Below are 246,334 nucleotides of genomic sequence, written 5' to 3'. Positions count from 1 at the left end.
GTGGAATCGAGGCGCATTCGGCCCTCCTGGGCCCAGGGCGCAGCAGCCGGCGCTTCGGGGCCTGGGTCTCTCTCCCCAGGTCCTGGCCGTGAACTGTCTCCACCCCCGCGCCCCTCTCCCCCCGCCCCGGGAGAAGGGGTCTTGACCTTGCACCTGGCGTCCTGTAGTGCCAAATCGAGAGGGCAGAGCTCCGCTTCCGCTTCAAAGGACCAAGAGTTGGGACCACCACCCAGGGTGGGGCAATGGGGTGGAGGTCAGCAGGGAAAGGGAAGGTTGGGGGCGGGGACCTGGGGCCTGCTCCCCCCTCCCAGTGGTGTGGGCACCCTGACCGGAGCCCCTCTGCGAAGAGGCACTGAAACGTCTGCAGAGGCCTTGCATGTGCAGTCCCTTCTCCTCTGGAAGGAATTTCAGCCAGTGTGCAGTGTTTCCCCTTAGGTTTGTACTCCAATGAAAACGTTACCTAGAGTCGTGCCAACATTCAAAAGTTTTGAGAGTCTGCAGAAAATTCTGACTTCTAGATTTTGTGGGTGGGTTGGAGGACCTGTCACCTGGCCCGCCCTGCCTTGGGTGGTGGCAGGCTGGGTCCCAGCTGCAAGTGGCCTGGGGTGAGGGTGGGGTCTTTGCCCTGCTAGGGGCCTGCATACCTGTGTGAGTGTGTGTGGCTGTACCTCCCTGTTCAGTCTGGGGTCATCAGCATCAAGGGGGGCTATGCCCAGTGCCCACCCACCTGGGTCCTGGCTGTACCGGAGATTTGGTAGTGTCACCATGCCAAGGCCAGCTGGGGTGGGCTCCAGTGGGGTCCAGTGTGGGCTCCAGGAGTGAGTGGGCTTCCAGGCCTAGGTTCCGATGCCCACTCAAGACCTGCCAGGGAGTGCTCTGTTCTGCTAGGGGCCAGAAGGCACTGCCTTGGGCAGTGGGATGATGGTGTTCATTGCATGTCATTTATGTCTCAAAAAAGGCTGTTAAAATATTTCAGACCACACCAGAAAGCCCTCCTGGAAGCAAACCTGGAGAATAGGAATAAATGCACCCCAAAACCAGGGAAAGGGGGCACACAGTTTTCCAAAGGGACCGAGAGAGCTCTCCTGTGGCCAGATGGGTGCAGGGCCCTCACTTCAAGCTGTGGTGGAGAGCAGTCCAGGGCCCCAAGCCCCTGCTCATCTTATAAGCTGCTTTCAAGCTGTCCCCAATCCAGGGAGGCCTGGGGCAGCTTGGCCAGGCTTCCCCAGCAATGATTTCTTCCAGCTAGGAATGGGAGCAAGGTCCCCATGGGGTAGAAGGCTGGAGGGGCTCCCCCGGGTGCTGGAGCTGCCTGCTGCTGCCTGAAATCTCTAGACAAGACATGTGCCTGAACTGGAGGCATTGGCCTGTGTGGGCTGGAGGTGCAGCCCAGACCAGAGGGCACAGGTGTCTGTTAACCCACCAGATGTCCTTAAACAGATGGTCATCCTCTCCCAATGGGGTAGAGACATGGAGAACCCTGGGTGCCAGTGTCAAATGGCGCGATAGCTGTGTCATTTCTGATCCCATCCACAGGCCCACAGCCTAGGTTATGAGACCCATTTCACAGAATAGAAAACTGAGGTCCAGAGGGCTTGAGATCCTGGCTCTGGGGCAGGCCAAACTCTTCTCAGTCTTGTGAGAGTTAGCAGAGCTGGGATCCTGATCCCTGGCTGGCTCCAGCGCCCTCGAAGCACTGTGTGGACCTGAGCTGGGGGTGGTGGTGGCGGCAGTTTATGGCCTAGAGGGTTGAGCCTCAGCTCCTGACCATGGTCACTGCTGCCAGGAGGGAATGTGGCCTCAGAATGTTAAAGCTGGGGCACTTTAGGAAGGCCACGTACCCCTCTGGGCTTGGCCTGTGACCCTCATTCTGTGACAGTTTCACTGTTCCAGCGGGGAAATTGAGGACTGGAGAGGGAAGAAGGGCCTGATAAGGGGTCCCCTCGAACAGTTAAACCTGTGACAAATGGCAGTGGCCTGGGGAAACATGGAGAGACATCGCCCCTGGAGAAGCAGTCTGACCCAATACGACCCTGCCAGAATGAGCGTTCTCTTAGGAAAAAGGATCTTCCTAGTGGGATGCTTCCTAGTGGGCTGTTCTGTCCCGTTTTCCACTTTAAGCCCAGCACATAGGCTGTAGGTGCGTTTCTAGTTCCCAAGGTCAGATGGCCCAGCAGCCCCTGCAGTGGATGCCTGGTGGATGTGGGCACCTACTCTCATGGGGCAGCTTTCACTCAGGAAGGAGCCTTAGGCATCAACAGGCCCGTGGCAGGGCCGCGGCGGATTTCCAGAGGTCAGGGAGGTGTACCCGCACCTGGCACCTGCTTACCGTGTCCTTTCTCTTCCTACCTGATCAGCCCAGAGCCAAGGCTCCCTGTGGCCCTAAAACTGGACGTGACTGTCTGGACAGCTGAAGGTTTGCCGCAGGTAGCACTCCACCCAAGGGTTCTCAAAGTTCCGGAAGAGCAATTGCCGCTCCCTGCACCAGGGCTACCTTTGTCCCTTGAACGTATGCTTCCTCGGTTCTTTCTTGTATGGGCTGAATTCAGTCGAAGGAAAAGAAGAGAACACCGCAGCCCTCCACCCTGGGTGGCTGTTCGCAGAATGTGATGATCCAGTAAAAAACAAATCATCAGACTTCTGCTCCGGAAAGCGCAAGCCGTGCTAAGATTTTTGCTTCAGGAGCCAAGTGTGATTGCTTCCCCGCCGCGCGTCCTCGGAGTCCGAGAACCAGCAGATCAACCGCCGCGCTCTCCTCTGGCCTGCAGTCCCGCGGGCGGACGCGCGGGGGCAGCGCCACGGTCGCCAGTTCGCAGAGCGCCCCGCAGTTGACATTGCAAAACTGGGGGATTTTCCATACTTTCCTTGCTGGCTCTCTTTTCGGCTGGCTGCCCACTGTTGTCTCCGAAGGGGTGGAGGGCGCCACGTCTGTCCCCAGAGCCTCGCCCGGGCCAGCCCCGCGTCGGCGCAGAGAGGGGTTTTGTTTGGGGACAAACTTTTAAAGGGGACTCAGGATCGCGGTGGAATCTGAGTCGCTCGTGGTTATGGGCGGGCCGCGGTGCTGGGAAGCCTGGGCCGGGCCTCCTCCTCTAATCCACTCTCCTGCTCCCTTCCCCCCTGGCAAGCTGTCCCCGTGGCCAGTACCCCCAGTACCCCACGGCACCCCATTCCTGCCAGCCCGCACAGGCCGCCCATGGTCCTCGCGGGACGGCTGGGGACATGCTCCAGCTGCTCCCCTGCGGGATGGACTAGGACTCAGAACCCCTGGGACGCCTGAGGACCCCACCTTCCCCTGGAAGGGCCTGCCAGGTGTGGGGACTCCCCCCCAGCCACCCTGAATTGTCTCTGCTGGGTCCTGGCGCTGGGCAGGGTGGACTGCTGGACCACCAGAGCTGCCCTCCGGAGGGAGCCTCGGCCCTATGCCCACTCTTACTTCTTTTTGTGGATTTGGAAGGTCTCCGTCTGTAGATCAGGGACAAAGTGGGAGTACATGCAGATTAATGAGAAGCTGAGCAGTTCGGATAGACCCTAGCCCTGCCTCCTCTGTTGCCAGCTGCAGGCCATGAGGGCCCTGTGGCCCTTCCACAGCCCTTCACCCTGGGTGACTGTTCACCTAGCTGGGGCACTCACACCCCTGCCCTGTCTAGGTCTCCATCCTGCCTGTGTTCCGTGGGCTGGAACAGGTGGGGCGGTGGTGTTGGGCCCCTGACACAGCATCCTCACATGGACCCCAGGGCCGGACACAGACCTCCTCCTCCTGGCTGTCAGCAGGCCAGTGCCGGGCTGGGCAGGGCAGATTCCACCTGCTTGTTGAGGCATGGCCTGGCACAACATAGCCCACAGGCACAGCCCTGCTCCTTCTGTGTGGAACCTCTTTGGGGACAAGGCTGGAGGATTCCAGAGCCTGAGCTGGGTCCTGGGAGAGGGGGATGGGTGGGAGAGGGGTAGCATCCATCGGATCCTCCTCCTGGACTGGTGCCTTGGCTTTCTCTGCCTAGAGAGGCCTTGTCTCAGCTGGAATGGCGGCCGCCAGGGCGTGGCAGGGCAGTGTGGGGACCCCTGGCTGGGATGTCCTCCTGGGGCAGGGCAAGGGTGGCAGCCCTGTTGGGGGTTGCGTGATATGGGCTGAGAGGGGCGCTGGTCTGTCTACCCTGGCTCCCCTGGACCACATGGAGCCAGGCGTGGAGTGGGGAAGGGATCTTCTGTCCTGGGGCCTGATGCCACACAGCTCCCCTGGGGAGGGTGAAGTTGTCAGCACCCTCCAGCAGCCCCAGGCCATGGTTGGGCTTGTGACCAGCACACCTCCTATTTCCTGCATGGCAGTCGTCCCCCTCCTGGGCCTGTGACCCTCAATGGGGCCCTTTCCTGGGAGATAAGAGCGGTCCCTGCTGTTATCTGGCCCTGCTCTTAACTCGGTTCATCTCCACTAATGTTCAGGAGACACTTCTGACAGATGAATGTCAGCAGGATGAGTCAGTTACTGATTTCCGCAGGAAGTCCTTTTCCTCAGCGGGGCCCCAAGGCCTTCAGGGGCTCTGGGCCCTGGTGTGGTGGGCATAGGGATTGTGACAATGGGGTGCTTTATGGAGAGAGAGTGCCTGTGGCAGCAGGGCCCTGGCTTTCCCTGGTGGCACTTTGTATGTGGGAGTCACTGGTCCCAAACCCAGGCTTGGCTGCTGGCCGCTGTGAATTTGGCTGGCCAGGCACATCCTGCTTTTTTGCTACAAGTAGTAATGTTCTTGCTGCTAGTTTCTTTCCCTGATGCTCTTTAAATGCCCTCCTTTAAGGAGGGGATTTCACAGACATTCAGAGGAAGCCGGGCCCTGGCTTAGGAGCTCTGAGCAGCAGGAGGGGCCTGGTGCCATAGAGAAGACAAACATGCAGGGCAGCTCAGCACTATGGGGTGTACTGGGCTGTCCACCTGGCCAAGCCCTGTGCAGGTGACAAGGCCGTGTGGTGGCAGGGCTGGTGGGAGGGAAGCTGTGTCTAACGAGGAAGGGGTGCAGGCTTGCTCAGCTTCAGCAGCTGGCATGGCCCACAGGTGAGATGCATGGCCTGGAGGCACCTGTGACATCCCTGTGGGAGTGGGCAAGGTGAGTGGCTGTGCACCCTCCTCCTCCCTCCCCCAGCATTTGCCTTAAGTGGCTCTGCAGGGAGCTCCATTGTTAGCCCCTCTCTACAGATGGGAGGCACAGTCATGGAAGATCAAACATGCTGCCTCAAGGGTGGGCACAGCCTGTGAGTGTGAGGAGGTGCGTCTGGGGAAGGGTGTCTCTGTGGATTCAGCACGCATCTGCACGGCCATGTTGCCTCCGATGTCTTGGGCCCGCCTGGGGCTGGGGAGGGCTTCCTGGAGTGTGTTTGGCCTCTGACTTTGGCTTCTGGTGACTGGCACTCCTTCTACCCTGAGGCTGGTCCTTGGAGGCCACCCTGGCCAGGGACCCCAGGAAGGTTGCAGACAGCCCGTGAAACAGTCCAGAGGTGCTGTTAGGGACAAGGGAAGGGTGTCCTAGCCCAGCTCTGTTTACTAGCTGTGTGATCCCATTTCCCAGGCAGGAGAGCTGAGGCTGAGCAAGGGACCGTGACTTGACCCAGGGGACTGGCCCCTGCCTGATGGGAGCCTAGGCTGAGCTCCTGTCCACAGTCCCACTTCCTGGTACCAGCCTCCAGGAGCCCAAGAGCTGGTTCCAGGCAGTGCCCAGTGTTCCATTCTGCTGTGCAGGCCCAGTGGTTCCACCCCACCACCTCCCCTGTGTGCTCTCCAGCCTCCAGGCTCGGACCCTCTGTGTGGGAGCAGTGTTTCTGAAATATGTTAATATTCAGCTCTCATGTGCATGTCCCAGCCCTGACATTTCCTGCTCTTGCCAGAGGCACAGCCACTGGTGTCATTCGCCTTGGGCAGTGGGGCTTACAGGAGGACATGTTCAGCTCTGGGTCCCTAGCTGGGCACTGTCATTTACATCTGGCCAGAGTCCTGGAAGGCAGACTCTATGGAGAAATGAGTACTGTGCTTCCCAAATCTTTTCTCCTTTAGCAATTCAAATCTGAGGTTGGTGATCTTGAGAGCATCTGTGAGGTCCCAGCTCTGATCAGAAGGGAACCTGTGTCCCAGGGTGGGGTGGGGCAGCAGGGCACCCACAGAGAAATGCGGGTCAGGACGGGGAGGATGAGCGGCTGGCTTCTCCCTGAAGTCCCAGAGCCTCCTCCACCACCAACAGCCATGGGGTGTGACAGCTGGGTCTGGGGGCTGCAACAAGGCCCGCCCAGAGTCCTGCTGGCTCAGTTTTGGCATTTTCGTGTCCCCTCCACCTACTATCATGCCCAGGCAGGCTCACACCAGGGGGTGACCACTTCCCAGAGTTCATACCTCTCTCTTGCTTGGGAGATCCTAGGATTCCCAAAGACTTCAAAATTCTGAGAGATCACAAACAGCCTTGAGCCATGCGAGTGGAGACCAGACTGTCCAGAGAGGGGGTCGCAGGGCACTCTCAGATAGCAAAAACTGTCAAGTCTGGGGTCTACACATTGCTGCAGGGTGGCAGAGGTCTGCCTGGAGTTGCAGGCTGTTGGCTGGCTGTAGACGCTGGGGAGGAGCAAGTGCAGGCCTGAGGCCTTGCTTTCTACTTCTGTGTGAATTTCAGCTGTTCATAAACCAAAGGCAAGACATAAAAGAAATCCTTAGCAATTTCTGGCTCAGCCTGGGATCACCTGGTGGGGCTGCATCAGGTTTGCTCTGGTACATGTGGGTGGGATGGGAGCAGATGGGGAGGGAGAAAGCAGTGGCCAAGTTCTGGTTGGTCAAGGTCCACAGACCCACTCCTCCCTGTTACTCTCTGCCCTGGAGGTAGCCAGGAGGATGCAGAGATGCCAGGAGGGTGCAGCGGGTCTGAGACCCTGGGCCTGGAGGGTTAGCACAGCAGCGGGTATTTTACAACCCCAGCCAGAAGGGGACAGCGGTCACACGGCTGGTCCCTTCTCCCCCCACTGTAGGCTGCAGTGGTGCTGGAAACGCCGGGCGAGCCTGGCAGCACCATCTGGAGTGGTGATAATGTGGCCTAAGTTGGGCTCTCCTTCACTTCTGCACTGGAGCTTCCTATCTGTCACCTCACTGGGGTGGCTGAACTTAGGGAAACTCTGCCCATCAGCAGCCCCGTCAGAACCAGCTAAACCTCAAGGACCAAAGTAGTTCCAGGAGCCTTTGAAACTGACCCTCTGATTAGAACCACAGGCGACAAAAGTGGGGCAGAACCTGCATGCTCAACATAAATAGGGGGCTGACTACAAAAGTAAAATATTTGATAGTACACACAGTCTCTTAGCATAATAGAAAACACGTCAAGCATACAATAACAAATTACTCTTCATACCAGAACTGAGAAAATCTCAACTTGAATATGAAGAGAAAATCAAATGATGCCCTTGCCAAGAGGAATCAAGTGTTGGGATTATTTAGCAAGGATTCTAAAGAAGCCACCCTAAAAGTGCTTCAGTAAGCAATTGCATATTCTCTGGAAACAAATTTTAAAAATAGAAACTCTCATCAAAGAAACCCAGAATATGATTCCCACAGACCTTCTGAAGCCTGAAGAAGAGAAAACGATCCAGGTGCCTGGGCTGATGATGGCTGGTTTAGGATGGCCAGTTCCCATGGTGCGATGGTGCTGCTGGTTAGTGGAAACAGGACTTCAAATTCTGAATGGTGATCTTCTCTTGGGCTTGCAGTATGCTGCACGGTGCTCTCTTGATATTGGGCGTAGTGATGAGTGAGCTGCAGTCATGGTCAGGCACATGAACACCAGGTGAAACACTGGTTCTGTAAGTTAGAACCCTGCTGTTAGCTGGGATGGTGTATTACATGCCCTTTCCACCTCTATTTCCAACTTAGACAGTTGTGGGGATGAAACTCACTGTAAGGGAGGAGCACTTGCGTATTCCTGTAGAATAGCAATGCAAATGATCATAGACATCTCATCTGAAACTAAGGGTCAGAAATATTATAAAGCATATTTGATGAATGAGATGAAAGTTACAACATTGTCTGATACTCCACAATATTTAAAAATTGGGATGATAAAGAGATCAAAATGGAAGTAAAATCTCTACTCTACTCGAAGTGCTAAAATGCAGTAGATTATAATGTCACATTTGTATGTTGTACCCAGAGCATCTACTTCAAAAATCATATAGTCACATGCTAAAACACACTGCAAATAGGTCAAATTAGAATACTGAAAATGTTCAGTTAACCCACAGGAAGGCAAGAAAGAGAAATGGAGAACAAGACACAGAGGAAACAAAACAAATAACAAAACAATAAACTTACACATAATAGCCCCAAACTGGCTTTCAAGGGCAAGCAGACTGTGGTAGGTCCAGATGCTGGAATACTGCTGTGGCTGGGACCTGTGCTATCCCCAAAGGAGTGTGTGTTCAGAGGTGGGGATTTTGGAAGGTGATTGGATCAGCAGTGGGTCAGTCTTTCAATGAGATTATTGGGAGGTGATGGAGTTTAAACAGTGGGGCCTACTTGAGTGGGGTGGTCAGGGTGGTGTGACCCTGGGACTGTATCCTGTCCTCAGCCCTTTCCTCTCTGGCTCTTCCCTTCCTCTGTTTCTTGGCTACCATGAGGCGAGCAGCCTTTCTCCTCCACGCCCTTCTCCCATGATGCGCTCCTCCCCACAGGCCCAGAAACAATGGAGCTGGCCAGTCATTGACTGAAACCTTGGAAACTGTGAGCCAGAATGAATCTTTCATCTTTAAGTTGATTTTGTCACATATTTAATCACAGCTACAGAAAGCTAATTAACACAAATGTTATACAACAATGAAAAGGATCAAACTGCTGATGCTGTACATACAATAACTTGGAAGACTCAAGAGAATCACACTGAGTGAAGAAGCCATCCCAAAGGTTAAGCACTGTGTGATGTCATTTATATGACATTCTTGAAAAGACAACGTTATGAAAATGAAGAACAGATTAATAGTTGCTGAGGGTTAAGATTTGTAGTTATAAGAGGGCCATGGGGGGATTCCCGTCCTGGTAGAATGTTCTATATCTTGATTGTGGTGGTGGATAAGTAAACCTCCATGTGATAAATTATATAGAACTAGGGAAAAGGGATGTAAAAAGAATTAAGGTGTGTTATATACAGGTATCAACTCCTCGTGATGAAATTATGTACTGTAAACACATACTAATAAAAATAAAAATAGAAAAAAATTATATAGAATTAAACACACACATACACACTAATGAGTACAAATAGCACAGTAAATCCAAATAAGACTGTTGATTCTGTCAGTGGTACTGTTCTGTGTGTGACATTGTTACTGTATTTCTGCAGGATGTTACCATGTTGACACTGGGGAAAACTTGTGAAGATACTCTGCATGTCAACCTACAAGTATCTCAACATAAAATATTTAATTATAAAAAGCACACCTGATTGCAAAGAGAGTGTGCTCGTGTACGTGATGCCAGCCCCTCTGGATCTTCTAGGAAAGCTGCACTGATCTGGGCTTGCATAAGCCGTACATGACAGTGCAGCCTCACCCTCTTACCAATGTTGTATATGATCAACTTTTAAAGTCTTTTTGAATTTGCAAGGGATTAAAAAAACCCTCAGAATTTCTAAGACTTTTCTATTGTACAGTTAGTTTCTTCAGAACCATAGTCATGGCATTTAAATTGCTGTTTGTAGTAGAGTAAAGGAATTCTAAAGTGTCAGGCTCAAGCTGGGGATTTAGCTCAGTGGTGCTGCTGCCTGCCTCACAAGTGAAAGGTTCTGAGTTCGATCCCTGGTACAAAGAAAAGAAGTGAGGGTCATAATAAACTGTTTATTTCCCCATCCCTCCATAGAGTCTGCAAGAAGAGGATCATGGAGAAGGAATGGATTAGAATTCTAACTCTTTTTCTGATGACTACAAAACATTTATCAACTGGCTAGTGACCACTATTGACTAGGAGATTAGGAGATTAGGTCTGTATTGCTTAGTATTTCTTTTGTTAATGATAGAAACATAAAAGTTTATGAATTTACCTTTGAGTACAACTTTGGTTGCACCCAGGAATTTTTGTTAGGTGTTAAGGGTCATATCACATGTTTTTCTTATATACTGCTGACTTTGCTTTCTTTTTCCTTAAATAATAATAATAATAATAATAATAATAATTATTATTATTATTATTGATACAGGGCCTCACTATGTAGTTTTAAGCTGACCTGAACTCACTGTGTAGCCAATGCTGGCCTTGAATCCTTCAGCATCAACCTCCTGAGTGCTAGGATTATGGGTGTGTGCCACCATGCCTGGCTTTTCCTTACATTTAAAAAGGTTTTTCTATATCATCTAGATGTGTATCTTCTTAGCAGTATAGCAGTAGATTTTGAAAACAGTATTTCTATATTACATAAATAACATATGGTGATGGCAAGAAAACTAGGGATGGCCAGTTGCAGTGGTGCATGCCTGTAATCCTAGCATTCTGGGAGGCTGAAGCAGGTTGGTCACACCTTTGAGCTTTCCCTTAGTGATTTAGGGAGATTCTGTCTCGAAAAATTAAAAGGCTTTGTCTCAGTTACTTTCTCATTGGTGGGATACAATACCTGACACCCACAAGTTAAAGGAAGAGAAGTTTATTTTGGCTCACAATTTGTAGAGGTTTTAGTCCATAGTTGGCTGGCTCCACAGCAGGTTGGTGTGGCAGAGGGATGTGACAGAGGAGAAACAGTCCAGGGCAGGGAGGCAGGCAGGCAGGAGGCAGGGAGCAAGGAAGGGAGGAGGAGGGAGTTATAGTATCCAGGCCACACTCACAGTAACCCCAAACCCACACACTTCATCAGAAAGATAAAAATTTTAATCCCGTAACCCACCAGATATTACATTAATATTTTGATATTTATAGGAATTTCTAGATTTTCTATGTATACAAATGTATATGAATAAATATTTTAGTGGATTGTTATCATTTATTCTAGATGTCTCTCCAAAGCCACATGTGCTCATAGCTTGGTCTTTGGGGAGGCAACTGGATCATGGGTGTGTGATACTCAACACTGGATTAGTCCACTGATGAGTTTATAGCTAAATGTAATGTTGGGAGGTGGTTTGTAGGAGGTGGTCACTGGGATGTGGCCTGGAAGGGTCTACTCCTTCCTTTCTCCTTCAGTTGCTTTCTGCTTCCAGTCTGCCACGCCATGAGCTCTTTCTCCTCACCATGCTTCTCTGCTATGCTACCCTCTGCCTGACCTTGGAGCCAGCTGACTATGGACTGAAACCTCTGCAAACTGTGAGCCAAATATACCTTCCCTCCTTGAATTTGTGGTTGTCAGGAATTGTGTCTCAGCAAAAGAAAAAAAGTTTCGTTTTTTTTTTTTACAACATGGATAAACTTTATTTTTTATTTATTTTTAAAAATTCTTTTATTGGTACATTTTAGGTATACAATACATTTACATTTCTCATTGGGAACTTGTACCTTTACATGATGCATCTTGGTTCTTATTTTTTCCCCTTCTCCTGCCCTCCCTTCAACCCCTCCACCCTTCCCTATTTACAAAGACTTTGTTTCCATTTTTTCCTTTTCTCATAATTTTTCCTTTCCCTTCTTTCCTTGCCCCTTCCCCTCCCACTTCCCCTACCCATTTGGACCTTTTCTTCCTATTTTGCATTATCAATTATTCATTTTAATCATTGGTACATTTTAGGTATACAATATAATGACATTCATCATTGGAAATTTGCACCTTTCCATAATCTCTGTTGGTTCTTATTTTTCCCCCTTTCCCTGCCCTCCCTTCCACCCCTCCATCCCTCCCTATTTACAGAGACTTTGTTTCCATTTTTCCATTTTCTCATATTAATTCCATTCCCTTCTTTCCTTTCCCCTACCCCTCCAACTTCCCCTTCCCCTTTGCCCCTTTTCTTCCTATTTCACATTGTCTATTTTACTTTTTAGTCCTTATTTACACTTTCAGTTTTTCACACTAGAGAAACTATTCGGTATTTACACATGTGTGTCCTATTTATTTCACTTAAGATTATCGCCTCAATGTGCATCCATTTAGCTATAAATGTCTCTAATTTCTCATTTTTGATGGCTGAGTAGTACTCCATTTTATTAAAAAACTACATTTTCTTGATGCAGTCTCCAGTTGATGGGGATTTGGGCTGTTTCCAAGTTTTAGCTATTACAAATTGTGCTATGAACATGGGTACACATATATCACTGTGGTATGCTTCTTTTAATTCTTTGGGGAAGATACCCAACAGGGGAATATCTGGATCAAATGGGACTTCCAGTCCTAGTTCTTTGAGGTACCTCCATACTGATTTCCACAGTGGTTGCACCAGTCTATTTTTCTTAATGTCTAGACAGAATTTCATTGTATGAATACACCACAATTCCAGTAGTCACAAATGATCATTTAGGTTGCTTTCAATGGTAAATACTGCTGTAATAAACATCTTTGCGCCCTCATCTAATTATTACCTCAGAATAAATTCAGGATATTTGAATTTTGGTTTCGAAAGATATGTATGGTTTAGGTTGATAAATATTATCAAATTTTCCTTCAGAAAAGGTTGCCAGTGCGTACTCCTCCTAGCGGTGTGTGACAGCAACGGTCTCCGGCTGCACCTTTTGTGCATCCTGACTCAGCTCCGGTCGGGACAGCTGCCTTCCTGGTCCTGGAGTGTGTCTAGCCAGTTTGCACCCAGGGAGAGGTGCACTTTATGAGCAGCTCAGATGTTCCAGTGGCCACAGTCTCTCTTTCTTCAGGTATCTGCTGAGACATCATTTTTTAAGACATTAGAATTGCCTTCCCTATTCATTTATGCAAAAGGACAACACCCTTTCCCCCATCACCTCCCAACCCTGAGCTTTGCCTTACTTGGTTTCCAGACTCTTACCACCTTGTCTTTCCCTACACTAGAATGCAGGTCCTAAGGGCAGAACTATCAACCACTTATCAAATAAAAGATGATTTTTTTTTTTGGTACTGGGAATCGAACTCGGGACCTTGCGCTACGAGGCAGGCAACAGAACCACTGAGCTACATCCCCGGCCCCAAGATGATTATTAATGTTATTATTGTTAAACTTTATTAGGTTGTAGGTGAAAAATAAAATCTCACTGTTGTTTTGACTTGTGTTTATTAATTACTGATTAAAATGAATTGTCTTCTTTTGCTTATTTATTTTTCTCTTTTTGAATATTATTCATTTCCTTAATTCATCTTTCTTTTGAGGAACAAATCCTTTTTACTTTTAATAGTTCTTTAAATGTCAATATTATATTATCTTTTAGAGATTTTAGAAATTATTTCACATATTTTACTTGATTTTTTGGGGGTGCATATGTAAGTTCTAGGTTTCTGTTTAGTCAAACTCACCCATATTCCCTTGTGTTTTCTTATCCTGGTGTCATGTTTTGACTCTCTCAGCATACCACAAGACTATATAAAAATCATATTTATATTATTTTATTACCTTTACTACATCCTTTTTAATATTTAAATATGAAATTCACTTAGAATGTTTTTCTAGAAAATATAAAACAGAGATCATTTTTTTCAAATTATAAGTCAATTTTCTCAATAACATTCATTCATTTATCCTAATAGTCAAAGCTAGTACCATATTTCCTTGAAAATAAGAAATAACTGGAAAATAAGCCTTAGCATGATTTTTCAGGATGCTCGTAATATAAACCCTCTCCCCCCAAATAAGGGCCAGTCAAGATACTCAGCCAGATGGATGCAATTAGTATGTCCACTATGAAACACGAGGGATATATTGAATTACAAATAATAATGCTAATATATAATTAAATATAAATAATATTATTGATATTAATACTTAAAATGAATGATAATATAAATTATAATTAAGTATTTGTAAATGCCCAAGTGGGTGCCTTTGGATGACAGGTAAATGGCTATATAACAGATGACCTCAAGACCCATTGCTGAGTGGCCAATCAGAGTACAGACACAACATATGAATGACACATGCACTTGATAACAGATGGACATAGTTATAGCTAATGTGAATCTTCATAATTCAACAATTTATTGTGTGTTGTAATGGATGTACTTAATGCCCTTGTGAGAAATAAAGAAATGTTTTCTGACTTTTGGTGTCTGCAATGTTTTGTTGCTTTTGTGTGCACTATCATTCTTAACTATCATCGTTCTTTTGCCACTCCTGTGGTAAAAGACCTCTGGTATTTAAATAAAGAAAAGAAAAAAACAAAAAGAAAAGAAAAAAGAGGAGGCACCCAAAGCCACAGTAAAATGCGACCAAGGTCAACACGGGAGGTAACCAACAGAAGTGGATCTAGAAAGGTCCAGATGTAGGAGTTAGCCAAAGAGCTGTTACTATGTTTAGATGCATCTGTTAAAAGGTGCCAGAAAGCCAGATAACATGGATAACTAGTGGAGGTATTTAACAGAGATACGGAAATTATAACAAAGGCCAAGTGCAAATTGTAGAAATAAAAAACACCTTATCAAAAATGCAAAATTTACTCGCTGAGCTGATCAGCAGCCTGGAAACAGCAAAGGAACTATCTGTGAAAACAAAGCTCCTTCTGGTGTCCAAATAGCTGCCCTAGTTTTCTTATGGTTGCGTTTGCGCAGGATATTTTTTTCCACTCTCAACTTGCAGCCTGCCTGCCTTTACATTTAAAGACGTTTCTGGTAAACAGCAGATAGTTGGATCTTGCTTCTTTTATTCAGATCTCTGCCTTTTAATTGGAGAGTTTCTTGTATTTAATGTAGTTACTGTTACGGTTTGCATCTATGCTCTTGGCATATGCATTCTACTGGTCACATTTTGTTTTACAGTGTTCCTTTGTCTTTCTTTTTCTGTCTTCTTGGGAAGCCAGTCAAATATCTTTTTAGTGCTTTTATGTCTTCTATTGAATTTTTAAATGTAACTCTTTGCTAGACACAATGGGCATTTGTGTAAGGCTCTTAGAACATAATGTCATTTATTCCCTCCTGTCTTTTGTGGTCTTGTGTTCCTATATTTTACTTCTACATATGCTGTTAATCCCACAATTTTTGTAATTATTTTTGCTTTAGTCAATATTCATAAACATATAATGCAGCTACTAATATAGAATCCTATCCTTTGTAGGGCTCTTCATTCTTTCCTGGGATTTCATTTGACATAACTTCTCTTCAACACGAAGGTTGAGAAAGATCTTCTTTTAACATTTCTTGATGTGTAGCTCTCCTTGAGATGAGTCTTCTTTTTCTGAAAATTTCAATTTCTTTCCATTTTGAAAGAATTTTTTTTCTGGATATAGGTTTCTTGACGTAAACTCTAACGAGTAACTTTTTTTTTTTACAAAATTGTGGTGTAAAAAGAGGGGGAGAGAATACTTTTCAACTTATTTGATAAAGCCAATATAATCCTGATATAAAGCTATGTGGCTGAATCTTAAAAATATTGTGCTGCATAAAAGAAACCAGATACAGAAGTGTTTACAGTGTGAATTTCCATTCATGTGCATTTCCACAACATATAAAACTAATTCCTAATGATATAAATGAGGTTGGTATGGGCCATGTAAGTGCGTGCGTGCGTGTGTGTGTGTGTGTGTGTGTGTGTGGTGGGAACATTCTCAGTCTTTATTTGGTTGTTCGAAGTGAATAGGAAAGACCTGTGCATTTTGATGCATGAAAATTAATTTAAAAGTAGTATTATGGAGGGAAACATATGTCTATATTTATTTTCATTGTTATAATATTTAAAATTATATTTTTGCATTGATTTCAGCAATTTTATACTTTTAAATCTACCAAGCTTTAAAAAATAGCTCCCACTGAATTTCCTTTATGTCAAAACTTAGCGCACACACACTATAGGCCAAGTTCATTTGAATAACAAACAGTAAGTAGTAGCAAATCAAATTCAATAACACTCTCATCACAAAATAAGATATATTCCAATAAGATGAGGAGGAAACACATACAATTACCCTAAAACACATGAGTAAAGGGAAGGAGACTTGCTTAACTTTTCTTGTTTTGTTGTGGGACAGGGTCTATCTATGTTGTCCAGGCTGGCCTAAAACTCCTGGGCTCAAGTGATCCTCCTGCCTCAACTTCCAGGTGGTCGGGGCTACAGGTGTGCACTGTCACACCCAGCTCTCACTAACATTTTGAGGACTGAGTGCCCCACACTGAGGGAGGCAGAGCACTGGGGAACGCCGCTCTGTCACTGAGCAGGGTCTGCCATGCCTTTATTTAGCAGGTGCTCAATGAATGCTGACAGAGGAATGAGGTCACAGGACATCCCTTCTGCTTGTCCTCCCACAAGCTTCTGCATGAAGGCTGCCTTCTCTTCTTTCTTTTAAAACTCCACCAGTAATAGCCAACCATGTCTGAAGTCTTGCACAGGCATTGCTGCCAGGATTTGGCAGGACTCAGCTCATAGAATCCACAGGGCCAGCTGCAGGTGGGCACTGCTCTGGTCACCTCTTTGGTGGCCACTGGCAGGTGGGAGGCAGTGGAGGGGCAATGTGTATATGGTGAGGCGTGTTGTAGTTTCTCTGGCGGCAACTCCAACCCGGCGTTCCTAGGGGCAGCGTGCCTGGAGGAGCTCTAAGGAACACCCCTAGTGTTTGAGATGTCGAGACCAGAACGAGCCCTGCCTGGGGCTTGCACTCGCACTCTGCCTGGCAGTCTTAGGCAGGTCTGCTCCACTGTCCTCACACCCATCCCTGAAGGGTGGAGCTTCTGTTGTCCTCAGTTTATAAGGGAGAACACTGAGGACCATGGAGCAACGGCCCAGCACAGCTGGTGGCTACAAAGTTGTCAGGCATTAGGTTGTGTGGCTTTGTTCGAGGATGTGGGCTGTGAGTGACTGAAGACATTGAGGTCTGGGGATCCCTGGAGTCCTGAGGAAGTGGGTGCCCACCAGCTGGCCTGACCCTGGGCCTGGCTGCAGGAGAGCCAGCATCCAGGTGTCAGGACAGGTGAAACCACAGCTCAACCAGGACTCATACTGCTAAGCAACTCCGCTAGGGAGGAGCCCTTGGCTACAAGACCATAGGCTCCTGGCATAGGTTGGATCTTCAGTGTCCCCCAGAGGTCTGTGTAGCACATGCTCACGCCCTAGGGTGGCACTGTGGGGAAGTGGTGGAGCTTTTAGGAGGTGGGGTCTGGAGGGAGGTCTTAGGGCATTAGGGGTGTGCCCTCAGAGGAGGTTGGGGGACCCTGCCCCTTCCTCTCTCTCTTTCACTGCTGGCTGAGAGGTGAGCAGCTCTACTCTACCACACACTTCTGCCGCATGCCCAAAGGCAACAAGGAGCATTCTGCAGCCAGGGACTGAAATCTCCAAAACCATGAGCCACACAGACCTTTCCTCTTTATAAGCTGATTATCCCAGGTGTTTGGTAGAGTGACAGAAAGACTGTGACACAGCTTCCAAGGCCAGGGAAGGTCTGGCCTCATTCCTGCCTCAGCTGCTGCACCACTGTGGCTCACAGCTCTGTGGCCTTGGATAAACCAGCCTCTTCTTCCCAGTTCTTCATCAGCAAATGAGGATAATGGTATAGTAGAAACCGCACTTCTGTTGCTTTATAGGTGCTACCATAAGTGTACCCTATAAACACACTCTGTGGTGAGGCTCTTTCCTAGCTCTACCTTCCAGATGAGGAAGCTGAGGCTCAGAGAAGTCAGGATCAGGACTGTTTGTGCTCTGTGTCCTATGTCTGAGACCCCTGCCTGCAGGGTGTGACCAAGGGGGACAGGGGAGCCTCTAGTGAAGAGGACATTGGCTGCACAGGGAAAGAAGGGTGTTAATTACCACCACAGCAGCCAGGTGTGGTGTGCTGCTCTTCCCAGGCCTTTCCCTTCAGGCTTCTGGGTGGTCACCTGAGGATCTGAAGTACCCACAAGGGCTAGGGATGTAGTTTAGCAATACAGTGCCTGCCTGGCAAGTATGAGGCCCTGAGTTCAATTCCCAGTACCAAAAAAAAGGCTAAAGTACCCATGGCCTGCTCCAATCCTAGGGATGGCCAGTATCCCATCCTCCCAGGCCCTTCTGTCCTTCTGCCTTTGCTTCCCTCTGTCTGCCCCTCTCTGATTCACCCTCCTCCCAGCATCCTCCTGGTGTTGCCTGTGCACCTCTGGCTCCTCCCCAGGAAGGCAGGGTGCATCTGGGTCCACCAGCTCTGGTACTACTCTCAGAGAAGAAAACTGCTTCTGAGCTCCCTGGACATCATACTGGGAGCTGTGGTCGTAAACATGACTGTAGTTGCCACCATGGTTTGGATCTTAAATGCTCCCCAAGAGCCCATGTGTGGAAGGCTTGGACTCATCTGTGGTGCAACTGGGAGGTGGTGGAACCCTTAGGAGCTGATTTATGTCAGGTATTGTGTCCCAGTGACAGCAACCTGCCTAACATAATTGCTCTCAGTTGTTAAATTCAACTAATTACCAATGAGAATATCACAAAATTTTATGTTAGAAGTAGGATTTGGAACATTAGTGGATTTAAGCATGGAAATGTGGAAGTTGTAATGTCTTTCCTGGCACAGACTTTTAGCACTTCAGCAAGTGAAATTTTCTCCTTGAACTTCATTTGCTCTGTCCTGCCTTTGAAAGAGTTTGTTCTGAACTTTGTAAAAGATTAAGCTGCTGTTTAATGACCCAACGGCTCATCACTTAATCCTGAGAGCAGATTTCATGCTCCCACACAGCTCGAAACAGCCTTAGGTTTCATCGTCACCTTCCACTGAGTACTGAAGCCTGGACATGATGTGTGTGGGCAGCTGTTCCTACTACCAGGCATGCTGTGGGCAGCTTCAGGTACTGTCTCATCATCTCCAGAGCACCAAAACCCCTGGATGTTAGCCTTGTGCAGGTGGAACTGTGACAAGTCTGACATCCTAACCATAAAAGAGTGAAGTCTTTCTACTTTTGAATGAGGGAAACTGTGCAAGCCAATAGTTGACAGTGGACTTCTAATCAGGGGTCTTTATTTTAAGTTCTACATTCTATAGTAATCAAATAAATATCACGTGTTGTTGGTCACTGTGAACTTGTCTGGTGAGTGTGCTCTCTTGAGCTGGTTAAACATTACCTTATGTTTTATTCTCAAGTACATTTTTTATTTTATTTCTTAGCAAGCTCTTAAATTCACTTGTAGTCAAGAAATCTCCAGCCGAACCCCTGTTGCCATTCTTGGGTCCTTGCAGGAAAGAGAAAGGTGTCTATAGGAGTCAAAGTGGGATAAGTGTAGGGGAGATTAAGCAGGGTGGTATGAGTGTTAGGGCAACTGGACTTTGGCCTCTTCTGCCAGTTGTCATGGATGTGTGGCTCTGAACTTCATGCTAGCCCTTGGACATTTGAAGGGCACCACACATGTAAACCTCCTCACAGATTCAAAATGCAGGATAAAGGCTTTAGAAGACACACACTGGAGGTATTGTGGAAGCTAAGCCTCCTGTAGAGATGATATTGGTGATAATGATAATATTCATGGTGATGGTGAAGATGAGTGTGATAATTATGATGATGATGGTGGTGGGGTGGTAGAGAAAATGGTTATGCTGGCAGTGGTGATGATGACTGTAGACGTGATGGTGGTGGTGATGACTGTAGATGTGATGGTGGTGGTGGTGATGATGGTGACAGTGATCACAGTATGGTGGTGTTGATTGTGGTAATTGTGGTGTTGGAGAAGATGGTGGTGGTGATAGGAGTAGTATGATGGTAATGGTGATTGTTTGGAGAAAGCTCATTCTTTTCCACTCACCTTTCTTTTCTCCACTTCCATTCTGTAGTCACATGGTATCTAGAGTAGCAGCAGCTATTTTATAACCATGAGACAGCAGAGATGACAATGAACAATGGTTTACTATGTGAGTCTATTTTTTTTTGAGACAAGGTCTTGTTATATAGTTCAGGCTGGCCTTGAACTCACTATGTAGTCAGGGCTGACCTCAAACTCATGGCAGTTCTCCTGCCTCAGTTTCCCAAGTGCTGGGATTACAGGCATATGCCACCTTACCCAGCTACTATGGAAGTCTGAGTGGACAGACAAGAGCCCAAGACCTGGATGTTCTAGATGAACATCTGAGCCAGTGCCACTAGAAGCCTGCCTTCCAATCTGTGTGGTTTTTTTTTGGAGAAAAATAATCCATGTTTGTTTTAGCCACTGTTGGTCATTTAAGTTTTCTGTTACTTGCAGCAGACAATACTGATAAGAGAAACAGACTGATGGGAAATGAGGACTGTCAGCTGGTGTAACATAGAGTCATCAGTGCTTCGTTTGAGCATCTGTCCTCTCTTTTCACACAACACTCTATTCTTATGATTTCTATTTCTTCTTTATGTGCTTACTAACTTTAAACCTTCCATCGTGTATCTCATTATATGAGGTATCTGGAGGCCTAATGCTCAATTCGTTGTGTCTTGTGACTCTTGCTCCTGATGGCTCCCTTCATTGATTGTTTTGTAGTTTTGATGAGTGAGCTCATGTGCACTGGGGATTTATCTGTGGGATTTCGTGACCTGGATTGAAAGGATTGATACATACTTCTGTTGCCAGATGTCCATGGAATGTTACCAGCCCCAAAATACTTTTCATGCTAATTTCTTGGTTTGTGTGGTATTTATTCCATGAGGTATAGTAAATGCGAACCCTAAACCCTCAATCTTGAACAATGTGGGCATCGGGTACGAATTTATGAATTCTCAGGGATGATTTTTCTTTTTCTTTAGACCTCAGGCTTAAACAGCAAAACAAACAAACTTGGCATATTGATGTGGAGCAGAGTGTGGGAGAGGGAGAACGGCAATGGAGGAGGCAGGACTCAGGTCCTTTGGGGCCTTCAAAGAATGTGTTATGTGGTTTTGCCCTGAATTTGAGGGGAAGGCATGAGAATGGTTAAAAAGAGTGACTCCTGTCCTGCCCTGTCCTGACCAGTCCTATCCTATCCTAGCTTATCCTATCCTATCCTATTCTATCCTTTCCTACCCTACCCTACCCTACCCTACCCTATCTGGTTTCATTTCTGTTTTCTGCTGGCTGCTATAGAATTGAAGTGGGATGTGGATGGGGATGAGGGTGGAGCTGTGTCCAGTCTTCCTCCAGGTGAAGAGAGGCCTGGGCCGGTGAGGGCAGTGTCCTGTGGTTGCTGTGGCTGGGTGGGCCTTCCCGGGGCTCAGCACAGATGGAGGGCCACCCATGCCAGGTCAGTTTCTGGTGCAAGGTCCTCACCTGGGGCCTCTCTGCTTGCTTTGAGTTAGACCCTGTGCTGGGGACTGGGCCACGAGGCTTGCCCTTGGCTGGCCTGTGAGGCAAGTCATGTACTTTTAGGACTAGAAGGGCTCCTCAGTGCGGTCTGGTGTCAAAGCCAGGAAGTAGGTAAAGATGGGAGTGCTCCTGGCCCATGCCCCAGGTGCACATAACTGCTGCTGCCAAATTGCTGCCTTTTCTTGGTCTTAGTTGACTCCTCCTCACCACCCCATGTTACAGGTGAAACCACTGAAGTGAAACGGCTGACAGAATATTTTAGAGACTCAGCCGGCACGTGGGGATGCAGGGGTGGGAATCTGCAGTTGGATCACATCCTTGCCCCAGAGTTCCTGGCCTCACATCCTGCCAGGGAGGGCTGGACCCCAGATGCATGCCAGCTGCAGGGCCAGGCTTCCCCTGGCCCATATGTGCACATGTACTCAAATATAAACGCACGTGTGTGTGCACATACCCACTCCTGTGCCCAAGCGCATGGACACCCACACTTTGGGTTGGAGTGCACACCCCACTCCAGGCAGCCCAATGTGCTCCTCCCTGGAACCTGCTTCTCAGTGCCTGGTGTGGCTGTGGCAGGGCACTAGGATATGCAGTGCAGAGGTGAAGAGAGGTTTTCCATTTTCGAACAGTGTCCAAGCCATTATCTGCAGACACAGCCCCACAAGCACCACATTTTACACTGCCAGTGCCTGGCCAAGAAACAGCGCTACCTCTGCCAGCTGCTGGGTGGTGGAGGCATTCCAGGGATGCTGCGTGGGCTCCAGCCTGACCCTGCAGGCCTTGAGGAGGGCTCCTGCTGGGACAGCATTTCCAGGGCAGGGCCGGCAGATTCAGCCTCCAGGGCTGGAGGGCTGGTGGCCAAGTCCTGGCTGGCTTCAGGCCCGGGAGGAGCACAGCCTGCTCTCCCCATCCCTGTGCCCTGCACCTGGCCCAGCCGGGAGAGGTGTTCCTTCAGGCTTGTCTGCGCCTCAGAACTGTTATGATTCTGTGACAGGCAGGCTATTCACATGGCTCGAACCCCAAGAGCTGCAGAAGCTCCCAGGGAAGGGTCCCTCCTGCCCCCATGCCAGCCTTCCTCCTCACCAGCCAGTGTCAGTGTCTCTTGTGTGAGTTTCCAGAGATACTTTCTACACATTTTAGCAGACATATGTATGCACTTCTCTTTCCCTCCATTTCTTGCAACATTACATGCTGTTCTTCATGGGTTGTTTTCCCTTAACAGTGTCCTAGTGGAGGCCCCTCTAGGGAATCTGTATTAATTTGGGGAGTTGCATCATAGTCTGTGGTGTGTGGGAATGACAATTATTCAATAAGAATGCATCCAGTTGTTCAAAGCCCTTGGGGCAGCACCTACCACACGCCCAGTGCTGTTCTCAGGTCCAGAAGAGATGTTCCTGAAGAGGGCTCACTGTGGTATGTGTGCTCCCTGGACAGCAGGTCTGGGTGGGTGAGGCCAGGCTGGCTACAGAAGACATGGAGCCCTGGCAGCTAGGCCATGAGGTGATTTTTTTGCCACTCTCTTAAGAGCAAGCACTACAAACATTCCAAGGCTTGTTTTTACCTGATGTTTATGATTTTAGCAAAGCACATGTTTAAATATAAGGTCTCTTGGCTCCTCTGCCCCTGTGGGGTCAGGCCTGGCCCTGTCCTGCTCTCCATGGCAGGGCCGGTGTGGTGTGCTGAGTTCAGTTCAGCTCCAGGCCTGCCTGCACAGCCCACACCACGAGAGGCCCGCCTTGACCATGTATGGATTTCTAATCCTGCCACCAGTCTCTCCAACAAAGTCACCAGGCTCATGGGGACCCCTTTACTACCTCCTGTTCCCCTCAGGGAAAGCCAGCCACCTTGTAGCTCAACTCCAGGACCCTCTCTATTTCTCAAAGCAGAAGCAAGGAAGGAAAACCCAGATTTAAGCAACATCTACTGTGTGCTCTCTTTTGATTATAGAGGGAAAATAAAAGCTGAATTAGTCACAGTGTAGTTGGTGTTTATAACTCAAGTCATAAAGTCTGACACAATTATTGCAAGTGGCAAGCAAATTTGAAAATGAATTTCTTGGTGCCCAAAGAAGGTTAGCTTAGAACATGCAGACTTGCAAATATATACATCCTTGACTGACGACAAAGCTTGCCATAGGAAAAGAGGATTAAAAAAAAAATGATGGGATTATTGAGCATCTAAATGGGGGAGCAACTTACAACCTTGGCCCCTACTTCACATTATTCACCAAAAGCCCAGCTCCAAGCTGATCTAGACCTAAGTGGGAAAGCAAAATAATATGGCTGTTGTTTGGATCAAGAATGACCCTCAAAACTCTCATGCTTTCTGAGGTAAGGCTTTCCGAAGGTAATTGGCATCATGGCTAAATGTGACATTATTGGAAGAGGCACAGGTCACTGTGGGCCTGACCTGGAAGGGTGTATCTTCCTCCTTGGCTCCTCCCTTTTCTCTCACTGCTTCCTGCCTGCCATAATGCAAGCAGCTTTTCTCTGTGGCAGGCCCTTCCATCATGCAGTTTCTGCTCAGAGCCTGCTGACCACGGACTGAAACTTCTGAAACCATGAGTCAAAATAAACCTCTCCTCCTTTAAGTTCCTGGTGTCAGGTACTGTGTCTAGCAACAAGAAAGTGAGTAGGACAATGGCTTTCTGAGATTATATAGGTGTCTCAGTCAGAGTTCAAGCAGAGAAGCAGCCAGCCAGTGATCATGTGTGTTTTTGTGTGTGTACATATGGGTGGATCTGTTACATGGAGTTGGCTTACACAGTGCTGGGAACAAGCCTGCAGTCCACTGGCCAGGCTATCAGGAGGGTAGAGCCAGGGGCTGGCTGTAGAAAGACCTTTTAATTAATTGAGTCAGGCCTGTCCAGGATAATCTCTCTTTTGATTATAGTAAAGTCAACTGACCAGGAGCTGTAATCACATTTGCAAGATCCCCTTGCTGGACTGGGAGGCTGGATTTTGAGGGTAACTAGAGGAGGTCAGCATGCTCTGAGGCCACTGCCTCCCTGTCACCTCCCCTCTCGGCCCTACTGAAAGCCTGCCAGGAAAGACGCCTTGGGGGCTGTGGTGCAGCCCAGCCAAGCAACACACTGCACTGAAAAGCCATCACAGTGAGAGAATGACTTTATGACTTGTGGCAAGGAAGGACTTTTAAGTAGGACATAAAAGCAGAAATCACAAAAAGGAAGACTGACCAGTTGGGCTACATTATAATTAAGAATATCAGTTTACCTGAGGACCATTAAAAGAACAAAAGCAAGCTCAGAGCAGAACAGATTTGAAGCATGAACAGCTAGTGGAAGATCCTTTCCAGAATATATAAAGAGCTCCTACAAGTCAATAAGAAAAGCAGAGAATACAGTAGAATATTGTGAGAGACCTGAACAGGATCTTTGGCACAGTTAAGCTTAACAGAGTTTTCCTAACATGTGAAAAGGTGCTCAGCCTTATTGAGTCGGAGAAATGCAGGTTATAAACACAATTGTGGTGGTTTTGGAACATGGTCATGAATTCTTTCATTCTTTTCTCTTCCATAGGTGGAACTTGACTTCCTGTCCTTGAGAATGGGCTAGGATTCAATGACAAAGATATGGCAAAAAGAATGAGGTATCATTTCCAACACTAGGTCACGAGACAATGTGACTTCTCTCTTTCTCGCTTTCATCACTTTCCTGGGGACATGTAATGCCACGACACGAGGACCACAAAGCAGCCCTATGGAGAGGCTCACAGCGTAAGGCTGGGGCTCATGCCATCACACCATGAGAGTGTACCACCTTAGAAGTGGATCCTCCAGCCCCAGCTGATGTCTTGACCGAGCCTTGTGAGAAACCAGAGCCACCCAGACCAGGTACTCCTGACTTGCTGACCTACAGAAACATTAATTATCAGATGTGTGTTATTTCAAGCCACTAACTTGTGAGGATAATTTGTTATGCAGTGCTAGATAATGGAATACCTTTATTTGTCAGGATAATTAACATGTGAAGGAATGATAGTACCAAGTCTTGATGGTATTGTGGGATAGAGAGCAGCTGAATTTCACACAATGCTGGTGAAAGCATCGACTAGTACAACCATTTTGGAAAATAATTTGATATTACTTCTGTTTCTACTATTTTCTAAATAGTTGAAGCATCCATCTCCATTGACTCGTGCTCTATGGCCCAGTAATTCTGTTTATGGGAATGCATCCAACAGGCATGTTGCATCAGGCGGAGGTCAGGGTGGCTGGGGTCCTCTGGTGAAGAGGCCATCCACTTCCCTGGCTCATCTCTTCATCCTGGCAGGGATGCAAGAGTTGAAGAGAGGCTGACTCAGAACCAAAGTCTCTCTGGCATGGAATAGGAAACTCAGATAAGGAAAGCGAAGTAAAGAAGTTTTACTGATAGTATTGCAGAAGGGAGGGGGCAGGGCAGGCTGCTGCACAGCCAGCAAGCTGTATGGCAAGGAAAAGCTCAAGGTGAGGTTCACCGTTTGGAGTCTTTGTCTTGCCCATACTTATAGGGGGTAAGCCGATTTTCTAAAAATAACTATATCTCTGATTGGTACAGTCGGGTCTTAGCCTTTGTTTCTGAAATGGGCCAAGGTTTACAGGAGCTATGGGCACATGTCAAAAGTATGCAAAAGTCCCATGAAGGGCAGCCTCCTCCAGTGCATCACATCATAAGCATATGGTTATCTCTGTTACACTCCTGCCCAGGTCATGCCCTACGCTGCCTATCCCTCCCTAACTGTCCCTGCAGGTATGTGTGTATATATAGAAGAGCCAACATTTATTTTTCAGAATAAATTACCTATATCAGGCATTTTGTGATAGCAACAGAAAACAGACAAAGACGAAGCTTACCATAAAAGAGCCCTTATCATCCAATTCCATTTAAGTGAAGCCATTCTTGGTGAATGAGATAGAGGGGTCCCTGGAGGCTTCTGGGGGAGCTGGCAATATGATATTTATTTATTTGTGTGGTACTTACACTGGTGTTCATTTCATCACATGCACATTTTTGTTTTGTACTTTTTTCTGTGTGGATTATACTTTATAAAAAAACCACACCCCAAGAGGATAGTACAGCATACCTTGTCATAACAGCCCTCAGCCTGGGCTCAGCAACCCCTCCAGTGTGCAGTTCAGTGGGTGTCATTTCACCATGGCCAAACTACACAGCCAGCCCGCATTTGCCAGGTGAGCATGACCTCCAGGGGTCCATGGAATGTATGTCCTCTGGGTAGTCCTCCATGGAAAACGTTCTTGTGATTAGAGCTGGAGGACAGAGTCCGAGCTGTGTTCTCTGGTGAGGGCCTGTGGTGCTGTCCATCAGCCTGGCCTGCCCACTTGAACAATGGAAAGGTGGAATGGTGGATTTGGCACTGTCCCAGGAAGGCGAAGAGTCTCAGCCTGATTCTCACTGCACATGTGACTACATCTGCCCTGGAAGGCACTGCCAGGATGGGCCTGCTGCAAGGGCCAAGCTCTCCCAGGGCTGTGTGTTCTGCATGGTGGAGGACAGTCTGAGAGCTGACTACAGTAGGCTGTGGTGGTGGGAACTTCGGGTGGACATGTCCAGAGCTGGAGCGAGCAGTTGCCTTAATGCCAGAGAAACATCTCAAGATGCACGAACTAGCAGCATGCTGCTGTGTGGGATGCGGAGGGTACAGCTCTACTTCATTCTCAATGCCTGTGCCTGTGAGAGCATCCTGAGCTGCTCTGGTCCAGGGGAGGTCATGGCTTGTACCACACGGGCACCTGGTCCCAGGTTACCTGGCCATGGGTTGCCTAGTGACCTAGGGAAGGAGGTTGGTGGCTCCTGAGCCAATCTGATGGGGACCCTCTGTCATCTCTGCTGCATCAGGGCCAGAAAGGAGCATCCTCTACTCCCAGAAGTACCCAGGAAATTTGGGCAAGAGCTTGGGACTGTCTCCCTTCTTAGGAGTTGGCGAACTCCTTTGGTTCTGCACATAGCTCTCCTGGGAAATCCCTGGACCTGGGGGCCATCACTGTCAGGTCCTGTTCTCATCCATCCTCCATGAGAAAGCAGACTGAGTGCCAGGCAGAGAAGAATTCAGTGAGGGGGCAGCCCCACCAGCAGTCAGTCAGAAGGCTCAGTTTGTAGAAACAAAGGTTTATCCCACATTGGCTTAACAATAAGGGTCATTTTAAAGAATGAAGATATTCACATATGATAAAATTCCCCATTTTAAAGTGTGCAGTTCAATGGATTTTAGTATTCACAGAGTTGTGAAGCTATCACCATTGATTCCAGAACATTTCATCCCTGAAGGTGTCCCCATTATCAGTCACTCCTCCTCCCCTCCTGCCATGAACCTACTCTTCGTCTTTTTGCATTTGCCTATTTTGTCTATTCAGAATACTTCATATACACTTGAAGCCTTCTGAGTCTGCCCTCATTCACTTAGCATTGCAGGATTTCAAGTTTCATCCACATTACAACATGCTGATGTGCTATATATAGCATGTATCAACAGTTCATCCCTTTTTACTGCTAAATAATAGTACATTGCATGACTTAGTTACTTTTCTTGTTGCTGAGACAAAATGCTCAATGCTCAAAGTTAAAGAAGGAAAGGTTTTTTTGGGCTCACAGTTTGTAGAGGTTTCAGTCCATAGTTGGTTAGCTCCAAGGCAAGGTGGCATGGCAGAGGGGCATCACACAGTTGAAACAGTTTATGGTGGGAAAAAGGCAGCAAGCAACAAGCTATAAGAGACAAGCAGTGACCCTCTTTCTGCCCCTTATATCTTATGCAGGCTACCCATCCTTAGGGAGGGTAGCACTCAAACCCATGGTGGGGCAGCCTTAATCCCAACATTGCGTCCTTGATCGCAGCAGCACACACCCTAAATCCAGCCATCTCTGAAATGCCCCACCTATGACCTCATGAGGCTTTGGTGGGACTTCTAGATATAGAGCCATAACAATGAACATATCGCATTTTGTTTACTTATTCATCAGTTATTGCTATTTGGGTTGGCTATTATGACTAAGGCTGCTATGAACATATGTGTACAAATTTTTGAGTACATACATTTTCCCTTTTCTTGGGTATAGACAAGGATCTATCCATACTCCTCTTACCTAGGAGTGGAATTACTTGGTCAAATGGTAACTTTATTTTTAATGTTTTGAGGAACTTCCAGACTTATTTCCAAAGTGGTTGAGTCATTTAACATTCCCCCCAGCTGTGCACAAGGTTTCCAGTCCTGCACACTGTCACCAACATGTGCAATTTTCTGTCTGTCTGATGAGAGTCATCCCAGGGAGTGGGGTGTTATATTTCACTGTGGGGTTGATTTGAGTTTCCCTAATGACTGGTGGTATTGGGGATGTTCCAATGTATTTATTGGCCATTTGTATATCTTCCTTGGAAAATTTTTAAAATTCAGATCTTTTGCCTATTTTACAATTGGGTTGTCTTATGTTCTTTTCTGTATATAGACCCTTATCAGTTGGATGGTTTATAAACATTTTCCCCATTCTGTGGATTATCTTTTCACTTTCTTGATAGTGTCCTTTGGTTAACAAAATTTTAAATTTTGATGATTTTCTTTTTTTTTTTCCACCATTAAGTTTATTGGTACATTTTAGGTAATGATTTTCAATGTTTTTTTTTGGTTACTTGTACCTTAGGTATCACATCTGAGAAAACACTATAATTCAGTGTCATGAAGATTTGTATATCTATGTTTTCTTCTAAGAGTTTTATAGTTTTAGCTCTTTATAATTGTTAAGCTTTGATCTGTTTGAGTTAATTTTCGTACATGCTATGAGGTAGGAACCTAAATTTTTTCTTTTGCATGTGGATATCTTATTGTCCTAGTACTGTTTGTCAAATAGTCTTTGTGTCCTTACTGAAACTCAAATCCATAGATGTATGAATTTATTTATTTCTGAACTCTCAATTCTGCTACATTGATCTATTTCTATATCTTTGTGCCAGTATCATAGTCCTGATCATTGCAGAAAGTTTTGAAATTGGGAAGTGTGACTCTTCCACCATTGTCCTTCTTTAAAATTTTTAAAAAAACTTTTCTGAGTCACTTGCATCCCCATCTGATTTTGAGGACCAGCTTGTCCATTTCTGTGAGAAAGGAAGGTGGGCTTCATTCTCTTTCCTGACAGCCTCTCCAGTGTGCAGTTCAGTGGGTGTCATTTTGCCAGGGCCAAACCACACAGCCAGCCTGTGGTTGTCAGGTGAGCAAACCTAGTGGGCTTGGGGCTACTAGCTCAGTGCGCCCTACTGCCACCCTTTACTAACTGTGAAGGGTCCCCAAAGCTCAGTCTGAGTGAGACAAGAGGGGGATATGCATCAGTGGCTGTGCCTTGCTTTGCCTGATGACCACAACACACATATCAGTTGAGGTTGCTTTTTCAGAGCTGTATTCCTGTCCTTCTGTGACTCCTGAGTCCTCACACTTGACTTAGGTCTTAGTGGCTGAGAGCTGTGCAGCCAGGCAACCTGGGGCCAATCCTGGCCCTTCTGCCAACAAGCCGGGGACTTTGGTACACTACTTAACCTTTCTAAGCCTGTTCCTGAACTACATATAGTAATCAAAACGGACGGTGAATGTTTAAGTTTAAAAACTTTACTATAGTAAAGTCACATTGCCATTAATCCCCTTAGATACTTCCCCTTGTGTCAACACACTTCCCATTGTGCTTGACACTTCTGCAGCTTTGGAAGTCCTCTTTCATAAGTGTATTTACGAGGTAAGATCAAAATTACTGTGAGTCCTGCTGCCCAGTGCCATCCAACAGAAAGGCAGGCTTGTAATAACGTTACAGTGTGTCCTCATCCACCTCATTCACTGAGTAAGTGGCACCGTGCAACTTCTGGTCCCTTCCCAAAGGCAAAATGACCAAGAAAGGTGAGCATTTTGAATTGATTCAGGATACTGAGGCAGCCAAGACAGCACAACTAAAGACACTCATGAGAGAGGACTTCCAGAACTGCTTCAGAAAATGGCAAGAATGATGCGAATGAATGAAGTGTGGGGCTATTTGAGGGAGACGTGTCTTTTACTGTAATAAAAGAAAAAACATTCGCTGTATTTTTTGATCATACTGTGTGTATTGGTGCAGGGATCCTCCTATCATGCAGAGCAAGAGAATCTAAGATAGATAGTACAACTGGGGCTGTTGAGCCACCACCTTCCACTCACCAGAACCTGGGCAATGCCCCAGGCCACCTCCTCCTTGTCCTAAGACCTGCTACTCAGAGGCAGAGATAAGAAAAACAAAGGCCCCTGAGCCGGCCCTGGAAAATTCTCAAATCTCCAATCAGGATGCATGCAGGTCTGACCTGCCTGCATGGCCTGTAGAAAGCTTTCTTTGCCTGAGCTCATTGACAGTCGTGTATAAGGACAGCATCACATACATCCAACTATAACAGAGCGAGTTATGGGAAAGGACATGTGGATAGACACAGCTGATGTGACTCAGCACCTGTCCATCATGTTGTCAGTCACGCTCTGGAAGACCCAATGAGAGGGGCCCTAGCCCTGGTACAACATTTTAAATTCTGTGCCATTTTCCTTTCTGCCAGAGTGATCTTGCTCACTCTGAGTATCCTGTTGCCTTACCACTGTGTGCCATTTTGTTCATTGTGCACAAGAATCTGGAAACCTGTCTGCACCTCCGTCACTGATGTAACAAATCCAGTGAAACAATTTGTGTAAGAGGATCTCGGGATGTTTTAGGTCTGCGGGAACAGAGGTGATGCAAACAGGGATGACAAACATAGGCTGCCTGTACGCTCAGCCCCAGAGGTCACCAGTGCCCTGTTCAGTGGTCCCCTTCTTCATTTCCCCATTGCAGACTGTGCTTCTACAAGCGATAGCAAGACTTTTAATTGCTCCTCTCTAAAACCAAACCCCTCTATGGCAAGAAGACCATTTATTGGCATTTACTGGGGACATCCAGCAGATTGAGTGGGCCTCAAATGTGCCCAGGTTCATACCTTCCCTCAAATATGTTTCCTCTTTGTGTGATCTCAAGTCTTCCTTCCAAGACCTATTGCCTGGGGTGGGATGGCATCAGCAGATGGCATCAGCAGCCCAACTTCCAGCCTATTTCTTCCCAGCCTGGTGTTCCAAGGGGAGAGGAGAGACCCTACAGTAGTGGAGGCAAACCTAAGACACCTGTTTATTGTTTTTCTTTTAAGACAAAAGATGTTAATGTATGAGTGGTTTTTTCTAAATTAAAACCTCAGCATTCAGCTTTAATTACAGTGTTGGCACTTTGCAATAAATAAGTGGGTTTGGGGTTGCAGTTTGGGCACTCAATTCTAAAAGGTTTGCCATCACTGCCTTAAAGGAAGAAGGTAGGTATAGCGGCATGTGGGGCAGGCCTGGGCCACTTCTACACTCAGATCAGCAGAAGAAGGACTTGAGGGGCTTTCTGGGCAGACCAGAAGAATGCTCTGAGGTAGACTGACTGAGGATCGGTCTGCTGGGCCCTGAGGGACAGGAAGCACCAGCCAGCTAAGAGCTTCTAGCTGAGTGATGACAAAGAATTTAGGCTCATAGTGGGGTTTCCGCACAGAGTGACCTCAAGACACTCCTTGCCATTGGCTCCTCTATGCCTCTCTAGTTCTACCATGCTGCTCCTGTCCCCCAGGCTGTCCTGCACCTTTGCCATGCTGTCCTGTCTCTGGGCATTATTTCTTCAAGGGGCATGAGAGCACTCTAGCTGCTCTCTTTCAGACTGCCACAGCCTCCTTTCTCTGGAAGCTCCCACAGACCCTGCCTGACCAGGGGCCCTGTGGATGCCTGCAGTGTGCCCTGCTGCCCTCTGTGTGCTTGTGGCTGGTTCATGCTCCCGCTTGTTCTCTCCACCAGCTCAAGGGCAGAGCAGTCTTGTTTTCTCAGGACTCCCAGCTGGGTAACCAGTGTTGGTCCACGCTGGTGCTTGGAAGCCTGGTGGGCAGCAGCAAAGTCAAGAGAGTAACTGAGACATTGGGCCCTGCAGCTTTGCTCTGGTTTCAGGGTCAGTGAACCAAGTCAAGCTGGGGTCAGTCTGGCTCCCTTGGAAGGGAAGTGCCCTTGTTCATCAGTCTTCCAGCCATGCAGCTCCTTCCCCTCCATTCATAACCCTTCTCAGCCTGTCTTTGGCCTTAATGTCCTGGGCAGAGACAGCCGTGTGCTTAGTATTGCTGTTTGCCAGAAAGCACGGCCTCCTGACCACAAGCCAAACTTTTCTCCACTGCATGGGCCCCTCCCAGGGCCTGCATCTTCTTTCCTTGGTGCCTCCTGATCAGGTTCTTGGCCTGGAGCTGGCTCCCAACTCACTTCCATCATCTGGCAGCTCCCAGAGATGGACCAGGCTTGCTGCCCCCAGTGTCCTGGGAGTGCACCATGTGGTTCCTTGTATGGTGTTTGGTAGAGATTGATGCAGCAGTTCTCAAATTTTGTTTTTATTTTATTTTTAATTGATATTCTTAATTTTTTTTTTTTGCCTCAGGACCCTTTTATACTCTTAAAATTATTGAGGATCCCAAAGAGCTCCTGCCTCTAGGTGTTTTATGTACAGTGTGTTGGAACCATCTCTCCCCAGCTGGCAAGAGCAGACTGCTCACCTCCCTTTCATCACTGCCATCAGCGACCCAATTTGGTAGCAGAAGATATTTAGAGAGTGGCAAATGCAACATATTAGGCTCTCTTGTCTAGAAAGCTGTCTGTAACATTTACCAGCACACCATGGTTGTACCTGCATTCCCTAATTAGAATTTAAAACTAAGAAATTTGTAAAACACAAAAATACACAGACATGTATTTCTTTTTTTCTGTTTTGTTTTGTGGAATAGGGGATTGAATCGAGGGGCTCATATGTGCTAGCCAAATGCTCTATCACTGAGCTGTGTACTGGGCCATTTAAAAGTTTTAAAATTTGAGATGGGGTCTTACTAAGTTGCCCAGGCTGGCCTCAAACTTTTTTCTTTTGGTACCAAGGATCGCACTTGGGTCCTTGCACTTATGAAGCAGGTGGCAAAACCAGTGAGCTAAATCCCTGGCCCTGGCCTCAAACTTTTGATCCTCCTGCCTCAGCCTCCAGGATAGCTGGAATCACAGGTGTGCACCACTATTTTCAGCATCAGCATACATGTCATTAGCCATCAAGCGAGGGTGTGTTGAACCTCTGAAAAACCCTTAGATGTGTTTGTAAGAGAACGAGGGTGAACAAGGCTAATGATACTTTGCTATTGTTGTAAAGATCATTCTGGCTATTCTAACCTCCTGGAACTTGCTGAGATAGATGTAGGAGAAATATAACTCCCCACTTGCTAGGTATCAGATGTGCAAACTTCATGTTCCCCAGATTCAAAGAATGAATTACAAGGAACAATGGGGGTTAAGAATAGGAAAGATTTATTGAGGGATGGCTCCCAAGGGACAAGAGGGGTCCTGAGTGAGCGGCCACTGAGGCCCTTTGTCAGGGGTAATTTATGCAGCAGATGCACAATGTGGGTACAATGTGGGTGAGACTGCCATCAACCTGTGGGTTTGCAAGGATAGCTGCTTAGCTAATATTGGTCCAATAGGGAAGTGGGTCACATAGCGAGGGTACATGGAAAGAACAAAGGCATTTTTTCAGAGGGATGAGTCTGGATCCTTTGGTCACCCACCTGGGCAAGTGATGCCTACCTGGACTTCCTGGACCAGGTGGTGCTAATTACAGAATAATTCCATGTATTGCTTATCCCTTGGGGAGGCATGTGGGCCTGGCCACTGCAAGTCTGTCTTGAGGCCTGATCCCCTTCAGATGTGCCTCCACCCACAATTCTGATGTCTTATTTTTCACTGACTTCCATGAGAGTCCAGTCCCTCTCTGACTGTGTATTAACTTCTACCTAACTTAGCTGCCTATAAGATGACCAGGGCTCCCAGGCACCTGAGCATCACTAGCAGGGAGTCAGGTATAGGTCAGACTCTGCTCTACCCTGCACTGCTGGAATGACCTTGGGGAAGGCATGCAGCTTCCCTAGAATTAGTCACTTCACTTGTGCAGTGGAGAGAAGGAATTTGAAAGCTCCCAGCAGAGCTCAGCCCCATGGGCACTCCTCAGCCAGACTGGTTCTGCCCCAGTGGCTCCCCCAAGGGCTGGAGGGCTAGCTGGCTTTGCAGGAGGGGTGCAAGCATGATGCATTGTCAGTAACACCATCCCTGTCATAATTTCTGCACTACCATGTTATCTGTTCCTGTTCAGAGTGGATGCATCTCTCCCAGACTCATGTACTGAAATCCTAACCCCAACGAGATGGTATCAAGAGGGGGTTTTGGGATGCAGAGGAGGAGGCTTCCAGGCTGATATGTCACCACTCCAAACACAGAAGAGGTGAAACCCCCCACCCCATTGAAATGAGATGACAGGTAAACAAGCCCCCCAAACCAGACTTCCAAACCACATATGGCAACCCCAAAGGGAAATGAGATAGAGCACTCTGATATTCAACCACCTGGACACCCTGAATTGGCAACAAAAGGAAATCTGGAAAAAATGAAAACAGAAATAATTTCTCAGATAACAGCAGAAATTGCTGAGAAACATGATGGAATTCCAACATAGGAAACAAATGGAATCCATAAAACAGATGCAAATAGATTTCCAGGAGATTAAAAACTCCATTGAAAGTCTATACAGCAGAATGAACCAATGTGAGGACAGAATTTCAGATACAGAAGACAAGATTGCAATTAGTGACCAGGAAAAGAAAAATTGCTTTAATATTGTAAGGGACCATGAGAAATCAATCCAACAGCTGCTAGACGATGCAAAGAAGAATAACATAAGAATGATTGGAGTCAATGAAGAAATAGGAGAGAGTGCAGATGACATAAAAAAACTGTTCACGGAAGTGATGGCAGAAAACATCCCAAGCAGGGGAAAAGAACTGACATACAGATAAGTGAGGCATATAGGACTCCAAATAGCCTTGATTAAAAAAGAAAAACTACACATAGACATATAATTGTTAAGATTCCAGAAACCCAACTGAAGAACAAAGTTCTACAAGCAGTTAGAGAAAAGAAACAAATCACATACAAAGGAAAGCCCATCAGAATCACAGCAGACTTCTCAATGCAAACCCTCAAGGCAAGAAGAGCTTGGACTGATGTATTGCAAGCCTTAAAGGAAAACAGCCTCCAACCTAGACTGATGTACTCTGCAAAACTATCTTTCAAAATTGATGGAGAAATAAGATACTTTCATGACAAAGAGCACCTTAGGAACTTCATGAATACCAAACCAGCATTCCAAAATATTTTAGACAATATACTAGGAAAAGACAATGAGGATCACAACCACAGGAAGCTCAGCAAAATGAATCCATTGGGTACAACAAGAAATTAAATGCAAAGGGGGAGAATCCAACAAAAAGAAAAAGTCATGACAATGATAAGTCAGTATGTATCAGTTATAACCATCAATGTTAATGGTCTCAACTCACCAATCAAAAGAAATAGACTGGCAGAATGGGTCAAGAAGCAAGATCCAGGGCCGGGGATTTAGCTCAGTGGTTCTGGCACCTGCCTTGCAAGCGCAAGGTCCCAAGTTCGATCCCTGGTACCAAAAAAACCCCCCAAGATCCAACAATATGCTGCATACAAGAAACACACATAATTCAAAAAGAAACTCATAGACTGAAAGTTAAAGAGTGGAAAACAATACTCCATGTGACAGGACCGCGACAAAAAGCAGGAGTAGTTATCCTCTTTGTAGATCAAGTGGATTTCAAACCGACACTGATTTAGAGAGACAAAGAAGGACACTACATACTTGTACAGGGAACAATCCAAGAGGAAGAGATGACAGTCATAATCTATGCACCAAATACTAGTGTACCCAACTATATAAAACAAATCCTAACAGACATGAAAAATTATATAAGCACTAATACAATAGTAGTGGGGGATCTTAATACCCCACTGTCACAAATAGATCAACTAGACAAAAAGCAAGAAACAAAACACTAGAACTCAATCAAACTCTTGAACAAATGAACTTAACAGATGTTTACAGAGTGTTCCACCCCACAAAATCATAATACACATTCTTTTCAGCTGCACAGGGATCATTCTCCAAAATAGACTACATACTCACTCATAGAACATATATAAGCAAGTGTAAAGGAATTCAGCTTATCCTATATACATTATCAGACCATAGTGTGATGAAATTGGAGATCAATAGCAAAAGAAACTGCAAAAATTTCATAAACACATGGAAATTGAACAACACACTTTTGAATAACCAATGGGTCACAGAGGAATTAAAGAAGAAATCAGACAGATCCTTCAATTAAATGACAATGACAATATAACATATCAGAATCTATGGGACACAATGAAAGCAGTCTTAGGAGGGAAATTTATAGTAGTGAGTACTCATATCAGGAAAACAGAGTGAGCCCAATTATACAACCTGATGCTGAACCTCAAACTTCTAGAAAGAGAAGAGCAGGACAAACTCAAACCTCATACAAGGGAGGAAATTTTAAAGATCAGAGCAGAAATCAATGCAATGGAGACTAAGAGAACGATACAAAAAAATCAATGAAGCCAAGAGTTGGTTCTTCAAAAGAGTAAATAAACCAAATTGACAAACCTTTAGCCAACCTTATCAGAAAAAGGAAAGAAAAGGCCCAAATCCATGCAGTTGGGAATAAAAAGGATAACATTACAATGGACCAGCAGAAATCCAGAGGATCATCAATACCTACTCTGAGAACCTATACGCCAACTAGATGGAAAACACAGAAGGAATGGACAGATTCCTAGATATGTATGATATACCAAAATTGAACGAAGAAGACCTAAAAATTCTTAACAACCCAATATCAATCAATGAAAGTGGAAACATAATTAAAAACTTACCAACTAAGAAAAGCCCGGGTCCTGATGGTTTCATCGCTGAATTCTACAAGACATTTAGAGAGGAACTACTGCCACTACAGTTTAAACTCTTCAATAAAATTGAAAGGCAAGCAATACTCCTGAATTCATTCCTGGAAGCAAGCATCACCTTGATCCCCAAAGCAGAGAAAGACCCAACCAAAAAACAGAACTATAGGCCAATCTCACTAATGAACATAAATGCAAAAATCCTTCATAAGACACTGGCAAATGGAATGCAGAAGATCATCAAGAAGATCATACACTCTGATCAAGTGGGATTCATCCCAGGGATGCAGGGATGGTTCAACATATGCAAATCAATCAATGTAATACACTATATCAATAGAGCCAAGGACAAAAACCATATGATCATCTCAATAGATGCAATAAAGCATTTGACAAAATCCAACAGGCATTTATGATAAAAACTCCAAAAAATTGGAACAGATGGTCTCTACCTCAATCTGATAAAAGCCATCTATGAAAAACCAACAGCCAATATCATACTAAATGGTCAAAAACTGAAATCCTTCACACTCAAATCAGGAACAAGACAAGGATGTCCACTATCACCACTCTTGTTCAATATAGTTCTGGAAACATTAGCCACGGCAATTAGAGAAGAGAAAGAAATAAAAGGCATAAAGATAGGAAATGAAGAAGTCAAATTGTCATTATTTGCAGATGACATGATACTCTATATAGAAGACCCCAAGAACTCCACCAAAAGTCTTCTATACTTTATAACCAAATTCTGTAAAGTAGCTGGATACAAGGTCAACAGAAAAATCAATAGCTTTCCTCTACATGAACAACAGACTCACTTAGAGAGAAATAGGGCAAACAATTCCTTTCACAATAGCATCCAAAAAACTGAAATACCTAGGAATCATCCTAACAAAAGAAATCAAAGACCTCTGCTCTGAAAACTATATCACTCTGAAAAGAGAGATTGAAGATGATATCAGAAAATGGAAAGGCATCTCTTGCCTCTGAGTAGGAAGGATCAACATAGTGGAAATTCCCATACTTCCAAAACTGCTATACAGATTCAATGCAATCCCAACTGAAATCCCAGCAGCATACTTCATGGACCTTGAGAAAATAATCCAAAAATTCATTTGGAACAAGAACAGACCCAGAATAGCAAAAGCAATTCTAGGTAACAGAGACATGGCAGGGAGTATCACAACCCCCAATTTGAAACTGTACTACAAAGCTACTGTGATAAAAACAGCATGATATGGGCAAAGAAACAGACCTGAGGACCAGTGGAACAGATTAGAAGATGCAGAAACAACTCCAGACACACTCAGCCACCTCATCTTTGACAAAGGAGCCAAACACCCTCACTGGAGGAAAGATAACCTCTTTAATAAATGGTGCTGGAAAAATTGGGTTTTAATCTGCCAGAGATTAAAACTAGACCTATATCTCTCACCATGCACTAAACTAAAATTGAAATGGATTAAAGATCTAAATATTAAAACAGAAATGCCGAACCGGCTGGAACAGATGTTAGGTAGAACTCTTGAAGATGTTGGTGTAGGAAAAGATTTTATGAACAAAACCTCAGCTGGCTGTGAACTAGCACAAACAATCAACAAGTGGGATCTCTTCTTATTAAAACGCTTCTGCACAGTAAGAGAAACCATCAACAGAATGAAGAGCAAAGCCACACTGTGGGAAAAAATTTTCACCTGCTGTTCCTCAGACAAAGGTCTACTATCTAGAATCTACATAGAACTTAAAAAATCAGACCTCCCAAATTTAAGAACCCAATCCAAAAATGGGCATCTGAAATGAACAGACATTTCTCAGACGAAGAAGTAGAAATATCAAATAAACATATGAAATAATGTTCAACATCACTGGTCATTCAAGAGCTGCAAATGGAAACAACTCTCAGATTCCACCTCACACTAGAAAGAAAGGCTGCTATTATGAAATTAACCAATAACAAATGCTGGCGATGTTGTGGGGAAAGAGGAACCCTGCTCCACTGCTGGTGGGAGTGTAGACTGGTGCAACCACTGTGGAAATCAGTGCGGAGATTCTTGAAAGAACTAGGATTGGAAATCCCATTTGACCCAGCTATTCCCCTGCTGGGTATCTTCACAAAAGAATTAAAAGAATCATACCACAGTGATATATGTGTACCCATGTTCATAGCAGCACAGTTTGTAGTAGCCAAAACTTGGAAACAGCCCAAATGCCCATCAGCTGGAGACTGGCTAAAGAAAATGTGTATGTGTGTTTTTCTTTTTTTGTAAAATGGAGTACTGCTCAGCCATAAAAAATGAAAAATTAGAGACATTTATAGCTAAATGGATGCACATTGAGGCGATACTCTTAAGTGAAATAAATAGGACATGTGTAAATACCGAGTTGTTTCTCTAGTATGAGAAACTAAAAGTGTAAATAAGGTCTAAAAGGTATATTAGATAATGTGAAATAGGAAGAAAAGGGGCAAAGGGGAAGGGGAAGGGGAAATGGGAGAGATGGGGAAAAGAAAGAAGGGAATGGAGTTAATATGAGAAAATGAAAAAATGGAAAAAGTCTTTGTAAATATTTAAGGATGGAGGGGTTGAAGGTTGAGCAGGGGAAGGGGGCAAAAATAAGAACCAAGAATTATGTAAAGGTGCAAATTTCCAATGATGAATGTGATTATATTGTGTACCTAAAATGTACTAATGAAAAAAAAAAAGATGGGGTTTTGGTAGCTGAAGAGGTTTGGAGGAGGCCCGAGCGTGGGGCCTTCAGGATGGGATTAATGCCCTTGCAAAAAGAGAAATGAAACACATTTCTCTGTCCCCGTGAGCATACAGTGAGGAGGTATCACCTACAAGTCACGCAGTGGGCTTTTGCCAGACATTGGGTCTGCCCACACCTTAATCTTAATTCTTGACCTCGAGCCTCCAGAACTGTGAGGAATAAATGTCAGATGTTTAGCTCCCGAGGCTGTTGCACTCTTTGACAGCAGCACAGACAGCCCTCTATGCACACATGCTTCTGAAGCAAGTACACAAGGATGATGGGGTAATAGTGGAGGCTCTAACCCTTGACAGCAAGCTGAGAAGAGAATTGCTGGGCTCTTTGGGGGCCCCCCTCCGTGGGGTCCTCAACTGAGACTGGAAGGCTGTGCAGGTTGAGGCCTCTCATGTCTTGGCTGGGCAGGGCACTGCATTGCTCTGTCTCAAGCACGGAGATTACAGAAGGGCCAGGGCAGAGATGGCACTGCTGTCCACATGGTGTAGCCAGGGACCTTGAGCCTCCTTTGAGCTCCGTGTGGCCCTCAGACCATGATGGGGGCAGGCTGCACCATGTGCTTCCATGCAGGAGTGCTGGGCTTGGGGAATTGAAGGAGAGGGATTCTGTACCATAATTCTGGAATGGTGGGTCCCCAGGACAGCCCCCTAAGAATACTCAGGCCCTGGCGGGAGCGAGGGCTTCCTCAGGGTGGAGAGGCTGCAGTGAGTGAGGACAGGAAGATGGCCACTGGGCTGTGGCCTGGCCCCTTCCCCAGGCCCTGACCCTCCACCTTTCCCATGAAGGCGCCTGGAGGAGATGATGCTTAACTAGACTCCAGGGTGTAAACTTTCTCTGTGACTGGGTGTTTTACACTCGGTTGTGCCCAGAGAGAGATTGGTCACACATGGTTGGAAGCAGTGATCAGAGGAGAAATAAAACTGTTTTGCACTGGAATCCTTGAGTTCAGGCACAGTAAATAGTGCACTAAGCATTTTCACTCCACCTCCTTCAGCTGAAAGGGAGGGTAAGAGGGAACAGCTCGGTCAAGGAGCGGCTGTCAAAAGACGTGCATGACTGGTGAGGCTGCCACTGTGGCTGTTCCTGTGTTCTGTCGCCTGTGGCTGTCCTCTGTTGATTGTCTTCGGTCTGCTGTCCTCTATCTGCTGTCTGATGTCCTGTCCTTGTGTCTGTTGTTCCTTGTCTGTGTGTCTGGTCTGCTGTCTTCTGTCCACTGTGTCTTGCCTGCTTTGTCAAGGACCCTCAGGGCTGGGGTCCTCCTGAGGATCTCCAGGTGGTGTCCCTGGGGCTGCATTGTTGGGTGAAGATCCTGTTTTCCTCCTTACCACAGCTCCAGGGGCTGCAGGGGAATCCATGGCTGAAGATGGGGTCTTGGCCCACACTGTCTGGACAGAGTAAGTTCCAGCTTCATCCTCAGATGGTGCTGGGGCCCAGCCCTGTCTCTAAATCCCTGGAAATCTGAAGGGAGGGGCTGAGGCCCCAGACAGGGTGAATTTTTGGAATTCCAAGTGTGTCTGCATGCTTTCCAGACTAGTTCTGGGTGGAAGTGGAGAGCGGAGGCTCCAGCATCCTGTTAGTCCCCACCCCGAAGGGGGCTGTTCCAAACTGTGAAACCTGCCCCACCCTGGTAGGCCTTCCCAGCCCCTCACGAAAGATCTTGCCTGGGTGGGGGACACACTGTCCTAGCAAACAGAATGTGGTTGGCTCCTGTGTCCCAACACTTTAGTACTAGGAAAAATGACCTCTCTTAATTTAGGGACCAAAGTGCCATAGGAAGCCAGGTGTGGTGGTGCACACATGTAATCCCAGAGGTTCCCATGTTCAAGTGCAGCCTTGACATCTTCGAAAGACTGTCCAAAACAAAGCCAAGCCAAGCCAATCAAAACAAAGCAAAGCAAAGCAAAACAAAGCAAAGTACAAAAAAGGGCTGAGATGTAGCTCAGTTTGAAGGCCCTGGGTTCAATTCCCAGTATTGCTCATGCATGTGCGCCTGCACGCACACGTACATACACACACACAGTTCATAAAATATTCTTTTAAAAAAAGAAGCTTATTTGGAACTTTGTATTAAAATGTTAAAAATAACAATAAAATTTAAAAGCTCTACTTTATTTTATTCTTTTGTTTTTTTTTTTTTTTTTGGTACCGGGGATTGAACTCAGGTCCTTTATTTTATTCTTAAGCTTTGGTTATGATTACATTAACAAAGATGAAGTGTGCGTGTGTGTGTGTGTGTGTGTGTGTGTGAAGTCAATGACAAAGTGGTAAAGTATGACTATTTCACTGGACATCTGGCTTTTGAGATAGGACCCTAAAGGGGTATTTACTTATTTATGCAGTGCTAGCTTTGAAACTCAGGGCCTTGTACATGCTAGGCTGGCTCTACCTCTGAGCTACAACCACAGTTGAGAAGTCATTTTGGAAAAGCAAATTCTCCTGGCTCATCAGTTTCACTGGAGCACCTTGTGAGCCTCAACACCAGCTTGGTTGCCCAGTCCTCACCCCACCCTTGTGCCTTCTTTGTATGGACAAGGGTCTCTCTTAGCTGCTCACCCACTCACCCTGCAAACTCCACTTGTAGAAGGGCTTGGTCCTGAGGCAAGTAGCAATGTTCCTGGACTTGACCATGCCTTGTACACTTCTTGCAAGATTTGCCGTGTCCCTCTGCAGTCTCTGGACAGTGGACCTTGCTGAGGTATGTGGTGAAAAACACTGGGGCTAAGGAACTGTGTGGGAGGATGGGTGCCTGTGAAGAGTTCATGAGTGGTCTTTTGGGAGAGAAGGTTTTCTTGAGACTCCCTGGGGTGGCCCAGCTGCTTGGAATGCCCTTTGCAGATGCCACCTCTAGCATGCTTCTTGCCCATTTGTGACAGAGACCCATTCAGTGCCTCCTCCTTTTGGAGGAGAGAGGTTCCCATGGTCCCTGCCTCCTGCCCCAGGTTTAGAGCCCATTATGCCTACCCTGCTAGGCTCTCTCCCAGAGCCAGGCTCCATAGCCTCCTTCCCATGAAGCTCAGTGTCCTCTGGTCCTGATGTCCTGACTGTGCTTTCTGTGGATTTCTTCTGTGACACTTCATAGCACAGGTGCGGGCTGTGCTGGGGTCTGAGGCCACCCAGGCTGGCTGCTCTTCCAGCTGTGCACACACCCTCTGGCCTCAGTACCTTGACTTTGTTCCTCTCCTGTGTAACCTGGACCATGAGCCACTGTGCTAGCCTGTCCTGTGCCTGAGCCACACTTATTCTGCTAACAAAGATTCTAGATTTCATCAGTTATCAAGGACCACATACCTGGGACCTCCTGAAGGGACATTAATTAATGTTTGGAAAGATCCCAGGGCCTCCTCGTGCAAAGGCTGTGTGCAGAAGACATTATTTTAAAAACCAATTATCAGACCCCCTCCTGAGGCCTCGTAATTAAGCAACTGTTGTGGCTCTTGAGTAGCTACAGCTTTAACATCCAAATTCATTGTAATTAAGTTAGGCCTCCTGGAATCGGACACATGGCTTTGCAGTTTGGGAGAGAATTCCACTGCACCAGCTCATTACACAAACTACTCAGAGTCTAGGAGCTGTGCCAATTATTTTTTCTATAATTCGAATGCGGTTTCAACTCCCTCTATGCAATTTCCTCTTCGGTGAATGGTAGCATCTTCCTGTCTCTGCATTTCTCTGGTATTTAGTTGATCAAACATCCTCTAGCTAAAACTAAATACCTGTGTGAGAGTTTCAGTTTGAACATTCTCAGTTTGGTGCCTGGGCCAGAAGCAGACTTGAGAAAGTGGATGGGGACCTATGTGGGGGATGACTGGTGGTGAGGGGAGCTGTGATCCTGGTATTGACACTCTGGGAGATGCAGGAACTGACCTGAAGCCGCCAGCCCAGCTCCTGTTCCTGGACACCTCTGAACTACATTTCCCAGCCTCCCTTGCAGTAAAACTGGGGCCATATTCCTGGACTGTGTGCACTGGGATGTGGGGTCAATTTTTGGGCTGTAAATGACATCCTGTGGGGACTCCACGTTCACCCCATTCACATCTCAGGGGAGGACCCCAAAGACCTTTGAAGATAGTGGCTCTACAGAATGGCAGGAGCTGGATTCTTGAGCCCAGGAAAGCCACAAACCAGAGCATCTGCACTGGGTTTTTCACTAATAAGATCATAAATAAGAAAACTCAGTTTTTTTGCCTGCAAAATGAATAAAATGAAACTTTCCCTAAACCACATCACAGGGCTGCTGAAGAAGCAGACAAAGATGGGGAAAACTTTGAAATGGGTTACCATCCTCCCAGGAACGACTGCTTCAAATTCAGAGAGATGATAGATGGCACTGTTTTATTTTCAAAGTGGCTCACAGACTGGCAAGATGGAGATCTGGGGCTACGAGAGGTGTAGGAGAGGGCATTGCCTGGGCAACTGCAGGACCCTGACCCACCCCTTGTATCTGACCCCCAAGGGCAGAATTGGCAGATACATGGCACTCTATCAAGACCCTCCTGTGCCTGTGGCAGCCATCACTAATCCACCACAGAGCACTTTCAGTCTGAACTTATGGGCAGCCTTAGAATCCTTCTCAATACACTGTTCCAGGCTCTGAAACCTGAAACCTAAGCTAAATGATCCATTTTCTTGAGCAAGATCATCTATTTTTGTATCCCTAAGGCTTAGCCCCTGTCTGGCGTAGGGAAGGCCCTGCAGAGGTGCTGTGAATGGCAGTGTGGGAGGCTTGTCAGACTCCTCATGTTTCACACAGTAAGGGGATAATTTTTGTGCCATGACCAAATCGTGTGTAGAATCTAAGGTAGCAACGAAGGAGCAATTGTTCACTGCTATCGCTGCTTGGAGCACAGTGCACAGACAGGGCTGGGAGCCTGTTTGCAGTGTTACCAGGGATTACTGCTAAAGCACTGGGTACTCACCACAAGACACAGCCTTCGTAAGTACTTTTGCTGTGTACTTGTTTACACTGTCTTGTTTGTTTCACGCAGTGAGATAATTTCCCATTTAGAGACTAGGAAACTGAGTCACAGAGAGATGAAGTTCTTGCCAAAGTCATGCAGGTGAGATAGAGGGCAGGTGGAGAGGTGGGAGGGGGAGAGTTTGCCTTCCTCACAGACATGAACCTGACAGCCCGGGATGGCCTGGACTTAGGGCGCTGATGGGCGGGGGGGTATGACTACTGCTTAATTCAGGGTGCAGGCTGCATGGATCTTCCAGGACTATGGCTGGGACAGAGCTGGGAATTCTGCCTGCACTCAGCAGAGAATGGCTCCTGGAAAGAGGAAGGGCTTTTTATAGGGGTCCCCAGGAGATCAGCTCCCATGGGCACCCACATTCCTTGTACACTAGGGGAGATGCCTGTGCCACCCCAAGTGCTTGGGAACAACTCTCTCATAAACAAAACAAGACTAAGCCAACCTTTTTGTTTTCTTTCTTTCTTTCTTTCTTTCTTTCTTTCTTTCTTTCTTTCTTTCTTTCTTTCTTTCTTTCTTTCTTCTCTGATTTTACAAATAAGATATACACTTTGCAGAGACTTTGGAAAGATATAGCAGAGAACAAAAAGGCAAGTAGTCGGCTGGTCAGCCCACCAGCCTAAGTGGCTGTGGGGAGCCACCTCTGGCACACAGAAACAAGCCCCCCTGAGCTGGCCTCCCTGACCCCTCCATTAGGGCCTGCTGGAGCTGACCGTGGGAAAAGGCTGTTGGCAGGGGCCGGGAGGGGCACCCATTGTCCCTTGTTGCTCCCATCCTGTAAATCCTTCTCTGCCTGAGCCTGAAATGCTCATGGAAGATTGATGGGGACACTGGGCCTGTCGGTGTTTTCCCTGTCCTGGGACACTTGTGATTTGAGTTCTCCCCACAGCCTAGGGGAACCTCTTAAACTGTCCCTGGCTAAAACAGTATCTTTCTTGATCCTGAGAAGGAGGAGTGTGGAGGCTTGGGTCACCCTTCAAGGTGATGTGTAAGGTCAGGGATGGCTAGAGGCCAGGGCCCCACAATCTGCTTGGCAGGATGCATCTTCAGATAATCAGACATCTGTTTTCCCCCAGCCCTCCAGTTGCCCCATGGAGGAGGTCAGGGGGCCAAGAGAGTCGCCCTGTACATATCCCAGGGGACAAGAGCCACCCAGTATGAGTAGGCCACACCAAGCGCGCACTAGCCCCTGGCCTCCTGTCTGTGCTCTGCAGTTTGGGAAATAATTTCCCAGAATTTCAGGAAATGAAAACTGGAGCTTGAAAACACCTTTACTTACTTTGACGAGAGAGATTGGAATCCACAGGCTTCTATTTCTGGAAGCAGCTGGTGTTGAGGGGAAAGCAGTGTCCTGGAGCAGGTCACCTGCTTCCTATTCACTTTTTTTCTGAGCTTGGTCATCTCATCTGTGAAGTGGGCCTGACTGAGGTGCTGTCTTCATGCAGCCTGCAGGCTTCCCAGTGGGAGCTGCGATGTCACCTGTGCATCTCATTTGCAAACACAGAATCTCACTGCAGCCTGGCACAAGTTTGGCCATCAGGAGTCTGTCTGGTCCAGTTAGGCGAATGAGAACAGACAACTCGGAGAGCATCTGAGCAGCTTGTCTGAGGTTCCAATGTCAGGCCTGAACCCAGGGATGGCAACCCCACAGTCTCCCTCACCTTTCTCATGATTTAGCCTTACTTCTCTGCTCCTGTCTGTGTGGCTGCCTGTGGCCGGCTTCCCCGGAGAGGTGGCTCTGCAGACCCTGCCTCTGTGATCCCCATAGTGGCAAGGCCTGGCTGATCTCATGGCCCAAGGAGCAGACGACCCTGCAGGATGACGCAGAGCTTTGCCGCCCTCTCTTTGTCCTCTCCCTCACCGCCATCCCATCTGTCACGACCCTCAAGGTCATCGCTGTGTCGCTGCCCTCTACCACACTCCTGGCAGGCCTCTCTCCTTTCTCTTGCTCCTTCTGTTCCTAAACTGTGGCCTCCAGTGTGCTGGGAGCTCTGGGGGACGGTGTGGCCAAGAGCAGCTCTCCCGATGGATGGGTGGGCAGGCTGCCCACTCTGCTCTGCCATCATGGAAGCCAGGAGTCACCTCTGTGTGGCATTCTTTTCTTCCCTCTCTCAGACAGCTTTCATCCTAGCAGTGAGCTGGTCTGGGGAGATGTCTTCATCAGGAAACAATAGCAGTGGCAACTCTCTGGCCTTGTGGGCATAGCCCGAGCATGGTGGCACCCTGTTTCCCTTCTCAGGACAGTCTCGGCCCGGGACCAGCTGGGAGTGCTGGGCCGGAATGCTCCCTGGAGCCTGGTGGGACAGGATGATACCACTAACCACCACTCACATGACTGTGTGTCCATGGGAGAAGAGGGCTCTACTCTTTTTCAGGTCTTTATTTCTTCAAGTATATTTGGCACACAAATTTCTTTATTTTCTTTAAAAACTTATCTGGCAAGGGATTATGTCTATATAATGACAACCCTGAGGACATGTGGCTCCACCTAGCTGAGCACGGCTGCCTTTGATCTCACGGGTGGAGGAGGAGGGTGCCAGGATTCTGATCTGAGTAGAAGCTCATCTCTACCACCTGTCACCTTGGGAGGCTCACAAGGTCACAGCTGTTCAGACTTTGGTGTGTCCAGTTGAAAAATGGGTGCCAGAAGGTTGAGGTGTCCTAGAGGGCATGTCCTGAGACCCCTTGGAACTCTCCCAGTTTGGGGCCCACCTCCGGCAAAGACCAAGCTCCAGCCAGTGAAGGTGATGGGTGGAGAGCACCTAAAGAGCATCAGGATGTGGGTGCTGAGGGTGCTGTCACCTAAGTATCTGTGGCTGCTCACAGAAGGGCAGTGGGCCAGCTTGGTCTCCAGGTGCTTTAGGTTTCTGCTGGCAGCAAGGAGGGCTGTACTGATCTGTGGGGACTGCCTTGTGTACATCCCCCTGGGTGGCCCTGGAGGGCCCATGGCATTCTGCAGCTGCTCACTGCTGGGGTGCTCGTTCTGTCTGATGCACGAGAAGCAAGTGAAGTGCTGTCTTTGTCTGGTCTTCCTTGATGGTGCTCTGGGGCCCACGGCCCATTGCCAGCTAGGCCTCCTGCTGTCCTGTCAGGGCACTGGTGCCCTCCTGTTAGCCACCTTGGCTGGCTGTTGTGCTCTCCAGGGCCTTTAAGGGTTTTGCATTGGCCCTGGGTCACAGCCATCTAGTAATTTTGTGAAAACTTAAGAACACTTTGTTGTGAACACATAGCTCCTCATTTCTCCTTTGGAGCCATGATACTGGTGGGCTACACTGGGCTTCATTAATCCCAGGATGGCAGCAGAAGCTGTGTGATGACTGAAGACCAAAACGTGGGGACAAAAGAATGGGGGATGTCCCAAGGGTGTTTTGTGCATTTTTTGGAGACGAAGCTTGTGGGGAGATGTCTATCAGGTCCCAAGAGACATGGGAATCCCATGGTGCACACCACAGGGGCCAGGTGCAAATGCTGGCAGCCACCTGCCACTCAGGGCTCTGTGTTCTCACCTGGGAAGCCCCTTGCACTTCCTTCCCTCCCAGTTTGGTTTGCTCTGCAGTCATCACGGATATTGGTAGGACCACACTGCACTGGTCCCTGACAGTTTCTGGTCCCTGGGTGGTGGCATTAGAGAGTCCAGGAGGGAAGAGCCACTTGATCCCTGTGGGGCTGGCAATGGTGCTGGACTGGGTGTTGAGAAGACCCCAGGGTCCTCATAAAACAGAGCTGCCTGAGGCACTTGCATAGCCACATTCTCCTTGGGTGCAGCCTCAAAGGAGTCCTGGCTTCCTGTCTTGTGTCCCAGTTCAAGGATGCTGTGAGCAGCAGGGACAGGACAGCAGCTTTTCTATTCGTGATTGTGTCTCTGGGTGCTCAGAGCAGCCCAATACAGCAGTTGCTCAGTAAGTGCACACTGGGTGGGATGCCAGTTTCTGTTCTACACACCCTGCCAGGGCTCCAGGGCTACCTTCTAGGTCAGAGGGGTCATGGAGGTGGCCTTTGGCCATCTGCTCCATGGTAGCAGCTCAATTCACTTCAAGACCCTTCTGTGGGGCCACACAGACCAAAGGCATGACACAGGCCTTGTTTGGAGAGTCTCTCGGACCCTCCTGCTATTGGCCCTTTCCCTTCTCAGCAGCATTTCCTCCTAGAATGAGTTCCTCCAATCCTTCAAGTTGGAGCATATTGTTCCTCCAGGCGAAGACCTACTATGTCTCCTCATTGCTCTCAGGTGCAAGTCTGCCCTGGCTTGGTCTTGGCCTTCTCTTTCCACCCTTTCCACCCCAGCAGGTTCTCCAAACTGCAGGGCCTGTTCTGTCTTCTGCCCATCATGCATACTGCTGTCTCTTCCTGGACCACTTCTTAATCAGCAGGATTTAGGCCTGCTGCTCCTTTTTTCTGGAACCCTGTCCTGGTGCACCTAGCAGGCCACTTCCTGCCTTTCGTGCCCTGGACACAGCACACAGCCCTTCCAAGATGGACTGTGCCCTACAGAGCTCAGCTCCCGAGGCACCTCGGGGTCCCTGGAGCAAGTTGTGGCTTAACATGCATGCTGGCTGGACCAAAGCATGACCTAGCCCTCTGTCCACCTCTGGGACGCCAGCAGGGACCCAGAAATGCCCACATTCCAGCAGGGTGGCCCTACTGCAGGACCAAAGGCAAAGTGAGTGAGCAGGGAGCAAGGAGAGGCCAGGAGGGTGGTGAAGGCGAGCGGCCTGGCCCTGACATGCCTGCGGAATCTCCGGCTGCTGGCTTCCACAAAGGTGGGAGAGGAATTGCAAGCATGCGTTCTGTGTACACAGCGGTGACACTTTGGGCTCTGTAGCTGAGGAATGCAGGGTGGAGCCATGTGGCCCCTCCTGACCCCTGCCTGGGGGAATCTGCCTGGAAACAGAGGCCCAGGTCATGGCCTGTGTTCCCACAGATGCTGGTGTCTGGTGAGTAGCCTTGGCATTGCTATAGTCCTCTGGGCACCCAGAGCAGGCCAGGCCCAGCTGAGCTGGGGCAGATGTGTCCCACACCCCAAGGGGGAACCTGGGGCTCTCTGTGTCATGAATGGAGGTGCCCGGCTGGCACCTGCTCTGTCCCTGTCCAGCCTGAGGTCTTTCCTTCAGACCACGCTACACCTGGCTCACGGTAGCTGCCAGGGGAGCTGCATGCCTTCTGTCAGCCCTGTGATAAAGCAGGCCCTCAGGAGTGAGCTGCACCCCCGCCTCTGTGGGGGACCTGGTGCCCATCTGTCCCTGCCCCTCTGGAACCCCGTCTGGTGGGAAGAAGGGAGCCTGCCTCTCCTCCCCAGAAGGGGAGTAAGTGGAGAAGGTGAGGGGGTGTGGGAGAGGCTGTGGCTTCTGGACCTGCCTCCCAGGAGACTCTGGGGGGCTACTGGAGCCAGGATGGGTGGCTGCAAAACAGCAAGATTTTTTTTTGGTACCAGGGATCGAACTTGGGTCCTTGCACTTGTGCAGCAGGTGACAAAACCACTAAGCTAAATCCCCGGCCCGAGCAAGATTTCATACTTCAAACCAGCTTATCCATTTTTAAAGCCCAGGGCTCCATTGTTATTTACTGGGTAGATTTTGTCATTGGCACTAGAGCTTTGACCTCCTTTGCCTTGACCCTGTGGAGTCCACATCTGCACTGCAGCAGCCTGGGAGCAGCTCGGGTGGGAGGAACATGCAGGGAGGCCATGAGTCACCCAAAGCAGTGGCTCTCCATCCTGAGGAATTTGGAGGAAAAACAGATGGCTGTAGCTGGACGACATTTACTCTGCTGTCTGTCAATATTTGAGAGGTTTTATTACTTTGCAGTGCCAGGTTTTAGAATAAATTAAATGGCTAATGGAAATATTAAAATAGAATTAATTTGACTAAATAAATAAAACTGGGAGAGTGGTGAGATTTGTTTGGAAGTTACTAAATATATTTCCAGTAGGAAGCCTCAGGGAGTTGTTCTGTGCCCCCTGGGGTAGGCCCTCAGCCAGGTGGATGTCATCAGGCCCAGGCCTGAGCAGGCAGCGGGCAGAACCAAGCTAGTTGGGCGAGCCTGCTCAGAACCTGCGGTCTGGCAGAGGAGACGGAGCGTTTCCATCAGGAACCAGCAGCAGGCGAACACAGGGAGGGAGGGGGAACTGGGAAGGGCCCCCGGGGCTGGACTCCATGACCAGGTCACATACCATCACTTAGTCAGAGCCTGGCTGGATAATCAGTCCTACACCTGCCACAGTTTAGGAGGGAAGCAGAGAGGTGAGATGCTTTAAAATGATGTAGTGATAGAGATAAGCTCATGGTGTACTCAGGGCAGCATTAAGACCACATTTCGTTTTTAAACAAATATTGATTTAGTGCTCATTTTAATGCTTGGAGAAACATGGAAGCACTTGACTGCCCCATCACCCTGTCTGTTTGTCAGAAACCCCAGCATTAGAAAGTCTTTCCTTAGACCAGAGCATTGCCTTTATGGGTGCCTTTTACCATATACAATGCCCATACCCTAACGCTTTCCTCAGAATCAAAGCTATGGTTCTTGAGAAGAGGGAGAAGGAGCAGAGAGGAGAAGCAGTGATCCAGGCTGTGGAAAAGAACTGGCCTTCATCAGCCCAGGGGGTCCTAAGTTATGGCGCAGTCCTGCCTGGCCTCAGGTGGTGCAGATCTGGACCAGGGAGGGCTTTGTAAATCGCACTGCTGTCTCGGCTCTCCTGTGTTGTTGGAAACTTCTGTGATAGGATTCCTCCCCCGCTTCTCATGTGCTGGTAACCGAGTCCAGAGTTGATGAAGGTATCAGAGAAGTGGCACCTTCAGGAGGTCACTGGGCCCCTAGGGAGGACTAGTGCACTCAGGATGAGTGGCTCGCTGAGGGAGTGGCTTTGTTCCAAAAGCTCTGCTCTCTGGCTGGCTTGCTCTGTGTTGCCGAGATGCCCTGGGCCACTTCAGAACTACACAGCCCCTCCAGCAGGAAGGCCCAGACCAGATCAGGCCCCTGGACCCTAGACCTCCAGACTGTGAGCTGAATAAACCATTTTTTTTTTCAGTACTGGGGATTGAACCCAAAGCCTCGATCAAACTTCCCTTCTCTGTCAGTTACTCAGCCTGAGATACTCAGTCATAGCAACGGAACTCGGGCTAAGACAGGGACCCATGGGAGAGCATACTGCAGAAGGTGTGGTGGACTTAGGCCTTCAGGAAGTGCGGGCACAGGGAGCCCAGCTGGTCAGGAGGAGCCTGGTCTAGGAAGGGTAGAATCAGGAAAGGAGGGAGACTGGGGTGTAGAGGGGAAGAAAGGGGACTCGGGGATGAGCCCAGAACCAGAGCCTGGTGACCCAGTAAGTGAAGCTCCTTGTGCATGGCCTGTGGAGGTGGAGGTTGGGGAGGAAGACCTAGGTTTGATGCCAAGCCAGATCCTGGAGGGGTCCTGGCTGTAGATGTATTCAGGAGCCTGCTCATGTATAGGCCCAAGAGGGAGCTGGGGAGGAGACAGGCTTCAGGAATAGGTCTTGGTCCTGGCAGTGGGGAGACCCAGGGGGCTACTGTGAGCCTGGGCTGGGCCAGGACACCTGGTTCCCAAACAGCTCACTCTAATGAGGTGGGGCACAGCGGCGTGTGAGACTCCGAGTCACCTTTCACAGTTTCCCCAGGCCTGGGCGAGCCTACTTCCCCAGCACACAGTGACCCACACAAATGGCTCTAGATGTGTCTGTCTCCCTGGCCGGGTAACCTTTGCAAGGGTCTCCTCCTGGGACCGCATCCTCTTCTCTGGTCTGACGCTTAGCCTGACACTGGGCGAGCTGTCCAGACTTTTGGTGGTGACTTTGCCTGTAGTCTTCTGACTACCTATCTTATTCTCTGTCCTGCTATGACAACATGACCGTGACTGAGTAATTTATAAGCCATAGAAATTTATTTCTCAACCTTCTGGAGACTGGGGGCTCCAAGACCAAGGTGTCAGCAGATTGGTATCCGGTGAGTGCCACTCTCTGCCTCCAGAATGATACTTTGATGCTGAATCCTGAGGGGAGGGACACTGTATCCCCATGTGGCAGAAGGCAGATGACCAGCAAGGGACAAATGGCTCCTATTGAGCATTTTTGTATGTATATGTGTGGTGGTGATGGTGACTGAACCCAGGGCCTTCACACTGAGCTACATTCCCAGCTCTTCTTTTTACATTTTTGAGACAGCATCTTGATAAATTGCTGAATTGCCCAGGCTGAGCTTGAACTTGCAATTCTCCTGCCTCAGAATGCTGGGATTACAGGTGTACAGCACTGCACCCAGCTAACAGAGCCCTTTTAAAAAGAGTATCTGATGCCAGTCACAAAGGAGGAGCCCTCATGGCCACGCACCCTTTAAAGCTCTACTCTTCATACTCTCACTTGGACAACACAAGACGTGGATTTTGGAGAGAACACAGTCAAACCATAGCACTTTCCAAACCTGACTGATTCTGACAGCAGAAATGAACCACCCTCTGGTTCTCTGCCTGCCGCTCATGCTGGGGTCTTTACATCCTGTATCCATCTCTGTAGCACTCTGCCAGTTGGGCTCCCCACCAGCTGCCACCTGGTGCCCATTGCTCACTGCACTCACACACCTGCTTCTGCCGTGGGTGCAGCCTCCTCCCCTGCTCAGTCGGGCCTGCTGCCTGCTGTTCAGGAGCCTGGTTCTGCACAGTGTCTCCTGTCGCCAGTTCGGCCTGCTGCTGCTCAGGCCCCTAGGGCGGTCACTGCTCATCTTTCTCACCAAAGGGTGAGCACTGTCCCCAGGTACTCTGGGGAATGTGTGTGGCTGGTGGGCTTCCTGTCTGCCAGCTGGAGCAGGTCTTCTTCTTGGAGTCTGTGCTCTCCCCACTGTGCCATAGCAACTTTGCTTCTTAGAGTGTGGATCACCACTTCCTGCCAACATCCAGGTGCCCTGAGTGAGCTCTGTCCTCAGGGTCCTCCAGGGTGCTAATGCCCCCCTTACCAGTGCTTCCTCCCTTAGCCAGCTTCTCCATCCCTTGGTGTTGTACCCCCAAATCCTGCTCCCTTGGCTCCTGTGTGGTGTGGTGGCCCTACTGCTCTTTGGAGGTCCAGGGGTATAATCTCTTCGTTCCTCTCGAAGGCCCGGCACTGTCCCTACCAGGCTGTGCCAGGCATGGGTGCATTCTCAGCAGAATGGCTTTATCCCATGACTCTTGCCTCACTTGGAGAGGGGCACTAGTCTCCTCTCAGTAGGTTCAGGAACCTGGAAGTTGGGCCCATCCTGAGTCTTCTGTCCTATTCTTTGCACACTGGGGCCCTGAACTTAGAGCAGGGCACCCACCAGGGCCGGAGTTCCATGGCCTCTGAAGCCCAGCACTCTTACAGTCAGGCCCTGAGCTCCATGTTGGTCGCAGATGAGGGTTTCCTGCACACTGTCACACAGGCCTGTTAGTGTTCACATTCTGCCTTGGGTAGGCAGTTCTCACCTGAGCATGTCTGTCTCATTCCTTGTGAATCAGGGACTTTAGCAATAATCCAACCTCTAGTCCAAGTCACCACTGCTCTCGTGCACCCTCTTCTGCAGGTCTCTGGGCACTCATGGATGTGATGCAGGGCTCTGTCCAATGTGGGGTGGGGTCTCCTCGCTGGGGCTCTGGAGACATCTACTCCAAACTCCCACATCAGAGTCTGCCTCCCAGGGCTGCTCCTAGAGCCAGCAGTCCCAGAGCTGGAGCTGGGAGGAGATGTGTGCTGGGTGTGATTCCAGGAGGTCCATCTTGGGAAGTGGGCACAGTGCTGGGCAGGGGAGGCTCTGAGGATCATGTCCTGGGGTGTCCTGCACAGATGTGGTGAGCTGGGCCTCTGGACCTCCACACCAGGCGGTCATGGGCCTGTAGAGCAGCCCTGGGAGGTGGTGGGAGCTTGGGCGAGGTGGGAGCTGGCGAGGGACACACATCTGAGCCATCTTTGCAGCAGCTGCTGGGCATGTCCGCAGGGAGGAGGGCAGCTGCTCTCCAGATGCTGAGAGCCCTGTGCTACCAGGAGGAGGAGCTATCCTGTTTCTTACTGCTGAGGGTAGGTGAGAGGAGGACAGGAAGCTGTCTCTGTCCCAGGGAGGGTGGGGTCTGCACCTGGGTGAAGGGGAGTGGAGACCCCGTGTGCTGTGATTGGAGGCATCATCTGGGCCCTGGGAAAGTGGCCTGGCCAGGACTGACCAGGAGGCATCCTTCACACAGCGGTATCCTCTTCCTTGAGAGTGGGAACTTTCCTTGAACTTGGGGATAGGGGAGCTTTTTTGTGTCCTTTAGTACTCTTCTCACTCCACCCTACCCATTCCAAGACAGGGATGGGGAAAGGAGGAATGAGACTCAGCTCTGCCAAGGATGCCTTGGTTTTCACTGAAATGTGTACCTGCCTCTCATCTGTCCACCTTGTTCCTGTCCCTCCTCCCAAACCTCACCTCTCTGCCTGAGCACCTGTTCCCTTCTCTTTCATGAAGATGCCCTGCAGCCAGAGCAGGCCTGTGCCTTGGAGAGGAGAGGCTGAGTTCCCACAGCCTGGCCGGCGACAGATGCCTCTTCCCGCTTTGCTGAGCCTGGGGATGGGCTGGCCCATCTAGGAACAATGGCACAGCTCCAGCTTTATTAACCAAGAGAGGAAAATATTTTTGAAAGAGATTCATTTGCCATGTGGTTGGAATTAACAGAGAACACTTCCAGCAGCCTCTGAAGGGTTTGCTGATTGACAAAGCCTTACTCCCTCTGCTGTGGGCCTTGGCGTGGTTCAGGGCCTCAGCTTCAAGGTCTGTGGATAATACTTTGGGTAAATGTTTGACTCAGTGGCTGTGCTGACAGGTAGGGATCCCTGAGAAGCTCACAGCTTCCAACCCCTCCTGAAACCTGTGGGATGGCGGACAGCAGAGTCTCATTCTTGGGGTGGTCAGATGTCACCAGTGAGGGGCCCAGGAAGGCAAGAGAACATAGGAGGCTGGGAGGAGGGATGCACTGAGGGTCACTCCAGCTTCTGGTCCCTTCTTTCCTGCTCAAGTTTTGCTGCAAACAGCTGGTAGCTTCGTATAGAGGTGGGAAAGGCATGTGGAATTGCTATGGTGTGAATGTGTCCCCCAAAAGTTCATGTGTGGGGAACAACCCTAGAGTTCAGGTTAATGGTATATTAGAAGGTAAAGCCTTTGGCAGGTAATTAGGATTAGATATATCATGAGCATGGGTTCTGTGGTGGCATCGGTGGCTGTGTAAGAAGAGGAAGAGAGACTCATGTTGGCACAGACCCACTTGCTCTGTCTCTCTGTGTGAAGACCTCGTTGTGTAAGGATGCAGTGCAAGGCTCTCACCCGGTACAGCCCCCTAACCTTGGACTTCATGCCCTCCAGATCTGTGAGCTAAATAAACTTCTTTATAAATTACCCATTCTCGGAGGTTTTGTAATAGCAACGGAAAATGAACTAACACAGGCACAGAGAAGAGGCATGCTGTAGACAGTGCTTGTCTGTGCCGTTAGAAATGAATTCAAACAACGCTTGAACGGCGGCTTATATCCCACCCTAGTGAGGCACTGTCCTGTACCCCAGCCTCTAGTGTTAGGAGCTCTTGTTTTGTTGGTGTGAGAGAGAGTCTCATCCCCTCTTCAGGCGTGGGGTTTCCAGGCAGGCTTGCAGTGTCCACTGCGCATCTCATGCTCCTGGGCTCTGTATACTTCCTGTTGGAGGCTGGAAGCATCCTCAACCTCTGACAGTGTGGGAGCCCTCTGATCTTGGAGGGGCAGTTCCTGCTCCTGCTGTCCCTCACACTTGCTCCTGGCAGTGGCTGTACTGTGGGTCGTGCAACTCTAAGAACCACTGGGTGTGGTGTGGTGATGTCATGCACAGGGAAGTGGCAGTGGGGACACTAGATCTCTCTAGTGGCAGTGGGAAAGGAACTCTCTGGCCACCACAGGTTCTGAAGCCTAGCTTGGGGCTTCTGCTCATCTTGGGAACAGTGTGGGGATCCTTTCTACCTTAACAGGGCTCTGAGTTCTGTAGAGAGTCTGGAGGATGTCAGGGATCCCAGCTGGCTGCTGACACATCAGGACAAATGTGCAAAGTGATCCTTCTCCCTTTGAAGTGCATTGTAGTCTGTTTTCTGTTGCTACAGTAGGATACTAGATACTGGGTAATGTATAAAGGAAAGAGGTTTATTTTAACTTACAGTTCTTGAGTCTGGGGATTCAAGATTGGGTGGTCATAATAGGTGAAGGCCTCGTGCTGCCTCATAGCATGGGTGGGCAGAGCGGAAGGCAAAGGTACAAGTGGAGGAAGATCTGACCCCCTGCATTGCTCGTGAGGATTAACCTACTCTCATGGTGTCAGTCTGCTTGCATTGCTGTGACAAAATACCTGAGATAAACAATTTAAAAGAGGAAAGGTTTATTTTGGCTCACAGTTTCAGAAGTGTCAGCCCATGATTGATTGGTGCCATTGTGATGAGGCAGGAACACTGTGGTAGAGAGCCCATGATGGAGCAGTTTTCCATCTCATGGTGGCTGGGAAGCAGAGAGTAGGAAGGGCCCAGGGTCCCAAATCCTCCCCAGGGCATCCCCCTTGTAACCTCACTTCCACCCCAGGTCCTGCCTCCTAAAGACCCCTCACCTCCCAGTAGCACCATTGACAGGGACTAAGCCTTTAATAAATGAGTTTTTGGAGGGAGATGTGAACCAAAGCAGGAGGAAACCATACTTACCCTTCATGAGTGTGGAGCTCATGAGCTGCTCACCTCTCAGAGGTCCCACCACCTCTCAGTACTGTCACGTGGGCACATTTCCACATGAGTTTCAGGGAGAAAGCTACATCCAACCAGAGCAGGGTCACCCCGGGTCCAGTTTGTTCTCTCACTGTGACACCCCCTACCCCTGCCATAGTGCAGTAAGTCTTCTTGCTGGTCACTAAACCCAGGAAGTCAGTGGGCCCTGCTTCTCTCCTTGCTCCTGTTTGTATGATGGATGCCTCATTCTATGAGGGTCCCAAATATGCTGAAGGGTCTAAGCACCTACAGTGGGCCTTGGATCCCAAGGGGATGATAGGTCCCTGGACTCTGACGTGAGCTATCCAACAGTGGCCCATTAGAGAGGGAGTCACAGGCACCATCCTAGGACAGGATGAACATGGCATTGGGCAGTACCCAGTCAGCCACCAGACCCATCCCTGAGCTTAGGGCAGGTGTGGTGGTCCCCTGAGTCCCCGCAGATGACCTCTTTTTCTTCCCCAGTGACTGGGAGCCAGACTTGAAGAGAGGTGTGTCGTGCCAGCATCTGGAAGGGAAGATGGTCAGAGAAGGATGATTTGGATCCCTGACCACTGTCCTTGAGAGCCCCTTCCAGGGATTGCTTTCCTACCCTGAGTGTGGGACCTTGGGCAATTAAGTTCTTTATGTATAAAATGAGGATGAGGCACACAGGGTGTTAGGTAGGTTAAGACAGGGCAGGGACAGAAGCTTCCTGATAGCTGGAGGTGCTTTATGGGTGCCTTCTCAGGGTCCTTGGTAGCCTTCTCCCATTCTCTCCCCTCTGCCTGGATCTAGGGCCCCTATGCTGCTGCCCAGGCCTATACAGGTTGATGGCCTGATGGCCCCTGAAGACTCTGAGCACTAGCAGGAAATAACTATGGCATTGGTTAAATACCTGCTGTGTGCCTTCCAGCCCGTACTGATTGCCTTTCACATGTGATCTTATCTGATGTAGTTCCCACAACGGTCTTCCCAAATACTGCATTTTCCACCTCATAGAGAAGAGAACCGAAGTCCAGAGAGGTTGAGGAACTTGCCCTAGGCTGCATAGCCCCTAGAGGTGGAGCTGAGATTTAAACAGAATTCCTTGGTGCTGAACATGAGGCTTACAATAGTGACCAGTGACTGGCCACCTCTTTTCAGATTGTTGGCTCTGGGCTGGGCTGGGCAGTGTACTGACCAGGCTATGCCTCTCACTGACTGGGCTCCTGGGCACACCACTTACTTTTCTGTGCCTCAGTTTCCCCATGAGGGACATAGGGCTGTTGGAATTACATGGGTTAATTAGTACATGCAAAGTGCTTATCCAGTACCTGGTGTATGGAAAATTCTGAACTCTATTAGCCATTTTTTTTTTGATTTTTTTGGTACTGGGGATCAAACTTGGGTCCTTGAGCTTGCAAGGCAGGTGGTAGAACCACTAAGCTAAATCCCCAGCCCCTCTATTAGCCATTGTTAATACTGTATTGTCAGTCTTGCTCACATTTGTCCCCTGGGTCCAAAATCTCATGTTGTTCTTTCTCTAGAGACAGAGAGGCAGGTGGATGTGCTGAGCCACCTGTGGTCTGAGTGAGCAAACAGGTGAGAAAAGCTGTGTCAACACAGCGGGCTTGTGGAGGACTTGGGCTGGCAAGGAGGGGAGGGGGTCTGGGCCTGGAGCTCTGAGAGCAGAGCTGAGTCGGGGGGGGGGTTGGCGACAGTGTAGGGTCAGCAGCTCAGTGTGAGCTGCAGTGGGCACTGCCAGACGTGGCTCAGATGCTCCTCATTTTATCTTAAAAATCTGTTACTCATTCTACTGAATAATTTATTATACAGTCCCTTCCAATGGGAAGTTTTCTAATTTATTTATTTATTTTTTTGGTACCGGGGATCAAACTCAGGACCTTGCACTTGTGAGGCAGGTGTCGGCACCACTGAGCTAAATCCCTGGCCCTCTAATTGTTAAAGTTTTTGTTTTAATATACAGTAGTGCCTTGGTTCATGAACTTAATTTGTTTTATGATTTTGGGGAGATGGCTGCAGTCACAAAGATGACCGTGGTCATGTTTGTCACCCAATGCAGAGTTTGGGAATGGAACAAAATTTTGCCAAACACCTTTGTGAGCTGAATTGTATGCAAACAGAAGCATTGGTGAATTGATGTATTACTGTTACTTTGATAAATTTTGTTTAAATTATATTAACTTTATATATTGTACAATAGACTTCATATATTAAATTTATTTATATTAATATATTTTGTTTAAGGTGTATTTTAATATAGTTAACATGTTTACATTTATTTATTTATTTTTGGTAAAATAGGGATTGAACTCAGGACCTTGTGCTTGCGAAGCAGGCGTGGTGCCACTGAGCTAAATCCCCAGCCCTACATTTAATTTTTTTGTTTAACAATTTTATTCTATTTTGAGTAGCTAATACCTATCTAGACATGGGAACAGCAGCTCAGAGAAGTTGGAGTCCATGCAAGTGTTCTCTCTCCACTGTGCCCAGTGGCTCTTGCACCTTCCCTGGTACCGCTGCTGCCAGTTTCTCGTGTGTCTCTCCAAAAGTGTCCCTTTCTACACAAGCTGATGTATTGTTTGCCTCATTCTCTACACTCAAATGACTGCACCTTGCTTTCTTCACTTCTCGGTATATCTTGGGGCCTGGTACAGACTGGAACCTAAGGTGTGACCCCATTTTAGTAACTACCAGGACTCTGTTGTATGGAGTCACCATGTAATTCAGTGATTGTGCCCCTTCTGCTGGGCATTATCTGTTAGTTACAAAATCACTTGCTGTCTTTGTCTGTCCAGGCTGCTGTAATGAAATACCTTAGCCTAAGTGATGCCTAAACAATGGAAATGTATTGCTCGTGATTCTGGAGGCAGGGAAGGCCGAGATCAAGTTGCCAGCAGGTCCAATGTCTAGTCAGGCCATTCCTCATGGATGGCATCTGCTGTGTGCCCTCACATGGTGGGAGGCACAGTGGCTCCCTCGGGACTCTTTCATCCAGGCACTAATCCATTGGGCTCCTCCCTCATGACCTAGCCAGCTCTGTGGGGCCACACCTCTTAGAACTGTGGCACTGGTAATGAGCTTCCAGCAGATGAACTGGGGGGCAGGGACGCCAACACCAAGCCCATAACACTTGATGTGGTAAAGGTACATCCCAATCAAGTGGCCTAACAGCATGGACAATTTTTTTAGTTACAGAGGGTCCCAAATGGCATTTTTCCCAGCTTCGTCAGTGGTGATTGACAAAGTAGCATACATTTAGAGTGTACAATGTGAAGACTTGATATACAGTGTGAGATAACTGCTTTAATCAGCTTAACACATCTGTCACCTCCTATAGTCAGCTTTTTCTTTGTGGTGAGGACATTAAGATCAGAACTTCACTTTGGTCACTGGGCTGGGCATTCAACTCTGGATTCTGCTCATCACTGAAGCTTGTACCTTCTGACCAGCATCTCCCCATGTCCCTGAGCCCAGCCTCTGGCAGCCCCATCCACTCTCTGCTTGTCCAGGTGCATCTGGAGCAGCAGAGGCTCTCAGCCTCCTACCTGGGGCTCTGCCATCACCTCCACTGCCAGCGCGAAGTGGGGAGTGGGCAGCATGGAGGGCTCCAGGCCTACTGTCCATAGGGAGGCCAGTGGCTATGTGTCAGAGGAAAAGTAAAAGGTTCTGAAAGTGGCTGCCCCTGCCACAGGCCATCCACATTGCTGTTCCAGCTCTGAGGCTGTGAGATAGAGGGAAGCATCCGGATATTATGCAAGTGTGGGGCTGCTGTGTGGTTACACTCCAGGGCTGCACCAAGAACCATCTACAGAGGCCCAAGCTGGCAAAACTGCACCCTGCGCCAGGGCCCTGAGACAGCCTGTGCAGACCAGAGCCCAGCCTGAGGCCACTTGGCAGAGGGTCACACACAGGAAGACAACCACGCTGAGGTCCCTCTGCTGCTGGTATCTGAGTAGAGGGTGCTGAGGGCTATGTGTGTGGGCTCCCTGTGGCCTGAGAAGCCCAGGGTCAACTCAGGAGACCAAGGTGGCCTTGAACAGAGGGCAGATGGGCAAGCGCAGTTCTATCACTCACTGCTTCTCTGATCTCGTTTTAAAAAATTTTTAATTAATGCATGTTTGCAGTACATAATGATTACATTCATTGTGGAGGTTGGTATGTGTACACGACAATCTCAACTCTTTTTTCCTCCCCTTCCTTCTTCCTCCCTCCTCTCTCCTTCCATTTCTAGGTCCCCTTCCCTTTTGCAAAAGATCCATCTCCTGGATCTGATTTGATAGAAGTGAATTCATGTCAGGATCCATTCCTGATCTAAAATATGGTTACATTTCCAAAGTTAATATTTTCATTGGGAAATGAGTTGGTAGCACCTGTGTGTGTATATGTGTGTGTGTGTGTGTACATGTGTTGGGGTAGGGTGCTCCTCTGTGTTAAAAGGCAAGAAGGTAAAGCTCTGTTCTCAGCTGTGCTTGGACTGAGTGTGGTTTCTACTGATGCTCATTTGAGTTTCTGAGAATCTAGGTCACAAGGGCCCAGACACAAGGCAGTGGTCATCATTCTGGGGCCAGGATATTAGCAATGGTCCCCCCTGCCCAGGAACATTGGGAGCAAGGCCTGAAGATTGCTGGCTGGTCCTAACCTACTGCCCAAGTGTAAATCACATCGAGCATGCTGCTAGACAAGAAAAACCCAGAAGGGCTTCTGTATAAGTTATGCATCCATCCATTCAAGAAACAGTAAATAGAAAATTTTCAGAAAAATTAGCATTTGTACTTAACATGTACAGACTTTCCCTTTGCCATTATTCCCTCAACAGTACAGCAGAGTAACAATTTACATAGCATTCACATTGTAGTAGGAATTGTAAATAATCTAGAGATGATTTAAAGTATGTGGAAGGATGCTCATAGGCTCTATGCAAATACTGTGCCATTTTATGTAAAGAACTTGAACATCTGCAGACTTAGGTATCCTTGGGGAGGGAGTGGGGTCCTGGAACTGATGGCTGGTGGTTATGTAGGAATGACTATGTTTTGTGTTTCATGAGCTGAGCTACAGTGGAGAATTTGGATTAGCTAAGGATGACACCTTTGCATTTTCTAAATCACTTGCTGATGTCTTAGCTCATTTAATTGGTTCTTGTGCTAACTCTCCTTTGTGGAAATAATTTCTAACTTCTGTTTCAAAATGGTGGACTGAGCATACCTTTCCTCTCTTGAGAAATTATAAAGGAAATGAAATAAATAATTGTGATTTAAAAAAAAATGATGAGTACTCTTGGGGACCAGAACTTGTGAGAAACCTGGCAAAGAGGAAAGCAGGGGCTTTGAAATGATATGAAGAGGGGACACAGTGCGGGGCTGCAGCTCTCATGTGTGGCTGAGGTGGGGTTCTGGTTCCCTGGTGCAGCTGGGCTGGGAAGCGGGCTGGAGACAGGGGACAAGCATGAAGGGTGCACAACTAGCCTGAGGTGATCCAAGGGCACCCCAGTGGCAGCAGCCGGGATGGATGAGTGGGATTTTGCCTCCTGCTGGTGCAAGCGCAGTGTGACTCCAGCTGGGGACAGGCCATGGGGGCCTTGAGGTAGAGACAAGGCAGCGCCCCAGGGAGCGGAGGATGCCTGTGAGGGACAGTGTGTTCGTGGGTTCCCTACAAAGTAGCGTGAATGAATAACTGATGTCTATTGTCGCACAGTACTGGGGGGTGACAGGCAGACCGAGGTGTGGGCAGGGTTGATCTTTCTGAAGGCTGTGAGGGAAAATGGTCCATGGTTCTCCTCTAACTTCCAGTGGTTTACTGATGATTTTTGGGTACTTTTTTTTTGGTACTGGGGATCGAACGTGGGTCCTTGCGCTTGCAGGGCAGGTGGTGGAACCACTGTGCTAAATCCTCAGCCCTCATTGATGATTTTTGACCAGTCTCATCTCTGCTTTCATTATTACCTGGTGCTCTCTGGTGTGCATGTCTATATCTAAATTTTCCCTTTTTATAAGGATGCTAGTCATATTGGATCAGGGGCCCAACCTACTCTAATATACCTCATCTTAACTCTTTACAGCTGCAATAAACCTATTTCTGGAATAAAGTCATGTTTTTCGGTACTAGGAATCAGTATTTCAATATATGAATTTTGAAGGGACAAATTCAACCCAAAACAAAGTTACCAGAATTTAGAAAATGAATGGTTGAGATGTCCTTTGATGGTACTTCCACTCACTGAAAAACTTCCACACCTGCCACTGTAAGACAGGTAGTGTCACTGTGTCACAGCTACCAAGATGGGTGGAACACACAGTTAAGAATCACTGAATATAAGTAGGATACCAGCACGAGAAATGGATATATGAATTAAAAAACTTACACTCAGAGAAATGAAGTAATAAAGAAAATGAGAACTTTAAAAGTAAGACTATTATTCCCCAAGAGAGAAGGAAGTATCACATCCAAGAAACAAGAATAGAAGATTATGAAAAAGAATGAATTAGATCTTAAAACAGGAAATTCAGTACATAGGAAGATAGGCAGAGCTGAAGAGTGCTTCTTGATTAGAAGATTAAGCTGAGAAAATATGCCTTGCTACTCCAGGTGTGGGCCCCAGACCGGCAGCAGGAGAACTGTAAGCATATCAGAAGTGCAGTCTCAGGATCAGAATCTGCACTCAACAAGCTCTCCAGGCACTATGCACATGTTACAGTTTGAAGCACTGGGCCAGAATCCAAAGAGACCACGTGATGGAAAATGTTAAGAGAAGTGGGGACACAGAGATACATTCTGACGCTGAAGCCTTCCTCTACATAGACGTGCCAGAGGGAAAGACTGAAGACAAAGAGGGTAGGAATCTTTAATTTAAAATAGAGGAAAACATTACAGAACAATAAGACAGGTCTTGAATCCTCAGCTTAAAGAAGTGGAGCAAATGCCAAGCAAGTAAGACAAATGCAAATGAACAACCAAAAAATCCTCATCCCTAGTTACGTGTACTGACATTTCTGGACATTGATAAAGGGCTCCTAGAAAGACTAAAATAAGAAAGAAAAAAAGAAGAAAATGTTTTCTAGAAAAGAATGAAAATCAGATGACATCATTGTTTTTATTGATAACATTGATGTAAGAAGAAATGGACTACAATAACAATAACAATAACAGGAATACAATAACAACTCTGGATCTTGAAAATATCTATCAGTTTTGTGTGACAGCACAATAAGGGCACTTTTTGACATGGAGGACCTAGGAAATCTCTTGTGCATCATGCCTTCTGAAAAAAAAAAAGAGTATTAATTACAATGGTATGAATAGTGAATCTAAGCTGGGTGTGGTGGTGCAGGCCTGTGATCCCAGCACTCTGGGAGGCTGAGGCACGAGGATGGCAAGTTTGAGCCCAGCCTGGGCAACTTAACAACTTAACGAGCCCCTGTCATGAAATAAAATAAAAAGGACTGGGGATGCAGCTCAGTGTGAATGTTCTGGGTTCAAATGTCAGCATCGAAAAAAAAAAAGTGAACCCAGTATTCTTTATTTTCCAATATAATGTTGGTGTGACAAAATCAAAGCTCAGCAAGGTTAAGTAAACTGCCTAAGGTTACACAGCTCTTAAGTGGCAGGTCTGGAAGCTGAAGTCTGGTCTATGCGGTTCAAAAGTCTTTATACAGAAACCACCAACAGAGCTAAGAGACAACCTACAATGTGGGAAAAAATTTTCAGCAACTGTACCTTACACAAAGGGCTACTATCTAGAATATATAAAGAACTGAAAAAAATCAGACACCCCAAATTCAAAAATGGGCATCTGAAATGAACAGACATTTCTCAGATAAAGAAGTAAAAGCACCAAATAAATATACGAAAAAATGTTCAACATCACTGGTCATTCGAGAGATGCAGATGAAAACAACACTGAGATTCCACCTTACCCTACAAAGAATGGCTGCTATTAAGAAATAATCTAATAACAAATGCTGGCGGGGGTGTGGAGAGAAAGGAACCCTTTTCCATTGTTGGTGGGAGTGCAGACTGGTGCAACCACTGTGGAAATCAGTATGGAGATACCTCAAATAACTAGGGCTAGAGGTCTTATTTGACCCAGCTATCCCCCTGCTGGTTATCTTCAAAAAAGAATTAAAAGAATCACACCACAGTGACATATGTGCACCAATGTTCATAGCAGCATGGTTCGTAATAGTGAAAGCTTGAAAACAGCCCAAGTGCCCATCAACTGGAGACTGGATAAAGAAGATGTGGTTTTTTTATAAAATGGAGTACTACTCAGACATAAAGAATGAGAAACTACAGACATTTATAGCTAAATGGATGTATATTGAGGCCATACTCTTAAGTGAAATAAATAGGGCACACACGTATAAATACCGAATAGTTTCTCTAGTGTGAGAAACTGAGAGTGTAATTAAGGATACACACGGATGAAATGGCCTAATAACATATCTCTCGGATTGTGTTTCCATTGCGTGTCATATGACTGTATCAAAATTTAAATTAGGCAGAAGTTTGGCTTATGTGGAGTCTGCTAACTAACTGGAGTTTTTTTCCAGATCATTATTTGTTCAGTGTTGGTTTTGGAGAACTTTTTGAAACAAATCACATCCTCTGGTGTCTTGTTGGTGCTTGAGATGCTTTTTTAAGTTATATGGAAAAATGTTTAAGTGCTTTTCAGTTTTGTTTTGGTTAAGTTCTATTGTATTAGAATATCATTGTAGTTTTTTTCCCCTTGCATTGTTCTTCTTTGAACTGTTTTAATGTTTTGTATGTGTGTGTTTGATAATAAAGTTATTAGAAAAAGGTCTTTATAACCTCCACTTCATAAGCAGTCCCTTACCAAAAATATCTGTGGCCCTTGCCCAAAATACAGATTCCCAGAGCTATAGACTCAGCTTTTAGGGGCAGTTTAGACCCCTCGACTGATAGAGCTCCAGAGGAAACTATAAGGAAACCTGCCCAGTGTAGCCTGGGAAGCCCTGAACCCTGCTGGAAAGAGCGAAATGACTTGGGCTCCCATGGGGTGCTCTGAGAAGGACAGAGTCTGGCGGATCATGAGGAGGCAGAGGCAGGGAGGGAGGAAGCTGTCCTTGCTGGATGCTGTGGAAGAAGCAGGAGCAAGGAGAAAGATGAACATAGTCATAGAGACTATATGCACAGAGACTATGCCCACTGTGGAGTTCTGCCCAGCCTGGCCAGTGATTCACATTCTCAGGGGTGGACAGCACATTCACAAACTCCAGGAGTTTTGGGTACACATTGCAAGACTAACACTCTCAGACCGTCTGCTTGGGTTTTGGTAATAAAATCCTATACAGTGAGGGCTTAAACCACAGGCATTTTTTTTCTCACAGTCTCAAAGCTGAGAAGTCTGAGATCAGGGACTGGTGGGGTTTCTCTTCCTGTCCTGCAGACAACTGCGTCCTCACTGTGTGCTCACATGGTGTCTCTTATAAGGGCACTAATCTCACTGTGAGGATCAGTCACATCCTTTCCGACCTTATCTCGCCCTAACCAGCTCCCAAGGCCCATCTCCAAATTCCATCACACTGAAGATTAGAGCCTCAACATATGAATTTGTGGGCGGGGACACAAACATTCAGTCCATAGCACTAAACGTGCACAAGTCGGGATAATTTCAGTTCAGTCATCATGGTAGTGTTATAAATGCCCAAATGCAAAATTACCCATACTTCTCCATCCGCCTTCCAGTTGCCCTTTGGTGCTGGCACTGTTTGAGTGAGTGGTGTGCTGCCCTGCCATGCTCCTTTTTATACACATGGAGCAGAGCTCTGTTGTTCTAGACATGCAGAGTCTCCCTTGGGTGCTGTTGGCACCACTCTGCCTGTGGCAGATGCCCGGAGACCAGCACTACCTGACTGCGTGTCCTGCGGGGCAGTGAAGATTTCTGCAGCTGGAGCATCTCCCACAGCAGGCATGTGGAGGCCAGGGATGCTGAGGTACCCCACTGGAAGTCACTCTCCCGACCAGAGTGATCCTGGGGCCCTCAAGTGCCTTTGTTGGGGGGTCCTGGCTGTGGGCTGAGGCCAAGCTTGCTTCCCCGTTTTGTTTGGCTTTGTGTGTGGGAATATTAGTCTGTTACAATCTTTGGCTGTTATTTGGAGACTTGAGGCCGGGGAAGAATTTCCTTCTCAATTGGTCCAAGACCTGCTAGAGTTAATGAGCCCGGGACTAAAAATTACAGCAAAGGTTTATTCTTGGTAAAAATTCTTTTTCTTCTTCCTTGAGAAAAGAGTACTCAAATGACTTATAAAAGGTTAACAAAAGAGCTGTGCGGATGTTAAAAATTCCTGGGAAACATGTTTTTAATGATTTGAGTACATATTAATAAGAAACAAATGTATAGTGTTTTCTCTCCTAGATCATGACAATTAAAAAATAAATAAAAAAGTAAGAAGGCTCCCTGTGGAAGATCCCTGTGTGGGCTTCTGAGCGGCTGTGGTTGAGGAGCTGGGAGGGTGTCCTGCCCAATCCCATTCGAAGTCTGTGGGGTGTGGTGGGACTCAGGGCTCTGTGGCCTCTCCAGATGCTTGTGCAGTGAACAGCCAAGCTGCTTCTTGCTCTTTCCCAACTGCTCCTGTGATCAGCAAGCCTCTCCTGAGTGCCTGCAGCTGGGCTGGGTGTGACCTGATCCTGTAGGCATGGATATGAGTCAACTACATCCATGTCTTGGGGGACTCATGAGGGAGCTCCTTTCCAAGGGGATATGCTACCTTAGAGGGTGCAGCAGTGACACAGGACTCCAGCAACTGGTGTGGTGGTGCTGGGGGTCCCCATGCTCCCTGTTGTGAATTGGAGATATTCTTTATGTCTTTCCTCTGGTGCCCAATGTTCCCCCATCTTTCCTCAGGATGGGAACTTAACATGATTGCTCCTTCCCTTTGAGATGCTTGACTTTTCCCTGTAGGCTCTTAGCCCTGTGTCCTCTTCTATGTATTTAACCTGATTTTCTCTGTACCTGACACCCCTAAGCTCACTAATTTGTGTGGATGCAGCTTACTTTGGAAAGGAGGCCCTCCTAGGTCTTCTATCCAGTCTTATCATTGGCAATTAGCAACAGGAGCCACTCCAGAGTCCCTTCTGATAGGTGTTGGAAGTTTGTGAGGCCAGGTTTGCAGTCTCTGGAGAACTGACGTCCTGATGGAGGCAGCACAGCCTACTAGAAACAGCAGGTGCCTGGTCATTTCTGGCTGGTGCCCTGGGTGGGTGATCTGTCTTCTCTGAGCATCATACAACCCACCTTGCAGCTTTAGTGACAAATCAAATGAGTTACTGTATAACAGGTCCACTATAGGGGCGGCTCTTGTAATGCATGTCAGTGCCATGATTATTTAAGATATGATGCTTGTAATTAGAATAGATGGATACTGGCTTCTTGACTGGAGGAGCTAGCTGTTCATAAACCTTTTCCAGGCAGACAGATTACCTTTTAGTATAAGTTGAGCATTCTTCTTCCAAAAATACAAAATCCAGAATGCTCAAAAATCTGAATTTTTTTTCAATGCTGACATGACATGGCAAGTGGAAAATTCCACACCATGAAACTTTATTTCATGTACAAAATTACTAAAAATATTATATAAAATTACCTTCAGGTCCCGTGCATTCTATGGTTTGGATAAGCATCCCTGAAGGGTTATATGAAAGGCTTAGTCCCTAAGGTGGCCCTCGAGGGAGGTATTGGAGGCTTTAGGAAGTGGGGCTCATGGAGAGTGCCTGCTGACTGAAGACAAGCCCTTGCTGGGAACTGTGGAGATAGATCTCTTGGTCCTCCTTCCTGCTCCCTGGTCACCATGATGTGAGTGGTTTTCCCTGCCATGAGACCCCCACCATGAAGTGCCACCCAGCCCAGGCCCAAAAACAATGGGACCAGTCAGCCATGGACTGGAATCTTCAAAACTGTGAACCAAAATATACCTTTGTTCTTCATAAATTACTCTCAGATGTTTTGTTATAGTGACAGTATCTAAGGTTTATATGAAATATAAATGAATTTTTTGTTTAGGTTTGGTTCTCATCTCCTGATATCTCGTTATGTATAAATAAATATTCCAAACATCAGGAAAAAAATCCAAAATCTAAAACACTTCTGGTCCCAAGCATTTTGGACAAGGGATATTCAATTTTACTTTAGACTTAAATGAGCACTCATAGGAGGGAAGTGTATTTATGAGGGAAATGCATGTCCTGGGGGCATCTGAGGTGCTGTGGCTTAGAAGGAACCATCTGGAGCCAGCTCCTGAGGAATACAGACTTGATCACCCCTCCCATTTTACAATTCAAATTTATTTGTTTATTTATTTTTGTCAGTGTTGGGGATAGAACCCAGGGCCTCGAATATGTCTGGCAAGTGCTCCACCACCCAGCTGTTCTCCCAGCCCCTTACACGTTATCAACAACCAGGATTTCCATGCCTTCATCAGTGTTATCTTGATTTACCTAATCCAAGGATTATTTATACAAAAAGATGTTTGAATAGGCTTTTGAACTATACCAGTTCCTTTTTTACCACACTGTCTCTGTTTCCATTCATTCCTTCTGGCTTCAGTTTTCTTCTCAGTGTTCTTTCCGTAGAGTTTGTTGGTGAGTGAGGAGATATCTCCTTCCCTTGTGTTATTTTCTTTCTTCACTTTGAAAATATCACCCAGCTTTCTCTGTTGTTGCTACTGTGGAGACCACTCTTCCTCCAGTTCTTGTAGAACTTGCAAGTGACCTGTCTTTTCTCCCTGGTTGCTGGTTGCTTTTATGATTATAGCTTCTTATTTTGTTTCTGTAATACTATTTGATATATTTAGAGTGGATTTATTTTTATTTTTCCTGCCTGGGAGTCTGTGATTAATGTAGACTAAGATCATTTTGGAATATACTCATCTGATCTTTCTTCAAATATTGGTTTTATTCCATTCTCTCTTTCTCTTTCTGAAGTTCCTATGATTTATTGAATATCTTCACTCAATTTGTGTGTCTCTTAACCTGTCTTTGCTGTCATAGTTTCTCTTTATTTCTTTTTTCTTTTTCTGGCTTAACGTCTTCAGATCTGATGCAATAAATTCTCCTTCAGTTGTCTTCAATTTATTGCTTGAATCAATTGATTGAGTTTTCAATTTTAGCACCATTATTTCTTATATAGTGCAATTCTGTATATTTTTTGAATTGATACATTCATTTAAAATAGCTTTCTTTGTTTTGAATTCTTTAGTCTTTGCTAATTTTAAACATGAATATTTTATACTTGCTATCAGATTCTTCCATTGTCTGTGCCTCTTAAATTAGTTCTTTTCCTGATATTGGCTGATTCACTCATGTCATGGTGGGTGGTCTTTACTGTATGTTCTGTAATTTTTCATTGTGAGCTTATCTTCACAGTGGCTTTGAGAGTCCCTCTGGATTTAACTGAAGTCACATCGTTCCAGACTTAGTTAGTTTTTGCCTTTTCCGGGAGGACCGGGATATCACTGGACTGTATGTTTCTTTTTGGTACCGGGGATCGAACCCAGGACCTTGCACTTGCGAGGCAGGTGTGGTGCCACTGAGCTAAATCCCTAGCCCCTATCACTTAATATTTTTAATGTTAATTTCTTAGATTGGTGGATTGTGGAAAGTAATATGATCATTCAAATCCCTAGTAATTGAGTCACGGTGTTACTATGGAGTTCCAGATAAGTTCCTAGGTTCTTGTGCATGACAAACAAAGAATTAGACATGACTGTGATTGTAAGGCAACAGCAGCAAAGTTTATGTGACAGTACACTCAGAGTGAGGAGGCTTGGCCAGCAAAAGAAAACTGGGATGAGTGCTTAGGGTGTTGGGTTTAGGGTTTTAAAATGTTGCACCAGGTCCAGGACACCTCTGATTAGGTCTTCCAGGAAAGGTTTATTTTGGTATATAGTTTGTAGAGGTTTCAGTCTACAGTATAGTTGGCTGGTTCCATGGCAGGGCAGCAAGGGAGGGGCACAGCAGAAGAAAAAGTGCTCATGGCATGGTGGTGAGAAGTGGAGAGAGGGACCAAAGGAGAAGGGAAGGAGAAAAAATCTTTCAGGCCACACCCCCAGGCTTCACCTCCCAGCATTACATTTAGCTATAAACTCATCAGTGGACTAATCCAGTGATGAGTATCACACCCCCATGATCCAGTCACCTCCCCAAAACCCCAGCTACGAGCACATGAGGCTTTGGGGACATCTAGAAATAAACTGTAACGCACTCCTTGTGGACTTTCAGTTTCCACCTACACATTTCCTCTCTGCAGTCCTCCTTTTGGCTTCTCCAAGATATAACTTTGTTTCCATATTTCTAATTTAACCCACTTCCATTCTATAATTGTGTGGCAAGCACTAACTGTCTCCCAGGAGTTGCAGACCTGTCCTGCTGCCTCCTTCAAGCATGTGAATGAACTCCAGCTCTGGGAATACCAAGGATCTCAGCCTTTCCATTCATCTCCCATTTCATTTAGAAGGACCTGATCAGGAGAAGCAAGAGAGAAAAGATTTTGGTGGGATCACATATCTCTTTGTATTTCCACAATACGACTTCTGCTGGTTGTATTTTTTTGTTCTTAGATTTGGAAAGGACTCACAAATGTGGCTTAGCCCCTTTCCAGGGCCACTGGTATGAGTCCCCAGTTCCTTTGGGGGCACCATTCCTTGTTGGTGTAAGAACAGCCCAGAGCCATGGCAATGTGGTTATTAATAAGAAATACACTTGAGTAAAAAGGGAAGGCCATCAGCATGCTAATGAGGCCTGGTGGATGGGAAGATTGGACCAAGGGAATGCCTCTTTCCTTTGCTCTTGGCAATCCAGAAGAATCTGGAAACAGTGTTTAGTTTGAGTTTTGATTCTTGCTTTCTGTGGCAGTCAGAGCTTCATTACTGGTAAGAACAGACCTGGAACACTGACCAGCCATTTGCTAATGCAGAAAGGAATAAGCTGGTGCTAAGGACAAGTGGTTAAAGCACTGTGAGGGGGCAGGAGACCCCTGCCCCAAGGCAGCTACACAGCGGTATGATCTTGGACATTGTATTGGTGGGGTCACTAGAGGAACAGATTTAATATATATGAGATATATGGAGGATTTACTAAATAGGCTTATGATGGCCACCTGTGGAATCAGAGGTAGAAAAATGCAAAATGGCCATCTGCACGCTGGAAAGGAAGAGGATCCAGTTGAAAGTTGAAGACTTGTAGCTCACTGCAGAGTCTGGTGCGTCTCCGTGTTGGAGAGCTAAAGGGTCTGTATCAGCTGAAGGAACTAGTGAACATCTGAAGGCAATAGTGCAGACTGGAGCTTCTCCAAAGAAGCCAAAGGGAAGACTTCCTCCTTTCCCTGTTATTCCATTCAGGCTACAAGCGTGGTTGGTGCCACCCACATCTGTGGTGTCTTCCCTCCTCAGTCCACTGGCCTGCACATCAGTCGTACACAGACACACCCAGGACTGAACTTTCTTAAGCCACTCAAGTTGACTCGACAGTTAGCTACGACAGACCTCCTTTCACTGCTCTGAGCCTTGGTGCTTCCCTCTGCCAGATATTTTATCATACCTGCAGGGTTGTTGCAAGAGTCCAAAAAGATGCCCAAGAAGCAGGATTTGGGGACCAGTTTAGAGTATGTGGTGGATTAACTGATGGTCAACTTGTAAAACCCAGCTGAACAGAATCAGCATGGTCTAGGTGTGAAAGATCCACCTGAAGATTGTTACCAGTAGCCATAAAAAGAGAACTGGAGGGGAAGATCTTGACCTGTTGATTTTCTAGGAGAAGCTTGCTGCAGATGGTTTTCCTGATGCCAACTAGGCTGTTCTCTTTGGAGGAGGAGCTTGGGGCCTCACTGTTGCTGGGAATGGCTACCATTTTCATCAGGGGAGCTCTGATCTTCACCATGAGCAGCACTTCCTGGCTCGAATGTGGACCCCTCACCTCAGCTTGGTTGCACAAATCCTTCATCTCAAAAACATAGATTTTCTGGCTTCCACCACTGGCCTTTGGGCCTTCCAGGTGCAGATCCTCAATACAGACAAGCATGAGACATTGACATGGGTTCTAGGCCACTGGCTGGGCTTGAGGAGGACATTGCCTTGGACTCTAGGCCTTCAGCTGAATCCTTTGGGCTTCTAGTGTGTGGTTAATCTCTTACACTCCTTTGCATTTACATCTTTGGGTAATTATCATAAAATAACCTTATAAGTTATGTGACCTGTATTTAATGTATCCCCTCACCAAATGCTTCTGATTACAACAGAGTAGAAAAAATGTAAAACCTTAAAAGTAACTTGATTGAGTTTGGGATGTTTTTCTGAACCATAGCACATCACAGAGAATGAGATGACAAATGGCTTTTCCTCTGTGGCAGGCCTTCTACAGAGATAGGAGGGTTTACACCCTTTCTAGTAGGCCAGCATTTTAAGCTACTTAATTTCGGTCATAGATGGGCCTTAGGTGTATTGGATATGGTTTAATTAAGCCAAGCAAATAAACAATCATTTCCTCCTTTTCAGGAGTCAGGCATGGCTGGTGTTGTCCATACTCAGGCTCCTGAGGAAGGTGCTGCTGGGTCTGACTGCATGTGACTAGGCAGCTTGAGGGTTAAGGAGCACCAGGGCAGCCTCTGGGGCATCATCTGAGGGTACCCTGTCCTGGGTCAAATCACTGGTTCACATAGAGATTGGCACATAGATAAAAGTGGAGGACATTGGCTGCCGGCTTAAGTGCCTTGGAAGAACACCCTTGTTACAAAAAGAACTTTGATCACCAAGAATTGTTTTGTACTACTAATGATTACTTCCTTAACGTTAAGATTAGAAAATACTTTCATCTTCTTAATATTTTAAAATTGGGCTACTTTTGTAAGTTAGAGTTGTCGAGAGGTCCTGCAGGGTCGGGGCATTTGCAGGGACCTGTGAGTGGGTAGGTCTGGAGTCATCCATCCTTCCCGACATGTTCTCCGAGGGCTAAGCGTACCTTATAGCTCTTGAGGTCTCTGTGAGGTTCCATTTCCCAGCCCTACCTCTCTCCAGCCCTGGGACTTGGGCAAGTGGCCTGCACTCGCTGGCCTCTGTATTCTTACCTCAAAAATCATGGGATTAAAATGCCAGACAGAGAGGATGCCTTGGTGCCTGATGAATGCTATGGAATGAAAGACTGTGGCATTATAATTCCAGGAAATTATTACTTGTAAATTGCAGGCTCCAGCTTGTTTCCAGGTGTGGCGGGATACTGAAGCACTGTGAGCAATGAACCAGTGTACAGGAAGGAAGGAAGTGTCACTAGGTCACAGGGCAACTAAGGGTCTGCCAGGATCTGGGCTCAGGGGCCTCCCCTGTGAGTGTCCCTGCTCCATGCAGCAGGTGATTTGGATTGCTCCTGGGAGCAGGTGCTTAGTGCTATCCACCCTAGCATCCTTCCTCTCCCATTTCCTGTGGGGGTGGCTGCTACTTTGGAGTGGCTTGCACATCTGGCTAAGTTTTGGTCCATTTCCCTCTTGGGTAGGAAGCACAGCATCTCTTGCCAAGCAATCTTAAGACTGCATGTTAAACATTCAATACTCACTGGAATTGTGCTGGGGCCAGGTTATTCATTTGCTTAAGAAATATCAGAAAAAGAAAGGAGCTGGTGAGCCCTGGTATCTGTCTGCCAACCAGGACTGGAGCACTGTGGACACCCCTCCTCCAGAGCAAGTGTTCAGAAGCTTTGCAGGACCTGAGCAGGGACTTTGAACAGCTGTCCTGTGCTGTCACGTTCTGTTCCTGCCTGGAGACGGGAGGCTTAGTGTGATTGGTAACTCTCAGAAGGTTGGCAGCTGCAGCTTCAGATGGGCCTCTGTGGAAGTGAGACCAAGAAGGCAGTGACAAGGTTTCACTGTGGCCTCCATCTGAGGCTCCTAGGTCAGTGATTCTGGACATCTTTTCATGAGCTTATTTGGCACTTAGCTATCCTCTTCTGTATGTTTCTTCATGCTCTTTGCTATTTTTAAAGTGGATTATTTGTTATTTTTTACTGTTGAGTCTTAGAAATATATTTTTAGATATATGAAGTTTGATAAATTATATATAAATACGTTTTATAAACTTTCATACATTATATATGAAGAGTGTCCTTATTATTGTAGAAACAAGTCCTTTATTGGATATGTGGTTTGCAAATAGTTTCTCCCAGTTTTGTTTGTCTTTTTATCCTCTTAGCAGAGTCACTCACAGAGCAAAAGTTTTTAAATTTTGATGTAGCCCAATGTGTTTGCTTTCTGTTACCATAACAAACACCTGAGATAAATAACTTGCAAGGAGGAAAGATTGACTTGGTCTCAAATTTTAGGAGGTTTCAGTCCATGGCAGTTTTGTTCTGTTGCTTTGGGGCTTACAATGAAGCAGAACATCATGGTGGGAGAATAGTGGGAGAAGCAGAAAGACACAGGAAGGGCTGGGGCCTTAGCATTCCCCTCAGGGCACATTCCCAGGAACCTAATTTCCTCCCACCAGGCCCCACCTCTTGGAATTTCCACCAGCTTCCCAGAGTGCCCTCAGCTGAGGACCAAGCTTTCCACACCAGGTACCTGGTGGGGGCATTTGTGCAGACCATAGTATCTAATTTGTTTACATTTCTCTTTTACAGACCTTTGATTTCATGTGTAGAATGTGTTCACCAGCTCTGAGAACCTGAAGGTTTTCTTCTAAAAGTCTTATAGTTTTATATTTTATATTTAAATTCATTTTGATTTAATTTTTGTGTAAAGCGTGAATCTTAGGTTGTTTTTTTTTTCTTTTTTGGCCTCTGGATATACAATTGTGTCTGCACTGTCCTTTGAAAAGGCTATTTTTCCTCTGTTGCACTGCACCTTTGTCAAGAGTTAGTTGGCTGTACTTGTGTAAATCTATTTCTGGTTTCTTTATTCTCTTCCGCTGAATTATGTGTCTATTCCTCTGCGCATACCAGACAGTTTCGATTCCTGTAGCTATGTAAGACTTAAAATTGGGGAGAGTGGTTTTCTCCCACTTTCTCCTTTTCAAAGTTATTTTCATTATTCTAGTTTCTATGTCTTCCCATATGACTTTTAGAATAAGCATGTCTATTTCTTCAAAAATTCTTGCTGGGATTGTGATAGGAATTACACTAAAACTCTAGATCATTTGGGGAAAGAACTGGTTTTTTACTAAACTGAGTCTTTCAATCCATGAATCCTATATCTTTCCATTTATTTAGACTTTGATTTATTTCATCAGTATTTTTGTAGCTTTCAGTTAAGCACAAGGTTTATTATATTTATATGTATTTTATTATTATTTGCACAGGTGTAAATGGTATTGTATTTTTGACTTCAGTTTCTATGGTTCATTGCTAGTGAAGAATCACAGTTGATATTTGTATGTTTATTTTAAAATTAATTTTATTGGTACATTTTAGGGATACAATATAATGACATTCACCATTGGAAATTTGTACCTTTACATAATTTCTCTTGGTTCTTATTTTTTCCCCATTTTGCTGCCCTTCCTTCAACCCCTCCATCCCTCCCTATTTACAAAGACTTTGTTTACATTTTTTCATTTTCTCATATTAATTCCATTCCCTTTTTTCCTTTGCCCTATCCCTCCCACTTCCCCTTCCCCTTTGCTCCATTTATTCCTATTTCAGATTATCTATTATACCTTTTAGTCCTTATTTACACTTTCGGTTTCTCACACTAGAGAAACTATTCGGTATTTACACATGTGTGTCCTATTTATTTCACTTAAGAGTATTGCCTCAATGTATATACATTTAGCTATAAATGACTCTAATTTCTCATTTTTTATGGCTGTGTAGTACTCCATTTTATGGAAAAAGCACATTTTCTTTATCCAGTCTCCAGTTGATGGGCAATTGGGCTGCTTCCAAGTTTTACCTATTACAAACTGTGCTGCTATGAACATGGGTGCACATATATCACTGTGGTATGATTCTTTTAATTCTTTGGGGAAGATCCCCAGCAGTGGAATAGCTGGGTCAAATGGGACTTCCAGTCTTAGTTCTTTGAGGTATCTCCGTATTGATTTCCACAGTGGTTGTACCAGTCTACACTCCCACCAGCAGTGGAGCAGGGTTCCTTTTTTCCCACAGCCCCACCAGCATTTGTTATTGGTTGATTTCATGATAACAGCCATTCTTTCTGAAGTGAGGTGAAATCTCAGTGTTGTTTTCATTTGCATCTCTTGAATGACCAGTGATGTTGAACATTTTTTCATATATTTATTTGCTATTTCTACTTTGTCTGAGAAATGTCTGTTCATTTCAGATGCCCATTTTTGGATTGGGTCTTTAAATTTGGGAGGTCTGATCTTTTAAAATTCTTTATAGATTCAAGATAGTAGACCTTTGAGGAACAGCAGGTGAAGATTTTTTCTCACATTGTGGGTTGCCTCTTCACATGGCTGGTGGTTTCTCTTGCTGTGCAGAAGCTTTTTAATAAGAAGAGATCCCACTTGTTGATTGTTTGTGCTAGTTCATGGGCAACTGAGGTTTTGTTCATAAGATCTTTTCTTACACCAATGTCTTCAAGAGTTCTACCTAACCTCTGTTCCAGCTGATTCATGTTTCTATTTTAATATTTAGATTTTTAATCCATTTCGATTTTAGTTTAATGCATGTTGAGAGATATAGGTCTAGTTTTAATCTTTGGCAGGTTGAAACCCAATTTTTCCAGCACCATTTATTAAAGAGGCTATCTTTCCTCCAGTGAGGGTGTTTGGCTCCTTTGTCGAAGATGAGGTGGCTGAGTGTGTCTGGCATTGTTTCTGCATCTTCTAATCTGTTCCACTGGTCCTCAGGTCTGTTTCTTTGCCAGTACCATGCTGTTTTTTTTTTTTTTTTTTATCACAGTAGCTTTGTAGTATAGTTTCAAGTTGGGGGTTGTGATACCCCCTGCGATGTCTCTCTTGCCTAGAATTAGTTTTGCTATTCTAGGTCTCTTCCTGTTCCAAATGAATTTTTGGATTGTTTTCTCAAGGTCTGTGAAGTATGCTGCTGAGCTTTCAATTGGGATTGCATTGAATCTGTATAGCAGTTTTGGAAGTATGGCCATTTTCGCTATGTTGATCCTTCCTACCCAGGAGCAGGGGATGTCTGTCCATTTTCTGATATCGTCTTCAATCTCTCTTTTTCAGAGTGCTATAATTTTCAGAGCAGAGGTCCTTGATTTCTTTTGTTAGGTTGATTCCTAGGTATTTCAGTTTTTTGGATGCTATTGTGAAAGGAATTGTTTGCCCTATTTCTCTCTCAGTCTGTAGTTCATGTAGAGGAAAGCTATTGATTTTTGTGTGTTGACCTTGTATCCAGCTACTTGACTGAATTTAGTTATGAAGTCTAGAAGACTTTTGGTGGAGTTCTTGGGGTCTTCTATATAGAGTATCATGTCATCTGCAAATAATGACAATTTGACTTCTTCATTTCCTATCTTTATTCCTTTTATTTCTTTCTCTTGTCTAATTGCCGTGGCTAATGTTTCCAGAACTATATTGAACAAGAGTGGTGATAGTGGACATCCTTGTCTTGTTCCTGATTTTAGTGTGGAAGATTTCAGTTTTTGACCATTTAGTATGATATTGGCTGTTGGTTTTTCATAGATGGCTTTTATCAGATTGAGGTAGAGACCATCTGTTCCAATTTTTTGTAGGGTTTTATCTAAATGCATGTTAGATTTTGTCAAATGCTTTTTCTGCATCTATTGAGATGATCATATGGTTTTTGTCCTTGGCTCTATTGATATAGTGTATTACATTGATTGATTTGCATATGTTAAACCATTCCTGCATCCGTGCGATGTATCCACTTGGTCAGGGTGTATGATCTTCTTGATGATCTTCTGCATTCTATTTGCCAGTGTCTTATTAAGGGTTTTTGCATTTATGTTCATTAGTGAGATTGGCCTATAGTTCTGTTTTTTGGTTGGGTCTTTCTCTGCTTTGGGGATCAAGGTGATGCTTGCTTCCAGGAATGAATTCAGGAGTATTGCTTGCCTTTCAATTTCATTGAAGAGTTTAAACTGTAGTGGCAGTAATTCCTCTCTAAATGTCTTGTAGAATTCAGCGATGAAACCATCAGGACTCTGGCCTTTCTTAGTTGGTAAGTTTTTAATTATGTTTTCAATTTCATTGATTGATATTGGGTTGTTTAGAATTTTTAGGTCTTCTTCGTTCAACTTTGGTATATCATACATATCTAGGAATCTGTCCATTCCTTCTGTTTTTTCCATCTAGTTGGCGTATAGGTTCTCAGAGTAGGTATTGATGATCCTCTGGATTTCTGCTGGTCCATTGTAATGTTATCCTTTTCCATTCCAACTGCATGGATTTGGGCCTTTTCTTTCCTTTTTCTGGTAAGGTTGGCTAAGGGTTTGTCAATTTGGTTTATTCTTTTGAAGAACCAACTCTTGGCTTCATTGATTTTTTTTCTATCGTTCTCTTAGTCTCCATTGCATTGATTTCTGCTCTGATCTTGATAATTTCCTCCCTTTTATGAGCTTTGGGTTTGTCCTACACTTCCTTTTCAAGAAGCTTGAGGTTCAGCATCAAGTTGTTTAATTGGGCTCACTCTGTTTTCTTAATATGAGTATTCACTTCTGTGAATTTGCCTCATAATACTGCTTTCATTGTGTCCCATAGATTCTGATATGTTATATTGTCATTGTAATTTAATTGTAGGAACTGTCTGATTTCTTCTTTAATTTCCTCTTGACCTGTCAGTTATTCATAAGTGTGTTGTTCAATTTCCATACGTTTATGAAATTTTTGTGGTTTCTTTTGGTATTGATCTCCAATTTCATCACACTATGGTCTGGTAATATATAGGGGATAACTTCAATTCCTTTGCACTTACTTAAACATGTTCTATGAGTGAGTATGCAGTCTATTTTGGAGAATGACCTCTGTGGAGCTGAAAAGTATATATATTCTGATTTGGTGGGGTGGAACACTCTGTAAACATCTGTTAAGTTTATTTGTTGAAGAGTTTGATTGAGTTCTAGTATTTTGTTGCTTATTTTTTGTCTATTTGGTCTACTTGTGGCAGTGGGACATTGAGGTACCCCACTACTATTGTTTTAGTGCTTATATGATTTTTCATGTCTGTTAATAGTTGTTTTATATAATTGGACACACTAGTGTTTGGTGCATATAGGCGTGATTGTCATTTCTTCCTCTTGGATTGTTCCCTTTACAAGGATGTAGTGTCCCTCTTTGTTTCTCTTAATCAGTATTGGTTTGAAATTCACTTGATCTGCAAAGAGGATAGCTGCTCCTGTTTTTTTTCAGGTTCCTGTTGCATGGATTATTGTTTTCCTCCCTTTAACTTTCAGTCTATGAATTTCTTTTTAAATTAAGTGTGTTTCTTGGATGCAGGATATTATTGAATCTTGCTTCTTCACCCATCCTGCCAGTTCATTTTTTTAGATTGGTGAATTGAGGCCGTTAACATTGATGGTTATAATGTATATTATCATTGTCATAATATATAATATATAATGTATATATTATTATTGTCATGACTTTTTCTTTTTGTTGGATTCTCCCCCTTTGCATTTAATTTCTTGTCGTGCCTGATGGATTCATTCTGCTGGGCTTCCTGGGGCTGTGATCCTCATTATCTTTTCCTCATTGTGTAAAATTTTTTGGAGTGCTGGTTTGGTATTCATGAAGTTCCTGAGGTGCTCCGTGTCATGAAAGTATCTTATTTCTCCATCCATTTTGAAAGATAGTTTTGCAGGGTACATCAATCTGGGTTGGAGGCTGTTGTCATTTAGGGCTTGAAAAAGTCACTCCAAGCTCTTCTTGCCTTGAGGGTTTGTGATGAGAAGTCTGCTGTGATTCTGATGGGCTTTCCTTTGTATGTAATTTGTTTCTTTTCTCTAACTGCTTGTAGAACTTTGTTCTTCTGTTGCGTTTCTGGAATCTTAACAATTATATGCCTATGTGTAGATTTTTTTGATCAAGGCTAGTTGGAGTCCTATGTGCCTCACTTATCTGTATGTCAAGTTCTTTTCCCCTGCTTGGGAAGTTTTCTACCATCACTTCTGTGAACAGTTTTTTTATGTTTGCCGCACTCTCTTCTGTTTCTTCTTTGACTCCAATCAGTGTTATGTTATTCTTCTTTGCATCGTCTAGAAGCTGCTGGATCGATTTCTCATGGTCCCTCACTATTTTGTTTTGTTTTGTTTTTGGGTACCAGGGCTTGAACTTGTGTTCTTGCGCTTGTGCAGCAGGTGGCGAAACCACTGAGCTAAATACTTGGCCCAGTCCCTTACTATTTTAAAGGAATTTTTCTTTTCCTGGTCACTCATTGCAATCTTATCTTCTCTATCTGAAATTCTGTCCTCACATCCTCACATTTTCTCATTCTTCTGCCTAAACTTTCAGTGGAATTTTTAATCTCCTGGTAATCTGTTTGCCTCTGTTTTATGAATTCTATTTGTTTCCTATGTTGAGATTCCATCATGTTCCTCAGCTCCTCAATTTTTTTTATCTGTGTCCTCTCTAGACTTACTAATCATGTCTTGAACTATGGGCACAATCTCTGCTGTTATCTGAAAAATTATTCCTGATTTCAGTTTTTCCAGATCCTCTTTTATTGCCAGTTCAAGGAGTCCAGGTGGTTGAGTATCATAGTGTTCCATCTCATTTCCCTTTGGGGTTTCTTTAGGTGATCTGGGAGTCTGGTTTTCAGCTTTGTTTAAATGTCTTCTCATTTCAATGGGGTGGGGGGAGGGATTTTTTTTATTAAACAACTTTATTATCAAACACACACATACAAAAAATTAAAACCATTCAAAGAATAACAATCCAAGGGCAAAAAACTACAATAATGTTCAAATACAGTAGAACTCAACCAAATCAAAACTGAAAAGCACTTATAAACATTTTTCCATATAACTTAAAAAAGCATCTCAAGCACCAACAAGACACCAGAGGATGTGATTCGTTTCAGAAAGTTCCCCAAAACTAACATTGAACAAATAATGATCTGGAAAAAAACTCCAGTTAGTTAGCAGACTCCACATAAGCCAAACTTCTGCCTAATTTAAATTTTGATAGTCATATGATACGCAATGGAAACACAATTTGAGAGATATGTTATTAGGCCATATGCATCCATGTGTACCCTTAATTACACTTTCAGTTTCTCACACTAGAGAGGCTATTCAGTATTTACACATGTGTGTCCTATTTATTTCACTTAAGAGGATGTCCTCAATATACATCCATTTAGCTCTAAATGTCTCTAATTTCTCACTTTTTATGGCTGAGTAGTACTCCATTTTATAAAAAAACCACATCTTCTTTATCCAGTCTCCAGTTGATGGGCACTTGGCATCTTTCTAAGCTTTCGTTATTATGAACTGTGCCGCTATAAACATGGGTGCACATATATCACTGGGGTAAGATTCTTTTAATTCTTTTTTGAAGATACCCAGCAGGGGGATAGCTGGGTCAAATGGGACTCTAAGCCTAGTTCTTTGAAGTATCTCCATACTGATTTCCACAGTGGTTGTACCAGTCTGCACTCCCACCAACAATGGAGAAGGGTTCCTTCTCCCCACACCTCACCAGCATTTGTTATTAGATGATTTCTTAATAGCAGCCATTCTTTCTGGGGTGAAGTGGAATCTCAGTGTTATTTTCATCTGCATCTCTTGAATAACCAGTGATGTTGAACATTTTTTCATATATTTATTTGGTGCTTTTACTTCTTTATCTGAGAAATGTCTGTTCATTTCAGATGCCCATTTTTGAATTGGGTCTTTGAATTTGGGGGGGGGTCTGATTTTTTTCAGTTCTTTATATATTCTAGATAGTAGTCCTTTGTCTAAGATACAGTTGCTGAAAAATTTTTCCCATATTGTAGGTTGTCTCTTAGCTCTGTTGGTGGTTTCTCTTGCAGTGCAGAAGTTTTTTTTAATAAGATAAGATCCCAGTTGATTCTTTGTGCAAGTTCCCGTGTCACTGAGGCTTTATTAATGAAATCTTTTCCCATACCAATATCTTCAAGAGTTCTACCTAACTTACCTTCCAGCACATTTAGTGTTTCTGTCCTAATATTTAAATCTTTAATCCACTTTGATCTTAATTTAGTGCATGGTGATAGGCATAGGTCAAGTTTTAATCTTTGGCAGATTGAAATCCAGTTTTTCCAACACCATTTATTAAATAGGCTATCTTTCCTCCAATGAGGGTTGTTGGCTCCTTTGTCAAAGATGAGGTGGCTGAGTATGTCTGGAGTTGTTTCTGCATCTTCTAATCTATTCCACTGATCCTCGGGTCTGTTTTTTTGCCAATACCATGCTGTTTTTATCACAGTAGCTTTGTAGTATAGTTTCAGGTTGGAAATTGTAATACCCCCAGCCATATCTCTGTTGCCTAAGGGAGGGATGTTTTGATGGCACCTGCTCAGCTCACCTCCTTGGCACTTGGGGCTGTGGTACAGCGGCCCGGAAGGTTCACCTCTGCACTGGGGGCAGCTCTGCTCCTTTGATATTTGTATGTTGATCTTGTAGTCTGCATTCTTGCTGAAATCACTTTTTAGTTCCAGGATTTGCTCTGTAGATTCATGAACTTCTCTACATAGACAGTTATATTATCTTCAAAACACTTTATCTCTTCCTTTCTGACCTTCATTCCTTCCCTCCCCTGTCCTCTGCTGAGTCACAAGCTTCTAGGATGATGTTAAATAGCAGAGGTGACTGATCATCCCTGCTTTATTCCTGTCATGGGGGAAAACGTTTTTCAGTACCAACTCTAGTATTAGCTACAGGTTGTCTTTGTAGTTCTTTATCAAGGTGAGGAAGTTATGCTCCATATTAGCCAATTTGTAGTTGCCTAGACATGATTCCCAGTAACCACAACTTGAAGGGGGAGAGGTTTAATTTGCTCACCATTTGGTTTTAGTCCATGATCAGCAGGCTCCAAAGTGGAGAGTGACACCATGGTGAAAGAGTTTAGTTGAGCAAAGCCGCTTAGTTCCAGGCTGCTGGAAAGCAGGGGAGAGGACAGTGCAGAGGGGGAAGCGGCCAGGACCAGATACAGAGTCCAAGGCCAGACCTCCAGACACACCCCAAAGAGTGCCCTACCATTCCTGGGGAATCTCAAAGTCAACCAATTTTCAACTGCACCCTCACTGCCAACCTCCTTGTCCTTGGGTTTTAGTTTTTTTTTTTTTTTTGATAATTTTTGTCATTAATAGTTACTGGATTTTGACAGATGCTTTGTCTGCATCAGTTGATATATGAACATATATTCTTTTCTTTAATCTGTTAACATGGTGATTACTTTGATTAATTTTCAAATGTGGTACCAGCTTTGTATACCTGGAATAAATCCCACTTGATCACTATGTATAATTCTTCTTAAAATTTATTCTTGAACTGTATTAGGTAATACCATGTTAAGGATTTTTTCATCTTTATACACAAGGGATGTTGGATTATAGTTTTCTTTCTTTGTATACTTGTTTCTTGGATGTCCATAGGGGATTGGTTCCAAGACCCTTTGCAGATACTGAAATCCTCAGATGTTCAAGTCTCTTATATAAAATAATGGAGTATTTGCATGTAAACTATGCACATCTTTCCATGTGCTTTGAATCACCTCCAGATTCTTTAAAATAGTTAATACAAAGTAAATGCTATACAAATAGTTATTAAATTGTATTCTTTAGGAAATGATGATGAGAAAAAAATGTACATGTTCAATACAGATGAAATTTTTCAAATATTTTAAATTGGGGATTTGGCTGAATCCACCGATGTGGAACCGCGGGTATGGAGGGCTGACTATTCTCTGTCTTATTTTGTTATTGGAATAATACTGACTTTATAAAATGAGTTGGGAAATGTTCCCTCTTCTGTTTTCTGGAAAAGATTGTGTAGAATTGGCATTAGTTCTTCTTTAAGTATTTGGTAGAATTCTTTAATGAAACCATCTGGGCCTAGAGATTTCTTTTTTGAGAGTGTTTAAATTATAAATTCAATCTCTTTAAGAGTTACAGAATATTTAAATGCTTATTTCCTATTGAGGAAGTAGTGGTAGTTTGTGCCTTTTGAGAAAGTGGTTTGTTTCCTGTACATTGCATATTTTTGCATGTGGAATTGGTGATACTATTCCCTTGCTGTCTTTTCAAAGTCTGCAGGGTCTAGCCCCTGTAGTGGGGGTTTCCTGATTGGCAATTTCTGTCTTTTCTCTTTGTCAGTCTTGCCAGATTTTTGTCAATTTTATTGATTTGCTTTCAAGGAACTAATTTTTTCTTTTATTGATTTTCTCTATTGTTTTCTGTTTTTAATTTCATTGATTTCTTCTCTTGCCATTAGCATTTCCTTTCTTCTGGCTTTGGGCTTATTTTGCCCTTATTTTTTCTAGTTTCTTAAAGTGAGAACTTAATTATTGTTTTGCGTCTGCTATGGTTTGGGTAAACATCTCCTGAAGGCCCATGGTCCTCAGGGCAGTGCTGTTGGGAGCTGATATGCCCTTTGGGAGATGGAGCCTGGCACAAGGTCTTTGGTTCATTAGAGGTATGCCCTAGAAAGGAATTGTGGGACCCTGGCCCTTCTTCTTCTCTCTTGTTTCCTGGTGATGACGTAGGTGCTTTTGCTCTGTCGTGCATACCGGCCCTAGTGTATTGCCTCCCCACCATGAGCAATCAATCATAGACTGAAACCTCCAAAATGAAGTCAAAACAAACCTTTTCTCCTTATAAGTTGATTATCCCAGGTATTTTATTACCATAATGGAAACCTGAGCAACATAGCCTTTTCTTTTGTCTTTTGTAAACTTTGGTGGTATGAATTGTGAAGTCTTCTGGCACCCATATTTTACCAGTATGAATACTTTACTTTCCCTCATTTGGAATGTAATTGTCTTAAAAGTTTTCTCTATAGGGCTGGGGATTTAGCTCAGTGGTTTCACTACCTGCCTTGCAAGCACAAGGTCCTGAGTTCGATCCCCAGTACAAAAAAAAAGTTTTCTCTATAAACATTGAGAATCACGTCAGAAAATGATATAATTTCTACTTCAGCCATCAAACATAATTTAGGGAACTCAAGAGGGAGTTTCTATATTTGCCTATACAGTATTTTTTCTAAGACATTTTCTTTAATTTTTTTTTCTATTTCAAGAACTTCCTTTAACCTGTTCTTTAGGGTAGGTCTGCTGGCATAAATTCTTCTAATTCCGTAAAGCCTTTTTTCACTTGGATGTAAGATTCTGGTGGATGGTTCCTTTCTTTCAGCAAAAGTGTTGAGGTACTTGTGGTTCCTATGGTTTCTAAGGAGAAATTGGCCACTCTTCAAGTTATTTATTCCCTAAAGTGAGGCGTCCTTTCTGTTTTGATGCTTTCAAGACTGTAAACTTTGTCTTTAGTTTTCAGAAGTTTGGTTATGGTCTACATGGCATAATTGCTTTACATTTTATCTTGTTTGAGGCTGCTCAGTTTCTTGAATGTAAGTTTGTCTTTTGCCAAACCTGTGGACATTTCAATCATTATTTCTTTGAATATGTTTCCAGTCCCACACTTTCTCCTCTCTCTTGGACTCAGATGAGCTGATGTTAGATGTCTCATAGTTCCATAGGTGCCTGAGTGCTCATTTCCTTCAGTCTATTTTTTCTCTGTTGTTAAGATTGAGCAATTTCTAGTCTATCTTCAAGTTCAAGTCTTTCTCTGTCCTTTATAGTCTACTCTTGCCTATCCATTGAGTTTTTATTATGGTTATGTTTTTTAAGGTCAAAATTTCCATGTGGTTCATTTTTAGGTATTCTATTTCTTTGCTGAGATTTTCTATTTTCTCATTTCAAATGTGTCCATGATTGCATTATTGTGGCACCACTGTCACATTTTATCATAGCTGCTTTTACCCAACAAGGGTAACCCCCATATCTGTGTCACCTCAGTGGTGGCACATGTTGGTTATCTTTCTCATTGAAGTTGAGATTTTGTGGGTTCTTGATACAAGTAATTTTCACCTGAACTCTGGGCTTTTGGGTTATAAAAACTATAGATCTTATTTATTTAAATCTCATTTCAGAAGGTTTGCTATGACTCTGCTCCTTTGGGAAAGGATGCTTCTGCTTTGTTGCTGGGGTGGGGGGCTCCAGGTTCCCTGGTGGCCTCCACAGACTCCTTTGTCAGTGATGGATGCCTTGACAGTGCTGAAAAGGGGTGGCCTGGGTGCCTCTTTACTTCTTCCCTCTGGGCTCTCATGGTGCTGCAGAATGGGAGTGACTGCCTCACTGTTGAGTGGAGATGGAGGCAAATGGTCTCCTCTAATACCATTTCAGCAGGGACAGGAGAGCTGCCTTGTTACCACCATATGGGTGTAGAAGCTCAGGATCCCCTCATGGGCTTTAATGACACCATGTGTGGGGGTAGGTACTTCTGTTACAGGTGGGGATATTTTCCATCTTTGCTGGTAGGAGTGGGGTCATAATTTTTCCTCATTGGTTCGACTAGAGTAATTATTGTCTGAGAGTCTCCAAGCTTGTTAGGCTGCCCCTATCTGATCCTTGACAAAAGGGAGCTGAACATTTCCAGGGTATTTTTTTTTTCCATTAAGTTTATTGGTACATTTTAGGTATAAAATACAGTTACATTCATCATTGGGATCTTGTACCTTTACACGATGTATCTTAGTTCTTATTTTTTTCCCCTTACCTGCCCACCCTTCACCCCCTCCACCCTTCCCTATTTGCAAAGACTGTGTTTCCATTTTTTCTTTTCTCATATTTTTTCTTTTCCCTTCTTTCCTTTCCCCTACTCCTCCCGCTTTCTCTAGTCCTTTAGACCTTTTCTTCCTATTACACAATATCAATTATACATTTTTAAAATTACAATATCAAGATTTAGACTACATTACCACAGATTTTACAGAATTTAAAAGGATATAAAAAGCATATTACAAAAATCTTTCTTAAAATAAATTTGACAACTTCTAAGAAGTACCTTGGAAGACAAATTAATGAAAGTGACTCTGGAGGAAATATAAAATTTGAATAACACCTATTAAAGAAGATATATTCCTAGCTTGAAAACCTACCTATATGACAACAACAGGCTCATATACATTTTAACTGATGAATTATATCAAACATTTAAAGCCGAAAAAAAGGAACACTTCTCCCCTTATTTTAGGAAATAAGCATTGTGCTAATACTAAAACTGGATAAAGATAATAGAAGAAAAAAGTATGAACATAGATAATAATTTGTTTAACAAAACAAAAACTATTAGAAGTCAGATATGGCAGTATGTAGAAGGTGGTTTTCTTATAGGGATGGCAGTTTTGGTTCAGCATTGGAAGATCCACCCCTATAAGTAACATTTTAACAGAGGAAAGGAAAAAGCCATATGATCCTGTCAGTACTTGCGAAAAAAGTATTGGACTAAATTCTACAGCCGTTCATGGTAAAAGCTATCAGGAGATTAGCAGTAGAACAGAACCTTCTCGACAAAGAAGCCATGTACTCCATACTTCCAGCAAAAATGCCTTATATGAATGGAAAAGATACAATGCTTTCTCCCTGAGGTGGGGAACAAGGGCAGATATACCTACTCTTCATTTGTCATTAAACTTTGGAACATAGGCCCAAACCAAAATAGTCTAGCAATAAAAAGAAGCGATTAGCATATGATTGGCAGGGTAGAAGTAAGATCTTTAGATGTAAATGAAATGATCATCTACAGAGAAAATACGCAGAAATCTCTAGGAGCCCCTAGAACTTGTATTTGAATTTAGCAGGATTTGAAAACACAAGGCATATATAAAAGTTCAGGTTTATGTATACTTGCTATAAGTGAAGAATTGGAAATTTCAAAGTTATGTAGGAGTACAAAGGACCTAGAAAAGTAAAAAGCAAAAAAAAAAAAAACAGTATTGGAAGATATTTATTACCTAATTTTAAGACTTCCTCTAAAGCTACAGTAATCAATGCAGTGTTGGCATAAGGAAAGACATATAGATGAATGAAATAAAACAGAGAATCTAGAAGTAGAATCACACCTATATGGTCCACTGAGTTTTGAAAGATTATTTAAAATTAACATTTTATAGAACTCAGTTCTATATAGAACTCATTTTATATAAACTCAGTTCAAGACCAGAGGAAAAGATAGTGTTTTCAGCAGATGGTACTAGAATACCTGGTATCTGTATGTAAAAAATTAACCTCAACCCTTTATTTCCATATATAAAAATAACTTGAAAGGATCTATGAACCTAAATATGAAAGACTATAAAACTTTAAGAAGAAATTCTAAGGGAAAATGTTCATGAATTTAGGGTAGGCAAGAATTTCCTAGGATACACAAAACATGATATATAAAAGAAAGAAATTAATAAATGAGATTCCATCAAAATTTAGAACTTTAAATGCCATCATTAAGAAAATGAAAAGTAGTCCTTAAACAGACCATATTTATAATACATATAACCTAAGACCAGAATATATATAGAACTCTTACAGCTCATTAATAGACAACCCAATTAAAAAGTAGACATAAGAAGATGATAAATAGCCTGTACAGATATGTATTGACTTATCATTGTCATGACTTTTTCTTTTTGTTGGATTCTCCCCCTTTGTGTTTAATTTCTTGTCATGCCCAATGGATTAATTCTGCTGGGCTTCCTGGGGTTGTGATCCTTATTGTCTTTTCCTAGGATACTGTCTAAAATTTTTGGAGGGCTGGTTTGGTATTCATGAAGTTCCTAAGGTGCTCTTTGTCATGAAAGTATCTTATTTCTCCATCCATTTTGAAAGATAGTTTTGCAGGGTACAGCAGTCTGGGTTGGAGGCTGTTTTTCTTTAGGGCTTGAAATACATCACTCCAAGTTCTTCTAGCCTTGAGGGTTTGTGTTGAGAAGTCTGCTGTGATTCTGATGGGCTTTCCTTTGTATGTAATTTGTTTCTTTTCTCTAACTGCTTGTAGAATTTTGTTCTTCGGTTACATTTCTGGAATCTTAACAATTATATGCCTATGTGTAGATTTTTTTGATCAAGGCTAGTTGGAGTCCTATGTGCCTCACTTATTTGTATGCCAAGTTCTCTTCCCCTGCTTGAGAAGTTTTCTACCATCACTTCTGTGAACAGTTTTTTTATGTCATCTGCACTCTCTCCTGTTTCTTCATTGACTCTGATCAGTCTTATTCTTCTTTGCATCGTCTAGAAGCTGCTGGATTGATTTCTCATGGTCCCTTACTATTTTAAAGCAATTTTTCTTTTCCTGGTCACTAATTGCAATCTTATCTTCTATATCTGAAATTCTGTCCTCACATTGGCTCATTCTGCTGTGTATTTCAATGGAGTTTTTAATCTCCTCATTTCCAGGGTTTTATCTGCTGTGCCTGTTGACATTTCTGAGTTAGCAGTGTCTCTTGCACCTAACCTGGAATACACATGACAATGAAACCAACCAAAAAACCTTCCCCCCATCTCATTGCCTGCTGTTCCTTGATGTTCCTAGCTGGTCAGCCTTCTCTTCACCTTCCACCATCTTGTTTTTGTGTGATGTGTTTTGTAATAAGAACAAGTATAACAGGGACAAGTGTGTCTGCTCCATGTGTCCAGACTGGATTGCAGATGGGCTTGAAATTCTTGCTTGAGAGAACTTTCCTTCTTTTTCCAGGGGGGTACTCTGCTTGTCAAACCAAGGTGAACATGTCAGTCCCTCTTTTTCCAACGTCCAAGGCATCCTGGAGGCAGACATGGGTCATGTATGTCCTCAGAACAATGGAGACCTCCCAGCTGCTGGGAGGAGAGGGTTTTTTTTTTTGTCGGCAAAAGTATGGACATGTCTTTTATACCTGCTCCAATGTCCTCAGATCCCACAGAGAAAGCTTTTTTCTTTTTTCTTTTTTTTTGGTACCAGGGATCGAACTCAGGTCCTGCTTGCAAGGAAGGTGGTGGAACCACTGAGGTAAATCCCTGGCCCTTGAGATCTCACTTTTTTGATAGCTCAAGGCTGAGATGATCACAGTCTTTCCTATGCTATGCACCCTGTGCTTGTGTTCTTGTGTCTATGTCACTTATCTTTGCTACTTTATATTGCTGGGACAAAAGGAGAAATTAACAAGTTAATCCACCAATAAGTTAAAGGAGGAGAGGCTTATTTTGGCTCATAGTTTGTAGAGATTTCAGTCCTTAGTCTGCTGGTTCCAAGGCAGGGTAGCATGGCAGATAGGCATTGCAGAGGAGAAAGAGCTCATGGCAAGATAGGCAGGAAGCAGAGCAGAAATCAAGCAAGGAGGAGAGTTACATACCCTTCCAGGCCATGCCCACAGTGACCTATCTCTTCCACCAGGCTTCACTTCTCAACATCACATCCAGCTATAAACCCATCAGTGGGCTAATCTACTGATAAGTATCATACATGCATGATCTAGTCACCTCCCAAAAGCCCTACCTATGAGCTCATGAGGCTTTGGGGGAACATCTAGATATAAACCATGACATTCCTCCTCTGGCCCCCAAAAGACTCATGTACATCCATTTATGCAAAGTGTATTTAGTCCATCTCTAAGAGTTGCCAAAGCCTAAACAGTTTCAGCATTGCTCACAAGTCTAAATCCAAACTCTCCTCTGAGATTTAAGGCAAACTCTTTACTGCAACCCCCTGCAAAAATGAAAAGAAAGTTAAATACTTCCAACATACAAAGTCACAAGATAAACATTCCCATTCCAAAAAGGAGAAATAGGGGGATAAAAAGGAATGGGACAAAAGCAGGAATGAAACCCAGCAGGTCAAACATTAAGTCCTGTAGTTCCATGTCCAGCATCCAAGGCAATCTGTGGCAAAATGTGAACTCCAAAGGGCTTGGGTGGCTCCACCTTTATGGTATGCTGGTGGTTGTAGCCCTCACAGCTTCTCTCTTGGACTGGCTTTGTTCACATCTTGCTGCTTTCCTCAGGTGGTCCACCCTTACTGCTTTTCCAACATTCTGGGGTCTTCACTGCACTTTTGGCTTCAGACTCACAGCTTCACACACTGCCTGCTCAGGGGCACACTGCCTGGCCTCCCAGGCCTTCTGAAATCTGGGTGGAAGCCTTTCTGACCCCACAACTTTTGTATTCTGCATGAAACTAACACTAGCATCATGTGGATGACATCATGGTCTGCTGCCAGCTGGAGGAGTACCTGAGCTCTTTTGCATCTTGCTGGTGCCTGCAGAGGCCTCTGAGTGCCTGGACAGCTGAGTGAGGTGAACTGAATTCTGGGGAATAAATTCCCATTCCCTAGACTGCTACTATTCTGGAACAAGGTGCCCAGGGGCTCTCTTCTCAAAGCAAAGTCTTTCACCTTTGCAATTTTGAGCCTGCAAAGGGTGGAGTCCTGCTGATTCTTGTGATGCCCTCAGGGCTCTATGGTTCTTTTCTAAAGTGGCTTTTTAATGCTAATCTTTTCAGCAACCAAGTTTGCCTCTATTCCATCTTTGTAGGCTGCAACTTTACAGCAAACTTCCCTTCTGGCCAAACTCAAAGTTTTAAAATCATTCTGGTGTACTCTTGGTTCTTAATTCTAAAGTCAGAGCTGGCTAAAAGCCCCCAACAGTAGCTAAACCACTGCCTCAACATTAGACTGCCTTGAAATTTCTTCTGGCAGATTAATTCATAAACCACCCTAATCAGTCTCCTGTAATGCCTCAGGACAAAAGCAAAATGTAGATAAATTTTCTGCTAAAGCATAACACACATAGCCTGGAGTCCAACTGCCAATCTTCCCCTCTGAAACTTCCCGAGCCTGGTCTTTACTGGCTGCATTTCTATCAACATACTGGTCTTCTGTGCTCTGACCAGAATCTCCCATCAAGCTTTGCTCACAGCGCTCTAGAACTGCTTCTTCCTGTGAACCAGTTCCAAAGGGTTCTGAACCACAGAGCCAGGTAGTGTCACAGCAATGACCTCACTTGTCTGGTACCAAAGTCTGTCTCAGTTACTTTCTCATCACTGGGATTCAATACCTGTTATGCACAAATTAAGGGAGGAAGAGTTTATTTTGGCTCACATTTTGAAGAAATTTCAGGTTGGCTGGCTCCAAAGCAGGTGGCATGGCAGAGGAGGCTTGCTTAGTGCCCGGCAATGAAGCAGAGAGAATGATCAAGGGAGGAGGGAAGGAGAGAGATCATTCACAGCTATGCCCACAGTGACCCATCTCTTCTCACCAGGCTTCATCTCTCAACATCACACTCAAGTATAAACCCATCAGTGATCCAGTATCACACACCCATGGTCCAGTCACCTTCAAAAGTCTCCCCTCCCCCATGAGTGTATAAGGCCTGGGGATATTATAGACAGCTGAGTTAGGTAGAAATGTTACAGGCAGTCAGATAGGGCTAGGTCCATGAGAGAGTCAAGACAAAGATGAAATACACCAAGAGATGGTCTGTTGGAGACCAGGCCCAAGATAAAGACAAGATGACCAGATCTGTATACTTCCTCAAAGGATGAACACTGGGCCTAATGAAGTTTAGATAGACATCAGCCACGCGGGTGGGTGACCAGAGACCTCTGAACCCATCATTTTCCTAGGGGAAATCTTTGTTCTTTCCATGCACACTTGTTATGTGACTCATTTTCCAATTGGACCACTATTACCTAAGTGGCTATACTTGTAACCTTAATGGTTGATCCTGTCTGTGGCCCACATTGTACCCATTTGAGTTTCACTCTGCAAAACTCCTCTATAAAGTGGGGGCCCTGGGCTACCCACTCAGGTCCCCTCCTGCCCCTCCAGAGCTTTTCTATCATATCTTCCTATTTTTAACCTCTGTTATTCCTAGAATTCATTCTTTGATTTTTAGAAAACAAGAGCTCAGTGTATCAGACAGCTAACAGGTTGGGAGATATAATATTACATATTTCATCTCTGATATTATTTCCTGTATCAAGGGACATCTAGGTAAAAAGCATAACATCACTGTTTACCCATTTGTGTGGCCTCCACATAGAGAGACATACATCCTGAGGTCCTTGTCCCAGTACCATTTTATTATTTTTCTTCCCCTAAGCTAACTGCTAACTGTGGGGATCAGTGGGGTTCTGGAGGAGCTGTTTTGCTGGGAATCATCTTTGGAAGCTTGGGTTAGGAAGAGTGTCTGTGAAGTCATCTGGCTTCCTAAGTGTGACCTGTGGGAGCCTTCCAAGCCCTCAAATGATAAAGATCTGTGGGAGATTTTTCTCAGGGAGTCAAGACAGTTAACACTTCTATCTTGTCTTATACCAAGTCTCAAATTCCAAGAGACTCTAAATGACAAAGAAGAGAGTTTGGGATTAAAACAAATAATTATCTGCCATTTCAATTACCTACAGTTTGCATATTGAGCCTTTCTCAGTGGGAGTCAGAAGATTATCAAAAGGAAGAAATGAAGAAGATACTAATTTGTGGGAAGTCTTAAAAGAGTGTTGCTAAATGATTATGCTCATAGAGCAGGGGCTGGAGTTGGCATTGGTGGGAAGGGAGGGCAGGGTGGAAAGACTCCTTCATTGGCCTTCATCCGGTGCTCCTCTCTGTGGGTCAGCCAAGCAGCGTGAAGCTCCTCTGCTGTGTTCCGGTTCCTGCCCACACAGCATGGTGAGGTCCCAGGAGCGGCTTGGAGCCCCGCCTCCATCCGGCACTCTGCTTAGCCCCGCTGGCGCCTGCAAGGCCCAGTCCCCCCCCACCCCCAGCTCTTCTGCTACCTGATCCCACAAAGAGGCACAGGGGATTATACTTCACATAGTTAAATGTGATACATTAATAACTACCACAAATTGTCATTTTCTAAGCTGCACTTGATGCTATGGTATTGCTGATTGTAACATTTGGCCTAACATGTTGTGATTGATCTAATCAGTTTTCCTTCCTGGTATAAGGAAAATAAAATAGCCTCAGAGTCATTAGAGCCTCAAAACCTAAAGACAAACCATATCTGGAAGACACCTCTGAAAAGCAATCATTCCACAAGGGTTTTAAACATAAACAACAAAGATACCTGCATTAAGCAATTTTGAAATATCAACCCAGGAATTAAACCAAGGACAGTACCAAAAAACAAAAATGAGAAGACATTCAAGTAAGGCACAAATGCAGGCTTCCATGCCATAAAAAGGAAATTCTGGGGGAAATGAGGTGGAAAAGTCAGATAATCAACCACCTGGACACCCTGAACTGATAGCACAGGAAGTAACAAAGCAGATACATGGGGCTCTAGAAAAATTCAAAGCAGAAATAATCTCCCAGATAAATACAGAGATGGTGAGTAGAGTGAAAGACATGATTAGAGGCTCTAGAGCAGAAACAGATAAGAAAATAGATGAAATCAGAAACATGCTGGAAGCCATGAATGCCCAGCATAAGAAAGAAATGGAAACCATGATCACCCAACATAAGAAAGAAATGGATTCCATGAAACAGATTCAAACAGATATTCAGGAGATTAAAAACTCCCTTGAAAGCATGCAGAGCAGACTAAGAGAATCTGAAGACAGAATATCAGATATAGAAGACAGGATTGCAGTTAAGGACCATGAAAACAGAGATTTCTTAAAGATAGTAAGGAACCATGAGAAATCAATCCAACAGCTGCTAGATGATGCAAAGAAGAATAACCTAAGACTGATAGGAGTCCATGATAAAACAGGAGAAAGTACAATTGACATAAAAAACTGTTCACAGAAGTAATAGTAGAAAACTTCCCAGACAGAGGTGGAGAATTGGAAGTTCAGATAAGTGAGGCATATAGAACTCCATCCAGCCACGATCAAAAAAAATCTACACCTAGACATATAATAGTCAAGATCCCAGAAAGCCAACAGAAGAACAAAATTCTACAGGCAGTTAGAGAAAAGAAACAAATCACCTACAAAGGAAAGCCCATCAGAATCATGGCAGATTTCTCAACACAAACCCTCAAATCAAGGAGAGCCTGGAATGAAGTATTTCAAACCCTAAAGGAAATAACTTCCAACCTAGACTGTTGTATCCAGCAAAATTATCTTTCAAAATCAATGGGGAAATTAGATACTTTCATGACAAAGAACACCTGAGAAATTTCATGAACACCAAACCAGCACTCCAAACAATTTTATGCAATATCCTAGAAAAAGACAATGAAGGTCACAACTCCATGAGGGCCAACAGAGAGAAGATACCACACAAGGTAAGGCTCTAAAGGGAAAGGGGGAAAAATAAGAAATAAAAGAGCCAACAACGATAAAATATCATGGCAAGAATGAGTCAATATCTCTCAATTATAACTATCAATGTTAATGGCCTCAATTCACCAATCAAAAGAAACAGACTGACAGAATGGATTAAGAAGCAAAACCCAGCAATATGCTGTATACAAGAAACACACCTAACTCAAAAGGAAATTCATAGACTGAGAGTAAAAGGATGGAAAACAGTTCTCCACACGACAGGAACCCAGAAAAAAGCAGGGGTAGTAATCTTATTTGCAGACAAAGTAGATTTCAAACCAAAACTAATTAAGAGAGACAAAGATGGTCACTGCATCCTTGTGAAGGGAACAATCCAAGAGGAAGAGATGACAATCCTAAATATTTATGCACCAAATGCGAAAGCCCCCAATTATAAAAAACAAATACTAATGGGCATGAAAAACCAAATAAACAATAACATAATTCTAGTGGGGGATTTTAACACGCCTCTATCACCAATAGACAGATCATCTAGAAAAAAATATTAACAATAAAATTCTAGAACTGAACCAGGCTATGAAAAAATGGACTTAATAGATGTTTATAGAGTGTTCGACCCCACAAAATCACAATACACATTCTTTTCAGCTGCACACGGGTCATTCTCCAAAATACTAGCTCATAGGGCATACTAGCTCATAGGGCAAATCTAAGTAAATGTAAAAGAATTCAAGTTATCCCCTGTATATTTTCAGACCATAGTGAAATAAAATTGGAGATCAATAACATAAGAAACCGCAAAGCACCCACAAACATTGAAATTGAATAACACTCTCCTGAACAACTAATGGGTGACAGAGGATATTAAAGAAGAAATTAGACAGTTTCTACAAGTAAATGATAATGCCAGTACAACATACAGGAATCTGTGGGACACAATGCAAGCAGATCTAAGTGGGAAATTCATAGCAGTGAATGCTCATATTAGGACAACAGAGAGAACTCAGTTAAATAACCTAATGCAGAACCTCAAGCTCCTAGAAAAAGAAGAGCATAACAAACCCAAAGCTCATACAAGAAAGGAAATTATAAAGATCTGAGCAGAAATCAATGCAATGGATACTAAGAGAATGATACAAAAAAATCAATGAATCAAAGAGCTGGTTTTTTGAAAGAATAAATAAAATTGATAAACCTTTAGCCAATCTTATCAAAGGAAAGAAAAGACTCAAATCCATGCAACTAAGAATGAAACAGATGAAGCCATAACAGATCCAGCAGAAATTCAGAGGATCATCAGTACCTACTTTGAGAACTTGTACTCTAATAAAATAGAAAACACAGAAGAAATGGACAGATTCCTAGATACATACGAATTGCCAAAGTTAAATGAAGGATATAGAAATTCTAAACACCCCAATAACAATGAGTGATATTGAAAATGTAATAAAAATTTACCAACAAAGAAAAGCCAAGGTCCTGATAGGTTCACTGCTGAATTCTACAAGACATTTAAAGAAGAACTATCACCATTACTCTTTAAACTCATCAAGGAAATTGAAAGGGATGCAAGGCTTCCAAATTCTTTCCTGGAAGCAAGTGTTACTTTGGTTCCAAAACCAGGGAAAGACCCAACCCAAAAAGAGAACTACAGACCAATCTCCCTAATGAACATAGATGCAAAAATCCTCCACAAGATACTGGCAAACAGAATACAGAGTGTCATCAAGAAGATCATACACCCCGACCAAGTCGGATTTATCCCAGGGATGCAAGGATGGTTCAACATCCATAAATCAATAAATGTAATACACTATATTAACAGAGACAAGGACAAAAACCATATGATCATCCCAATAGATGCAGAAAAGGCATTTGACAAAATTGAGCACCCATTCATGATAAAAACGCTACAGAAAATTGGAATAGAAGGTCTTTATCTTAACCTGATTAAGGCTGTCTATTAAAAACCAACAGCCAACATCATACTAAATGGTCAAAAACTGAAAACTTTCATGCTAAAATCAGGAACAAGACAAGAATGCCCACTATCACCACTCCTGTTCAATATTGTTCTGGAAACATTAGCCATAGCAATTAGACAAGAGAAAGAAATAAAAGAAATAGGATAGGAAAGGAAGAAGTGAAACTGTCATTATTTGCTGATGATATGATACTTTACATAGAAGACCCAAAAAACTCAGTCAAAAGTCTTCTAGACCTAATCGACAGATTCAGTAGAGTAGCTAGATACAAGGTCAACACTCAAAATACAATAGCCTTCTTATATGCAAATAGCAGACCCATTGAGAGAGAAATTTGGGAAATAAATCCTTTTACAATAGCATCTAAAAAAATGAAATATTTAGGAATCAACCTAACAAAGGAAGCAAAAGACCTCTACACTGAAAACTACAGCACTCTGAAGAAGGAGATCGAAGAGGATATAAGAAAATGGAAAGGTATCCCTTGTTTCTGGGTAGGAAGATCAATATAGTGAAAATGTCCATACTTCCAAAACTACTATATAGATTTAATGCAATACCAATTGAAATTCAAACAATATACTTCACAGAACTAGAGAAAACAATCCAAAAATTCATTTGGAAGCAGAAGAAACCTAGAATAGCAAAAACAATTCTAGGCAACAGAGACATAGCTGAGGGTATCACAATCGCCAACTTGAAACTATACTACAAAGCTACTGTGATAAAAACAGCATGGTACTGGCAAAGAGACAGACCTGAAGATCAGTGGAATAGATTAGAAGATGCAGAAACAACTTCAGACATCCTCAGCCACCTCATCTTTGACAAAGGAGCCAATCACCCTCATTGGAGAAAAGATAGCCTGTTCAATAAATGGTGTTGGAAAAACTGGATTTCAACCTGCCAAAGATTAAAACTAGACCCATACCTATCACCGTGCACTAAACGAAGACTGAAGTGGATTAAAAAGCTAAATATCAAGACAGAAACAGTAAACTTGCTGGAAGATAAGTTAGGTAGAACTCTCAATGACATTGACAAAGGAAAAGACTTTATGAACAAAACTTCAGTAGCATGGGAGCTAGTACAATGAATCAACAGCTGGGATCTCATCTTATTAAAAAGCTTCTGCAGTACAAGAGAAACCACCAACAGAGCTAAGAGACAACCTACAATATGGGAAGAAATTTTTAGCAGCTGTACCTCAGACAAAGGTCTACTATCTAGAATATATAAAGAACTGAAAAGAATCAGACCCCCCTAATTCAAAGACCCAATTCAAAAATGGGCATCTGAAATGAACAGACATTTCTCAGACAAAGAAGTAAAAACAACAAATAAATATATGTAAAAATGTTCAACATCACTGGTCATTTGAGAGATCCGGATGAAAACAACACTGAGATTCCACCTCACCCCACAAAGAATGGCTGCTATCAAGAAATCAACCAATAACAAGTGCTGGCAGGGCTGTGGAGAGAAAGGAACCCTTCTCATTTGTTGGTCGGAGTGTAGACTGGTGCAACCACTGTGGAAATCAGTATGGAGATACCTCAGAGAACTAGGACTAGAGGTCCTATTTGACCCAGCTATTCCTCTGCTGGGGATCTTCCCCAAAGAATTAAAAGAATCATACCACAGCGATATACGTGCACCCATGTTTATAGCGGCACAGTTTGTAATAGCTAAGGTTTGGAAACAGCCCAAGAGCCCATCAACTGGAAACTGGATAGAGAAGATGTGGTTTTTTTTTATAAAATGGAGTGCTACTCAGCCATAAAGAATGAAAAACTAGAGTCATTGAGAGTGAAATGGATGCATATCAAGGCCATACTCTTAAGTGAAATAAATAGGACACACATGTGTAAATACAGAATAGTATCTCTAGTGTGAGAAACTGCAAGTGTAAATAAGGATGAAAATGATTAATGCAAATAATTGATAATTTGAAGTAGGAAAAGTTCCAAAGGTGTAAGGTTGGTGGGAGGGGAAGGGGAAAGGGAAGAAGGGAAAGGAAAAATTATAAGAAAGAAAGAAAAAAAGGAAACAAAGTCTATGTAAATAGGGAAGAGTGGTGGGGGTGAAGGGCTCATAGGCAATGGGGGAAAAAATAAGAACCAAGATACATCATGTTCAGGTACAAACACCCAATGATAAATGTAAATGTATTGTATAACTAAAATGTACCAATTAATATATAAATAAAAAAAAGACTCCTTCATCACACAGTGCTGGGCTAGAGCAGGAGTCCTGGGTGTGAGGTTTGTCTTTGTCCTCCTGGGTCCTTCTACTGTGTGATCTTAGGTGAATTCCTACTCTTTGCCTTTGGTCTCATCATTCCTCATCTAAGACATTTGCCCTTGTCCTCCAACCTAGAGCTCTGGGAAGCTGAAGCCTGACTTCCTTAAAATTCCTCAGTGGCTTCTTGTGGTTTTTTTTTTTTTTTTGGTACTGGGGATCGGACTCGGGTCCCTGTGCTTGCACAGCAGGTGGTGAAAGCACTGAACTAAATACCCAGCCCTTTCTCAAGCATTAAATTTTTTTGTTTTTGTTTTTGGTACCGGGGATCGAACTCGGGACCTTGCGCTTGTGTGGCATTTGCCGGAACCACTGAGCTATTTCCACAGCCCTCAATGGCTTCTTGTGGATACTTGCATCCTGTGCAAACTCTAAAAGGCTTCCTGGGTGTGGCCCATCTGTCTGTCTCTCTCTGCCCACACTTGTGGTTTCTATTGTGGGCGAAACTCTGCTTATCTCTGGGCCTGGCCTGTGCTGTTCCAGGTCTAGAATGCTATTCCTACCATGTCCCCTTTCTCACTCATTCTTATGGTTTACATCTATAATGTCCCCCAGAGGCCTCAAGTGCTTGGAGGGAAGGCTTGGAAGCTGACTGGATTGTGGGAGCTCTGTAGCTGACTTGCCTTTAGGAGGTGGGATTGGGGGTAGGTCATTTGGGCACAAACTAGGTGGGTGTATCTCCCTCTTCCACTCCTCCCTTCTCTCCTGGCTTCCTAGCCACCCTAATGTGAGCAGCGTTCGCCACCAGGCCCTTCTACTATGCTGTTTGTGCCTTGTGTCTCCTCTTCCAGGTAGTCTTCCCTGACCTTCTTGACACCTACAGTCCCCCAGGGTCTCCATTCCCTGCCCTTGCTATAAGTTGCTGCAACTTATGCTCCCTCTGGCCTGGGGGACCCTTGGGAGTTGGGGAGGACTGTGTTTTGGTTACCTTTGAATGTTCCATGCCTAGTACCAAGCCCTACTGGGGCCCAGGGGAGGTGTTAAGGCAGAATTGAAGGAGAGAATTGGCCTTGTCTGTGGTGGTGGTTTGACCATTGGGAGTTAGACAGGAGTTAGGAGACAGGAGTTTTCTTGTCTAGATAAGGAATCAACCCAAGTGTCCATCAACAGATGAGTGAATAAAAAAATGTGATATATAGACATAAAAAAGAATGAACTCCTGTCACCTGCAGAAACATGGGGAACCTGTACTGAATAAAATGATCAGATGAAGAAAGACAAATACTGCACAATTTCACTTTTATATGTGACAGGTCTCCCACCACCTCAGCAGCTATTATTTATAGTAGCTGCCCTCTTCCTATTGTGCCTTGCCCCCTCCCCTGTGTGACATCATGCCAAGATGGTTGCTCCCACCAAAGAACACACCCTTCTTCCCAGTATGTCCCTGTTCCCGCCTAGAGAGTAACCCAATACTCGCTCACCTCCTACCACCTAGTGACATCACCGGCTCCTCCATTCCCTAGTCACTACCTCACTCAACCCCACCTCAGCCCCTACAAACCCCACCCCAGTCTCTATAAAAGACTCTCCCTGCCCTGGCCATATTGCTTTTGTCTCTCCTTTGTTCAGAGACAGCCTGGCAGATCTATTCCCCTAATAAAGGCTTGTTGTGGCCTGGTCTGGTCTTGGTCTTCGGCCCTTTTACCTGACAATATGGAAGCTAAAAAGGAGGATCTCATAGAAGTTGAGAGCAGAATGGTGGGGAAGGGGAAGGGGCAGGGGAAGCTTGGAGGGGGAAATCAGGGATAAGGAGAGGTTGGTTAATGGTACAAAATTACAGTTTGGAGGAGCAAGTTCTAATATTCTACAGCACAGTAGGGTGACTATGTAAATAATTTACTCTAAATTTCAAAATATCTGGAAGAGAGAATTTTGATTGTTCCCAACACAGAGAAATAATAAATGTTAGAGATAATAGAAATGCTAATTTTCCTGATTTGATTATCACACATCATACATATGTACCAAAATATTACACTATACCTTGTAAATATATAAAACTATTAGGTGCCAATTTAAAAAAAAAAAGAAATGTTCTTGTTCTGCTTCCCTGCTGTTGTCTTAGGAAATGTGGAGTTGTTTCAAGCGAATGGCCTTGTGCTGTGTTTCCTTGTTACTAAAATATTTTGAATGTACCCTTATTCATTTTCTGGTTCTTTAAAAGTGGCTATGAGTAGGGTGACCAGTGTGTCCTGGTTTGTCAGGGCTTTCCTGGGTTTGGCCCTGCATGGTCCATGTCCCAGGCAAACCCCAATAGTTGGTGGCTCCCAGTGCGAGTCACCTGGGGAGGCCGCCTTTCTTCCCCGCTAGTCAGGCTCGCTGTGTGAAGCCACAAGATAAGCTGAAAATAAGCCGTGTTTGAAGGTGATAGGGTCTTGTCTTGACCCCGCCTGGTCAGTAGTGGCCATGGAAGGAATCCAGTGCAACTTGTCACCTGCCTCCCTGCCTTCCAAGTCTGGCCAGACCCTTGCCTCTTTCAGCCAGTAATTAGTTTCTTTTTTTCCCCTTAAATTCTTTTATTGGTACATTTTAGGTATACAATACGTTTACACTTATCATTGGGTGCTTGTACCTGTACATGATGTATCTTGGTTCTTATTTTTTCCCCATTACCTGTGCACCCTTCACCCCCTCCACCCTTCCCTATTTACGTAGACTTTGTTTCTGTGTTTTTCTTTTCTTATAATTTTTCCTTTCCCTTCTTTCCTTTCTCCTCCCCTCCCGCCACCCCTACCCTTTTGGACCTTTTCTTCTTATTTCAAATTATCAATTATTTGCTTTAATCATTTTAATCCATATTTACACTTGCAGTTTCTCACACTAGAGAAACTGTTCAGTATTTACACATGTGTGTCCTATTTATTTCACTTAAGAGTATGGCCTTGATATGGATCCATTTAGCCCGCAATGACTCTAGTTTTTCATTCTTTATGGCTGAGTAGTACTCCATTTTATTAAAAAACCACATCTTCTTTATCCAGTTTCCAGTTGATGGGCACTTGGGCTGTTTCCAAGCTTTAGCTATTACAAACTGTGCCACTATAAACATGGGTGCACATATATCACTGTGCTATGATTCTTTTAATTCTTTGGAGAAGATGCCCAGCAGGGGAATAGCTGGGTCAAATGGGACTTCCAGTCCTAGTTCTTTGAGTTATCTCCATACTGATTTCCACAGTGGTTGCACCAGTCTACACTCTCACGAACAACGGAGAAGGGTTCCTTTCTCCCCACACCCCGTCCAGCACTTGTTATTTGTTGATTTCTTGATAGCAGCCATTCTTTGTGGGGTGAGGTGGAATCTCAGTGTTTTCATCTGCATCTCTTGAATGACTAGTGATGTTGATCATTTTTGCATATATTTATTTGCTGTTTTTACTTCTTTGTCTGAGAAATGTCTGTTCATTTCAGATGCCCATTTTTGAATTGGGTCTTTGAATTTGAGGGGTCTAATTCTTTTCAGTTCTTTATATATTCTAGATAGTAGTCCTTTGTCTGAGGTGCAGCTGCTAAAATTTTTTCCCACATTGTAGGTTGTCTCTTAGCTCTCTTGGTGGTTTCTCTTGAAGTGTAGAAGTTTTTTAATAAGATAAGATCCCAGTTGTTGATTCTTTGTGCTAGCTCCTGTGCTACTGAGGTTTTGTTCATAAAGTCTTTTCCTATGCCAATGTCTTCAAGAGTTCTACCTAACTTATCTTCCAGAAAGTTTAGTGTTTCTATCTTAATATTTAGATCTTTAATCCACTTCAATCTTAGTTTAGTGCATGGTGATAGGCATGGGTCTAGTTTTAATCTTTGGCAGGTTGAAATCCAGTTTTTTCAACACCATTTATTAAATAGAGTAGCCAGTAATTAGTTTCTTAATGTATAAAACCAGCATGAAAATCCTGTCAGGAGGATGGGAATTTTCACTGTGATCACATAAAGCCGCTAGCAGAGATGGTCATAGCAACGGTTTCTACCTGTTAAACAAACATTACAGGAGGCTGCCGTTGGATTAGACTCCCAAACTAGGTCCCAACAGACCAGGCTAAAAATCAGAATGGGGCCATTCATGCTAAAGTTCCATGTGACCAAACCTAAAGTAAATTATTATCTGACATTCAGAAGAAATTGGGATTAGAAATATAATATCCAAGTTTCCCAAACAGGCCTGCTTCAGTCAGCATGATAATGATGTTCCTCTACTTTTTTTCTTTTTTTTTGATACTGGGGTTTGATCTCGGGTCCTTTTGTAGCAGGCTGCGAAACCACTGAGCTAAATCCCCAGCCTCGATGTTCCTCTACTTTAACCCTAACATGAAAGGTAACCTGATGTTAAGGAATTATTTCCCAATTGGCTAGTCTCCCTGTCCTTGTCTTACCAGGAAAGTGACTTTGAAATGACCGACTGCTCTCTGCTCTCTCTTTCTGCTTGCTTTGTTCTCTTTTATTAATTAAACCAACCTCAGCCCATTGGAACACTTATTCTGTTTTATGAAATGAAGTATTGCCCAATTCCAGAATCACAAATAAACCCATTGAGATCTTTAGGGTTGAATGGGTTGTAATTTTGTCCTGATGTCCACTGGGGAGGGCACAGTGCATCCCAGATATTGTGGCTTTAGGCCTCACAACCATCTTAGGGTTATGACTTCCAACACAGAGGCTCAGCAATTTGCCTGGAGTTACAGATGTGAAGGTTCAGCAGCAGAGGCACAAGCTTGCTCCTGATGGGCCAGGCTGCAGCCTCAGGGAGGTAACCCGGCCTGTTGTTCACACTTCTGTGTGTAGTCAGAGGTCAGACAGCTTGACCTGCTTTTTCTTGTCATCTCTTGTTGATCCTGATCATGGGGCCACGCTATTGGGAGCTCAGGGCTTTGGTGCTCCTCTGGCTAGGGAAATGGGAACAGCTCCTACAGCCAGTGCCCCTTGCCCCATGTGTCCATGCTACACCACCCAGGGCTTTGCCAAATTTTGGAGAGATATCAAGGGACACAGCAACATGTTCTGAGCAGTAGTTCATTCATTAACTCTGGCATGCATTAATTCACAGCAGGCATGAAGTGGCCACCTTTGCCTTCTCTGAGCTTATAATTTAGGGGAAGAAGTACTTTACCTGTGAACACACTGATGCTGGGCAGCTATCTGCCCAGGGGAGTTAGAGAAGACTTCCTGGAGGAGGTGGCATTTGGATGACAACTGGAAAAACTGACAGTATAGGCTCGCAGATACCAAGGCACCAGCAGGTGTGTGGGTGTGCAGGAGGCAGAGGCAATTTGACACTGCTGGATTGTAAGGAAGAGGAACAGGGGAGCCGTGGCTTTGAGGCTTTGAGAAGGTGCTGCAGCCATCTTGGAGTCTGGGAGCAGTTGCCAGAGAGTCAGAGGGAGGGGTGGAGGCAGTGCTGTGGGTTAAGAAGGCACAGTGGGAATTATCAGGGGACTGAATGAATCCAGGGAAGGGAGGATGACAGCTGAGAGCATAGCAAGGGGGACCCCTCTGTTCTCATCTGCCCCCCCACCCCCCAGCCCTGTGCAGGGAGGGGAGAGGAGGAAGGGGGGTGGTGTAGGCCTTGGGATTGCTGGTGATGGGGGACTTTAGGACCCAGCAGCACCCCTGGGTGGGGAAGAGGGTCAGGCTGAGGCCCTGGGCCCTGGGGGGTGATAGAAAGGGGAGAGGGGATGGGAGGAGACCGCTTTCTTGGGTGAGGGGAGTGATGTGGGGTTGATTTGAATTTGGAAAGAAAGACATCACGGCTGCCCGCAGAAGGAGCAAGCGCTTCCCAGCTGCCCTGCAGCTCCTCATCCTGCTGTTTTGCACAATGTACTACTACTTTGCATAACAGACAGAATAATCTCATTTTCTCACTGGCTACACAGTTTAGCTTTCAATCAATTATCTTCAAATACATTAAAAACAAAGTCTCTGGTGTCACATCTCTGCCTGCTCTGGGTGCTTGGTTTTCCCTGTCAAGGAATTTGCAAATCAATTGCTTTAACAATACTTCCCACAAATTACTTTCAAATGCCTGTGATGTCACCCACGGTAATGTGCTCCTGATAAATAATGCATCAAGAAGCAGCCCAGCTCCCTCCCTGGGACTCAGTACAGGAGGTGCTGTTCTTGTGATGAGCAGCTTGGCTTCAGCCTCCTGGCCAGGCCAAGTGGATGGTGCTGGAGACAGGACAGGGTGGGTGAGGGGACAGCTGGCTCTGTCTGATCCTCTGGCCACCAGCTTTTGTGCAGACTCAGGGAAAGTTATAGTTGCCCAACAGCCTGGGGCTGTCCAGATTACTGGGCAGAGGAGCTGGGCTGTAGGCAGGTCTCACTGTGGCTCCCCTTGACCCGATGTGTGGGTGGGAGGGAGTGGTGGGGAGCAGAAGGGTCACTGAAGCTGGCCAGCTTCCAGCCAGTCACCAGGTCACCATCCCTCCTGCGGGGTCTCTGGAAGAGTACGGGTGCTCTGATGGGGACCCTAATGGAAGTCCCAAAGGTGCCCCACAGAGGAGCCTGAGGAGAGCTATGTGTCCTGGGGCTCACCAGCACCTGAGCTGGACTGGGGTGTGCTGATTCAATGGGGAGGATCTGGGCCCTTGCCGGCTGGAACTTAGGCACTGTATTCATCAATTACTGTTTATAGTGTGTGTGTGTGTGTGTGTGTGTGTGTGTGTGTGTGTGTGTTTGTGCATGTGTGTCTGAGGACATGGGTTTGCCCTGGCTGGGAATCTAGTGTGTACTGGCCTGGGAGGGGATGCAGGGATGGCCAGTGAGGGATGGGATGGGTGTTGCTCTCCCTGCCTTTTCTAGTGCACTGACTGGGTGCAAAGAAACTTCTGGCTGCTGAATCCCTTAGAAGTTTATTTCAGAGTTTTGTTGTATTGTGGAAAAGGAGGTTGGGGTTATACAATTTGTTGGAAGAATAAAGTTAATTTTTCCAGCATGAGTGTGAACAGTGCTAGTACCTTATAATACACTTATATTTTGATCTAGCAAAGTTAAATTATAGGGCTTCTAGAAAAACAAAATAAACAACAGCATGCTCACAGCTGCAATCACGAGCAAAGTCTGGGAGTGGCCTGAGCTCCTGGCTACACATGGAGGAAGGACTTGGCTCTGGGCGTCCCTGTGATGGCCCAGATGTGTGCAGTGTGGGGTCTCGACACCACTATGCTTAATCAGGCCCTCTGTGGCCTGCACTCTGTCTGCCTTACCCAGTGCTCCATGTCTGTCATATCACAGGAATGTGCACTTCAGGTCGGGCATAGCAAAATTTGTCTGTCCCCAGGGTTGCAGGAGCACAGGGAGAAGGCAAGGACTCTGGATTCTGGAAGGAGAGGTCTTTGGGTTGCACATGAAGGGCCCCATGGCACACAGTGGTCCCTGAGCCTCCACAGCAGTGAGGTGGCATGAGAGGGCACCCAGCCTTCCTGGGTGGGCAGCTGCAGAGGACCAGGCTCTACTCCATCCCCAGAGTAGCTTTTCCGATGTGTGAGTGTGTGTCTGGAAACACTAATCCCAAAGGGTGCCTTGGGTGGGCAGCGGGGTCTCTGGTGGGGAGTTCGTGAGGGGCCACACTCTGCTACAAACCCAGGGGACTGACAGCACATGTGGGTGGTGAGAGCTTCAGGGGTTCCTGGCACTCTTCATGGTTTATGAAAAACTTCTGCCCAGTTCAGGGCCACTAGCCATTTTTATTTTGTAAATGCACATTCAAAAAGTGGAGAAGGGAATTTTGGGGGACTGCTTTGGAAAATGCTGTCATGACTGAGCCATTGGCCTGTCAGGAGCCATTGGCCTGTCCCGTTTCTTATGAGTTCCTCATGGAGGGTTCAGTTTCTGTGCAGTATAGATGGCCTCGGGGCTGACTCTGCCATCAGGGCTCTCACACTGAGATCTTCTAGGATCTGTGTGTTTAGCCCAGGGGCATATGAGGCAATTTGTGGCCTGGTGTCCTGGTCTTCAGGCCTTTACACAAAGAAACCTGAACCAGGGGATAGAGTGAGTAATGGAGAAGAAATAAAACTCGGAATGCATGGACTCAGAGCTGGCCAGGATTCATCTGGATTTTATCCTCCACAAAACTCTGCCCCTCTCAAGGAGGTCAGGACCACGTGGGGCTTATGTGGGAAGGAGTTAGAGCCCACTGGCAAGTCAGAGGCTCTCTGCCTTGTTCTGTACCTCTCTTCAGCTGCCTAATCCCAGCACAAGGCACAGGACAGTGTGCTTCCACCCAGACCCTGCAGTTCCACACCTGGGCTGGATTCAAGAGGCATTGGCACCCAGGCTCCAAGGACCTTGGAGGATATTTGACCACTGGTCTGAGTCCATCTTCTCTGCTAAAACAGCATATCTGAGACTAAGTAATTTATATAAAAAAGAGTTTCCTTGTGGCCCCAGAGATGAGAAAGTTTAAGATCAGGTGTCTGTCTCTGGTGTCATAACATGGCACAAGTCCTCACTTGGCAGGGTGCCTGTGAGAATAGTGTATGGCTTGTGCAGAAGAGAGGAGGAGAGAAAGTGTCTTGACACTTTGTAAGATCAGCTCTTGTGTAACTAATCCACTTTAATGGAAATACGTTGACTCCTTCAGCCAGTGGAGCCCTGTGTTAGTCAGTTTTCCATCACTGTGACAAAACATCAGAGAAAATCAGCTTATGGGAAGAAACGTTTACTTTGTCTTGGAGTTTCAGAGGCCTCAGTTCACAGTCACTTGGCCCCATGGCCTCTGATGAGTACATCACAGGAAACTGTTTACCTCTGGGGGACAGAAAGAGACAGAGAGGTGCAAGGGTTCAAGCTACAGCAACCTCCTGATCTTCCATTAGGCCCCACCTCGTAAAGGTGCTGGCAGTGACCAGTAGTGGCTGGCAGCCAAGCCTTTAGCTTTGGGGGATATTGAAGATATAAACTGTAACAACCCCCACTTTCACCACCCTGCAACACGGTTACACTGGCAACCAAATTTCAACCGAAGTTTTGGCAGGACCCACCACATCCAAACCATAGCGATCGTGGTCTGCGATAAGCACCAGGGAGAGGCTGAGTGGCCTATGGCAGTGCCACACACAGTTACAGTACAGCGGGGCAGGTGACAGGTGGGCACAGAGAAGTCTACGAATAGACTGAGAACAAAGCCAAGAATGGGAATGAAATGGGTGATGCTCTACCACTGATATAAATGAAAATCACACTTCAGAAAACAGATTCAAGGAAACAACCACATTCCAGGAAGTCTACCCAGCATATGAATGTGGAAGCCTTGGATGGGAAGGAAGATGGGAGTGGAACTGGAGATTATGAGGAAGAGACGAGGTGGAGACCAGAGCAGTGTTTTAGCCTGAGTTTCCCAGAATGGATGGCTGACGTGAGGATTAAAGATGAATGCTTTGTTTGAGAGGGTGGATGAAAGGATGAATGTCAGCTGGGAAGAGGCAGGTGCACACCCTTGTCCATCTGGGATACCTCTGGACCGTGGTGTGGAGAATTTTCATCTTGGATGAGTTGTAGGAGGGAGGAGGAAGGGAGATGAGGGAGTTTAGGGGCTGACTGGCTCCCCTCTCCTGCCTCCCATTGGGTAGATGGTCTGGGTGTGACAGGAGCCAGGGTCTCTGGAGTGTGGGCGGGTGGCTGTTTCAGCAGAGCCACACACATTGGCTGAGTGTGCTAGTGGCCAAGGGAGCAAGAGGGTAAAGGTCAAGAGAGGTGAGAAGATGCCCCAGAAGTCTGCATTGCAGGGTGGTGCTCAGGTGCCAAGGAAGAAGAGCCAGTGGTCTGACTAGAGAATGTGCCTGTGTAGAGCTTAGTTAAGACAGACCTGAGCATAAGTCCTAGAGCAAGTCAGTAACTTCTCAGCATCACTGTCTACATCGACACAGTGGAGATAATGAGAAATGTTTTCCTCCTAAGAGTTTGTGTTATAATGTGCCCAGTGCAAGATCAGCACTCAGAAATGCATCCCTGCAGCAGGGCACCAGCTACGCTTGCCCCCTCTGAATGTAGGTGCCTTGTGTTTTCTAGCTTGCTTTGTACTGAGACTAATGAGCATTGCAACTCTGTCTAGAATCCCATAATAAGGAGCCCGCTTCCTGGAGAAACCATCCAGAATAACCATTCCTTCCTAACATGCACATCATTGTTTTTCTCCTTAGGTTTCAGTGTTGTGACATTTGATTACAACCAGCTTCACACTCAGAGTTCTCTGTGTACTAAGTACTAATTATTTCACATGTCCTGAAATAGAGACAACAAAATGCCACTTACTATGTTAATTGGGATTCGTTTACCCCAGCCAGCTTGTTGTGCAGGCAGGTTTAATTCTGTGTTCGTTAATTCAGTCATGCACTCATCAGACATTATCAAGAGCTTGGCATGAGCCAGGTGCAGCGTGGGCACTTGGGCTCCACAAGACCCCATCCCTGCACAGGGACTCTCTGGACCACAGGGACTGTGTTAGCCACTTCCATCTCTGTAACAAATGCCTGACAAAGTCAGCTTGCTGGGAGGAAAGGTTTATTTTGTCTCACAGTTTTGGAGGTGTTAGTCTATGGTTAGTTGGGCCCATTGCTTCAGGCCTTGGTGAGGCAGCTGTCTTCTCAGCTCCTGCTTATGCAGATCTAAAATCCTACCTCCCAGGCAGTTTGATCTTGCGGACACTTGGCTCTGTAGCTACTACTGCTGTGTTCAGGAAAGAAAAGTTTGTTTACAGAAACCCAGCTTATGATCCTTCAAAATGTCAGGTCCTTTTTTTTTTAGAGGTATAAAGGGACTTATTAGGTGGAAATTTTAAAGTGCACATTCAAAGAAATAATATGTGAGTCTTCAAGAGAGAGAAGTACCCTACAGTTTGGAGCTGGGAATATTTATGTGGTTTTGGTTATGGAAATCAGTGAAATCTGTGAATCTATAGGAAGTTCTGTCTTGGTCTTGGTTTACAGCAAATTAGCTTATTTTACAGGTGACAGGCACAAGCCTCATCAATTAAAAAAAAAAAAAGAATGATCTAAGATGTTTTGGATAAAAGCATTTTTTGAACTCTCAATCTTTTTGTCTATTTTAAAATCAGCTTTCTGCCTTTTACTTTATCAACTAAGGTAACTTATGAATTTAAAATATCTAAATATCTGTAAGAGACTCGGGTTGTGATGGGCCTAGAAGAAAAGAAGGATAAACAAACCCAGGGAATACTGACAGGGATAACCCTGGGTGACTTTGCCTATGTCCTAGAGTTGTAGTCTTCTTAAAAATGCACTGTTTCTAGTTATGATTTTTCTTGTCTCCTTCCTGCTTCTCTTTATTTCTTCTATCTTACTTCATTACACCTCTCCCTCAGACTTTGATACCTTATTCTTAAGGAATGCTGAAGGCGGGAGTCTGTCTTCTTATAACTGCTTCAGTCTGAGGAGGGGCATTGAGCTCCCTAGCCAGGACTCAAAAGTCTCACTCTGACTGATCGATCTACAAGGGACAAAGGAAGATTGCTTTTGTTGTTTGAGGAACCATCATCTTTTGACAGTCTGGAAAGGAGAACAAGAACATTAGCAAGTCACTGACACTTCACTTTCATTTTATAATTATGTTAAATAAGGCTAAAAATTACAAGTAAAATATTAGAGAATAGTAACTCAAAAAATTGTAGAAGTCTGAAAAAAATCAGGCAGCATGTGGTATAAGCCTTTTACCTTTAATATTAAATTTTTTCCCCAGTGATGTTAACCCAAGTACCATGGGCATATGGGCATAAGGTATACAGATTCTTCCTTATTTTGTCAAAGAAATCCAACATTCTCTTATTTTAATTACAACAATGGCAAAGGATTACACTGTATTTTTTTGTGACCGTTGGGCCAATAAATTTTTTACTATAGAGCTGTATTTCGTTAGATAGGAAGAACTTTTTTAACAACTGGCTCCAGATAACATAAACATAAAGTCTGAAACAGATAACACAAAGTTAGTATATACTACAAAGGTAACAAAGCTTAGTAGCTAGAATATTTATAGTGTCATTTTTTTTCCCTTTAGATTCACCTATACGAGAAGCTAAATTTTTTCCTAAGGGGTACTGAAAAGTATGTTAAAATAACATGTGAATATGTGAAGAGTGGTTGAAGGACACATGTGGGAAGGTCTAGTGGGACTGGGAATCACAACCACTCATGGCAATAAGTTAAAATATAATAGGTTATAGGAGTAACGGATACTGCCAGCAGAGTTTGGTGCAGTGTTTGGAGCCCCTTTTTATATCTAGCCTAGTTTTCTCTGTTTTTATCTTACTATTAGTTACTCCTTTTTTGATTATACCTTTCTGTTGGCTGTTTAAAACCAAGTCAAAGCAAGACCCATGCATGTATATATGTGTAAGTAAGGCTCCTCAGAGGTTACTTTGAGGGCTGTGCAAGGGAGCCTCTTCACTCCTTTAGTCTTTTCCTCTACCAGTTGTGTCATTTACCAGGATGAGTAATTTTTTTTCTTGACCATATGTCTTCCTTTGGAAGCATGGAGAATATGACCCCCTTCAGTGACCTTCCTTTTTGCAGAACACACATTGGTTGACTCCTGTCCTCTGGTGTCCAACAGTTCCCCTGTTCAGGAGGTTGGGTGACTCACTAGAATTTCAGGGCCCTTTAGAGGGGGTCCTGTTGTACCCTGGTTCCTGGCTCACCTTGAAGGGCAAGGGCCAAAATATTTGCTGTCCTTTTAGCCCTGTTCTCTTTTTTAGCTTTGGTCTCTAAGCCTCAGTTATTGAACACCCAGAAGGTCAGTTACATCAGTGTTGAAATGGGAGCAGTGGGTTTTAATATTAACTATTATAATACCTTATGAATATTGGGTACCTTGAAGTATAAAGTATGACTAGAGAAGCTCTTCTATTAACCATGGTCAGCATTAATATAAGGGTTAGTGTCCTATCTTATCTGTACTGTGGGAGATAGCCTACCATCCTAACACAGTGCTTAGGTTGTCTTTTAGAAGCCATGCTTTTGTAGAATGTTAGTAGATAACAGTTATAAGGTTTTACAAGGAAAATTTAAAACCAAGAGCAAACATAGCATTTCAGAATAATAATTATGATGACATTATTATACCAGAACCATTAGGTTCTTTTTTATTACCTCTAAAAATACATTTAAATTTTTATTTTAGTATAAAATAATGTATCAACAGGTTACCATTATTCAACTACAAAATATTAAATGACATACATTTTTACTTAAACTTTTTAAATTTTCCATTAAAAAAAATAAAGTGTCTCAGTAGAATGTACTTGCTTATAGACGTGCTTTATAGGTTACTGGTGGCCAGTCTTTAATCATTAGAGAGCATTTGCCTGCACTGCAGAATTTTTAGGGACATCTAACTATCATAATACAATTACACAGTAACCACAAGAACATAAACCTAAAGAGTTGTATCATCGTAAACAATTTTGCTTGAGGACACCAGTATGGTAAGGTATTCCCCTAAGTCTCATATTTTAGAGGGCTTATACGCTTCGGGTACATAAATGCATTTAATGTTCCAAGAGCTTAGCAATATTGGCAACACAGTTATATAGAAATCTTTAACATGTATTTACTTAGCTTTTACAGGGGAGGACACCCATCCTTCCTATTGCAGGATATCTGTAGAGCCATATTCTTCAATGCCATCCTATCTGCTATGCAAGATTTGTGCAGTTCTGGGATTTTCTCTTAATTGCTGATGCTTGGTTCTGGGGGAACTCAGAGGGATGTGAGCAATACTGTTGCCATTTTTGTGTGAGGTACCAGAGTCAGCTTCCACCCATGCCTGCAGGTTGTCAGTCACATGCAAAGGAAGAACAGGGGGCAAGCAGTGGGGACTTTAGGATGCATTGCTCTAGTTGTCCCTCTCCATAACGGTAATGGGCTATGGGTGTGGTGGTACCAGGAGGGGATTGGCATTGTGAAGAGTTGTGACCTATGCCCCCAACTGAATGGAGGGATCCTGTCTTCTCCCATGATGCCATGGGCAACATAGAATTGAGCCTGGGTCCCAAGATTGTGCAGGTCAGGGAGCTCTGTTACTATCTCTGCATTAATGACAGATTGCAGAGAAGTTGTGGTTCCTGGTATGGGTGTGAGGGGCCAGAATGTAGTAAAGGAGATAAACCCTTAGGCAACTCAGCTGATGAAAATTGCTTTCTGGAAGTCAACTTTGAGCCAAAGCATTGGGTGAGCTTGAGAATTCTCTGTGTGTTGTGACAAGGGCCATTGACTTCATGCAAACCAAGCACAAGCCAAGACCTGGAGGGGCCTGGAGAAAATCAAAGAATCTGAGGTAAGAGGCATGTATGCCGGACACGTGGGTTCCAGATGTGATTACAGAATCATCTGTCCACCCTTATAGTGCCACTGTTAATATAGGCCAACTGTTGGGGGGTCTTATGTGGTTGTGTGTCTCCATGCAATTCTAATTAACCCCCTGGTTAACTGCATCTCTTCTTGAGTTACAAAGACCCCCACGTCAAGATTATGGTGCCCAGGGTGGGAAAGCCTAGGGCTCTTCCCTCCCGTGCATGGAGACCTCTATGGTCTCATGGTATCATGATCTGCACACAGGAGGCAGCCCTGCAGTTAGGGAAGTGGGCAGTCAGTCAGCGACTTGCTTGTGTTCTGTCCTTGCTACCCAAGAGCTGATGCCTCTTGGACCAGTCACTGCTCTCTCTGAGCAGCTGTTTGCTCAGCCATAGACGGGGCTGAGGTGGACTCAGCCCTGTGCTCTGTGCAGGCTTGAAACACTTCGATTCCAGGCTGTAGCCTCCTGGGTGGTGGTAATCACACTCCTCCCCTGCCCCTGGCCTGGCCCAGGTGCTTAGGATCTCAGTGCAGACTCAGGACACCTGCTGGTGTCTCCTGTGTGGGCCTGGGTCAGAGAGGGCATCATCCAAGCCTACCGTCTTGGTAAATGATGGGGACAGTTCAGTATTCTCCAGGGTGTTGTCTTCATCAAATGTAGGATGACTGGCATGGCCCAAGTGCTGAGACCCCAAACCTAGTCCTCCTCCTTGAAATCCCAGGCCCACCCCAGGGAAAAGCTAGGCTCCCGCATGAGGCAGAGGGAACAGACCAGCCTGGCACTGAGTGCCTAGGGTCCCAATTCATCCTTTAATGCCCACTGCTGTGTGCCCAGCCTGGCAGCTCTGCCCTGAGCTGTGCTTACCAGCATTCCTGTGTGACTGGGGACGCTGTTTCTGTCCCTTCTGGTGCAGGGTCCTGTGCACAAGTAGTGGAGATTAAACTTATTTGGAAGGCTGCTGTAATGGCTGCTGGAGATGGTGGCAGATTATGTATCTTAAAATGTGATTGCAAAGTCAATAAGCCAATTACAGCAGTTAAAAAATCTCCTTTTTCTGAGCTGCTTGCAAAGCTGAGTTGCTTGTTGCTTCAGGGGGCCAGCTGTGTGGGTCACACTCCGGGCCTGCATCAGGGCCAGTGGAAGTCATGTCTGAGGTTTCCTCTGTCTCCTTAGGGAGCCCTGCTCTCATTTCTTGGCCTCTTTGGTTACTCACTTGCTGTACTAGTAAATCTTTCTGCTTCAATCAGTCATCTCCAGGTCTTAAATTTACCTAACACTTGCCCTTGACCCTCAAGTAGAAAAAATGTTGCCACAAGTTCTTGCATTCAGGAGTTGGAGATAGGGCATGGGGTGGGAGGTAAGGAATGTGTTTGAGCAAGGTGAGGGCTGCGTTTTACCCCTTTATCTCCACATCCTAAAACCCTGTGAACTAAGTATGAGTATTGACATTTCCCATAGAAAGTATATGAATTCCCCATGCTATATAGTAAAGTTTCCTAACACACTGGCTTAAAAAACAAAACAAAACATCATCTGTTCAACATCTTCTGGTGGCTCTCCTGGTCTGTTCTGGGCCAGCCTAACCTCAGCTGGGGCTGGTCACGTGTCTGTGGTCAGCTGGGAGTGTGCTGGCCTGCAGTGGCCTCATCCTCAAGTCCAGAAGTGTGCTGGCTGTTCGTGACTGTGGGGTCTGGCCATGCTTCTCTCCAACAGTGGGCTAACCCAGGCTTGTGCCGTGTTGGGACAGAGGCTTCTTAGAGCAGCAAGTATGGATGCTGAAGGTCTCTTTGAGGCTGAGACTCATCACTGGCACAACACCACTTTGACAAAGAGAGCTCCAGGTCAGCCCAGAGTGATGTGAATTTCTGTAAAAGACAGTGGCCACTTTTGTCATCTACCACACAAGGCAGTCAAGGTTCTGCGACTCATCACCTCCAAGGCCATGAGGCTGAAATTGAAAACCAACCTGTGGTTCCCAAATACTACATGTGATGTGCAACCCTGGCAGGGGAGCCTCCATTTTAAAAGTAGGGAGAGAGATGCTTAACTCTTAACAGAATATCCAGAATGTGGGATTTTGGGCACAATGGCTAATGGATTGGGAGTATGGGGACAGAGAGCTATCAAAGGTGTTTGATTTTGTGTACCTGTTGTGTCCTCTTTGGTTGTGGGGTGGGTCCCATATCACTCCTGGGATAAAGGGCTTCTGTGTGGATTAGAATCACCCCCTTCTTCTTCCATGGATCCATTCTTATTCTTTTATCCTCATTTTGTTGTATCAGGGTGTGTGTGTGTGTGTGTGTGTGTGTGTGTTCTATTAGATGCTGTGTTTCACCCCTTTGGAAATAATGAGGTTTCAAAGGACATATTTATGTCAAATGGATTTTTGTTGGCAATGCTCACAGCTAGTATTTACTTCCATATTTCTAAATAATATCCTGATGCTGTTATTTATTGATTACTTAATTTCAAATCTTGTCTATTGATCACAAAAGGGGATGGTGACTTAGCTCTCTATCACCTTCCCACCTTGGCCCTTTCCCCAAACTCAGTATGCTTTCATCACAACTTCTGATTAGATCAATGGCCAGTTTTATGTTATCATGACAGTGAACTGTGCTTACTGTTAAATGAAGTGGAGGACAGTGCTGCTTCCTGGACTCAGTATGTACATATTTTCTTTTATTTGCATTTCTACATGCCCATCTCTTTTTTTCCCTAAACACTTCATGAGATCAGTTAAATGTGAATCAATATTGCTTTCCAAAAGTCAGATTGGCATTCTGTCATTTTATCTCCCCCTGAGCCTTCCTATGTGGGCTTCTGGCTCTGGACTGCTCTGGGCTCTCCCTTTCCTCATCCCTGGGCCTGTGATCTCAGGATTTCCCTTTGCAGTAGGCTTGGAATAGAGTCTGGCCTCCTGACATCATTTCTCACTTCACACCATCATTCTGCTGAAGCATATGCTCTAATAACTTTCTAAGAACTAGCACATGGGGTAAAATTTTTGAGTCCTTGCACATTCAAAAATGCTGCTCCCAAACAGACTCTGAGATGTGGGTTTTGGTAAAAGTGATTCATTGAGAAAATACTTCCAGGAGGTACCTCCAAAAACTAAGCATAGAAATACCATTTGGTCCACTTCTGTGTATTTTCCTGAAAGGATTAAAGACAGTATGCTATAGTGATACTTGTATGCCCATGTTTAGAGCGGCACAGTTCACAATTGCCATGCTATAGCAAGAGCTTAGATGTTCATCAACACATGAATAGATAAAGAAAATGTGGCATATTTACACAGTGGAATATTTCTCAGCCATAAATCATGAAATCATGTCATTTGCAGGAAAATGGATGGAAATTGAAGACCATCATAGTAATCAAAATTAGCCAGAGTCAGAAAGTTTCTCTTATATGAGAAACCAAATAAATAAATAATCAAGTAAATAAAAAAGAAAAACAAAGGAGAGATGACAGGAAAATAGGAGATAGACTTTTGGACATGAGGAAGGGGATCAGGATGGAGAGGAAAGAGAGAAGGGATCAATGGTGATCAAGATATGTTAAATGGATGTACCAATATCCCAAAATGAACCTTCCCATTCTGTATTACTAACAGGAGAGAGAGAGGGAGGGAGGGAGGGAGGGAGAGAGAGAGAGGGAAAAAGGGAAGATGCAACTTAATGGGAGAACATTTGCCTAGCATGCCTGAAGCCCTGGGTTCAATCCTTAGTACATCTCAAAAAAAGAGGGATAAAAATCATTGTATTGTACACCTGAAATGGATATATGTAAAATATATATCAATAAAGTATTTTTGTCATTTGGGACATAATCCTTTTAAAAATTTTAATATTTATTAGTACATGTTTGTAGTACATAATGATTATGCCCATCATGGGGAGTTGGTACATGTACATAGCACATCTCAGTTCTTTTATTGTTCCCTTCCTTTTCCCTCTCTCCCCACTCCTTCCATTTCTTAATGCCCTTCCCATTTGCAAAAGATCTGTGTTCCTGTTTCCTACTGTCTTTAATTTTGCTCTTTAAATTATTTATACTTTGCTTCACATGAGAGAAACCACACAATATTTAAACTTCTGTTTTATTTCACTTAACATTATTTTCTCAAGGTGCACCTATTTCCTACAAATTACTAAAATTTATCTTTCTTTATGACAGAGTAGTACTCCATTGTGTATAAATACTATACTTTCTTCATCCATTCATCTGTTGATGGACATATAGCCTGCTTCCAAGATTTAGCTATTATGAATTGTGCTGCTATAAACATGAGTATGCATGTATCACTGTAATATGATGCCTTTAACTCCTTAGGGATGATACCTATAAGGGAATGGCTGGGTCAAATGGAGTTTCTACTTTTAGTTTTTTGTGAGATTTCCATACTGATTTCCATAGTGTTCCTACCAACAATGTAGAAAGGTTCCTTCCCCCTCCTTTCTAGCTTTTGTTATTTGAATTCTTGATGATAGGCATTCGTTCTGGAGTCAGATGGAATTTCAGTGTTTTTTTTTTTTTTTTTTTTGGTACTGGGGATGGAACTCGGGTCCTTGCACTTAAAAGGCAGGTGGCTGAACCACTGAGCTAAATCCCCGGCCCTCAGTGTTGTTTTAATTTGCATTTCTCTAATGGCCAGTGATGTTGAGCATTTCTTCATGTGTCATTTGTACTTCTTCTGAGAAGTCTATTTATTTCACTTTCCTGCTTTTTGATTGGGTCTTTTATTTTGGGGGGTCTAATTTTTTGAGTTCTTTATACATATATTCTAGATATATATAAATTCCTCTGTCTGAGGAATAGTTGGCAAAATATTTTTCCCATTCTGTAGGTTGTTTCTTCACTCTGTTGTTTGTTTCCATTGCTTTATAGGAACTTTTTAATTCGATATGATCCCATTTGTTGATTCTCAGTATTATTTCTGTACAGTTGGAGTTTTTTCAGTTTTCAAGAGTTTAACCTATTTTATCTTCCCTTAGATTGTTTCTGTTTTAGTATTTAGATCTTTGATCCATTTTTATTTCATTTTAGCACGTGGTGAGATACACGGGTCTAGATTCAATCTTCTGTGTGTATAGCCTGTTTTCCTAGCACCATTCGTTAAAGAGGTTATTTGCTTTTGAGACCTTTGTCAAAGATCAGATAGATGAATGTGCCTGGTGTTGTTTCTGCATCCTCTATTCTCTATTGTGTTGATCCACAGATGTATTTTTGTTTTTATCACTGTAATTTTTTTTTTTTTTTTTTGGTACCCAGGATTGAACTCAGGACCTTGCTCTTGTGAGGCAGGCGATGGAACCACTGAGCTAAATCCCTGGCCCCTTATCACTGTAATTTTGTAATGTAACTTGAAATCTGGGATTGTGATGTCTCTTGCTTTGTTTTTCTTGCCCAGGATTGCTTTTGCTGTCTGGGTCTCTGCTTCCATATGAATTTTAGGATTGTTTTCTCTGGTTCTATCAGGAATAATTTTAGTATTTTTGTGGGGTTGCATTAAATCTCTATATCAATTTTGGAAGTATGGTCATATATATATTTTTTTGTACTGGGGATCGAACTCTGGACCTTGCGCTTGGGAGGCAGGCACTGCAACCACTGAGCTAAATCCCCGTCGCTTGTCTATATTGATTCTACCTATCCAGGATCAGGAGATATCTTTCCATTCAGTAAAGTTCTATAAAACTGAAAAAGAAAGAAAGAAAAAGAAAATGTTTCCAGGGAGCAGGGCAGGCAGGGTTGGGAAGGGAGGAAGTCAAGGAACTCTACTTTGGGCACAGGGCCAGGCTCAGCCTGGTGGGGTACAGTGCAAGGCTTTGAGCTTTCATACAGCTGTTGGTGTAGTGACTGGCTACAGCTCCCTGTGGACAAGGATGGGTGTGGGGAAACTTGTGGGAGTGATACTACAACAGCAGCCATGCAGCACCTGGTGCCCTAGGGCCGGAGACAGGCTGGGAGACCCTGAATCAGAAGGTCCAGTGCAGTACCAATAAAAGATATATATATATTTTGTACCGGGGATCGAACTTGGGACCTTGGCTTTTGCGAGGCAGGCAGCGGAACCACTGAGCTAAATCCCCAGCCCTAAAAGCATAATTTTTTAGTGGGCTATAAAGGAGCAGTTTCTGGGTAGGGCCCTTTGGCATGATTTTCAGAACAATACAGGGCTGCCCACTAGGGAGCTGTTCCCTCCAAGGTCCTAAGGAGCTCTGAAGCCTGAGTTTGGAATTGTTCCTACCAAGGCAACAGCCCCTGGGCCCTAGGAAGCTGAAGGTTGCGCCCTCAAAGCTTCCGTCTGGTCTCAGAGTCATCTGGAAAGCAGCCATCTGCACAACTGCTCCTGGCTGGTGTTACACCATGGAAGCAGCAGAATGAAACTGGGACCTATTAAAGCAAAGTGACCCTTTTTTATAAGGACTGACATTTAGAAGCTTTGTGAAATTTGCCTCCCCAGAATGCAGAAACTTAGGAGCGTCCAGGGCCCTAGCTATGACAGAGTTTACAAAATAGAATATTGCCTGTGCAACCTTTTAAACAGAAGTGGTAAATTGGTGGTTAGGAGAATAATACAACTATTCTATAGCTGGGTATAGAAATTTAGATTTCAACAACAACAAAATTGTTTTTCTTGAGAATTTTAGAGGCATTACTCTATGATCTTCTTATTTCATGATTAACAGGTCTAACATCACTCTAACTCTTATAAAGACACCTTCTTTTTTCCCCCACCAGACATTTTGAGGAAGCTTATTCTATTTTTTGTCATTTTGTTTTACTTACTTCAGTCATTATAATTTCAATTTCCAAGAGCTCTTTGCACCTGTTGCTTTTCCCCAGAACTCTATTCTTTTTTTTCACATTAATTGCATAATTTTCTAAGGCAATCTATTAGTTTACTTACCTAAATTTATTTGCATGATAGTAAAAATTGCATATAACAGTAAGAGTGAAGCTTATAGTATGAATTGCTTGGATAACGTAGAACACTTTTTATAGGCAACTATGTAAAACACATTTTTTCTATTTAAAACTTTTAAAGCACTTTGTTTTACTTCCTATCAAAATACATTTATAAATAGAAAAGAATCAGTATGGTAGTAAGAGATGCACATTGCATTTAACGGAAACTTCCAAAAATTAATTACAACATGATGCTGCAGGACCTACAAATAAATAATGAGGACTGAATTGTGTTTCACATTTTCTTTTTTTTTTTTTTTAAAGAAAATCATGTAACAATGAGAATGAAAAAAATTACAGTGAACTTTTATTCCCAAAATAAAAACAAATTTGAATTATGGCAGTACCGTATAATACAAGGCATCTGTTGGCATATGTCATCTTTAAACTGCATTCCACAGTCTATAGTTCTTTTGTAACATACAATAGAGTAACAAGCTCATTTTTTTTTCTTTTTTAAAATAAGTTTTCAAAGATCATTGTGAAGTGTTACAGAAATAACTGAAGGATAGGAAATCATAAACACAGAAGTTATAATGCTTGTTTTGGGCTCCAGAATAATAATTAAAAAACCCCTCTGGTATCATGCTTATGGGGTACTCTTGGTGTACCCCTTGAATACAAACTTTAATACCAAACAATCCTCAATGCTTCACCTGGGACTGCCAAGCAGCTTATAAAACAGAGTAAATCATTTTTTGCAGTCTGTACTATCCTTTCCCAGCTGTCCTGTTTGTGCAAGTTTCTGAAGATTCATTGGCCAAACAATGAACAACAAAGGTTTTCTGGGCAAATACAAGGTGGGCTTTCATTTTATTAGTAAATACCAGCAGCACTGTTGAATGAAAATAATACTTTTATGTCATTTTTTCAAATCAGCATTAATGTCTGTGTTTCCTTTCACTGATAGCTCTTCTAGTTTCACCAAAAAAAGAGTGTTAGCATTTTTATCTTGGACACTCTCTTCTAAATCCTTAAGCAACTCCTTTTTGTTTTTGTTTTTGTTTTGCCACATCCACTTCCAGCTCTGAGTTTTCCTTCAGTTTGCCGTGGTGCTTGAGATAGTACCGCTGGTTCTGGAAGAACTTGATGATGGTGTACTTGGGAAGGGTGAGCTGGACTGACAGTCTGGATAGCTTCCTTGTCTGGGTACAGGCCCACATCTTGTATGAAGCCCTGGAGGATGCCCAGGACTCCAGAACTCCATTCTTGTTCTGTGTCTGCACTATCTTTCTGATTTTTAAAAAAATTCCTCCCCTGATTACTTTGGTTTCTTTTTTCTATGCTAGAGGATTTCCTGAAATGTTTGGTGACAGCTGGCTGCTAATCCATGTATAAGAACAAAGCACTAATTGTGAACAGGGGGCCCTTAAGTGTGGATGGGGCTTTGCTATGTATGAAGAGGTGGTGGCAGGACCTTCTTGTTGGGCCCCCTAAACACCAGGCCTCGGGGTTCTCTTTTCTGCATAACAGCTCTTGTATGTCCTCTTTCAGGGTGTGAGCTCAGAGTAGGCTGGAGGGTTGTGGTTCTGCCATTTTGTGAGCAGACTGCATCTGATGTTCCATGTCCCTTCTGCCCCTCATATCCACTCTCCACTGTGCTTGGGGCCCCCAGTCTGGAGTGAGGGTCCCTGAACATCTAGCACCACTGTCACTGCCTTTGGCAGTCCCAGGATTCCCCATGCTGCTGCCATCTCAGGCTGCATCTGTTGCCTGGGGTGATTATCAATAGCACCCCTCCCCACATTCTGACTGGGGTAATATATTTTGTGGCCCCTTCCCACACTTCCTCCTGACCCTCAGGTGTGTACTAGGCTTTTAGAGGGGTGGTCTGAAGCGTAAAATCACTTCCCCTTGGCATTGCCTCTGCACCTCACCAAGGGCAACAGCCAGGGCTGTCTGGCTCAGCCCTTCTCCTCCATCCATCTTCTAGATTCCAAAAAGGGGTTGCAGTCCTGCATGCACTGCTGTTTGCTCTTCCATTTTCTTGGTCCTTATGGGACATTGTGAGCCAATAACAGGTATGATCAGTCTTTCCTGTTTGTCCACAAGTCTAGAGGGAAATGCATGGCCATCAATCAGGAAGGAAAACACTGGCTGCCATGCCCCTTGTGGCAGTTCAGTTCCCTTGTTTCACGTGGGATGTTGTGTGGGATTTTCTGGCTCCCTAGAATTCACAGGATGCTGCAGTTGCCTTAATTGGGCAGGTGATAGATGACAGGGCTGAACAAGACAATGGGCTCCTGCTCATGGGAGGCGGTGGGTCTCTGGTGGTGGCTGCCAGGGCAAGTTTTGTGCTGGACTGAGAAGCCTGCAAGAACATCATGGCTAGAGGTGCCAGACATCATCAGGGGGGTGAGGCTTAAAGAGGGCAGCAAGAGCAGGACTTCTGAAGCTTTGTAAGGAGAAAGGGGACTGATGTCCGTCAGAGCCCCCTCCTCTGCTTCCTACCCTCCCACTCTGCCAGAGCACATGGCGGTCCTCCTGCCTCTTGGGGAAATCTGTGGCGACATTTGATGAGCTGGTCAGGGCCAATTCTAGTTTGCATGCTCTTGGAGCATAGGGAGGATTATCTTTTATGAAGCCAGACTTGCATAAGTTATGACAAGAACACATTGGTGGATCTGCTGGCGCCTCTCCTCAGCACCTCATGAAGAATTCAGTTGAAGGCAGATGGTTTTCTGGCCCCATCAGTCCAAATGTAATCCAACTGAATTCACTTCAGAGCAAGTCCTTGAGCATTTGTTGCATATCTTCCCTGCCTAGAGTGAACATCCCTGATGTGAATATTCAAAATCTGAAATGCTACAAAATTGGCTATGTTTTGAGCACTGACATAATGCCCTATGTGGAAAATTCCATGCCTGACCTCAATGACGGGTCAAAGTAAAAATGCAGATGCACTAAAACTATTGTAAAAAATTACCTTTAGGCTATGTGTATTAAAAACAAACAAATTTGATTTTTAAACTTGTGCCCCATCCCCAAGATATCTCCTTTGTATATGCAAATGTTTCCAAATTTGGAAAAAATCCCAAATCCAAAATACTTCTGGTTCCAGACATTTCTAATAAGAGATTCTCACAACAGTTTAAAACAACACCTATGGATCAGCTTCTGGCTCTACAAGTCTGACGTCCAACACAGCATGGCTGGGTTCTCTGCTCAGGGAATCATTGGGGTGGAATTGAGACTTTGATGAGGCTGAGGTCTGTGCCAGAGACTTGGGGAAGTTTCTCTTCTTATGACTGCATTCCTAGTGGTTGTAGGACCAATGAGTTGTTTCCTGGCTGTGGGGTCAATCAGACTGCTCTCAGCATTATGGACTGCCTGAAATCCTGACCATGCAGCCCACTCTGTCTTCTAGCCAGCAAAGATTGGGCTTTGAAGCTCTGACTTGCTCTTTTGCTATGAGATGGAAGAAACCCTTCTGCAATTAGGTTAGGCCAGCTGGACAGCTTCCACTCTTCAAGCCAGTTGTACTGCATGACATAACCTAATTCCAGCAGTAGAATCCATCACGGTCTTGGTCCCTGGATGTTGCCAGATGTGCATACGTGAACAGTGGAAATCCTAGGGGCCAGAGAGAATTCTCCCTATCCCATGCCCTGGGCTGGGCTCCCTGTGGGAAAGGGCTGGGCCTGGGTTCATCCCAAATGCATTATATCCACAGACATGAAGCCTGAAGGAATGGACTCAGTCCAGTGAGTGGAGAGAGACTGTGCTTTGTGCTCAGCACTGTTTCAAACTGCCAGTAGCAGGGGGAGCTTAGGTAGTCACTGTCATGCCCTGGGGCTTGGTTTCTAAGTAGCTAAATTGGAGTGGGTGGCTCAGCTGCTTAGGGTACTCTATGGAGGCCTATGAAGGTAACCCGGCCTGCAGGGAAGCTGGCAGGGATCCATTAGCTGTGTCAGATGGCAGGCTGGTGACTGGTGGCTCTCTTGCCATCTCTTGCCACCCATGAGCCCCATCAGTTCAGCATGTTTACGGATGCCTCCTCAGTGCCAGGTCATATCCACTAGAGAAGCAGGGCATGTGATCCAGCTCTGACATACTCTTCCTTTAAGCTTCGGGTGGTTGCCCTGTACATGTCAAGCATCAGGGAGGCTTTTGGGGGCAAACTGAACTATGATGGGCAGAGTACTAGGGACTCAAGCCTGGGGTCTGGGGGTGGAGGATGACAAGAAGGGAAGGCAGAACCTGGACATTCCTGCTGTCTGCTCCCAAGAGCCACCACACCATGCATGACATGTCTCAGCTGTGTACTACAGGGTGGATGCCATACCTTATCTAGTAAATACAGACCAGGAGGCCCAGAGAATGCAATTGCTTCCCTGGGGCCACCCAACAGGGTAGAAACGTAAAGGAAGCCATTGCCCCTTGAGGAATATTGTGCACTGGGATGTGGATTGAGGATGTGTCCCCCTACACTTCCATAACCTTCCAATTTGACAGCATTACCTGATAACTGATCAGCACCCTTCAGGGAGGGAGGGCGTGGCCTGGTGTGTATTTGCTGCCTATCAGCGACAAAACAGACCTTCTGCACAGAGGAAGTTGATAGCAGAAGGGTCAGGGGATGGTTGCTCCTGGGTTTGATTCCTAATCATTTCTAAATCCCTGGTGCCTTGTGAAATAAACATGATTAACTCTGGGAGCTGGTCTGTGAAGCCTCATGGAGAGGAGGCCTGTGGACAGCTAATTTGATCTGAGGTGGGGATTTCTGCCTCTCGCCTCTGTGTTCAGGGCAGATAAAATGCAGGATGGGTGGAGATGCTTAATTAACCCCGTAATTCTTGCATAGGCTAATTAGCATATAGATGAGGGTGGCTCTCCCGCTCAGCTCTGGCCCTGCTCCTCTCTTTGTAAGGGGTGCTGGATGCTCCAGAGGCTGTAGCCCTGGCCCAGCCAGCTGCATTCCCCTTTTTAACTTTCATTTATTCATTCATTCATTTTTGTGATACTGAGGATTGAGCCCAAGGTGTCATGCATGCATGTTAGCCTTGCTTTCCATCCCTGAGCTGCTTCCCCCGCCCTTCACTTTTATTTATTTATTTATTTCCAAATTTTATTATGGTAAGCATACTTAATAACTTTTAAAGTGTGTAATACATCACTGTTGATATTATTTATTTAGTGGTACTGGGGACGAATCCAGGACCTTGGCATTGAGCTATATAGCCCCAGTCATTTTAAAATTTTGAAACAGGTTCTTGCTAAGTCAATAAGTTGCCCAGATTGTGGAATCTGTGATTCTCCTGCCTCAGCTTCCTGGAGTTCTGAGATTACGGAAGTGCGCCACCATGCACAGTTTATTGTTACCTTTAGGTGCAATGATGTCTAGCAGACCCGAATTTACTCATTTTACTTGACTAAAGCCACTGACTCCACATCTCTCCCTCTCTTCTGCCCCTCGCTGTTACCCTCCTTGGATTCCACTCATTTGACCCACTCTGTACAACACCCATGCTTGGTGTGTAGGTATTTGATTTTATAGGATCTCATACTTCATTCAGGTGAGATCATGAAAGATTTGTTTTTCTGAGCCTCACTCTACCCTTTACCAGTTCTTACAGAATTTGCCCTGAAAGAGGGCCCAGAAAGAGGTGCTGTGCATTTGGACACTGGCCCTGGACGGTGTCGCCAGAGACTGTGGACTCCTGACAGATATGACCTGGTCCTGACACTCAGGCCTTCCAGTCTGCATGAGCTCCCTCACACTGAGAAGTCTGCCTGCTAGCTTCCTCATGTTGGGCACGGAGCCTCTCTGCAGGGTTGGAGGATTCATAAATGTTAGCAGGCTTGGCTGCTCAAGATGACTTTCTCTGCTGGGCTTTTCTGGAGAGGCTGCCCTTGAGGTGCTGTTCTCAAGGCCTGGGGGATCCCGGGCACCTCCCCATCGCTCCTGGAGCTTTGTCATGGTGTCTCCCACTCCCATTCCCCCCTGCTATTGTTAGGGGTGGCTTCTTGGGGCATGGTAGGATGCCCATCATGCACAGAAGCCATGGGTGGAGCCCCAAACAGGGCAGAGGGGTACCATCTCAGGAGCCCCATCCCTCCCGCCCCTTCTCAGCTGTGGCTCTCACGCCTCCCGACAGTGCACCCCTGTAGAAGGGAGGACTAGGGCTTTGACAAACACAAGCAATGTGGATTAATAGGCTCGAACTCAATCTGGGCTTAGAGTGTGAACTCACATGTGAGTGTGCCCTAATATGCACGAGGGTCCCAAGGAGGTCACCGATGACCTGTTCAGCCTCCGCTTGGTTTCTCTCTGACACACAGGCGGGGCAGGAGCACCCTCAAAGACAGAACTGTCAGACCTGGGGAACTGACCATCTCCCACCATGGCCCATGCTGGGCTAAGCGTTTGTACTCATCTCTTGCATGAGTGTGATGTGACATTTTATTAGTAACAATAATAATATTTATCAGTCCCAAGTTGTTCATTCCTGAAGTGTGGATAATGATACTCATTTCATAGATGCTGTCTCTGGTCCTCATAAGAAGAAATCCACAGGGTGAGACCATCTCCAAATTTTACAGATGGGGGTTGGGCCTTAGAGGCTACTGCTGGCCTAAGACGCTGGAGCTGGACACAGAGCCAGGAGTAAAACAGACCTGTAGGGCTCTGAGGTCCCAGTTCTTGAAGGAGGGGAGGGAAGAGGACCTGAGAGGGTGTGGGTGTTTGCACGTGTGTGGATGCATGTAGGTGCATGTGCTTTGTATGTACATGTGTGGGTATGTACTTGCGCTCCTGTGGTGTGTGCTTATGAACATGTGTGTGTGTGTGTGGGTGTTCTATTGCCCAGCAGTCCTGAGGAGCTGCTCTATGGAGAATGTGAATACATCTCACCGGCTGAGAAAGGCCCATTCAACCTATCACTTGCTGTAGTGGGAGGGGGCAGGCAGAGATTACAAGTAAGCAGACATTTTTTTCTTTTTAAAATTTTATTTTATTGGTACATTTTAGGTATACAATATAATTACATTTATCATTGAAAATTTGCACCTTTACATAATCTCTCTTGGTTCTTATTTTTTCCCAATTTCCCTGCCCTCCCTTCAACCCCTCTATCCTTCCCTATTTACAAAGACTTTGTTTCCATTTTTTCATTTTCTCATATTAATTCCATTCCTTTCTTTCCCTTCCCCTACCCCTCTCACTTACCCTTCCCTTTTGCCCCTTTTCTTCCTATTTCACATTATCTATTATACCTTTTAGTCCTTATTGACACTTTCAGTTTCTCACACTAGAGAAACTATTCGGTATTTACACATGTGTATCCTATTTATTTCACTTAAGAGCATCGCCTCAATGTGCATCCATTTACCTACAAATGTCTTTAACTTTTCATTTTTTATGGTTGAGTAGTACTCCATTTTATTAAAAAAACCCCACATTTTCTTTATCCAGTCTCCAGTTGATGGGCATTTGGGCTGCTGCCAAGTTTTAGCTATCACAAACTGTGCTGCTATGAACGTGGGTGTACATATATCACTGTGGTATGATTCTTTTAATTCTTTGGGGAAGATCCCCAGCAGGAGAATAGCTGGGTCAAATGGGACCTCTGGTCTTAGTTCTTTGAGGTATATCCATACTGATTTCCACAGTGGTTGCACCAGTCTACACTCCCACCAGCAGTGGAGGAGTGTTCCTCTTTCCCCACAGCCCCTCCAGCATTTGTTATTGGTTGATTTCATGATAGCAGCCATCTTTCTGGGGTGAGGTGGAATCTGAGAGTTGTTTTCATTTGCATCTCTTGAATGACCAGTGATGTTGAACATTATTTCATATGTTTATGTGATATTTGTACTTCTTTGTCTGGAAATGTCTGTTCATTTCAGATGCCCATTTTTGGATTGGGTCTTTAAATTTTAGAGGTCTGATTTTTTAAGTTCTTTGTAGAGTCTAGATAGTAGACGTTTGTCTGAGGAACAGCAGGTGAAAATTTTTCCCACATTCTGAGTTGTCTCTTCACTCTGTTGGTGGTTTCTCTTGCTGTGCAGAAGCTTTTTAGTAAGAAGACATCCCACTTATTGATTGTGCTAGTTCATGGGCAACTGAGATTTTGTTCATGAAATCTTTTCCTACACCAATGTCTTCAAGAATTCTAACTAGCTTCTGTTCCAGCTGGTTCAGCGTTTCTGTTTTAATACTTAGATCTTTAATCAATTTCGATTTTAGTTTAGTGCATTGTAGTTTAGTAAGAGATATAGGTCTAGTTTTAATCTTTGGCAAGTTGAAACCCAAATTTTCCAGCACCATTTATTAAAGAGGCTATCTTTCCTCCAGTGAGGGTGTTTAGTTCCTTTGTCAAAGATGAGGTGGCTGAGTGTATCTGGAGTTGTTTCTGCATCTTCTAATCTGTTCCACTGGTCCTCAGGTGCTTTTCTTTGCCAGTACCATGCTGTTTTTATCACAGTAGCTTTGTAGCATAGTTTTCAAGTTGGGGGTTGTGATATTCCCTGCCATGTCTCTGTTACCTAGAATTGCTTTTGCTGTTCTGGGTCTCTTCTTGTTTCAAATGAATTTTTGGATTGTTTTCTCAAGGTCCATGAAGTATGCTGCTGGGATCTCAGTTGCATTAAATCTATGTATCAGTTTTGGAAGTATGGCCATTTTCACTATATTAATCCTTCCTACCCAGGAGCAGGGGATGTCTGTCCATTTTCTGATATCATCTTCAATCTCTCTTTGCAGAGTGCCATAGTTTTCAGAGAAGAGGTCTTTGATTTCTTTCATTAGGTTGATTCCTGGGTACTTCAGTTTTTTGGATGCTATTGTGAAAGGAATTATTTGCCCTATTTCTCTCTCAGTGAGTCTGTCACTGGTGTAGAGGAAAGCTATTGATTTTTGTGTGTTGACCTTGTAACCAGCTACTTTAGTAAATTTGGTTATTAAGTCTAGAAGACTTTTGGTGGAGTTCTTGGGGTCTTCTATATAGAGTATCATGTTATCTGCAAATAATGACAATTTGACTTCTTCATTTCCTATCTTTATTCCTTTTATTTCTTTCTCTTGTCTAATTGCCATGGCTAATGTTTCCAGAACTATACTTGTCTTCTTCTTGATTTTAGTGCAAAGGATTTCAGTTTTTGACTATTTAGTATGATATTGGCTGTTGGTTTTTCATAGATAGCTTTTATCAGTTTGAGGTAGAGACCATACATTCCAATTTTTTGTAGGGCTTTTATCATAAATGCATGTTGGGTTTTGTCAAATGCTTTTTCTGCATCTATGGAGATAATCATATGGTTTTTGTCCTTGGCTCTATTGATATAGTGTATTACATTGGTTGATTTGCGTATATTGAACCATTCCTGCATCCCTGGGATGAACCTCACTTGATCAGGGTGTATGATCTTCTTGATGATCTTCTGCATTCTTTTTACCAGTATCTTATTAAGGATTTTTGCATCTATGTTCATTGGTGAGATTGGCCTATAGTTCTCCTTTTCGGTTGGGTCTTTCTCTGCTTTGGGGATCAAGGTGATGCTTGCTTCCAGGTATGAACTTGGGAGTATTGCTTCCCTTTCAATTTCATTGAAGAGTTTAAACAGTATTGGCAGTAGTTCTGTTCCTCTCTTAATGTTTGTAGAATTCAGCGGTGAAGCCATCAGGACCCAAACTCTTCTTAGTTGATAAGTTTTTAATTATGTTTTCAATTTCCTTGGTTGATATTGGGTTGTTTAGAATTTTTAGGTCTTCTTCGTTCAAGTTTGGTAATTCATATGTATCTAGGAATCTGTCCATTTCTTCTGTGTTTTCCATCTTATTGGCGTACAGGTTCTGGAAGCAGGTATTGATGGTCATCTGGATTTTTGCTGGGTCTGTTGTAATTTCACCCTTTTCATTCCTAATTGCATGGATTTGGGCCTTTTCTTTCGTTTTTCTGATAAGGTTGGCTAAGGGTTTGTCAATTTTGTTGATCCTTTTGAAGAACCAACTCTTGGCTTCATTGATTTTTTGTATCCTTCTCTTAGTCTCCATTGCATTGATTTCTTCTCTGATCTTTATAATTTCCTCCCTTTTGTGAGCTTTGGGTTTGTCCTGCTCTTCTTTTTCTAGAAGCTTGAAGTTCAGCATCAGGTTGTTTAATTGGGCTTGTTCTGTTTTCCTAATATGCATATTCTCTGCTATGAATTTCCCTCATAAGACTGCTTTCATTGTGTCCCATAGATTCTGATATGTTGTATAGTCATTGTCATTTGATTGAAGGAACTGTCTGATTTCTTCTTTAATTTCCTCTGTGACCCATTGGTTATTCCGAAGTGTGCTGTTCAATTTCCACGTGTTCTTGAAATTTTTTGAGTTTCTTTTGCTATGGATCTCCAATTTCATTGCACTATGGTCTGATAATATACAGGGGATAACTTCAATTCCTTTGAACTTACTTAAACATGTTCTGTGTGTGAGTATGTGGTCTATTTTGGAGAATGACCCATGTGCAGCTGAGAAGAATGTGTATTCTGATTTTGTGGGGTGGAAGACTCTGTAAACATCTGTTAAATTCATTTGTTCAAGAGTTTGATTGAGTTCTAGTATTTCATTACTTATTTTTTGTCTAGTTGTTCTATCTATTTGTGACAGTGGGGTGTTGAGGTCCCCCTCTACAATTGTATTAGTGCATATATGACTTTTCATGTCCATTAGTATTTGTTTTATATAGTTGGGTGCACTAGTGTTTGGTGCATAGATATTTATGATTGTCATTTCTTCCTGTTGGATTGTTCCTTTTACAAGGATGTAGTGTCCTTCTTCATCTCTCTTAATCAGTGTTGGTTTGAAATCTACTTCATCTGCCAAGAGGATAGCTACTCCTGGTTTTTTTTGGGTTCCCGTCGCATAGAGTATTGTTTTCCACCCTTTAATTTTCAGTCTATGAGTTTCCTTTTGAATTAAGTGTGTTTCTTATAAGGAGCATATTGTTGGATTTTGCTTCTTGACTCATTCTGCCAGTCTATTTCTTTGGATTGGTGAATTGAGACCATTAACTTTGATGGTTATAACTGAAACGTATTGACTTGTTATTGCCATCACTTTTTCTTTTTGTTGGGTTCTCCCCCTTAACATTTAATTTCTTGTCATACGAGATGGGTTCATTCTGCTTTGCTTCCTGGGGTTGTGATCCTCCATGTCTGTTCCTAGGATATTGTGTAAAATTCTTTGGAGTGCTGGTTTGGTATTCCTGAAGTTCCTAAGGTGCTCTTTGTCATGAAAGTATCTTATTTCTCCATCCATTTTGAAAGATAGTTTTGCAGGGTCCATCAATCTGGGTTGGAGGCTGTTTTCTTTTAGGGCTTGGAATATGTCACTCCAAGCTCTTGTTGCCTTGATGGTTTGTGTTGAGAAGTCTGCTGTGATTCTGATGGGCTTTCCTTTGTATGTGATTTGTTTCTTTTCTCTAACTGCTTGTAGAACTTTGTTCTTCTGTTGAGTTTCTGGAATCTTAACAATTATATGCCTATGTGTAGACTTTTTTTTGGTCAAGGCTATTTGGAGTCCTATATGCCTCACTGATCTGTATGTCAAGTTCTTTTCCCCTGCTTGGGAAGTTTTCTGCCATTACTTCTGTGAAGAGTTTTTTTTATGTCATCTGCACTCTCTCTAGTTTCTTCATTGACTCCAGTCAGTCTTATGTTATTCTTCTTTGCATCATCTAGCAGCTGCTGGATTGATTTCTCATGTTCCCTTATAATTTTGAAGCAATTTTTCTTTTCCTGGTCATTAATTGCAATCTTATCTTCTATATCTGAAATTCTGTCCTCACATTGGCTCATTCTGCTGTGTAGACTTCCAGTAGAGTTTTTCATCTAGAAATCTGTTTGCATCTGTTTTATGGATTCCATTTGTTTCCTATGTTGGGATCCCATCATGTTCCTCAGCTTCTCTCTAGATTTATTAATTATGTCTTGCACTAGGAGCACAATTTCTCCTGTTATCTGAGAAATTATTTCTGATTTCATTTTTTCCAGATCCCCTTTTGTTGCCAGTTCAGTGTGTCCAGGTGGTTGAGTATCAGAGTGTTTGATTTCATTTCCCTTTGGGTTTGCTGTAGGTGATCTGGAAGTCTGGTTTTGAGTCTTATTTACGTGTTTTCTCATTTCAGTTGGGGGGGGGTCGGGGGTGTGCTCTTGGCTCCTGTGAAGATCACCACCTCTGAGCTGGGAGAGGTGGGACAGGGGCCCGGAATGGCAGTAGGGATGGTGACCCAGAAGCCCCTTCCTCTGGGCCAGGAGCGGTGGGACAGAAGGCAGCCCAAAAGCCCTTTCCTCTGGTCTGCAGGCAGTGGCAGGGATGGTGGCCTGGAAGCCCCTTCCTCTGGGCTGGGAGCAGCGGGAGGGATGGTGGCCAGGACACCCCTTCCTCTGGACCAGGAGCAGTGAGACGGTGGCTCAGAAGCCCCTACCTCTGGGCTGGGAGTGGTAGGACCCAGTGCTGTGTTCTGGTGGTCCAGTGTTCTCTGCGTCTTTGTAGTGTGGAACCAGGTGGAGGGCTGATTCGGTGTGTTCTGCGCAACTCGCGACCTCCATCCTTTCTTTTGTATAAATCAGTTTTACTGGTACATTTTAGATGTACATAATAATAACATTCATCAAAGAGAATTTGTACCTGTTACATGATATATCTTGATTCTTTTTTTCCCATTCTTCTACCCTCCCTTCATCACCTTTTCCTCTCCTTATTTATGAAAGCTTTGTTTCCATTTTTCTTTCTATTCCCTTTTTTAATTTTCCCTTCCTTCTTTCCCCCTCTACCATCTCTAGTTTCTCTTCCCATTTGAACATTTTCTTCCTTTTTTACAATATCTATTATACATTTTGGCCTTATTCACCCTTTTGGTTTCTCACACCAGAGAATGTGACATTTAAAAGGTGAATGCTTTTTATCATCTGAAGAGAAACTAGAGTTTAAGAATGTAACAGTTAAACATATGTGTCTGATTTTATTTCATTTAATAACATGGTCTCAAGTTGCATCCATTTAGCTAGAAATGTCTCAAGCTTATCCCTCTTTATGGCTCAGTAGTACTCCATTGTATGAAAACCCCACATCTTCTTTATCTATTCATTGGTTAATGGACATTTGAGCAGTTTCCAAGATTTAGCTATTACAAATTATAAACGTGGGAGTTTATGCTGCTATAAACATGGGTGTGCATATATCACTGTTGTATGATGCTTTTAATTCTTTTGGGAAGATACCAAGATAGGGAATAGCTTGGTCAAATGGAACCCTAATTTTAGTTTTTTGAGGAATCTCCACATTGATTTCCATAGTGGTTGCACCAGTCTACACTCCCATCAACAGCTGAGAAGGGTTCCTTTGCCCCCATAGTCCTCCTGGCATTTGTTATTGATTGATTTCTTGATAACAGCCAATCTTTCTAGGGTGAGATAGAATCTCAGTGTTGTTTTGATTTACATCTCTAGAATGATCAATGTTGAACATTTTTTCATATGTTAATTTGCCGTTTCTATTTTTTCATTTGAGAAGTGTGTGTTTACTTTAGATGCCCATTTTTGGATTGGGCCTTTAAATTTGGAGAGTTTGATTTTTTTGAGTTCCTTATATATTTTAGATCTTAGTCCTTTGTCTGAGGAACCACTGGAAAAAGTTTTTTCACACTCAGAGGGTTGTATCTTCACTCTGTTGATGGTTTTTTTTGCTGTGCAAAAGCTTTTTGATAAGATGAGATCCCAGGTGTTGATTTCTTGTGATATTTCTGATGCAACTGGGGTCTTGTTTATAAAGTCTTTGCCTATACCTGTGTCTTCAAGAGTCTACCTATTCTATCTTCTAGCAGACTTAGTGTATCTGTAGTAATATTTAGATCTTTGATCCATTTTAATCCTAGTTTAGTGCATGGTGAGAGACATGGGTCTAGTTTTAGTCATCAGAATGTGGAATGCCAGTTTTTCCAGCACCATTTATTAAAGAGGCTATCTATCTTCCAGTGAAGATGTTTCACCTCTTTGTCAAAGATAAGGTGGCTGAGTGTGTTTGAAGTTATTTTTGGATCTTCTAATCTGTTCCAATGATTCTTGGGCCTGTTTTTTTTTTCTTCTCCCCAGTACCATGCTGTTTTTTTCACAGTAGCTTTGTAGTATAATTTCAGGTCAGGGATTGTGATGCCCCCTGCTTTGCTTTTGTTGCCCAGAATTGCTTTGGCTATTCTAGGTCTCTTCTGGTTTCAAATGAATTTTAGGATTGTTTTTCTAATTCTATGAAGTATGCTAATGGTATTTTGATTGAGATTGCATTAAATCTCTACAATAACTTTGAACGTATGGCCATTTTTATTACATTGGTTTTTCCTACCCAAGAGGAAGGGATATCTTTCTATTTTCTGATAGCCTCTTTGATCTCCTTTTTCAAAGTGCTAGAGTTTTCTTTTCTTTTCTTTTCTTTTTTTGGTACCTGGCATTGAGCTTGGGACCTTGTGATTGAGAGGTAGGTGGTGGCACCACTGAACTAAATCCCCAGCCCTACAAAGTATTATAGTTTTCAATGTATAGATCATTTACTTCCTTTGTTAGATTGATTCCTAGGTATTTAATTTTTTTGATACTATTATGAAAGGTGTGGTTTCCCTAATTTCTGTCTTAGTGAGTTTGTTATTCGTGTGTAGGAATGCTATTAATTTTTGAGTGTTGACTTTCTATCTAGCTATGATACTGAATTTGGTTATAAATCTAGAAGTATTTCAGTGGACTGTTTGGGGTCTTCTATGCAGAGTATCATATCATCCACAAATAATCCTTATTCCTTTCTCTTGTCTAATTGCTCTGGCTAGTGTTCCTGAATTACACTGAATAAGAGTCATGAGTTTAGAGTGAAAACTTTTATTTTTTGACCATTTAGTATGATTTTGGGTGTTGGTTTGTCATAGATGACTGTATTAATTATTTTTCTCTCATTACTGAGACAAAATGCCCAATACCCAAAGTTAAAGGAGGAAAGATTTATTTGGCTTACAGTTTGTAGAGGTTTCAGTCCATAATCAGCTGGCTCAAGGCAGGGTAGATGGCAGACAAGCATCACAGAAGAGAAACAACATGGCGTGCACAAGGCAGCAAAGGTAACAAGACAGTTTAATAGCGTCTTTCTCCCCTACCTTTTTATCTTATTTGACTAGTGGGATTAGGACCATGGCAAGCCAATCACTCATGCCCTTAACCCCAGCATCACACATTCCAGATTCAACTACCTATGAAAAAGAAAGTCCCACCTCATCTGCATGAGGCTTTGGGGGTACATCTAAACACAAGCTATAACATTGGCTTTTATCAGATTGAGATAAAGACTATCTATTCTTATTTTCTGTAGTTTTAAAAATCATGAATAGGTGTTGGACTCTGTCAAATGTTTTTTCTGCATCTATTGAGATAATCATATGGTTCTTGTTCTTAGCTCTGTGAATATGGTGTTTTACATTTATTAATTTGCATATGTTGAATCATCCTTACATCCTTGGGATGAATCCTTCATGGTCATGTTGTACAATCTTGATGATTTGCTGCATTCTGTTTGCCAGTATCATTTTGGGGATTTCTACATCTATGTTCATTAGGGAGATTGGTGTATAGTTCTTTTTTGGTTGTATCCTTCTCTGGTTTTGGTATCAGGGTAATGCTTGCTTCCAGGAATGAGTTTTGGAGTATTACTTCCCTTTAAATTTGGTTAAAGAATTTGAGGAATAGTGGCATTAGATTTTCTCTGAATCCTTGTAGAATTCAGCAGTGAATTTTTATATCTTCTTGATTCAGCTTTAATAATTCATATGTATCTAGGAATCTGTCCATTTCTTCTGCTTTTTCCATCTTATTAGAATATAGGTTCTCAAAGTGGATATTGATCATCTTTAGATATCTGCAGAATCTGTTGTGATTTTACCCTTCTCATACTTAATTGAATAGATTTGAGTCTTCATCTTTCCTCAGAGTTTGCCAAGTTTTTTTTTAATCCTTCAAACAAGGAACACTTTGATTCATTGACTCTTTGTATTGTTTCAGCTGAATTAATTTCTGCTCTGATCTTTACAATTTCCTCCCTCATACAAGCTTTGGGCTTCATTTGTTCTTCTTCTAGAAGCTTGAGGTTCAACATTAGGTTGTTTATTTGAGCTTGCTCTGTTTTTCTCACATGAGAATTCACTGCTGTACATTTCCCTTGTTGGACTGCTTTCATTGCATCCCATAAGTTCTGCTACATTGTATTAGCATTATCATTTAATTATAGAAACTTTAATTTCTTCTTTAATTTCATCTGTGGCCCATTGGTTGTTCAGGAGGGCATTATTTATGAAGTTTTTTTTGCTCCTTTTGCCTTTTATTTGCAATTTCATTGCATTATGGTCTGATAATATGCATGGGATAATTTCAATTCCTTTGCATTTACTTAAGCATGTTCTACAAGCTAATATATGGTCTATTTTGGAGAATGTCCCATGTGCAGCCAAGACGAATGTAAGTTCTGATCTTGTGGGATGGAACATTCTGTAGACATCTACTAAGTCCATTTGTTCAAAAGTATGGTTCAGTTCTGATGTTTCTTTGTTGATTTTTATTCCTAACTGATCTGTCTATTTTTGACAGTGGGATATTGAGGTCCCCCATTACAATTTGTAATAGTGCTTATTTGATTTTTCATGTCCATTAATTTTTGTTTTATATATTTGGGTACACTGGTATTTGGTGCATATATATTTGTAATTGTTATCTCCTCCTCTTGGATTGTTCCCTTAACAAGGATGTAGTGAACATCTTTGTCTCTTCTGATCAGTTTTGGCTTGAAATCCACTTTGTCTGCAAATAGAATAGTTACCCCTAATTTTTTCCAGGTTCCTGTCACATGGAGTATTGTTTTCCATCCTTTGAGTTTCAGTCTATGAATTTCTTTTTGAGTTAAATGTGTTTCTTGTGTATTGTTGAATCTTTTTTCTTGATTCATACTGCCAGTCTGTTTATTTTGATTGGTGAATTGAGACCATTAACATTGATGGTTATAACTGATATGTATTGATTTATCTTTGTCATGTTACTTTCCTGTTGTTTCCCTTTCTTTCCCCTCTGTTTAATTACTTGCCTTGTCTGGTGAATTCATTCTGTTGGGGTTCATGGAGTTCTAGTCTTCATTGTCTCTTTCTAGAATGTCTTTCAGAACATTTTGGAGTGCTGGTTTTGTGTTCATGAATTTCTTCAGGTGTTCTTCAGCATGGAAGTATCTTATTTCTCCATCAATTTTGAAAGATAGTTTTGCAGGGTACATTGATCTGGATTGGAGGTTGTTTTCTTTTAGGGCTTGAAATTCTTCACTTCAAGCTCTCCTTGACTTGAGGGTTTGTGTTGAGAAGTCTGCTGTGATTTTGATGGGCTTTCCTTTGTAGGTGATTTGTTTTTGTTCTCTGACAGCTTTTAATATTCTGTCCTTGTGTTGAATTTCTGGAATCTTGACTATTATATGCCTCAGCATAGATTTTTTTTTTCTGATCATGGCTAATTGCAGTTCTATATGCCTCATTTATATGTATGTCAAATTCTTTTTCCATGCTTGGGAAGTTTTCTGCCATTACTTGTGTGAACAGGTTTTAAAAATGTTGTTTGCACTATCTCCTGCTTTTTCACTGAGTCTGATCCATCTTATGTTATTCTTCTTTGCATCATCTAGCAGCTGTTATATTGATTTTTTTGTGCTCCCTTGACATTTTAAAGAAATCTTTCTTTTCATGATTGCTAATTGCAATCCTGTCTTCTAGATCTGATATTCTCTCATGTTGGTTCATTCTGCTGAGTATATTTTCTTTTTTTCCATTAAATTGATTGATACTTTTTAGATATAAAATACAGTCACATTCATTATTGGGATCTTGTACTTTTACATGATGTATCTTGGTTCTTATTTTTTTCCCCTTCCCCTGCCCTCCCTTCACCTCCTCCACCCTTCCCTATTTGCAAAGACCTTGTTTCCATTTTTATTCCTTTTCTCATATTTTTTTCTTTTCCCTTCTTTCCTTTCCCCTACCCCTACTCCTTTAGACCTTTTCTTCCTATTACACAATATCAATTATACATTTTTAAAATTACAGTATCAAAATTTAGAGGACATTACCACAGATTTTACAGAATTTAAAAGGATATAGAAAGCACATTACAAAAATCTTTTGGAAATAAATTTGATAACTTCTAAGAAGTACTTTGGAAGACAAATTAATGAAACTGACTCTGAAGGGAATATAAAATTTAAATAACACCTATTAAAGAAGGTATATTCCTAGCTTCAAAACCTACCTATATGACAACAATAGGCTCATAAACATTTTAACTGATGAATTATATCAAACATTTAAAGCAGAAAAAAGAAGGAACACTTCTCCCCTCATTTTAGGAAATCAACATTGTGCCAATCCTAAAACTGGATAAAAAAGATAATAGAAGAAAAAAGTATGAACATAGATAAAAATTTAACAAAACAAACTATTAGAAGTCAGATCTGGCAGTATGTAGAAAGTGGTTTTATTATAGGGATGGCAGTGTTGGTTCAGCATTGGAATATCCACCCCCAGAAGTCATCATTTTAACAGAGGAAAGGAAAAAGCCATGTGATCCTGTCAGTAGTTGCAGAAAAATATTGGACTAAATTCTACAGCTGTTCATGGTAAAAGTTATTAGGAGACTAGAAGTAGAACAGAACCTTCTCAACAGATAAGACATGTACTCCATACTTCAGCAAAAATGCCTTGTATGAATGGAAAAAATACAATGCTTTCTCCCTAAGGTGGGGCACAAGGGCAGATATGCCTACTTTTCATCTGTCCATTAAACTTTGAAACATAAGCCCAAACCAAAGTAGTCTGGCAATAAAAAGAAACAATTAGCATAGGATTGGCAAGGAAGAAGTAAAATCTTTATATGTATATGAAATGATCATCTACAGAGAAAATACGCAGAAATCTCTAGGAGCCCCTAGAACTTGTATTTGAATTTAGCAGGATTTGAAAACACCAGGTATATATAAAAATTCAGGTCTATGTATATTTGCTATAAATGAAGAATTGGATATTGAAATTTCAAAGTTATGTAGGAGTACAAAGGATCTAGAAAAGTAAAAAGAAAAAAAAGTGTTGCAAGACATTTATTTTCTAATTTTAAGACTTCCTCTAAAGCTACAGTAATCAAGGCAGTGTTGGTGTAAGGAAAGACATATAGGTCATTGCAATAAAACAGAGAATCTAGAAATAGAACCACACATATATGGTCCACTGAGTTTTGAAAGATTATTTAAAATTAACATTTTATAGAAGATAAACTCAATTCAAGAGCAGAGGAAAAGACAGTGTTTTCAGCAAATGGCACTAGAACACCTGGTATCCGTATGTAAAAACTTAACCTCAACCCTTTATTTCCATACATAAAAATAACTTGAAAGGATCTATGAACCTAAATATGAAAGACTAAAACTATAAAACTTTAAGAAGAAATTATAAGGGAAAATGTTTATGAATTTAGGGTAGGCAAGAATTTCCTAGGATATAAATAACATGATGTATAAAAGAAAGAAATGGATAAATGAGATTCCATCAAAATTTAGGACTTTAAATGACATCCTTAAGAAAATCAAAAGTAGCCCTTGAACAGCATATCACCTATGACCAGAATATATAAAGAACTCTTATAGCTCATTAATAGACAACCCAATTAAAAAGTAGACACAAGAAGATGATAAATAGCCAGTACAGCACAAGGAAAGGTGTGCAACACTAGAATCAGAGAAATACTAATCAGTAAAATAACAAGATTGAATAATACACTCAGTAGGGAGATGAAGTTAAAAGTTATACAAGAACAAATGTCAGCTTAGGTGTTAACCAGTTAGACCTTTTGAATACTGCTAATGTGAATGTAAAAGAAAACCATTTTGGAAAACAATATATAAATTACTTGTATTATTGTTAAGAACCAACTGTTCTGTTCTGAAGTTTTTACTTAAGAGGAATGAAAACATGTTCACAATAGATTTGTACATACAAGTTGACTATCCCTTATCTGAAATTCTTGGGACCAGAAGTGTTTCAGATTTTGGTTTGAAATCCACTTGATCTGCAAAGAGGATAGCTACTCCTGCTTTTTTTTTTTTTTTTTTTCAGGTCCTGTCACATGGAGTATTGTTTTTCAACCTTTAACTTTCAGTCTATAAGATTCTTTTTGAATTAAATGTGTTTCTTGTATGCAGCATATTGTTGGATCTTGCTTCTTGATCCATTCTGCCAGTCTATTTCTTTTGATTGGTGAATTGAGACCATTAACATTGATGGTTATAACTCATACATGTTGACTTATCATTGTCATGACTTTTTCTGTTTGTTGGAGTCTCCCCCTTGGCGTTTAATGTCTTGTCATGCCCAATGGATCCATTCTGCAGGGCTTCCTGGGGTTGTGATCCTCATTGTCTTTTCTTAGGATATTGTCTAAAATTTTTTGGAGTGGTGGTTTGGTGTTCCTGAAGTTCCTAAGGTGCTCTTTGTCATGAAAATATCTTATTTTTCCATCAATTTTGAAAGATAGTTTTGCAAGGTACATCAATCTGGGTTGGAGGCTGTTTTCCTTTAAGGCTTGCAATACATCAGTCCAAGCTCTTCTTGCCTTGAGGGTTTGCATTGAGAAGTCTGCTGTGATTCTGATGGGCTTTCCTTTGTATGTGATTTGTTTCTTTTCTTTAACTGATTGTAGAACTTTATTCTTCAGTTGGGTTTCTGCAATCTTAACAATTATATGCCTGTGTGTAGATATTTTTGATCAAGGGTAGTTGGAGTCCTATATACCTCAGTTATCTGTATGTCAAGCTCTTTTCCCCTGCTTGGGAAGTTTTCTGCCATCACTTCTGTGAACAGTATTTTTATGTCATCTGCACTGTCTCCTGTTTCTTCATTGACTCTGATCAGTCTTTTGTTATTCTTCTTTGCATCATCTAAACAGCTGTTGGATTGATTTCTCATGGTCCCTTACAATTTTAAAGCAATTTTTCTTTTCCTGGTCACTAATTGCAATCTTATCTTCTATATCTGAAATTCTGTACTTGGTTCATTCTGCTGTGTAAACTTTCAATGGAGTGTTTAATCTCCTGGAAATCTGTTTGCATCTGGTTTATGGATTCCTTTTGTTTCCTATGTTGGGATTCCATCATGTTCCTCAGCTCCTCTACTTTTTTATCTGTGTCTGCTCTAGATTTTTTAATCATGTCTTGCACTATGGGCACAATCTCTGCTGTTATCTCAGAAATTATTTCTGATTTCATTTTTTCCAGATCCTCTTTTTTTTGCCATTTCTGGGAGTACAGGTGATTGACTATGAGTGTTCCATCTCATTTCCCTTTGGGGTTGCTGTAGGTGATCTGGAAGTCTGATTTTGAGGCTTGTTTACATGTCTTCTCATTTTGTTGGGGGGGGTGGTGGAGGGTGGGCTGTTGGCACCTGCATGGCTCACTTCCTCTGCCCTGGGAATAGTGCTATGGTGGCCTGGGAGCCTCCTCTGGGGCACTGGGTTTGGCTCACCTTTTCTGCACTGGGAGAATTGTTATGGTGGCCCAGGAGCCTCCTCTGGGGCTCTGGGAGTGGCTCACCTCTTCTTGCTGAGTATATTTTCAAAAGAATTTTTTTGGGGGATGGAACTCAGGACCTTGTGCTTGTGGGGCAGGTGTGGTATCACTGAGCTAAATCCCAGGCCCTTCAATAGAATTTTTAATCCTCTGGATATTAGTTTGATTCTGTTTCATGGATTCCATTTCTTTCCTATGTTGGGAATTCATGATTTCAATAATTTTCCTCAGCTCCTGTATTTTTAAAAAAATCTGTATCTATTTTAGATTCACTAACCATGTCCTTCAACATGATCAGCATGTCTGTAATTATCTGAGAAATTCTTTCTGATTTAATATTTTTTTAAAAATTAATTTTATTGGTACATTTTAGGTATACAATGTAATGACATTCATCATTGGAAATTTGCACCTTTACATAATCTCTCTTGGTTCTCATTTTTTCCCCTTCCCCTGCCCTCCCTTCAACCCCTCCATCCCTCCCTATTTACAAAGACTGTTTCCATTTTTTCATTTTCTCATATTAATTCCATTCCCTTCTTTCATTTCCCCTACCCCTCCACTTCCCCTTCCCTTTTGCTCCTTTTCTTCCTATTTTACATTATCTATTATACCTTTTAGTCCTTATTTACACTTTCAGTTTCTCACACTAGAGAAACTATTCAGTATTTACACATGATTTGATATTTTCTAGAGCCTCATTCATCTGCTTTGTTACTTCCTGCCTTACCATTTAAGAGAATCTCAGTGGGTGGCTTTCAAATTGTTCCACCTCAATATCTCCTGGGTTTGTCTTTGATGAGCTGGAAGTCTGTTGTTGCATCTTGCTTTCATGTCTTCTCATTTTTCTATTTTTAAATTTTAATTCCTGTATAGCTTTATTGCTAATATCAAAAAATATAAAAAACTCTAATATCAAAAAAGAAATGACTACTTCTTAGATATATCTTTCAGGTCTAGCTGGCTTTTGGGTTTTGAGTCTATTGCAAGATTCTACCTGTTGAAGTTATTGGGGATGAGAAGTTGCTGCCTGTTTGGCTTAGGCCATGATTCTTTGGTACTGGCCCATGGTATTCTTTATGACCCTTGGGCAATCTCAGACTTGGCATACAAGGAAGAACGAATGATTAGAACAATTATGTCACCTTGGATAAAGTAGTACAATCAGTAGTAACAATAACATCAAAACAGCCTAGAAAATGATAAACTGTGGTGACTATTATTTTGACATTTTAAAATATATGAACAAGATTTGTAGTTATATAACAAAAAATCTAAAACAAACCAGAAAATTGTATACAGTAAATATCTCCTCAATATGACAATTTAACTATCAGGGGAGAAAATTTAAAAGGTGTTAGGGGAAAATAGAGAAATAGAAGAAGAGAAAGTGATTAGATGCAAGGCTGGAGGCCAAAGGAAGATTATGCAAGCTTTGGAAAACTAATGAAGAAGACAAGTGGGAAACAAGGAAGAAACAGAAGCAAAAACAGAACAAAACAACAATAACAAACTAGAAACAATGTTCACACTCATATAAAAACAAAAACAATCAAGAAAAAGAGAAAAAAGGAAAGAAAGAAAAGATATTCACTTCAGGGTATGTCTGACTATTCAACAGAGGGGCCACATAGAGCCTGGATCCGTGTTGATTGATCCAAGCAAGGCAGCAGTAGAAGTGTGGTGGGGTGGTGAATAATCCCAGCAAGCCAGTGCCTTTAGTTCCACTGAAGTTCAGGCTGCTTCTGATTTCTGGCTGTGAGGCTGGGACCCGAGTTGTTCAGCCCACAGCACTCCAGGTGCTTTCTGGTTGCTTGAACTCAGCTCCCTCTTGGCTGCCCCTCACTGTGATACTGGGAGTCACTAAATGGAGCCAGCCTGCAGCTGCTCTGAGTTTTGAGTTCACTTGGCCCCTTTCCAAAATGGTGACTGGTTAATTGCCCTCTCCTGGGAGTGTCTGAACTGGAAAAACTCACCAGTCACTGCAGTCTGCAGCATCTACTGCTCTGTTCCACTGGTCCATTTCTCTGTGGAGGCTCTGGCATTACCAGTAGTCACTGTGCATCTGCAAGTTTGTACTGTCCCTCCTATGCCATGAACTGGGGCTCAGGGAGAAAGCATCATTTGACATATTTCTTTTCTGCATTGAGGTCCCTCTCTTTGCTCTCCCCATGGGTTCCATTTCTTACTTCAGATCCTTTCTGAGTCCTGGGGACCCAGTTCCCTTCTATTCTGTTCCTCACATTGCTATATTCCAGCATCTGGACTCCAAATCTCAGAGAGGGTGTTTTTCTGCTGCTCACTATTCCACCATCTTCACTGAACTCAACTCTCTGTTTTCATTTAAGTGTTCAAACCATTTTTTTGAGTTTTTTCTTAAATGAAAGACTATCCTTCCATTAAATTGGTTTTTCACCTTTGTTGACAGTCGCTTAGGCATATTTGTATGATCCTAATTTGGGGCTCTCTAGCCTGTTCCATTGATTCATGGGTTTACCCCTCCATTCACACCACAGTGTTTGATTACTGAGTTTTCATAGTAGGTTACTCACATTTTATTTTTGCTTATTTCAGCATTGTTTACTATTCTTAACTCTATTTAGATTTTAGTAGAAATTGGCTTAATTTATTCAGTTAATTTGAGGAAGTATTGATATCTTTATTATTTTAAGTCTTCTTATTCATGAACATGGATTGTCTTTACATTTACTGTATTTGTCTTCTTTATTTACTTTCATCAGCAATTTGTAATTTTCAGCATACAGATTCTGTAAGTGATTTGTTAAGCATGTGGCTCAATATTTTATTTTCTTTGGCATAATTGTAAGGTACTGTTTTAAATATTACTTTTGGACTTCATTGACATATATAGAAAGGTGATTGGTTTTTGTGTGTTGATGTATCCCATGACCTCATTGAACTCATTTGTTAATTCTAGGAGTGTGTGTGTGCCTGTGTGTAGACTTCTTTGAGATTTTCTATGTAGATAATTATATCATAATAGATAGGTTGTTTCTTTCTGATCTCTATTGTTTTTATTTCTTTTCATTGGCTGGTTTATTTTAGTGGCTGAAACTTCTAACACCACAGTGAATGAGAATATATCATTGCTTTATTATAATCCTTGCTTTATTCCTGATCTTAGGGAGAAAACATTCTGGTTTTTATAATAATTTTTATAAGCATAATGTTAGATATTGGTTTTTGATAGATATTCTTTAGTAATTTGAGGTAATTTCCCTCTATTCTTAATTTTCTGAGAGCTTTAGAGATATTCAGATTGTCTATTTAGTCTTGGTGAAGTTTAGTACTTCATAGATTTCAATGACTTGCCCCATTTCTTCTAATTGTCAAATTTATGAGTGTAAAGTTGCTCACTGTATTCCTTTATTCTCTGTTCCAGGACCATGGGATCTGTACTGATATTAGTGATTTGTGTCTGTTATCTTTTTATTTTTGTTGGTCTTGGTGAAATCTTATTAATTTCATTGATTTTATTTTTAGAAATCAAAAATTTTTGTTTCATTGTTTTTGTATTGTATTGGGTTTTCTAGTTTTTTTTTTTTTTTTTTTTTTGGTACCGGGGATCGAACTTGGGTCCTTGCACTTGTGCAGCAGGTGGTGAAACCACTGAGCTAAATCCCTGGCCCCAGGTTTTCTAATTTTCAGTTTCACTAACTTCTGCTCTTATCTTTATTTCCCTCTAAATAATCCACGGGTCACAGAGGAAGTCTTAAAAGCAATTTTAAAAATACAAAAATGTAATGAAGATGAAAATACATTTGTGTGATGCAGCTAAAGCAGTGTGAGAGGGAGATTTATAGCACAATTTATATTTTATTTATTATAGGGAACAGGGAAAAGGGATGTTACTAGAACTCCCGCAGTGAGTCCTAGTCTCATGGGAGCCACGACAGCACAAGGCAAATTAATTAACATATAGACAGAAATGAGACTTAGAGAAGAAGCTGAGCTTTGGGCCTGACCAATGCTGCTTTAGGCAGCAAAGATGAAAGACCCCGAGCTGGCCACACCGTTTTTCAGTACATTGGGAGTAACAGATGACTGGGTGGTGGCAATAATCCTCGAACAATGAGGAATTTATGCAGATGAAAATCCTAGGTCACGAGGAATTTATGTTGATTAGAAATTTATTCATCCCCATGATGTGTTCAGCTGATGTAATCTTGTCCTGGATCACTACAATATCACAGGGCCACTGAGGCCTTAGCTGTGGCCAGAGGTGAAAACAGAGTTATGTCTCGACATGCCATAGCTGGCCTGTAGCTAGGAAAACTAGGTCTAATCATAATTTCAATTGTGAAATGATTTTTCCCCAAAATTATGTAGAATTGCTCCCAATTATTTATTATTTATCAATATTATAAATCAAGAACCTAATCAATAAACCCAAATTAATAACCTAAGTTCTTCCTTCAAGAAACTAGAAAAATAAGGGAAAAACAAACTTAAAGCGAGCAGGCCTCCCCTCTGCTTCCTGAGTGGGTGGTGCTGGATTGAATCTGTGCCAAGGATGCTGCCCTGAGGTGTGCAGGCTGGGACAGGTGTGAGGGGCAGGTGTGTGCAAGGCAGGAGGGCCACTGAACTGCAGTACTAGATATAGCTGCTCGCTGGGCTGTCCTGCAGGCTGTGGGCAGAAAAGGGGGAGACACTTGCCCACTAGTTCTTGTGGGCCACTAGGTAAAGTTTATACCCTGACCCTTGCTCTTCCTAGTTGCTGCTCTGTGCTTAGATGCTGTGGGGCTCCTCAGGGGTGCTCTGGTGGTGGGGAGGCAGGGGTAAGAAGGAACCGGGTGCTTCATTTTTATCTGTGCGAAACTGATCAGACACATGAAGCAGAATAAGGGTGGGAGGATCAGGCTGAGATCAGATGGTCCTTCAGTCATCTCTTTCCCTTGCCAGTGGCATTTACCCAATTCAACTGACCACGTGCACACTGTCAGGGCATGTATCAGTGACTACATATTATTGGTCCTCTTCAACATGCAGGCACACAGGGCCTTTTTGTTTCTGAATGTGACTCATGGAGCAACTGGCAGCCAACTCTGAGAGCTGGAGGCAGAGCATCCTGTCTTCTGCAGTACTGCCTCAAGATAGCATCTCTTTGCATGGCTGGATGAAGACTCTCTGGAGCACATTGGCAGCTACCAGGTGGACTTGGTATCCACTGGCCTCTCCCCTCTGCTCTGAGCTGCCCACGGCAGGCCCTTGTTTGCTTCAGCTCTCATCTGCTGCTGATATGGAAAAGTTTTAGATAACTTAATAGATTGAATATTATGGTAGTTGTAGAAGCAAAATAAGTAATGTGTTCTTTTAAGATTTGCTTTTCCTGTAACTCCTTGTTTAAGGTGAGGATTATCTGACTCTAACCAGTAACTTCATTAACCTAACAAAGTTACCTGCCAGGGTGAATTTACAATGTATATGGCCTATCTTGTGTCCTTGACTTGTAAATAGGAACTGGAATTGTATTTACACAACAAAGACCACTAGGGATGAGATAATGGCTAAAAAGGATATAAAAAGGGAAATGCTGAAAAAAAGGGCGCGCGGATATTGACCAGACTGGTTTCTGGCACTCTCGTCCACTCGTGAGAAGAAATTTTATTATTTTATCCGAATTCTGTGTCTCTGTTTCTTTCCGAGATTTCTGCCACACTGCAAATACTTGTATTAACTGTGTATTGTGGTGCAGCATCTGAAATGTCATCTTGAGTGCATCACTGTTTTGGGTTTCAGATGTCCCCATGAGCCCTGCACTGTGGGATGACTGCAGAGATAAAGACCAGCTGGAGAAGTTGGGGAGCAATCCTGGAGTCAGACGGGAGACATTTGCCTGGTGTGTTAACTTTTCTCTTGTTGCTGAGACAAAATACCAAAGTTAAAGGGGGAAAGGTTTATTTAGCTCAGTTTGTAAAGATTTCAGTTCTTAATTGGCTAGCTCCAATGCAGGGTGGCTTGGCAGAGGGGCATTTCAGAGAAGTTCATGGCAAGCAGAAGATGGTAAAAGCAAGCAAACAAGCAAGCAGTCAAGGGGAATTTATCAGTGTCTTTCTGCTCCTTTTATCTAATCCAGACTACTTAGAGCAAGTAGCACTCACACCCTTAATCCTAGTCCCCTTGAGCCTAGCATGCACCATGAATCAATTTCAGTGTCACATACTCTAGATTCAGTCATCTCTGAGAAAGCCCTACCTAAGACCTCATGAGGCCTTGGGGGACATCTAAACACAAGCCATAACATTCCATCCCTGGCCCCCCAAAGACTCACGCACATCCCTTTATGCAAAAGGCATTTGGTCCATCTCTGAGAGTTGCTGAAGTCCTAACAGTTTCAGCATTGCTGAAAAGTCCAAGTCCAAAGCCTCCTCTGAGATTTAAGGCAAACTCTTTAGCTGTGAGCCCCTGTACAAATGAAAAGGAAGTTAAACACTTTGAATATTCAATGACACAAGAGAGACATTTCCTAAGGACTAAATGTATAATAGGTAATGTGAAATAGGAAGAAAAGGGGCAAAGGGGAAGGAAGTGGGAGGGCTAGGGGAAAGGATAGAAGGGAATGGGATTAATAGGAGAAAATGGAAAAATAGGAACAAAATCTTTGTAAATAGGGAGGACTGGAGGGGTTGAAGGGAGGGCTGGGCAAGGGTGAAAAATAAGAACCAAGAGAGACTATGTAAAGGTGCAAATTTCCAATGATGAATGTCATTATATTGTATACCTGAAATGTACCAATGATTAGAATGAATAATCGATAATGTAAAATAGGAAGAAAAGGTCCAAAGGGGTAGGGGTAGTGGGAGGGGCAGGGGAAAGGAAAGAAGGGAAAGGAAAAATGATGAGAAATGGAAAAAATGGAAACAAAGTCTTTGTAAATAGGGAAGGGTGGAGGGGGTGAAGGGAGGGCTAGGAATGGGGAAAAAATAAGAACCAAGATGCATTATGTAAAGGTACAATTCCCAATGAGAAATGTAATTGTGTTGTATACCTACAATGTACCAATAAAAGAATTTAATAAAAAAAGAAAGAAAAAAGATAGACATTTCCATTCCAAAAGTTAAAAGGAATGGGACCAAAGCAAGTCCAAAATCCAGAGGGGCAAACATTAAATTCCAGAGTCACACTACCACCATTCCCTGCAATCTGTGGTAAGTTGTGAACTCCAGAGGGCTTGGGTGGCTCCACTCCTATGACACTATCCATGGCTGTATCTCCATGGCTTCTGCCTGGGGCTTGCTCATCTCCCTCCTTGCAGCTTTCCTCAGACCATCCACGTTCCTGGCTTCTCCAAACTTCTGGAGTCTCCACTTCACCTTCAGCTTCACACTCACAGCATCACACACTGCCCTCTCAGGGAGCACACTGCCTGGCCTCCCAGGCCTTCTTCTAAAATCTGGATGGAAGCCTTCCTGATCCCACAACTCTTGCATCCTTCATGCACCTAAAACCAATGCCATGTGGATGATGCCAAGGTCTGCCACCAGCTGGAGCTGTAGCCAGGCTTCTTCCCTCTTGGCTGTAGGAGTTGAGTGCCTATGAACCAGATCCCAAGAAACAACTTCCCTAGGCTGCCACCATTCTAGAATATAGTGCTCTGGGGCTCTCTTTTCAAAGCAAAGTCTTTCATCTTTATAATTTTGTGGCTGCAAAGGGTGGAGTCCTGCTGCTTCTTGTGATGCCCTCAGGCCACATTTTCTATTCTCTTGTTCCTTTTCAGCAGTCAAGATTTCCTCTGCTCTATCTTTACAGTCCACAGATTTACTGGAGCTTCCTTTCTGGCCAAATTAAAAACATTTTAAATCATTCTGCTGGGCTCTTTGCTCTTGATTCTCAACATAAATTTGGGTAAAAACCCCCAATAGTAACCATGCCACTGTTTTAACATTAGGCTGCCTTGAAATTTTTTCTGCAAGTTTAATTAGTCCACTGCCCTTAATCTCAGTCTCAGGTAAAGTCTCTAGACATGAAAAATGCAGACAAACTTTCTACCAAGGTATAACACACATTGTCTGGAGTCCAGCAGCCAATGCAGTCCTTGTTCCCAGCAGAAACCTCCTGAGCCTGGTCATTATTGGCTTTCTGGTCTTCTGATCTCTAATCAGAATCTCCCATACAGTAAAACCTATGGCATTCCAGCTCTACTTTTTTCAGCAACATCTCCAAACCTTTCTAAACTCTTCCCACAAGCCATTCCCAAAGGCTCCTGAACCACATGGTCAGGTATAATCACGGCAACGTCCCCAGTTCTTTGGTACCAAATTCTGTCTTAGTTACTTTTCTCTTGCTGAGACAAAATACCCAACATCCAAAGTTAAAGGAGGATAGGTTTATTTAGCTCACAGCTTATAGAGGTTTTAGTCCATAATCAGTTGGCTCCAAGGCAGAGTGGCTTGGCAGAGGGGCATCACAGAGGAGAACCAGTTCATGGCAGACTGAAGGTAACAAAGCAACAAGAGACCTTAACAATGTGTTCCTGCCCCTTTTATCTTATCCAGACTATTTAGAGTGGGTAGCACTTGCATCCTTAGTCCTAGTGCCCTTGAGCACATTGCACCATGAATCAATTCCAGCATCACACAGTCTAGATCTTGATCCAGCCACCTCTGCAAAAGCCCCACCTAATACCTCATGAGGCTTTAGGGAGACATCTAAAAACACAAGCCATAATACCTGGTAATAGTTCCCATCTATAGCAAGTCAAGACTACCACCACCCCACCCCTGCCCAGCTTTCTCTCATTTTCTTCTTGCAAGTGGCAGTGATTCGGGCTATGGTTCCAGTTATGACATATGGCAGAACTAACAAATCTCTTCCACTGTATATTGTCAGCCAAGTTTAGTATGGAGCGGATGTGAAAATTTCCTTGATGATAATGATACCGGCAGCTGTCATCTCCTAAACTCCTACTAGGTGTCAGATTATGGCCTGTGTTAGGCGTCATCACTGGATGCCACTGGTTCTGGGTGGAGATTTGGAAATGTCTTTATTTGAGTAGTAGAAGGGCCCTGGGTCTTCTTGGCTGGGCTGGGCTGAGTTCTGGCCACAGGTGCTGTCTCTGAAAAACAAGTGAATCCTAGCAGGGAGGGCTGTGGAGAGGCTGGCATGGGGGTTAGGAGGTGGGGCAAGATGGGGCTTTGGGGACACAGAGGAGGTGTGGAGCCTCACTTTGCTCCCAGGCAGACTTACATTCTGGGGACAATCACTCTTCTGAAAACAGAACCTCTACCTCAGGCTGCTCTTGGGTTGTGGAGTATGGGTTTCAGGTCCCTGGGACTCTGTGGAGCATCTGCAGTAGGCCCAGATAGGGGAGGTGGACAATGGCAACTTACAGGATGGGTGCTTCCTTGTCCTCGCTTGAGGAGTCTAAACTGTGCATCCTGAGCTGCCCAGTGTGTGACCTGGAAAGGGCCCTCCTCCTAGCAGGGAATGAGTGGTGGAGGATTCCCAAGAACTGATGTTTTATGAAGCAGAGCTTGCCAGCTCCAGGCCCCTGGGGCTCCAGGTGCTTGAGCTGAGCGGGTGGCAGGGCAGGCTCAGACTCCTGTGAATTCCTGGGTCTTGCATATTGTCAAGAGGAGTCAAAAGCCCAAGTTTTATATGGTTTTATAGGGTCTTCTCTGAATGTTAAATGAAATGTGCAAATGAAAGCCACCTTGGGGCTAAACAATACCTCATTGCTAACTGCTGTCCCAAGGCTCTGTTTGTTTCTCTGGAGCTAGTGGTCCCCAGGCTACAGATTATCAAACTCTGAGACAGAGAGGACTACTCGGTCAGTACTGCTCCCTCGCTCCATCACTTCCTCCCTTCCTCCTACAGGCTCTGTCTCCCTCCTTCTCTGCTACTTCCCAGTGTCCAGCATAGGCCTGGCCCTCAAAAGGTGGTCACTTAGCTCTTGAGGATGATTCCTACTCATCTGTCCTCCATGGTTGTCCTGCAGGTCACTGCTTTGCACGGCACTGTCATATTGTGTGTGTGTGTGTGTGTGTGTGTGTGAGCGAGTGGTTGGTATGACTGCAATTGTGCAAGAGACTGTTTGTGTGGGCCTGAGTGAGAGTGTGGGTATGGGAGAGCACATTGTGTGAATAGGTGTGAGTAGGGTTATGAAGGCAAGTGTCGTGTGAGCTGTTATTGTGTAAGTTTGTGTGCATGTGAGAAGGTGTGCGTGCATGACAGAGTACGTTTGTGAGTGGGTGTGTGTATGAGAGAATGTGAGCCCTTGAGGACATTTGAGTGAACATGTGTGTGTGTGTGTGCCTGTGCAGGCAAGTGTGAATGTCACCTGCACTCCTCTGAGATCCTTGGGTGGGTGGGTATGTGAGCTTCGTGGCTCTGCTGCTGATCCTCACAGCAGGGCAGCTGTCTGTCTGCTGAGGAGAACATGGTATTTATTCCGGGCTGGCAATTCCTTTTCTCTTCTCCAAGTTTCCCCACAGTGGAGGCGACTGAGCCCCTTCCCCATCTCTTTTGTCTGGCACAGGATGGGGTCTCATTATTCCTGTCTGGGATACTTGTTCCTGGGGCCCTGAGCTGCTATCCCAGGGGTCCGGTTGGCTTCCCTGCTGGAGCAGCCCTATGCAGAAGCTCTAGAGTCCCTAGCAGAGGGTCAGGGGCCTCAGTGTTCCCCAGGACAGCTGTGCCTCCAGCTGAGACCACACAGGGCCCAACTCAGCATGGAGTGGAGCAGAAGAGTGGCCAGCCAAGTCCTGCCTTGATTCTGACCCAGACAGAGACACAGTCAGATGTTGGTGTTCAAAGCCACTGGATCTTTGGATGGTTTGTAAAACAGCAGTAGATAAGCAGAATAATCAATGCCTTTAATACTTCCTAAATGGCAATGTGTCATGTTTGGTAAAAGGTTTCTCTTAGGCTGCTTCAAATTAGAAAGAACTATGTCAGCAAACTGTGACCAAAAAAAAAAAGTAGCGGCAGTCCAAATCCCAGCAAGATGCAGGCCGGCTCCTTCATTTGGATCCAATTCTAATGATGATGACTTATTTTTCCCTTGTTAGCAGCATCGCTGGTAACTAAAGTTAGCCTTGGCTCCAAAATCAATGTGTTATTTTAGAGCCTGAAGCAGCCAGTGAGTGAGCCGTCTGATGATTGACGACAGTGTGGCGGGCTCTGGCTGGGCATGGAGCCTCCTCCTCCCTGTTGCCTCCTCGGTGGCTGCAGGGCCAACTGTTGCCTGCCCTGGTGGCCAGCAGCTGGTGTGGACCATAGATGCCTCCGATGATCTGCTGTCACAGGCTGAGCCCTGGATTAGTGAGGCAATGCAGGTCCACTAGCATGCACTCCCATGGGCTGAATTGGGCCCCACATCCTATTAGGATGTTGAAGCCCTCACCTCAAGATGGGGGTGGAAACGAGGGTGGAGACAGTGGGGTGGTTAAGCCAATACGAGGAATCTGCAAGAAGAGAGCAAGAGGGAAGATGGCAGGATGATAGAGGGACAAATGGCGTGGGTCTGACCCTTCCTCACCTCCTTCAGATGGTGCCAACAGATTTCACTGACACTGTTTGTGGCAGCCCAAGCTGACTCCCACACTTGGAGTACTTGCACAAGTCACAGCCCTTTGTGTGGCGTGGCACAGGCTTTTGATGCCCTGCACATGGCTGCACTGTCCACTTGCCCTGGTCTCACAATGTAGGATACTCACACCACTGTCACACTGGATCCTGCTCCTTCTTTGCTGTGACCATCCAGGGGCCTCTCTCCATACCACCCAATGACTCTGCACTGGTGCTTCTGCTCTTTGTGGCTTCATTAATGTGAGCAGGGGGTTCCCATAAAGTGGTACTCTAGCCAGGTTCCCTGCACCCCTGGCTGTCTCACAGAGGGGAATCCTCAAGGTGGGACAGGCCCATGTGTCTCAGGTCAAAAGTCCTTTCTGCCATGGTCCGTACCTCATCTGATCCTGGGACCCAGAGCCAAGGCAGAGACAGGCCTGGGGCTCAGGGAGCGGCTCATGCAGGCTTCCAAAAGGCTTCTGGAGACCACAGCATTTGTGAGTAGCTGGAAGAGGACAGAAGCTTCAGGGAAGCACAGTGAGTGTGGAGGAAGCCAGTCCCCAGGGAGGATGTGCCAGGGGAAGCAGGAAGAGGGCAGCTTGAGGACAGAGGAGACAGTGGCCAGGCTACCTCTGACTGCAATTCTGTGGTGTCCCTGGACTCATTCATGGTGTCAGCCTGGAGATTCCAGGAAGCAGGGTCCAAGCTTCCTGGGCAGCAGGATGATTTCTAGGGGATGGCTTGACGTCAGGTGGGAACAGGCTGGGAGCAGTCAGGTGCCACCAGGACTGATGACAGGCTTAGCTGGTCTCAAGGGAGCACTGGGCTGGAGTGGAGGCCAGTGGCATCCCTGGGTGGGCTGAGAGGGCCTGGCCTTTGTGTTTCCTCCTTGAGCAGCTGTGGGTATGGCTTCATGGGAGGTGGCCTTGGTTTAGGGGTTCACCACTGCTGAATAGCCCGTGCAGCGGCTGCCAGCCCTCCCATAGCCTGGAGACTACTCAGGGTTTGCTACTTTGCTCCTCTAACCCTCTGTGCCCTTTCCCTCTGTGCTCCCAGCCTTCCAGGGTACTCAGGGATTACAGGGAACATCCCTTAGATGCTGGCACTTGGGCTCCACCAGTTCCTCTCTGGCATTTGCTCCCTTTGCCGTTTTTCTTCCCCTTAAACTCAGGTCCCCTTTGGAGATAGCCCCGGTGGCCAAGTCCTCTGAGGCCCAGGCAAGCTGTCACAGAGCTGGGGGACCTGCTGGGCAGAGCCCTCTCCAGCCCTGCCCTTATGCTGAGCACCATCGTGGTGGGCTGTTATGTGTGCACCCACTCCTGGTGCTGGCCCTTGAGCCCCATGCTGCTGCAGGGTGGGCCTTCCATGATTGCGGTGCTTATCTGTACCCCAGGTCGCTGTAGACAGAGCTGGGTAAGGCAGGTTCCTGGAGGTGGAGTTGGGGAGCTGAGAGGCTGATAGAAAGGCTACCGTGAAGAAGAGTTGAGGGCAGCTGTACGGGGTAGGGAGCAGCCAGCTGAGGGGCAGAGATGAGGAGAAACCTCTCTCCCCGTACCCTGGGAGGAGCCTTGTCCTGAGCAGCAAGCTGATGTACCTGAACAGCTGCTCCTGCCTTTGCTCTCAGGAAGGGCTGTGCAAGCCCCAGGCAGTAGGGCTCCCTCCCAGCCAGAGGTCTGGCAGGCCCTCAGGAGCCACCTTGGGGACATCTCTGCCACCTGTGATAGTGCACCCTCCTCCATGAGGTCATTGGGTCAGTCATCACATTTGACCATGGCCAAGCCTCCTCTCTCTCTCCCTCCGTGCCCCCCCCCACATACACACACACACACACACACACACACACACACACACACGCACACTCCTGGACTTTTCCTGTCCCTCTTCTTGCTCTGGTGTGTTGGGTGCCAGTCTGGAAAGTGCCTCCTAGTAACCAGGAGCAACTGGTGGGCCTTTCAGGGGCCATTTGAGAACTGCCAGGGTGGAACGGTAGGTGCTCAGGCCTCACCCAGCAGGGCCAGGACCTGAGGGTCCAGGAGACTGAGGAGGCCAATTCCTGATTCTCCTCCAGAGGCCAAGATGGGCAGAGACCCATGCCCAGGAGGCACTGGATGTGAAGACCAGGATTCTGCCCCAGAGAGAGGCCCTGAGGCTTTCTTTATGTGGTCCCCCAATTAGCAACTAATTAGTGTCCACACTAGGGCAATGGTTATCTAAGTTATGGCAGCCATTAAGAGCTTGTTTAAATTTATGAATTAACATGAGAAAATGCTTGCCATGGAAATCCAAATACAAAAAACAGGCTACAAAATCACACCTTATTCTTGCAATTTTGCTTTGTAAACACACAGAAGTTATATTTAGAAAAAAACTGGAAGAAGTAAGCCAAGATAAGCAGTTTTATGACAGTAGGTTTATGAGTTATTTATTTTTCATCTTTTCTTAAATTTCTTTTTGTGTTTTTGTATATTTCCCATTAGAGACAAAGGTTTCTTTAAATATAAAGAGAAAATGCAATGCTATTATCATGTTGGTATGAGGTGGGCGCTGATGAATTCTTTCATCCCATTCCACAAGCCTCCCAGAACACGCCCAGGCTCAGCCTTCTCTGGACTCACGGGTCCAGAGGGAAGATGTCAGTTCTCACTTGGGGTGCTATGCAGTCAATAAACAGGTCTCGAGCACATGAATTGACATGACAAAATGCTTGCAACATAACACAGCTCCATAGCTGTAGTTTCCACATCTGTGGATTTAGCCAACCTCAGAGGGAAAATATTTGCTAAAGAAAATTTTATCTGCACTGAACACATACAGACTTTTGGCCCTTGTCATGATCCCTAAATAATTCAGTGTCACAACTATCTATATAGCATTGAACCAGGTATTACAAGTAGTCTGGAGGAGACAAAAAAACAACAGGAGGGTGTGCATTTGTTTTGTACAAATAAAATGTCATTTTATGTGACAGACTTGGGCATCTGGGGAGTGTGGTATCTGCAGAGTTCCAGAAACAAGCAGACGGCAAAAGTCTACTGGGACCTTGCAGTTTGCTTTGTAAGAAGCAGGAGCTGTTCCTTGAGGGGCGGTGGGCAAAGGGTGGGCCTGGGCGCATAGCGGTGGAGGGCAGGAGGACTTGGGCTGAAAGCAAAGCCAAGGCCTGTGAGTGTGGGGGAGCATTTGTCCAGCACTGTGGGGTGCAGGCCTGGCCCTCACATGCCTGCTCCAGCTCTGAGGGAAGGGTTTTTAGGGGTCTGCTGGTTGCTGGACCCTCGAATTTCTTCTGAGGCAACTGGGTGTGTCTCCCCTTGTTGACTATTTGCTGGTGATAGGCAAGTTGAGACTTCCATAGGGCTTTGTGTTGTCTCACATATTCCACTTGAGTAGCTGCCACAGCTGCTGTAGGCTGCAACCTGACACTCTCCTATGGGTACAGCCTGGTGATGCTGTGTCCTGCCAACCTGGCTGCAGCACAGTGGTGGCTCCGTCCATGTCTGCACCTCAGGCCTGATGCTAGAGAGTTCACAGAAACACAAGACAGGAAGGGCTGGGGCTGTAGGGCCAGGTCTGACAGCATGTTCAGGTGCTACCTGAGGGATGAGGCTCTGGCTGCCCACAACCCCCTAATTCCTGGGTGCTGAGTGACCAAGCAGATGGGGTCTGAGAGCCCTGGTGGAACTTGGTTTCTGAGACTCATGAAGCTCAGTCCTTTCACTTTACACAAAGGTGAAATGAGGCTCTGGGGACGATGTCACGCAGCTGGATAGTGGTGTAGTTGGGACCCAGGTCTCCATGTGTGGCACTGACCTCTTTTTTGCAAAATCTTGATGGTGGAGATGTGTCCAAAGCAGAAGGAAATACCAAATGGCCTGGCTATGGGATGAGAGAGAGTGAATAAAGTAAAAAGAACTCTCACCACTTATTTTTAACATGAATCCGAGGCCAATCTGATGAATCCTACTGCTGTCATCAAGGTGCCTGTGTCCTTGCAGGAGCAATGAGGCCCAGGACACCTTGGACAAAGGTGCCTCCTTGCCTCTGCCTTCACCCTGTGGGTCCAGGAATACTTTGCTACTGCTGGCCCCGGCAAGTGGACAAATCACCCCCTCTGAGAACACAGCCAGATCTGATGGAGGGGCGGGAGCTGTGGTGAGTTGACTCCTTTGTGGCATGATACTGGCTCAGACCTTCCTGGGCCGCCCCACATTACTGCATCCAGGAAGCTGAACTAGAGCTGCTTTTTTTTTGGTACCAGGGATCGAACTCGGGACCTTGCACTTTCGAGGCAGGAGCCGGAACCACCGAGCTAAATCCCCAGCCCCTGAACTAGAGCTGGTGAAGGTGAAGAGCTTTTGAAGGTGAAGGCAGAGAGGTTTGTGAATGTTAAGCCACTTGTCTGCATCCGCAGAGCTGGTGGATGAGAGGACTTTAATCCCTGGTGGCACGGCTCTGGGGCCTGTACTTGCCCAGGCAGCTATAGCAGGCAGCCCTGTTGACATTGACTTTACCCCGTGTAAGCTATGTGTCCCTGGGAATCCCTGTGCTTCTGAGGTGGGTGGGGATCTTAGCACACATCTTGGCAATAATGTCCTGGTGTCCCCATGAGTTTCACAAATCACATGTGTGGCAGGCGTGACTGGGTCCACTTCCAGAGTCCTGGAAGGCTCTTCCAGCACAGCCCCTCCCCAGGGATCTGGTTCCTCTGCCCACAGGACCAGTGTGGGCCTCTCAGCCCTTACTCAGTGCTTTCCCTGGAAAAGAGGCCTCGTTTCCCTGAGGCTCGGCCTTTGGTTCCAAGAAAGGGCCAGCCTCTTCTGGGAAGGAAGGAGGAGGAGAGAGGGTGGCTGCAGGAGCCGCTTAGCCTGAGCAGAGAGGTCAGGTGAGGGGAGCAGCCGGTGCCGGGAAGAGGGTATTGATTTCCTCCTTTTAAAAATGGACTCAAGTGAAATCATTCATAATGTGCTCTCCCACCACTGACAATACCCATTCCCATCACTGTCAGGGAAATGGATTTGCAGCACTCTCAGAAAAAGCAAACACTTTGCTGGAGATGTGTAAAGGGGGCTCAATTCTGTCCCCAGACACTTTCTCGAGGGCCTACTGGTGGCTTTCTGGACCAGAGTGTGGCAGGTACACCATCTGGGGCCAGTTCTGGACAAGGTCGTGTGAAGCATCACATAGCCACTTTGTAGTGGGCAGGGTGTAGATGGGGGTAGTGGTGGCGCCGGGGGACTGCCAGACCCTGAGGTAGGGGGACCCTGGGGAGGCAGCATTTGAGCTGTCTCAGGAGCAGGAGTGGCCATGCAGAGCCTTCTTGGCACAGGGACAGCACACTCAGCACTTGACTAAGGCCCCCTGTGGGGAGTCAGCAGTAGCCCAGTATGCCTGGACCCACAGGGTGAAGCAAGGGAAAGGGCACTGGAGAGAGGGGTAGAGGCAGGCCTGGTGGGGCCCATGTCTTTCCTGCCGACTCCCCACAGGGATGGGGAAGCCCAGGTGTGGATAAAGGCACCTTTGGAAACAGAATGGGGGGATGCAGCCCTGCCTATCAACCAAGATGCCAGTACTGGGCCTGGAGTGGGCAAATGGATATTGACTAGGGTCACTTCTCTGCTTGCCCGAGGCTTCACCTAAGGCTGCCTTGGCTCAAGCTTCTCTGAAAGGAGCCCTGAGGCCAGTACCTGCCCAGGCAGACTGCTTCTCCTGCTAGCATGTGTCAGGAGGCTGCCACACTGAGGCCATACCAAGTGTGCATCTTGGTGTTTCTGTTAAGAGTAGCAACCCAAGGCCTGCTGGACAAGTCCATGGTGAGGTGACCTGGTACCCAGCTTTCTGTTGATGAGACAAACACCTGAGATGGACTGCTTGAAAGGAGGCTCAGTGTGAGCAGTGCCAGTCTGTTGTCACTTGGTTCTGCTGCATGGGCCCATGGTGGCATAGCATTCATGGCAAGAGCTTCTGGTGGAGGAAAGCTGCTCACTGTACACCAGCCAGGTGGTCAAAAGGGAGAGGAAGGATTGGGGTCTCCACATCTGTTCCAAGGCCATGCTCCCAATGACCTAACTTCCTCCCATTAGGCCCCACTTCCTGAAAGGCTGGGGACACACTGGCATTTGGAGACATTCCCAACCTGAATGCAGAGGGCAGGATTATAGCACTGGGGCAGGGGGCATGTAAGCAAAGGCTCAAGAAGTAGAGTAAATCACACATGCTAGCATGTGACATTTAGTAAGCCGACTAAGGTGTCTGAGTCACAGTTTTCTCAATAGCAAAATGGGGCTAATCCTTGGCAGGTGGTTGTGGGACTTCAGGGCCAGGTAACTGTACTGTACAGGTAAGCTGGCAAGTACTGGCCCTCATCTGGATTGAGTGGGAGTTCAACCAAAGTATCTCCCACTGTTAGGGTTTATATCTAGATGTCCCCCCAAAACCTCATGCACTCATAGGTAGGGCTTTGCAGAGGTGATTGGATCATGGAGTGTGATAATCATGGGGTGTGTAATCCCATCAGTGGATTAGTCCACTGCTGGGTTTATAGCCGAGTGTGATGTTGGGAGGTGGAGCCTGGTAAGAGGAGGCAATCACTGGGGGCGTGACATGGCAGGGTCTGTCTTCCTGCCTCCCCCCTTGATCTCTCTCTGATTACTGCCTCCATGTCATGAGCTGTTTCCCCTCTGCCATGCTGCTCTTCCTTTGAGCCAAATGACTATGGACTGAAACCTTTACAAACTGTGAGCTAAATAAGCCTTTCCTCTGTTAACTTGCTGTGTCATGTATTGTGTTTCGAGAGAAGAAAGTGACTAAGATACCCACCTGTCTGGACACATAGGGCAGGCTGTGCCTCAGGGGCTTGGCACACACTGTTGCTTCCTTGGCATTGCCTCCCTTGTTGCCCATTCAGTTCAGGCCTTAGCCCCAGCATCTTTCCAAGTGCCTACCACAAAACATACCTCCATCCCATGGAGATGTCTTTGTTTCTCATCCCTCACTAGAACATGAACAGTTTTGTGAGGGCTAGGGTTTTGATTTGTTTTGACCTGAGTCTCCTCCAGGCCTAGAACAATGCGTGACACACCGCAGTGGGTGGAGGAATGGTGTTGAGTGGCCGGATTACTGGGTGAGCTTCACAGCCTTCCTACTTGTTAATCCTATAGCCATAGCCATAGAAAGGAGGGCCAAGTGTCCCTGTAGAGGGTCTAAGAGCCTTCTAAGCCTGTGGGGCTAGGGAGGGAGAGGCTGGGCTTTGGAATCAGGCAGAGCTTCTATGCCCCTTTGTAGGGCTAAGGTGGGAGGCTTGGTCCCTGCCTTCTAGGAGCTCCAGGTCTGGAGGTAACACAGACCTCACTGTAAATTTGCAGTCATCCAGCGTGATGTCAGGGCCAGGCCTAGGCTGCCACCGCCCAGGTAAAGGACACCCTTTGGGCCCTCAGAGGGGTGCTTGGCAGCAGCCCAGGTGGCTCTCTGGCAAGGGCTCCTCCCTGAGCCCCTCAGCCCACAGGGGTGAGTATTTACAGGCCTGGTACAGTGCATGTCAGTGAGATCTGGGCTCCTTCCCTGCCCTGGGATTTGGGCACACTGTCCTCCAGGACCTCAGGAGCTGTTTTTGGCACACCCAGCTGGGAAACAGCTCTGCCTGTCTTTTCCAGAGAGACCTAACACAGCCTAAGATGAACTCAGGCTGTTGCAATTGGGTTTTATGACCCTGAGAGCTGTTTTGACTGCTGTTGCTCCTGCCTCCCAGGAGGGCCTAACTGACCCCATAGAAAGGGAACAGGTCACTTTGATCATGAGAGGGTGGAGTGGGGCAAGTGTTACCCAAGCAGAGGAGCTGAGAGATGTGGTAAGGACAGCCAGGGCCGTGCCCTGTACCCAACACCAGAACACACAGATAGGCTCATGGCTGGGACTGACCCAAGGACATGGTGTTAGGCAGCTTCTTACAACTGTAACAAACCCCCTGAGATAATCAAGTTAAAGGGAGGAAAGAGTCATTTTTGCGCACAGTCCTCGTTCACAGCCTGCTGGTTTGGGCCTGTGTGGCACAGCACATCATGGTAAAGTGAGTGGTGCAGGAGGCTGCTCACTTCATAGTGACTCAGAAGCAATGAGAGAGAGAGAGAGAGAGAGAGAGAGAGAGAGAGAGAGAGAGAGAGAGAGAAAGTGAAAGAGAGAGAGGAAATGGGCAGGGTCCCCAAATTCCCCCAAGTGCACACCCCCATGACCTAACTTCTCCCCAGTAGGGCCCACCTCCTACAGACCCTACCTCTTTTCCATAGGACCATGGGCTTTGCACCAAGCCTCCCTACATGTGACTTTGAGGGTATTCAAGATCCAAGCTGTTGCATCTCTCCATGAGAGCATCATGCTTCCTGGAAGAGAGGACAGACCTGGGTGCAAATCTTACTCTATTGACACCCCATTGCCATGGTGAGGGTCTCAGCTCTGTCTCAGTTTCTTCATCTGTGAAGTGGGCAGAGAGGCAAGCCTACCTTGAGGGGCTCCTGTAGAGTAAATGAGAGGGTGCTCAGTACTCATTAAATGTTCTGAGTCTCCTGATGTCTACTTGTTCTTGCTCTTACTTTAGGGATTTACACTCATACCCTGCAATATGACAGGTCCTGGAGAAGGCTTTCCTGAGATCCTTTTGGATACTGGAGACTCTGAGACCATAGCCACAAAAAGGAGCTGAGGCGTAGGGACAGCCAGCCACCCTCCCCAGGAGAGCCAGTCGAGGGGCAGCAGGTGCCCATGTCCAGTGTGGTGGCTGCTGCTGCAGGAGTCAGCCTGGCGCTGTGTCCTTCCTGACCTCAGTCCTGCCCTAAGCAGTCTTGGGGAGGACACTGTCAGAAGTGTGGTCCTGGGGCTCTTTCTCCCAACCCTAGAGTCATCCTGGGTTATCCCCAGTGGGACTTTTGCATTACAGAAGAGTAAACCAGAAAGTTAGGTAGCTGCTGGTCAGAGTGGGCAAAGTCAGAGGTGGGGTGCTTCTGCAGGGAGCCGCCCTGGCAGTGAACATGCTGCCAGGAAGATTGTATTTGGCTCTCAGCCTTCTCCTGTCCCTGACTTAGTCCCCTATTAGAACCTGGACATCCTCCACCTCGTCTAAAGAAATTAGTGCTGTGGAGAGCCAGCCACAGGCTCTGGGGAGCCATTTCTAATGGGAAAACGTGCCCATTTGCCTAAATGAATCAACTCCATTTCTCTCCCATACATATTTCATGGCTTCCTCTCTGTGTAATTTAATTATCACCATTGTTAGTGTTAATGCCCAGACTGGTGCGGCATGGCTCCCCCCACCCTCCGAGCCGGATGTTTCAGTGGGGCTCTGGGGAGGAGTCGAGAGAATGGAACCATCTCCATAGCAATAGGATGGTATAATTTTCCTAGTAATCTATTGATGTAATCTTGAGGGTTCTGAGTATATCGCCAGCATTAATAAATAAGTCTAAATAACACCCTGGTGAGACTGATATTATTTTATCCATTTTACTGATAGATAAACAGCAACACAGGTTTCTGCCTGCGGGAAGGGCAAGAAAGATAGCAATGTGCATACGAGTGCTGGCTCCTGGAAGAGCCCTGCATCATCCCTGCTGGAGGGGTTGGGGCAGGTGCTGGGGAAGGCCTCTGAGAGCTGGTGGGTTGGTGACATTAGAGAGCACCCTGGATGTACTTTCTGTGACTCTGTGACTGGTCAGAGTCTAGTCTACTTCCTCTGGGTGATGCTGCTCTGGCCTCTTTGTTTTCTAAGTCCTAAAAGCCCTCCCCAGGAGGGTCTTCTCTTTGGTTTCTACCTGTTCAACAACACATTTCCTAGGAAGAAATAACCTTTAATCCAACCCCTGCCTTGACACCTCTGTAAGGGATTATTGAGACTTGGCTCCGTAAATGGAGAGCAGGAGACAGCAAGGAGGTAGGTGATTTCAGTGACAGGTGCTTGGAGGGTGAGCACCATGTCTGATTCTCTGGAAAGGTGCAAGTGTTACCATCTGAGTTTTCCAATGGCCACTACCTTATCAGGAGTATTTTCAGCTCTGCTTTCTCTGGGTGAGGACTGCTGCGCCCTTGGCTGTCTGGGGTCTTACTCAACTCAAGGAATTGGTCCCATTTCCAAGGGCACCGTGTGGTGCCTGATCCTGTCACATGGTGACACTGATTAGGGGCCTTGTGCAGCCTGGTGGCTCCACCTCCAGCTTGACCTCCCTGCCAGTGCATACCCCTCTCACACCTGCTGATAACAGAATAGCTTCTCTGCACTTCTGCCCCTCTCCTGCTCAGGTCTAAGGAGCCTCTCTCTGCAGGGCTCCTCAACCTTCTTACAGGTCCTAAGCCCAGTGCACGCCCCAGCCTCTCCTTTCCTTCAAGGCGAGAGCCCCTTGTGGAGCCTTTGGTCTTTTCTTTTCTTCCATGGACTTCAGTCCATCAGAAGAGTTCTAATACGTGAGATAAAAAGGTCTGCATTTCTGTCTCTTACTTCAAGGTCCTTCCTTTGCTCCTGGTCAACTTTGTGTCCCCTTTGCAAGAGTTTGGATCTTGTATGTCCCCCAAAAGCCCATGATGTGCCATGGCTTGTTCTTAAGTTGGTGCTATTGAAAGGTGGTGGAAACTTTAAGAGGTAGGGGCTGAGGAGAAGTCTTAGGTCACTGAGGGTGTCCTTGAAGGGGACAGTGGGACCATGCTCCTCCTTCCCCCCTGGCCATGAGGTAAACAGGCCTCCTCCACCAGCAGCTTCTGCTAAGATGTACTGAGCTTCCATAGGCCCAAGCAATAATTGGTCTGGGACCAAAACTTCCAAAAACTGCAAGTCAAAATAGACCTTTTCACTTTGCAAGTTGATTTTTTTCAGGCATCTGTCATAGTAACAAAAAGCTGACTAACACCTTTCTCTGGGCCCAGTTAAGTCTGTCTAGGGGGCTTTGTAGCAACATCAGGACAATACAGCTCCCAAGGGGATGGAGCCGAATTGTGTTGGTTTGAGATCATCTCAGACTGCTTCAGGTCTTTCTGGAAAATGGGCAGCTTGGGATGCTGTGCTGGTGGTCCCCTCATATTTAAGGAGTGTCCCCAGCCACAGGACCTCTATCTGCTCCCCTCCCTGACTGGCTGGTTGGACCAGGTGTGAGTGCCTGACTCCAGCTAGTTGTTATAGTTGGGGTCTGGATTGTCCCCTGGAGACTCATGAGATGGTGGTGCTATGGGGTGGAAACTGCCAGAGTTGGGGCCCCATTGGAGGAAGTGGGTCATTGGGGTGTGCTCCTGGAGAGTATGGTGGGACGTTGGCCCCATCCTCTGTCTCTGCCTCCTATCTACCATGAGGTAGGCTACTCTGTGCCACCATGTGCTCTTGATGTTTTGTGGTGCCGGCCAACTACAGACTAAGACCTCTGAAACCATGAGCTGAAATACATCCTTCCTCCTGTAGGTTTATGTTCTCAGGTATTTAGTCACAGCAATGGAAAGCTGACTAATACAGTAATGTACTCAGGTTCTCTCTCCCAGACATTTGTAATTGCACCTTTGTGATCTGGTGAAATAATAATGTATATTGATCTTTGTTCATGGAGTGGGAGGGGTGAGAAAATACTTTTTTGCTCTTCATAATAAGCCCTTTGTTTTCCTTTTTCTTTTTCTGGAGACAAGGTCTTGCTGTGTTGCCTGAACTTGTGATCTTCCTGCCTCAAACTCCCAAGTACCAGGAGTTACAAACTCGTGCCACCACTCCTGGCTCATCACAAGCCCCTTTTGACAACACCTGGCTTTATATTAATGAAGTCAGTTTTGGAGGGTGGGGTTGGCTGCCAGAGGAAGCAACCAAGTGACAAGGATCCAAACTTCAGGCCTCACTTACCGCCCCCTGGGATGGGGAGAAGGGCTGGAGTAATCACCAATGGCCAGCAAGGTAATCAGTCATTCCTGTGCAATGGAGGATCCAGGATCCTAAATAAGGGGCTTAGAGAGCTTCTTGGCTGGTGACATGCGGAGGTGACGAGAGGGAGCACCTGGAGAGGGTGGGGAAGCCAACCCCAATTTGCCCCATGCACTGTTTCCCTCAGGCTGTTTCTGAATTGACTCCTTTTGATTAACTGTCAATGGCAAGTAACTTTTTCTAAGTTCTGTGAGCCATTCTAGTGGATTATTGAACATGGGTGGCATTTATTTGTGTTTGGTTAGAGGTTGCAGGTGACAACTATGGAACTTGCAGGTGGCCTCTGATGTTTAGGGGCAGTCTTGGGAGCCAGCCATGGGGCCTGAATGAACTCTGGACAGTTAGCATCAGGACTGAGTTAAATTGCAGGACACACAGTGTCCACTAAAATTTGAAGAACTGGCTGGTGTGGGAAAAACTCTATACATTTGGTGATAGAATTGTGCATATAGAAAACCAGTTTGTATTTCTTCTAGGTTCAGACAACTGTGAGGCCTACTGGTTTCTGGGGTGCACCTTGAAGGGGAAGCAGAGATCCTGGCCCTTCTTCCCAGCCACCGTGAAGTGAGCTGGCCCCTCTGCTAAGTGTTTGCACTATGAGGAGCTGCATTGCCTCAGGCTTGAAGCAACAGGGCCCAGGGGTGTGGACTGAAAAGTCTGAGCCAAAAGCCTTTCCTCTCTGTAAGCTGATTTATCTCAGGTACATCGTACAGTAATGGAAAACTGGCCAATACAGATGGCTTACCTGAACTGCTCGGCTTCCCTGGAGGGTCAGCTAGCCTGGGAAGCCTTATTCTCTCTCTCTTTTTTTTAAAAAAAATTATTTTATTGGTACATTTTGGGTACAAAACACATTTACACTTCTTATTGGGAACTTGTACCTTTACATGATGCATCATGGTTCTTCTTTTTTCCTCATTCCTAGCCCTCCCTTCACCCTTCTACCCTTCCCTATTTACATAGACTTTGTTTCCATTTCTTCAATTTTTCATAATTTTTCCTTTCCTTTCTTTCCTTTCCTTTCTTTCCTTTCCCCTAAACCTCCCACTACCCCTACCCTTTTGGACCTTTCCTTCCTATTTTGCATTATGAATTATTCATTCTAATCACTGGTATATTTTAGGTATACAATATAATGACATTCATCATTGGAAATTTGCACCTTTACATAATCTTTCTTGGTTCTTATTTTTCCCCCGTCCCCTGCCCTCCCTTCAACCCTCCATCCCTCCCTATTTACAAACACTTTGTTTCCATTTTTCCATTTTCTCATATTAATTCCATTCCCTTCTTACCTTTCCCCTACCCCTCCCACTTACCCTTCCCCTTTGCCCCTTTTCTTCCTATTTCACATTATCTATTATACCTTTTAGTCCTTATTTACACTTTCAGTTTCTCACACTAGGAAACTATTTACTATTTATACATGTGTGTCCTATTTATTTCACTTAAGAGTATCACCTCAACGTGCACCCATTTAACTAGAAATGTCTCTAATTTCTCATTTTTTATGACTAAGTAGTACTCCATTTTATAAAAAAACCCACATTTTCTTTATCCAGTCTTCAGTTGATGGGCATTTGGGCTGTTTCCAAGTTTTAGCTATTACAAATTGTACTGCTATGAACATAGGTGCACATATATCACTGTGGTGTGATTCTTTTAATTCTTTGGGGAAGATCCCCAGCAGTGGAATAGCGGGGTCAAATGGTACTTCCAGTCCTAGTTCTTTGAGGTATCTCCATACTGATTTCCACAGTGGTTGCACCAGTCTACACTCCCACCAGCAGTGGAGCAGGGTTCCTCTTTCCCCACAGCCCCACCAGCATTTGTTATTGGTTGATTTCATGATAACAGCCATTCTTTCTGGAGTGAGGTGAAATCTCAGCATTGTTTTCATTTGTATCTCTTGAATGACCAGTGCTGTCGAACATTTTTTCATATATTTATTTGCTATTTCTACTTCTTTGTGTGAGAAATGTCTGTTCATTTCAGATGCCCTTTTTCGGATTGGATCTTTAAATTTGGGAGGTCTGACTTTTTAAATTCTTTATGGATTTGAGATAGTAGACCTTTGTTTGAGGAATAGCAGGTGAAGATTTTTCCCCACATTGTGGGTAGCCTCTTCACACTGCTGGTGGTTTCTCTTGCTGTGCAGAAGCTTTTTAATAAGAAGAGATTCCACTTGTTGATTGTTTATGCTAGTTCATGGGCAACTGAGGTTTTGTTCATAAAATCTTTTCTTACACTGATGTCTTCAAGAGTTCTAACTAACCTCTGTTCCAGCTGGTTCAGTGTTTCTATTTTAATATTTAGATCTTTAATCCATTTTGATTTTAGTTTAGTGCATGGTGAGAGATATAGGTCTAGTTTTAACTTCTGGCAAGTTGAAACCCAATTTTTCAAGCACCATTTATTAAGGAGGCTATCTTTCTTCCAGTGAGGGTGTTTGGCTTCTTTACCGAAGATGAGGTGGCTGAGTGTGTCTAGTGTTGTTTCTGCATCTTCTAATCTGTTCCACTGGTCCTCAGGTCTGTTTCTTTGCCAGTACCATGCTGTTTTTATCACAGTAGCTTTGTAGTATAGTTTCAAGTTGGGGATTGTGATACCCCCTGCCATGTCTCTGTTACCTAAAATTGCTTTTGCTATTCTGGGTCTCTTCTTGTTCCAAATGAATTTTTGGATTGTTTTCTCAAAGTCTGTGAAGTATGCTGCTGGGATCTCAATTGGAATTGCATTGAATCTATATAGAAGTTTTGGAAGTATGGCCATTTTCGCTATGTTGATCCTTCCTACCCAGGAACAGGGGATGTCTGTCCATTTTCTGATATCATCTTCAATCTCTCTTTTCAGAGTGCCATAGTTTTCAGAGAAGAGGTCTTTGATTTCTATTATTAGGTTGTTTCCTAGGTATTTCAGTTTTTTTGGATGCTATTGTGAAAGGAATTATTTACCCCATTTCTCTCTCAGTGAGTCTGTTATTTGTTTAGAGGAAAGCTATTGAGTTTTGTGTGTGGACCTTGTATACTGCCACTTTGCTGAATTTGGTTATGAAGTCTAGAAGACTTTTGGTGGAGTTCTTGGGGTCTTCCATATAGAGTATCATGTCATCTGCAAATAATGACAATTTGACTTCTTCATTTCCTATCTTTACTCCTTTCATTTCTTTTTTTTGTCTAAATCCCATGGCTAATGTTTCCAAAACTATATTGAACAAGAGTGGTGATAGTGGACATCATTGTCTTGTTCCTGATTTTAGTGTGAAGGATTTCAGTTTTTGGCCACTTAGTATGATACTGGTGGTTGGGTTTTCATTGATGGCTTTTATCAGTTTGAGGTAGAGACCATCTATTTCAATTTTTTGTAGGGTTTTTGTCATAAGTGCATGTTGGATTTTGTCAAATGCTTTTTCTGCATCTATGGGGATAATCACATGGCTTTTGTCCTTGGTTCTATTGATATAGTGTATTACATTGATTGATTTGCATATGTTGAACCATCCCTGCATCCCTGGGTGAAACCCACTTGATCAGGGTGTAGATCTTCTTGATGATCTTCTGCATTCTGTTTGCCAGTGTCTTATTAAGGATTTTTGCATCTATGTTCATTCGTGAGATTGGCCTATAGTTCTCTTTTTCAGTTGGGTCTTTCTCTGTTTTGGGAATCAAGGTGATGCTTGCTTCCAGGAATGAATTCGGGAGTATTGCTTCCTTTTCAATTTCACTGAAGAGTTTAAACAGTATTGGCAGTAGTTCCTCTCTTAATGTCGTGTAGAATTCAGTGGTGAAGCCATCAGGACCCAGACTCTTCTTAGTTGATAAGTTTTTAATTATGTTTTCAATTTCCTTGGTTGATATTGGGTTGTTTAGAATTTTTAGGTCTTCTTCATTCAAGTTTGGTAATTCATATGTATCTAGGAATCTGTCCATTTCTTCTGTGTTTTCCATCTTATTGGCATATAGGTTCTGGAAGTAGGTATTGATGATCCTCTGGATTTCTGCTGGGTGTGTTGTAATTTCATCCTTTTCATTCCTAATTGCATGGATTTGGGCATTTTCTTTCATTTTTCTGATAAGGTTGGCTAAGGGTTTGTCAATTTTGTTTATTCTTTTGAAGAACCAACTCTTGGCTTCATTGATTTTTTGTATCATTCTCTTAGTCTCCATTGCACTGATTTCTGCTCTGATCTTTATAATTTCCTCCCTTGTATGAGCTTTGGGTTTGTCCTGCTCTTCTTTTTCTAGAAGCTTGAGGTTCAGCATCAGGTTGTTTAATTGGGCACACTCTGTTTCCCTAATATGTGCATTCACTGCGATGAATTTCCCTCATAAGACTGCTTTCATTGTGTCCCATAGATTCTGATATGTTGTATTGTCATTGTCATTTAATTGAAGGAACTGTCTGATTGCTTCTTTAATTTTCTCTGTGACCCATTGGTTATTCAGAAGTGTGTTGTTCAATTTCCACATGTTTATGAAATTTTTTGAGTTTCTTTTACTATGGATCTCCAATTTCGTCGCACTATGGTCTGATAATATACAGGGGATAACTTCAATTCCTTTACACTTACTTAAACATGTTCTATGCATGAGTATGTGGTCTATTTTGGAGAATGACCCATGTGCAGCTGAGAAGAATGTGTATTCTGATTTTGTGGGGTGGAAGACTCTGTAAACATCTGTTAAGTTCATTTGTTCAAGAGTTCGATTGAGTTCTAGTATTTCCTTACTTATTTTTAGTCTAGTTGATCTATCTATTTGTGACAGTGGGGTGTTGAGGTCCCCCTCTACAATTGTATTAGTGCATATATGATTTTTCATGTCCATTAGTATTTGTTTTATATAGTTGGGTGCACTAGTGTTTGGTGCATAGATATTTATGATTGTCATCTCTTCCTCTTGGATTCTTCCCTTTACAAGGATGTAGTGTCCTTCTTCATCTCTCTTAATCAGTGTTGGTTTGAAATCTCCTTCATCTGCCAAGAGGATAGCTACTCCTGCTTTTTTTTGAATTCCTGTCACATGGAGTATTGTTTTCCACCCTTTAACTTTCAGTCTATGAGTTTCCTTTTGAATTAGTGTGTTTCTTGTGTACAGCATATTGTTGGACTTTGCTTCTTTACCCATTCTGCCAGTCTATTTCTTTTGATTGGTGAATTGAGACCATTAACATTGATGCTTATAACTGAAACGTATTGACTTGTTATTGCCATGACTTTTTCTTTTTGTTGGGTTCTCACCCTTTATATTTAATTTCTTGTCCCACCCAATGGGTTCTTTCTGCTTTGCTTCCTGGGATTGTGATCCTCATTGTCTGTTCCTAGGATATTGTGCAAAATTTTTTGGAGTGCTGGTTTGGTGTTCATGAAGTTCCTAAGGTGCTCTTTGTCATGAAAGTATCTTATTTCTTCATCCATTTTGAAAGATAGTTTTGCAGGGTACATCAATCTGGGTTGGGGACTGTTTTCTTTTAGGGCTCGGAATATGTCACTCCAAGCTCTTCTTGCCTTGATGGTTTGTATTGAGAAGTCTAGGAAGCCTTATTCTTGTCTTGCAGTTTGCTTCACAGCCAGGCAGGAAAGGGTTTACTCAGCAGGTGTTGTACCCCAGTGACTAAGACAGAAAAATGACTAAGACTGACTCCCAGAGTGACAGTACTGGCAGGTGGGCCCTTATGGAGGTGATTAGCTAGAGACAAGGTCATGAGGTTAGGGGTCCCATATGGCTGTAGTGTCCCTGTAAGAAGAGACACCAGAGAGCTTACTTCTGCTGTTTCTTTTGTCATGTGAGCACTCAGCCCGATGGCGTCCATCTATGAGACAGCAAGGGAGCTCTGACCAGAACCTGACTTCAGTTCCCAGCACTGTGAGAATTAAAATTAAGCATCTGTTCTTGAAGCTGTCCACAGGGTCCCCATGGAGGCTGAGGCTCAGGGTGCACAGGATTCTACCTTCACTTAGTCACACCTTTTAGGGGTCAGGGACAGCCTGGGGTGGAGTCAGGACCACATGAGGTTCAGGTTGGACTTCAGGGTATGAAGCTGTGTGCTTCTGGTGGAGGATAGGATGAGGGGTGGAGGAAGCGATGCTCATGTGGTTGAGCTGTGTGTGGCAATGCCCAGGTCCAGAGCCCCATGGTGTGGGGAGCAGGGTGGAGCAGTCTCTGAGGGGGTCTCCAGCCTGCTGTACCCACCTCTCCTCACACTGGCCCTGCTGTGGGGGGGTGGCACTGGGGAAGCCAGTGTGCAAGCCAGGCATGGGGAACAGGTAGGAAAGGGCTGGTTAAGGAATGTAATTAATGGACATCCTTCCTCTTTCCACAAAGGATTTGCCCTGGGAGATAGAAATCAACCTGGCAGAGAACAGAGAAAAATTGAGGACTTATTACAACTACAACTGAGGAGACCACATTCAAGCCACCTCAAAAGCATGTTCTCGGGTTTTATAGGATGGTGACTGTTTCCACAATTAATTACATCTCTGATGTGTCAGGACTTGTGATGGAGCAGCAAAAGTCAAATTGTCTTGTAAGAATGGGTGTTTTCAGACAGCTTGGGTCTGAAGTTCAGCGTGAATGCTCTCAAAACCTGGTCTAACAAGGCTGCCAGCTTCATTCCAAGTGCCCTACACCAGTGCTGCTCCCTTTGATCTTCTTCCCTGATAGGTTCCTGGTAGCTTACCAGAAGAATTTACAGAACATAGTAATTACAAAGAGAGGACAGAATTCCTGGGCCAGGGAAATGTAAATGACCCTGCTGTCTGTCCCCTTACCTGGGGCTCCTCAGCCTGCATCGCTGTCTCTGCCAGCTCAGCTTCTATCTCGGCTCTGCACTTGCAGACCCCGTCACGGGTAGATGCCCTCAAGCTTGTGGCTGGTGTTTCAGCTGACAGGGCTCCCTGTGCTGCGGACCAGGCCAGCCTTGCTCCCACCTGCCCTTGCTGGCCTGGCTGCCCTTGGTGTCTTCCCTGCAGGTCTGTGAAGGGAGGGTCTGGCCAGCCTCCCTGGCCTCCTGAGGGGGTCACTTGTGTTTGGGCACAACGTGACTGGATGACACAATCCTCTTGCTTTCCACATTCTCTGTGTTTGGTTTGCTCTGCCCTGGGCTTCTTTTTTATTTATGTCAACATTGGCTGGTTCTAGATGTGTAACTTCTCTTTCTTTCCTTTTTCTTTCTTCTTTCTTTCCTTCCTTCCTTCCTTCCTTTCTTTCTTTCCTTCTTTCCTTCTTTCTTTCTTTCATTTTCTTTTCTTCCTTTCTCCCTTCCCTCCCCTCCCTTTCTCCTTCTCTCCCTCTCTCCCATCTTTCTTTTTTTATTTTATTGTACTAGGAATTCAACCCAGGGCCTTCACACTGAGCAACATCCTCATCCTTCCCCCACCTTTAAAATTTTGACAGGGTCTCACTAAGTTGCCCAGGCTGGACTTGAACTTGAGATCCTCCTGCCTCAGTCTCCCACTTGGGATTACAGGCTTGTGTAACCATGTTGGGTTTAGCTATGTAGCAGCTATTGATTCTTTTGGAACAAGGTTTAACTTCTTAAGAAAAAGAAGAAGAAGGAGGAGGAGGAGGAGAAGAAGAAAAAAAGAAGGAGAAGAAGGAGAAGAAGAAGAGGAGGAGGAGAAGGAGGAGGAAGAAGAAAGGAAGGTAGAATGGTAAGCCCAAGAAAAGTAAAGCACACACATTACATAGTTGAGGATTTAGAATCTGTGTCATTTTGTATTTTTTTATTAAAAATTTTTTTTTGGTACTGGGGATAGAACTCAGGTCCTTGTGCTTTTGAGGCAGGCAGTGGAACCACTGAGATAAATCCCCTGTGTCATTTTTTAAAGCTGAGTTTGAAGGTGGCCTTGAGCTCCTGGTAGCTGTACCTGAGTCTGAGGCTGTAAAGTGTGCTTGGAGGAGCCTGGGGATGCAGAGGACTCATCGTCAGCAGGGATGTGCTCTCCAGCCACCACTCTTACTGGCATGAAATCCTGAAAGTGTGCCCTTGGCCTTACATGTATCTGGCAGGCACTGTGGGCATTGTCCCAATAGCCACAAGAGGGAACCAAGAAGGACAGGGCCTGGGCCCCCTGGAAGGGCAGAGCCACCCTGGGCTCAGACAGGACCTCAAGCCCCAGCAGACTCCAGACTCCTTGTCTGACTTGCTCTGCTCCAGCCATGCCTGCTGATGGAGAGGTGCTGTGCATGTGCTGTGATCACAAGGCAAATGATGCTGGCTCAGCTGCTCAGTGTGGACCAGAGGTATCCTCAGGGGTGTGTACATAACTTGACCAAAAGTAAAACCCAAGCTACCACACTGGATCCCATGCTTAGGGCTCTGTTTTGCCTGTCCCCTCTCCAGCCCCAATACATGCAATACATGCAATACATGCATCAGGGAACCTCATTTCTGGTCCCAAGAGTCTCCTGCTCTGGGCTTATCAGCAAGGTAGGGAGCTGTGGAGCAGGCGCAGGGGCCCAGGCTTATTCTTCCCATTCCCAGCAGTTTCCTGGGCCAGCCCCACTTCCTCCCAGGATGAATAGGGATGAACTTGGCAGCACCTGGTATGGTCTGCAGCCCTGTACCAGGGCTTGGCTGACCTTGCCCCGCCAGCCCTTGGCACCCTTGCCCTCGGCTCATGGGGCCCTGCTGCCTGTCCCTTGATCTCTCTGGGCACCATGCTCCTCACTCCTGTGGGAACTCCTTACCCTCTCTGCCTGGGCCATTCCCCACATGGGCAGGCCCTGCCTCTCCAGTACTCTGCTCCCTGACCGCTTGGTTGATAGCAGGTGGTGTCCCTAAGGCCCCGAACTTGAGCTGCACTTCCTGCTCTGGGCTGCTCCCAACCTTTCTCTCCACTTTCAATGCTACCCAGGACAGGAACCCTGTCTATCTCACTCCCTCAGAGTCCCCACCCTCATGCACATTAGACATCCATGGGATGTGTCTTATTGTGTGATTTGAGTAATCCACCACTGTAAATGAGGGCTTTGAACCCACCAGGCAGGGTGACTGAGCAGCAGTGGTTTGAAAGCTACATTCTTGCCCTGTGCCTTTTGCATTTCCTGGCCCTATGGCCCTCCTGGTACCCAGCTAGCTGTGGGCATGGGCCCCTGCCTGGCCTCTCTGGCATCATAGCCCACCCAGCCTTTGCTCTGTGATTACCCTTCGGCTCCTGGAGAGGGAAATCTCCCGTGGTTTCCCTCCTTGGGATGATCATGTATCAGAAAAGAGCCAGGTTGCCCACTTTTCTCCATTGCAAAAGCCGTGCTTTGAGACTTGTGGCTGCTACAGGGTACTCCAGCTGCTCACACTGACTTCTAGAGGGGATCTGCTTCCTGCAGCTTTACCATCAAGTTGTTAAACAGTCATCATTAACTGAGTTGTGTGACCTGACAATTCAGTGTCACTGTGAGCAAAGGTCCTCATCAGGATCTGGCAGTGGTGAGATAGCTTAGAGACAGATGAAGTCCACTGGCCAGGGTTTCCTCTGGCCTGGCCCTGCTTTTCCACTTAGGTGACCACCAAGCCAGCTGCCTGCTCTGCATGTGAGATCTACAAAAACAACCATGTGGCAAGTTGAGGACTTGCTCAGCTGGTGTGGGGTGCAAGTACCAGACCTTCCATTGCTCAAGAAAGATTAGACTCAGGTGAAGTGAGACTCGGGAATTGGCCCCAGGAATAGGAAAGTCTAGGTGCAGCTATCCCAGCACTGAGCAACCAGACACCCCTTTGTTAAACAATTTAACCATACGAGTTATATTAATTGCTATAAATATGAACACAAAACAGAATAAAATATCTTTAGAGATAATGCAAGATAAAATATATCATATAAAATGATGACTTGAAATAATTAACTCCAATAGCTTGTGATATGTAAAGCGGTATTTCACTTCACTTGGGAAAGGTGCACTCATCTGTCAGCAGATGTGTACCGTGGGGTCTGCTAGGCCCAGTTTGTGTCCCTGTTGTGCAACTCTCTGGCCTTGGTCTCTTGCTCAATTCCTGGCTGGGTGGTTCTTGTGGTAACTCTTGAACTATTCATGGATGCAAGGCTACCACTGCAGGGGGAGGACCACTGTGCTAACTTGTCCCTACATAAGGTCTCAGCCTCTGTGGAGCTGAGGGTGGGGCTTAGACTTTTGGGTCAGCAGCTTGGTGCCTAGGTCTGACTCAGTGGACCTGCAGGGGTCTTGCTCCAGGTGGCTACTAGAAGATGCTGGACATGCTGGCAAGGCAATGGCTCTGACCTTGGCCAGGGAGAAGATCTAAAAGAAGGGCATGCTGTATGCCAGGAAGTGTTCTGGGTACTAGGTATATGGCTGTGCACCAAACAAAGCATCCCTGCTCTCATGTTTTAGGAGTGGTGGTAGGCTGGGGAAATAGTAAGCAAGTAAGTAAGTCACATCCAATGTGAGAGAGTGGTGAGGTCCTGAAGCAGGACCACACATGGCATATTTGAGGCCAGAACACACTGGATCAGAAAGTCTTGTTGGTGTTAGGGGAGTCAGGGAGCCCCCAAAGCACTGTTGAACTGATGTGGTCAGAGATGACTGTGGCTGGGACCAGTGCGCAGCTGTGGAGTCAGCCAGATTTTGGATATGTTTTGAAGTGGAGCCAGTAGAAATTAAAGTTAGATATGAGGTGTGGAAGGAAAAGATGACTTCAGGTATTTGGCTGGAGCAACTAGAAGGGTGGAATTTCCACTAGCCAAGATATGGGAGGAACAGTCTCTGAAGGGAAAGATCAGCAATTTCAATAGCAGATGTTGAGTTTGAGATCCAAGTGGACAGGTAGGTGGACAGCTAGGTATAGAAGACTGGAGTTCAGTGTGGGGTGGGATTTAGTTGGTTATTGTGTGCAGTTCTGCTTACATGCTTCTGTGTCTTGTTGCTTCCACCTGGGCTTATGTTTGTGCAAAGTGTCTGCATCGTTGTCTGTGGTAAGCAGTTTGTTTATTGTGTTCCATGGCATTCCACTGTATGAATATACTCTAATTTATTTATCCATTCTACTTTTAATGGTTGTGTTAGTCAGCTTTTTGTTACTATAATAAATATTTGAGATAATCAATTTTGAAAAGGGAAAAGTTAAGTTTGGCATAACATTTCAGAGGTTCCAGTCCATGACTGATTGGCCCCATTGCTTTGGGCACATGGGAACACAATACATCATGGCCAGGGAATCCTGTTCACCTCATGGCCAGGAAGTGAACAAGAGAGAAGAGACCAGGGTCCCACTGTCCCCTCCAGGGGAGCACCCTCAATGACCTAAGACTTCCTGTTGGGCTTTACTTCTTAAACATTCCACCACCTCCCACTAGTGCTGTGGGATGGGGTCTTTGGGAGACATTTCTGATCCAAACCATAGCGATGATCATGTACATTATTCAATATTAGGCTAATGTGGGTGGGCATATTCATTGTGGTTATTCTTGAGTACGCAATCTCAGTCTCAGGTGCCCACATTTCCCTGGGGTCAATACACAAAGGTGGAATTTCTAGGTCGTAAGAAAGCATATGTTAAATTTTACTAGATGAGACCAAACTTTTCCAAAGTCATTGTCCCACTTTGGGTCTGGGAGTTCCTGTGGGTCCATAATGCTTGCAGACATTTGATACTGTCAGAGTTTTGATGTTTGGCAATCTTCTGAGTGTGTAGAGGAATTCAATTCTACTTTTAATTTGCATTTTCCTGTTTTGTGAACGATGCATATCTTGCTTTTCTGACAGAAATCATTAAAAGATACTAGCAATAATAACAACAGGAAGCTGTTTCTAAGATTTCAAAGATCAGTAACAACTAGAAGAAAGGAGATGAGGGAGAAAGTAGAGTGAGCTTCTTTTTCTTCTTACATTGGAGGAGTCTGTGATATTGCTAGGAGCCTGTGTAATTATTGGACTTCAAACCACATAAATATAGGACAAATCAGGAAGTCCTTGACAGCCACATGTGAAACTTCTTCTTTGACTCCTTAGTTGTGCTTTCAAGGGAACACAGGGGTCAAAGCTAGAAAGGGGCAATTGGGAATGGTGTTAAGCAGGGGCTTGCCCTGTAATTTTAATTCACTTAGCTTGGTGTCATATTTCTGTGCAAGTTCCCAAGTAGTTTGTGTAGGCTGGCTGTCCAGAGCAATGGAATCTGGAAAACCAGCTAACGTCCAGGCCATGCTCCAGAGTTGCCAACCTGAGCAGCCTAAGGATGTGAGCAGGTGGTCCCAGCCTGGCTCCATGGGCACACAAGGTATCTTGGCACCACTCCTTGATGTTCCACCTGTCCTCTGCTCAGTGACCTTTGCCAGTTGTATTTCTTTGCCCTAAATAACAGCATTCCAGACTAACGTCAGGTACCAGGCTAACATCAGCCCCTCTGCAGCACAAATGGACATGAGGAAAAGCTGAGAGTGGAAAGTTATAATGTAGCTCTGTAAGGGTGATATGGTTGTGTCTAGATGTCCCCCCTCCAAAGCCTCATGCAGTCTGAGGTGGGGCTTTCTTCAGAGGTGGCTGAATCTTGAGCATGTGATAATTCATGCTGCACTGCTAGGATTAAGGGTGGGTGATTACTAAGTCAGTCCACTGATTAGTCTGGTAGTGCCCTAGTCCTGGTAGCCTGGAAACAATATAAGGGACAGAAAGAGGTTTGTCAGGTCCCTTGCTCTTTTGTTGCTTTTGTTGTCTTCTGCCACCACGAACTGCTTCTCCTCTGTGACACCACTCCACCTTGGGGCCAGCCAACCATGGACTGAAACCTCTACAGACTGTGAGCTAAATAAACCTTTTCCCATTTAACTTTGGGTGTCAAGTATTTGGTCTCAGCAACAAGAGAAAAGTAACTAAGACAAAGGGCTTTCATGTCCGCAAGGGTGTGGGGACTCTGGGTGGTGTAATCAGTAGTGTTACTTAATAGTTTATATGACAAATTCTGTGCCCTTCACATTGAGAAACCATATTTTCCAGTGCTTATGGGACACTTAGAAAAGTATTTCAATTAGGCAACAAACAAGAAAAAAATTCCAGTAAGTTCCTGTAATAGAAATTGTACAGGTCATTGTTTTGACCTAGTATAGCAAAAATGGAGATTAACAACCAAAGAAAAAACCCAAAAACCTCCATACATGTGAAAATTAAACATAAACATAAAAACATTGCAGCCATTTCCTAAATAACTTTTGAATCAAAGAGAAAATTGAAACAGCAATTCCTGAATAACTAAAGAAACAGCAATGTGAAAACCCTATATATCAAAACCCAGGAAATCTGTCAAAGTTATAATGAAGCAAATTTATGACCCTAAATAGTCTTCAATATCAGGCAGAAAAGAAGGGAAATAAAGTAGGCTTTCAATTCAGGTTAAAAAGAGAAGGATAATGTAAACTTCAGGAAAGTAGGACAAAGAAATTAATAGATAGGAATCGAAATTAATGAGTTAAATATCTCAAACCATAAATAAATACCAGAATTGGTTCTTTGGAAACTTCCCACAAAAGAGATAAATCACTAGCTGGCCCTGCAGGCCTCGAGCATCTCACCAGGATACACATGATGGATGGCACTGCAGGCAGGATGCTCTCTGTGGAAGGACCTGGGGTTAATGCTCAAGTCCACATCCCCCCATGGGAATGCTGTTCCTCAAAAACTCAAAAACTTCTGGAATGCAGGAGAGTGGAGAGGAAGGGACTCAGGGATAAACTTGGATGGATTCTAACTAATAAAAGAGAATATGCAAAATTTTTTACTATAAAAAATGTTAAAGAATTTGTGAAATAAACTCAATAGGTCATTTTCCAGATGAATATAAATGACCAAATTTTTTCCCAAAGAAAAACAAAACCCAAATACAATCATAACCATGGAAAAATTAAGAGGGGTCCACAAAGTAGTAGATTAACAACCAGGTGGCAGAATAGGAAGCTCCAGAACTGGTCCCTCCAGCAAACAACTGTTGAGCTGGCAAACTGGCAGAATCAATGATTTTGGAAATCTAGAATCCTGCCACATCCTTAAAGGACCCATGGGAGTGTTTAAGAAAATAGATTATGTATTTGGGTTTTGTTTTGCAGCTACTATTCTTGGTTCCCAGCCTTGAGGCAGGCAATTATAGGCATGATGACCTGGTGTGTCTTGCTCACACCAAGGTGAGAGAATTTTGTTCTCTCTGATGGTTCAATCTGGCTGAAGCAAAACCTGTTCAAGAATTTAAATAGAAAACTCCCTTCCCTTCCTTTCCCTTCCCTTCCCTTCCCTGATTTAGGTATTCAAGAAATTCTCTGCCAGGTCATTGACCACAGAGATAATAGAACAGAGACTTCATTGACTAAATACAATCAAGCATAAAGATTTTCCAAAAATAATTTGGAAAAGTTACTAAATAAATGAACAATTTATGCCCTCAACAACAGCAGCAACAACAACAAAGAGTAATCTCTGAAAAGTAGGAAGAATCTGATTTTCAGAGCTACTGTATTGTACTATTAAATCCAGTTCTTAATCGGAAAAATAGAAATCAACAGAAACCACCTTTAAGATGGTTTTTCTTTTAAGAAAGTCCAGACATTGATTTTATAAGACAAAAATTTTAACTTCTTTATATGCTCAGCTAGTTGAAGGAAACTATGGGGAAAAACCTTAAAAGCTATCAAAAGAGTAGCATATGACTATGTATGAAGTATCAGTGAAGAGAGAAATTATGTAAAGAAACAAAACAGAAAGTGTGGAGATAAAAAAGTATATTAGCTAAAGTGAAAAACTCATTAGACTCTTTCCAAGCAAATGTGAGCAGAGTTGAGGAGGCAGGGAACTTGATGACAGGGCAATAGATATTATCGAGTTTGAAGATCTGAAAGAAAAAAGAATAAAGAAAAATGAATACAGCAAACAAATCTATGGGACACTGTAAGTGGCATTATGGAAGTCCTAGAAGGAGAAGACTGAGAAACAGGTGAGGAAAAAATACTCGAGGAAATAAGGGCTGAAAAAATTCCTCAAACCTGATGAAAGGCATAAAAGACTATTAAATAAATATAGGCAAGAGAAACTCAGAGAAAACATGCTGAAGCAAGTTATCGTTAAACTGTGAAGAGACAAACAGAAAATGTTGAAATCAGCAAAAGAGAAACAACCTGTCACAAACAAAGACCATTCAGTAAGATTAACAGCCAATTTCTCATCAGAAACCATGGTAGCCAGGAGGTAGTGGAGTGATATATTTAAATTGCTGAAGGAAAAACAAAAAACACAAACAAAAACCTGTCATCCAAGAATTCTACATCTGGAAAAACTATCCTTCAAAAGTGGATGCTAGATTAAGACATTGTCAGTAATAATCCTGCCCTATGAGAAATGCTTAATGGAATACTTCAGGTTGAAAGCTGTATGAGGAAATAAAGATCTTCAGTAAGAGTAATTACATGGGAAAATATAGAAGCTAACATTATTGTATTTTTGTTTTTTATGCTCTTGTTGTTTTTATATGATTTAATAGATAAATGCATAAAACAATAATTATGAATCTATGTTAATGAGCACACAATGTATAAAATGTAACATGACAATAACAAACACAAAGGGGAGATGAAGAGGGTAGGAATAGAATTAAGGAACACTATTGAAATAAAATTTGTATCAATTCAAACTACATTGTTATAAACATAGATTTGTAACTGCAGTCTCCAAGGCAACCACTGACATAATAAATAAAAATAATTCAGAAAAGGAAATGAAGAGAAAATCAAGGTGGCGTGCTAGACAAAACTCAATCAGACACAAAAGAAGGTAGTATTGTATAAATTGAAAAAATTGTAGAAATTATTTAAGAAATAACAAAATAGCAGAGATAAGTCTTTCATTAGTAATCATTTTAAATGTAAGTAGCTTAAATTCATGAAGACAGAGATTCACAAAAAAGAATTAAAAATGAAAAAAATGATCCAATTTATGCTGCTTAATGTAGATTTGTTTTAGATTTGAAGGAACAAATAAATTGAAAATGAAATGAAAAAGAGGTGGGGTGGCTATCCTAACATCAAGAAAAAACAGGTTTTAAGTGAAAAATTGTTATAGAGATAAAATATGTTTATAAAAGTGCCTATTCATCACAAAGATAGAAGAATTACAGACATATACATACCAAAGAACAGAGCCCCAGAATGTATGAGGTAAACATTGACAGACTCAAAAGGAGGGATACCTCTACAGTAGTAGTAGGAAATTTCAGTATCTTACATTCAATATTAGATAAAACAGTGAGACAGAGGATCAATAAAGATGTAGAGAACTTGAACAACACTATGAATCAACTAGACCTAACATATACATAAAGAACACTACTGAACAATGACACAATACACATGTTTTTCAGGTGTACTTGGAGCTTTCTGTAGGATAGCCCATATTTAGGATATAAACAATTTCCTACAAATTAAAGGAGATTGAAATCATATAATATATATTCTCTAACCCCAGTAGAATTGAGCTAGAAGTTAATAACAGAAACAGTATAAAAATAAGAAAACACAGGGAAATTAAACTGTACACTTTAAGAAAGTGTGTGGAAGAAGAAGTCACTAGGAAAATTATCAAATACTTTGAGATGAGTGAAAAATAAAACCACAACATACCCAAACTTATAGAGTTTAGTGAAAGCAGTTCTCAGAAGGAACTTTATAGCTTTAGGTGTATATATTAAAAAAAGAAAGATCTCAAATCATTAACCTAATTTTATGTCTTAAGGAACTACAAAAATAAAAGCAGATTAAATTCAAAGCAAGCAGAAGGGAGGAAATAATAAAGGTTAGAGCAGGGGTAAAAAAAATAGAGAGTGGAAAAACAATAGAGAATATCAATAAATTCAAAGTTGCTTGTTTGAAAAGATCAACAAAATTAACAAACTGTTAGCTAGACTAGGAAAAAACAGAGAAGATATAAATGATTAAAATCAGAAATCAAAGTGGAGACATTATTACAGACCTTACAGAAATTAAAAGAAGTGTAAGAGAATACCATGAACACTGTATATCAACAAAGTTGATAATCTAGGTGAAATGGGCACATCCCCTGAAATACACAACTTGCCAAAATTGACTCAAGACAAAATAGAGATAGGTGGGTGTGGTGGCACAGACCTGTAATCCCAGCACTCTGGGAAGCCACTCTATGGGTTCCTCTTCCTGGAGCGCTGTTCCCATGGAGCATCTGTCTCACAGAGCTGATTGGTCCTGCTTTCCTCCTAAGCCTTCAGTCTTGGAGTAGCCTCAGTAGCCATCCATCTTCAGTCACCATGCCCTTTCTGGGCTCCTCTCACACCGGTCTGCTGGGTCTGCTCCCTGTGTGTGGGTCCTGAGAGGATGGAGTTGCACTGTCCAGCCACCTGCTGAAACTCAGGGGTAGGTAGTGCTGGCAGCCACAAGGAGCTCAGGTACACTAGAGGAGGTGAAAAGTGGACACTGCTGTCGGGGACGGGCACATTGCTACATCTGTCACATGGCTGGAGTAGGACTCAGGTTGCCCTTCCATGTGGAGGAGGGCCAAGCACACTTCCTGGCTGGCTTCTCAGACTCCATGGCAGGCTTCTGTCCTTTCTGAGCACCCAGCACCCCTGGCCCACTCCTCACCCTCACAGGAGCAGGCTTCTTGCCCACCTGCAGTGTCCATTGCCCAAGCTCACCTGACAAACTCTTGCACAGGCTGAGGCCAGGCCAAAATGTCTCCTTCCCTGAGCCACCTCACAGCACCATCAGCCAGACAGCCCTGCTGCAGGTTTTCTCTTCATGGGGATGTGCCAGGCTGGGTTGCTGGCCCCTTTGGCTGGAGGACCCTGAGAGTGCATTTCAGCCTCCCCAGGTGGGAGGTCTAGCTCCAGGTGGGCCCAGGGCATGTGAGTGAGCACTCCCTGCGCACGCCCCCTCCTCTCTTTCTGGTTTTTATTTTGTCTGTTTGCCTCTCCCATTTTCACAGAGCCAATCTAGCTTGTGAAAAACAAGCTGTCATCTTAGTGCTTTTTTATCCCCCATTCTCCCTACAGCTGCGGTGTTTCCAGATGTTCATTACTGCTGTATTAGCGGAGGTTGTTAATGACACTTAGGCTGACAGAATGCAAATTGATTCTCAAAAGTTATGCTGATTGCCTAGGCATGTTGCTTACACCAGCTAAGCAAAAATGAAAAAAACCAAAACAAAACAGATAAAATCCTCAAACCCATGACATGTGGCACATATAGTCTTCAATCTAGGTCTTGGGCCACATGTGAGCCAAACATCAAAGGCTTAGCTGACTGGAGAAGGTGCACACAGGATTGGTTTCCAGGGAAGTCTTAATTCTGACCTAAAGGGAGGCTACCCTTGAGGGCAACATGGCTACTGGTGCTTTTCAGTTTCCGGTTTTAGCTATGGCAGGGGCCTTGTCAAACGTAGAGGCCTCAGAGTCAAACTGTCCTGATGTAAGCCCCAGTGTTGCCTCTCACTTGTGATGTGTGGCTTGGGGGAGGTTGTTAACCCCTGAATACCCTCATCTGCAAAATGCAAACAGGGAATGTGGCCTTGTGGAGGATGTGAATCTTAAACAAAACATGCACACAGAACTGGGACCTCTCCCCCAACCCACACCAGTTAGGAGAGATAAGAAGACATGGTTACATGGCAGTGAGCTACTACAGTCTTCACTAGCTCCACCGCAGATGGGGCAGAATTCTGGAACTACCCAGGGACTTGGTGCTGGTCCTGCCTGCTTCCAGACAACCAACGTAGAGAGCTGAAAAAGCCCAAGCTGGGGCACTGTTGTTTCTGCTGCTGCCACAAGGTGTCATTGTTGAACAAAGCCCTGCACAGCAAGGTGGATGCTGGTTCACTACTCTGGTGGGACCTGGTTCCCTGTCCTCATCTAGGCTGCACTGTGCCCTACTCCTTAGCTGCAGTGTTGTGATGTTATCCTTTCCCTCCAAGGAGGCTCTGAGATCCTTCTCTAAGATTGTTTAGCACAAAGAGCAGAAGGTTCTTTGATAGCCTTCTCTGGGGACCAAATCTGTGACTTACCTAGAAAGCACAAAGACTTTGTGGGATTCACCAGTACTCCTAGGTATTGAAAGCTGTCTTGGTGGGGGAAATTCCAGTTCATCAGCACCTCCTCAGACATAAATCACTGAAGTCATGTGATGGTGCTTGGTGATTGGCTGGCTGATTTGAGTTCACTCTTTTCTCTCTTTGTACTGGGTTTAGGCAGTGGGTCACAAGTGTTATTAGAGTCCCTGAAAGGGTGACTTGGTGTCTAAGATACTTGCCTATTGGTTACTTACCTATTAGTCCCGAAGTTCACCGGGGTAGCAGACAGGTAGCAGACAGAGTAGAAGCAATGTGTGGGCATGACAGATATGTGGACTGCTCCTGCATGGAGCCTGCCCCATGAGGCTGAGATGGAAAGATCTGGGAGCTGGGCAAGTGGGTCAGCTACAAGATGTGGTACTTGAGCACCAAGTGTTACTCAAGTCCCCAGACAGAGGGCTTTCTGTGGCCTGGGATAGAGACACTTGTGTTGGCAGGGACAGAAGCCCAGTGTTTCTCCTGGGCAATGACTGTAAAGGTGGGTCAGTGGTCCAGAACAGAGCCAGGGCCAGGATCTTAGCCATTGGGTCAGCCATGGGGTCTTGGCAAGTTGTGGACCTTGTTCAGGGCCAAGTTTCTAAAGCCATTGTGGGAGAATCCTAGCCTATTAGAGTAGGGGCCTTAGAGATCAACCTAGTTAGATCCCTTCACTGCTGGACACCCTCCACTGCTTCAAATGGAAACCAAGGACTGAGAGCTTGTTCCTTTCTTATGAAGCTCTGACAAAAGGAGACAATGGCAACTGAGGATTTTGCTGAGGTTTAAGAGAACAAACAGAAAGAGGGACTTTCAATAAGGCAGGTTTTTGATTCCTGAATAGGGGAGCACCTAGAGGGAACAGTTTGTAAAATGGCTCTGTTCTTACCTGTGAGAAGGGTCTGAGTTCTTGCTCAGGATTCTGGAGGACACTCCCTGGGCCTGGCTTGTATGCACTGTTTGCCAGAGGAGGATAGGAACCCCGGGTTTTCCCTGTGCTGTATTTTTCCAGGGCTTATGGGCATCCTCATTAATTTGTTCATTAATTTGTTTGTTTGTTCATCCATTCTTTGCTGGAAGTCTGTGGTGTGTCTACTTTTGTGGCTGCTGACATCAGAGCCCTAGGGCTCCACTTATGGTGATGGGTTTGGAGGAGGCTGGGATCCTGAAATCTTGGGCGAGAGGAACTCTCTAGGGTAGGACCCAAACAGAGGCTTAGGGAGGTAAAGACCGTATTTCTCAGGAAGGCAAGAAGTGGGGTCAGCTTGTCTGGAGCCAATGTTTTGCTGGGCAGAGGGAAAGGGACAGGAAGTGGGGCCTTCCTCCCTGGAACTCTCCCCACCTGCTTTTTATCTGGTGAACCCTTCAAATCTTGGCTCCAGTGTCACCCTAAGGAAAGTTCTCTCTGCTCCCCAGCCCCAGCCTAAGCTAGGTGCCCTGATTACATGATCTTTCAGCACTGCATGCTTTTTTTTTTTTTAACCACAATTTACATTAACTATGTCCTGTTAATATAAATGATGGTTCACTTGCCATCTGTCATGCATGTACTCTTAGTGCGAAGTTGTGCACACAGAAGTGATACCTCAGAACACTTGCCCTGGCCTCTGGGTGGAGAAAGAGAGTCTGGCTCTGTGTGCAGGCAGGGTCCTGACAGCCACCCCTGTTGCTATCATTCCTGGTGAGCAGTAAGGTCATTCTTAGTTTTCTGCTATGTTTTCTCTGAGAAACAGAACAAAGTACTGCAGGAAATTCTTTCTGAGTTTCCTTCCAGCTTCAAATTTGTGTGCGTCAGAGCAGAGGGACATTTTTTCAAGAGCCCCCAGGGCCTCCAGGTCTTGGCTGGGCTGTGCCCTCTTTTGTTCTCTCTTCTTTCCTTCCACCTCTTTCCTCGAATCCCTGCAGGACACAGGACCCTTCTTGATCCTCCTCCACAAAGACACTCAAGGCTCCTGGCAGGATCTGCTTGCCTCTGCCCACCTGACCCTGAGCTTGTGGGTTGTGTCCTGTCCTGCGGGGGCCTCTGCTGAGGGAGGTGATGACTATCTGTGGTGGGATTCAGCTCAGAAGACCAGTAGACACTCCCTCACATGACCCGATTTTCCACAGATGGTGCTCTTGGGCCTGCCGGCTGTTGCAGGAGATTAATGATGTGGTGCTTGGGGCGGAAGGAGATGTCTTTCTTGATCACACACCATGCCTTGACAGATGACTGGGTTTCCTGAGAACAGAGAGGAGGGGTTTCCACTGACATTTGCATTACAGGAAGCCCAAACCAGACTTTCAGTTTGTTTTATACTTGTCTCTGGAATGCTCAGCTTTGTGGCTAATGATAGAGCTATCCTTTTCCAGTTGCTGTCATGTAAGAGATGGTCAAAGGGATGCAGAAGTGTCCCCTACCACTGTACTGGACACACCCAGTCTGGGCACACAGGTCTTTGTGTGCTGGCCCCCCAGGCAGAAGGAGCTGAGTTCAGCCATGATCTCACCTCTGTGTCTACACAGTTGGAATGCAGCTGGAGGAGGATGCGGGTTGGCCCTTGTGCACAAAGGCTAGACAAGGGTGCTTGAAGCTGTCTGGGGCTGATCGGGTGTGAGAGACCTTTGGACAGGTCCTTCCTGGATAGCCTCAGGGAGGGACTGTCATGGCCCATCTTACATAGCTGTCCAGGCCACACCAGCTGGAAGGGGGACCATTGGGGGCCGGGGACCAGTGGAAAGGGTGACCTAGAAGCTTTTCTCCTTGGCCCCTGGCCAGCCCTTTCTCCATCTGGGACCCAGCCAGTCAGCCTGCTCTGCCGAGGGCTCCAGTGATGTTGGCTCTCAGAGCTCCCATGTCCACACTGCACACTCATGTCCCTGAGGGTCCCCTCTGCTGGGGAGGAGAGGGCACTGGGCTCTGCCAGGGGCTGGATGGGCAGCAGTGGACTGGCAACGCCCATCAGGTGGAAGAGTAGACAAAGGGCAGGTTCATGGGCACACAGTGTGGGGGGATCAGTACATTAAAAGCAAGGCAGGGCTGGATCATCAGGGCTCAGTGGCCTTGATGCAAGGTCCAGGCTTTATTCTGAGCTCAGTGGGAAACTGTGAAGGATGACTACATTCCACTAGGAGGTCTGGGACCTAGACTGAGAATGCTCCTGATGTTCCCACCCCAGGTGCTCCATCAGGGCTCTGACATATGGGCCCTTTCTGACCCTTTTCCCTCAGGCCTGTGCTGGCCTGGGATGCTGAGGAGTCCTGTCCTACCTGCCCCTAGACTCAGCCCCTTGGGGTCCTGCTGCCCCTTGGTAGGCAGAGGCTCTCCTGCTATGTGTGCCAGAGCCAAGGCCCAGGGCCTGCACAGGATACCCTTCCAGAGTGCTCAGGAGAAAGGCCACAAGTCCTATCCTTCCACTTGGCACAGGCATTGCTGGCACACAGCTGTCTGCCCAGCCCCCAGCAGGACCCTGGCACGTGGTGAGTGCTAGCTGCTCTTTTCAGCTGTGTGAGAGTAGGAGATAGGCTGTGACCTGGGTGGACAGATTGGTTGCCTGTCTGGGCAATGGGAGTGGGCTGAGGGTGGGCTGGCAAGTTGGGCACTCTAGGAAGTCCTCCCAAGGCCTCTGGGGAGCCTGCAGGCTACCCCGCTGTGGTCTCCCTCCTTGTGACTAGAGACTTTCCTGCTGTCACAGACAAGAAGAAACCCCACCCTGGGATGTGGCCCAGGCTCCTCTCATGACATCCACTGTGTGCTGTGGCTGATGAGCTAGACTGGACCACAGACTGGACCTCAGGCTGCCCCCACTTCTTCCCCTGATCCCCAGATCACCACATGCATCCACCTCCCCATGCTACCTGCCTCTCTACTCCCACAGCTGAGGCCCCCCAACCTCCCAGGTTCCCATCTAGGTTGGGGGGTGTTAATCATAGCCTCCCTCATTCTTTGAAGGTCTGATCACAGCTGGAGGAGGGAGCAGAGCACCTTCAGCACTCCTGTCCCCTCCTCCTGTCCTGGGTCTCTACTGTGGCTCTTTCTGAAGGTGACCAGGACAGCAGTGACCATGAGTGTGGACTTTGGAGTCTGGTCCAGATTTGATTCTGCCTCCACTCTATTTGGACAAGTGACTTAACCTTTGGAGCTTGCTTCCTTTTAAAATCTGTGTGTTGGGGGTACTCATGGCACATGACTTGCAGAGTTGAGTGCTGAGTGAGGTAAAGGGCACAGCACAGATTGAGTGTCAGCTGCTATACCAGAGCTGTCTCCACCAGGGGAGACTGGAATAGGGAACTCACTGACGTTAAGTGGGGCACTGGAGTAGGCTGAAATCACCTCGTGGTGCCATTTCCAAGAGCCCCAGTTCTACCACTAGAATAGTGTATTCTGAATCAGAGAGTGATTTGCAAATGCTTCTAAGACTATTTTTCAAATCATGTCAGAGATGCTACGGGAACACCTTCAGGGTGTTATGGTTGGATTCACAGTGTTCCCCAAGAAGCTCATTGTGCTGAAGGCTTGGTCCCCGATGAAGCACCGTTCAGAGGCAAGGCTTTGGGGAGTGAGGGGATTGTGAGGATGCTGACCCATCAAGGGGGTGACCCACCAATGAGCTCATGACCGAGTGGATTATGAGGCTATGGGGACTTGTGGAAGGGAGTGGGTGCTGGGGTAGCCTTGTCTCCAGACTCCAGCTCTGACCTCTCTCATCCTTTCTACTTCCTGGCTGCCACACTTTCCACCATGGCATTCTGCTTTGCCACTGACCTAAAACCAATGGAGCTGGCTGACCATGGACGGAAACCTCTGAAACATGAACCGGAGTAAACCCTTCCTCCTTTAAGTTGTTTTTCTTGGGTATTTTGTCACAGAGACAGAAAGCTGACAACACAGGGACAAGATGGGAGATTGTGGATGAGCTCCAACTCCCTCTTCTCCTCTAAGAAGGGCTACTTAGCCTCTGTAAACTCAGATACTGAGTTTTACCTTAGATTTCTTTGAAATCTGCAACATACTGTTAGAAAAATTCAAACATGAACATTTCCATAAGGCATTTTTAAAAAAGTTTGGACACTTGCTGTTTTAAATGAGATAATCATCATCATTTAAAAAATGAAGGCATCAGGCCTCACAGTTTTCTAAATTCTGGGGTTATAAAGAGATATAAATTTATGGTCTCTGCCATGAAAGAGAATAATTGGCAATTTCTCTTAAAGTTGTTTCACTCCTGTGTTCATCCAAGCCTGGAGGGCTCAGCCTCATCTGCTTTATTCTGCTGTCTATTGTAGGCAGGAGATTGTCAGGCAAGAACAGTGAGATGCACTAGTGTGACTCTGAAGTCAGTGGTACCAGGATCCTGACATCTCCTAGGTCTGGACTCTCCTTCACTGACCTGGTCTGGGTGCCACTGAAGTCCAGGAAGTCCCAGGCCTCTATGCCTCAGAGTTTTCAGCCTATTGGTCTCTTGGCTGCTGAGGTGCAAAAGAGGACCTTGAGCTCTGGGCTTAGATGGCAAGAGGAAGTGTAATTGGGCCGAGTTTTGGCCACTTGGCATCCTCTCTGGTGGTGTAAGGATTAGACACGGGGTGTCTTCAGGGACATCCCTGGAGCGCAGAGGGGCTCAGAACACTGTGACTTTTGTTCCTTTGTGGCCTGCAGGCTTGGGGAGGACTCTTCAGGAAAAGTAGCAGAGATGTCTAGCAACTCAAGGAAAAGGAAATGTTGGTAAAACTCTGGGGCAGCCACTAGGGCTGAAGGTGATTGCATTGAGACAGGACCAGAGCAGGAGCTAGGTATCACAGGACAGTGTCCTCTTGTGGATGAGTCAGGCTCTATGAACAGGCTAAGAATTGGATCCTGAGAGAAGAGCATTTGAGATTCCTCCCCACATTGAAAGAGGGGGCTCATCAAGAAGAACTGGGGTCTTACTCCCTGAAGGAGGGTGATGGACATCGTAGGCCAAGACCACTGCATCCTTCTAGCCTATCTCTGCTTGTGTTATTGTCATTGTCTTCACATTGCTGTTGCATGTAGCTGCTTCATTAGTCTTTTTTACCTGTCCCTTTCATCATGTTATTCTTATGTAAAATGCCTTTGAGGGGCTGAAGAGGGGCCTGATTTCCCTGGTGAGGGCTTGAGCTCTGCCCACTGCTCTCTTCTGCATTTCTCACAGCTCCATTCCTGCCCTGCTCCTCCCCCAGCTCAGATCTCACCTGCTCAGCACTGCTGGTGGCTCCTGCCTCTCTTCCACCAAGGCCTGGCTCAAAGCAGATTTTGTTTTGGGGTCCCTGAGATTTTACCCTGACTAGAGCTTCTCTGAGATGCTTGTCTTGGAGCTGACAACAGACTGATGCATTCTTAGCTCTTCTGTGTTTGTTATTTCTCTTTGGTTATAAATTATAATGTCAGTAGCTCCATCTTTTCAGAATTTGAAGCCCACTCCTTTGAGGCTATCCACTTCCTCCTGAGCAGAGACATGTTCTCCCCGTCCTTGCCTCTATCCCCTCTCCTCCCTGTCACAGCCTCTCATTCCACCAGTGTGCACAGGCGTCCTCATCATGAGGCTCAAAAGGACATCTGTGCAATGAGGTGGCTGCAATGGGGACCTCCAGAGTAGGTTGGTGTACTCATGTGGTGACAGTCAGGCAGCCTCTAAGATCAGGTCTGTGCAGAAATGCTGGTGACATCTTCATGCTCATGGAATGTTAAGTGGAAAAAGTAGGATCCTACACAGAATATAAACATACAGAAGAAATTAAATAGCATAGCACAGCATGCAAGAGAGTGCACCAAATGTTGAGTGATTAATTCTGAAAAGAAGAATTTTGTGTGATTTATATTTTCTTTAGACTCTTCCACATTTTCAAACGTCTTCCACAGATTATATATTACTTTCATTTTAATGCCTGTATTATTTTTATTGGCATACAAACACCCTTAGACATTGGAAAGTGGCAGGACCACCTGCACTTTGAGGTGACTCTACCTTGCCTGGTGGAGCAGGGACTTGATTGTGGGTTTTGCTGTGGCCAGCCACTTCATTATTTTATGGGAAGGTGAAGGGAGTTGTTATTACCAAAAACCAATAAATAAACCAAAACAAACAAATAGAAAGCAAGCAGGCAAGTAAGCAAGCAAGCAAGCCCATTTCCCTTTCTGGTCTTTGGATTCTGTTAGGGAGCAGCATAAAGTCAGGTGGATTTATCAGTGCACCCTGGAGAAGGAATGGTAGCTATCATTGGCTTTCATCCAGGGAATGTGCCTGAATGTGGTAGATGAAACATAGACACCTCTGATAATGTGGGAAGGGTATCCAATTCTGGCCCTGGAATAAGACAAACTGATACTAAAAATGTCTCCATGCTCGACCTTAAGCAAGTCATTTAATCTTTCTCATCTACCCAATGGGAATGATGGCACCTTTGTGGCCAGGCCACTGTGAGGACAATGATCACTTAGTCATGTGCTCAGGTGGTACCTGGTGGGCAGGCAGTCAGGGTGCAGGCACAATGTGTTTCCTCTGTGAGCTCTCCCAGGTGGGCAGGCTCCAAAAGCAGAGGCTCAGGGTAGCCTTCCTGCTTTCTGCCAGCTCCTGCAGTTGGTGCTGAATGCACCTGGATTCTCCTCATCTTGAAGTAACAAGGTCTGCAGATGCCTGAGAAGGGCCAAGGGAGGGAGTCAGAGCAAGAGGAAGGAAAAGGGAGAGAAGAGACAGATGGGCATGAAGCAGAGAAAATGGCAACTGTGTAATTATGACAGATAGTATAAATGTGTATTTTTCTTTCCTCTCTTAACTGATTTGCAAAGCAATTATATAAAACAATGTGTTTATAACATATTGTAGGGCTTATAACACATTGAGATGTAGTATACTTGTGAATAATAGTGCAGAAGATGTGGTGGTTAGGAGAAACTACCATTGGGCTAAGGAAATGACCACATATAGTAAAGTAATGGTGAACACCATGTATTGCTGGGTATATAACTGTGATAGTTAACTGGCTATGTCAATGTGAGTAACAAATGCCTGAGTAAATTGGCTCAGTATAGTTCTGGATGTGGAAAACCCACCTGAGGGAGGATTGGTATAAAATGGGAAAACAAAGAAGGAAGACTCGCTTCTGTTTCTTCCAAGAAGCTCCAGTCTTGACCTTTACCTTAGACATTGTGTCCTGGCTTCCAAAACAGACCCTTCAGCTCCCAGCACAGACCTCTCAGCCTTCCACTGTAGACCCTTTGGCCTCCTGATACAGACTCACACAGGACACTACAGTGGGCCCCAGGACTGTATCTTTCGGATCTCCCTCTTCCCCTCTTCCACATCTGACTCTGTGAGCAGCCATTGTAAACCAATCTTATAAATTCTTATATATTTGTATATCTTGCATTAAATTTGTTTCCTAGTAAGCACGGATTGATACAATAACATTAGAGGATGTGACATATATATCGCAATAGTAACGCAAAAGGGCAAGAAAGAGAATAGAGTTGTATAAAAATAACATACTTCTATATATCACTGGAACTAGGCAAATGTGTATCTGAAACTGACTGTGCTAAGGCACAGCTAGTAAGCCTGAGAAAAATCATTGAAAACTAACTAAAATGTAGTAAAAAATCATGGAAGAAATTAAAATACTACATTAGAAAATTTCTCTTCAGAAAGAAAGCAGTAGGGGATGACTAGAAGGATGTATAAAACTTATGGAAGACAAAAGGTTAAATGTCAGATGTCCACTTAACTATTTTAACTGTTTAAAGGTATTTTTAGGATACCTTATCCAAAAATATCATGGTACATTCCCCATGATAATCCATATGCTATGACATGAACCTGAACACATTTAGAGAGTATAAATAATATAAAATATGCTCTCCTATTACAATGGATTGAAATTAGAAATCACTATCAGCAAAAATTTGTGAAATTCACAAATATGTGGAAATTAAACAACACACTTCTAAACAACCAATCAAAAAATAAAAAATGAAATGAGACTATATTTTGAGATGAATGCAAATGAAAGCACAATGTAGCAAAATATAGGAGATGCATCATGGCATTGTTTAGAGGGAAATTTATAGCTGTAGATGCCAATTTTAAGAAAGAAGAAAGAAGAAATATCTTAAATAAATAACCTAATTTTACCTTAAGAAACTTGAAAAAGGAGCATTTAAACCTCAAGCAAGCAATCTAAACCTAAAGCAGGCAGAGAAAGGAAATAATAAAGCTTAATTAGTAAACAGAATTGAGAAGTATCAGAGATTCAGTGAAATAAAAATCTGGTTCTTTGAAAAAAATCAACAAAATTGACAAGCTTTGAATGTATTAGCCAAAGTGATAAAAGACGGCAGTTACGAGAATCAGAAATGGAAGCATGGACACTACCAACATTACAAGAATAAAAAGGAACAATTGTAAAGGAGTCTATGAATCATTATATGCCAAAAAATTAGGTAACTAAGATGAAATGTACAAATTTTTAGAGAGACACAATCTACTAAGTCAATAAAAAAAACATAAACTGAATAGATCTACAACAAATAAAGAGATAAAATTAGTGATAATAGCAGTAAAGTACTCAAAGAAAAGCCATGATCCAAATAGCTCACCAGTGAATTCTATCAGATGCTGAAATAAGGAGTAATAGCAATCTTTCATAAATTCTTCCACAAAACAGAAGAAGAGGAAATATAAAGTCATTTTGAAGACTTATTCTGTTACTAAAACAGAGACAAAGAAAACACAAGGAAAATATAGATCAATACTACTTATAAATAGGAATATAGTATTCAATGAAATGCTAACAAATTGCAACCAGCAACATACAAAATAATTATAGACTATAACCAAGTGATATTTATCTCAGGAATACATAGTTGAACATATGAAAGTCAATTATTGTAATATGTCATACTGATAGAAAAATACCCCACTTGATCATCTTAAGAGACACAGAGAAATCATTTGACAGAAATCCAAAACCTTCCATGATAAAAACAGAGCAAACTAGAATAGAAAGCAACTTCTTGAACCTGATAAAGGTGAAAAATCCATAGCTTATATCTTACATTATAGTGAAATACTCCATACTCCCAAGATCAAGTGAATAAAAAAGATTTATGCTCTTGTTGCTTCTACTTAACATTGTACTATAGATTCTATCCAGGGATATTAGGCAACAATCTAGATTGGGAAGGGAGAAATAATTAAAATTTTCTCTCTTCAGAGATGATATGATTTTGTGTGTGGAAAAATCATGAGGAATTTAGGATACTCAGTAAAAAGTATAATAACTAAAGAGTAACTTTAGCAAGGTTGCAGGATGTAAGATAAATATACAAAAATCATTTTTATTTCTATCCACTTTCAATAAACAAACCAAAAATGAAATTGGGAAATAAATTCCATATAAATGGAATTTAATGGAAGGTGATTTGGTTGTTCTTCAAAGAGTTAAACATAAAACTACCCAATGTCTCAATAATTCTACTCCTAGGCATTTACCTAGGAGAAATGTAAACATGTGTCAGCAAAAATACAAACGTTTATAGAAGCACTAATTGTAGTAGCTACAAAGTGGAAACAACACAAAACTTCATCAACTAGTGAATGGGTAAATTAAATATGGCATACTAATATGTTTAAATAGTTTTTATATTTAAATAACATCAAAATGAGTAAAATACTTGTGAATAAATCCATATTCATAAGTGCTAAAAGTATACTCTGAAAACCAAAAAATGTTGTTGAAAGAAATTAAAGATCTAAATAAGTAGAAAATAGGGCCAGGAATTTATCTCAGTGGTGCCACCACCTTCCTTCCAAGTGGAAGGTCCCGAGTTTGATTCCTGGTACAAAAAAAAAAAAAGGAGAAATCAACCAACAACAAATGCTGGTGATGTTGTGGGGAGAAAGGAATCCTTCTCCACTGTTGGTGGGAATGAAGACTGGGGGAACCACTATGGAAATCAATATGGAGATACCTCAAAAAAATAAGATTGGCGGTCCCATTTGACCCAGCTATTCCCCTGCTGGGTACTTTCCCAAAAGAATTAAAAGAATCATACCATAGCAATATATGCACACCCATGTTTATAGTGGCACAGTTGTAATAGCTAAAACTTGGAAACAGCTCAATTGCCCATCAGCTAGAGACTGGATAAAGAAGATTTTTTTTTTTTTTAAGTGGAGTGTTATTCAGCCATGAAGAGTGAGAAACTAGAGACATTTATAGCTAAATGGTTACACATTGAGGCAATACTCTTAAGTGAAATAAATAGGACACACATGTGTAAATACTGAATAGTTTCTCTGGTGTGAGAAACTGAAAGTGTAAATAAGGATCAAAATGTATAATAGATAATGTGAAATAGGAAGAAAAGGTCTAAAGGGGAAGGGGAAGTAAGAGGGGTAGGGGAAAGGAAAGAAGGGAAAGGAAAAATGGAAACAAAGTCTTTGTAAGTAGGGAGGAGTGGAGGGGTTGAAGGGAGGGCAGGGGAATGGGGAAAAAATAAGAACCAAGATATATCGTGTAAAGATACACATTCCCAATGATGAATGTCATCGTATCATATACCTAGAATGTACCAATAAACAATGAATAAAAAAAGTAGAAAATATCTCATGTTCACAAGTCATGAGACTGAATAGTTAGGTGACAATACTCCCACAATTTATCTATAGATTTCATATAATTCTATTAGGATACCAGTTATTTTATTTGTTGAGATTGACAAACTGAGTCAGGGTCAGTCACTTGGCAGAACAGTGAAGTTCTGTGGGAAGACCATGGATGCATGGTGATGGTGGTCTCCAAGGTGGCAAATGCACCTATCAGAGAGAGAGAAAGGAGACTCACATCTGACTGAGAGAATTGGAACCTGCAAGGAAAACGTAGGATACTGCTCCCAGATTGGCCCTCCACAGCCAGAAGTTGGCTAAAGGGAGATCCAAAAGTGGGTCTCATGGTATGTTCTCAACTTGCCCCGGTAGATACCACCATAACGAATTAGACTGTTACTACTGTCGCTGATTTGATTGTATAGGAATACTCTTGACTCAGTGGACAATTTTATGCCAGTGACTCTGTCTGCCAATTCCATCATCACATCCAGGGAGAGGGACAGCAAGACTTCCTAACCCAAGAACTTGGAGTGGATCAGACTCTGCAAGAATGCCTGCAAACTGGCAGAAAGAAGCCCTGAGTCTGAGTTAACTTCAGAATTGCAGTGAAAGGTTCAGAGGTGTTACTGGGGTGTAAGCACTCAGACTCTCTGGCAAAGAAGCTACATGTGAATCACATATGCAGTGTCTCACTGGAATATTTAACCTGTGTTCCCATTGGACATCTTAAAGGTTTGAGTTTTTATTTGTTTTTTGATTTATTTAGTAGTGTAGGTTTATGTTATGTTCTTTTATGGTTTTTCTGTTTATTAGGTTTTTAATTTTGTGTGTTTTTTCCTCCATTGGCTCTGATTTTTTTGTTATGATAAATTTGAGGGTTTATTTTATTTCTCCCTGGCTGATTCTTCTCTTCCTGCAATACCAATCCTGAAGTATTAAAAAAAGAAGAAAATTTTTATACAATTTTATGACATTTTTGGCCGAGAGTTTCTAAAGACACTTACTGAGTGGCCTTTCAGTAGATTAGGAAAACGCCAAGATTACAAAGAAGCTAGGATCTGTTTTTTTTTTTTTTTTTTTTTTTCAGTTTAATAGATGATCTGTAAATGTGTTCTGGCCAAAGATAAAAATAGGAAATATCCAAGGACAGATTTTTTTTGTCATCTTTTGTCCCATCTCCCTCTCCAAACTCTCCACACCTTTAGGGGTGAGCTGAAAGCATACTCTCTCCCTCCCTGCATTCTTGGGTCAAAAGATAACAAATTGGTGGTCCTTCTTGATTCCCCAGGTTACATCAGTGCCACTTTAGCATTTTATTAGATGCCATTTCCTGTTTATATGACTTGCTCTGATAAGATTGTAAACCCTGGGGTAGAGCTGAGGAAAAATAATATTATATCATTCTTTTTGTATTTTCTATCCTTAATGTAAACATTTTTCTCAGTCAAATTGAACACTAAGTCTTGATTGTTCTTGAATTTAGCCCGAGACATTTAGACAGTGAACAGCTAATAAATACGCCTCAGGTCATGGCAGAAGAGAAACTAACTTTTAGCTAATTGTTCATTATGTCCAAGAAATTGTGTCAAATATTTTACGTAGGAAACAATCTTTTCCCTGTTAAAATTTGTTTTCAAGTTACAGATTATATTTTTAAAACCAACAATATTTGAGAGAAGACATGACATCCTTAGTAATTCAGTCTGATTGTTATGTCATCACAAATATTTTTGTTTGCTGAGCAGTTTGTGGTTCTTTGGGGAATTACTAAGAATATATATATTTGTACTGGGGATCCAACTCAGGCCCTTGAGCTTGCAAGACAGGTGGCAGCACCACTAAGCTAAATCCCCCGGCCTAAAATAACTAATATTATAAATATTACAATCAAACAGAATGATAAATGCATACAATCACAGGTGATATAAATAGTTTAAAACATGTATGTCTCCTAACATCAGTTATGGCCCTTAGAATCACCCTATAGATTTACTAAATTTAGTATTTAAAATATCCAAGTATTTTGGAAGACTAAAGAATCATTAGTGGAGTTACGGTTTATCATGGCTAGTTGGAGTCCTATACACCTCACTTATCTGTATGACAAATTCTGTTCCCCTTCTTGGGAAATTTTCTGCCATTACTTCTGTGAACAGTTTTTCAATATCATTTTTAAAAAAAAATTTATTTATTTATTTATTTTTTATTAAATTCTTTTATTGGTACATTGTAGGTATACAACACAATTACATTTCTCATTGGGAATTGTACCTTTACATAATCCATCTTGGTTCTTATTTTTTCCCCATTCCTAGCCCTCCCTTCACGCCCTCCACCCTTCCCTATTTACAAAGACTTTATTTCCATTTTTTCCATTTCACATCATTTTTCCTTTCCCTTCTTTCCTTTCCCCTGCCCCTCCCACTATCCCTACCCCTTTGGACCTTTTCTTCCTATTTTACATTTTTGATTATTCATTCTAATCATTGGTACATTTTAGGTATACAATATAATGACATTTCAATGTCATTTTAATGTCTCCTATTTCTTCATAGACTCCTATCAGTCTTATGTTATTCTTTGTATCATATAGTAGCTGCTAGATTGATTTCTTGTGGTCCTTTGCTATTTTTAAGAAATCTTTCTTTTCCTGTTCACTAATTGCAATTCTGTCTTCTGTATCTGATATTCTGTCCTCACATTGGCTCATTCTGCTATGTAAAATTTGATGGAGTTTTTAATCTCCTGGATATCTGTTTGAATATTTTATGGATTCCATTCATGCTGGGATTCCGTCATGTTCCTGTATTTATTTTATCTGTGTCTGCTCTAGAGTTATTAATCATGTCTTTCACTATGGACACCATCTCTGTTGTTATCTGAAAAATTATATCTGATTTTATTTTTTCCAGACCCTCTTTTGTTGTCAGTTCAGGGAGTCCACATGGTTGAGTTTCAGATTGTCCCATCTCATTGCCCATCGGAGTTGACTTTGGTGATCTGGAAGACTAGTTTTGAGTCTTATTTAGGTGTCTTATTTCTATTTTTTTTGTTGTTAATGATGTTTTTGGTTTAATTCCTAGGTTGTTGCTTATAAAATGCTTATTGCAAGTATCTTTATTGCTAGTATTTAGAACCCTTAGGGAATGGCTACTTCTTGGATTGTCTTCCAGGTTTAGTTGGCCTGTGGGTTTTGAGTCTGTAATGGCCCTTAGGTAATCTCAGTGTTGGCATACCAGGAAGGACAACTGACTAGAATGATCACATCACCACAGCCAAAGTAATACAACCAGCATCAACAATAGCATCACACACAGCCTAGAAAATGACAAGCTGTGGTAACTATTGATCTACCACTTTTGACCACATGAACCAGACTTGTGGTTGTATATCAAGATCTAGAACCAACCAGAAATATATTTGCAGTAAATAAGCCCTTCAATATAGTGAATATGCCCACTGGGGAGATTTAGAAGGAGTTGGGGGGAGTACAGAAATAGAAGGAGAGGGAAAGTTTAGAAGTAAGGTTAGAGGACACAGGAAGATCATGCAAACTTTGGGAAACTGGTGAAGACAGAGGAAAGAGAGAAGGAAGGAACAAAAACAAGAACAGTACAAACTGACAGCAACAGAAAAACCAAAAACTGTATTCTTGCTCCCATAAACATATGAACAATTGAGAAAAAACAGGACAAAAACAGAAACAAGAAAAGTGAGAAATGAAGAACGAGAAAAGAAAAGAAGAAAAAATGTCCTTTTCAAGGCATGTCTATGTTGTCCCTGGAGGGCAACATGAGTAGCATACAGATCTGTGTTGACTGATCTCAGTAAGCCAGCCATAGTCCACTGGTTTCTGGCTGTGAGGCTGGAATTGAGTTCCCTGACCTCTTTCAGGTTTGGACTCTGCACAGTTCTACTGAAGGTTCAAGCTGCACTTCCCCTACACCAAGTCTGGTAGGAGGTGTTGACCTCAACAACTCACCACATGCTGCAGTCGGCTGTGCCTTTGTTGAGGTGACTCTTTGCTCTCCCAGTGAGATTCAATTCTCAACAAGCCTCAGAGAGGCCTTCTCTCTACTGCTCACCACTGTGTCAATTCCTGGGCTCAGAACAATGTCCTTCTGGATCCCCATGCTGCACTGCTGTCCTGGCAGGCCTCTGGCTGGGGCCTGTGTGCCATTACCAATGATATCTGGGCAGGCCCATTGGCTCTGATTTAATAGTTGTCTAATTCTTTCCCTAGTCTCAGCTCCCTTTCTAGTTTTTTTCACCTTAAACCCCCTAAAAAACACTACTACCATATTTCTTTATTCTTTTTTCAAATACATATACTCCTCCTCCCAAGTTTTAAATTTTCCATACTTAGCTCCTACACAGTCACTTCTTTCTTCTCTAGTGTTAACCCTCTATCCTCTCCATTCTAAGCCTTTGGCTCTCCCATATTTTCCCTAGCCTATTGTCCTCTCTGTCAGCAGGCTCTGACAACCACATAGCTTCCCTCAATCTCTAAGTAAACATCCTTCCTCCCATATTTTGCTCTTGCTCCCACAAATATCATCTGAAAACTCTCAATACCTACTCTTCCACTCAACGTAAAGTACTTCAATAGAATCAGACCACAAGTCAAACTTTTCTTTTCATCTATTACTATTCTTTCTTCAAACCTCCCCTGTAGCATCTTACATTTCTCATCCAACCACCTTCCATTATCCTATCTCCACTTCACCTACTTCATTGCAGAACAACTACAAATAATAAATGGTCATAGTGTGCAGAGAGTATAGTCAAATAGGCGAAATGTAACAGCAAAGACTACCATATAGAAGCATTATATGATTCAATTGGTTGATGTTATAACCAGAAGTAATTCTTTCAGCAAAACATAGAGACAGAGTCCAAATCACTTAAAGTAAATGACAGAAAGAGTAAATACTAGCACTGGACATGCAAAACTGAAAGTTATTCATGGGGAGGCAACACCTTACTAAAAATCTCCATATAAGTCACATAATCTCTTCACTTCTCTAGTCCTGGACTGCAATACCACCCGTCCCCAAGGGGGAAAAGAGGATAATACACACAAGGATATACATAGAAGTATGGGGAGGCAAGGAAACAGAAGGTCCCGAAGTTCTCCCAACTTTTCCAACAGGGTGCAAATGGTCACAAAGGGAAAGTAAAGTAAACACCAGGTAGTAGAACTCTACAAAAAGTTTATAGAGTGGGTGAAGAAACTAGATGAGTTCAAAGAGGAAATAAAACAAAAATAGCAGTTTCACTCAATACACCCATGGTGAATTATGGAGAAATAGGTAAAAACCTGGATGAACTAATCAAACAGTTCAAACTTGAATGACAAATTCAACAAAGGTACAGAATCCTCAGAAAGATGCCAGATAGAAATATCTAAAATATCAAAACTGTAGAATTCACAAATTTCAGAAATGACCAATACGAAGACAGGGTGTCTGAAACTGAGGAAAAAATAGTGAATTATGATGAAGTACTCAAGCCACAAAGGAAATAAGAGAATAAGAGATTATCCAGCAGCTACTAGATGACAATAAGAAGACCAATTTAAGGCTAAGTGGAGTTATCAAAAAAATTAAAAGATAACATAGATGGATTTACTAACATGTTTACAGAAATCATAGAAGAAAAATTTTCAAATATAAGAAAAGAGTTTAAAATATAAGTAAGTGATATTTGTAGAATACTAATCAAATATGATGGAAAAAGAAGCTCACCAAGGCATACTTTTATTAAAGTACCAGATAGCCACCAAAAACCCAGAATTTTAAAAGCCAGAGAAAACCAAAAACTCACATATAAAGGTAAACCAAGTAGAATTACAGTAGACTTCTCAACACAAACTCTAAAGGCCAGAAGAGCTTAGAGTGAAGTATTTCAAACCCTAAGAGCAAATAACTTCCAATCCAGATTAACTTGTCAGGCAAAACTATCCTTCAAAATAGATGGAGATACAAGTATTTCCATGAAAAAGACCAACTCAAAAGGTATATAAGTGCTAAACCAGCACTCAAGGAAATACTTAAGAATATTATTAATAGAAATAATGAAACTGACACAGCTAAAAATGCAGAGGAAATAAAAACTCTAAGTAAGGTCAATGGATAAACAGCAACAAAAATATTAGGATAAAGATTCACCAACAGATAAAGAAGGCAATGATAGTAAATAATCACCACATCCCAGTAATATCTCTCAATGTTAATGGGCTTACTTCTCCAATTAAAAGATACAGATTGGCAGGCTGGATCAAAAAACAGAATTCAACAGTTTGTTGTGTTTGAGAAATTCATCTAATCCAAAAAGATATTCATAGACTAAAAATTAAAGGATGGAAAACAGTATTTCATGCACCAGGACCCTGAAAACAAGTAGGAGTAGCAATTCTAATATCAGAAATGGTAAATTTCAAGCTAAAACTGATTAAAAGAGATAAAGAAAGTCACTGTATACTAGTTAAAGGAACAATCCAACAAGAAGAGATAACATTGATAAACATGCACCAAATACTGGAGCACCTATCTTCATAAAACAAAAACTGATGAACTTAAAAGATCAAATAAACACTTACGGAATCATAATAGAGGATTTTACCACCGCACTTTTAAAAAGAGAGAGCTCAACTAAAGAAATATCAGCTCTGAACCACATGCGTGAACATATAGATTAATAAATACTTACAAAGTATTCCACCCCTCTAAACAGAGCATACATTCTTTTCAGCAACACATGATGCTTTTCCAAAAATAGATCTCATACTAGCCCACAAAGCCTGCTTAAGTAAATACAAAAGAATTGAAATCACCCCATGCCTCTATCAGAACACTATGCAATGAAAATGTAAATCAACAATAGAAGAAATTTCAGAAAAGGCAAAAGCTCCTGAAAAATTAACAACATACTTCTAAACAGCTTATGGGTCACAGAATAAATCAAGGAAGAAATTAAAAAATTCTAGAGGTTAATGACAGTGATTGTACAACTCACCAAACCCTATGGGACACTATGAAAGCAGATCTAAGAGGAAAATTCATCACTATCAATGCTTGCATTAGGAAAACAGAGCAAGGCCAAATAAATAACCTTTTGAGAAATCTTAAAATACTTGAGAAACAACAGCAAACCAGCCCCAAACTGAAATTAAAGAGGGAATTATAAAGATTAGAGTGGAAAAAAATGAAATTGAGATTAAAAAAAAAACCAGTTAAAAAAAATCAACAAATCAAAGAGCTGATTCTTTGAAAGAATAAATAAAAGAGATAAGCCCTTAGCCAGATTTACCAAGAGAAAGAGAGGAAAGACTCACACTAAAGCAATTAAACATGAAAAAGGTGAAATCATAACACTTAAAATCTAGAAGATAGCAACTATTTTGAAAAATTATATTCCAAAAAATTAGCAAATTTTGAAGAAGTGGACAGATTCCTAGATGCATACAGATTACCAAAACTAACCCAAGAAGGCATAAATATGCTTAACAATCCAACAACAAGTAATGAAATTGACATAGTAACAAAACTAAAAAAAACAAAAACTAAAAAAACCTAGGACCTGATGGATTCACTGCTGAATTCTGCAAAATCTTTAAGGATGCTACATCACCAATACTCCTCAAGCTCTTCAATTAAATTGATTTTTTTTTCTTTTTTGGGTACTGGGGATCGAACTTGGATCCTTGTGCTTGCAAGACAGGTGGCGGAACCACTGAGCTAAATCCCTGGCACTTCAATTAAATTGAAAGAGATGGGGTGCTCCAAAATTCATTTATGAAAGCCAGTATTGCCCTAATCTCAAAACTGGACAAAGAACCAACTAAAAAAGAAAACTATAGGCCAAGGTCCTTAGTGAATGTAGACGCAAAAGTCCTCAACAAGATATTAGCAAATAGAATGCAGCACATTATCAAAAAGATCATACATCATGATCAAGTAGGTTTCATCCCAGAGACGCAAGGATGGCTCAACATACATAAATCAATAATTGTAATACAGCACATAAACAGAAGCAAGATAAAAAACCATACGATCATATCAATAGATGCAGAAAAGGCTTTCAACAAAATCCTACAGCCCTTTATGATAAAAAAAAACTATGAAAAAAAGAGGTATAGAAGGACCATACTTGAATATGTTAAAGACATGACAAACCAACAGCCAGTATCATACTAAATGGGGAAAAACTAAAAGCATTCCCCTCAAAATCAGGAACAAGACAAGGATGTCTATCACCACTTCTATTCAGTATAGTACTTGATACATTAGTTGAGCAATCAGGAAAGAAAAAAAGAAATAAAAAGAATACATATCAGAAAGGAAGAAATCAAATTATTATTTGCAGGTGACATGATACTTTACACAGAAGACCTAGAGAACTCCACCAAAAAACTCTTAGAATAACTAATTGAGCAATGTACCAGGATACAAGATCAACACACAAAAATCATTAGCATTTGTGTATACAAATAATGAACTTGAAAAGAAAATTATGAAAATAATACCATTCACAGTAGCTTCAAGAAAAATGAAATACCTAGGAATTAACCTAAGCAAGGCAGTGAAAGACCTCTACAAAGAAAACTACAGTACTCTGAAAAAGGAGATTGAAGAGGACAGCAGAAAATGGAAAGATGTCCTCTGTTCCTGGATAGCCAGAACCAATAATGTCAAATGACCATACTCCTCAAACTGTTACACAGATTCAATGCAGTCCCAATAAAAATACCAACAGCATACTTTAGGGATCTGGAGAAAATAATACTAAAATTCGTATGGAGACAGAAGAGAATCAGAATAGCAAAAGCAATTTTGGGTGAGAAGAACAAACCAGGAGGCCTTACAATACCTGACTTCAAGCTATACTACAAAGCAATAGTGATAAAAAACAGGGTGGTACTGGAACAAAAACAGATATGCAGATCAATGGAACAGAATAGAGCATACAGAAACATGCCCAGAAGGGGCCAAAGGCTATGTTGGAGGAAAGACAGCCTATTCAACAAGTGGTGCTGGGAAAACTGGTTATCTGTTTGCAGAAGATAGAAACTGGACCCTTATCTTTTGTCCTATACTAAATTAAAATAAAAATGGATTAAAGATTTGAACTTTAAAACAAACATTAAACCTACTGGAAGAAAGCCAGGTATGGTGACACACACCTGTAATCCCAGCACTCAGGAGGCTTAGGCTGGAGGATTGCTGTGAGTTCAAGGCAGTTCGAGGCCAGCCTGGGCTACATAGTGAGTTCAAGGCCAGCCTAAACTATACAGTGAGACCTTGTCACAAACAAACAAACAAACAAACAAACAAACAAATCTTCTGGAAGATATAATAGCTGGGTTCTGTTCAGAAAGTCCTTGCCTATGCCTATACCTTTAAAAGTTGTATCTGTTTTGTTATATGATCTCCTTTGACTCACAAACAGCTGTAGAACAATTGTTTTGACTTCCATTTTACAGGGGGAAGAAACTGAGGCTCATAGAAATTCAAGCTCAGGCTTGTAAATCATGAAGACAAGAGTCAAACACAGGCAATTTGATGCCAACTCTGCAGAGTCCTGAGAGACCTCAGGCTTGGAGGAAAGACCCCGGCTTCCCAAGCAGCTGGAATTTAGGGTTGAGCTGTGAAATGATGTGACTTTTCCAAGCCTTGCTTTCCCTTCTATAAAATGGGGATAATGCTTTGAGTGTGCAGAGCTGCAGGCAAAAGACCTCTGTGTTGGAGGTCAGCACTGTTCCACACTGCATACCCAGCAGGCACGAGTGGATGTTTCTGCTACTGCTTTTGATATCAGGGCTCAGGCTGCCTGCAAAATGCTAGCACAGACCTTGAAGCTTGGGAGTGGGTCAAAAAAAGGTAAAGCTCTGCCTATTATCTCAGCTTCAGATATCGACATTGGCAGACTCCTCTATGCTTGTGGGGGGAATGCACTGAAACTCCTGCCAAGAGCAAAAACTGATTTGCCCACTTGCAGTCCAGCCCTCTGATCTGTCCTTGGAGATGAAGTAAGGAAGCTACCTCTGTGATCTGAAGCTATTTTTATCTGCCTCTCAGCAGTGTTTATGGTACATTAAGTGTTTTGTGGGGAGAGGGGCTATCAGCAGGCTGAGATAATGACTGCCCTTGGCCCAGCCCTGTAAATAGGCATCTTTTGTCTTCTCTGACAGTATTGTAGGGGCTGGGTGTGGGTCACTTGTTGGTGGCAGTTGATGTCCCCAGCCCCATTGGTGATGTTTGGATGGCAAGGGAAGGCAAGGTGGCCCTGTGTGCTGTGCTGTGGCAGGAGAGTGAAGGTGGGAGTGGCGGCTCTGTGTCCCCAGGTTGTCATCTCTGCCCTTCTGTCTCTGAGTCGCACACATCAGGCCATCTGGACATGTGCTCCTGGGCCTCTGTTCATTCATCAGAGCTTTGGGCAGAGGCCACTCCCACCAGCTCTGCCTGCTGCCTTTTCTGGAGAGAAAGATTCAGACAGAAGGGGTGTCTGTGTGCTGGCCTTGAGGATGAGGATGAGCCACAGGGAGGAAAGGAGGATGGAGGCAGGAGGAGCCTTCTAGCAAAAACCTGGAGGTGGAAATCAATGTAGCAGGGTAACTTCACAGCACTACACAAACTGTCCAAGCCATTTCCCCAGGAGCTGCTTTCCAGGTGCCCTGGCTCCAGGGCACAGAGCTGGGTGTGGCCTGGGACAAGTGTGGTGGTTTGTTTCAGGTGTCAGTTTGGTTGGCCATGGGGTCCCTGCACATCTGATCAAATGTTATTCTGGGTGTGCCTGTGAGGGCATTTGAATCTGTGGACAGAGTGGAGCATGTGGCCTTCCTCAGTGTGGGTGGGCTTCATCCTCTCATTTGAGTACCTGAGTAGATTAAAGAGGCTTGGCAAGAGGGACCCCAGCCTGACTGCCTGCATCTGGACACTGGGCCTTCCTGCATTGGACTCAGCCTTTCTGGCCCTCAAGCTTGCTGGCATCTGGACTGAAGTGACACCATTGGCCTTCCTGCTTCTCATGCCTTTGCACTAGGACTAGGGCTACACCAGCAGTGCCATGGGTCTCTCTCTTTCTCTCTCCCTGTTACTCTCTCTCCCATATATATATATATATAGTCACACACAGAACCATACATGAATATATTTTCTTGCTTCCTTTTCTCTGGGGAATTCCCTAGAGCATCACATACCATTTTGCCTTTGATACTACATTCTGCCCTGAAACACACAGCAGAGTCTTGAACACCTATGATCTTAGTGGTGACAACCAGACTTTTGGGAAGAGGACTCAGCACATGAGGCTGGGAGCATAGATAGGTGGGGAACCTGGTGTGGTAGCATCCCAGAAGTCTGCCCTGCTGAGGGGATCAAGCTTTGCCTGAGGAAGGTGACCATGGAGTCTACAGGGCAGAACCCATGAGGAGGGCTGCATCTGTACTTCCACTGTCTGAGCCTCAGAGGATCAAGGGGTAGGCAAATGTGTACTTGACTATTCTTGAGGAGAAGGATCTTGAATTGAATGATATTGAATTGAATGATATTTACCCAATTGTTCAAATCAAACTCACACTTTTTTCCCTAGGGTTGTGTCAGTGCCTGCAAGGCTGACTTTTTCAGTTATTAAATAAAAATCAACAAGTTTATAAAATTTTGCTCAGTTGTTCCCCATGCCCCATCTTTTACCTTGAATTATGTCACAAAGGCTATACCACACTAGGTCTGCTATCTTTAAAAAACACATATAGTAGTTTATCTGTCAGGGTGCCTTTGATCACAAGCAACAGGAAAAGCAGCTCAACTTGTTAAAACAAGATTTCTTGTTGAAACAGACTTCTTAGACTAATTCAGATGATGTGACCAGGCCTGTGGGCTTCAGGTGAGGCTTGGTCTGGCAGCCTGTGTTATTATGAGCATGTTCCATGCTGCTTTCTACAGTGTCACTTTTATTTTAAATTTGTTCTTTGTCAATCCCCAAGATGACAGACAGTAGCTTCTTGGGCTACCCGAGTCTTCTTTTATGTTTAGCAGTTGGAGCTTTGGTCAAAAGCAGCTGACATTTTGTTGAAATTCATTTTGCCAGCTCCCTCCATATATATATATATATATATATTTAAATTTTTTTTTGTGTGTGTGAGTGGTTTCACCTAAGCAGAAATTGCTAAACTTTTATCAGCCAGGTGGGGGAGTTAGTAAGGCTCCTGTTCACCTAAGTTAGCATTGGCTCCAGATCGCCTTGGTACCCCAGCGAGGTGCTGACATTCAGGGCACTCACCTGTAAGATGGGTCTAGTGAGCCCTGCTTGAGGCCATGTATGTCCTGCTCCATGATGAGGGGGTAGAAAGTGGAAACTGCCGTCAGGACATGCTGTCCACTCCCATGATCTCTGCAAAGTGCTGTGGGAGCCTTGGTGACAGCTGGCAGATCCAAAGGGTGATGGGGAGGGCAGAGGAAGGTGAGTACTGCTGCCAGCCAGGCCCTGGAGCAGGGGTGGGGACTGGTGAGGTGTGCAGGTTGTTGAGGTCAGGGGGCTGCAGAGTCACCCACCACCCCACACAGCCCAGGCCTCTCTGAAGCTCCTTGTGCAGGGAAGCTTGGTCCCAGTGGCTGTGGAGAGGAGAGAGACGACAGATGAGTAGGCGTTGGAGGTGTGCACATGGAAAGCTTGCTGCTGGTCTAGAGTCAATTAGTCCTTGAAAGAGCAGGTTGCTATAAGAGTGCAAGCCTGACCTGGCATCTTGCTGGCTTTGTTATGCTGGTGATTGCACTCGGTTGCTCCTGCCTGGTGCAATCTGCATGTGACTCTCACATGCCAACACCATGCCCTTGGACCTACAGAACCATCAGCTAAATAAACTCCCTTCCTTTGCAAATTATCCAACCTCAAGCATTTTGTTATAGCAACAGAAAATGGATGCCAATGCTGGCCGTCCTTCTATGTGGACATTCCTGAACTGGCACTGAAGGTGCCCTGATAGAGGAAGGAGCTTGTGCCCAGGGAACCCTTCAGGGTCCCGTGCAGGGGGTAGCATGTGGGTCAAGACATGGGAGAGCCTTGCAGGGGAACTGGCAATGCATATGTGCACCTGAGGCTGCAGGGCTCTTGGAAACCCAGGGTTGTGTCATGCAGTAGGTGAGCTGAGCTGGCAAGGAGTGTGGTAAGAGCCCTGATCACCCATTCCCCAAAATGGTGGCTCTGCTAACTTACGTTCCCAATAACAATGCACAAAGGTTCTTTTTTCATGAGCATTCTTGCCAATTCTTGATTTCTTTTGTCATTTTGGTAATAGCCTTTCTTTTTTTTTTCTTTTTTAAATTCTTTTATTGGTACATTTTAGATATACAACACAATTACATTTCTCATTGGGAACTTGTACCTTTACATGATGCATCTTGGTTCTTATTCTTTCCCCGTTCCTAGCCCACCCTTCCCTATTTACAATGACTTTATTTCCATTTTTTCCATTTCTCAGCATTTGTCCTTTCCCTTCTTTCCTTTCCCCTGCCCCGCCCACTACCCCCACCCCTTTGGACATTTTCTTCCTATTTTGCATTATCAATTATTCATTCTAATCATTGGTACATTTTAGGTATACAATATAATGACATTCATCATTGGAAATTTTCACCTTTACATAGTCTCTCTTGGTTCTTATTTTTCACCCTTGCCCAGCCCTCCCTTCAACCCCTCCATTCCTCCCTATTTACAAAGATTTTGTTCCTATTTTTCCATTTTCTCACATTAATTCCATACCCTTCTTTCCTTTCCCCTACCCCTCCCACTTCCTTCCCATTTGCCCCTTTTCTTTCTATTTCACATTACCTATTATACATTTTAGTCCTTATGTACACTTTCAGTTTCTCACACCAGAGAAACTATTCGATATTTACACATGTGTGTTCTGTTTATTTCACTTAAGAGTATCGCCTCAATGTGCATCCATTTAGCTATGAAAGTCTCTAATTTCTCACTTTTTATGGCTGAGTAGTACTCTATTTTATGAAAAAACCACATTTTCTTTATCCAGTCTCCAGTTGATGGGCATTTGGACTGTTTCCAAGTTTTAGCTATTACAAACTGTGCTGCTATGAACATGGGTGCCCATATATCACTGTGGTATGATTCTTTTAATTCTTTGGGGAAGATACCCAGCAGGGGAATAGCTGGGTCAAATGGGACTTCCAGTCCTAGTTCTTTGAGTTATCTCCATACTGATTTCCAGAGTGGTTGCACCAGTCTACACTCCCACCAGCAGTGGAGCAGGGTTCCTCTTTCCCCACAGCCCTGCCAGCATTTGTTGTTGGTTGATTTCATGATAGCAGCCATTCTTTGTGGGGTGAGGTGGAATCTCAGTGTTGTTTTCATTTGCACCTCTCAAATGACCAGTTGTGTTGAACATTTTTTCATATGTTTATTTGCTATCTCTACATCTTTGTCTGAGAAATGTCTGTTCATTTCAGATGCCCATTTTCAGATTGGGTCTTTAAATTTGGGAGGTCTGATCTTTTTAAGTTCTGTACAGATTTGAGATAGTAGATCTTTGTCTCAGGAAGAGCAGGTGAAGATTTTTTCTCACATTGTGGGTTGTCTCTTCACATGGCTGGTGGTTTCTCTTGCTGTGCAAAGCTTTTTAATAAGAAGAGATCCCACTTGTTGATTGTTTGTGCTAGTTCACAGGCAGTTGAAGTTTTGTTCATAAAATCTTTTCCTACACCAACGTCTTCAAGAGTTCTATCTAACCTCTGTTCCAGGAAATTCAGAGTTTCTATTTTAATATTTAGATCTTTAATCCATTTTGATTTTAGTTTAGTGCATGGTGAGAGATATAGATCTAGTTTTAATCTCTGGCAAATTGAAACCCAGTTTTTCCAGCAGCATTTATTAAAGAGGCTATCTTTCCTCCAGTGAGTGTTTGGCTCCTTTGTCAAAGATGAGGTGGCTGAGTGTGTCTGGCGTTGTTTCTGCATCTTCTAATCTGTTCCACTGGTCCTCAGGTCTGTTTCTTTGCCAGTACCATGCTGTTTTCATCACAGTAGCTTTGTAGTATAGTTTCAAGTTGGGGTTTGTGATACCCCCTGCCATATCTCTGTTACCTAGAATTGCTTTTGCTATTCCTGGTCTCTTCTTGTTCCAAATGAATTTTTGGATTGTTTTCTCAAGGTCCGTAAAGTATGCTGCTGGGATCTCAACTGGAATTGCATTGAATCTATATAGAAGTTTTGGAAGTATGGCCATTTTCACTATATCAATCCTTTCTATCCAGGTGCAGGGGATGTCTGTCCATTTTCTGATATCATTTTCAATCTCTCTTTTCAGAGTGCTATAGTTTTCAGAGAAGAGGTCTTTGATTTCTTTTGTTAGGTTGATTCCTAGGTATTTCAGTTTTTTTAGATGCTATCGTGAAAGGAATTATTTGCCCCATTTCTCTCTCAGTGAGTCTGTTATTCATGTAGAGGAAAGCTGTTGATTTTTGTGTGTTGATCTTGTATCCTGGTACTCTACTGAATTTGGTTATTAAGTCTAGAAGACTTTTGGTGGAGTTCTTGGGGTCTTCTATATAGAGTATCATGTCATCTGCAAATAATGACAATTTGACTTCTTCATTTCCTATCTTTATTCCTTTTGTTTCTTTCTCTTGTCTAATTACCATGGCTAATGTTTCCAGAACTACATTGAACAAGAGTGGTGGTAGTGGACATCCTTGTCTTGTTCCTGATTTTAGTGTGAAGGATTTCAGTTTTTGGCCACTTAGTATGATATTGGCTGTTGGGTTTTCATAGATACCTTTTATCAGTTTGAGGTAGAGACCATATATTCCAATTTTTTGTAGAGCTTTTATCATAAATGCATGTTGATTTTGTCAAATGCTTTTTCTGTGTCTATGATGATAATCATATAGTTTTTGTCTTTGGCTCTATTGATATAGTGTATTACATTGATTGATTTGCATATGTTGAACCATCCCTGCATCCCTGGGATGAATCCCACTTGATCAGGGTGTATGATCTTCTTGATGATCTTCTGCATTCTATTTACCAGTATCTTATTAAGGATTTTTGCATCTATGTTCATTGGTGAGATTGGCCTATAGTTCTCCTTTTTGGTTGGGTCTTTCTCTGCTTTGGGGATCAAAGTGATACTTGCTTCCAGGAATGAATTTGGGAGTATTGCCTCCCTTTCAATTTCATTGAAGAGTTTAAACAGTAGTGGAAGTAGTTCCTCTCTAAACGTCTTGTAGAATTCAGCAGTGAAGCCATCAGGGCCCAGGCTTTTCTTAGGTGATAAGTTTTTAATTAGGTTTTCAATATCCTTGGTTGATATTGGGTTGTTTAGAATTTTTAGGTCTTCTTCGTTCAACTTTAGTAATTCATATGTATCTAGGAATCTGTCCATTTCTTCTGTGTTTTCCATCTTATTGGCATATAGCTTCTGGAAGTAGGTATTGATGATCCTCTGGATTTCTGCTGGGGCTGTTGTAATTTCACCCTTTTCATTCCTAATTGCATGGATTTGGGCCTTTTCTTTCCTTTTTCTGATAAGGTTGGTTAAAGGTTTGTCAATTTTGTTGATTCTTTTGAAGAACCAACTCTTGGCTTCACTGATTTTTTGTATCGTTCTCTTAGTCTCCATTGCATTGCATTCTGCCCTGATCTTTATAATTTCCTCCCTTGTATGAGCTTTGAGGTTGTCCTGATCTTCTTTTTCTAGCAGCTTGAGGTTCAGCATCAGGTTGTTTAATTGGGCTCATTCTGTTTTCCTAATATGTGTATTCCCTGCTATGAATTTCCCTCATAAGACTGCTTTCATTGTGTCCTATAGATTCCGATATGTTGTATTGTCATTGTCATTTAATTGAAGGAACTGTCTGATTTCTTCTTTAATTTCCTCTATGACCCATTGGTTATTCAGAAGTGTGTTGTTCAATTTCCACATGTTTATGAAATTTTTTGAGTTTCTTTTGCTATGGATCTCCAATTTCATCGCACAATGGTCTGATAATATACAGGGGATAACTTCCATTCCTTTGCACTTACTTAAACACGTTCTATGTGTGAGTATGTGGTCTATTTTGGAGAATGACCCATGTGCAGCTGAGAAGAATGTGTATTCTGATTTTGTGGGGTTGAAGACTCTGTAAATATCTGTTAAGTTCATTTGTTCAAGAGTTCGATTGAGTTCTAGTATTTCATTACTTATTTTTAGTCTAGTTGATCTATCTATTTGTGACAGTGGGGTGTTGAGGTCCCCCTCTACAATTGTACTAGTGCATATATGACTTTTCATGTCCGTTAGTATTTGTTTTATATAGTTGGGTGCACTAGTGTTTGGTGCATAGATATTTATGATTGTCATCTCTTCCTGTTTGATTGTTCCCTTTACATGGATGTAGTGTCCTTCTTTATCTCTCTTAATTAGTGTTGGTTTGAAATCTACTTCTGCAAAGAAGATAGCTACTCCTGCTTTTTTTCGGGTTCCTGTCACATGAAGTATTGTTTTCTACCCTTTAACTTTCAGTCTATGAGTTTCCTTTTGAATTAAGTGTGTTTCTTGTATGCAACATATTGTTGGATTTTGCTTCTTGACCCATTCTGCCAGTCTGTTTCTTTGGATTGATGAATTGAGACCATTAACTTTGATGGTTATAACTGAAATGTATTGACTTGTCATTGCCATGACTTTTTCTTTTTGTTGGGTTCTCCCCCTTTCCATTTAATTTCTTGTCATGCCAGATGGGTTCATTCTGCTTTGCTTCCTGGGGTTGTGATCCTCAATGTCTTTTCCTAGGATATTGTGTAAAATTCTTTGGAGTGCTGGTTTGGTATTCACGAAGGTCCTAAGGTGCTCTTTGTCATGAAAGTATCTTATTTCTCCATCCATTTTGAAAGATAGTTTTGCAGGGTACATCAATCTGGGTTGGAGGCTGTTTTCTTTTAGGGCTTGGAATATGTCACTCCAAGCTCTTTTTGCCTTGATGGTTTGTGTTGAGAAGTCTGCTGTGATTCTGATGGGCTTTCCTTTGTATGTGATTTGTTTCTTTTCTCTAACTGCTTGTAGAACTTTGTTCTTCTGTTGAGTTTCTGGAGTCTTAACAATTATATGCCTATGTGTAGACTTTTTTTGATCAAGCCTATTTGGAGTCCTATATGCCTCACTTATCTGTATGTCAAGTTCTTTTCCCCTGCTTGGGAAGTTTTCTGCCATTATTTCTGTGAAGAGGTTTTTTATGTCATCTCTACTCCCTTCTGTTTCTTCATTGAGCTCAATGAGTCTTATGTTATTCTTTTTTGCATCATCTAGCAGCTGCTGGATTGATTTCTCATGTCCCCTTATAATTTTGAAGCAATTTTTCTTTTCCTGGTCATTAATTGCAATCTTATCTTCTATATCTGAAATTCTGTCCTCACATTGGCTCATTCTGCTGTGTAGACTTTCAATGGAGTTTTTCATGTCCTGGAAATCTATTTGCATCTGTTTTATGGATTCCATTTGTTTCTTATTTTGGGATTCCATCATGTTCCTGAGCTCCTCTCTAGATTTATTAATCATGTCTTGCACTAAGGGCACAATTTCTCCTGTTATCTGAGAAATTATTTCTGATTTCATTTTTTCCAGATCCCCTTTTGTTGCCAGTTCAGTGGGTCCAAGTGGTTGAGTATCAGAGTGTCCCATGTCATTTCCCTTTGGGGTTGCTGTAGGTGATCTGGAAGTCTGGTTTTGAAACTTATTTACATGTTTTCTCATTTTGACTGGGGTAGGGTGCTGTTAGCACCTGCACAGATTACCTCCTCTGAGCTGGGAGAGGTGGGACAGGGGCTGGGAGCAGTGGTAGGGATGGTGACCCAAAAGCCCTTTCCTGTGGGCTGGGAGTAGTGGGAGGGATGGTGGCTGGGAAGCCCCTTCCTCTGGACCAGGAGCAGTGGGATGACAACCTAGAAGCCCCTACCTCTGGGCTGGGAGCGGTGGGAGGGATGGTGGCTGAGAGTCCCCTTCCTCTGGACCAGGAGCAGTGGGACTGTGGCTCAGAAGCCCCTACCTCTGGGCCGGGAGCAGTGGAACTCAGTACCTTGGTCTGGTGGTCTCGTGTTCTCTGTGTCTTTGTAGTGTGGAACCAGGTGTCTGCCTGTCTGCGGTGGGGTGATTTGGCATCTTTTGTGTGACTTGGGACCTCGGTAGGGTGTGCACAGAATTGCCTGTCTGCAGTGGGCTGATTCGGTGTGTTCCACGTGACTGGGGGTGCTCTAGATTTATTAATCATGTCTTGTATTATTTCGGATTTCATTTTTTCCAGGTCCTCTTTTTGCCAGTTCAGGTAGTTCATGTGGTTGAGTATCAGATTGTTCTATCTTGTTGCCCTTTGGGGTTGCCTTAGGTAATCTGGAAGTCTGGTTTTGAGACTTATTTATGTATCTTCTCATTTCAACAGAAGCAGCCTGCTGTGTCTTTGTTGAGGTGAGTTTTTGTTCACCCATTTGTCTTGAATTCTCACCTAGCCACTGAGCAGCCTTTAATCTGCTGCTCACCAGTACACCAATTCCTGTGTTCAGAGTGGTGGCCTTCTGGATCCCTGAGCTGACCTGTTGTCTGGGCAGGCTTCTGGCTGGGGCCTGTGCACACTTGGGATGGTATCTAAGCATGCCTCTCGCTGGGGCCCTCATGTAGCTGTTATCTGGGAGGGCCTTTGGTTGGGGGCTGTGCACCCTAGTTCCTGTTGCCTGGACAGGCTTTGGCTAGGGTCTCCATGCACTTATCAATGGTATTGGGATGAGCCTCTGGGTATTGCTTGTGTGCCTGTGTAGCTTTTTTCCAGGCAGGTCCTTGGCTGTGGCCAATGGTGTAGCAGGCCTCTGGCTGAAGCTTGTGGGCCTGTGCAGCTCTTTTCTGGGCGGGACTTTGGCTTTGGTGGGTGTTCAGGAGCCTCTGGGGTCAGGGCGGAGCCCAGGCTGGAATCTGCCTGCAGCTGTGCAGGTCTGGGCCTCACAGCCTCTCTCCGGGATCTGTGCACACTTCCGGATGGAATGGCAGGGCTCTGGCTCTGAAAGAACTTAATCTTGATCACAGAATACTACAATAGCTGTGTAAATTGGCCAGGGCTGTAACAAAATCTCAGACCTAGTAGCTTAAACAACCGAAATTGATTTTCTTGTAATCCTGGACAATGAACATCTGAGATCGAGGTGTCAGCAAGTTTATTCCTTCTGTGGTCTTTCTCACTGGCTTGTAGGTGTCTGTCTCTTTTGGTGCCTCGAAGTGGTCCTCTACTTTGCACATTGTCTGTGTCCTAATCTCCTCTATTCAAAAGAACAACAGTCATACTGGACTAGGGCTCACCCTGAGAGCTTTGTCTGACCTTCATCACCTCTTCAAAGGCCCTAGATCAAAATATAGTTACATTTTGATGTATTGGGGCAAGGACTTCAATATTTGAATTTGAGGGTAAGCACAATTCTGCTCAGCACATCCTAGCAGCCCAACCATCTGGAGTGGGAACATAAGGCATATGTGAAATGCAAGCTCTCAGATTGTCCCCTTTTGTACCTTTCCTTCCATTCTCTCAGGGATGGCTTCTCCAAAACAAGGAGACTCCTTTGTCCAGGCTACAGGAAGCATGAATCCAAAGGGATAGAGCTGGAGGGGGTCTCCACACCAACATTTATGGGGGATTCTACAATGGCTGAGCAGCAGGCCAGAGCACTTACAGAGGCCAGGGGTTTGCAGGGAGACTCATATGAAAATGAAATTCATGGGACAGCTAATGTACTGGGACACCAACCAAGAAGGAGCACAGGGCATAAAGAGGAGTTCAGGGATGGATTAAGGCCAAGGAGAGAAAAAAAATAAGACCCCCAAATTATGCAGTCCAGATAAAACAAAAAGGTTATGCAAGAAAAGACAAGAATATGAAAAACAAAGCAATTATTAACTTCAGATAAAATAAAAGTTATGCAAGAGTGAGCTTGACTGTGAAAGGGCTTAACATTGCTACAATACAAACAATAAATGTTATTTTTGTCAACGATGATGAACCCATCTCTCAGCTTCAAAACAAAAGACAAAACTGAATTTATTGCCAGAGCTCTGCTGCTTAGGCAGTCTTCCAGAAACAGCAGAGCAGGGAATGTAGGGATTAGCCAACCAATGAGGTGGGAGGTGAGGTCTTTGGTCACCCCTTGTATGTTATTGGGGGAGAGAGCTGGTATTCAGCTGGATTAGTCAGGTGAGTTTGTTTCCTGATTGGCTGAATTTCAGGGAGGTGTCTACACTGATTGGTTGGCTGCAAAACATGCTCTCTAAGGCCATTGAAAGGGTTTAACACTGGTTTTGCTACTATGAGTTGCCATGGCTACAGAACAATGGGGCTTTTTGCAGGAGTGTGGGAACTTTTGTATTTTCAATCCATCCAGAATTAATCTGTAACCATGTTGTTGACAATGAGGGATGGAAAGTGTGTGTGTGGTACTGTGCAGGGGTGTGGAAGGGGTGAGAGGAGAGATAATGCCCATCTTCTAGAGTGGGGAGTAAAAGAATCACACTGAAAACTGGAAAATCAAAGTTAGTCATCTTTAAAAAAAATATTTATTAGCCTAGCATCAAAAGAATCTCTTTCTCTAGGGAGTCAGAAACTATGGCATGGGCCAAGGGGATAGCTGTTTTGCCTAACCCTGTAGGGCAGCTCTCCACCCCAGATGTCCTGAGAGAGTGGGGGCAGAACCCCCAGAGAGGCTCAGGCACCCCTAGAGCTGTCCCATTTCTTGTGGGAACCCTAGAGGGCAGCAGAGAGGGCAGGACCTGGCCCTCACTGCCCTGGAGAGCAGCTTGGCCAGGTGGGGTCAGGTGGCCATAGGGCTAACAAGTGAGGACACTGAGTATGTGTTGGTGCCAGGTGGCCACAGATTAGGGTGGACCGGGACACTCCTGAAACCACACATATTTACCACTTTGACAATATTTTAAAAAACTGAATCAAATTTTTGAACATGCTCACCTGGGAGTTTTGAAAATGCACATTGCAGTGTTTTTGTAAAGAAGACAGTTCTTTCTCTAGCACTTGTAGCAGGTGGCTAGCTTTTTGTACCTGTGCACAGTCTTTGCATGATGAATTGGTAGAAGATGTACCTTTTTCTCTAGGGGAAGGAAAAGGCACCTTTCTTGGCACCCTGGTCCTCACCAGGACATCTTAGAAAGTGGAGCGGTTTTGTGTGCCTGCCAAGGGACATGGCATCCTGGGCCCAGGCAGTTGCACATCCCCCAGCCTAGGCTGGAACGTGACCCTCTCCTCTAGTTCAGTAGAAACCTTCAGTTAGAGAAGCAAACTGAATCAAAACCACACAGAAGATTGAAATACACAAGATAAATAGGCATAGCCAGTGACTTAGTGAGATCCTGTCTAAAAATGGGAAAAAAAGCTAGCGTGAAGGCCTTGAGTTGAACCCCAAACACAGGGCAGGGTGAGGTGTGTGAAAAGGCAGATGTTGAAGTCTTCATCCAGTGAAATTCCATTTCACACACATGACGGGCTGGACATTATCTTATTCTAGGGAAAAGTTACAGATTACACGTAGTGTTACATTTTATGTAGGAGGAGCACCAAGCTGAGATACATACATGTGGAATGACAGATGTGGGATTCAAAGGAGTGTGTGTGGTAATCCTCTCATCCAGAAGTAATTGCATGATAGATTTTCTCCAAAGAATCTACAAGTACATCCTGCATAAATGGTCTAGGCCCCTGGAAAAGGACCCCTCTCCCTAGAGGCCGCACCACTACCTTCTGGTGGATAAGAGGACACTCATCCTGGATCACCTGCCCTCCCCAAGCCCAGCAGCTCACCAGGGTGGAGGACATTGAGGGCTCAAGTGTGGACATAACTGACACCTCCTGGAGCCCTCATGCCCATCCTGTTACTGACTGGAAGATTAAAGTGGTTGCGAGGGAAAAAGCTGTGTGGGTCGGCTTTCATTACTGTAACAAATAACTGAGCACAACAATTACACAGAAAGTTTTATTTTGACTCACAGCTTTGGTCTATGATCAGGTGGGACCATTGCTTTTAGGCCTCTGGTGGGTCAGCTTGGTAGCATATTGTGTTGGAGGCTAATGGGATACTCAGCTAGGCTGAGTGAGTGAAAACTGGAGTCCCATGGTCCTTTCTAGGGCCTGTAGCAATGACCTGAAAGCAGCAACCAGGCCCCACACTGAAGGGTACCCCCACCTCCCAGTTGTAGCCCCTGGGGACCATACCTTTGACACATGGGCCTCTGGGGGACACTGACGATCCAAACTAGCAGAGCCCATGGTTGGGCCAGGAGGGGCGCATAGTCCCTGGCACAGTGTGGCATGGGTGATAAGGATGAGTGTGCACAGGTGTGGGGCCAGACTGTGCTGAGTGACTGGAACTTCAGAGCTAAATCTGGGGCAGCAGAAAAGATGCCCCCGAGGTCTATACATGACTATGGCCTGGGTGCAGTGTCTCTCCAGCTTCCTCAGGCATGGACAAGCTATTCTGAAAGGTGTCAGCTGACACAGGGACAGAATTATCTGGGGTTCCCTTTGAGACTCTTCATCCTTATAAGAATCCTTTTCCAGCAAGACAGACTCTCTTCACTTGTAATGGCATTTTCCCTCCCCTCAGCCACAGCTTTGCAGTGAGTAAAACTCCTTTAAACCCCTCTGGGGTTTAAAGTGGCTGGGCACTGGGTGCTCATACACAGAAGTGTCCACAATGGGCCCTCCACCTAAAATGGAGGAGCTGCCAGAGAAATGACAGTTCTTCTTAGAGGACAGTGGCCCCTTCCGTACGAGTCCCAGCCCTCCTCTCCTCTGAGTTGGACTGCCTCTCCACAGCTCTACTCAGGTCCTTAAGGGGAGTCTAATGGCCCTTGTGCTTAGGGGCAGTCCCACCACTTCAATGTCCTCAGAGCCACAGAGCTGAGACTGGCCTGTGGGCATTGGGCAGTGTTGGCAGGAAAGAGGAGTAGCAGTGTGGGCCATCTTCTGTTCAGTCCCTGGGGCCAGGACTCCAGTATTGCATGTTCCCAGCTTGCCTCCTCTGCATCACCATTGCAATTGTCATGGTACTGTGGATGGTGCCAAGCCCAAGGTCCACTGGGCTCAGACCAGAGGACAAGAGCTTCCTGGACAGTCTTCCGCCTTCCCATGCAGGTGGTCTTTAGGTTATAATCAAGAAAATGAGCTCGGAGGCAAAGTTTGCCTGTCCTCCCTCACCCGAGGAAGGGCCTATTTCTGCAATGTGTGATCCCAAAGCCCTTCCTGAGGAGCTTGAAAAGGTGTTTTTAAAGTGCTCACCCCCTTCAAAGGAACTTTCCTGGCCATTGACAACTTAACATGGCCTAGGCTGAATGGTTCCCAGTCTTTCCCTGGAGGAGGGAAGGACCCCAAGAGAAGGGCTCACAGGAATAGGGAGAGACGGGGAGAAGCTGCAGCTCTTGATGTAAGGGGCTGCCTGGCTGGGACAGGGTGTTGAAAAGTGCCTGGTGAATCAGTAATTGGCATGTGTGCTCTGAGTGGAGGTTCCTCCTCAGTCCTATCTTAAGCCCTTCTCTTCAGGTTCTAGGTGTTCCTGGATGTCTTCATGAGTAGAGGAATTTCCAGAATCTTCTACTAACCCACAATGCTTCTGCCTCTTCTCTAAAATCCCATTTTATTCTCAGCTGAAAGAGCTAGGTCTCAAAGGACTCATCCAGTCATCTTGGCTGTATTTGCTTATCTGTTCAGATTGTGGAATCTAAGGGGACTGACACATTTAAATGCACAATTCAGATGTGCCTGCTGTTAGTAGAGGTCTTGAGGGTGGAGTTGCTGTCCTATCAGGGCTGTTCCCTGCTCTCATGGCTGAGGTTCAGCACCATTCACTGCCAACTCTGTGCCAGGCACCATTCCAGGTGGGAGACTGAGGTGAATGAAGTCTTGCCTACAGGAGGCCTTTGTCCTGCCAGTACCTCAGGGCATAAGCCTGGATGCTAAGCTGAGGGTTATGGCAGTGGGGACACAAAGTGCTGTGGCAGGTGATGTGCGAGCCTCACTGAGGTGGTGGCTTATGGGTGAAGAAGTATAGAAGAAGCCAGCCCTAAGAACACCTGAGGAAGCAGTGTTCTGGCCAGTACAGAGGCTTGGAGGCTGGAGGGCCTGGTCTTCCATGAGCAGCACTGGGCAGGTGAGGGGACAGGGAAGGGGAGGAGGTGGGGAGGTAATAGGCCAGCAGTATGGCCTGTGGCTCCAACTCAGGGACCTGGTACCCTGGAGGCGGTGAGCAAAGGCAAGACATGATTTGAGTGGAGTCACTAGGCTGGCGTGATGTGAGAGGCCCAGGCTGAGGCAGGGAAGAGCACGTGAGCCTCCTGGGTACCAGTATCTGTCAGCTAGGTCCGCTGTAATGAGTAGACACAATGGTGGCTTATACTGTGGGAAGTTACTGCCTCACATTCTGGAGGCTGGAAGTCCAAGGTCAAGGTATGGGCAGGCTTGGTCCCTCCTCAGGCTTCTTGTAGATGGCTGCCATCTCCCTGTGTTCTCATACGGTCACCCTCTGTGTGTGCCCATGTCCCAGTGAACTCCTCACAGGAGGACGCTAGTCCTATTAGATTAGGGCTCACCCTAAAGGTTTCATTTACCTCAAACACCTCTGTGAAGTTCCCACCTCCAAATACAGTCGAATTCTAGGATCCTGGGGATTAAACTGTCAATATACAAATTTTGGGCGATGGTCACAATTCATCCTGTTACAGTGCCAATTACAGGGGTCCCGGGGAGACAGCATGCTGACTGGGGCCACCACAGCAGCAGGGAGAATGGTGAGAAAGGGTCAGATATTGCAGGTGGGTGCCAAGGGAGGGCATGGGAACAGTCTGTAAGCGTGAAGGCAAGGGAGCTGTATCCTGTAGAAAATTTAATCTAAAACTGGTGAACAGTTGGTTACTTCATAATATTGTCATAAGAAAGCATGCCTTAATGTTACCAGTGATAAAATACTTCTCTCTCAAGAAAAGAACTTATCAAATTCCTAGAAATTGCCACAATGACAGCGGAGTTTTGATGACATATCTCTAAACTTCAAGTTAGCATCTCTTTGTTATATTTTCTTTATTCATTATTGGGTTCCACAGGCATGTTAATTCACAGAACCCACAGCTTTGGAGGGGACCTGGAAGGGACCAGGTCACACAAGTTCACAGGCTTCTGAATCACTTGTGACTGCTATGCTGAAGTCAGGTCTCTAAGGCCTGCATGTAAAGGTGAGATTTGAAATAAACGTTTACCAGCACGGCAGTGATAGAGACCAGGGAAGAGAATGGCTGAAATAAGTATTTCCTTCTTCAGTTGTTTTTCTTAGGCATTTGGCCACAGTGACAGGAAGCTGACTAATGCAGTGCTTCATGGCAAAGAGCATGTGGCAGAAGGGGTCTGGGTGCCCTGTGGCAGTCATGAAGCAAAGAGAAAGAGGAAGAGGTGAAGATTCCAATACCCCTCCAAGGGCACAACCCCGTGACCTCACTTCCTCCCTCTAGGCCCCATCTCCTAAGGTTCCACTACCTCCCAACAGTGCCACAAGTTGGGGACCATGCCTTCAACACATGATCTTTGGCAGACTTTCAAGATCAGACTACGGGAACGACTATTGCTGAAAATAATTTTGCCATGTAGAAGAAGGGTGTTTGAATCTGTTCACTCTTCTAGAACAAATTTTCATGGACTGAGAAACTGAAATAACAAACATTTATTTCTCAAAGTGTAGAGGCTGGATATGCCAGCGTGGTTGGGTGCTTGCTGAGGGAACTTTGGTGGTTTGGATGTGGTTTGAGTGTGTGCCCCCAGGGTCTCTGTGTTGGGAGCTGGGTCCCCAGAGTGGCAGGGCTGGGAGGTAGTGGAACTTTAAGAGCTAGGACTGAGTGAGAGGTCTCTGGGTCAGTGAGAGTCTTGGCCTCAGAACTGACTATGATAGTTCCCCTTTGTGGTTCTTGAGAGAAGGTTGCAATAAGTGGCCTCTCTGGCTTCCTGTATTGATATGTAATTACAGTTCTTGCTCCTGCATGAGCTCTGCCATTACCATGATGCGATATAGTCCAGTGGGCCTGTGCCAGAACTGAGCCGATGCAGGTATCATGCCCTTGAACCTCTAGAATTGTGAGCTAAATAAACCTCTTTCCTTTATAAGTTGGCTACAAAAGTGTTTTGTTAAAGGGACAAGAAGTGGACCAATGCAGTTCTCTTCCAGGCTGTGTCTTCACATGACCTTCTCTTTCTTCCTGCAGGAAGTGAGAGAGATCAGTCCTGAGCCAATGTTGGGGGATCCACCCTCACGGTTCATCACCTTCAAGTACCATTACACTCAGTCCAGAGAGATGATGATACAAAAAATTATATTGGGGTATCAAATAAGAGCCAAGATACATCATGTACAGGTACAAGCACCCAATGATAAATGTAAATGTATTGTGTACCTAAAATGTACCAATAAAAGAATTTAAGCAAAAAAAATGCTTGGAATGCCACTGTGATTTGGAGTAGTTTGAAGGTAAAGGAAATTGGTATCAACTATATGAGGTGTGATCAAAATATATGGTGAATGTTTAAATTAAGAATATTTATTACAGTAAAAGACACATTGCCATGAACAATCCTCAAAGTACTTCCCCTTTCTTCTAACATACTTATGTCATTGTTCTTGCCATTTTCTGAAGCAGTTCTGAAAGTCCTCTTTCATGAAGGTCTTTACAAGGTGAGATAAAAAAATACAGGGAATGCTGCTGCCAAGTGCCATCCAACAGAAGGGCAAGCTCATACAAACATCATGGTGTGTCCTCGTCCACCTTACTCACCACACCTTACTCACCAGACCATGCCACTTCTGGCCTTCCTTAATGCCAAAATGAACATGAGAGGTAAACGTTTTGGATTGATTCAGGACATTGAGGCAGCCATGACAGCACAACTAAAGACACAAAAGAGCACTTTCAGAACTGCTTCAGAAAGTAGCCAGAAAGATGGGATGTGTGTTTGAGGAAAGAGGAAGTATTTTGAAGGGGGTTAATGGCAGTGTGTCTTTTATTGCAATAAGAATTTTAAAATGCAGGCATTCACTACACTTTTTAAATCACATTCCCAACCTAAGCTTGGACTGGGGATGCTGCAGGAGGAGCACATGTGGGGCAGTAGGAATTCAGGGTTCAGACATGCTGCATTTGAGGTGCCTGCTGGACATCCCAGGGGAGCTGTCGGGGGTCAGTCAGATGTTCAAGTTGTAAGCCTAGAGGAGAGGCTGAGGCTGTGGAGAGAAACTGTGGAGGCACTAGTACTTACATAGATTTAAAACCAAAGGATCGGACAGCTTTGACTCCCATAACACAAATAGTATGGCAGCTCTTTCATACTGTCAGCACATGCCCTGTGGAGAAGCAGCTCTCCTGGGTGTGGGGAGGGGAGGTCCAACCTGGCCTGAGGACACAGCCCAGCATCCTTGGGGAAACATGAGGTGAGGTGAAGGTGAGAGAGCCAGGCAGAGGAAGAGGAGGGAGAAGCAGAGGATGATATTCTGGGAACAGGGCAGGATGCACACACCATGGTGTTGGCTGTCACTGAGAGACTCAGGCAAAGATCGACTAGTTCTAAGCTGGAAGGTGGCATGGTCCTTTCTGAGCTTTGAAAAGATCACATAAACTGCTCTGTAGAGAACGGATTACAGAGGTGAAACAATCCATCCAGGTGAGGAATGGAGTGTTTGACCAGAGCAAAAGCTGCAGAGAAAGGCAGTGAAGATGGAGAAATAGGATTCGGGGGACAGGAAATGGGGTGATGAGTGCAAGGAGCCCAAGTGTAGGGTGGAGGGCAGTGGGTTGTGCTGAGAGGAGGAAGACAAGGGCAGGTGGGTGTGGGGAGTCACTTTCAGATTACACAGATTTAGGGGCAGCACTGGGAAACCCTAGAGGGGGGCATCAGGAAGATGCAGGAATTTGGAGTGGGAGCCAGGACCGAGGGCAGGTTGGGCAGCGGGTGAGACTTGCTATGGTTGGGGGGTCACCAGCGGACAGCTGGCTGACAGGGGTGCATGGGAGGACATGTCTTCTAGCAAGAGAGTGGCCCTGCACAAGGAAGGCTGAGATCCTTAAGGACAGATGCCAGCCCTTAGGTAAGAGTCAAGAGAAATCAGGATGATTTTAAAAACTCAGCACTGAGTGGCTGGGTAGGTGGAGACACTGAGAAAGATCAGGAGGGAACAGGGTTCAAGGGGAACAGTGTCAAGTTTGAGAGATTTCTGAGACATCCAAGTGAAGGGGTCAGGTAGCCCTCAGTTCAGCTAGTAAGTGTCAGCAAAGTGGCCTGGCTTGCGTGCTCACACAGGCCAAAGAGGTGGTGACCTCATGGGAGACAAATCAAGGGCCAGACAGAGCATGGGGCCCCTTGGGAAAATGGGGACAAGCTGAACAAAAAGCCTTTGAGGAAGGGCTGAGGGAAACCCAGGCAGAATGGGAACACAGAAGTGGAGAGAAGGTGAGTGATACTGCTGAGAATGGCGACTGTGGATTTAACAACATGGGGCTCAAAGCCAGGATGGTTGGTGGAGTGGTTGGGGAGGAACCCATTGAGCAGGTTCCAGGATGAATGGCACATCCAGTGCCAGAAATACTTCTGATAATGCTACTTATATAAGGATTAATCATGAGACCCACACGAACCACTTTTATTTTCAACTTTCAACTTTCAGTCTGTGCAAAAGGTTGCTACTACAAAGAGGACCCCAAGATACCAGTGTAGGACAGGGATTTGAGTGTGGCCTCATGTAGGGCTCTGGATTCTTACAGGGCTACCATGGGCTACACACCAGGGTGACCGGAGACTTGGAAACCCTGAAGTGACTTCATATCTAGAGGGAGGAAACTTTCAGTCCTTGAACTGGCTGCCACTTATAACCCATCTTCCGCCTCACTTGCCTGTTTATGCATTTGTTTGTGTAAATACCATCATGGGTCTCTGGGGAGATCTGTGCTGGGTCCAAAGATTCTGGTCTGAATTGACCTTGATCTTGCTTGGGAGGCCAGACAGGAGACAAAGCAGAGTGCTAAGCTCTGGGTGGTGATGGGCATGGAGACTGCAGGTCATGGAGAAGGTCTGTACCCAGTGTTGTTGTGGGAAGAGGGGCTGGGAGCTCCTCAGGGGTGGTGACTCATGGGCTGGCTTTCATAGCCAAGTGCAGTCATCAACGTAGAGACAACAGCGGATTCCAAGGCCTCGGCAGGTGGAAGAGGAAAAACATGGTTCAGCCTGATGGACTACCAGGCCTAGGCCCTGGATGGACCACCGTTCATCTCCTCTCTTCTGTATGTTCCCCAGTAGAGTTGGGATCAGGGACTCTGTCTAGCAGAAGACAAAAGCAAGGACTAGGACCTGACTTAGCTGAGGTCACAAGTGAAGGTGGCAGGATTGAGAACAGGTACTCGCAAGTGCCTACTGCCTCAGGCTCTTTGTACACAGGGCCTTACTTACTCCCTGGCCTCATGGAGGAAGACTTTCTCCAGGCAGGTGGGGAAGGTGAGACCTCACAAGGTCACATGGCAGCAAGGCGGAGGTCATCCAGGACCCAAGGAAGCTGTGCCAACTGCACACAGCTTAGAACAGAGGCTGAGACCTGGGCTTTCTGAGGCTGAGTGGCTGGGGTGGGGGCAGCAGTGAAACCCTGGAGCTTTGGTGCCAACAAGGAGGAGTGGCAGGACAACTGTTGTTGCCAGCTTGCTTTGAAGGACCCGGTATTACTGTCACTGGGTATAAAATTCATGTCCCTTTCATGGAGCCAGGTCCCATTCCACTTACCGATCTGCCAATCTTAGGCCTAGTGTTTCTTGGTGGTAATGCTTCTGCCAGCTCACGGAGTCTCTCAGAAAGGCTCTCTGGGCTACACTGCTGCCTCCCCTGGGGTCGGGAGGTAGCCCTATGCCTGAGAGATGAGCCCACCTGGAGGCACTCCACACTTCCAGAGTTCTTTCAGGATGAAACAGGGCCCTGAGGAGCCTGGGCCCATCCCCTGCTGTGATTGCATCAACTTTTGCCCCAGTTCAGGGAGCAGCCTGCAGATCTCTGTGGAGCAAAGAGAGAAAAATGAATTGTCCCTCGGAGGCAGCCACTCCAGCTGCAGCCCTCTCAGTGCCAGCTTGAAAGGTATCCGTCTCTGGCAGTGTCTGCAGGAGGAAGTGGTGCTGGGGAAAGTTGTTTCCCAGATGGGAGAAATTACAACACATTTGCATGCTGATGGGAATGATCCAATAGCAAGAGGAAGTGATGATGCAGGAAAGGGCGAAATTAAGGATCTCTGTCCTAAAATTCCTGGCAGGCATGTGTTTTGGATCATTCTGCCTCTTGGAAGACAGATGGAGGAGGCTTAGCGTACATCACTGCTTGGCTCCTCCCAGCCATGGCTCTCTTGAAGGGCACCCAAAGTGAGGGATTTCTGAAGTGAAGTTGGAAGGTGTAGTAACTTGGGACCAGAGATGTGTCTCATCAGAGTATTAAGGTTTGCCTAGTCAGGGACAGAATATACTTCCTTTCACTGAGAATATTTCTTGCCTCATTTCTTCATGAAAAGGAAGTGTCAGCCAATAACAGCTCACAGTAGAAATGTAAAAGAATAACAATGATGACTAAAATGGAAAGCGTAAAGTAGAAGGATTTAAAGAGTAGAGAGCAGCAATAGCATCCATTCAGCATTCTACTGAGTTGCTGCTTGCCAGCGACTGTTTGGGGCACCACAGAAAACCAGATACAAAGGACCTGCTATCAGGAAAAGGGTTGGAATAGACAGTTAACAATCAGTGAGTCAACAAGATGAGCAGGGGATCATAGCTAAAGCGCCCTTAGAGTCCCTGTAATATCTGTGGCCAGGTGCAAGGCTAGTTATTTTTAGACTCTGTTAAGTTGGCATGTTAAAAGTTTATGTATCCCTGGTACCAAAAAAAAAAAAGCTTATGTATAAAAATTTAGAAAAAACATTTAGAAAATGTTTTTGTGTGACTGTGAGATGACTAGAAATAGCATGCATAACTTTCAAGCAAATAGAGGAGAAAAAGAGAAGCAAGAAAACTAAACCATGCCAATGAAAGACCAGAGAGAAGAAAATCACAGAAAAAGCAAAAGCTTGAGCTATTGGACAACTGTTTAGCAGAGCAATCAAAAAAATGTATGTAATTCTCAATAGTACATGGAATTCTAACAAGAAATTGATCAAGTACTAGGCCAAATGACAGTCTCCACAAATTTCAAAGATGTACCATGCAAAAATTCAGAAATCAATGACACAATTTAGCTAGAAAAAACAAAAACCATGCATTTGAGTATGTAGAAACATATTTATCAATAACTCATAAGCTAAGAAGAGAAAAAAATGTTAATAGAAAATACTTAAAATTGAACAGCAATGAAAGTGCTGTGTATCAAAACCTGTGATAGTATTTAAACAGAAAGTTATAGTCTTAGATGTTTATGTTACATAAGAAAGTAAGCTTGAAGATTAATGGGCATGACATTCAACTCAATAATGAGGAAAACAACAATGTTTAAGTCAAGGAAAGTTGGAAGAAGAAAATACAAAGAGCAGAAATTAATGAAAAAGAAATGAAAAATGGAACTGTAATTTAAAAAAGCAGGATTGTTTAAAACTTCAGGCAAACTTAGACAATTTAGATAACTTATTGACAAATATCGCTTACCAAAACTGAAAGAGAAATGGAAAAACTGAATGGGAAAGCTGAACAGACTCATCAAAGGAGCTGAATCAGCATGTAAAAATCTACAGAGAGATAGAGGGAGGGAGGGAGGGAGGGAGGGAGAGTCCTCTGATGCTGGTTGGCTTTAGGATGAGTTCTCAGGGTCAGCAGGAGAACAGATGCAGATAACTCTAATATTATACAGCCTATTCTTTGTTGTTGTTGTTTTATTTTGTTTTTGAGACAGGGTCTTGCTATGTAGCCCAGGCTGGGCTTGAACTTTCAGTGATCTTCCTACTTCAGCCTCCTGAGGGCTAGGATTACAGGCGTGCACCACCACACCCAGCAGCAGCCAGCCTATTCTTATGATGGGGAGCATTTACTTCAGCTCATTTTATGAAACTAGTGTAATCTTGATATTGAGTAGTCAAGGATACAAACTGGGAAAATTATAGAGCAATCATGCTTATAAATATAGATACCGATATCATAAATAATTAGCAAACAATTCCAGAAAGCAATAAATACAATAAAAAATCATGACCAAGTTGCTTCACAAAAAGCAAGATTTAGCTGGGTGTGTTGGTGTACCTGAGGGGCTGAGGCAGGAGGCAGGAGGCAGGAGGATTGTGAGTTTGAAGGCAGCCTGGGATTAGAAAATGTATCAGTATAATTCATTACATTAAAAGATTGAAGAAAGGAAAGAAAAGCCCTGATAATTTTACTACAAACAGAATAAAATCTCAATGTAAAGCACCTCTTCACATATTTCAGGAAGAAGCTTACTTAACTTGGTAAAGGCTGTTTTTAAACACTTAGTGAAACATTATACTAACATTAGCACAATTTGGTTAAAGTCAAAGACAAAAATACCTGATGTAATTGCTTCCTCATCCTTGTGCTGGAGTCTTAGCCAGTACAATGGAAAAAAGTGCAAAGATTAGAAAGGAAGAAAACATATCTTAGTATTTGCAGATCACTATGACTGTCTACACTGAAAAACGGAATAGAATCTTCAAATTGTTAGAAGCAGAGTTCAGCAAGTTCACTGTATACAAGATGATAGTGTTGGTGATGATGATATGTGCATGGCAGCAACATTAAATTTAAAATCCAAATATTTGAAAGATACAACTTCTAATAACAGCAAAAACTATAAGATATCTAGGCATAAAATGAAGAAACCTTATCCAAATCTTGTACAGATGGTGGTCCAGCAGGGCTGTGAACTGTGGACACTGCTCAGCCAGCGGGGTGTCAGTTCATAGGCTGCGAGGTCTCCTTGAGACCTTTACAGAAAAAGTGCTAAGGCATTGCTGGAAGAACGTAAAGTAAGTATGAATAAGCATAGTTTACTTAAAGTAAATAAGTAAATAATATAAGTAAATGTGAATTAGTGGAAGATTTTACGATGTTCATGGATGAGAAGATTCTATATAAAGACATCTATTCCCCCAAACTATGTCATAAATTCAATATAATTCAAATTAAAATCCAACAGGATTATTGCATGGCATGAGACAAACTGGTGATTTTAAAATATATCTGGACAGCTAAAGGCTAAGAATATCACCAGTATTTTGAAAAAAGAGAAGCAGGAATATTTATCCTAACAAATATACAATAAATAATAAAGGTCTATTTATTTAAGCAGTATGATATTGGTCCAGGGACCATCAAACAAGAAAGTGGAACAGAATAAAGAGACCACAAACAGACCTACACATACATAAAAACAAAGTTGGAGGGAGTGAGCATTAACAATAGTGAGGTCAGACTTTTCTACAAGTCATCCTAAGACAACCATTTATCCCTATGGGAACACATAAGAGCAGATCCTTACTGTGTATCACATACAAACATCAACTAGAATTGAATTAAAAATCTAATTATGAAAAGTAAAACTTTTAAAGGTATATATTGGAGAATATTTTTTATGATGTTGCTATAAAGGATTTCTCAAACAACATAAAAAGAACAAATCACAAAGGAAAAGAGCAATGCATTTGTCCATAATACATATTTAAAATTCTATGAATGAAAGGTATCAAAAACAATGAAAACACAAGCCACTACTGAGAGAAGACATTTGAAAGTTCATAACAGAAACTTAACAGTCAACACATATGAAGGATTTCTTCAAATCAAAAAGGAAAAAGACAACCCAACAGAAAAAAATGGGCAAATAGTGTAAGCAATTCACAAAAAGAAAACTAAAAGAATACTAACCACAAGAAAAGATGTTCAGTACTTCCCCAGTAAAGGCGGGTGTCCCTGAGAGGCCCCAGGTTTCCACTGTCTCCCACTGAACTCTGCAGCTATGGCCACCTTGAGAACTTGGGATGAGAGACCCAGAGGTGAACGAGACTCGCCTTGTCTTGCGGGGGGAGGGGGCATGAACAATCACAGTACATCATGAGCATGCCAAATGGCTCTTTGTACAAAGGACTTGCAGCACCATGATGGGAGCAGCTGGCCTCACGCAGGACATTCAAGGAATTGTTCCCTGAATTGGGGAAATTCTGGCTTTCAAATTCTGGAGCAAATACATCTGCTGCAAAAGTTGTCTTCTATTTCTAGTTCTAAAAACTATTGGAAGAGAGAAAAACATTATGGGATAATGGTTGGACAGAAAGATCTGAGAAATCTAAATTCCTCTCCCAGGCTCACCTCAAATACACTTGGAGATCTGGGGCTTCACAGTCCCATTTGGATAAAAGCTTAAACTCAGCTATCCAGGACTTGCACTTATCATCCTCGCTCCCAACTTGTCTGACCTACTCCCTCACTAAGTCCACTCCATCCTTCCGATTACCCATGTAAAGGTCCTGGGGGTCACAGGGAACTTATTCACTCCAATGCAGTCCACTCCCACCTGAGGACATCTTGTGGCTCTCTAGGCAAAATATGTCCCAAACGTGACCACTTCCCTCCAGGAAAATAGTCCTGTGAATTAGTCACTTTCCCATCACTGGCACCCACAAGTTAAAGGAAAAGAGATTATTTGGCTCATAGTTTCCTGAGCGTTCATTCTGCAGTTGGCTGCTTCCAAAGCAGAAACAGAACAGTAGAAGGGCATGACAGGGGACAGCTGCTCATCCTATGGCAGGCAAGAAGCAGAGAGAGAAGAGGAGCTGGGGTCAAGAATATACCCTTTCAAAGTCACATTCCCAGTGACCCACCTCCAATCAGGCCCCACCTCCTAAAAGCACATTCAGCTACTGAACTCATCAGTAGATGAATCCACTAATGAGTACAGTGCCATAAACCAATTACCTTCCAAACACATGAGACTTTGGGGGACATTTTAGATCCAAACCATTATATTGCACTCTTGGCCCCTGAAACATCTCATCTCATTAGGCAAAATGCATTTAGTCCATCTCTAACAGTTCCAGCACTACTGAAAAGTTTAAGTCCAAAGTCTCCTTTGAGACTCAAGGTAAACTTTTAGCTGTGAGCCCCTGTAAAAATAAAAAAGAAAGCTAAATACTTCCAACAGTAGCACAAGGTAAACATTTCCATTCCCAAAGGGAAAAATAGGGAGATAGAAAAGAATGGGACCAAAGCAAGGCTGAAATTCTGCAGGCCAAACATGAAATCTTTTAGCTCCATGTCCATTACCCAGTGCAGAGATGGTGAGATGTGAGCTTCAAAGTGCTTGGGGAGCCTGACCCCTATGGCAGCCCACTTGGCTTCTCTCTTGGGCTAGCTCTCCTCACTGCTTGCAGTTTCCTTCTGCAAATGTTCCACGTTTTTGGTATTTCCAACTTCCTAGGGTGTCCACTACATTCAACTCGCAGCTTTGTGCACTGCCTGCTCAGCAGCACTGCCTGGCCTCCTAGACTTTTCTCTGAAATGTGGATAGAAGCCTCTGTGACTCCACAACTCTTACATTCTGTGTGCCTGAAAAACCAGTACCATATGGATGACATCAAGGTCTGCTGCCAGTGGGAGCAGTAGCCAGGACTCCTTAGACTATGGCTGCAGTAGTCACTGAGTGCCTATATAGCCTAACTGAGGGAAATACTTTACTAGGTGGCCCTGAATGATCTGGGCTCCCCGGGCTCCCCCCCCCCCCGCCCTTTTTGGTACCATGGATCGAACTCAGGACTTGTGCTTGCTAGGCAGGCAGTGGCACCACTGAGCTAAATCCCCAGCATGGGCTCCTTTCTCAAAGCCAAGTCTTTCAAATCTGTTTACTTTTTATACCCTTGAGCCTGTGAAGGGCAAAGTCTGGGTAATTGTAGAGATGTCTATAAGCCATCTTTCCTATTGTCCTTGTTTTCTTTTTAAGACTAGCTTCTTCTGCAATTATACTTTTCTTTGACCCAACTTCATAGATCCTTGCTTTCTGGCCAGACTGGAAACTTTATATCATGTGGGTTTGCCTTTTACTCCCAATTCTCACTGCAGATTTGGCTAAAAGCATCCAGAGGTACCCTGTCACAGCCTGAACTTTGGGATGCTAGAAATCTTCTCTGCCAAACTTAATCAGTTCACTGCCTTTAATTTTAGTCTTCCACAAAGACTCAGGGCATGGGCAAACCATAGATAAATTATTTGCCTGGGCTTTACTGTGCATTCTGATTGGCATTCTGGTCTTCTGGGCTCTGACTAGAATAACCCATCAGATCCTGCTTATAACATTCTAGGGCTTCTCTAGTCCACATCACCAAAACTTTCCAAACTCTACCCACAAACCAGTTCCAAAGGCTTCTAAACCACATGGTCAGGTGCAGTCAGTTTTGCCCCCATTTCTGTGGTACCAATTGCTGTATTAGTTGTTTTTAGTCACTGGGACAAAATACCCAACACCCACAACTTAAAGGTGGAAAGGTTTATTTGGCTCAGTTTCTGGTGGGTGTAATTCATTGTTGTCTGCTTCAAATGCAGAAATGGCATGGTAGAAGAGTCATGGAGGAGAATAGCTGCTCACTCCATGGCAGCCGGGAGGCAGAAGATGGGGAGGAGCAGCTGGGGATGAGAGTGTGCCCTTTCACGTCACATATCCTGTGACCCACCTCCATCCTGGCCCCACTTCCTAACAGTGCATTTAGCTTTGAACTCAGCAATGGATGAATCTACTGATGAGTATAGTGCCCTTATGATTTAATCCCCTTAGAAACACATGAAACTTTGGGGGAAATTTTTGTTTCTTTTTTTTGTTTTTTCTGGCATGGGGGATCAAACTGAGGACCTTGCACTTGCAAGGCAGGTGTGACACTACTGAGCTAAATCCCTGGCCCCAGGGAAAGGCTTTTTTCTTTAAACTTAAAAAAAATTAGTTTGTTTGTGATATTAACAAATACATTCACTATGGAGAATTGATACATATACATATTGACATATTGCATCTTGATCCTTTTTACTTCTCACCTCCATCCCTAGATCCTCTTCCTGTTTTCACAAAGTCTGTCTCCCTGTTTTCTATCATCTGTCTTTTATTTTGCTTTTAAAAGTATTTATGCTTTGGGTTTTTCCTATAAGACAAAGCATGCACTATTTAACCCTTTGTGTCTGATTTATTTCACTTATCATTATGGTCTCAAGGTGCATCCATTTTCCTAAAAATGACTCAAATTATTGTTCTTTGTGACTGAGTGGTACTCCACATTTTCTTTAGCCATCCATCTGTTGATGGGCATATAGGCCACTTTCAAGACTTAACTATCATAGGTCAGAGATTTAGCTCAGTGGTTCTGCTGCCTGCCTTGCAGGTGCAAGGTCCTGAGTTTAATCCCTGGTATAAAAAAAAAGACTAAACTATCACAAGTTGTGCTGCTATAAACATGGATATGCATGTATGGCTGTAATATGATGCCTTTAACTCTTTTGAGAAGATACCCAGAAGAAGTATAGCTGGGCCAAATGGAATGTCTACTTTTAGTTTTCTGAGGAATCTCCATACTGATTTCAGTAGTGGTTGTACCAGCTTACATTTCCACCAACAAGGTAGAAGGGTTCCCTTTTCACACAACTTCACCAACATTTTTTGTTTTTTGAGTTATTGATCATGGCCATTCTTTCTGGAGTAAGATGAAATTTCAGTGTTGTTTTAATTTGCATTTCTCTAATGACCAAAGATGCTGAACTATTTTTCATATATTTATTGGGTATTTGTACTTCTAAGATACGTCTATTCATTTCAGCTGTCCATTTTTGATTGGGTCTTTTATTTGGGGGTGGTCTAAATTTTGAGTTCTTTATATATTCCAGGTATAGATCTAAATACTTCATAGCACCCTGGCAGGAGCCAGGACTCTGCCTTCCCTATCTTGTCTCCACACACAGCAATCAGGGTCCATTTAAAAATAATGTTCTGTATGATGTTGGCTGTTGGTTTGTATAGATGGCTATTATTAGATTGAGATAAAGACTATTCCAATTTTTTGTAGGTATTTTTTTTTTTTATCATCAATGGGTATTGGACTTTGTCAAATGCTTTTTCTGCTTCTATTGAGATGATTAATTTGTCCCTGGCTCTGTTAATGTGATGTATTACATTTATTGATTTGCATATGTTGTACCTTTTTTGCATCCCTAGGATGAACGGTGATGTTGTGCATTCTGTTTGCCAGTCCTACTAAGAATTTTTTTTCTCTAAATTTCTTGTAGAATGCAGCAGTGAATCCATCTGGACCTGGACTTTTCTTTGTTTGTAAGTTTTTAATTACATCTTCAATTTTTAAATTACATTTTCAATTACATCTTCATCTTTCATTGACTGATAGTGTTATTTAGAATTTTTATATCTTCTTGATTCAGCTTTGACAATTCATATGTATCTAGGAATCTGTTCATTTCTTCTATGTTTTCCATCTTATTAGAATAAAGGTTCTCAAAGTAGATATTGATGATCTGGATTTCTGCAGGATCCATTGTGATTTCACCATTTTCATTCCCAATTGAGTTGATTTGAGTCTTTTCTTTCCTTTTCTTTTGATAATATTGGCTAAGAGTTTAGCAATTTTATTTAATCTTTCAAAGAAGCAACACTTTGATTCATTGATTCTATGTATTGTTTTCTTAGTCTCAATTGCATTAATTTCTGCTCTGATCTTTATAATTTCCTCCTTTGTATGAGCTTTGGGCTTGACTTGTTCTTCTTTTTCTAGAAGTTTGAGGTTCAACATTAGGTTGTTTATTTGAACTCTGTTTTCCTAATGTGAGAGTTCCCCTTTACAAATTTCCCTCATAGGACTGCTTTCATTGTGTCCCATGAATTCTGGTATGTTGTATTGGCACTATAATTTAATTGTAGATACTGTTTAATTTCTTCTTTAATTTCATCTGTGATCCATTTGTTGTTCAGGAGGTGTTATTTAATTTCCATGTATTTATGTAGTTTTGTGGTTTCTTTTGCCAGTGGTTTCCAATTTCATTGCACTATAGTCTAATAATATGCATGGGATAATTTCAATTCCTTTGCATTTATTTAAGCACATTCTGTGAGCTAGTATGTGAAAGCTTTCACTTTAAAATCAGGAACAAGACAAAGATGTCCACTATCATCACTCCTGTTAAACTATAGTTCTGGAAATATTACCCAGAGCAATTAGACAAGAGAAAGAAATAAAAGGAATAAAGATAGTAAAGGAAGAAGTTGAATTATCATTATTTGCAATGATATTATCTCAAAAAATCCACCAAAAGATCCCCCAAACTCCACCAATATACTTCTAGATTTAATAACTAAATCAGTCACATAGCTGGATACAAAGTCAACACTCAAAAATCAATAGCATTCCTGTACACCAATAACAAACTGACTGAAAGAAACTAAGGAAACCATACCTTTCACAATAGAATAAAAAAATGAAACCTAAAATGTACCAATAAAAATATTTAAGGAAAAAAAATGAAATACTTAGGAATCAATCTAGGGCCGGGAATTTACCTCAGTGGTTCTGGGGCCTGCCTTACAAGTCCAAGGTCCTGAGTTCAATCCCTGGAACCAAAAAAAAAAAAAAAAGAAAAAAGAAAAGGAATCAATCTAACAAAGGAAGTGGAAGTAAAAGAGCTATACATTGAAAACTACAGTACTCTTAAAAAAGAGATAGAAGAAGATATCAGAAAATGGAAAGATATTCCTTGCTTTTGGGTGGGAAGAACCAGCATAGTAAAAATGGCCATACTCCCAAAATTGTTATACAGATTTAATGCAATCTCAATCAAAATACCTTTAACATACCTCACAGAACTAGAGAAAACATTCCTAAAATGATGGAACCAGAAGAGACCAAGAATAGCAAAGACAATTTTGGGCAACAAAGGCAAGGCAGGGGGCATCACAATCCCTGATTTGAAATTATACTACTGTGATAAAACCAGCATGGTGGCTGCAAAAAAAAAAAAAAAAGACTTGAAGATCAATGGAACAGATTAGAAGATCCAGAAACAACTCCAAACACACTCCACCACTTTATTTTTGACAAAGAGCCAAACACCTTCATTGGAAGAAAAGATAGCCTCTTTAATAAATGGTGCTGGAAAAACTGACTTTCCATATGCAGAAGACTAAAAATAGACCCATGTCTCTCACCATGCACTAAACTAAAATAAAAATGGATTAAAGATCTAAATATTAAGACAAACACTAAATTTTCTGGAAGAGAGAATAAGTAGAAGTCTTGAAGGTGTAGGTATGGGCAAACACTTTATGACCCAACTCCCAGTCACATGGGAAATATTGCAAAGAATCAAAACCTGGGACCTCATCTTATTAAAAACTTTTGCACAGCAAAAGAAGTTACCAACAGAGTGAAGAGATAACCCCAAAAAAATATTTTTTGCTATTACTCAGACAAAGGACTAATATCTGGAATATATAAAGAACTAAAAAAAATCAGACTCCCCAAATTTAAAGACCCAATCCAAAAATGGGCATCTGAGATGAATACGCAATTCTCAGATGAAAAATACAAATGCCAAATAAATATATAAAAAAAGTTCAACATCACTGGTCATTCAAGAGGTGCAAATTAAAACAACACTGAGATTCCATCTCACTCCAGAAAGAATGACAATTACCAAGAAATCAACCAATAACAAATGGTGGTGGGGCCATGGGGAAAAAGGAACCCTTCTCCACTGTTGGTAGGAATGTAGACTGGTGCAACCACTGTGAAAATTGGTGTGGAGATTCCTCAAAAAACTAGGACTAGAGGTTCCCTTTGACCCAGCTGTTCCCCTTCTTGGTATCTTCCTAAATGAATTAAAAGCATCATACCATAGTGATATATGCACATTCATATTTATAGTGGCACAGTTTGTAATAGCTAAATCTTGGAAACAGTGCAAATACCCATGAAATGATGAACGGAGGAACATTTTTTTTTTATATAATAAAGTACTACACAGCCATAAAAAATAATCTTGTGGAATTTCTAGATAAATGGATGCTCTTTGAAAACATACTCTTAAGTGAAATAAATTGGACACACATGTGTAAATATTGCATTGCTTCCCTGGTGTGAGAAATTGAAAACATAAAAAGGACCAAAATGCACACTAATATTGTGAAATAGGAAGAAAATGTTCAAATGGGAAGGGAAACTTGGACAGAGAGGGAAAGGAAAGAAGAGAAAAGAAGGATAAAATGGAAACAAAGCTTTTGTAAATAAAGAAGGGAAGAGGCATTGAGGGAAAGGAGCAGAATGGAAAAAAAGAATCAAGATATATCATGTACAAGTATAAATTTTCTATGATGACAGAGAGAGGTCAAATAACCTAATGCTGAACCTCAAGCTCCTAGGAAAAGAAGAGCATGTCAAGCCCAAAGCTTGTACAAGGGAAGAAATTATAAAAATCTGAGCAGAAATTATTGCAATGAAGACTAAGAAAATAATACAAGGAGTCAATGAATTGAAGAGTTGGTTCTTTGAAAGATTAAATAAAATTGATAAACTCTTAGCCAACCTTATTAAAAAAAGAAAAGAAAAGACGCAAATATATGTAATTAGGAATGAAAAGGGTAAAATCACAACAGATCCTGAAGAGATGCAGAAGATCATCAATACCTACTTTGAGAACCTGTATTCTAATAAGATGGAAAATACAGAAGAAATGGACAGATTCCTAGATACATATGAATTACCAAAGCTGAATCAAGAAGATATAGAAATTCTAAATAAACCATTATCAGCCAATAAAATTGAATGTGTAGTTAAAAAAATCACCAACAAAGAAAAGCCCTGGCCCTGATGGATTCACTGCTGAATTCTACAAGAAATTTAGAGACTACCTAATGCCGCTACTCCACAAAGTCTTTAATAAAATTGAAAAGGAAGCAATACTCCCAAATTCATTCCTGGAAGCAAGCATTACTCTGATTCCAAAACCAGAGAAGGATCCAACCAAAAAAGAGAATTATAGGTCAATCTCCCTAATGAACATAGATGCAAAAATCCTCAATAAGATACTGGCAAACAGAATACATCATATTATCAAGAAGGTTATACACCATGACCAAGTTGGATTCATCATGGGGAGGCAGGGATGGTTTAGCATATGCAAATCAATAAATGTAATACACTATAGTAATAGAGCCAAGGACAAAAACTATATGATCCTCAATAGATGCAGAAAAAGTATTTGACAAGGTCCAACACTCATTCATGATAAAACCCTAAAGAAAATTGGTATAGATGGTCTTTCTCTCAATCTGATAAAAGCCATCTATGACAAACCAACAACCAACATCATATTAAATGGAAAAAACCTGAAAGTTTTCTCTCTAAAATAGGAACAAGATAAGGATGTCCACTGACATCACTCTTGTTCAATATAGTTCTGGAAACATGAGCCAGAGGAATAAGGATAGGAAAGGAAGAAGTTAAATTATTATTATTTGCAGATGACATGGTACTCTACATTGAAGACCCCCAAAATTCCACCAAAAGACTTTTAGATTTGATAACCAAATTCAGTGGCATAGCTGAATACAAAGTCAACACTCAAAAGTCAATAATAACCTTCCTGTATACAAATAACAGACTCATGGAGAGGGAAATTAGAGAAAAAATCCCTTTCACAATAGTATCCAAAAAAATGAAATACCTTGGAATCAATCTAATGAAGGAAGTGAAGGACCTCTACATTGGAAACTACAAAACTCTGAAAAAGGAGATTGAAGAAGATATCAGAAAATGGGAAGATATCCTTTGTTTATGGGTAGGAAGAGCCAATATAGTCAAAATGGCCATACTTCCATGTTATACAGATTCAATGCAATCCCAATCAAAATCCCAACAGCATATCTCACAGAATTCAAAAAAAAAAATCCTAAAATTCATTTGGAATCAGAAGAGAATTAGAATAGCAAAGGCAATTCTGAGCAACAAAGGTAAGGCAGGGAGTATCACAATATCTGACTTTAAATTATACTACAAAGTTACAGTGATAAAAACAGCATGGTACTGGCAAAAGAACAAACCTGAGGATCAATGGAACAGAGGAGAGGATGCAGAAACAATTTCAAACATACTCAACCACTTTATCTTTTGTTTTTGTCCTCTAATTTTTGAGTTTAATTTTTATGTAATCTAACAGTGCTGGAAAAAGTCACTACCATTAACATTCAAGTTATTTCATTTTTTTTGGTACTGGGGATCTAACTTGGGTCCTTGCACTTGTGTAGCAGGCTGCAAAACCACTGAGTTAAATCCCCGGCCCTCAAGTTATTTCTTTTTATCTTATCAGTGTTGATAGAAGGTCCAACAGCAATGTGAACATTTGATCAGGACAATCTTATAGATACACATTCCATTTTGTCTCATTTTGCTTTTCTTAAAAACGTTAGCAAATAAAAAATACACTGGGAGGGGAAAGACAATGTCATAGAACTATTAAGATGGAATCCTAAAAAAAAAAATCAAAAGCAATGCTAAAATCAACTCTAAAATTTTGAAAGATTTAAATTCTCAAGAAATTCTTGGAATCATTAAAACATTTTGAATGTACTACATATTTTCACTCTATTTCATGTTACAAATTCTTCTGGGTTATCAAACAGTTGTTTTAACTATCAAATTTTATTACAAGCTCAAGATTGATAGTTTTTAGATGACAGTATTAAGTCTTTAATGCACATCTTTGAAGAAACTTTAAAAAGAAAAGCAGTCTTTCCATTTTCATCTTTACATTTTATTGCTAGTTCTTCTCCAGTCAATTAAAATGCAGTCCTGAGACAGCATAACAATTTTTGATTTGCAAAAAGGTTTGGGTTTTGTTTTCAAATGCAATGACTAAATTACACTCTCTATCTGTTTACAAAGACAAAACATTTCCATTATATCAACTGTTGATCAGACTATGCTTTTAAAAATGTAATAGGAAGAACATTTATGAATTCAGTAGCTCCATCTTTCATTATCCAGGACTGATGAAAGTTTCTGGGGTTTTTGCAAAAGTCTTTGTATATTAAATAATTTCATTCTATAAAAAAGTTCACAGACCAATCCCACCCTCAAAAAATACAATTTCTCTTCCATGTACACATCACTCATATGCATACACACACACCTGTTGCCGTGTGGTTTTTTGCAAAACCCACACTGCTTGCTGGGAGCCCACATGGATTTGCTGTCAAATATGGAGCTATAATCTGCATCTTCTCTTTTACAGCAGCTAGGTTGTCTGGAATGAACAACGGTGGCTCATCCAAAGAAAAACTTCTGCTGCTTCTTCCCTGCTGAGGCTGCAGGTTCTTCTCAGGTTCTTTTAGTTTCAGTTTATTTCCATCCTTACACTGCTCAAGGCTGGGGTGTTCAGGCTCTTCCCTCACGTGACTGGTGACTTCTGCTGCTGGTGCCTGATGCTTATGGCACTGTGTGTGGCTGGAATGTAGTGAGCATCCCATGTGTGCAGGACTAGGGTGACTATGAGCAAGCTTGTTGCTCAAAGAATGAGTTAAAGGTTTGGGGGTTTGCACTGAATTGTGATGCTGTGATTTCTTCTTGAATATAGAATGAGCTCTTTCACAGCTCTAACCCCAGAATTACAGCTTTTGAGTTTTTGGTTCTCAGCAACTTGGTGAGATCCTGTCTTAAAATAAAAAATAAAAAAGGGCTGGCTCAGTGTGAAAGCCCTAGTTTCAATCCCCAGTGCTGCAAAAACAAAAACAAAGAAAAACATCTGAAAGCTTAAAGCACCCTCCAAAGTGCCTATTCCTGGAAACTCAAAGGAAAGCATTAATTTAATTTATTTGCGGCTTTTTTGTTATGAATCTTAAATTTATTTTCACCCTGCCAGAGTTCTCCTACTACCACCATTTTTACCCTGTGATGTTGACATGTTATGGCTGCTGCTGCTGGGGGTTGGACGTAGGCCTCCTGGATGCTTTGTGTGTGCTCTGTCCCTGAGCTGTATCCCAGATGTTTTGTTTACTTTGAGACTGATCTTGCTCAGTTGCCCAGGTGGGACTTGAACACTTGGCAGCCCTTCAAAGAAAACATTTATAGCTAATACTATTCACGGAACAGGTAGGAAGAATCACAGACTCTCATTTCAAATAGCTCTTTAATAAAAGGCCAAGAAAACTGATCAGGCCTTCAGGGATGGGGGACAACATGAAGGGAGCCTAGGACAGCTGCAGAACAAGGGTGGAGGGCTCTGGTCGCCTGTGTGGCCAGAGTCAGCTACGTTGCTACATTTTGTTAAGCTCTTGCTTGCACAGAGCTGGAAAAATCCTCTCACTGTAGGAAGACCACCTTCTCCAGGGTAGTAGGGCACGAGGGAGGGTGTTGGATGTTTACAGTCATTCTGCAGTGTAATTGAATCCCTTCCACAACTCTCTTGACAGTACAATGCAATTATGCTTTACACACATGGGTTGCAGCAGAGATTCAGAGGTGCAATCTCTCCTAGATCCGTGTGCAATTAATTTATCATCTTTCCCACCAGGCGCTGGAGCTGCTGCTCCTGGTAATTGTGTTAATCAGGAATCATGCCTCAAGTCCGCTTCCCTGTTCTATTTGCCATGGTCACATTCAGGGTGAGCTGTAGTTTCCAGCTGGATTATGGGCCCTTGCACAGATGGACTGAAATGTAACCTGAGACTGCCAGGGACTCCCCAAGGGTAAATGAATTTTGCATTTTCTCAGAGAGGGATTTCCAAGAATCATAAAGTAGGACTGTGCTGGCCCTGGGGAAGGCTCCTGTCTCCTGAAATTTTCACCACTATTCCAAACTGAGCTGGGTCATTCAGAGACTGTAGGAGTGAGTGAGTGTCCCCCACAACCTTCTCCATACACACAAGGAAACTGCTATCTAGAGAGGTTTCTCTAATCACTGATCTCCAGCAAAACAAGCTGACTATCCTGGCAAACCAGCCTGTCCTTGGCTTTACAGTTGGTCTAAATGGAGACAGCCTCCGTTCAGCAAGCCCTAATGTGAGTGGGCACTGTGCTCACAGTGTGCTGTGTGCTATCTCTCTGAATCTCCCAACAGCCCCATCTGTCTCTTGTTCATCTCGGAAGGGCAGGGATGCTGAGGAAGGGTGATAGGCCAAGTCATCCCAGGTTCAGCATCTGAGCTGAGCTGTGCCCCAGTTCCCTCTGCCTGCACAGCCCAGCATCGCAGTATGGAGAGAGCCAAGGTACCCACACCTCCTTCCTCCTGTTCTCTCTGTCTGTGAAGGTGACTGCTAGGGGGTTGGTATCAGATGGGGGTGCACATAGACCCACTCAATTTGCAGGGCCACGATGCCAACAAACATAGCTGACAAAGGACAGAGAGAATCCTGGATTTCTCACCCCTGGAAATGGAGAAAAGGTGTTTTGCAGGCTGAGTTAAGGGGTGAGAAGTTCCCTTCAGTAAAGCAGGCCTGGAAGTGGGAGGAGAAGGGAGAGGTCCCCTAGGAGAAATCATTCCCCCTAGAAACTGAGCCCACTGGTCTTGGGAGTTAGAAAGCATAGGATGTTGGTGCTAGAACCAAATGGGAGCTCATGCAGAAAATTCCACAAATACCTAGCTTCTTCGCTCTTGTGCTGCCCAGGAGGACCAGTCTTGAGCCCACTGGGCATCTGCAGTCTACCCTGTGCTGCCCTGTGCACCCCAGGGGACCTATCTTCATTCAACCTAGGGATGCCTGGGCTGGGTGCAGAGCAAGGCACATGGCTAAAGATTTTGGCAAAGAAGGAGGTGGAAATACACGTGGGCTGTCCAGGGATGGAGAGGGCTGCATAAGGAGCTTGAGGAAGTCAGACAGGGCCAATGGAACTCGAGCTTTGCTGGGTGCAGGAAGATGTAGCTGAGCCAGCCCAGAGAGGCACGCAGGTGGGGACAGCTGACCTTTGTCCTCATCCACCACTGCTTACTGAGCATGAGCTGTAATTGTCAGACCTTCCACTTCCAGCCAGGTAGCCCCAGAACCAGCCTCTATGGGGAATTTGTGGGGCCTGCATTGAGGTAAATAAGGGTGCCTTGAACATACTGACATGTTGCTAGGGCCCAGGCAGAGTTCTATTTCCCACAAAGGAACAACAGAGAGGGTGACTAAGGTGATGGCTCTTCCATCATGCTTGCTAAAGGG

The 246,334-nt window shown here is 43.8% G+C and overlaps 2 long non-coding RNA genes across 3 annotated transcripts; one reads left to right on the top strand and one right to left on the bottom strand.

The window, feature by feature from the left end:
- The first annotated feature begins 75,299 nt into the window (after positions 1-75,299).
- LOC101717575 (uncharacterized) lies at positions 75,300-226,292 on the top strand. Its single transcript, XR_204793.3, has 3 exons — positions 75,300-75,556; positions 149,735-149,834; positions 225,361-226,292. It is a non-coding gene; the product is annotated as an uncharacterized LOC101717575 (long non-coding RNA).
- On the bottom strand, positions 179,934-204,948 carry LOC147829900 (uncharacterized). 2 transcript variants are annotated; one of them, XR_015446449.1, is made up of 4 exons: positions 204,796-204,948; positions 193,936-194,112; positions 184,534-188,702; positions 179,934-182,249 (listed from the first exon to the last, which is right to left on the bottom strand). It is a non-coding gene; the product is annotated as an uncharacterized LOC147829900 (long non-coding RNA). The 2 variants fall into 2 exon arrangements; XR_015446448.1 differs by lacking the exon at positions 204,796-204,948 and adding an exon at positions 204,686-204,782 and having other exon boundaries at positions 179,935-182,249.
- Positions 226,293-246,334: the final 20,042 nt, after the last annotated feature.

Source organism: Heterocephalus glaber, unplaced genomic scaffold (assembly GCF_053883595.1).
Source record: "Heterocephalus glaber isolate CG9 unplaced genomic scaffold, H.glaber_assembly_v1.0 deba00000347, whole genome shotgun sequence".
Classification (NCBI taxonomy): domain Eukaryota; kingdom Metazoa; phylum Chordata; class Mammalia; order Rodentia; family Bathyergidae; genus Heterocephalus; species Heterocephalus glaber.
The sequence above is the reverse complement of the archived record's forward strand: the minus strand, read 5'-3'. Positions and strand labels throughout refer to the sequence as shown.